Here is a 224332-nt window from a genome sequence, read left to right as displayed (position 1 = left end):
AATTAACCCATTTAGTTTTATTCGTAACAAGAAGACCTAAAATGACCAAACATAAAACAGTTTCCGCACTGTCGAGATTGGCCAATAAACTCAATTGTTTCGTTTTCATCTTCTAATGGAATCAGTGAAGGGATATTTCTAGGATTTCCTATAACACTTTATTAATATGTCTGACCCCTGTTTATTCCAATGTTGATATCTTGGGTCATTGACAATAGCTAAATTTTTCAAAGAGATTTTGAGATGAAGAAGCGTTCCCTATACGAAAGGAGTCGACTTTGCAGGTTCGAGCATAGATCTCCATATTTTAAAGTCAAATCAAACACATTATCGTCATCTATAGCTAGCATAAATTTACGACAACATCAAAGCATTGAAAGAATTATTATCTTCATCTTTCAAGTTTGCTTCAATTGGAAGAACAATGTCATTCGTGATTCTCTCTGTAGGAATTTTATTACGAGTTATTATAAGAGGACAATTAATACTATGAACCTCGTAGGAATTTAATTTTGAAATATCCGTAGCAATCAAAGCAATATTGCCAGGATACATTTGACTTTGACTCAAATGACTACGTTTGTCAATTCTTTGTGCAAATAAACAGAAATTTTCCCAACCCTTTGAGTCATTAACAGTCCCATCAGACACATAATCAAACGTAGGGATGGAATCTCTGTTTAAATTCGAGTTCACAACTCCCCTATCCGACATTGATTTTGGTGTATTGGACGTTTCCATATTGACAGCAGGAGTCATTAGGATTTGTACCTTTTCTCCAAGAAGAAAAACGTGTTCTCGGAAGCAACAGAACCAAATGTTGATCCATTTACAATTCTTAATGTATAAGGTTGTCAAAAGGAGATCCAAACTGGGATTTCTCATTTTTATTTCTTTCACCGGACTTCAAATAACAACAACGACTACAAAGAAGAATAAATTCAAGGCGAAGTTTTAGTCACCGTAAATAAATTAAACCACCGAGGGAGAACTCCCGATTCTAAACAGGTATTAAAATAGACTAGGTAAAAAAGGAAGAAAATCCTTTACATGCTCCCTGATGAATCTAAGACGGGTTCGACGTTATAGATAAGGTTTGTACGCTTTTGAATCAAGAAGATTGAAGAGGGGTCTTTTAAACCAAGGGCTACTAGAAGAAAAGGACTAGAGACAGAAAAAAATCAGTAGATAGCTGCAGTCCCATTTTCATGTTTTATTCTTGTGAAGTTATATTTTACTGATGGAATTGTGTATGTTTTTTTTGGACCTTGTAAACTCGTATACTGTTGTTCTTAGCCTAAAATGCAGGAGAAGATTAGATATACAAAGACTGGAATACTTAGTATATTCCTCTATCTTAATTTAACCTTGAAATGAGGATGGGATTCTTCTTCAGTGTCCTCATACAATGAAGGGATTCAATAACTCTCAAGTCCCAGGCATGAAACACAATTTATAAATGGGTAAAGGGTCCCATTCTAGTTATCTATTTCATTTAACCTGAAATACCAAGACATCAATATTATATTAACTTCAACTTTATTTATCAACTAGCTCCAAATATAATATATAGTGATAAAATATCGACTCTATACAGTACACTATGGGCATAGTTTCTTTAGAAAGCTGATGTAGTTTATTCATGACATGTAAATTTGAAAGAAAATCTTTTTTGAAGTTAAGCCTCAATTAGTATATTTTGAATAACTGCACTAAAAAGTCAATTATGATATGGTAATCTTTTTTAGCTTAGGTGTATGCTATGACACTTGTATCCCGAGGTAATAGTATATCTTTGTTCATACACATATCCATTCATGACGTTCATGGTTGCATTCTGAAAATTTTAATCTATTACATCCTTGCTTTGCGAACTGTCAATTGAAATCAATTTGTTGTTTCGATGTATTTCTTTCTCTATCGCTCTTTATACTCTAAATATATTTGGTATTAACAAATAATAATTGCTTAATCAATTATTTAAAAAAAAATGGAAGCAATTATTAAACTAACAATAGTAATTAGTTGAATAATTACACTCGAAGTTAATTAAAACTATGCATGATATAAATGATATGTATATAAATTGAGATTAAATTTCAGGGGGTTATAAATTAGAAATCATCTCACAGATGTTTTATGTACAATACATATGCATCTCTTCTCTCTTTTGAGCTATATATGTACAGAAGCCTATATAACTTGAAAGCTTTTATGAAAATAATGAATGTAATGAGAAACTACCTGAAATAATACTTTTTAATACTTACATGATAAATGTAGAAGCCGCTCAAAAACCTTTTTCTTTTCATTAATTCAATATCAAAAATAACTTTACAAATATAAGTAAGAACATAAAAGTAATACCATAAAACATTGAATGGTTACTCAATACCAATCTAAGGAGTATAATATGATTGCAAACATGGCACACCCAGTTGCTTTAAGGTCAGTTATAGATTTTTTGCAGGAACAATTTTTTAGTAGTAATTGACATTTATATCACAGATTCACAATTACTTTTTGCCTGATTTGGAAGAACTGCAAATTGTACTTTGAAAACAATGAAATTAATCTTTACTATTAAAAAATAAGACGTTGATGGATTTTATTGAAAAAGGCAACATCAGGTCCTAATCAAATATCTCCCAACCTATGTGTCTGCACCCCAACTGGGGTCGTCTCACAATTTGTATTGGGTTGCCTAAGGCCTTCGAAAAAGTCGTTGTATGATAGTAATGTCCTTGTTGTGTATTCTCTAATTATAATGGTCAACTAAATTTAATTTTATTTTGTAAAATTTAAGATTACCCATGATGAATGGAAAAAAGATCAGGAATTTCTTTTTAAAGTAATTAGTTACTTTCATATTTGAAGCAGAAGTTGAAATACCATAATTTGTTAATTGCAACAAAATTTTGTATATAAAAACATTGTAAATATATATTTTCAGATATTTAGAATTCAAATTTTATATATAGTCTAGTACGAGATATTCCAAAAATGTAGTGAAGAAGGATCTACCAATCCAATCTGTTTTTTTTTGAGGTGACTGCAAATTGGCAAATTAATTTAACACTAGAACGAAGGAGGGTAACTATCCCCCTTAAACGAGTGTGGATATAAAAATGACACCCATTTCTTTATTTTAGATATTTGTATTTGTAAAGATGTAATGTTTTGCGAATAATGATGGACCTAAGACTTCCTTCAAAATGTTTTCTATTTTAAAATGGACAAAATTATCCCTAATTCCTATTTGTACCAGATTGTGCTATCCTTATCAACATGCATCGACTCTCCTACTAAGTTGGTTGATTTATGTTTCTTAGAAGGGGTGATTGAGTTACTTGATTGTATTTTGAAATTTCTTTATATTTTATACATACCGATTAGGTGGCAATATATACATATAGAATCTTGCAATGCCAATAATGGCATTCCAAAAAAAAATTATGGCTCAAAACTTCAGAATAGTAATCAGAAGAACTTGATTGAGATGGTTGGACATGTTATTCGTCTTATTCAAATTTGAAGGCATCACCTTCAGAATGGAAGTACGGAATAGACACAAGAAAATGTCTTATTTCTTCAATTGATATTTTTCCACTGGCGTACATCAAGCAAAATAGCAGGTTGAATCCGAATGGCTAGTTTAGCAAAATCTCTATTTATATTTGTATAAGGAAACTATATAATTCCTTTCTAAAGTTGTTCATTCCTGTCTGACATTGCTTCAGTCTTTGAATACACAATTATAGGACAAAAACATTATTTGAAATGATTGGGTATCAAATATGATACCCACGCCTGTATTGGTAGTGTTCACCATATCAACGAAACAATTAATATTTTTTTTTTTTTTTTTTTTTGTGGTTAATAAAGTGAATTTGGAGAATTCAAGAATTTTAAAACAAATATAATTCAGAATGTTTTCATAAAATTTTAGTAACGGCACCAGAAAGGTTTTTTTTTTTTTTGTAGACGATTATGTTTAAATGGACACTCCCAAATAAGAATTGTTAACAGAAACTGATTGATGGAGAACAAAAATTATGCAGCCCGTAGTTACGTGAACTCTTGATTGATAAAAATAGACATTATAGTCATATAATAGGAAATTAATCTTTAATTAAAATGTGAGAAACTCATGTATGATTTTTTATTTCATAATTATTCGTTTTATTTGTGATAGAACAAAAAAAAATCTTCTATCACTCTGTTGCATAACTTTGACCAGTATAGTTTTTTCACTCTAATACTAAAATGACTCTGATTTCGATGCTCAATTCTTCTTTAAAACCAACGAGAACTTACAATTATAATTGCTCAAGAAGTATTTTCTATCACTCTTGAGCAGCCCGACATTAATATAATATTTTCTCTCTTTATGAATGGAAGAATAGTGAATAAATTGTTAAAATTGTTAACTTCTTAAAGTTTCAAACGTGAGCAAGGACATATTCTTCACAACTCCTAGTAAAAAAAATATTCATCACCACAAGAAGAGAATCCCTTGGAAGCACTAGTGAAGCAAAAAAAAAAGGATACTAAAAGTAATTAGTTTTTTATTATCTTCATATTAGTGGAACTTCTTGTCAATATATCATTCATGCAACAAGAATTGCAAACTATTTTCTACTTGCAAATGATTATTAGAGCAAACTTAATTACCTCCTAGACAAAAGTTGTGTGTATTGATGTTTTTTTATTAGTGTATAGTAATTAAACAATAAACTACTAAACAAACTAATACCGAATGACACTGGAACAATTACTAAAAAGAAAATACATTTATTTGACCGATTTATGAGACTTAGCCTTTTTTCATTTATATATATATATATATGCATCAAGTTCATGTAGAGGGGTTATTCTTAGAAGTTGAGATATCGAACGTGGTTTCAAGCATATAAAATCTTCAATAATACGACTAATAATACGAGGGAATTGATATGATTGATTAAAAAAGAAGAAGATTTCATTTCAAAAGTGGTATATAATCATTATTATTGATTGGAGTCAAAAATTGATTAAGTTAAAATGAATTTGATTTTAGTAGAGACAATGATAAGATGATGAAACTAATACTATTTATTTAAAGTACTCGGCATTGCTCTGAGTATTTTGGCGTTGACACTCAGACAAATTTTGCTCTAATAATACATATATTTTTGAAGATAACTCTCCAAAACATCATTAGTGTCCCTCACTGTTTTTCATGAGCACATTCACACGTAGTTGCTCAGTACTTAGATGTTCTTTCATCGAGAAGAAAATAATAATAATAGCGGCTCGAGAAAAAATATTAATATGACGTTATGACCGATGAATTAGAAAGTAACTTAGTATTTAGAGCACTACCTGGCTGATACGTAGCTACACAGTACACATGCTCAATGCTGCATACAAAACGCAAGCAAGGATTAATTAATATGATTGCATAGTTATTTCTTAAATCAAGGATGACTCAGGATCTGTGACAAAAGATCTGCTTCAGATACTAATCTTTCCCTACACACAAAAAAAGATGAAACTCCCAAGAAAGTAAAGATAAATTAATATTTGCAATCATGGAAACATTCAAAATACTTTCACTAAACGCAAGAGGTGGAAGAGACAGAAGGGCCAAACATGCTTTATTTAAATTATTTAAAAAGCTTAATCATTCTATAATTTGTTTACAAGACGTAATTCCCAAGGTTTCTCCTACCGGTAAAAGTTCTTGTGGGTTCTATCTTCCCATGATTTGGATTTCTTTTACTGGGTCTGACTCTTCTAGAGACATTCTATCACTGTTTTCTAAGTAACTGGAGTACTCTTTTTTGTCCAAAGAGTACTCACCCAAGAGTCAATGGCACATAATTGAAGTTAATAATAATTGCTTGAGGGTTTCCTTCATTAATGCTTACGGACCAAATATAAGATATTCTGCTTTCAACAATATTGTATAAGATATTATGCTTTCTACAATGTTGTACAATCTTAAGTGTGATTCTCTTCCATGTACCCTTATAGGTGACATGAATGTAGATATAAATAAAATATTCGGATATGCTAACTCACATTTCTTACTTAAGCTTGATGCGGTACTCAATCTCATTGATATTATTTACCTGTATGTATATAAATCATATTTTTAATTTGTATTATTTTTTAGAAAGATTCTATACCACGATGGAAAGGAGATAATACATAGTATAAACAACATCTGTGGACATCAAGATGATGATGCACTGTTATTGGCAATTTCTAGTATCAATAACGTACACCCTCAAATAGTTGCTTCTTATGAACAAAAAGACGTCAGTGAGACACATTTTGTGATTACTAATGAAGATATACTTAGTCAGTCACTTCATCTTAAAAGATGTTTATTGTCTGACTGTAGAGCTTGTGTGGCCACAATTTCATATATTCCAGGATATTGTGTCTTTACCCTACAAAAAAAATAATGAATTTGACATTTCCCTTATATTTTTGAAAACAAATAATTTACTCGATGAAAAGTAAATAATTACATCTAAGACATCATATTGACGAATTAAATTGCCCAACATAATTTTCCAAATAAAATTAATTATTGATTTCTTTATGAAGGACTTAATTTATTTTATATAAATGACTCATTATACATACATATACATATATGTTGAGGGCAAAAATAGAGCCAATCCACAATTCAATAGAAATTACCCTTAGAATTTTTTTTCAAATGGTTCAAATTTGTCAAGTAGGTTAGAATCAAAATCTGTTTTTAGTGTTTGGTCATATGAAAGTTCTATAAGTGTATCATATTCCATGTCATACGACCGATGGATAGCTGTAGCAGTAAAATTAAGTATCCAGGTATATTTTTGTGGAGCACTATCTTCTGGGAAACATTTTCATAGGATCTGGAAGAGACATAAAAAAATTATTTACATTCATCATAATTTAAGCTTTGATGCCACTATTTAAAAATAGTCTGTTTTTGGGAATCATCTCGTGACTCCTCTGTTGTGTCCCACAATTCCCAAAGAGGGGCTACAAACAAACTAATAGCCAAATCGTATGCAAAAGCCATCCCATGGAATAAATAATGTTTATTATATTCACATTAGTGTTGGGGTTCGGATTAATCCTAGACCGGTCTGATTTTTAGTGGACCCAACGAATTTGTTCATTTAAAGAAGTTTGGTCTAGGTCAGTTCCAAATACAGAAATCTATCTCGATTGGTCCAAAAATATCGGATCATCACAAAATTAAAAGGATTACATTTAGTTCTACGGTCTGAGATTGCAGTCATTTGTGACTCAATCGTACAAAAATTCCATCTTGGGTCGAGTTTCAAGAGTAATATATTTGTATGAGCTAGAGATGCTATGATTTATAAATGTTGAAGGTATACAATTCCAGTGTTTATATCGTTAATAAATGCTATAATTAAGTCTTAATTATAAATCATCACCAACTATTCGCATACATTTGTTCAATGTAAATATTTATGGAAATGAAAGATACTTTATGTTTTACTGAGGGACATAAATTGTCAAACAAAAGTTCTTTACTGTAATCCTATTGAAAATGGGTACTTAAAAAATCCAATGATTTTTAGGAATTTGACTTGATTTGGGACTTTTGATTAAATAATTATGACATAATGTAATATGTAGATTAAATTTTTTTATCACGGCGGTATGGAAGAGGGCTTTTGCTACGGTAGTGTTTTTTTCTGATACCGTGAAAATCATGCATTGTCGTGATTGCTTTAATCTTTGAGATGTCTATCAAGGAACGAATCGAGAGATGGGCAGGGCAAGTTTAAACCCAAAACAACCTATAGAGGTAATCTATATTATAAAGTTAGTCTATATGTATGTTTTAAATCAAAAAAGTCATTGTTGACATAAGAAATATCAATGTAACTGCATTAATTAAACCTTGCAGGTGTTTCGCATGCAGAATCAAGCTTGTATAAGAATGCATTTTATATAGTGCTTCCTAATGTACATCATAATCATATTGATTTAATAAATAATAATGAAGTCATAATTAATGAAGCCCTGCAGACGCTCTGCATACAGTATCCAGTGTGTTTAGCTAAGACTCAACTAGGTCTAGAGTAATTAGTCATAACGTCATATTTTAAGCTGTCATAATTATTTTTTCATTTTTGAGGAAAAGATGGGAAGTAATATGTTACGTATGGAGTGTTCATAAAAAACAGTGAATAACGCTGAAGTTTTGTTGGATAGTTATTAGGGCGGACCGTTTTGGGAGGGTAACCCCACTTTTATGGAAATTGATAATTGGGTAGTGATAGAAAGTTGAAACATACTGTTGAAAAACGGACTACAAAATTTTAGATCTGAAATTATGTCCCGAACTCGATTGAAATTTTCTATGTTTTAATTTTGCTAAAATACTGATTTTTAAATATCAAGTAATATTTAATTCAAAAAGAGTAGTAATATTTTTATGGGTTATAGTTAATTATATTCATAAGTATATTCTTATGAAATATCCTTTATTTGGGGAACAAATATAATCGATAACAATAAAGGCTTTTCAGCTATAAATAATTCAGTATTTATAAATAATAACCCTATATTTGTTTTGACGAGCAACATTTTAACGTTTTTTAACACCAATTACTACAGCCAATGATGGTTTTAATGAGGTACTTGCCCTAAGCCAAGTGTTTTTATGTAAAATTAAGGAGCCTAGTATTTTATCAGTATTTAAGATCCCATTCAATGTAAAACCAGCCCTGACGACGGCCATTTTCATGAGAATCAATCAAAGTTTAATTATTAGTCATACCTTTTTGCCCAATATAAAGTATAACAATAACTTATTAGAGTAGGAATTATTACCTTAAAAGTTAATAATTCCATCACACAGTCGACGAGCTTTTCGTGTATTTGTGGTAAAATGTCAAAAAAACTTGTTATTGGGTTTAAAATCAAGGACACTGGTTCTTTTTTCGGTAAAACTTATCAGCTAATTTGATATCAATAAATGAATAATCTCGTTATTAAATCAAAATATATCCCTGTTACTGACATAGGGATATTTGCAGAACATTCTTCTCTTCCTTAAATTATAATTTTCCTTACTTCATTATTCTGTATGATATTTTTTGCATGATATACATTGATAAGTCCAGTATTATCCAATATAAATGTAGATAGCAATACAGACAAACCTACAATGTCACATACTTCTGCATATGAAGACAAATATTTTATTTTTCATTGAAATTACTTCTTGGACCTTCTTTTCCTTCTAGTATTATTTTCTTATAAGTCGTTACTGGTAGTAAATAGTATTTGTCGCTAGTATTACTTACCATAGACAATGCATTATATGAATCTAATTTATATATTATATGGATTTTTTGAAATGCTTGGAAAATTAATTCTTCTACATACTCTTTTTTTTTTCTTCTTTTTCTTGTCGGGAAACTGTTGCTTTCCTATCAAGGACACCAGTAAACATTTTTCTCCAATTTTTTTGATCAGACAGGAAGTTTTGTTGCATACCAGGAATTTTCTTCGTTAGTGGACGTTTACATGATGATAATTTTCAACATTTACAAGATGAAATTTCAAATAAAGAATGTGAATCATCCATAAATCAATCAATAATTTCTTAGTATAAGATTTCATCAAATTTCAATATATTTTTTTTATAGAGTACTATATGATTTGCCACATTTTTTCACAAACAGTAGTGACTAAATCTGTTTTGTAGAAATATATGACTTTCATAGTCATTTCACCTTACTCAATAAAAACACTTGATAATATTTGATAGTATTTGAGTTATGCTAAAGTCACAAACACTTTCGAAAAGAAGAAAATTGTATTTTGCACGAGTTGTTGAAACCATTATATACTAATTCAAATCTTAAAATAACTTATCCCTGGATTGTCAATTTTTAAATGTAACTGATTTTTAAATGAATTATCATATAGTTCCACCAATTATTAAGAAGATATAAAGTATGATTTTGTTAGTTAAGAGTATTTTGATCGTTGAATGTTCAAATCATAATCTCTTATTAACTAAGGATAAAAGCTGTTTTATAAGTTTATTACAAGGATTTGTTGGAAATAAGATGGAATTAAAATAATATAAAATTATAAGGTTATTATTAATATATTTTTTTTTTTGTAATTTCTTCTGACATTTTAAATATATATTCACACTTATTTTTCTTAACCTGGATATACTTGGAGATGTTTATAAATAAATACAATATTGTTAAAGCAGAATAATTAAGAACGAAAAAGTAAAGTCAGTATTGTCTCATTTCTACTATACAGTTTTATTTATTGTTGGGGTTCTACCAACATCCTAAACCAATTTTAATTGTCTATAGTACAGTTATACTCAAATGGGGGTATGTGGATAATTTTGAGTAGCTAGGTCAGATTTCAATAAAAAAAAATATATATATATATTTGTTTACTGAAGGGCATTCCAATAAGAGGTATTATTTTGATATTCAAAGAAAAGTTGCATTTTTTGAGATAAATGAACGGATGTTTATTTAAATGTAAAGATAAAGGTATACCATTAATAATGGAAGACAATATGTCAACCAAATGCTCACCAAAGCTACACTAACAGGACCGTATCGTTTTTATAAAATTTTCCATCGCCTAATTGCAAAGTGGATGTTGTATACCCTCAATAGCTTCAAGAATTCCATTTTTGAGGTCTTGAATCGACGATGGGCTGTTGGCATAGACCTTATCTTTCACGTGGGCCCAAAGGAACAGCCGAAATGAGTTAAAGAATAAGATCTTGGTGCCCAATTGCGATCACCTCTTCGAGAGATAACACAGTCCAGAAACATTTCCCATAAAAGAATGATGGTTTCGTGGCTTTTGCGGCACGTAGCGCCATCTCATTGAAAGTAAATGTTATTCAGATCAATACCATCCAATTCTGGGCTAAAAAATCTTTCGATAGCGCAACTCATTCACCGTAACTGTTCCTCCAGCCTCATTTTGAAAAAGTAAGGTATAATGCCACGTTGAGGATAGAGAGGCTTTTTAACAATAACTCTTGGGGTTTCCTAGTCCTAGATGAACAGTTTTCATTGTTGACGTAGCCATCGTGGTGGAAATGAGCCTCATCAGCCAAAATGATTTTCGATGAAATTCTGGATCATTTTCATACATTTCAAGGGCCCAATCAGCAAAGACACTACGTTGTTGATGATCGGCAGGCTTGAGTTCTTGTGTTAACTGACCTTTATAAGCCTTAAGACCCAAGTCTTTATGCAAAATACGGTTTAATGACGTTTGTGGAATGCCCAATTCCAAACAACAACAAGGAATGGACAAACCTGGATTTTCTTCAACACATTGGGCTACATCTGCAATATTCTCAGTTGTTCTTAAGCAACATAAATGGTTTTTGTTCATCACATCACTAACCTGTCCCTACAGTTCGAGTTTTTCAACCAATTTCGGTACTGGGGTCCAACAAGGTTCCGCGGAACGACCCAAAAATGTTTTAGTTTTAAAAACCGTCTCTGCCTCAATTTTGCCCATTATAATCTTCAATACTCATCAATTTTCCTTTTCAAAATAAAGAAGTTATGTGATTTATTTGCTTATTGCTCCGGCGAGAGAAAGACATGATAGTAAATTAAATTTTTGATGCATGAAAATGACTAACGCGGCATTTTCTCTCTCTCAAATAGGATCAATTATGAATCGCAGAACCTCTTTATTTTGACATTATTGAGGTTTGAAAATTGAAACCTACAAAGTTCTTTGTAATAAATTGTAGGAACACCCATGATTAAAGAAACTTTAAGGGGACGAGGCTTCATGCATATCAAGCAATAATTTTTTTTCTAGTCTCTAATTCTGATTCGTCTACAATTTTTATATGCGCTATGAACTTCTCTTGCACAGTTCAGATTTCACGTTTCTTGACGAAGACTATTCTAATGTAATTTAATGGAAGTAATATTTTCCAACGAGTGTATGTATGTTTCTTTAGATTTATCTAGAAACATAGACTTTTAATTAAAATCAGAGTTCAAAGTATCTAAATCATAATTATACTCTAAAAAATTATAAAAGTTATATTAAAACAAAAATACGTAAGCCTAATTATCTATATTTTTTGATCGAGGTTACGTGAATCCTGAACATATTTTATATACATAGATTTTGTTTACTTTTTATTTCATCCATCTTGTCTCCTCTTTCCTTTTAGTCTTTTTAGATGCGATAACCCCATTTTACTTCAAAATCGTATTTTTATTAGGCCGAAATAAAAAAAATAAACATCCGAAATAGGTGTAAAAAAAAAAGTAGGTTTGTAATCTTTATGCAAGGATTATTTTAAGTACTTCAATGGGTTTCATATAACCTTTATATTTTGGTCCCAAAAAGTACAATCAAAAAACATTCTCCTGCATCAGTTAAACATATAATACAATAAGGAATTTTGGGGGGTGGGCAATTTTGGACAAATATACATTTGAATAAATATTATTAAAAATGCCTCTAACTCTAATTTAATCTCCTCCATTCCTTTCGAATATTATAGTATTAATATCCATGTGCTTGAGTTTCTTTATGTACATACATAAATATAAATTCAAGCCTTATACATAAATGTAATAAGATTACATAGGACCAAAAATAAATAGTTTAAATATTGTGTACCCATTCAAACACTTAATCAAATAGTGAATTACCCACGTTTGTGGTTAATGGTTTTTTCGTGTCAAGTGATATTTTGTGCATTAGAATACATTGGTAGACTGAAAGACTTAAAAGAAAATGGGGAAAATATAAATTTATCCATTTTATCTTTAAAAAGAGAAATAATAAGTGAGGTTTTTATGTATGTAATTGAAATTTTGAAATAAAAAATATTGTATCGGCCAACCTTTAATAGGTATAAAGTAGTATGTTTCTTATTTTTTTATTTTTTTATTTCCGGGTCACCGAATCAAAATCATTTCAAATTGATAAAAAATACTATTGGCAAAGTTTCAGTGAAATTGAAAAATATTAAGAGGTAGCTCAACGGCCTTACAGTTTTAAAAATTGGCAAATTTTTAAAAAGAAACTTACTTCTTCCTCAATTATCGTGAAAACAATTCGCAATACGGCTTTGTGTGCTCCATAATTTTTTAAAGATGACTTAATTTACTCTAAGATATATTAGTAATATTCTGAGGAATAAGTTTTATAATATGAATTGCAATAAAACATAATTGAAAAGATAACTCATACATATATATCATGTTGTAGAAATGTTCTTAAATTTTTACCAGATACAACTTCTCCTTTTCAGAAGATTCCGAAAAATATTGCAAATCATAGACAAAACTAATTACGAGAAATAAATCACATATTTGTATAATCAAATCAAGATTATCTTGCTCTAATTTTTTCATTATTAGACTTCATTTGAGTTAAAAAAAAAAAAAGTTTTTATTATTAGCGATATTTCTTTTTTATTAATTAACATCTTTATATGTAATAATATAAAATGTTAGAAACTACGTAACACATATAAATACATAGGTCATTCGTCCTTTTTTTAATAACAACTACTTTTTTTTCTTCCTTTCTGTTTCTTTGATTTGGAAGGGAATATCTTGAGCCATGTTTCTTGCTGAAGAGTCTTTGTTTTAAAGCCAGTAATTTTGATACCATTTATGATTTGATGTCATTTCTAACTTAATCAAAAAATAATCCTATTGTTACGAGTTCTTCAGTTAGGTACCACAAAGAATGCCTTGATTGCTGTTTTTGCAAAGGGTTTTATAGATTTTAATATAACTGATCAAGTTATTGACTGGTATAAGGAAATGCAGCTGTTAACAATCAAAAAAGTAACCAAAAATAAAAAGTGCGCAAAGCGATTTAGTTTTGGTTGATGTCCAGTTACAAATACAGACGCTTTAGGTAATTCTTGAACTACATTTTTGCTGAGCAGATCGATCTTTATAGCATAAAGATGCTTCAACATCCAGCTTACTTTGTGTACGGCACCAAGTCAGATGAACTGTCGAAACCCTTATATTTTCCCTCAATTATGTAGAGAATCATCAAAATGACTAGTTCCTTAGAATTTAAATAAATGATTTTAAAAAACGCACAACTTTTTTTTCTTAAAAATAAATTTAGAATTACTAATATTTATAATACTAATTGCGTCATAAATACTCCCTCAAAAATGTTTTCGCTGGAGGAAATTTAAAAAAAAAGTCCTTCCTCCACTAATAGAGGAGATATCGGCTGAGAAAAAATAGAAAAAAATATGAATGGAAGAAAATTGAACATAAAAAATAGACTCTCTCTTCAACATAATTGATAATTGCTTTTGAAGCAGTCTTTCAAGTTTCAGCCCCAAATTTTTGTTTTTGATCTTTCCGCAGTTCTTAATTAATTAACTTAATCACAAATGATGGGTTTCTTTGGACGATGGTATAAATCTCTGCTTGTGCATTCATGATTCATCATTTTTAATGATAGAACTATTAATTATTTATTTGCATGGCTCTATTACTAAAGTTGAGGGTCTTGTGTCTTTAAGGATGTTAAGTAATCTATGATTCAATCAATGTATTAAAATTGCTAAAGATGAAATGATATGTAAGGGGAACATAATTAACTATTCCTTGTAAATTTATTTAATAAATATATAAAATATTTCTTTAAAATATTGGGGATCATAGAATACTGCTTTAGAGTACTTCTTCATATTAATTTCGGAGCGAACTGCAATTACATAATAAATACTCTCTAACTAATACAATACTCAAAAGTCATAATTAATAGGATCACTAATGAAAGTATTGTAATTTATTATCTACTTAATGTAATTATATAAAATGAAGAAGAAATCCACTCAGCACCATACTTAATTATATTTACTACGCAATGAGGTTGTTGACGTAATTATTATAGTATTACCCTCTAGCATAAAGTCAACCCTATAATGGAGACTTGAAAAATCTAATGAAAATATCTTAATATAATAAAACTTAACAATCTTCAGGTTCGCCGTGACCATCTTTTTTGTAGCTATCGTTATACAAAATTATCTTCTTGTCAAATTTTAGGAAATTAAATGTTTTAATTTTTGAATTTTTTAATAAATTTAAAAAATAAAAAATGTTATTCGTTCAAATTTAGTCTCACTCAAATCTTTTTATATGAAAAAGTTCTTGTTTTTGCCCCGCCCCCCTTAAAGAAAATTTCTAGTGTCAGCTATGTTTGCTGTAGTTCGTCCCTAATAACGTACCATTATGTAATCCCTCCACTTCCAAATACATTCCACCTCCGCTGTCCCTCTTCTTAATTTTGTCTGATAAATTTTTTTTTAAATATAAAATAATACCTTCAAATTGGGCCCATCTATTTGTTCATCCATTTCGCATTCTAAAAATAAGACCGGTCATTTTCAGATTCAACCTAAATGCAGCATATAAAAAACAGACAACCTTGATAATCTCTGGTGTATTTTTGGGTCAATGAAGCCCACATGTTTGAATTGAAAAAGGCTTTCTTGTTGGTGGACTTTACTACCTCACAAAATTGAGGATCAATCTATCTGAAAATTCTTTAGGTAGTCTTTGTTATTTAAATTAAGCATTCAAAAAAAAAAAAAAAAAAAAAGATTAGATTATACACTTCTTTTTCTTTTTGAAAACCCCTAAACAATGTACTTTGTTTACTTATAAGTAAGATAGTTAATTTTATTTCTATAAAAAAATTATTATTATTATTTTTTTTTTTTTTGGTGTATTGCATGTATTTCAGTCTACGAAAATTTCAACTCGGCGTGTTAATTTTATTCTATGATTTTGGATTTCGGTCCACGGTCTAAACCTTGGTTTGAACCAAAATTTCGGTCCAAATCGGTCAAGAAAAAATCACTCAAAAACGAACCTGCAAAAAACTCAGCCTTGAACCGAGTCCCAACATTATTAAAAAAATATTTGAGGGCTTAGACTGTAAAAGAACAACATTTAATTCGGAATTTAAGTTGGCATACAGGCTCTTCTGCTTAAAATGCAACACTTTTGTACATTTGGTTGTTTTTCGTATGTTTAATCCTCATAACAAATACTTAAAGAAACAGAAAACTAAAAATAAACAAATTCAATCGAGAAATAAGAGCGACATATTCAAAAACATGAATGCAATTCTGGATCTATCTGCGTATGAAAATTCATTATCAGAGATCTCTAAATTGTTGGCTGTAACCGTTCTACTGTGTGTCGGTGACCGTGGCAGGCACAATAAAAGCTTCCAGTATGTCCATATCAAGGCAAAATAATTAATTGAAGCAGTTGAAGCCATTATTGAAGTGAGATGAGGCAATGTTGCCGTCAAGGTCTTGCTCGTGAATTTGGCAGCATTCAGATTACCATGTACCACTTTGTTAATGAAGACTCAAGCCTTAATGCCTACAAAATAACTTCTGGTCTGTGTTCGAAGTCATTGTATGAAGTAAAGCGTGATACCCAGTGCAAAATTATCTTCATTAAGTAGTTTGAAAAGCAAGATTCTTGGCCTCCCCATAGTCCCAATTGCCCTGGACTTTGGTATTTGTATGTACCTCCAGAGGAAGCTATTGGGAGTCCGATACACAATAAAGGACCAAATAAAGGCCTCCATCATCATTACTTGAGCCAACCTAGAGCCGAGCTTTATAAAGGATATGGTCATTAGCAGAAGGCACCAATATTGATTGATTATGGAAATAAGGTATCCCTTGATTGTTTATTTGTTAAATGTTTCAAATTTGATAATAATTTTTCATATATTACAATTTTTGTATTTTTCAAGAAGTGTTGCATTTTAGACGGAGGTGCCTGTATTGTGAGATGAATGTGATTTTGACAGTTCTTAAGTTGTTTTACCAAATACTTATATGTATTCATCACTTGGTACGTCGATATAAGTTAAAAAGTATACTATTTTCATTTGGTATACTTCTTCCTTTCCTTGAACTACGTGTTCTATCCATTTCTAATTAAGTCTTTTTTTTTTTCTCCAAAATACAGAGTTGATAAATATAAAGTATATTAATTAATTTTTTGGTTATTATCTTATCCAGAATTAGTTTAACAAATGAAATTGTACTTTTATTGTGTCTAAAATGAATAATTACTTTAAAAAACTCCAATATCCATGTAATTTAATTTGAACATTAGCTTAAAAGTATAAGACGAGATGATAAACATTATTCTTTAAAATAATCTTATCTACCATCTCCTTCCTCTTAAAAAAGCCTGTCAACACCGCACTTTATGTAGGATTATCCAAATAAATTGGGGAAGATCTTTAAAGGCTTACAACGAACAAACAAGATGGTCGTAGAAACATATCTTTTTATTTATTTAAATGCTACATTTAATGAATTTCAAGTACTTATAATAATAACTGCATCTTTTGATAACCTCGGCCACACGACACCGGTAGCTTTGGCCCAGGCTTGCCAAAGCTTCTGGCGATGTGCAGCCGAGTTTATCAAGGGACGTAGATTTCATTATGAATAATTAAACTTCATTAAATGTAGCTTTTAAATAATAAAAAAATTATAGGCCTACCCCATTTAGATGGTTTTTTAAGCCTTTAAAGATTTTTCTAATTTATATAAATAGTCCTTTATATCTTAAAAATGTTTGTATAATCAGTTTATAACAGGGTTACCTTTTTGACAAAAATATACCTTATTTTATAGTTTTTCTTTGATAAATACGGATAATATGTAAATAGTGATTATGGTCATGATACTGTAATAACCATTCACATGGTGTTTTTATTATTATTCCGTTCCGGTAATTTAGATGTTAAAGATTGCTTTTAAATAATGGACACTGTACTAGAGGGAGAGAGAAGCAACAGACAATGTAGACTTATACCGATAACTAAGAATATAAGCCAACTTCTTTAAAAAAAAATTTAGAGGGAAATTAGTTGAAAAAGTTTTAGAAAGAATGCGCGCTGTTTTTAGTAAATAACACATATGGCTTATATATCGGATACGTTAACCAAAAGAAAGATATCGTTCTTTTAGATTTTTTTATGTTTAGAATACAAGAAAATCTTGGTTGCTATGTGTCTTAAATTTATTATTGTTGTAGTGTATTTTATACGTATTATATTGCAAATAAGTATAGATTACTTTTATCCTTCTCTATACATATCTAGAAATATATATTCAATGTACATGTAGTAGCATCTGCAGAAGAAAGATTCATTTTCTTCATCTTAATTCGGGTATCTCACAATTATGCATCTTTCCCGTTCTTTCTTTTTCGGATCCCTTTTTCTTTACCCTTTTTGATGGCTGCCAAAAAGAGAATAGTAGACACCGAGTGTTGCTTTTTAAAGTTACACTCTTAGAAATATGACTCCCTGAAATGTGGTTTAGAAGCTCAAAAAAACTTATTTAAGAGAAAGTTTGTTGAAAATGAATCTGTCACTTTTACAAGTTTCAAAATAGTGAATAAGATGACAGAACACGGAAAACCGTTTATTCATGGCAACCTCATCAAAGAATGTTTGATGGAAGCTCCAAATGAGTTGTGTCCTGAGAAAGCCGATTTGATTAGAAGTATCAACCTTTGTCAAGTTCAGTTGTGCGAAGAACAGAAGAGCTTGCAGATAACATAGTGCTATAAATACGCAAAAAGTCTAGGAACTTTTTAATAGTATTCTCTAGCACTGGATGAGTCTACTGATCGTTTTAGTACTTCACAACTTCTTGTGTTTATTTGTGGTCTCAATTTGGACTTTCAGATAACGTAAGTGTTCGCATCCATTTGCATCATGCAACGAACAACAGCTCAAAAATACATTTTCAGGGTGGTTCAAAAAACTTTGCAAGACTGAGCCTTCAGTGGAATCAGTTTCGAGGTTTTATAGTTGATGGAGGAAGGACTATGGGGGGAGTGAGGAAGGATTTTTGAAGAGATTTTCAGATCTTGACAGAATTGAGAGTATCATTCTTCTGTCCCTGAATCTTTTTGATTGTAACCTTGATGATATTCCAGTACAGTTGGATGTGCAAGCAAATGCCTTTTTGAAAGAGAAGCAATGAGAACAACTTATTTCTGGGAGTAAACATTTTCAAAAATGAATTATGTGAAGTCAGCAAATCAAACACGATTGACGGATAAATATTTGAAAGCAATCCTCTAGATTGGATGCAGCAATTCCAAACCAAACATTGATGATATCTTAAAAGACAAACGTTATTTTTATAAATCTCACTAAGCTTTTCCCCTTCAAAGACTACATTTTTGCAAACGTCGACTCATTGATAACTTTTTAGTAAATAAACAACTTTTTTTTACTCAGCTATGACTAACATGGAACGTTGAACTTAGTTTTTCGTCTTTTTTCATGGAACTTTTCTTTCTGGCATCCAAGTATTGGACAGAATAATTTAGAAGCCCGTGCTTGTCATTCTTTCAGTTATGAGGGTCTCAATAAAAAAAGTTTGATGATCCCTAATCTATATTAACACAACTAATATACATATGAAATAAGTTGGATGATATTGAATTAACATTACATTCCGATAATATAATATGAATACATAAATATACTACAAGAAACAGTATTTATTTTTTAAATAATATACAAACACTTTTATACAGTTTTTACTAATCGCTTTTCATTTTGGTGAGGGATTTAGGGTAGAAAATACATTTGAACAATATTAGTCTCACATTAGTAAAACCCAAATATTTCAGAAGGCAAAGAAAAATTGAAACCATTTTTGGATTTTAAAGTAAGATAAATACTTGGCTTAAATTGAACAGTAAAAATTATTTTTCCCAGTACTACCAATTAATACAAATAGCACTATGCAAAAAATGAAGGTCTTGGAATTTTAATGAACTAGGGTTTTTACTTATTTTGTTTCTTTTTTTTTCTGTCGTTTTATTGTTCTTGGAAAATTCATATGGTCTTTGCATTTTTCAATGTAATTAGATACTTTTACAGTTTTTGTATTGTTATTAATGGAGCACCAGAATAAATTGATACTGGCTTTAAAAAAAAGGTCTTGGAGTGCCTGCAAGCAAAGACCATTATTTATTATTGCTATTTAAGCCGTAGAAGACTGAATATACCATTAAAATTTTTAAGGTAAAATAGAACACTTAATTAAGTTAAAAATATTTTTATAAAAATATTTATTTTGTTGAAACAAAATATAAATTTGGGGTTAAAAAGTTCATTTTCATTTTTTGGACGTAAAATAAATAGGGAAACTCCATTTAAATCCAATGGCAAAAAAAAAAAAGTTCAAACTTGTTTAACTAGTGTAATAAATATTTTCCTGAACTATCAAATAATTAAATTTGTGCATTTAATATTAATAGTTTTATAAGTTTAAAAAAAGTCTAAATCTTAAAATATTATGTTTCCTTGGATTTACTCTTTTTTTAAATAATGAGGGAAATTATTTGTTAATACCTGCCAATATATATAATTTACAATTGGATTAAGTTACCGGGTGCTTAGAAATTCTGTAGACGATTTTTCCAAGAAACTGACTTTTGCAAATTCCCTTATGGTCTTCTCAAGAACTTCCAGTCCCTTCGAGAGCCTCCTGGTTGACATTGATGGGATGCCTTTAATCAGAGCTAATCCACTTTGCCTTTTTTGTGCAAACGTTTAAGCAAACAGCTTTTAATTTTTGTTTAAATCTAGCGAGAGAAAAACTTTTAATGATAAAAATTGAAATAAATCATTTTACATACGTAAAAAGTTTCAATTCAGTATCTTAACTCAAAATTTAGCTATGAGTCTGTTAAGCCACATCTGCGGAATTTTGATGCACCTAGTACAACTCATAAATCAGGGTAGACAAGAATATTGGCCCACGATTAGAAAATAATTACATTTTTATCAACATTCTTGACCAAAATATTGGTCCAAGTTCGTCTTAGACAGAGTTTCAACACTATTTATAATGGTTTTGATTGAAGGAGGACGAAATGTCAGTAATTGAAAATAATATGAATAAATGAAATAGGAATCTTTAATTCATCTTTTTAACCACTCCTCCTCTAAAAAAAGCTGTAATTGAATTTCATTCGCTCCAGCTGTTTGACTATTATGTAATACTTTAATAGTATGGATATTTATACAATAACATTAATCAGTTTGAGTTGAAAGAATCAGCATTCGGAACTCTCATAAGAAGCATAAGGACACAAATCAACTGCTATAATGATGTACATACATATTAAGTCATGATATTTTGGATAGATTTTTGATAATATAGTATGTATAATGTGTCGAGATAGAAAATATAAAAAAATGATCTATTCCAAACATTATATTCATAAACTGACGCAGAGTTTAGATCCAAAAAAAATCAGTTGTAAGGGGAGCTAAATTTTCGATAAGTTATTCTCAGTTCAACTCAGAACTCAGAACGATTTTCAGACCTGATTGAGCCGTACATTTTTTTGGTATGTAGAGGTGTCGGGTTGTGTTAGGTTTGGGTAGCAGGGTAGATTTCCCAACTTTTATATCGACGATAAATTCCTGAAAAAAAATAAAATTAAAAATCCGGGAAATCTTCCATTTACTTATTTCACTTATAAGTTGACTACATATTATTGAAAATTCAATTGAAAGACAGTTTTTAATGATTTTTTTACTATGTTAAAAAAAACCAAACTCTTACGAATAACTTATAATAGATCTGCAAAAGTTTATTTGATCATAAACTTACCTTATAACGTAGGAAAAATGAAATAATTTGTTTCCTTTAGGAATGTATGGGTCAGACTAGATAAAATGGTATCTCTTCTTCTTAAAATATAATACTTAAATTTAAAGGTATTCAACATCTATTATCTCATAATGAAATTCTAAACTTTATAAATTGATGTCCCTGGATTTTGTTGTATGTAGTACAACGTTCTGGAAATGACAAACTTTATTAACAATTATTTTGAGTTGGGTTCGAAAAAAATAATCCTTCGGTTTGGGTCAAGTTTGTTTTAATGTTCTGTAGTGTAGTGAAACCAGACAACCATAGACTCTGTCTAAATTATAATCAGTAATTATTACAAGGTATGATAATCAGCCTAAAAATGGGTTAAGTAACATCCTGTTCCATCCAGATTCCATCTACCCAGCTTTAACTGAATAAATAAAGCTTTTATTTCAAGACTTTAAAAAAAAAAAAACATTTAACACTTTGTTAGGAAACTGGGATTTTCAGCACTCCAAATTTTGTAAAACTGCTTCAAATCTGTTTAAAATAGATTTGAATACAGAAAATTTTAAGTGCACACGTGAAACATCTTTAAGAATAAATGCAAAATATATTTTCTTCGAACTATTAGCAATTTTAATACAAGTTTGGTGAATTGATTAATGTGTTCACTTTTTTGTCGTTCTTTTACTTTTTCTATTTTCCCATTTTTCAAATTTAAGGTATACGCATTGCTACAAATGTGATATCAAATATTATTCCAAGTATTACAATCAATCTCATCGAAGTTAATGAGGATATTTTTAGTAGGAAAAGTTTGTAAAAAATAATTAGTTAACCATAGATGTTTTTATCAAAAATGAAATTTGTGATATTTCAACTATATTATTCAATAAATAATATATCTTGTTGATGCCCAAATCTATTGTTGTTAAGATGAATTTGTGTCATTTTGAGTCTATGTCAACTGTTTATGACGAAATAAAATTTTCTTAACGTTTAGCCCAAATTCATTAACTACGTCAAAAAAATCACTAACGGAGGGTTAAATGTCCAAATAATAATATTGTGTGTGTTTATAGCACTAACAGCCTCGAACAGTCTGGATTCAAAAAGTTTGGGTATGTATTTTTTGAATTTCCTTTCATTTTTCAGATAGTGTTGTACCTGTAAAGGTTAAGTATAGTATCATATTTACCACATCTGATTTAGGAATTGTGCTTGAAGTCCATATACATTAAATATATTTTATTTTCTAGAAACGATCGAAACGCGAACCTACGCCCATTGAATTCAATATAATGTGCTTGTGCTCATGGATGATGGAGAGTAGAGCTAAGAATTTGTTACTGGGTTATAACTATAAGTCTTTGTTGAACTCAGAGTAGAATTGAGGATGGAAAACTGAGTAATTTTGTGCCTATGTCCTTACTTTATATGGACTGGGAGATGTGTTTACTTCCTTCATTTCAAAACTCATTGTATCTAATTTAATGAAACGTCATGACAGCTAAGCTACTCTCTTTTTAAACATTCTTCAAATTGTCAGGGTGACCACATTCATTTTTAGTTTTGTCATGTTCATTTCCAATTTTTTAAAAACTGCAAATAGTTACAATTTTGAGCCTAAGTAATTGTAATGTTAATCAATGCAATTACATCTAAAACATTAAAAGAACATTAATTTTTTTTTATATTTAGAGTTCTTATTTTTGTTGAGGTGATTGAAGAAGCCCATGATTACTATTTTGTTCCTCCAGTTCATTCTTAATATAAGCTACTTGTTATTGACAACAGCTTATAAACAATACAAATCAAACCGATACCAGATGAGATTCTTTATCTCATCTTTTTCTCAACAAAAGTTAGATCCTACATATACCAGCAAAAGCAATTAATTAATTAGCAATTTAAAAAAAAAATATTTTTTTACCTCTATCCACGAAGTTATGTTTTTGCCCGTGCTGTCTGGTTATTTGTCACACAGATTACAAAAAAAGTTACTGATCGATTTTATTCAAACTTGGTACAAAGATTAAATATGGTCACAGTCAAAGGACAATACATATTTAACGGTGAACGTGACATACAATGCATAACTTTAATCATAACTTTGGAACAAATTGAGATATAAAACTCAATTTAATTTTAAGCAGAGGTACTCTACTGAGTACTCACCCATTCTAGTATAACTTGTATTAATTTTCGTCCTTGATGTCGTCAAATCACTGGTAATGAAGTCCAAGCCGAGTTTTTCCCTTGCTTCTACCCTGAATAGGGTAACTTAAAAGATGTTTAAATCTCGGGCGACTTTGATGAAATTCTTTACTAGCATAGTGAAGATATGAAACTGTAAATCTTTTCCTTGGTGCAGTTTTGTTTCTATTACATATATTTAGGACAATGTAAATGTATCAAATATCAAGATAATTGTTGAATCTTTTGGGTCTTGTAAGAACAATTATTATTCATGAATATTCCAAACAGTTTGGAATTATAGTTCTATAGACTCTTCTTCAAGGCTGTTAATGGTACAAAAAAATGTTAAATTTAATTTGCGTGTCAATGGTAGATTTATTACTAACAAAAGTACCTTGAAATAAAAAATCGAAAAATATGGAAACTAAACCTTGATCGAATCTGGACTTAATGGGTGAATTATATCTCAAATATTTTACTTTCAGTGTACAAATCTAGATTCTAGTTCTTAGAAATAGAGTATAATCATCAAGCAATAAAGTTAAATGTGATAAAATATTAGAAATAGTTGATTAATTACAGTGAATCTATTGGTAAATTTTTTATTACTTTCAATTTTTCATGAGTAATTTTTTTTTTTTACAAAATCATCTGAAAATCGTACTTGGCACAACTTTTATGGAATATGTTGTCCCTCAGCTCTCACAATTGTCTCAATACGAGGCCTTAATCCCTTGCAGGCCTTGAAGATGTAGTAAGACTCAAGCTTGGTCGACTTCTTCTTGATATAAACTTCTAGAGACTGGATAATGGACACTCCTGTGTGGAGTAGCACACACCCTCTCCTCCAAGTGTGCTTAAATAGAGTGGTCCAAGAGGTTCACGTCTGGAGAGGAGGGCCGTCACATGTTGAGGTCCCAAAAGTCAGGAAAGTTTTTTATCAGAAAGGCCTGGGGTTTAGCCCTACAATAACACATAACTGCGTTTTGGGGTAAGCCAAAGTTGTTCCTAAACTTTTCTCTGGGCCAAGGTAAGCACTTTCTTATACAGAAGTTTGATGTAGGCATCAGTATTGAGCCGATTCTTCCTCTCCACAAAATGGGAGGGAAGACTTTGTCTCTGCTGCCGACTAGATTTTTTTGTTCTGGAGTCATGTTTCACTAAATCTAAGACATTGTTTGGATGTTCAGCTGTTATGTAGCAGCTGTTCTACTTATTCACAGTGGTATTAGGGTATATAAAAAATTTTACACCAGAAAAGAGAAAAACAGTAGTTTTATTTTTTCTGGCCTTGAGAAAATTTAGGATCTTCTTCGCTCTTTCTAACCATCTCAGCTTGCTCTGTTTAGAGATAATATGTCTTATTCTCCTCCTTTGTGGTTTTCTAACTATTTAATTTTGAATTGAAAATAAATAAGATCTACCCTTTATAAGAATCAACTGAATGTATGTCGAATAAAGATTGCAAATAAAATATTAAACTAAGCTCGAATATTTTGATTTTGATTGATAAAGGTTTACTAAAATCAGGGTGATCAGGTATGCTCCTTTATCTTAATCTCTCCTACTTTTCAATAATATGTACTGTGTTTTTCACAACATGGAAAATGACGTCTATTTGACCTATTTTTTGATGCACTGGACTTACAATGTAGAATTACTTTTTTTTTTTTTGGATGAGACTCTAAAATATTACCTTAAGGGTTCTGATATTATTTCTTATTTGACAATCCGAAGAGTCATCTTTCTATTTTTGAAAGCTGTTATCATTAATCTTTCAAGCTTTAAGAGAGAATATTTAAATAATAATAAGTAATTAATAGCACTACTACTCAGAGAAGAAAGAACGTCATAAAGAAGAGGGGGAGGTGGGGGGGGGGGGCTATAATTGTAAATCCTTAGAAGAATTGAGGATTGACATCAGAGTTGTTGTTCGGTTTCTTTTATTTTTAGATACTTTATACAATTATAAACAATATTTTCAGGAAAAAAAGATTTCAAAAGGACGCCTAATTTTGTGATGTAAAAAGTAAAAATTTTAGACCTTTTTTTCTTATCGGAGATAAAATAGGGATATGCAATGAAGATCGCTATTTGACATCTAATTTCAACCAAAATGTTATTATTTTTTTTTGTAGCAGTCTCATACAAAGATATAAAATGATGTTATACTTTTTGATATAACCCTTGAGCAAAAAGAATAACGTAACGGCCCATATCAAAGTATGCAAGCTTTTGGGATTCTTTCACCCTATCCCTCCCTCATTTTCCCATTTGGTACACATAAAAATACACTAAGGAAAGAAGTAGTAAACATATCAATGGGATAAATCAAAGTATTTCCTATAGTTATGATAGGTTTTATATTCACTGCTATGCCATGTTCATCATTTGACTCACACTATTGATAAGGATATGATTTCTTAGAGAAAAATCATATTTACACTCTAATAACTACCATCCCTAGTTATATTTGATCGAGGGTTTGTGAATATAATTATATTCGTGTTTTTTTGGGTTTTTTCCTCATTATTATTTTAAACGTCTTGTCTCTCCTTTCCTTCAAGTTTTTTCAGGTACACCAAATGTATGTACAGAGATGATCTTAGCGAGTGGGACACAATTTATTATTTTCAATTTTTCATAAGTAAAATTTAAACAATAGGTTTTGTGAGGACATTTATTTTACAAAATCATCTGAAAATATTGCTTGGTTGAACTTTCATTCAATATGCGAGTCCTCAGCTCTAATAATTGCCTCAATACGAGATTGAAATCCCTTTCTATGTAGTCAGACTCGAGCTTGATCCACTCCTTCTTGGTAGAAGCCTCAAGAGACTGGAAACCCCTGTGAGGAGTAACACACACCCTCTACAACAGACGCACCTAGTTAGAGAAGTACAACGGATTTGGGTCTAGAGAGGAGGGTGGCCACGTGTTGAGGTACCAAAACTAAAAAAAAAATAAAAATCTTGAGAATGACTTGGGTCTTAGTAGACTTCTGTAATTCTTGTTTTTAGTTTTTTAAGATAGACAGGTGGGATATCGTTCCAAGCATTCTTCAAAATCTCTTAAAAAATATATAAAACTAAAGAATATTAAACAACGGACAATAGACAAATGATTTGCTACATTTAAAAACGAGGTAAACTGAGACAATCCATGTAGTGAACGTCCAAAAAGACAGTTACCGGTGAAAACATCTAAAGGGCTAATGTTTCAAAATCAGTGGATATTGAGACTCTTTATATATACCAAAAGATACGTCCATGAATATTTTGAAATGCAAGAATATTTGCCAAGTGGATGCTACTCGAGCTCACAATCGATCAAAATGTGTTTATGATTTTAAACCATTTTTGGAGAAATTCAACTGTACTTAATACGAATTTTACCTCAAACAGGGTCAGACGATCAACTGATATAATTACATAGCGCTGTTGGAGCATTTGAAGAATGAAATCATGGGGAAAAAAACAGTTACTTTTGAAGAAAAAAATGTGTTCTTTCATTAAAACACTTCAGCGTATCTATCATAAATCACTGAAAAGGGTGGTAAACTTGTATGGATTCAACTAAAAGTTCGAGTTAATCAGAGAAAGTTAGGTTTACTTTCAAAATAAAGATAAATCATACTATCAAAATGGTATCAGAAAACTTTATTACCCTTTGTAGCACCCTCAATAAATCAATCGAATCTTGACAAATAAATGTGTTTTACTTTGTAAGCCTACTAACTTTGTACTAACCTTATACATACTTCTCCAATCTCTTCTTACATCTAAATACTACTAATACCAGTGTTAGGTTAATTAATTAACCTGCTCCTATCGGTAGGCCATGGATCTGTTTCTATCTAAAAATAATGAACTCTCTCATTTTGGTTATAACTATATAAACTATATTCCATAATTTTTCTATTTTTTCGAAGTAATTATCTTCTTTTATGGGTTAATATCAATGCTCTCGAATAAATAAAATACAATTCAATTTTTGTAATGATTGCAATATTTTATGACTGAAGAGTACAAAGCATAAATTTCAAATTCGTAATCCCGTGAAATTCATTAATCCTATAATACTCTTGCTACTTCTTTGAAGTTTTTGCATTAAACATAAATATAGAGTTATGAAACGAGATAAAAGTTCTCCTTCAGGAATATGTTTATGGAATTGATATGCATTGAAGAAAATAGATTTACAATTTTGTTGTCAAGATAAAAATAATCAATCACAAAATTTATGAAGAGGAGAAAATCCCAATCATTCTTTTAAATTCATAGATACACAGGGATAAGTGAGATATGGGCTTTGTTTTCACATTTTTGGGATGAGTTAAAATATCCCCCTTGGACGCCTTAAAAAGAAAACCTAGAAAATATTATATAAATCATCGGAAGGATTGCTATCCTATTTTTAAAGGTTTACCTTTAACCAGATTTGAAAAGATCTTCAGGAGAGGAGGACTTACTTCTATTGATCAATATCTATCTCGTGAAGATACATAGCTTAATTATAACCGAGGGATTAATCTCAAAGTACCGTTCCATAATCTGTAACCTTCAACACCCTCCTTCGTAGGAGTGGAAGCACTCTCTAATAACAGAATAAGATCTGCAATAAGCAGTGATATCATAAGAAAGACTGGACATGAAAGAAATGGTTTACGTATTAAACCCTAAAAAATGTGGTTTCCCGGACAAATTGGCAAATGGTTGGGAGGAGAGCAGTTTAGCTGTCCTGTCGTTTCATTAAATTTGCCATGAGAAGCTACGATATGAATGAAATTGACACAAATCCCACTCCGTATCCAACTATAGTATGGGCAGTAATTATAGTTATGTCGATCTTCAATTCTCTTGTTTGGGATGAGTAGGATCGGAGATGATCATTCTCAGTACCACCATTTGGGACCAAAATTGGGTCAAGGAGTTGAACTGAAGTAATTAAAATTGAACTATTTTAGGACTGAAACTTCAGAAAATACTCATCTCAAAATTCCCCTCCCCCCAATTATTTATTCATAAAATACTATACCTTATACAATAATAAATACAAATTAACATTTGGTAATTATGAACATGCACAATAAAATAAAATCAACGTATATGTATAATTATTGGGTGGAGCAAAAAACAGTATTCAATTATTAGCAGTAGTATTTACAGCTTTAAATCATTATATATGGATTGCAAGTGTTAATTTAATTAGGCCAATTCCAACATACTTTTATATATATATTAATATATGTACAACACCATATTTATCATATCACAGACCCTTCACCCTTGTATTCCCCCTCTCCCTCCCAGCTATTGTGGGCGAGAAGAAGACAAAACAATGCTCAGCCATATTGGAGGATGTATTATATTTACATATCTAGCCGAGGTGACTACTGACTAGCCTGCACACTAGTTGTTGACAAACTGCCTCATTAGTCCAAAAAGGACTTACATTTGCAACACCACAACAAATTCGCAGAGTTGCTTTTCGTCTTTAACACACTAGGTATTATTTTATACTAATACTTCTCTCATCAAGGATAAAATAATTATGATGACAGCCATGGAAATACAAAAATCCTTAGGTTCTTTGTTTGATTATTTAGCTCTTTACTTTTTCTTATACATAACTACGCAACTTTTTATTGTTCCTCACTTGTACAATTTGGATTGAATCCCTGATTATTCACTCCATATGTGAGAAAATCTGATATTGTCGAGACTGGAATAAAAGGAAGTGTTTTAAAAAATTGATGTAATTTGAATAAATCGACTCATTCATTACTTTTTTGAACGATCTATTAATAGAGAACTAACTCCTTGGTTTAAGTAAGGAATACATTGAATATCAATTTTTTAGAGTAAAATATTTATATAACAAAATTAAATCCAATCTTGTAACTAATATGTTTATGAATTAAAATCTCTTTTTTGGTCAATCTATTTATTTCATGTCATCATAATAATATTTTTATTTATTTATTTCGTTTTTTTGTTACAATGCAATTCAATATGAAAATTTTAGCACTTCATCTCAAGATATTTTTGCTTAAAAAAATAAAAGATTTATTTTTTTGTTGACGTGTGCTATTCATTAAATTACTTTTGACATACTTTTTACCTTTTTTTGTTAAAAGATTGAAAGAAGTCCCCTTTATACAAAATAAATATAAATTGTTTTATATTTTTAAATTGCACTCGTATGTCACTAAGGATTTGCTCAGACCTATAAGAAGGAGAGTCATTCTTGATCCTCATGCATATATTATGGTGATAGTCTTTAATATTGTCGCCACCCTTTCGAAGTCATTTTCTCATCGCGTTGTTAGATAAATGAGCCAATCCAACGTTTTGAGACTTTTGCCAAATCTACAGGCTTTCCAACGTAGATATTAGAGATCTCACTATATCCCAATAATAAAATAAGAGGAATTTAGGCTCCACGGCTTCCTCTCTGGAAAAAAAAAATCAGCTTGTTTTGTTCCACTTGTTTGAGTATATCAAAGATTTAGCCAACCTTTACCGAAACTACTTCTGTGACAACGAAGTAAAGAATTGAATAATGGTCAATTAAAAAAGTTGTTTTAACTCCTAAAAACATTTTTTACAGTAATATTCTTATTCAATTTTCTGTTTTATAAAATAAATATTAAAAAATTATAATTTTTGGCAAAAAAAAAAAAAAAAGGAAGAGAAATATGTTTAAATAGTTTGATTTCATTTTCAATTTTTCGTATGTTCCAAATGATTATCGCATTCATCTATTTTTTTGTAAAATAGGCACCGTATCTAATTATATCAGTGCTACTAAACCTTATATAAATTTGAAAACCTGTGCCGTCGATTGTCATAAGAATCAGGATGCAAATGATAAGTTGTTCACAGTTCGGAGGTTTGCATTTTATGTCTGATTTGCAACTCGTTATATCTTTAATATGTATGTGAATATAAATTTTCTAATCAGTTCCTTAAAAAACGAAATAAGTATATATATAAAAAAACCTCCAGATAAAAAAAAATTGATGGAAGAAAAATAACCAATATGCAGTCAAAATGGAATGTACTTATGTAAAAATATACTTTCGTTTATATGCCCGAATTATTTTATTAAGAGTCCAGCATCAAGTCAGATTCTTACGATTTTTGTTCCTTTTTTTAAACAGCTTGTCTTATTTTTATATATGCATCTATGATAAATACATAATCTATTTATTTTCCCATTCAACTAGTTAGGAAGCTCATAATTAATGTCAAGTACACTAATCCAGAGTTTTAACTATTTATTATTCATTAAAAAAAATATTATTTTAAGCATTGTATTTTTATATCTATAATATAGCCAAGATAGAATGATGATTACGTCACGTTTTGATTGATATCATGACTGTTCCATGTAGTGGCTTTTATGGTTTAATTTGGATGAGTTTTCAAGATTTGCGACTTGACTGTATGCCAAAGAAATTGGAACCGATACATTCTTTGTTATAAAAAAAAATGGATAGAAAATCCTTATCAAATGTTTATCTGCTAACTAGTCAAAATGAATATTACATCTTTGTAATTACTCCCAACATTTTTTTTTAAACAAACTTTGTTTAATATAATATTAGAAAAATAATAAAAATTATAATATGAAAAACATCGAGTGAATTTCTATCCTGTGTCTCATATTCCATTAGGATTCGTCTCCATCCGATGATGCCTTACTATGGATTGCTGTCAAGCAGAGTTTCTTTTAATGAACACCAACTAGAGCGGATTTAATAGGATGTAAATCATTTTGTTCATACCTTTTATGGGCCTTCATGTCAAACTGCATAGTTAACATATCAGTCATAGCAATAAGAACTGTGGAACTGTATCATAAGGACCTTCACAATATCTCAGGTGTCACAAGGTTTCCCCAAATTTCCCCTAGAGATTAAATTTCCAAAGTTTCTCCGTCGAGGAGACTTCTGACTTTGACATTTCCAATTAGTTTATTTTTTTTGTCACAATTGATTTACCTGACCCGAATTTTTAAATGGTATCTTTTATTATTTCGAATTATGCATATGTATTAAATAAAATAGTAACACAAAAAAAATTTCTAAAGTAAATAAAAATATAGATTCAAACGTTTATGGATCCTTTCCTTTCAGTCGTGAACTCTATAGGCGGAGTGGTATCATAAAGAACAGTAGCTGTAGGTGCTTTTAGTAGAGGAGAGTCAATTGTGGTGGAGGAAGAAGTACAAAATCGATTATATAGAGGGAATCGTTGTGGAAGGACATTATGAGTTTTATATATTATATACGAGAGTCTTTCGTACTTATAATTAAACAATTATTTCAACAGCTAAAGTAGTTTTTGTTATTTTATACATAAAATTATTCCGTGTTGGAGAATTTGCTATGAACATTTTTGTTAATATTGAGCGATTTACTTTCTAATGATAAATACAACTTTTTTTAGAAAGATCAGTTAATTTTAAATATGATAGAATTTATTATATTATACAAAGGAATCTTAATGAAACTTTTGAAATTCAGCACCATAACTTTAAAATTGAAACTTCTCAATCCCTTTACAAGTATATAATTTATATTAAAGATGTTTTATTTTCAAATAACTAAAGGTTACAAAAATGGCATTGGAAGACTAAACCTATTCAAATATATGCTTTTCATCAATACATAACAGAAAATCATATTACCAAAAAACGGTTACCCCCCTAGTACATACGTTAAAATAAAAAAATTAGAAACTTAAGAACATTATATGAAAATTAAAAAATAAGCATGAATGTAAAAATAAAAACTAAAATTTGTTCCAAATTGTTCCAATTGTTCCAAATTCATAAATTTATTTTAATTCTAACTTTACTATGGAAGGCTATAATCTCAAGCCAATCTATTATTTTATATATCCGGATACATAGCCTCTTACATCAATAAGTTTTTCAAAAGTAAAGATTCCGAACCTTTTTGATTTCTGAGAAATCAATAACTCATAGTTTGTGAATTTTTGTCGAAAACCGAGATCTCATTGAAACTTATCAAGGTAATGTTAACAGGGGTTGTCTTAAAAGGGTTTCAGATTTATTATTATATTTAACTACGCTACATGCTAGTCACCTTTACAATAGGATATTCTTAGCGAACAAACTTGACAAATTTTATTGACGTCGACAAATCCAAGAAGATGCTTTACAAAGCTATTTGTCAATTTATTAGAAACGGGAAATCCCTATCATCATATTGGTGTGAAGTGTAAAAAAAACACCATCATTTTGCTGGTTTCATTGCTCATGTTGCATTTAAATATTTTAATATATCTAGCAAAAATCTCATAAATGAGGCTAATTATATCGTACGCTCTGGTAAAAAAAGGTGGAATTCTGTAGCTCCATAAAAATTACCTTCTAAATTTTGAAATTTCATTTTGTATCGTTAAATAAAGGATTTACTATTAAAAAATTGTTTCATTTAGATCTTAAAATAATAATACATTTTCATAATAATATAGGTACAAATAAAAGAAAAACTGGATAAAATATAAATAGTTAGTTTTTAATTATGGATGTCGGTATTAATGATTACTACATTATCTGTATTTATGTCATTAATGAGTATTTTTAAATAAATAATAATTAAATATAAAAACTGTTATGGGAAACATTTATTAATAAGTTTTATGATTGTGGATATCCTAAATCTTTATGGGGGCAATATTCCAATATGGTGATAAGCAATCAAGTTTTTTTTTGAAGATGATTAAGACTAAATAAGTTTCAAAATTACAAGTCTACTACAGAAGTTAAGAGGTCACTTATAATTTGTTATCACATAATCACTTAGGACTCAATAATTCTCAAGCTCTATTTATGCAGATAGCAGCAAAATATAATATGTATTGCAGACAAGAGTATCGAGAAAAAAAGTTGTATATTCACTGAGAGCCTGAGATTGACTTCTACTTTTTTCCATGGGATTTCAGCATTATATGCAGCAAGAAAACTGAAGGATTCTTAACAATGAAATAATTTTATCTGAATAAGAGACGGAAAAAAAAATCGGCTTTGGAAGGAACAGGATTCAAGAGTTTCAACGAAGGAGCTGTGGATGAGAAATGAAACAATATACATATATTGAGTATCAGAAGCCGTGTGAATATGATACTCCTAGGAACGGGAATGATGGATGGATGCAGATCGATATATCCGATTGCTTCGGAGGAGAGATCCATCCAAATAACTATGAATGAAATGTCTTTCCACGCAGATCCAACTCCTCACTTCTATCACCGTCTTCCATTGACTGTAAGTTCCCCTTTATTTAGTCTGAGGGCAAACAGGTTACATAAATTCATCTAGCAAGCTAATATGACAATGAGTTTGAAGTAGCTGTTCTATTTAAATAATCTGCTGTCTCCATAAAGGCTGGGAAGTTGAGTAAATTCATATAAATAAGATTATAAAAGAGTTGTAACGTTCATAATGGCGTATGTTCTTCCTCGTTTGAATGATGTTTTTCTTTAAAACTTTTATTCAGGTATTGCTGGCTAATTAAAAAACTTTGTAAAAATTTTGTGCACATTAAAAGCAAAGTTTTTTGTTAAAATAGTTTGCTTTTTACCGAGAAAGAAATTAGAGATGACGCTTCAGTAGATATATGGACTATATTCGTTAATTCATTTTACAAAAAATAATAAATCGTTTAATTTGGCTAAAATTCTTCCTTCCATAGCCGCTCTTCTGCCTCCTTTGACGAGTCCCAAAAAAAAGTTTACGACTTTCATTACAATTCCAAATTCCCTATAATCTTTGTCCGACGCCTTCTAAAATCCATTGTTTACATACAATCAGTAAAAATATGTAATTGTGTGTACAGTTTTTCATATTTAAAGGTGTATAACCTTTCTTCCGTTGATTTTTCGATAAAGTAGTCGCACAATAAAGACTTGCTGTTGATATGAGTTTGCAAATCTATTCTTCGCCCACTTTCTCCCTTAAGCCGACACAATACCCTACAAAAAATATTGCAATTCAAAGATTGAAAGAAAATATAAAAATATTTAGAGTAGCCGCTTAAATCTAAAACATTTTTTAAATGGTCAGGCTGTCAACGTTAATTTTGGTTTTCTTTTTTTAACATAGCCAATTGTCATATTGGCTATAACTGTCAAGTTTAGAGATTAGAAAGGGGAAAAATATATCTTTGAAAGAAGAGTCTATCGCTGGTGAAAATTGTTTTAAAAATCCATAGTAATTTATCTACTATAATATAATGTTGTAGTTGTATGTCCCCTGATAAAAACATATAATGTATTTATTTCAAAAAGAAAGACCAATACAGACTTAAGATATGAAATAAAAGTTTATATATAAAATTGAGTTCTGTACCTAAGCCTATTTTTCATTCTTATCAGACCAAATTCCTGGTCTCTGAAGGACGAGTTTGTTTTTTCGCTAATAAGCTGATTTTTTTCATAATAAAAGATTAATTCACCGTGAGTTTTAAGTTATGGGTTGTTGATTTGAAAATGTACCAAAAAAAAAAAAAAAAAAAAAAAAAAAAAGGGGAGAACGTATATTAAATATGAATTAAAAAGGAGAATTAGGTAAATGTTGGAAGTAGAGGATTAGTGAGTTATTCTTAGTATCTATCTTTATTATGGCTGAAGGAGGAACATATTTCTAATGATAATGGCCAGAGGGATGGAAGAATTTTAAAACTTGTCTATTGACAAGTTTTACATAATTTAGTAATTATTTAAAGCATTAACAAAATAATTTGAAATATAATATATAATATGGGTACGTTTTAGTACATTCATAATATTTTTTCTATACTAATGCTATTTTAAAAGCATTCGATTCTCCTCTTTATCTTTAATTCATTTTCTCCCCCCCCCACACACACAAAAAAGCAAATCCTATAACAAGCAGTTGATGTTAGCATGGGACTTAAAACTGTCTTTCAGACTCTACCAAAATCCCATACCTTCTTTATTATTTTGTTGTTTGGAACAGAAGCATTGATTCAAATATATATATTTTTTAAACACATCTGAATAAGCAAATGTATGTTTATTATGAGTACTTTAGTATTTATCCTTTGTATTAAATATTCAGAAATACATAGATAATCTTGCCAATTTTTTTAAACAATATTCTATTTTTATTCATTCGAGTGTCTAAGGCAGCTATTTATTGTGTTTCTCTTTTTCATTCTAGTTTTCGTCAAAGATTCTCTTTCTTATAAATAAATTCCAAGACTTTCGGGGCATTCCAAAATAAATTTTACTAATAGGCAGGCTTCTGAGCGATCTGGAAACAAATTGGTATCAGAAATTCACTGCGATATAACAATGTAACGATCATGGCCGTTTGCAATCAGTGGTCTGACCAATTTAATTGGAATCATATTCAAATTTCTTTAAGCCTATAACTTAACTTAAAAATGTATATATATATATTCCTTTTTAATTAAAAAAAAAAAGATTTATACACCTTTTTAAAATGTATTTGCATATATACAATATTTCAATATAATAATAAAAAACAAAATATATGTAAAAAAAAAACTAAAATATTATCTGCCAATAAATAATAATTTATTTACATAAATCAATTCTCTTCTAGCTCTTTATTTGAAATTAGCAGAAGCTTCTTCCCAAAGTTGTCGTCTCTATGCCTCTGTCTAGGCCTAGGATCTGTTTGATCGATGTTTTTTTTTTGCTATTTCTGTTGCAATATAAAGATCCGGACCGATTGCGATACTGCAATCAACGATATAATATCCCATATCTCAATTAATCGCCACTCAAAAAAATCTCCAATCAACAAGCCTACAAATAGGATTATATGAATGAAAATGTAACTATTTTGTTAATACTTTTTTTATTCATTTGATGTTGTTTATTTCAAACAATATTCAAAATGAACAGAGGATCCCATCACTCAAGAAGTGTTGGAATACATAATATTTGTATTATATATTAAATACTTAGAGTTGTTGTATAGATGATGAGGACAAATTCAAATTTTGAATATGTGTGTTATTTTTATAATACTTAATTAGAAAGAAAAACAACGGAAAAGACCATATTCAGTCTCATTTAAAGCAATATGTATAATGCCTTCTTTATTGAATTTTAGACAATTGTTCTTCCAAATTCAAGTGCATCTTTGAAATCGAAACTACTAGAATAGAATCGACAAACCAAAAATTACGGTAATAGGACCATAAAACTTTTTACATTTTCAGCTGTTTGGCTTTCCTTTGCGCCTTTGTTCAAGAAAAACTGTAAAATATGAGATATTTTCTCTTTCCTTGCGTCCATTTTGAACCAAACCCCAAAACAGTTCTGATTAAAACAATATAAAAAAAATTGTTTCAGAAGTTTTTCGTACGAAATTTTATCTTTTTAACGCCAACAAGGGTGATACATATTACTGAAGCTCTTTGTTGGAAAAATAACGGATTTGATGTTACTACTCCTATTATATACTTATTGTTTGATCTCAGTTCCATCTTATGAATTAGTCTACTTTTATTGGAAGTAAATTTACCCGTAAGCTATTGACAGAAATTTCCTTAAAATAATACAATTTATCCTCCGAAACTAAAAAACAGATCTATTCATATTCAGGTAAGAACTCTATCTTTTTATATTGTCGAATTGAATTCTTTTTTCATCTTTCAACAAATCAGAAGCAATTGTCTATTTCTTAACCGAGGCAACGAGAAAATACGTTCAGAGGTAAAGGGTCCCTCTCTCAATATTTAATATTACAATTGATAAAATGTTTACTCTTTTTAAAATATATTTGATACTAACTTAAGATAATGGTATATTTACAAGAAGTTAATATATATATAGAGAGAGATTTACGACATAATCAAAAATTTCCCCAGCTGCAAGTTGTATTTGGTGCTTGGTAGCATTGACCTTTTTCTCAATGAGACTGTACGAATAATAGTCAAGGAGATTCAGGTTTGGTGAATACAGAGGCCAAAGTTCTTTTGTTTTTTGCCAAAACATTAACTTACTTAACCAAATTGATATAATGTGAAGAATCCATAAGAATTAGAAATAGAATTATCAGGATCCTTTTAGACAACAACCAAACATTCACATTATAATTATTAGTATTTAAAAGTATTTTCTGAATATTTTTTTTAATTTTCTCAATTAGTTTGCCCATTTTCAATGTGATTTCCCTCTCCCTCCTTTACCCGAGTAACGTTGGGTAATCCTTTGCTAGTTGCTTAATTTGGAACAAATCCACAATTTCTCAGATCTGGGTTGGTTCGGATCTTTTGACGTAAATAACTAAGTAAAATCCATTATCTGAACTTTAAGATAAAGAGCCAAAAAGAAAATTATAATTTATTGTTATAATAGTATTGGACACGACGTTCACTTTATTGTATTAAACAACCTATTCTCTTTAAAGAAACATAAAAAAGGCCCCAAAATCAATAGGTAGTTATCCGAATCCTCCAATAACGAAGCTCTTATTCAATTACAGTCGATAATTGTTCATAGCTTAATGAGAACTAATTAGTGTCTAACCAATCAATGATAAAAACACTGATTAGAGGAAAAGATGAAGAAAAACTTCAACAACTAACGACCAAATGCAGTCTACATTTTTGTGTTAGTGACGTAACGTCGTGAGAAATTACAGGGTGCAAGGCATCTGTTTATGAATGTGTGTGTCCAAGCAGATATAAAGATTCATAGAGATGTTACGTTCGATATAATTTATGTCTTTTTTATCACTAGGATTAAGTATTAAGTAATTCTATAAGCTTTTTAAGATCGAGTATCCGAAATTGGCTCAGGCTTGGATGCAGGCTTTAGACTCTTATCTCTGCAGCATGTTTCAGCAGTGTCTACCCTTCGCCAAAAATAGCGGAGTTGGGTCTTGACGTGTTTAAAATAACACGAATATAGCCGGACTTTTAATTCATTTAATACGACGGGCGTGTAGTGATCGGGATCTTTGATGTTTTTATTGTTGGCTTTTTTAAACATTGTGTATTTTTATTATTGGATACATGTATGCTTTGAATTGTGTGTTGTTAGTTAGAATTATCCTCACTACAGGTAATTAGTGAAGCGCAGCGGTTGCTTTTCCTTGTTTTAATTTTGTCCCCATTCTCCTTTGATTTAGGTGTAGTGGAAAGAAACAACAACAGAGAACGATGGACCGTACAAAAGCATTAAACAAGGACCAACGTGATCAACGACTGAAAAATGTCTTGGTGTACAGAAAATATTTCTCTCCACTGGAGGTACTGTTTAGTTTTTATTTCGAGATATAATTAGGAGTTAGGATGTTATCTAATAACTTAATTAGATTTATTTTTTATATAATATATTTTACTTTTAAAGGATGTTCATTTCAGGCCTGGAAGACAGACTTACCTTAGCAAGAGAAGATCTTTATAATATATAGGTTAGTTAACCTAGTATTAATTATGAATTATACTAACAAGCAATAAATCATAAATGTTTTAAAACTCTTTTTCTCTTTTGTAGGATATTCAAATAAGGAAAAATAAAGGAATAAAATAATTTATTCTTTCCCCTTAGCGGGATGTGTGCACACTTCACCAAAAATCCCTCTTTGTTACTTGTACCAGTCTACGTCATGAAAAAAACCAGGGTGACGTTATATGAAAAGTGACATCTTGTTAAAAAATGTTAAAATGCTGGAACATATATCCTCAGGATAACGGTTGCGTTTCCTTAAATGGTTTAAAGGTGGTTAAGTACGTACATAAAAAGTCAGGAAAGATAACTACTGTATGTCAATAATTTACTTATTTCTTATAAAAATATGGGGTTTAAATGCTTTATAATTTTAAATATTAATTAAATTGTAATAAAGAAAAAAAATAATAATAACAGAGTTAAGATAGAATAAAGATTTTCCCCCTATAAAAATAATCAAATTTGGAATGTGTAATCTTTAGACAGATTTGTATATTTTTTGAATGACTAACTTTTGAAGGTTATAAGGTCTAAGAACATTCTTTGGAGAATAAAATAAGACCTGGAAAAGTCTTGAAAATAAAAAAGGGGACAAGGAAGAAAAGAAAAAACTAATTATGTCAAACTAATTATATACAAGACAGAGGCAATAAAAAGGGAAACTAGATGCAATGTTGTCTAAAAAGGTAACTTTATGTTCATGTTGTAATTACACATCAACTTGTAACAGTCTTTATTTGTTTTACCCGACATAACTTTGTCTCGAGTCTGAATTTTCAAAACGTCAAATGTACCTCGGTTGAAATTATGTTGTGAGGAGAATCATTGGACTACAGATGACTGTCAATATATTTTTCTGAGTCATGAGAGTCAGATTGAACTATTAAATAAACTAATTTAGCATACATATTGAATATAAGTGCACAAAATAGATGATTTGGAGCTCATTATTGTAAAATGACCTCTGAGAATTCAGGTCCTGACAGTAAATAGCCGTCCAACAGTATGAAACCTCCACTTAATTTCTTAAGAACACTTCTGGATCAAAGATAAATGTCCTGCCAATAGCCCTTATCTGTCTCTAATTAAAATTGTTTCTTCTTTATCCGGGAGAACTTAATAAAAATGTGCCTACAAAATAAGAAATTTAGCAATAAAATCAATTGAAAAAAGCTCGGGAAAAAGTTTCACCTGATAGATTAAATAAGCTGTTTAACCCTATATGACCCAATGTGCCAAATTTGGTACATTTGGAAAATTACTTATAAATGAAATTACTACGGATGCATCCGTTAGAAACTTATTATACCCGTTAAGTACACGTTTACAACAACACTGAAACGATGTATTGCACAAAAGCACGCATGGTATTTCAGTTACATCTAAAAATTAATATGTGTGCAGATATTTTGATTGCTCCTCCTCCGCTCTAACAATTTTGTGCTATGAATCCAAAAGTTATGTGATCATATTTTAGTTATTATCGACTAATACATACATATTATAACATTTTACATTTGTATGCCCAATGATACATATTTGGCCATATCATGTACATGTGCTTGTGCCTGATGTACCAAATTTGAGACACATCAATTAAATGCAGGTTTATTTTAAAATATTTTATTTTTATGCTTTTTATGTGTTAGTTATACACAAAAAAAATTAAAATCTAATTTAAACATAATTAGAGTCATAAACGGATAAAGGGCTACAAAAATGAAATAAAATCTATTAAAATTAAAGGATATCATATTATAAAGCAAATAAATATTTTTGCACAAAAAAAAAAAAAAAAATGTTACTTACGTCATTTTATGATGCTTTAAAAAAGGCAACATCAATTTCTGGACATAATGTAGTGTGAAATGTATAAAGAATAGATGGAACATCGCTTGCAGCTTTCCAAAAGTATTTTTTGAAGCGAGAATAAAGAAATATAAGATAAAATTATATGTAAAATAAATAAAATATTTCTTTGGAAGTCTTCAAATATTTTTAAAATATTGCGTTACTTGAAAAAAAAAGTGTCTTAACCTAACGACCAAAAATCATGTTTTTAATTATGATCGAATGAAAAATAAATTGGGTGTCTCAGAAAAGGGTACATTTTTTGTACTAAACAGATATTTTTCCGATTCAGAAAAAAATAAAAAAATATTTAGAATATATTTTAAATCTGGAAACATTTACCTAAAATTAAACTTTATGTTTCTTTTCTTATGCTTAGATATTTCAAGGGTATTAATAACATTTTAGATGTTAGAAACAAACTTAAATTTTAAATGCACTCGGTAGGCCACAAAACTAGAAACTTTGGATTATAAAAGTCATATTTGCGTAGAAAATTTATTGGCTAATATTATCATTAATTTAAATTATAGTTATTTCCGTAATCGTTATATATTAAATGATTCATTTTCTTATACATCGTTCCCATATTTAACTCTTTACCATAAAATGCTCCCTTCTTCAAATAAATCTCTTGTGGAGGAGGGGGGAGTGTTTCTTTTCCTATCTTTCATTAAATTGATAAATATCTCTTTTTTATCTTTAAATAGCTTATTTTATTTAGTGGATCTACATAAATATTTAGATAATTTAGGTCCATCGATCATTTTTCCAATATTTCAAATACATAATATATAAAGAAATAGTGTGAAATATTTTGTAAATTTTTTATAATATAGGCATTTTATTTTTATTTTTTTTCTCTTTAATAATCGTAAAAAAAACAACATGAGTGCATCTTCATTTAATATTCTCACATTTTTCAATGCACACTCTCCTTATTCAAACGTGATAAGTTTTTAGTGATGTTGAGGCTCAATTTAAGACTGTTTTTTTTTTTTTAGCTCCGTCTTAAATGATTTTTTCTGACTCATGTTTCGGTCTGTACCACGATCTCAGATCGTAGACCATACTTTAATCACTTCAATAATGAGAGGATCCTAGCATTTATGACCTCTATAGGGTACTTGTTTATGATGGAAATCCCAAACCCCCCTTTACGCCCCTCTTAATGTTCTTAACACAATGAAGTTGTTGGGGAAGCGATTCATCAATTTGGTGGGCTCCTCCTTCATCTTCTTCTCCACGCTGAACAAGAACTCCAAATCCTTCTTAAAATTGTCCTCTCAATTTCTTACTTCCCTGCAAAGATCTTCTACATAACTCTTCCCCTAGGACACATTGAAAAACAGGCTCAAGGAGCACTTCACAATGCCCATACTCCTTGTCACCTCAACTTCAGCTACTGGGATATCTGAAATGCGCTGCACTTTTGTTTTTTTCTCACTCATGATGACTCAATGTTTCTTATAGTTTGTTATATTCCTTTTCCAGATTTAAAAAAAAAAACGTTGAAAGCCCAGACAACATTAGTTTACTAGGTCATAGGGACCACTCTGAACATTAAAAATGTCTCTTGGTTAGAAGGGATTCTAACCAAAAATTAATTAAATCATTTAATCAGACAGATGTTACTAGATTCTGATTGCAAAGCATACAGAAAAAAATTGTAGAAAGCGTGCTTGATATTTTGTGGAACTTTACAAAAATAGAAAAAGTCTACTTCCAAACTAGTTTTGTGTTTTTTTCTTTTAATAATAAACTAAATTCTATGATTATCTTCATATGTCATGATATATATTATATAATGGCTTCCTTTAAATGTTTTTAGACCTTTATTCAATTTCCTTATGATTATGTTTAAATCATTTTTACTTTTTTATTCAGTTATGTGAACATATTTATTCTACAATAACAATTATCATACATTTCTATCCACAGATTATTCTATTAAACATTGGAAGCACAAAAAATTGAACTTTAACTAGTCTAAACTCATCGTCAAGATATATAAATCCATAGATTTTAATAAAAAGCAGGCATATTTGCCCCCCAATTAAGTCACTTAAATTACCAATCTTAGTTGCCATTGAAAGCAAAATTTTCCTTGTCTAAAGACTTCCTCCTAAAGTGTGCCAAAGCAAAGAGAGGTTGGAGCTTTGCGTTGAGGACAATGGTTGCAGTTTTGAGGAATTAAATGTAACACCCTATACAAATTTTCATATTTAAGTTCAACGTATTTCCTTTTTGAAGTATAGGAGTTATATACTCAAACCTCAGCCGGATTCCCAGCAAACTGAAATTGAAGTAAATAAAAAATATGGGATTTTTTCCCTTTCTTGATTTTTTTCAGCTTGTTTTTTACATATAAAAATATCTTATGGCGGCAAAAAACTTAATGTTTATTGACGCAAAAAGTAGATACGTTTCTAGTAAACAATAGGTGTATATACCTATTCATGCTTTCGACATTATTTAAAGAGTAGTATTATGTCATACTTTCATACTTATTTCTAAAATATTATATCATAATCAGTATTTTCATCGTTTATACTAATAAAAAAATGTATTAATGTACTCAAGTATTGGCTTGAATTTATTAATACTTCAAAGTTGAAGAAAACAAAGAAAAGGAGTTCACTCTTAAAAAGTTATTTAATATTCATATTTGTTGATTCAGACTTTTGAAAAAGTTTTTGGATAATATCTGTATAATGATACACGTTCCTAGGGTTGTAAATCGTAAGCATTTTCGATATGTAAAAAAGAAAGCAAAAATTAATTTGGTATTAGTGATAATTTGAAGAATTTAAGAGAGGAGAGTAGCTTAGCTGTCATGACGTTTCATTTAATTGGATGTGAGCAGTTGATATATACAATCAATAGACTCTAACTTTGATTCTGTGTAGAGTGAGATCCAGTTGTTTCACATTAAGAAAACTTACATTTTTGGAAAGCTATTTTTATCTGCTACAAAAAATTGATAGATTTCTATAAAATACATATATGCTAAAAGAAAGAAATTGTATTATTATTACCTTGGGAGAAGGAGAATCTTCTTTACATATTATTCCCTGAAAACTTGACATTTCTGTAATAGTTATATTTGAAGATTCCTGGATACTCTTTTATATTTCAAAATGATGATATAAGAAAAATCACAAAGCCAATTGTGATGAAAGCAATTTATTTCACGTTAATTTGGGGTAACAAATACGCCATTAAGATATAACAACTTACTTTGAGATTCATAGTTTGCGTCTTTGGATTTTGATATTTACACTACTTTGTTTAAATAAACATTTATTCTACTTAACATCCCCTTTATTGAAAATATTTCAGTTATGTATTTATTTTCTATATTTTTTCAAATTGGTATTATAGGTAATTAACTTGAAAGGAAAGTACACAGTATTGCCAGTTATTATTTGGTACTAAATATTTTTCAACTATTATAATTAATAATTATAGTTCTATACCGAAGTGATTTAAAGCGTAAACAAAAGTACTCCAGATGAGTATATGATACGTAATAGAGTGGAATTTGAAATTTGGGACACCTATGAGGGACTGATACAACCAAAACAAAGAGTTTTGTTTTGCAGGAAGAAAATAGGAGAAATTCAAAAACCTTACCCACAACACGTTCCAGATATAATAGTTTTCTCTTCAACTATTTTGCATTTAAATCAAATTTTAAATATTTCTTTCTTAAATTTTTTGTAAATTAAGTCGTCTGGAAAAAAATTATAAAACATAAAAAACACTATCGTAAACTGTTTTCATGTGAATTGAGAAATAAGTCACTCTTTTGAAAAAAATGATAATTCTCATAACTTTGATGTCGTTGAGCTACCTCTAAACATTGTTGAATGTTGCTCAATCTTTGTCAATTGGGTTTTCTTATCAAAAGGAACAGTGACCAGGATATTTCAACAAAATAAAGAATAAGAAATGTCCATATATATGTGTAACCTCCCTTTACTTCTCAAAATAAGCTTCTATGCAATATCTGGAAGAGAAATTGACAGAAATGATTTTCTTTTTCCCACTATAATTTTTCTTACATTGTGCAATGATAATGTCAATTTTATAAATGTGGTTTTTTTGTATTTAAGAAAAAGGGAATCAGCTGCCCGTTATTTGATTAGGAGAGGAAAAATGAATTATTGCCATTAAGAGAAGAACCTTTTAGATTTAAAGAATCATTAGTCCAAGATAAATATTATAATTCTATTCAAATTTATATAAATTTATTCTATTAAATTTAGAGCAAAGATAAGCAATAATGTTTACTTCAGAAGAGTAGTCAGCACCCCGACAAACTATTAAATAGTTATTATTGCAAAGAAAAACTTAATCAAACAAGGTTTTCTACAAACGTCTAAGCTGTTTATATAACCCCAAGTTGTATACTCAAACAAAAAACTGTTCATGACTAGAATTTTATGGGTTTATTCTACCGAAAATAATTTTTTGATCAAACATTTTTTTTTAAGAATAAAAAAAATAGTTGAATTACTATTTGTATTATTAAAGTTAAGCTTTTATTCAACCTTCAATTTGAATAATCAGTTAATAATTCAGTCACGCTAGTGATATTGCGGCGTTATATTAATATATTCGTATGTCTAATACTTTGAAATATTTTTCTACTTCCGTATTTCTATTCAAGTGCCCATAAAAAGAAATTTAGCTCCTTAAAAAAAATATACATTTTGTTCTAAATACATTGTTTACATTTGTGGTGCGTCTACATAAAAACAATCTTTAAAAATTGAAAAAAGTAAAGAATATCTTTTAATTTTTTTACAGCTCAATATTTCATAGAAATATTTAAAACAGTTTTAGCCTTTGTTTTCAAATTTTTGAGATCAGCTAAAATTTTAAGTATAGCTTAACACCTTTATTTGCTCTGTTTCTAGACACCCTTCTAATATGCTATAATACACCACAGCCCACGGGTTGTGTAGGTGAACTGCTGGGCCAAAGGCAAGGCAAATTTCTTCGCTGGCCCTTCCCTGATTATTAAGGAACCCTCCTAATATTCAAAAATACACCCCGGCTCTAAAGTTGTGCAGGGAAGTATAATGCCAAAATATAGTTTAAATCCTACCGCTGCCGTGTTTCTAGACACCAAGGGACCCTTTTAATGAAATTGATTTATTTTAATGCATTATTTTCTTTTATGAATGATGTTAAAGCAGAAGAAAACCGATCAAAAATGTCAGACATCCTTCACGTGGAACTGGAAAAGAGGCCATTGCCAAGATGACCAATAAAGGAAACTGAAAAACTGTTTGAAAATCCTAATAAGGTCATCAACACTCTTGCCTACTATGGGAGTCGAATTAGAGTTGGTCGGTAAAAAAGAAAGTGATATGCCTACTTTATTGTGGGTTTGGAGAATAAAACAAATCTGACACAATCATCTCAATACTCTACTGAGCTACAATGGTGAGTAAGGGGACAATCAGGAAGACTGTGAATAAAGATATTGGTATAAAGGACTATTTCATAATCTCCCACACCTTATAGAATCATTAACTCTTAGAAGAAATAATATAAAAGGTTAAAATATGTGGAATCTCTCATTATCTTACCTCAACGTAGGTATTTGACAAAGCTCCTTTTGTAGTTCCTTCCCTTTTATTGAGGATACGATCAATGCAGGGAGAGATCATGTAATCAAAATATTGAAAATTTAAAATACTTTGTTTTATTGTAAATAAGTATTTTAAATTTATTAGTTAAAAAATTCCAAAAAATATAAAATAATAATAAATATCAATGTCAAACTTTTTACAAACATTAAGGTGTCACAGGCCTTTCTTTTAATTCTTTATTTTTCTTAGGGTAAGTATTAGATAATATATATAGAATATATTGATCAATTTTGTGTTTGTATTTACACACGTGCTAAATTTAATAAAAAAATGTGCACTTTAACATTATATCAAATTTTATCATGAAAAGTGTTTTTGAAATGATAAACCTCAAGAAGTAATTAAGTAGGTGGTTGTGCGGTACAAAAATACTTTTTTATTGAAAATATTCATTTTATAATAGTGTTGGATGGTTCTAAAAAACCCGGTAGTTTTATCGGTTGGGTCCTGCTAAAAGTTGTCAGGCCTAGAACCGGCATCTTGGTAACTGAAACATCTAAAATATCTATAATTAGTCTTTGTTCTTACACCCTTTTTATTTTATAAATATATAATTACTTGTGATTAATTTCATACTTAAATAATGTTATTTTTTAAGTATTTTCTGAGATTTAAATATTTGAAGTCAAAGAGTAACTGAAGTGTATGTTGGCTCACACTATTTAGGCAACAACAACAGAAGAAGAACAAAAAACGAGAGGAGGGGCAAAGTCAAAAAGCCATCCAAGAAAAATTTGAAATTCTCTCAATCTCAAATACCAATGTTGAGTACCCAATTCATATATTAGGTTGGGCAAAAAGTAATTTTGTCATATTTTCTAACTAAATATATCTTGTTTATTATTGATCGCATCGACACATAGCACAATGTGTAATAAATATGTTAGTGGAAACTATAAATTAGTTTTCAAGAGTATTGGGCTTGGAAGGTTCAGTCATGAATTATCGTACGTCGAGTATGGAGATCTTAAAGGAAGAAATTCTCTTTCAGTTCGTGATGCACAACAGTGGTTATTGCGATTTTCTCCCCGCTCAACTATGGCCTCTACTATGAACAACTTGACCGTTTGAAGGTGGCGATCAAACAGAAGCAGCAATCATTTCTAAATAGGACACAACAAGACATCTCCAGGCTGAATACATCTTTGATGACGCGCCAAAAGCTCGGAGAGTTCAGTTGGGATGTTTATATATATCTATTATACAGTCCGGACCTGGTCTCAAGTGACTACCAACTTTCTTGTCTATGGCCAACGCGCTTGGAGGAACAAATTCGGCCTCAATTGAGGCATGTGAAAATTCGTTGTCCAAGTTTTGCCTATAAGGACAAGGGCTTTTACATAAAGAGCATTATGAAGTCACGTTGTAACAAGTTATCGAACAAAACGGAACATACTTGGTTTAAATCGGATGATTGTAACACTTCTTATAAAGTATTGGTATAAATTGAAAAAGACAAAAATTACTTTTTCCCAAACTATAATTAACTCTTCATTGCTTATTTATTTATATTTTTTGGCTTGAAAATTATAAATCAAGTGAAAAACAGCTAATTGAAGTTATTAATATATAAATATTTCTTGATTTTTTTCTAATTTCCTACTTAGTGTGATTGCCGATGCCACATAATATCTTCTCATTCTTACCCCATGTAAGATGTAAAAGAAAGATACTATTTGTTACATTTTCGGTGCACATTATTGATTTTTTTACATATATATTTCATTAGACCTATTCAAAAATATACTTTTTTGAATTTTGATATGTCTCCAAATTTTTTCCTATGCTTTAAGGTGAAAGTAGCTCAAAAATCCTTTTTTTAGAATAAACAAAACAAACTCTTGGGTCAAATACAAAATGTCATTTTGTATCTTCTTTATGACAATCTCTGTTAAATCAGTGTGAATTCTTCTTAACAATAACATGCCCTTGAAAAATTCCAAGTCATTAACAGGACCATTTATTGCAAATGCTGAAGTAATCCACATTGGTGCATAAAACAAAGATAGGAATTTCATTGCTCCTTAATCATCAAATTTCATTTCTTCAATGAAGATTTTTTTTTTTTAGGAGTATATTTTTCTGACCATCCATGTTGTTTGATCAATTGCTCCTAGTTTCTTCCAGTGAATACATCGAGGAGGAATGAAATTAGTGTGAGTTCTGTAATTTCCTGATAATCAGCTGTTGGAGATGTCCCTCGTTTCAAAAATTTATTAATCTTCAAAACAATTGACTCTTCTTCAGCCATTATCCTTAAATGGTGAGGCTATTTGGATATTCTTTATTGAGTTATCCCATTTGTCTATGAAATGTTTGGATCAGGGATTTTCTGGAGACTGAACTTTACTAAACAATTCTTTCCAATATGCACCAACAACTACATTCATTAAATTCTATCAACTTTATAGAAAATATTAATTTTTGTCTAATTTGTTTTATATAAGCTTAGAAGTTCCTTTATTAACTCCAATATTACTGGAGATGATGTCGAACTCCAGGGCAGTAATCCTATACAACTTCAATAAATGATGACATGTTTGTTTCATTAATTTAATGTCGTGAAATAATCCTATTTCGACGAATAGTTGATTTAGTTACAAATAAATTATCTAAGTCAGCCTTGCCAGATTTTGCACGTGGCACAAATAATGGCTGTTAGTGCGTTGCCATACAGTCCTATAGGATCATTATTATTGCATGTTATTTCTCATTCCATAATTTATTGGGAAAAATCATTCGGAGTGTAAATCAAGAAGTACTTTTACCAAGTCATTTCGAGATGATTTATTCTTAAGCATTAACAAACAATTTGCTAAACAGGTTTATTAATATCTTAATTCGATAACTACTTGAATATATCGAATGTTTTTAGAAGTAGAAGTCTAAGAAAATGTATTAAATAATATAAAAGGTATGTCATTTTGATAAATTGAGAAATTGAGGTAAGTGTATAATATATCATACATATTTATATATTTTCTACAAAAATTGGAAAATATAAGAGAAAATAATATTGATTGATGGGAGTATACTATTTTAGTACTGCCGTTCGCGCACCTAGATTGTTTTTTTAGGTTCATTTTACTTGGCAATCTTAATTCTTAAATAATAAAATATTAAAAAAGTATGTAAACATATTTCAGTTCAATATTTTTTTTCGCCATTAATCGTGGGTTTAATCTATACTTTTTATCCTAAAACTACCCAAAATCATCAAAATTGCATTTTGGATATACTTTAAGGCCAATGAGGCAGGGTAAAGTACATACTTAGATCCCTATAAAATGATTTTCGAGCTTCTCACACATTAAAGCATGTGAAAAAATACGGAAACATATAAAATTCAAAATGTATATTTTTGAATAGGTGTGCAAAAAAAAAATATTTAAGAATTAAGTTTATTAAGAAAAAACATGGCTTGTTAATTGTTCAGTTAATTTTTTTCTTGTTAAGCTTTCAGCCATTATTTTTGTTCCGTTCCAAGTTCCAATCATAAGATACACTGTATGACAGCAAATCGGAACTTCAACTTTGATAGTATGAGGGAGTCCTCATTTCAGAACTATATTTCAAGATTTTTTAACACAATAATTCAGTGAATTTTATTGTTCAAATTAGCTACAACTGACTAAATTCAGTTAATTCATTTTGGGGTGGAGGCAAGAGCGGAGTATAGCTAATTTGATGAACCCCCAGCACAGCAAGAAGACAAGAAAACTGGAACGGGGACTAGTCGAGAAACTCCAGGAACGTCCGTTACCTCACCTTGTTATGAGGTCACGCCGGTCAACCAGTTCCCAGCCTCCAAAATGATGCTGGGAATCGTGGCATAAGAAAGGAAGTGAATGCCTCCGTATTGATTCCCGAAAGACCTGAAAATCTGTGCCCAGGAGTACCACGACGTCCTCAAGGAGCTGATCTTGTCCATAAGGCAAGGACCATGGAGCAATAATTGGAGGATACTTTTTCCTATTTCTGGAAACACGATTTGTAACTTCCCTCCTCGCCCAACATGAATCATCTCGGCTATGGGCATGTGGAAAGAAGGGTCTGTGTCGTCCCCTATCCCAGTGTCGACGCACAAAAGACCTCCGCCGAGACGTAATGGGCGCCTATGTCCGAGGTCTACGTCGTTAACGTGTGCGCAGTATTCAGGCCCAGGATCGAGGACAATTAGTGGCAGTAGAGGGCGGCCATTTCGAGAAATCACATTGTAATTATTTTTTTTTTAAATGACATATAGCGTACTCATTCAATACTATAATGTTCTTGATTAAGTAGATTTTTCATAACCTTTGCTAGCAAGCTACGTCTTGCTGTTGCACAATGTATATCAAAGGGAACCAAAATCAAGAAATACTATGTAAATATCTAATTATCTAAGAAATAGACTTTTCTTATTTCATCTAGGAGTCATCAGGGATTTTTAGTGGCTCATTTGCATACATTCACGCCCAAATGATAAGCATCGGGCCCATGATTCTAAATTATTGAACTGGCTAAGTTTATATGTTCGAGTTAAGATAGAGTACCTTAAACTTTAATGTTCAATAAGAGCCCCCAAAAGTGCCCCTTATCCCACTCCTGTGCCACTGCCAATAATAGGTCTCCGAGTGTTTGTCTGTCCTGTATAAGCCCATTAAATCATACTTGAAAAAGTAACAAAAAATATGTATAATGTAAAAATATTTCTTGATTTTTGTAAGTACTATTGGAACGGAACACTAAAATCTCTTTTTTAGCGTTCAAGGCTCAAAATATATTCCATTCCGTTTATTGAACGCACATTCAATGGAACGCCGTTCAATTTTGCGTTCCGTTCACAAGTCTGTAAAAAACTATTATGTTATTTCGATTAGGAAATAACTACAATTTCGTGAATACTAAATAATCCTAAAAGATTTTGAGTTTAACTTCCAAATACCAGGATGGGAAAAAGTTTGAAAGTTTATTGAGTTTATTTACAAAAATTTTGGTCATTTAAGTCAAAGCTGAGATTGTAAGCTTTCATTAAATTTATAGATCATAAACAAAATAAGTAAGATATGGAAGATCAATAACAATAACAATGGAAGAAAAAAGAATATTCATTGGTATTCAAGTCCGGTGGGAGAAGCAAGATTTTTAATCCATGGAGACTCTAATCCATAACATCATAATGAAGGCTAAATAATTGATCTTGGTGATAGTCAAATGTTGCAACTGGTTTTATCAAAACAAAGTACCACGACATATTAATTGTTTTGACATGTTTCACAGTGAGTCCCTTTCCATCATTCCATTTTGTTTTAAGTCATTCAGGAGTCGCTGACGTCGTTCCTGACGGAATTTTTGCTATAAAAAAGTCCTCTAAATCCTCAAGAGTTACTTTACACTAGTCTTTTTTACAACCTTGGCAACTGTAGATCGCTCCATCTTCATTTTCTTGACGTATTCGGTGAACTTTAGAGCTGATGCCTTATCAAACGCCTTCCTTTTCTTGAGCTATAAATAGCTTGGTCTGCCATACTGAACTTTGTTCCCAATGGCCAAAAGTTTCTGTGTCGACGCATAGTGGCCTTAATTACCTTGAAGGTCCATATTTATGCCAAAAAAGAAGCTATAACTGAAAACTTAGCTCCAGAGGGAAGAAGATATATTGTTTATTAACTGTGCGTATTACATATTTATGTGTATCTACTATAAAATTAAATTTATTACCCATTTCTTTATTATTGAAAACCAATATAGATTGGACAGAATTCAAGCAGGGTTTGAATTTGTAAGATGGATCTATTTATGTTCACTAGTGTGTAGGTTTGGTCTGAAAATCCAAGACTGAATTGAGAGCGTCATGATTTTTAGTGAATCGAACTCAACTCATTAGAAGTTCGGTCTGGACATGGTTCAAAGAAAAGTTCGGTTCTGGATTAGTCTCACTTAAAAAATAATTGCTTTTATACCCTAGTATATCCTATATTCCTACATTTAGTGTTGTGTTGGGACTTATTTAGGACTGAAGACTGCAGTCCCGTCCAGTTCACTCTTGGTCCTGTCCAGTTAGGTCCTTGATAGCGTGACTCGATTTTTTTTTTTTTTATTTAATCCTTTCTAGTAGTAAATGACAGTGCGAAGGACCGATAGTCGTAAGGGCTGGTCCTAAGACTGGAATATACCGAATAAATAAGGTCTGACAAAACACAACCTATATGTCCCCTCTCAAATAATGTATATTGAACAATAATTAAATGGATTGTTCTTAAAAGACTGGTTATGACCAGGAATGCCACTCAGAAATAATATCCCAAGATTTCTCTCTAACAATTCCTAGACTTAATACTGAAATCCAAAGGAAAGAGTAAAGTTTACAAAATATCAAAAAGATTTTATACTTACGTTGAATCAATAATATTTCATAGTCCTCTTCACCTTCAATAATATCTGCTAATGAGTGTATACAATTATTTCATTTATGCATTTTAAACCTATTATTGAAGCATGGATGAACACTCCCTTGTTTAAGTTGCAATAATTAGGTTATAGAAGGCTGCCAGTTTGAACATGTTCCAAATTTCTATCCAATATATACTTTAGCCGTAGTTAAAATCAGACAAATCCAGAAAGATTTCTGAAAGAATGGTAAACGACTTAATGTGTAGTAAGCTATGAACCCTTATGTAAACAATGTTTGACGCTATAACTAATATAATCATATGAAAGTATTAGCCCAATAGCCTGCCACGGAAGATTTTACAGCATAAGGTACTCAAGGTTCGTCCTTCTGAAACTATTTATGTCACCTAGAACCTTAATTTTGTTTGTCAGCCTTACCCCAAGCTGGGTCTGGCCTCCAAACCCTAATGCAAATAGCCTCCGGACGGTTTATTAGACACCATAATGCACATGGACGAAACTTGCACCAATTGTCAGAGAATCCGTTTTTATGTCTGTATTTTAGTCATACTTTGTTTCCTCTTCGGTTATACCGTTGACCCGAAACTGGTGTTCAGCTTGGGCAAACCATAACGTTGGTCATTTGTTTTAAATATAGGAAGTTGAACGGACACTGCAACGACGATATGTGTTGCTTCATTGTCGATTTCCATCCTCCATATTTGAACGTTAGGGGTCACCTATTTAGGGGCGTGATTTTCTATTCGAAAAGTATATTCTAATATAATTTCTAGTCTTCCTGTTTATCTCCATGTATATACTTACAATCAGTTATTCTTTATCTGTAGAGAGGGCGTTTCCGAGTACATTTAGAGATCGCCACAGTATCATAATAAACCAGTTTTTATCTGTCACCTTTTTGTTACAATTTTGGTTGTCGTATCTCTTATTACGGCTCTTGTAATGTTCCTTTACGTAATAGAGATCAGGGGTCAATTTGAGGTTTTTTGGGGTACTTTGTGTGTGTGTGGGGTAAATATAACTTTTCATACGCTATTTTGTGGTTACCCTAGGTTTTTATGATATTTTGCACAACACTTTACATTGATGCAAGTTTTATCCACCTTATGGGATGAAATAAACCGACAATTCAACGTTTTTGTGGGCGAGTTGGGGGAGAATCTGACCTCACTTTTCCAACATAATTTTTTTTTAGTCTTGGTTTTTTTATAGTGTTCTGACATAGTACGATACACTCATGCCTGTTTTGTTGATTTACCATATAGGGTAAAAAAGTACATTTTAAAGTCTTACGGAGTACTTTGTGGGTGTCTGACCTTAAGTGTCGGGCGGAATTTTTGTCTGACCTTAAGTTTCGGGCGGAATTTTTGTGTCAGTCTGGGTGTTCTATGATGTCATAACATAGCACTATACATTTGTCCAAGTTTTGTCAATGTACCTTATGGTGTGAAATAAACCGTACGGAGGCTACTTTGAGGGGTATCTGGAGGACCGACCCAGTTGGGAGGGGGTCAGGTTGAAGAAAAAAAAATCAATGTTTTAGGTGACGGAATTAATTTCAGGGGGGTCAAACCTTCTGTAACTTTTGTGGGTAAAATCTTCCGTGGAAGTCGTCCAAACAATAATTAGTTATTGTTGCATGTATTTAATCCCAAAATTTTGACATTTTGGGACAAATTATACTTAACGTCACGTTAATATCCCAAGATCTTGGGATAATTACTAAGCAGTGGCATCTTTGATTATGACGTACGTGTAGGCTTTCATTTATTTCAAAAAATTCAGGTTAAACTTTTTTTTTTAAAAATACTATAAATAAGACAAAAAGTATCAAGATATTTTTTTATTGTGTAAATTATTTCAGAGGATTATACCTAATTGTTAATGACGTCATGTGTGTTTCAAAATGGCCAACCTGGAGCACCATGAACGTTATATGAAGTAAAATGTGTTTCATAAATCAAATTAGTACAGCTCATAAATCAGGAGTCGGGAGAAATACGTTTAATATATTCAGACACAAAATTGGCCTATGATTTGAAATGAAAGTACAAATCGGAAAAGTAAAAAATCCCTTGAGACCGAAACCGAAAAAGAAGGAGCTTTTATTGGAGTCTTGTGCGGTCGATGATACTGAAAAATCAAGCATAGACGATTAATGTAAAGTTTTCTGTGATACTGCCCCAAATGGCCCCAAAAAAGGTCTTATTTTAAGGTTTTATTAGTTAGTTTGGCTTATTGGTTAGTCATGTTTTGGAGTGCATTGATTTATTTTGTATTATGTTGCTCTTTATTGCTAGGAAAGACACATTAAGCTAAAAAGTTTACTTATATCTGTATGATGCAACTTTTCTAGATAAATAAAGAAAAAAAAGTATATATATTAGACTGATTTTTTTCTCCTCATGTTCTTAAGCTCTATATATACGTATTATAAGTAGAATATTAATTAATCATTTATCCAAAGGTTTAACTGTGAGAAAACCGAATATAGTTTAGCCTTCATGAACTCTATTTACATTTATATACGTTAACGAGGAAGTAATAAAAAGAGGAAAAACAACTACTAAAAAAATCTACGACGTTTCGGAGAATTATATGAGCGCATAGGCAAGATTCCTCCAAACTTTTGGCACATTAGTTTCTTGAATACCATTGAATTCTTTTGTTGTTCTTCAAATACGAAATATATTTACTAATTTGTGAAACAATTGGAACGGATTGACTGTTGTCTCCAAAGAAGCTCAACGGTAAAGTCAATACCTTTCTGATTTTTTTAAACATTATTTTGAAATTGATGCCTTTTTTTCACTCTTATACTATCTTCAAAACATCGGCATTAACCATCCATAATACATCCCCATAAAATTCGAAAAGATTAAAACAAATGACTAACAAAAAAAGGGGCTTTATGTTCTTCCTCAACATAAAAACAATCCAGAGCACAAATCAAAGACAGGATAAAATCCAAATTAATTTTTTTACTTCGTATAAAAATACAACTAGTATTGTATCCATCTTTATTTAGGACTGAAGACTGCAATACCGTCCTAAAACGTATGAAGTTTGGTATTTCATGACGTAATTTCACTTTAGTTCTTATTTTAATTAGTTCTTGTCCCAAAAAAATGATAGGAACGGTCCTAAGGCTGAACTGAATAAATAAAGAACGAAAAAACACTCTGCACATCCCAGTATTTTATACACATATTTTAGTCAAGTATGGACTTTGTATTTTAATATATTAGATGAGATAAAATACAAAAATTTATAAGTAAGCTTACAATCTTAATTTTAATTTATAAGAAGATTTACTTTGTCAAATTTTTATTCAATTAATTGTCAAGATTAATTTTGGCTCCTTTTAGTATCATTTGTAGCACATTCAAAAGGGTTATTAAAAATAGTTTCTTGATAGTATGTGACGATGATTCTGGTCAAATTTTATCCATTTCAAATTGATTTTTTTCGTAAAAATAGCTATAATTTCTTTCTAATATTTTAAAGAATAGTTTATATCCATTCCAAATAAAAGTTAATTATGCAAATTTGACAATTATAAAAAAAAACATTCTGTCATCGTCAAAAAAAAAAAAAAAAACCCTTCTCTATTCTTTATGATGAATCCTTTTCAATACTTGCAAATACATTTAGGTGACGGTAGCTTATAAAATGACATTAATTGTAAAAAAAATTGCACTAGAATTTGTGAATAAACTCTCAGAAAGAATAACAAAAGTTTATAAATGTTCAACTAACACTATCAATAGGATTGATCAACATCTTTTGCATTTACCAACTCTCCAGCTTTATTATGTCAACAAGAAGAAAAACTTGAATAAATATTTAGGACAAAGATAAATTTTCAATATTTTTATTTGTTACTTCAAATATTTCATAAACACATTTTGATCAATAATTGGCTTGAAACTCAAACTTTGAGGATAAGTTTACATACCTTATAATGTTTACTATTGGTCAAAACATTCATTTAGTTTATTAAACATTATGTGATTATGTGGACCCTAATAAGGCTTCTTCAATATTCAATATCATAATATATTTTTGTTTAATTATCTGTGGAACAGCTTTTTACACACCAGCTAAAATTACAAAAACAACCCTTCATATTTTCAATTACATATGTAAATATGGGTTTGAAAGATTTCTATAAAAAATCAGGTTTTTAGTTGCAATTCAATTCAAAGTCATATTTTGAAATGAAATAGCTATATAGATGAAAATTAAAGGTTATAATAATTGATAAAAAGCATTTCAGCATTTAAAATTATTATTTATTAATTTATCTTGAATACAGTTTCCACAAAAGCTATAATTTTTTTCGATTGCTTCATATGTTTTATATTAAACCTTCAAAATATTTGCTCTCTTAAAAAATCAATTTTGATTGATTTTTTGAGTTTAACTTTTAATTTTCTTATATTCATTTAATTAATAAGGTATGTAATGTTGCGTGAAAATATTTTAAGTTTAATATAATGGACAATTATTTGAATAACTAAATTAGTTTTATAGAAGCAAGAAGATTATCACCAATTTTAATACTAAATGCGTCCAATGTAAATGATTAGTATTTATTGATTAGATGTAAGTAATCTAATAAACTTATCTATATTTAATTTCTGAACGTTTCCTGGCTTTAAAACATTCCTTACTTTTACAATTTGTTAAAGTATTGATTATAACAACTTCACACAACCTTAGATTGAATGTTTAATTTAAGATTCGACCAGAAATTTAAAAGTTCAACGGACGAAAATCAATCAAACTCCAACATTTTAATGAAAAATCTGTTAAAGTTGTATCACAAGATTTATTGCTTAGTTTTGCCTACATGGATAATGTAATTGTAAAATTATTTAAAAAATATTACCTTCCAAATATGACTCTTCATTTTTTTTATGATTAGACATATTTTGTAGAAACTGAATTCAAGATAACTTAATCAATATTTTATCTTTTGAATGCTAGAAGATTTTTATCAATTATTATTTTCTTTAATTTTCATATAAATAGTAATTTCACATCAAAATTTGGCTTTGAATCGAAATTATACTAAAAAAACCTTATTTAAAAAAAGCTTTCAAGCCCAAATTTACTGAAATTGAAAATTCTTTTGGTTGTTTGAGTGTTCTATGTCTTAAAAAACAGCCGGCAAGAATTCCAAAACCCTTTTGCTTGGTGTTATGTTAGGGAATTTTGCGACCTTAAAGCATAATTTGCCGATCCTCCAAAACATTTAATTAGAATAATTTTTTTAAAATAATTATTGAAATGTTACAAAATTTAATCAAAACTCCATTTTAGAAACAGTAACTTCAGGTACATATCACAAATGAACATAAACATTTTTTTTTCTGGCGTAGAAAATATTTTTTTATGTTTCATTGGTCAGATAGAGTTACACTGATTTATTATAAGTAAATATTGAAGCATTACAATATTTACTCCATATGACCCATAAAGGTAACTACAAAGATTGATGCTGTGAAAAAAAAAAGTTGATACCGTCGTAGTTGACCAAAAAATCAAATTATAGTAGTAATTAATTGATACGTTAAGAACATAAAAGGTGCATCAAATATTTTCAATCCTCACTGTATTTTACATTTGATTATACTTTTCTGTATGAAACTTTTCAGGTTTTACAGAAGTATAAGATGATTCCAGAGGAGATTTGAAGTGATGGATGTATAAATGTCTATACTTTTTATTATATTGGTCAACTATATTTGGGCTTCGATTTTTTTTTTTTTTTTTGCTCAGATTAAAGACTCTATGTATTTTATCTCTATGATCTGGCTTAAGAATCTTCTTTATTCCATATATGTAAATAATGTATTTTCCTGCTCTAGAAATGAGCAAGACATGAACCTACACACGTTGAGTTCAAGTTAATAATTTCTCCTAAGGGCGTTGTTAATTGAGCTACGTAAATATTTTTATAGGACATTTAATACTTCCTTTAAATCACAAATCTTCCAGCTTTTAATAACATTCTCGAACATTGTAAATCCCATTCTTCTCTCACTTCAGCTGTTAAAATGTAGTCTTGGAACATTCGTTTTTCATTATTGTTATTTTAGGCATTCAAAAGGTCTTTTATTTACTCTCTTAATAAAACTGTGATAAACTGCCCCTTTCTATAAAAACTTGTTATCTTCTTATGTTATGTTGCTTTTCCTGAATAAAAAAATTCTTTTTAGTACAAGCAATATACGTTGAATATTTTCTATGTGTGATATGACTAAAAATAATGTATATGTAGGAAAAATATATTATTTATCATATTTGTCTGACAGTTGGTACATTTTTGGTGTCTCAAATAGTATCTTAATTATCAGGTACACAATAAATATTTATTTTTTGTATACACATGTATACAGTTATAATAATAATACTTGATTTGAAATTCTCTATTAAACTTCCTTAATTTAAAGAATTCTGTTGGGGAACATTATAACAAAATATATATTGATTTATTAAGATGACAGATTTAACAATTATTTAAGGACCAATAATATTATTTTTCCTCATTTTTTGATGTACAAGGGCTCCTTGCCCATCAAAGTTTTTGGGAACAAGAAAAATTCGCTTTGTACGGGGACTTTTTTAGTAATCAAACGCGTAAAATGGGATGAATTATTTTCAAAGTTCACTTTTTATTATTTTCTCTTTGATTTTTTAGTATGGTTGTGTAACAAAAACATTTTATTCTTCATAAAAATTAATGTAATGTATGGCAGAAAAGATCCTTGTACAATAATGATAAAATTGAATATAAATCGTGTATTTACTTGATTTTTAATCCGGTCACTTCAATACTGTACAATTTAAATAATCACAACTTAACTTATATTTATTCAACTGCCTTTTAATTCCAAGTATGTAGAATTGATAAGTAATAAACAACCAATGGATTTAAGTCTAGAAATCAAATCAAATACTTACAACACCCTCCCCCCTTCTATGCAAAATTATAAACTAATTTCATGTTAATATAAAGGCATAGTATGAACAAATTCATTAACAACAACATAAAAAATTATTGTTACCTCAATATATGGTGTTTTATAATTTATTATCATATTCATACATTGAAAGCTTGATTGATAAATTGTGTGCTCACAAAAGACAGAAAGTAACCCTCAGGATTTTTGCAAAGTATCATTGTAAGTCCTTCTTGGAATCAGAGTAGAATTGAGGATCGACATTAGGGTAACTCCTGACAATGTCTTGTTTATAACCTTTCTCCCCCTCCTTTCTCATCACAAATTATTTTTGATAATCTAATAACAGCTCAGCTGTTCTCCTTCAAAACAATGTTAAATTGTCATTGTTACTATGTTGATTCTTGTTTTGTTTTTCTTTTTTAACATGCCATTCCTCAAACTCTCTGCTTGACCGTTTGTTAGGCACATTTTGAGTCACCATATCTTCGATATATCCATAAAAATATATTTTCTTTTAGTTCAATCCATAAAAAATTATGCACTTTCTTTAGGATACACTTTTACCATGAATCGACATATGAACTATTTGGTTGATAGAGGCCTATAAAAAACCGTGGGATTTGTTAACACACCAACATTGATTTTTTTTTGTTTTTTTCGTAAGGACATACAAGGGTTAACATGAATAATAACTAATTTGACTTTGGCTCAGAAATTTTGTCTATATAGATGTAGTGATGCTTAATAAAATGAAAAATGATATCATTGTCGCTTTAGTGTGAAACATAATAAATAAACTGGGGTTTCTCCATGTTATTACAATAGGTAAATTTTTGTTTAATTGATATTAAATTCATTTCAAATTTTGAAATCAAATAAGTAACAATAACGCCCAATATCCCTTTTTCTCAAAGATGAAAAGACAGCTAATTGATCAATTATCAATTTTTCAGAATGAACTTTTTCTAATCTTTTTTTTACTGGTATCGAACAGTGTTTAAAATTCAAGTATTCCTGGAATATTATCAAGATGAATAATATTGATCATACATAATGGATTTCTTTGGGATTACCGGAGGGGATATTATTGATAATAGCGGGAAAATTATCGACACACATTAGTGTGGTATTTTATTGTTTAGATCCTTTAAATTGACATTTGTGCGTAATAATAACTAAGCATGAATATTATCATCTCTTAATCAATTATTCAATGAAATACTGAATGAGATACATTAATTCACACATACATCACTCAAATAATTTATCCATAAAAGTTAATCTCAAATTTTGACTGATTTGTGTGTCATATTTATGAAGTTCCATTGCAATTTCTAAGGATTTTAAGGAGTATTTTGATCCGAAAGAAGGTTGTGGTCCTTTTCATTAATCCAAACTTTTTCCTTCTGTAAATTTTTGTCAATTTTTTGAGTCCGTTTGAAATTCAAGAATTTCGTTGTTTTAAATTATATTTTCAGTCTCAATATTCAACTGTTCATTTTCATCCTCCTTGTCTAAATCATCTTTGGTCTAATTTTCATCATCATTCTAAAAATATCTTCTCTCTTAAAATAACTAAGAAAAAGTTTGCATTTTTTTTTCTTCAAAAAGGACCATGGTAACAACACAAGATTTCACTGATTCATTCATTAGATGCTAATGACCTGCTCAATAGAAACTTTTCCCATTTTAGAGTTTGTAAAATATAAGCAGCTTTTCTGATGACAAATCACAAAGTTTCACTAGATGAAAACCAGTTAATTTGTACCATGATCACACATCCTAGCCATTTTTTCATGAAAATCTTTTTTTAGGATAGTTATTTGGTTGAAATATTTTTTTAACCATTTTGGTTTCGTGTTCATCTATATGAGCATGTTCACAAATTCTAATTGTATTTTAGCCTTTAGCCATTAAACTTTTGATACAATAATTGCATTTGCTCTTCTATGTTAATCATTTTAGTTCAAATGATCCGAAACTTGTCTACAATTAGTATTGAGGTTGAGGTAGCATCTTACAGCTTGCATTTGTATCAGTTTATAATCTAATGTTTGAAATTTATTAGGAATTAGAGATTCAAGGTAACTACAATACTAGAGTCGATAAATTTCCCAAAAAAAATCCAAAAGGTTATCAGGAATCAATAAAATAAAATTATCAAACTTCTCGGGAATTTTTTATTAGAAAATTCCTAGGATTCAACACAAATTAATACAATAAAATACACTCAGAAACATTCCTTAATAGTAACGTAAGGAAAACTGGGAATAGTTTGGCTCAACTACTAGAATGAGAGATATCACATTTTTACACAATGAATATTATTTATTTAATGAGGGGCAAACTAATTAAACAACACTTATAGTCAGGAATTTTTTCGTAATTTGCATTTGCATATGAAATTTTCCGGCTTCAAGAGATGTTTAAAGCTTATGGAAAAGTCGACAGAAATTACTTTTGTTCTAAATACATTTTTTAACATATTTGTGTATCTGACAATAAATTGTAATCAAAACGGAATATGTATTATCATATTTTGAAGAAAACAAGAAAATAGACTTATTGTATTATTTTGTTTAATCTAGATTTTCTATGAATGGTTTATAGGAATGGGTTTACAAGGATTATTTCCTTAAAGGGTCATTTAAAAAGATGAAAATTATATATTACGTCAAAGATAATACATTTTGAACTAAATCCAGTAAAAGAAAAACTCACAATTAATTTTTCTTTTCTTTTAGTATTCTACCTCATATTATATCGATCGATTTAGGTCACGAGTGGTGTTTTTCTAAAAAAAAATAATTAGTATAAACAGGAGGGTTAGGACTGATAATTATCACTTCCATTTTTCTTTTTTATGTTAATATTTAATACATACATTATGATATTCATTTGGTCCTTTTAAATATATTTTTGTATACTGAAATCTATTACAATTTATTTATTTAGTATTTATCCTGTAACTGTTTTGATTAAGTTAGGAGTTTAAATGCAATTATTTATTTTTAGAATCTATTGGTTTGAGGCTAATTATTTGATTTCACATTATTTTATCCCTTGTTTGAATATTATAATATTATTGAAAATTAGTCAAAGTAGTGATTTCCATACTACGTATACAATTCCATAATTTAGGAAGATAAAGCGCATCAGGAAAGTGAGGAGGATGATTACAACATCTCTTAAAATATTTTATTATAAAACTGTAGTTACTCAGTCCTGTGTTGTAGGCGATTGCTGAAATAAATAGAATTGTATAAAGTCAAATTCACACTAGTCTATAGGAATGGTCATTAATATTTTAATGATGGATAAATATTCCTCCTAAAATATATGAATTAAGTTATATAAAAAAAATGTGTGTTACCATTTTTCTTTTACAAAACACCGAATGCTGATTTAAAATGCAACTTTAGTATCCTCTTATAGAATATCCCAGGATATATGGTATTTTATTCATCTACCTGATGGATTATTAACGCAGTTTTGGACCAACAAACATAAGTTGAAGGAGTTCTTCTTTGTTATGAGTAGATTAAACATTTGATCCTTTATGTTCAACGGTTCTGATTTGTCCAAGTATTGCTAAAGAGTCATGATCATGCTGTTGTCATCATTACATTAGTTATGTTACCCTTGAATAAAAAAATATGGGCTTATAAATTAAAATTTCTTAGGAAGATTTTAAACCTTAAACTTGCCCCATTTTCAATGTTAATCAAGTGAGAAAAATTTATCAACAAGTGCCCCACAAGTGTTGGAATGGTGGATAACTAAAAAATACTATTATCAAAATTATTCGCACCCGTGACAATAATGTCAATGAAAATGTGTCAAACGAGTTTATCATTGTCTTAAAGTTCTTTCAAGATATCTTAAATAAATAAATACCTCTTCTGATTACCAAATGTTAAACAAGACAAGATATAACATCATTCTGGAAGAGTATAAATATTCTCGTCATATTCAGTTTTTGGTCATCATGGTCATGATAAAGGAGCTTAGTGAGAACCTGCATTTGCGTCTTGTGAATGCCTTCAGTGACAAAAAAGAGTACAAGGCTATTTAAAAGCAGTATAATGCCCCTGTGGCGACCGTCCAGAGCATAGTTAACAAGCACAAGAGGTTCAACACTATTAAAAACCTCAGCGGGCCTGGCAGGAAGTGTAAGGTGTCCCCCAAAATTACCAGAAAATTATGCAAAGAGCTCAACAAGAACTCCCGAACCACAACTAAGACTAAAAATTAATTCATGTTTCCATTTATTAAAACATAAACAATTAATTACAAAAAAAAAACTGAGCCCTGTAGTTTATGTGCAAATCGAGAAAATGACACTGGGACATGATCGACGAATTTCCATTTGCACACTTCTAAAGGTTGTGTTTCACCAGAACAACTGTCTAGGCTGTCACCAAGTCCAAAAACTTTGGAGAGGAAGAAGGGTTCTGTCAAAAAGGCCAAATGGGACCTGGAGTAGTTAAAGAAAGTAGTCCCGGCTAATTCTCTCAAGTCCATGAGGGCCCATGCAAGAGATTTGGGGGTTTCACAACAGATTGTTCGGAGAGTCCTCAAAAAATTTGGTGGAAAATACCTTTTGAGGCAAACTTTTGATACCAGCAATGAAAGACACCCATCTCTTCCGTTGCAAGACTCTTTTGAGTTCGTATGAACTCTTCTTTTATACTGTTGGCTCCCTACAGTCATGATGCCAACCCCTTCGACAATATCTTTTGAGTGAATGTCAAGCGGAAGGCCTGCAGTGCCAGGTCATCCAAACACCGAGGCCCTCAAAGTCACTATCAACCAGTACTGAGACACAATTACAGAGGGGTACATCTGCAGCCAGTGCCAGGCCTTCCACCGACGTCCAATTTTAATGGACCACTATTTTCTTGTTTTGATGAACGCAACTTAGTAAAAATGTACTTTTTGTATAATCTATATTTGAAAGTCAATTTTACAGGTTCACCCTGTTAACCCTACAATCACGTCATCGAATTAACTTTAAACTCTCATCAGGACCTGTTATTGTTGCCGTGGATAAATTATGTTTTAATATTTGAGTAGGTGAGATAAAAAAAAAAAAATTGAGGGGTATGCATTTCAAATTTTTGAGAGAAAATAAAATAAAACATATGTCTTGATACATTCTATTGCATGCTCATTATGCAAAAGTCTTTCCACATTTTTTCAGTCTTAATAATTTCCATAAAAGTTCGAAACAAAAACACACTTTAAGCAATATTAATTTTGGTAAGACATATGTGTGTTGAAAGTCATATGTACTCCACATATATCACCACTTAGTTTCTTTTTATTTTTAATTAATTCTACAATTTCTCATATATTAAGAATAACTTTCTTATTTTATGATAAAGACTTCACTATATGTAAGAAAACATAAATATATACTCAACCACCTACGGTTAGAAGGAAATTAAAAGAATATATTTATGAACCTGAGGAGATTAATAGAAATTAGATGTCAAGGAAATTAATATTTTTATCTTACATTCAAAAATTGCAAGCTATCTTACTTATGAAAAAAAAATGTTTTTTAGCAAAGCTGGAATATCTATATAGGCATACTTATTCTCCCTTTCTGAAATTTTATATACACGAAAAGTTGAATATGAAAAAATTTCATCTTCACTAGAAAATTTTTATATAAATCAAATTTTTATAGATTATTTGCTTTCAACATATCAAAGGTTAAAAAAAATATTAATGTTCTTTTTTTTGTGTTCAATGTCTTGCAAAAGATAGGGATATGTAAATATTTAGGATTTATCTCTCGTTTTCTTTTGATGTCTTGGGCTCTCGTATTTAGTAATTTCACTATATAAACTTCATTAAATAATAATATAATTTCAATGGAATGGATAATAAAGTATCAAAATGTTTCAAATGATGCTCATTACTTCAACAACAATATTTTACCTTGACAGTTCAATGACATATCTAGAATGATGTAGGTGCATTATATAATGCAAATTGGATACTTCAAAATCCAAAAAAGCTAACCCATTATTCATAAGAATTGAAGAGTTTGAGAAATCCATTATTTTGAATGGATTATTCTATTTTTTAGTTTCCATTAATGTTTAACTTCATGTCAATAAAAAAGTGCAATCATGACGGTTGAACTCGACGATTTCTATTATGTTATTACATTTTTGTCAACTGGCCCCCCCGGAACGTGTGTATCTTTGACATCGAAATTACCAGAACGGAATTGAAGAAACCCTGATTGACTGTTACAACATAAGGACCATAATCACAATTTACATTTTTAGCTGCCTGCCTTGCGTTTTCGTCTTTATGGAAGAAAAACTGTGTAAAAATGGGATATTGTCTACTTATTAGTGTACATCTTTTACACAAGTGCCGATAATAATCAGTTCAACAATCACAAAACTATCAAAAAAGCCACCATCTAGTGTAATACGATCACAATTATACAACACGAGATACTCATTACTAAAGCCATCTATTTGAATAATAAAGGATATTTTTGTACTACACCTATTAAATTATACAGTCTAACTTAGTCAAACGTTCACTTGTTTTAGGCGAATCATCTCACTGAACGGTCATATCCAGTTTACACATTTAGAACTGCAACAAAATAGAAACCTTGCTTTAAAATGACCAGGCAATCGCTTTTTAAGTTTCCCTTGGGTGACAACTTAAATAAAGTTTAACTGCATTTTCTTCTTACAATATAAAAATAAATACTTAAGTTTCAAAAATCCTATTTATTAATTACAAAGGGTATCCCAAAATTTGAAAATGTGATTTCTGACATATTGCTCATAGACAATTATCCTGGTAATGAGAAACACTAACATGAACACACTGTACATATGTTCATGTGTCAAATTATAAGAAAACAAGCACATGGGTGGTCCATTAACTTAAAAACGAACTTGAACAAAAATCCAGAAAATGATTAATCCATATTCCTTCTTTACTTCATGTACACACCGTTTAATAGTTCAGTTTTTTCTGAAGAGGTCTCCTCATTGGAGACGAAATCGATTAAAGGTTACTGATCCTCTAAACATCTTCGTTTTATTGTGTTGGTTAAATTTATTCCGTTTCCTTCTATGTTATCAATGACTTATTAAAATCAATTTAGATTTTTAAAATATAATTTGAGGGATGTGTTAAGATACTAAGGACATAAGAGTTTTAACTAAAATTTAAGTCTATATATGATTTATGAGACACTATTTGGGCCCAATATCGTTCTTTTCAAATAATATATATCTTTTTTTTTTAAATTTTCCTTTAATTGGTGAGATGGAATTGTAGTTAAGTATAAGTATATATTAAATTTTTACATTTACTACATTTGACCTAGGAATTGTCTTTGTATAGTCAATATACATAGGTAAATTAGGGCTGGAAAGACTGGGTGCGAACCTTTGCTAATTGAATTTTTAGTTTTTTTATTGTCGTGATCAATTTTGCTACTTTAAAAATAATTTTCAGCTCACACAATCAATGAATAAGAATAATTTGTTGGTAGAAATTGCTGATAATTCATGGAAGAATGAATATGTAATCCACATTTAATATGGAGAATTTAATGCAAGTTGTTATGTCACAATTTTTTTGTTTTCTGATGATATTAAGACCTTTGTTCCAATAAAATATAGATGACGCGTAAAATCCGATGATAATTTCAAAAAAAGAGCTACAATAAACCAAACTTACGTACAAATTTATTATATTATCCTTTAATCCTATTCTAGATGTCATGTGCCAAGTTAAACTAAATATTGCATTGCGTATTTTTTTCTGCACGGTACAAAAATGAGAGTTACTAAATAAAATAAAAAAATCAAACAAGTGCAATTTGTAGCCTCCAAAGGTTTAATCCGAACAGTTTGTTAATAAAAGTTGACGATATTTAGGGGTTCATTGTTTAAGTTTTCTTGTACGTCATATTGTCTCTTTTTATATTCAAAATTGGAGACAGCGACAGAAAACAATTCAAATTCAGTAATTACAACCTTTTAATACTAATGAAATAACTTCCATACGTGCAACGAAGCGACACTTTACAAAAAATATATATATATATTCTTGAAGTAAGAAAAGATGGAGCTTGACTCAATCGATCCGGATTGATCAAATAAGTTTTCACGTAGGATTAGAAAAACATTAGAGTCTGCATTGTACATTTTTATTTATGTATGTTTATAGTAATTTTCTGTTTCAGGAGTTAATGGATTTTAGTTCCTCTCCTAGATACTTATTACGCTCATCTCGTAATTATACTGTCATGATTCATAGTAGATACAATAAAAAGTTGTAGTGCTTTCAATAATGAGATATGATCTCCGCCAAACTCATCCCTCAGTCCACAGATCGACTCCGAGTAATCTGTGTTTATATAAAATATGTAGAGTTTTGGTGCCCTCTATGGATGCCCGCACTGTTGGACCTAGGAGGCTGAAACTTTGCATTGGTACCTCTTTTCAACATGGTTAGGCTAAAACAGGATGCCCAATTTGGAGGTAGCCAATTAAAGTGGGCTTATTAAATACTATGAAAAATATTTTTTTGTAGCTCCAGCGGACTAAATAGTGTATTAAATTATAAATAAAAAAGTAACCAACTGGCTTTAAAAAAAACGACTTTCGAACAATTTTTTATTTATTTATAGATATTAAGAAAAAAGTTATACGTAAAATAAATAAATAGGTGAAAATTGTACTTTCCTTTATTTTATATGGAAAAAATGGATTTCCATTTGAATATTGGATATTTAAATAAATAAAGTTTGGGGAAACTTATTAAAAGATTCGTTTGTCATATAAATTTGGGAAATAAAAATAGTTGTTTAATTGAAATATGTGTCATTTTCTAAATAATTTTATATAACTTTTTTTTTCTTGGAAGTAAAAAAAAAAGAAGTAAATTTGTGTTCCTCTATAAAATCTCAATAATTGTTACAAACTTTTTTTTTTGCAAAGTTAGTGCAAAATAGTCGTTTTGCAAATTTCGATTTGGCGATTTTTTGACAACAAATAAAAAAATTACTTTTTATTCATTTATACAATTTTTTTCTTGCGTATACAGTCTGCGATAAATTGGACCTACTTTAAACTTCATCGAGATCCATAATGTGGATATTCGGGGTTAAATCATACTAATATAAAAGGTTGCGTGAACAATACTTCCATCACAATTGTTTTGACAACAAACAATAGTCATCATGGAACAAGCAAGGAAAGACGCCAGCCTCGAATAGGCTCGCGCGGGACACAAGCCCTCTGCTATCTACAAGCTTCTTAACTACCCCAAGACCACGGTGTACTGGATCTTCAATGCCTGGGAGGTTGAGGGGAAGGTCTGCCGCAAGGCCCACAACATGAGAAGTGACCGAATCCGCACTCCCCGCTTTCTTGAAGGCCTCTGGAAGTCCATCAAGGCTTCGCCGGAGACTTCCTTGTCCAGGTTGGCTAAGAACCGTGGAGTGAGCAAGCAGCTGGTTTCCAAGGTTGTGAATGAAGACCTTGGGTACAGGTCATACCGAATGGCCAAACAACACATCCTCATGGCATCCATGAAGGCCACCAGCCTCACCAACGGTAAGCGTCTCCTCAATGACCTGAGGAGCCATGGAGGAAGAATATTTTTCTTCTCCGACGAGAAGAACTGGACTGTCGACAGAAGCTACAACGTCCAGAATGACAGGTGGCTTGCCAAGGAGAGAGAAGAGGTCCCTGCAGTCTTCACCACAATGTTCCCGGCCTCCATGATGACCCTGGGTGTCATCTGCAGCACCCGTGAGGTGATGCCTCCTTTCTTCTTCAATCCAAAGGAAAGGGTTAACGCAATAAGGTACTGCGAAGTCATGGAGGAGTTCGTCATCCCCTGGATGAAGGATACGGCCGCTGGGACGGAGTTCATATTCCAACAAGACTCAGCGCTCGCACACATCGCCATGAGGACCAATAACCTCTTCAACTCCCACGACATCACTTTCTGGGATCGCAACACCTGGCCCTCCAACTTACCCGACCTCAATCCGTGTGATTACTACTTGTAGGGGAAGTTGGAGAGGGAGGTGTGCAAGGTCAGCCACAACAGCATCACGGCCCTGAAGTGCTCCATTACGAGGGAGTGGAATGCTGTCGATTCCGCGGAAGTCATCAGGGCATGCAAATCCTTTAGGGGCAGGATGGAGATGGTGGCTGCTGAGGGAGGACATGTTGGATAAATTTATTGCTTAATATCATGTCTAACTTTTTCATATTCACAAATACACTCCAAATTCCATTTTTATCAAGCAGGTTGAATTTTAAAATAGTTCTAATTTATCGTATTCATAATATTACATATATTTTTCATACAGGTGCTACTTCATAATGCCTGCACCGAAGTTCTAAAAATTAAAGAAGAAAAAGAAGATGAGTGCCTAGTGATATTATTTGGCCGTCTGATTTTATAACGATTTTGTAATTTTCGCATTTCATATTTAATTTCTTATTGACATCCATCAGGTAGTAAGAGGTTGCCTGTGTTTTTTTATCACTTCATAGAAGAAAAGTTTCGAGAAATTTATGTTTTAATAATGAATGAATCATCTCGTGGGCCAAATAGCTATTAAAATGCATTGAAAAAAGATTTGGCTACAAAAGCAATTAGAAGAAAGATAATCGTTGATATTACAAGCAATGATGGAGGTCCTAAACGGCCAACTGTTCCAGAAGTTGAGAACTTAATTTTTGAAACGTTGAAGATAGACACATTCCTTCTTCAAGGAATTCATATTTGTCCTGGTTCTCGCCTTTTGTTGGCTATAGTACTGAAAAAAGAATTAGATATTAGTATTGCCTTTTCTCACGTAGAGGATACTTTTCCAATAAGGGAAGTCAATCAGAGGGATGGGGGAATTAAAGGAGTTGTAAGAGGGTTAAGATCCCAACGCAAGGACGAGTCTGGAAATCCTATTGTATTTGAAAATAAAATAACTATTCACTCTCCCCATGAGCCCTGTGAGATAGATGATGTATTTAAAGATTTTGGCGAAATTGTAAAACCTGCAAAAGAGACTGCTTTTATTAATAGAAGATTAAAGGGCCCTAATAACGGGAATTTTGTTATTGGATTGATACCAAAGCGTGACCTTCCAGGATTGATATGTTTGAGAGGTTTAAAGACTCGGAGTGGCTAGGCAGGTCAGTCAATTACATGTGCAAAGTGTTACAAAACAGGTTACTTTGTATCCGTCAGTTTGTTGAATGGGGAGATTACTTTAAGTCATTTAAGGAAGTTTTTCCAAAGATAATGTAATTGATAATAATAAAACAAGTGAAAAAATTGATACTGGCTCCATTATGTTTGGCATGACTAAAGATAACACAGATAATGTGGTAGATTCAGGTGGGAGGAAAAATACAACTTTTGAAGAAAACACTTGTACTGACCAAGAATAGGTTACAATAAGTGAAAATACAACTCCGACAGATATAAATGGTAATAAATAAACATTTTAGTATTGAATATTTGCGAAGGAATGAGTTCCATCTACGATTATATTAGTAGCTCTAAGGACCCAAAAGAAAAGAAAGTTTAAATAAACCCCCAACGCCTCATTAATATTGATAAATAACAATTTTTTCTGCAGTGTTTTTTGTTCCGAATCAGTTGGTAAACGAAATAAGCCGGATACAAAATAAGAGAGAGAACCCGTTTAAGGAATTGATGAGCTCCGATTTTTTTTTTATATTGATTTTGTTTGTCTTTTTTAAATTGTTCTCTCATGAGTAATCCAAAAATGACAGGTAATAGTAGTTTTAATAATAGCAATATTGAAAAGAATATAGGGATCGGAAAGATCCTGTCACTAAATACGAGACGGGGCAAGAATTTTCCGATCGCAGGATGATAGTGGTACTTGAAACTTCATCAAAGCCCCAGAAACTCCCTTTGTGGTTGATCGATGATGAAAAATGGTTTTAAAAAAAATGAAAATTAACATTGGTAATATTTTTAATTCTTCATTTTCTGTCAAAAAAATTATGTTTTTCCTTTAAACGCATAATACATAGTACTGTTAGAAGCCGCATTAGTGAAAAGAGAAAAATGATGGAAGATTTTAACAATATTTTGGAACTTACCTTGAACATGGATTCACTTTTTTAACGAAATTTAAATTCTGAGTTTTATAATTCATTCTGGATTGTGGAAATCGCCGAGTTTTTGAAGTGAGAGCTTAAATAGAAAATGAAAATAATCTCCTTCAAAGGATTAAACGCCTTAACAGCAAAAATAATTAAACAACCTCAGTAATAAAGAGAATCGATTATGGCGGTATAAACTTTAGAAAAGCAAGAGGACATTGCAGAGGCATTTCGTAAAACCTTCCAGAAGTTAATTGGTGAGTTCAGTAGTAATTTTCCTAAAAGGAAAAAAACCTCTATATTTTCTAACGAAATATTATCAGAATATATTAAGAAAACCATTAAAGATAATAAGGCCTCTGGTCCAGATGGGATTGGGGAAAGATATTTACGACATGCAGAGAAGAGATCGTTCCGTATTTATACTTAAAAAAAGGAATATCTGCCAGAAGCTATAATAAAGGACGAATTGTTCTAATCCCCAAAAAGGGGCATGGCTTAAACCTTGACAATTGAAGACCAATTACTATACTAAACGAAACATACAGAAAACTTTCAGGAGTGATATCAAGTCAGATGGAACCTATTTCAAATAAAAAGATTGGTCCAGAGCAAAAAGGGTTTTTAAAAATGTTAGAAAAATATCTGATATTTCCCGGAATATTCAGACAGCAATTGACGCGGTGGCTAGGAACAAGCGTTTTGGAGCTCTTATTACGATATATTTTTCAAAAGCATTCGATTATTCATGACCAAAAATCAGGTAACAATATATTGGTGTTCCCTCTGTTTGTTTTTTTACCGGGAAGTTTAAATTTCCTCTCATTAGACATGCCAAACTACACAATGTGCCCTTCCCTTGGCCTTTGAAAATGATTTTTTTAATTCAGAAGAGATTTCTGCGTCGTCAAGGCGTGATGGATGGATTAGGGAACTAAATCTGTCTCGTAATTGGATGCGTAGGATTATTTCTTCAACTTCCCGAATTGCTGATGGAAGAAAATTCTCAGCTCAATTTCATATAGCCAGAGGAATTTTGTTTTTCAACACTCCATGTAAAGATTGTGGTCAATTATTCAATACTATTAGCCACACTTTTTCGGAGTGACCACAATTACATATTCTGAGATCATTTATTAGTTTAAACCTGAATTGTCTGGAGAACAATAAAGGTAATACAATAACGGCAATAATTCTATTCGGCATGCCATCAAAAAATAAAGAAAGTACTCCTAAACTAGGTCGATAGGGAATGCTTTATTAAATGTAAAGAGTTACTTAGCTAAGAATATAACTGTAGGAGAACCCGTGTTTGTGGAGGATATTCATGCTATTTTAATTTCGGTGGTGGCAAGATATAGAACAATCGAGGGTACTTGGGACAGAGCCTCTGATATCATTATTCGCATCAAGACATTTTTGGACTTTACAGAATATACTCAAACTTTTTAGAAAGAGCAAAAAAAAAAAAAATAATAATACGAGCTTATTGTTGGTTTAAAAGCAAATTTGCTATCAATATTTCATGTTTGTATTTTATAGATTTTAGATACTAATGTTTTAAATTTAGATATATGAATATTGTATGTTTGAAGGCCTTAATCTGGTGAAGAAATTTTCAAGTATCATGTTTAATGATATTTTTGTAAACACATCTTCACCTGAAAATATTAGAGAATTCTGATTTTTTATAAATTATTTTCTGTCTAAATAAAGGTTTAAAAAAAATTATGAAGGAGAAATAATATTTACCATTGTCAATGCTATTTCCCACTCTTTCCATGGCCCGAGAAACACCGGGTAACCCTTTGTTTTTACTTCCTAAGAGACAAACTTACAACTTTCTCCACATAATGAGACTTTTCATTTACTTTCATGATCCTCCAAAGTGCCAGTTGTCTGAATATCTCGAAAAAAGTTGAGATATCTCTCTCCTAATCTAATTATAGATTCTTTGCTTTGTGAAATTATATTCTTATTATTAAAAAGTTGTGAGGATTTAATTTAATCTATCCGCTATCACTATCTCCAATTTCGAAATAGATACAATTACCCCATGATTAGTATAAGAAAACAAACGTACTCTCGACTCAATTGTTATAATCATCATTCGAGCTTACTTTTCTTTTGACTGCCTACACATATGTTTTTATAATCGATATAAGGATTTTTTTAATGCTGAGATATCAGTAATAAATAAAATTGGGAGTAATGCATACATTTTCTTTGAAAATTAAATGTAATATATGTAGATGGTATATGCTACATATTTGTACTAGAACAAAGCGAACAACATGTCAGCAAATTATTTTTCTTTCAGTTTTCTTTTCAAGCCATCTCTAATATGAATATGTTCACATATAATATCTGTATATTAAAATTAGATATATATCGATTAAGTTAAGGATTCTTGTTTTTGGCAGAAAATATTGCTCATTTTCATTCTATGTATACACTATGAATGGCTTAACTCAAAAACATCATTCTGGAAGGCGAACATCTTGGAAGAGACATGATACGGCGTAACCTAACCAACACACACAAAAAAAAATACTGGATTTTACTGTCAGCTATCGATTTTTCTGCTCCCCCCTATTATTAGTGTTTTAAACATTGATTGGGCAATTAAAAGTAGCTTTTATTTAGTTAAAAATACTTATGTGTAGAGACTTCATCATTTTTTTACTTCGCCAGACAAACCTTATGTAAGGAAGATACATTTCTTTATCCTTAGTGATGAAAGTGACATGTATTTTGGATATGTTAAAAAAAGAAAACGAAAATCAACAAGCGTGTCCTGATAATATGAGAAATTGTTTGGAGGAGAGTATCACGTTTCATTATATCAGCTTATAACTATGTAACCGTGTGTTCCAAAAAAAAAATATATATATATTATGAAACTTGGGCTGTTTTATTACGAGGCTTAATTAAATATATCTTTAATCCTAAAGTATATATGAATACATGTAAATTCAGCCTGCCCTCAGCCATAAAATTTAAGGGCTAAAATCGCTCAATTTTGTCATATTTTGAGACATTTTGTCAGTGTAAATTATTAATTATTTAAATCATAACTACAGGCTATTTGAAAATAGGTTTGACTAAAGCTTTTTCAATAAGAAGACACACTCCCTTATGAACTCCATGATGATGCAGTTGTACCAAAAGACATGACGGATATATTTTCTTTTATATTCCACTCGTTTATTGCATTAAATGTAGCATTAGCCTGTAGTTCACCAGTTGCTCTTTCAATTATATGGATAGCTAATTGAATATTACTTTATCTAAAGGAAATTTTCGCATCTTTGTGTATATTTGTGTGTGTTTACTTCTGTACTCCGGCTGTTGATGACTTTGAAAGAACAAAATCCTCAATTCATCCTTCACCAACTTTAACTGTTGCTACAATCAGCGGAATTGTCTTATAAAGAAACTTGGGTCTGGATCGGTCCAACGAAAAAACAATCTAATTTAAAATCAGGCCAATAACTATTCTTTAAATGAATTGTTGATGACATCAATTCTGTTTCAAAATTGTAAACATTGACCAAATAATGTCATAGGAAGTTGAATATGTTGCAGAAATCTTATTTGCTCAGCTCATAAATTAGAATAGAGGAGAAAATTGTTTGATGGATTGAGAACCAAAGAAATGATCTGCCATTTATAACAATTAAATTTCTATCTAGGGTCGGAGATCAGGGTTTTGAAACAAAATATTGGTATTGAAATAATCATTTAAGACGAATCTAAGAAAAAAAATCAGTCTTTGACAGAGTTGCAACACTAATATCTAAGTCTTGGTTGGGGTTTGATTGGAAATAATAAAAAGATTATAACCCCTTAAGTTACGAACAAAAAACGATTTCCAGTGTCAAAATGAATTTAATATTATTAGCGGGGTTTTTATAAAATTATCCATATATATTTTCAGATTATTCTAGTATGTGTTACTGATTTCTATTTAATTCACTAGAACAAAAGTTTATTTGATAATTTGTTATCAAGAGAACCAATAATTATAGTTCTAAGCAGTACATAAAAATAAAATGATGTTCTTCCGCTAGTAATAATGGATCTACCTAATGATATAATATAATGAATAAATTTCTTTTGTTTTACGGGGAATGGAAAGCAATTAATTTAATTCTTTACTACAAAGTTTGTTAGAAAATTAACTATTATGTTGGAAGAAAAGTAAAATAAAGAAAATTTCTATTTTTATGATTTATTTATTTAAAAAAAGAAATACGTAATTGTCTCCAACAGAGAGTCGTAACGAATAGTAGGAACAACTAATAGAATAACAAATGAAGGTTGATTGTTTAAAAAAATATTATGAATATATATATCAGAAACAAATGAAACAGAAGTTAAGCATTTCCCCCTCAAAATTGAGTGTATTCATATTCTTCTTCAACTATTGTTCTATCATTTTTAGGGAATAACTTTTTGGATTAATATATTCTGGATTTTGATGAATATCCTTCTAAATAAGAATTGAGGGATGCATATCTTGTCTGTCTGTGAATGGCTCCTTTTTGAGTGTGCACTTTATACTTGTCTAAATACTTTATCGTAAAAATAAAAATGAAGCAACACGTGTGTGTGACGCTCAGTAGGTTATACTAAAAAAATAATAATGGTAAGTTATAAGTTGGATAATTAAGGCAATCCATATAATATATTTTTTCTACACAATTTATAGTGCAAAAAAATCTGAAAAAAATCACTTACATGAGTAGTTTGTAATAAAACAAACTACTTCTGATTACAGCTATCCGTGACCAAATGAGATTAAAAACAAATGTAAGTAAGAACCAATTCCCTAGCAATAGAAACATAAGATTTTCTTGCAATGGAATATATTTGTGAAGAAGAAGAGGAAATAATAGGAACAGATGTAGCATTAGATACACGTCAAGAGGGAAGACGGTATTTTGCAAAAGATGCAATGAATAATAATCAATGAGCCTATTACAATAAAAAGAGGTTCGCTTTTAAAGGATGTGCATAAATATCAAAATTCAAAGGATGAAAACACCCTAATCATTGACTCAGTAACACCAATCAAAGACCCAAACAATAAGCATCAAAAATATAAAATCAAGTTTCCCCAAAAATATATTACCTATTTATGAAACACTTCTAAAAAAACATTGATATGGTCGACAAAGGTTAACAACGATATCGGTTGGACAGACAAAATAAGTCATAGAATGACCATAAAACCGATATAGACAAAACAATTCCTCATTCCACTTATTTGTCAAGACGAGATGGAGGAATATGTCAAAAATTTACTTTCAATAGGCCTTATTGAAGCAAGCAGATCAAGATATAGCTCCCTGATATTTTGTGTTACGAAAAAGAATAGCTCCTGGTATCCTGTAATTGATCTAAGAAATATCAAAACAAAAACAATCCAGGACTTTTACTCTATTAAGGACCTCAGATCTTGTATTGACATTATCTCCAGAATCAAGGCTAAAATTTTCTCAACAATGGATATGCAAAGTGAGATTCATCAACAAGACCTCGAAGAAAAATCTTGAAAATACACAGCCTTCACCGTACCTACAAAGGGACCATTGCACTTTAAAGTATCATTCTTTGAAAGTCATGGTGCACCTAGTGGGGTTTCAGCTCTTATGGACGTAATTATCTCTGGAATTCGGAAGTCAGTCACATACATTGAGGATATTTCGGCATAACACACAATGAGCATGTGAATGATCTTAAACGTATTTTCGACATCCTAAGAATAGAGAATTTGAAATTAAATCCAAAGAAATGTTATTTTAGAGCAAATAAAGTAGAGTATCTAGGTTTTGACATAACAAAAGATGGCATCAGGAGGAACAAAACTCTTGCTTTTGTAAATCCAGAACCACCCAATAACATCAAAAAGATCGTCCATTCTTTGGTTTAGCAATTTTTTTGACCTCATAACAAAAACCTTGCTACAATCTCCACCCCATTATCAAAACTCACTCGTAAGATCAGCAGTTACACTAAAGGCACTTTACCAGAAACAGTAAGTAAAACATTTGAAAATATCTGCTCTTATTTTAGCTTTATAAGACAAAAAATTTCCATATGAACAATATACTAACGCAGCAACGGGAAAATATTGGATGAAACCTCAGCAGGATTTGTGACAAACTTTGTATAGGAAAATTGTTTGTAATAGTATATGCTTCTAATCCGCCATCAAATCAGAAAGAATCGACCTCAAACATTTTTATAATTGATTATATGGTCAAAACACTTTATAGTGTTCAGAGATCATCAATTTAATCATACTTAAACAGTGCCAATGCATCTTAACATTTAAAGGAACATATAAAATTGTTCATGGTAGAATTTCTGTATAAACTAAAAAACAAATATGTTAGCCTATCTTAGTTGTTTAAAACTTGGCTCCACAGTGACATAAGCACAACAGGCTGCGTTTCAAGTCGTTTATAGTTTGAACCTATTTTTTTTTACCCTAATCCAAAGATCAAAAGAAAGAGAGAGAGAAAAAAGAAAGAAAATTAGAAACAAATACTACTCCACTTATTTTCCACTCTTTTGTATTGACCCAGTGGACCATATGATCAATATTTGTAACACTTTTTGTTTGTCCGCTAGGAGTGTTGAATATTACTCAATCATTAACGACGCAGCTTCCATGAATTCTCCCTTTTTACTGAAATAATAAGGTAAATTCTGCAAAGGTAGTTACAATTTGTGATGTCATAAAAAGTGTCATCTTGTATGGAAAAACTGAAGCTCTCTTTGTTTGAAAGCTTAAGTATAGCCTTTGCCTCATTCAATGTTTATAGCTTTTAAATCCCATCTTATAGTTTTTGCTTTTGTATTTGAATTTTCATAATCTATTATGAAGAAAAAATAGTCGATATCTTCACTTTTTTTTTAAATTGATAAAAATACATAAAAATCCTCTTTTCTACCTTAAACCCCTAAAAAAAATCATTGAAACATTTATGTTCCATTTGAAAGAAACGTGGATGTAAACAGAAATAACTAGTTGAACGAAAGTTTTACAGCTAGAGTAGTAGCGATTCTTCCATATATTATTGCTCACTCAATCATTAAAAAACAAAAAAAAAAATAGCCGAAATCATTGTTTACATTGCAAAGAACGACGGCAGAGCTCAGGTGCATCTTAATTTTCTAATTTGTCTATTGACTTCTAGATGAGCTATGGACAATGAAAAAATATTATTATATTTCTTAACATTAGTCTTTTTAGCCTGTACTAATATTTGCTACGTATATGCGCCGTTTGTATGATCTGTTCACAAATTGGTACAAATATGTTCTATTTCAATAAAAACTTAATTTCTTTAAATTTTCTTAGAAATACATAAATAAGGAGGCATATTAATGCTATAAATATATTTAAAATAATTTCAAAATTTGCCAAAAACTAACATGGTTCATTTCGGGTTAATCTTGTTTCTTAAAAAATGACTACACAACTTTTCTTTGCATTTTTTTATTATTGAACCAAAATAGATCGTGAATATTTTGTGAAAGCGTCTGTAAACATGTAAGCCGTAGACCCTACTAAGTAATAGAAGATATGCTCATATTCTATAGAAAATATATCTAACTCATGATCAAATGATAATAATTGTTTGCTGGTTTTAAAATCATTTTCTTTTTTCTTATTACTAGTAATATCAAAAGAATATTGGTTTATGGTGAACAATGTACTTTAGTGATGAGTTATAAGCTTCATTTTTCGTTTTGTCTGTATTTTTCTTTCTTCTATGCTTAGAACCTTTTAAAATGTGAAAGTCGATCAATATTGTTTTTTTTTTAAAAGTATACTATATATTTTAAATGTTGAAGTATTTCTTTAATTAAATATAAATTAATATTTTCCTTAATCATAAATATAAATGAAGATTTAATTTATTAGTAGACATGTTAATAAAATAAAAAATATTCGAATATTGATTTTTATAAATCTATTATATACAAAACTCACATATATTGAATTTAATGTTTTCAATAATACAATTTCAAAAATTCTTTGAATAAAAAAATGTAAATGTCTTGGTTTTTTCTAACTGTAAAAAAATTATTTGACCCTTTCTTTGTAAAAAAAAAGAGGCATAAAATATTATATTTTCTAAAAGTCACTTCCAAAATAAAAAGGGCTTACTTTTATTAAGCTAATTATGTAAAAAAAATATGGAATTTAAATCATTCAATTTTTGTGGCATAATTTAATATCTCTATTTAGAGTTGCGTAAAATATAACCTTAACGCGACCAAATTTTTTTATATTTGTCAATCTAAATAATGTTTTTTTTTATATTTTCCAAAGCAGTTATCATTATTATTTAATTATTGGAAGAGAAAAAATTGAAATATAATGTTATCACAAGTGTGTATGTGTCATGAAAGACGGAAAGTAACTTTGAAAGTTTGCTTTGGAGTTGCTAGTGTAAAGGTTGGTTCACAGTAAAGCTATAAGTCAAGTAGCAAAACGCGACTGTTAGCCTGAGGAGATACCATGGGGAAGCATTTTAATACTATTCTGCAAGATGATGCTTTTCATATGACGTCACTCTGTCATTTTCTTACTACTGGCATAAGCTGGGATGTAATAAAGAAAGTGATTGGTGAAGCACGTCTGATTCACACTCTAAAATTGCTGTGGTGAACGAATAAACAAATTATTGAGTTTAAAAATCTATATTATAAAAAAGTTATCTAATTAAGCCAAGTCCGTCTTCCAGACTTCGAATGAACATCTTTTAAAAAGTAAAACATATTAGACAACTTCATAGTTTTATCCCCAAATAATAACTACACAGTACCTCTAGCGAAGAAAAACAATTTATGTGCAGTAATATTTTTTTTATTATTGATCACGTGGTTTTAAAGCTTTAGTTAACTCAAGTACTTATGCATATTTAAAAAGTAAATTTTTTGGTTATCTTTTCCCAAAAAATGTTATTCCAATTTTTTTCGTAAAAATTTAAAATTAAATTATTTTTTAAATACTTGGAAAAAAATTCAAAGAAATTACAGTTATTCACACAAAAACTAGTAAAATCTACAGTTATTTATAAAAAAAGTAAATTTTTGGAAAATAATTTTGAAAATGAAATTTTAAATATTAAATATTCTATATTTTTTGGAAAAAAAAAACGGAAATATATTTGTAAGTTTAGTTATAAATTGTTAGAGTAACTCCCAATATCATTAATATATATATACATGTATAAGCATAAATTTTTACCTAATACTACACTTGTAGGTGTACACGTACAATGGATGTGGTAACCCCCGCCTTAAGCCTCCATGAAGTGAAAATTTGCACACCCCAACATTTAAAAAAATGCACCTGTAAAATGTACAAATGGTTTGCCCCTTGAAAATCATATCACTCTTCTACTGTTTATTATTATGCATAAAAATGCATACTTACATTTTTTGATTATGCTAATGCTTCGTATAGATATAAACGCAATAGTTTGACGGAAAAAATAAATTGTCTTTTACTTATTTTGCAAGGTATCACACACGATTGGAAAATCATCAAATATAAATATATCTTTCAAAGCAAATAAAAGTAGTTACTGTGGAATGGGTCAATAACCCAAACAGAAACCCATTTTTTTCAAGACATCAAAGAGATAATAAATAAATACTCCTACATTTTCCCCTTTACTCTTACTGCCTCATTAATTGCAATAATTAACTTAATGTTGAGCTAATCCGGAATTATTTTGTTTGTGTTACTATATGAAATGCATTTCTGCGGTTTGATAATTATTATAATTCATCCTTTTCATTTCTGTATTTAACAATTAACCAACAACAACTTACCAATTAGACCGCAGCCCCTTTTATTTTTCTTCCCACATTAAAAACCCAGACATGCATCACTAAGCCCCTCATTTAATTTTTTTTATATACATATACTAATGTAAATAACTATAATTTATGGGTTTATAATTAGAAAAAGGTACATAAATACTTTTGCATAACAATTGTTGTTTTTGCTTCAAAATTCTTCTAAATACATTAAAGTCTACTTTCTAATAACATTAGAATATTTTTAGGTATATGTGCATAAACAATATAGAATCTGTGACCGTTAATTTTGTCGAAAATATTTTTTTCTTCTTTTACCGACAGTTTATATATTATAGGTTTAAACTTTGCCTTTAGTCTTTTTCTGTCGTAGCTTTAGCTGAAATGAATAGTGATACTAAGGACAAAGGGGGAAGGAGTCACAGATCCGGGACCATGAGTCTATTTCAAATGAACTAAGTGGCAACTTAATCAATCAATCTTGGTTGATGCTTGAATAAATGTAAGAAACTTCACTGATAGAAAAAATGTAATATTTCAACGGTATAGTTCGAATCTACAAGGTAGGGACCCAAAACTAGTAATAGCATGACCTAATTACAAAAACGTGATGTTTATGGAATCAAGCAAGGATAACTAAAAAAAATTGTGATATGTTTAAACACTATACAGGGTGTCCACGATAAATTGGAACTACTTTAAACTTCATCCAGATCCATAATGTGGATATTCGGGGTTAAATCATACTAATATAAAAGGTTGCGTGAACAATACACTATAACTTCCACCACAATTGTTTTGACAACAAGCAATAGTCATCATGGAACAAGCAAGGAAAGACGCCAGCCTCGAATTGGCGGGACACAAGCCCTCTGTTATCTACAAGCTTCTTAACTACCCCAAGACCACGGTGTACCGGGTCTTCAATGCCTGGGAAGTTGAGGGGAAGGTCTGCCGCAAGGCCCACAACATGAAAAGTGACCGAATCTGCACTCCCCCCTTCCTTGAAGGCCTTCTGACGTCCGTCAAGGCTTCGCCGGGGACTTCCTTGTGCAAGTTGGCAAAGAACCGTGGAGTGAGCAAGCAGCTGGTCTCCAAGGCTGTGAATTAGGACCTCAGATACAGGTCATACTGAATGGCCAAACAACACATCCTCACGGCATCCATGAAGGCCACCAGGCTCACCAACGGTAAGCGTCTCCTCAATGACCTGAAGAGCCATGGAGGAAGAATCATCTTCTTCTCCGACGAGAAGAACTAGACTGTCGATAGAAGCTACAACGTCCAGAATGACAGGTGGCTTGACAAGGAGAGAGTGCAGATATACTTGCAGTCTTCATCACAAAGTTCTCGGCCTCCGTGATGCCCCTGGGTGTCATCTGCAGCACCGGTGAGGTGATGCCTCCTTTCTTCTTCAATCCCAAGGAAAGGGTTAACGCGATAAGGTACTACGAAGTCATGGAGGAGTTCGTCATCCCCTGGATGAAGGATACGGCCGCTCGAAGGGAGTTCATATTCCAACAAGACTCAGCGCCCGCACACATTACCATGAGGACCAATAACCTCTTCAACTCCCACGACATCACTTTCTGGGATTGCAACACCTGGCCCTCCCACTCACTCGACCTCAATCTGTGTGATTACTACTGGTAGGGGAAGTTGGAGAGGGAGGTGTGTAAGGTCAACCACAAGAGCATCACAGCCCTGAAGTGATCCATTACGAGGAAGTGGAATGCTCTCAATTCCGCGGAAGTCATCAGGGCATGGAAATCCTCTAGGGTCAGGATGAAGAAGATGGTGGCTGCTGAGGAGGACATGTTGAATACATTTATTGCTTAATATCATGTCTAACTTTTTCAAATTAACAAATACAGTCCAAATTCCATTTTTATCAAGCAGGTTGAATTTTAAGATAGTTCCAATTTATCGTGGACACCCTGTATTTAGGTATACTAAAACTAAATATTTTCTTCTTTACAAGCAATAAAAGCCTTGACAGGTTGTAGAATAGATTAGTAGCCCTTGACGATGAAGGCCTTGTCCATAGCTTAGAGCAAATCTAAGTTTTGATAAGAGGTGCAGCAGATATTATTCTCCAAGACGCCCCAAACTACAACATCCAGGGGGTTTAAGTCAAAGCTGGATGAGGTACACATAGAGGGAGGTCAGAAGTACGCCATATTTTTGCTGCAAAAGTTTTCTTTCTTTTTGGCTGTATGAGGCTATAATCGACTTCTTGATGTTCTAGTCAGTTCGGAGGGAGTTGATAACCGTCTTTATAGCCTTTCGACACATGCACCGGTGCAGAGAAGATCGTACACGCGTTGTCTTTTTGTTTGTTCTACAGTCACTTTAACACTTCGAGGTATAGGAACATATTTATTTATTTTAATAAAGCAAAGTGTGTCATTTTAAAAACATTTCATTGGTCTTTTGTTTAGGGGTTGTTTGGATGCGTAGTGAAACTTCGTAGTTAGAAATAAGGGGAATATATTATAATTAAATGCTACTGCAAGTTTTGGATCCCAACTCTGTAGAGTATAAAAAAGTAGCGAATGTTTAAGCTGCAAAATCTCCAAAACAATAAACTGTTTGTGGTATGTTTTTTGACTTTTTTCGAGTTAATATTACGGATAACTGTCATGTGGTAATCAAATAACCTTTGCAAAATTGACTTGTTCTATGTTGTCATCTTTAAGTCACACATCTCGATCACAGTTTGAAAAAGTATATTTATTTACTCAATAAAGATTAAAATAAATGCGTTTCTTTATTTTGCATTAAAATATTTTACACATGTATTTTTTCTAACCTATAAAAATATTAATAAATTAAATTATGATGATTTGCATATACCATAGTACACATTTTTTTTTTTTTTTTTGCATTTAAAAAAAGATATATATATGCATGTATGTTAAGCATTTCTTACAGGTATTTACTCTTTTATGCCCCTTAGGGTGACTTTAGAAAATAACTTTGATTATATTTTTCATTAGTTAACATTAATAAATTCTCTATTAATAGGTTAATGTAAAATAACAAATAGTACACTTTTTGAATCTTTATTTACTTTATAAAAAAAAATACAGAGTATTTACTATGTGTATTATTAAGTAGGGATGCAAATATTGTCTAAATTGTGGTATGCGTAAAAACCAGGCCTGTAATAATTGTAGCTGATATAATGAAACGTCAATGCTGCAATGTTGCTCTTCTCCAAAACATTCTCCAACTTATTAGGGTTACCATGTTCCTTTTTAGTTATTTTTTTAACTTGCTCAGAGGACACACAATTTTCATCTCTAGTTCTAAAACTTCAGTACCTCTAGCTCACTTATACCTTCGTTAGAATCTTCAAAATAGAGAAAAATATAATGTCTTTCATAATTTTATATTACCAAATATAATGGTTTTCATAATTTTATATTACCAAATATAATTTTTTGCAATTTACGCAAAATGATTATACTCTTTAATCATGTATAATTTGAGCAATTTTTGAGTAGTTATTGAAGTGTTTTTCTTCATTTTTTATGGAAGAAATGGAAAAACCCTTCTGTATTTTATGTTTGTAAACGAGTACATATATTTATACATATATCATATTTTAGTATATGACAATATTTATAGCATTATTAATTTTAGATAAATGCATATAATGGGCAAAAAAAAGAAGTAGGGTGAATATTGGAGATATTTGAATCATAACTAACTTCTGTCAACGTTATTTAAGCCTATTCAATAGATATTCAATTATTTCAGACTTTGATATAAGAGTTCAAAATTACTTTATCTAACATATCCTCTGTATATAACTTGGAACCATCTAGAGAAAAAATACAGATAAGCGATTAGAGAAGAGTAAAAGAGTTGGGACTAAAATATGTAAATTTTCTCTCTCCAAAGTCATATTATAGGCAACTTATGTTAATAATGATTTTAATTCTTTAGTACCGTTAGTTTTGCTCACGCATTCTCCTTGTGCTCTGCGAAATGCCAATTCCTACTGATGTATCAAATCAGTTCTATGAAAATTGCTCAAGATACAAGTTGACCATAATTTATTGTAAAAAAAATCAAATTTGATAAGATTTTTATATCTATAGTTGGTGTGACAACATAACTGTAATTCGTGGCAATAAGACTGTAAAAGAATTAGGGGAATTTTTATTAAAGAGGAAATATTCTAAACGCCTTTCTAAAAATATGCAGCTCCAAAGATTTTTGTTCCATTTTGAATTTTTTATATGATCCTGTTTGAAATATGAAAATTATCAACTTTAAGTGAATGGATCGCTTTTCTTACAATCATGGTATATAATTCCTAAGGAAGGAGTTCACTGTACTACCTTATCAGGTGTGTTAGTTTTCCTTGTATGAATTATCCTCCTTTCGTTCCTCGTAGAATTCGGAATCCGAATTCGAATATCTATTGAAATGAAAGATTAAGATAGAAGTATCCATTATTTCGATCTTTCTTTTACGAGGCATGACCTAATGAAATTGGGATTCAAATCGGGGAAAATATGATGATAATGTTGTCTATTTACTAGAAAACACACCCATAGATATATTTTTTTTAATTTATAAATTGAATATTTTCCTATAATAATAGCTATGATATCCCTCCTCACTATATATTACGAAGAAGTTAAAAAAGGGTCTAATGAAGAGTGTCGTTTTTTATCATTTTTTAGCCTATAAAATAGAAATATATCAAGTTCAGAATAAAATTAATAAAACATTTTTTTAATCATACAAAATGCTTTCGCATAAGTTTTATTAATCTTACTTTTAACTTAGTGATTGTGTAAGGGTAAAAATGATTCTGAACAATAATAGTCATGAATTACTATGATACTAGATATTTCAGAATTCAGATGACAAAAATTAGTTCTGGATTTTGCACGCATGGATAAACTTGATTATTGTCTTGCACTCATTTGTACGAAATCCCCCCACCCCGTAATTGTTCACCACTGTTATTATCAACTTAGAATTTTTTAATAAATGACAGGCAATTTTATTTAAAAAGATACACAAATTAAGGAGGAAAGGCTACCGATAGAGGAAAATCTGCACAGTATGGAGCTTTACAATTGATAATATTCTCCCTCAAGCCACTGAGTTATATTCCTCGACTGAATAGTAGGAGCGACTGCCTCAGAAATGTTTCAAACGGGTGCCCTGAGCTTCTTCCTATCTCACAGAACCCTTCCAATGTTCTCAGGACGAAATATAAATCAAATAAAATTTAAAAAATATCTATTAAGCTTGAAAGAGCTAAAAAAATCTATGGATGGATAGTTTTGAGTGGTAATTTTTTTTATAACTTAAGGCCTTTCATGTATCTCATATCAATAAAAGCCTCTTGTAAAAATCTTATTAAGGTGCCCTTAACTTTTAGCAAGATCCTGTATATACAGACGAACATTTTCTACACTTTTTAGTTTGTTAAAGTGACTATTTGGCATTTTTGTGATAAATAAAGAAATCCAAGAATTTTAACTTATGAAAATTAGGTTGAATGCCATACGGCCTTTCAAATTTAATCTCTCAATTTCTTATAAATTCCTTGTGTTGATCAATTTTGGGTACTTTCAGTGCAATTTGCATCGCCTTCAAAAGGGTTATTTTGAATAATTTTTTGATATGAACTGACCAATATTATATTTCGAGGAATAATAGTCTAATCTAAGCTCGATTTTGAAAAAAAAAATCATTCTAGGTTATTTTTGTTTAAACGGGTCATATATTTAATATCTATCTATTTTCTTGGTTTTTTCTGTGCATGACTCTATAGTTAGTAACTATTCCTTCTTTTTCATTGAGCAATCTTTGTAATTTATATTTTATAATAATGCTGCCGAATAAAATATTGAAGAATATTTGGTTCATTCATGAGTCTGTTTATTAAAGATTTGATGTCAATAGCATAGAATGGTCTATAAGATGCTTAATTGTAACATAATTTATCGTCGTTAATCATTTTTTCATAGTAGATGGTTAAGTCCGATTGAAAGTAATTATTTATAAGTCATAGTCAGTTATAGACATAGCTATTTATTCAGTATTTCATCGGTAATTTGTTTTTTATACAAAATCTGCATTAGGTGGAATAGCTTTTGGCAAATTGAACGAACACATAATTTTTATAACAAATTTATTACGAAAAAAATCTTTTAATTTCGAGGTTACTTAAGGATTAATTAAGTGGACTCAATATTTGGGAATTTTTAAAATTTCTCCATTTAACTTTGATAACTTTACTACTTGAAAATATTTATATTTATACATTCATGTTGCTGAGATAGAGCCTGGAATTATAACATCAATTATTAACGCTTCAAATTAACTTTTATTTAGATAAAAAATAAAATAAAAATTAGGTTCTTATTTTTTTACAAATGAAACTCTTAAAAATGTTATTTTGTTATTATTTTAATTTACTTTTCTCAAGGGGGTTGGATGAAACTACATCAAATATAAGCCCATATTGAAAATGAGCATAAAATTTTGAAAAAATGGTTATTTTTTCTTGTGCAGGATTTTTATACCCAAAATTTTCTCAAACTTGTTCTAATAGTATATATTATTGCCCCAGACAGAGCAGTAGTAATCCTTCGTGAATCTTTACACCTTTTCTAAATAAAAAGACAATGATACACAAAAATAAGAGGCGTTTAAAAAGGTCCAATATTAAAATCAAAAATTATTAAAAGTCATTTTTGATACGTAAAAACTCATTACAGATTTGTAAAGAACTCATCAATTAAGTTAGATAACTTAATATGTACGGTAAAGATTTCTACTGTTGACTTGTTGCGACAAAAATATATGTACAGTGAAGTTTATTGGCGGTTGTCGATTTTTCTACTTTTTTCCTCGTAATTAGTGTATTATGAAGGTTGATTGGTAGAATGAAAAATTGTGCTTGTTAAATTGTAAATAATTTGCAACAATTACACTATATGTAACAAAATTCAGGCCTTGGAAGGCCTGCTGGCAAAAACCCACATTTATTATGTGTATTTAACCTATTGAACACAAAATTGATCCTTAAATTTATTTCAATTGGAGTAGGTTTAGTCCTTGAATCCTTCTTTTTAAAAAAGTCCCATTATGTATAATTTCAATTCCGAGCCATATTTTAAAATTAAATTTAATAACTATATTGATGAAATTTACATGTATGTACTTACAGATAATAAAACACATATGACTACTCAAATTATAATTTTTTTATGAAGCTATGTTGAATACAGTTACTACAAAATATTTTTATCAATTGTTAGTACCCTTCATTTTCATCTATATAGTTATTTAATTTTAAAATATGGTTTTGAATCGAGATTACACTTTATAAACAATATTTTAATAAGAGGTTTTTTATAGAGAAACCCTACAGCAATTACCAATTTTAATGCTATTTCGTGTTTTATGGATTAAATAACTATATTAAGTAATAAATACTGTTGCATGTTGTTTTAAATAACCACTCTATAGTTTTGAAGAAAAGGTGAACTATCAAAGTATTTTTGGCCTTTTTCAGTTTTTTTACCATGGAAATGTTGCTTGATAGATTCAAAAAAGGTAAAAATGTGTTAGATGACTGATTTTTTTGATCCCTTGTGTTATTGAGTGACTATAAAACGACACTACTTAATCGAATGTAGTTAAAACTGTAGACATGCTTAAACCTTGTAATATATATGTATAGGTTTTCATATTTGCCAACCAAGTTGGCTTATAACTCTTTCTTATAATGTTTGTATACAAAAGTTTTAAGTACGCTTTCCTCTAATTAAACTCAATCAAATAAATAAAAAAAACTAACCATTTGTCTGATCAATTTGTCATATATGATAAATGATATCATGTTCCAACAAACGTAAACAAAAAAAGAAGTATAATAAGTTTGTCTCACTTGATAACAAACCATTTTTGGGCTATCTACTTGAAGTTGTTCAAGAGAAGAAAAATAATGAAGAATACAATTAGATTAAAAGCCTAGTAATCATGAGAATAATAAGATAACTCTTTATTCTTCACGTTCATTCAAGTTTTTTTGTCCATTCATTTGGAACAGAGTAAATAAAGGAAGGACGGAAATAATTATATTATTAAGATTACTATATATTCATATGAACTGATTATAGGGCCTTTATTAACTTGTAATTTTCATTTATCAATTTAAAAAAAATAAAAATGCAATTCTCATTTGTATTACATAAAAAAATTATCTGACAATGTACATATTATTATCTTGCTTTCCCCAATTAAGGCAAAAAAGCACCTGTATATTTAGTGAATCATATTCTTGTATAAGTCTTATTCATTTTAAAAGCTAGAGTTGAAAATCAGTCAGAGACTGAATTTTTTTCCACCCTGCCTTAACCCTTTAAATAACTTTGATTTGAAAAGTAAAGAAATTATTACATTGTGTTTTTTTTCTTCATTTTAATATGACATGTACCTTGTGTAATATACACTCTTTGTCTTTATCTAGCATAAAGAGTCGTAGAAATTAAATACATTGACACTGATCATTTAAATATGCAGACTAAGGATTTTAAATTTTAAACAAGTTTAGATCTTAATATCTTCACAACCCTGAGATCTATGTTTATAAGGTGTGATCATTAGATTAAACTGACTAAAATGTATGAGAAAAAATAAAAAAACCTAGATATGTTTTCCAAATACCGACGCCGTGTGGCAATTATTATGTGCCTTCGTTCGGGGCACACGCTCAAAGAGAATATTGAGTTTACAAAGCTGTCCAACTCAACTGTTTAAGATGTTGCAAAGGCTTTTAAGAAGTATGATGGCTCCGGAACACCTGAAAGGAAGACTCATGATCGTTTCGTGTTATAGCTGATATTCAGTTTGATGGTAAAAGTAGGTTTCTTGCTATTGACTATATTCACAAAAAAAACAACTTAGAATCTAGCCTCTAAGATGAAACCGCGCCCAATATGCTACTACTTCTACAGCCTGATTGTCATGCATTAATAAAAGGAAATACAGCCTGTAGATATTATTATAGTTATAAGACAAAAAGGAATGCTTTCAATTCATAAAGTGTTCATTGACTTCATATACAGCTTCCAATCTTTAGCAAAAATCCTTATATAGAGTCGTGATATAAGCCTTGGGCACGTTTGCGCCTTGCTCATTGACTGTGTTCTTCAAAGCATCAATTTTTTTGGTGAAGTCTAAAAGTTTTATTTTCAAATGTAGCTAGAAAATATAATCCAAAGATTTTTAGATCCGGATTGTGAGGTGGTCCCATCAACAGTTTTTTTAATGCTCCAAAAAGGTATGTTGTGCTGCAAGAACTTCTGAGTCACTATCTTGCTTCAAGACCTCCCGCCCGTTTTTTATTTTTCCAAACATTTTCATCTTAAAAACATGAAAGTTATTATTATGGGTCAGCATGGTAGCATTAAAAGCTTCATTTACAAAAACGATATACAATTTAGTCTTCTCGTCTGACCCAAAATGCCCAACCATGTCATACTCGGCTTTCACTTTATTTTTGACACTAATAACGGTCGCCTTGATTGTGCATTCCGGCCGTACGATCTCTGAAGGAAAAGTTTCCCCGTGGATAATTGTTTCAATACAGATTCGTGTTTTTCAGACATATTTGATCCGTCAATTTCTTTATTAAATGAAATGTCTACTTTAATACCTCATTTTCAATTAGTTTTAAAATAAGTTTCAAGAAAAAAATCACGTAAACTTTGCAAAAAATATTTTTACGATTTAATTTTTTTCCGTTTTCAGCCGGTATATATACCTTCCATTTTTAATGAAAGTTGGACACTCTAGACTGTTGGTTTTGAAAACCTCATTTGATGGTAGTTTGTACTGCTACCTTGAGGTATAAAAATAATAACCATTACGTTTTGAGCTTTCTTATAAATAACCCATAATATAAGCTTTTAGAATTTGTTATTCTTTACAAATGAATTGGAAGGAAATTTTTAATGCATTTATGTATTTTCATTTTAGCTTTATACTCAACATATAAAAATTTTAAACTACCATATTTTTATTTTCTGAATAAAGCCTCAAATTATTACGATTAAAATTTTATTTCCAACGAATTAATATAACGGATAGTTACAAGTTATAGATAGTAAGTTAGATTCTATTATTTGGACACAAACTTTTGGTAAAACTCAATCAAAATTAAGTAGTGAGAACTGTTCTCTACCATTTACTGAAAGGGTTGAATGGTGAATTTACCACCCAATTAGACTGTGGATATTTCAGTCAAGAATCCGTATCAGACCATGGGTGGAAATTTAATCGGTTTCAAACGGTTGAATATTATTTAATTGATCCCACATTGAAAAGGGTAAAAAGAAAACTTTTGTATGACGTGATGTTAGCAATTTTGTTCATTTGAAGTTACAATGAACCTTATTTGCACTTTATCAAAATATATTTAGTACATATGTGATCTAAGTTTTATGGTTGTTTGATAAAGATTACATTTTTATGGAACTGATCAAAACCTTTGTAGAAACTGAATTAGTAATAATGATTGTTATTTATGTTTATCTGAGTTTATGATAGAAATTGCAAAACTAATGATAACGATCAAAGGTAGTGTAGAAAAGGTAATATTATCATAAATAAATATATTAACACATTAAAGTACAAGCATTGTGTTAGAGAAGGGGGTTTAAACTTATAACGAGTTTCTTTCTTAAAAATGATCAATCGACTGCAACGTATTTAATTACTAGAAGGTGAGATGATATGTGATTTTTCGAATTACTAAAACTAAAAAAAGTCCACTTTTATCGGAATCTTATTTCAAATTCTTTGTTTACAAAATTAAATAATATCACAGTTATATATTTTACTAGGAGTTATATTCGTGTTGGAACAGTGCCTGTAAATTAAGCTTTTCTAAAACACGCTTCATCAGTTTAATTAAAAACTAGCTCTATGTATCCATGTTACTTATAAACTAAGCAATTATTTTTTTTAGTTTACTGTTTGGTCTCTAAAACATCCCATTCAAAAATTTAGAATAATTCAGGATCGTAGCCAAAACTGTTAAGTAGTACATTTGAGCCCAATATCCTATAATTATTGATCTGTCCATAATATTCTAAATGTTCTTTTTGAAATAGGTCGATTCATTATAAGTGTTTATTGTTGACAACCATAAATAAATGTGATGTGTCCACACGAAAAAAATAATCAAGAATAATCAAATTACCAATTTATCTTAACTTACAACTATAAACGTGCTTAATATATTTCGATCAATTATGAATGTTACATTTCTTAGATGGATTGAAATAATTATAAATATTAGCTTTAGAAAATATAAGCTTTTTTAGCATTAGAAACTATCTTGCTGGAAGTTTGAAACCCATGGAAATATGACATATTATTAGCAACTTCAGGGGCGTATGCAGGTTGATATTTTTGGATTAATTTTTGGATTTTTCTTGAAAAAAAAATGTAAATGTGAAAACTTTTTGTAAAAAATTAAAAATTGAATTTTTTGTGTAAAAAATTTGAAATGAAATTTTAAAGTAAAATGTAAAATTTCGTAATAAATTTCAAAAATTAAATTTTCAAATATTAAATTGTTTGGAAAAAAAATTCAAATCTAAATTTTAAATATTAAATTTCTTGAAAAAAAATTCAAAAATCTGCAGTTTCTACAGAATAAAAATTTGAAAAATTTTATTTCAAATATTAAATTGTTTGAAGTTATTCTCAAAAAAAAATTTTTTGTGAAAAAAATTTAATCGTTTCACATTAAACAAAGAAAATAAAAACGGAACAGTTTTTTTTTGTCTAATTGAATTGGATGACTAAATGTAATCTGCCTATTCAAGCCATTTAATTCTAAGAACTTTATGTACTATAATGTTCAAGCGTCAACAACTCTCCCTTTAAAAATATAGACACTCAGTGTTGTAAAATGTTTATTGTTTGAAGGAGTGAAACAATCTTGATAAATTAAATTTTGGAAGTATGAAAATGACTGACATTGCATTTTTTCTCCTGTAAACCAAACACATTTTATATCCCATATCTTCCTTATTTTGACCGATATATTTATTGAGGTTTAAAATTGTGCCTCAATAAATGTGCAAATTTTTTACGAATAAACAGGGAGTAAGTTCATGATAGATCTAGTAAGTCGCCTTAAGGTGCCATACTATAACCGTTTAGACGGTTATTGGTTTTTTATACAAATTTTTAGCGCTTATATTTACATTTTAGATCCATTAATATTATGTTATGATAGTTTTCAAATCTCAACAAATGAAGAGATTCTGTGATTTAAAAAGGTTTTTTTTTGCGAGAGAGAAAATGACACGTTAATAATTTTTGTACTGTTTCTCTTTGAAGGTTATAATGTGCAAACTTCATTGAAATAAATTGTCTACTCTTGTATTAAGCATAATAGATGTGGTAATTCACCTTTGCACTACAAAACGTCACTTACAGTTGTTAATGAAAGAATGTATGCCTTTAATAGAAAAAAAAATGTGTGTCTTTAAGAGAAAAAAATTTGTATTTTTTTAAAGGAATTTGAGCATTTCTTTTACTTATATATAACAGTCAATATTTCTTTCAATGTTTTTGAAAGGTAAAATGTTATTCTTGTAAATACAAATCTTATGTGGATTACTTAAATGAATTGGTAAACAATCATTGAGTCTGAAAATTTGTGATACGTCCACATCAAAACAATGTTGAACAAAGATAAAAAATATATAATTTATATTGCTACATATACCGAGTGGTACATTGAAATCTGTACATTTACTAATTTATTAAGGCTATTAAGTTTTTGAAATTAATTCATATATCGATATGTTAGAGCATAAACAATTAGTTACAACACACAACAAATTTGAGCTCTGTAGCGTACGTACAAGTTGAGAAAATGACCCTTGAACGTCATTGACAAATTCCTATTGTTGTACTCGGAACAGTTGGGAGTCTCCAGGACCGACATCTTAGCAATCAGCAATTTCGAAACGTTGGAGATGAGGAAGAGCAATGTAAAATAGGCTAAACTAGACCTGGAAAAGTTAATGAAAGTAACCCAAGCACATCCCCTCAAGTCCATGAGGGCCCATGCATGAGATATCTGTGTTACACACCAGTTTGATTAGAGAGCTATCAAAAAAGTGGGTGAAAATGGCCTTGTGATGGTGGATAAACCACTTTTGACACTAGAAATGAAAGAAACCATCTTCTTCGTAGCAAGACTGTTTTCAGTTCTTTTGAACTATTTTTGATACTTTTGGCCCCCAACAGCCCTGATGCCAACCCCCACCACTACAACTTTTGTATACATGTCAAGGAGAAGGCCCGCAGTATCCGTCATCCAAACTATGAGGCCCTCAAAGCCACTGTCAGCCAGTAATGGGACGCCATGACAGAGAATTAAATTCATAGCGGGTGCTAGTCCTTCTGCCGCTTCTGGAAGCCATTGTTGCCACTAAGGGCTGCTAGATTGGGGATATAGAAAGCCCCGATACACATCTATTTATGCTACTCATTTTGTTGAAATTCTATTATTAATTATATCTTGTTGAAGTTTATAATTCAAAATCTCTTGATTTAAAAAAGACCACTGGATATTTGTACCTAATCAATATTCAGCCTAATATTTCATAAACATGTTTCAATCAATTTTAGAATTTGTAGGATGAGGGAAGATACTAAATTTTTTTAAATATAGTTAATTAGATGTATTTGATTTCAGAGGCTTATATTGACCCCAATTGGACCTTTCAAATAAAATATATATGCTTCTCATTCATTTATTGTGACAATCAATTTTGACAAATTTTAGTGCAATTTCCGACGCCACTAAATGACAAATAAAAAAAGTTGGTTTATTGAAATGAAAAATTTTTACCTTTGTGATGACGGATAACAATATTATTAATATTAAAATTGAGGATTTATAATCCATTTTTTTCGGTAACAAAAATACCCATAACTGAAATATTAGGACTTGATTTGTAATAAATATTCTTTTTGTTTGTTGAAAATACAAAATTTACATCAAAATAAAGGTTTAGAACTCCTCATATCTCTCAAATTATTTTACTTGCTCATTTTGAAAAGATTTCTACTTATTTCTACTTTGTTGTGTGACAGTAAAGGGATCCAAATGAAATATAACAAAAAAGATGTAAATTTATTGTATCCTTTATAACAAATATTAACATATTTTGACTCAAAAGAACTGCATTTTATCAACGTGGGTATTTTTCTGTCTACATTTATAAAAAATTATTTTTTTCTTGAAAAATTTATTCAATATTAGGATAAAATAAATAAAGGATTACTTTCTAATATGGTCCTCTAGTAAATATATGACCAATTTTTATAATTTTTTCAAATTATGATATGATTGCGGAAATTTCTACCATTATTTTATTAATCAGTTCATTTTAATAAGACAAAGTCTATCTACTTATCTGTTGATGCATCATTTTTCTGTTTGCCCTTTCAATTGCGTGAAAACTTAATGGGAGAAATTCCCATACATATTAAACAACTAGTATGCGTAATTGAAGTTAAACGCGTCAAATTTAATATAAATATAAAAAAATAAATATATATAATGGTATGCTCAAAAGTTGTTTATATAAACGGCTTATCTGTGTTGGAGATTTTGTTTAATATTTACGAAATTTATATTAAATATGTTTTTAATTCCTTCTCAAAATAGTTTTAACTTTTAAATAAATGTGTAAATTTAAAATTGAGCCTACTTATTTATACATATAATGAAAAGGAGATTTTCTAATTTGACATTAGAATGAATGTAAATTAGAGTTCCTGAAAACTCTCTCATGACAGTACATTAACCTTTAGGAGTAGATGTCTTTATTCATTTTTTATTCATAAAATTTTTGTATAAGTCTACTAATTTATAATATTAATGATGGAAAAAATATTATAAAAAGATATATAAACTAATAATCATATACCAAGTTTTTTGATTTTTCATACTTTGAATAAAATTTAATACGAAGCTCATGTTTATATAATATTACTGATATTGTTTATATGTTGTTGGTAATGTAAGATTGTAAGGGAGGTTCAATACATCAATAACAAAAAAAACCTAATCATTGAACTATTTGATTGGTTGACTAAAAATCTGTACTTGGTGGGGTTGTTTTTTGTATCAAATCTAATTATGAAGCATTCTTGATATTTCTTATTTGAGTAAATTTTTAGTTTTAACAAGTTTGCGTCAATTTTTGTATAACAAAATACTCCATAAAAAATGTTTCTAAATATATTTTATGCGAGATGATTCAGTTTAAATATATAATGGATTTGAATGATTTATAAAAAATCTTCTTTCCTAAAAGTGAATTTGTTGAACGATAAATAAAACCTTACTTTTTCATTACTTTAAGAGCAAAAGGAACACATTTGAAGCATGAATAATTGATCTCTCATTTTCAGAAGAGTATATGTATTTGTCTCTAGAGAATCTACTTTACAATAAGTATAAACTTGATTTCAATTTTCCTGGGATGACTTATTTTTTTACATGACTTCACTGAGTATTTGTAGATTTTAAAAAACTTGAAGAAGGAAAATACTCCTCAGAGTCTACGTTAAAACGTCCAAAAATTCTAAACCAATTTGTGATATTTAGAAATAGTAAATTTAGCTATACTTTTTTTTCAAAATGTCTTCCTTCACAAGCAACATCAGCGTTGACACGCCTGGGAACAGATTGGAAGCCCTTTACGATGACAATCGTATTAATAGCTCACCACTCAGTCATGATGGCATCTCGGAGTTAATTCTAATTGGGATAAGAGGTGCGGCATATATTTTTCTTCAAGACGCAGTGTCCAAATATTGAAGTCAGGGCTGGAGAAGGGACACATTAAGGCAGGCCGGAAGTCAGCCAGGTTGTTTCTGCAAAGGGTTTGCTTCTTCTTCGGCGTATGAGGCTGTAATGGACTTCTTAATGTTGTAAGCAGTTGAGATGGAGATCCCTTCTCAGAACTGATACCAGTAAGAAGGAGGTAGCAGACTTGTTGCGTTTTTTGTTGTTGCTCCAACATTTTTAAAATCGAGACACGGGATCAAAATAAAACTTGTTTATTTTTATTTTAACGGTCTTTTTTTTTTGTAATGAAATCTTGTAATTAAAGGCAACTGCAAGTTTCTGGTCCTCAATCTATATGTTTGAACTTTCTCACTTATTTTTACAAGATGAATAATACTTAGATATAAATATAAAAATACTGAAAATATAAGATAATTGGTTTCATTTGTTTTAAAGATATGAGCGTGTAAAGATTGCAAAATCAAAAAGGATGCGTGCTCAAAAAGTAAGATGACTTTTCAAATTTTGTGGGCAAGGTACATTAAGTATCATCAAATTTTTTATTGTTTTATGTTAGTACAATCGCCATAAACATATTTTTACTGTTTCGGCTATATAATATGCTTAGTTTGTTTGGGAGAGGCATAACAGTTAAAAGTATTTTGTGTGTTTGGCGTTTTTTCACTATTGAAAACATGGATCAAAGAATTTGCATCAGATTTGGTGTAAAAATAAAACTAAGTACTCAAAAACCCTTGAAATATTGACAGTGGTTTACCGTAAACCTGTTCGTAGTAAGAAACATGTTGACAAAGGGTATAAACTCTTTCAAGATGGCAGAGAAGATGCCAATGATCAGCCTCTCTCTGGACGCCCAAGTACGTCAACAACAGATGAAAACGGTGAAGCCGTGAAGAAAATTGTTATTGAAAACTGCTGAATTACTATCAGAGAAGTTGTTGAGAATATTGATGGTTAACTTGTAACATCAATTTTTTTCTAACATTTTGGGTGTGACACGAGTGGCAGTTTGCTTCAAAACTGCTTAAATTGACCAAAGGAATCGTTACATGAGGGGGATTACTTTGAAGGAAACAACATAAATATTAATGAATAACCAATACAAATCAAACACATCGTGTATAGTTTATTTAAGAAATGGTACTAAAATATAACAATATAATCACTTTGTTCAAAATTCATGTAGAGGTTAACTAAAGCATATTAATTTAAAAAAATTACAAAATATTTTGCTAATCCGGCGGTTTCGATCCGGGTCTTCTTCTTGGATAAGTACTCCCGATGCTGTGCTCCTGTTAAAAAGTGATAACTGACAATTTGTAATTTTTTTGCGTCACAAAATCGGAAGAGAATGAGTATATGATAAAGGTAGTAAATGAAAAGACAGTCTATCCATCCCTGCATGTAACTTTCATTAGTTTAATTTATACTCCGACTTGAAATATTTACTAAATAAAATATAGTTTTTAATAGTCTGATACTTAGCATATCAATTACCACACAACATTTTTACAACAAAGAGACGAAACAAAGGTTTTCATCACCAAGATAATTTAGATATGGTTCACCAATTGAAAAACATGAAAGCATGAATTTTCTTAGCTTATATTTGTTTTTAAAGAAAGAGACAGAGAGGGGCACCGCATTGCAGGAAAATAACACAACTCCCTGAATGATAATGTTATCAAATATAAGTATATTACTCATGTTAAAAATTCATATTACACTATATTAAAAATCTAAGTTACAAACTCTCAGACCAACATGCGAATACTATATTTTTTTAGTTTGCCTATTAATAATTATTAAAGGATATCCCCTTACTTAATTCCATAATCCCTTGTTACAAACACTTGACATCTCTAGTGAAAGGATGATCTTAATACCCGCTTGTAAGCATTTCGTTCAGAGTTCTGTTCAATTTTTTTTCTTCGTTCAGCCATTATTTCTGTTCCGTTCTGCGTTCCGTTCATTTTCCAATGATAAGGTAGAACCACATACATTGTACGTCAGCAAATCACGACTGCCTCTTTGATAGAGTCAGGAAGGCCTCATTTGAGAATTAGGTTTCAAAGATTTTTAATACAATAATTTGGTGAATATTAGTAATCAAATGAGCTACGATTGACTTAAATCGGCTAATTAATGGTCGAGATGGAGGCCAAAAGAAAAATTATATACTATTTTATTTGGGCCCAGCACAGTAACAAGACAAGAAAAGCTGGACTGTGGACTAGTTGAGAAACTCCACGCACCACAATTATCTCACCTACGTAGTTGATGAGGTTCTGCTGGTCAACCAGACTAAGTTACCAGCCTCCAAGATGACGTTGGGAATCATGGCATCATATAGGAAGAGGATGCTCCGGTATAGGTTCTCATAAAGTCTAATATTCAGGGCCAATAAGTATCAGGATGTCCTCAAGGAGGTGGCCCTACCGTGGGTGAAGTCCAACTACACCGAGAGAAATTATGTGTTCCAACAGGACTAATCTGCGGCTTTTGCAACACAAAAGCGCAGAATTTATTATTTGGGGTTGCCCATTTGCATACATGATTCAGAATTATTGAACTTGTCAAGTTCATATGTTCGAGTTAAGGTAGAGTATTAGAAACTTTCATAGTCGATAAGAGCCTTCACAAAGTGTCCCCTGAGCTACTCCCACAAAATAGGTCTCCCAAGGGGTCGTCTTTTATTTATCGGCCCTTTAAATCATATTTAAAAAACTAAAAAAAATATAAACTTTGATTACTTAAATTTTTTGTAAGTACTATTAGAAAAGAACACTCCATTCTGAATTTTAGACAGAGAGAAAACAACAATATTGTCACTGAAGACTTTTTGACGTGTGTGGCCTTTGAAAATGAAGAATAAGGAGTTCCAGGTGGTAATGAAAGAGGTTGTGAAGCTCTGGTTGGATGCTGACTACCCTTAAGGTTTGCAACAAGACTCAAGAACTGGTCATAACAAATCAAGCTTATTGCAATAAAAATATGACTGATTTCTGGCCTCTAAACTTGTGCCCCCCCCCCTCATCAACGGTCTGTTCATCACTGGACTATGGAATAGAGCAATTCGTAAAGAGCATGGCCTGCAAAGTCTACACCTGAATGTTGATTCCCGGAAGACTTCCATTGATAAGAAGTGGGCTGACATTTCCAAAGATTGTGTTATCAATGTGTGCAAGGCCTTTAGACCCAGACTGAATTACCATAATGTCTGCAGAAGAAGGAAACTTTGAGAAATAATTGTTGATTTTATAAAGTATAAATCTACAAAAATACTGATCTTTTAAATATGATATTCTTGATAGATTATTAAAAAAAATGTAAGATTTCCTTACACTCACTGTATTTTCTTTTCCTCAGAGAAACAGATTTAATTATAATTATTTATAACATAACTTTGATAATATGAGCATATTCACACAGGACTAATTAATCTTGATCAACACATTTTTCTACATTTTAGACTTATTCATGTTTCGAAAAGACTATATAATTTTATTCTCCCTCAAGAAATGATAAAGTTTTATGAAGGAACCTCCTAAAAAGAAACAAAAAAACAACAAGGAAATAATAAATCATTTCCTCTTTGTAGTTTATTTATTCGAATGTATTGTATTACATTATAATATCAATGAATAGTGCAGAAATGTGATATCCTCATTAAGAAATAAAATAAAAATATGTATCCATTTACATTCTTAGATAAAAGAGTACTGCTATGGGAAAAAGTATTCAGACAGTTTTCAATCGCATTCTTTGATAAGGTTAGTGAGTTTAATTAAAAAGTTTCATTCACATAATTGAAAGCTTATATTATCAACTTTCATTTGATGTATATGTTAGTGTATAAAAAAAAGAAGATGCCATCGGCCTTTCTAGTTCACGCCAACAAGACCAAGATTTTTCTCCTATTAAGTCTCCAATCCCTAACAACATCACAGAGGCCGGGTGCTTTGTCTAAGTCACAGTTATAATGTTGCTGATAGTATGAACTAAGCAAACCACCAGGTCATTTTGAGAGTTTTATGCCTTTTTTTCGAAAAAAAAAAATCATATTTCCATTTTGTATTAAATCATTCAGAAGTTGGTTACTTCGCTCCTTACGGAATTTTTACTGTTATTGTGAAAGAAAGGGCCTTTTAATCTTCTCAAGTGATTTTTCAATAGTCTTTTTATGGCCTTACCAACTGTAAATTGGTCCACCATTATTTGACCGTATTTGCCACCTTCATAGCCGGATTCTTATCAATGGTATTCATTACATACATGAGCTTCAGCTAGGTTGATCGATCACTCTTAAGATTTCCCTAATAGCCAAACAATCTTTTTCTCGACACATAGTGGCTTTGCATACCTTAAGAGTCTTCAAGTATGAAAAAAAAGAACCTACAGAATGATTAAAAGTACTAAAAACTAAGCTCCATGGTGAATAATGTAACAGTTAAGGCATTTTCGTCAAAAAAAAACAACAACCAAAAAACCATAAACAATTAAATGATTTTCTTTGTGTGTTTAGTAATTTTAAAGTCACTGACAACGCCCTCACTAAAGTTTTGGCTTATTTATGAAAAAATTCCCTTGAAGCCATTCTGTCAGAATTTGTCTTATCAAATGCCTTCATTACTTCTTTGAGCTTCAACTTGTTTAGTACACCCCTCTTAGATTTGTTCTTAAGCTTTTATTGTATAGCTAAACTGTTTCTGACTCAGAAAACAGTGATCTTTAGAGTTTTCATGATGTCGGACTTTTTCCCGTACGAGTATATATTACAAATAATGGAAATTTTGGAAATTTGGGTAGTTTACAAGTACGAGGGGGAAAATCATACTTACGTTTATATGGATTTTTAAATCCTTTTTCCTAGGGACTGGTGTTTTTAAACCTAGTAACAATGGTTCTTGCAGACGTTTTCTTAATTTGAACCTTTTTTTAATAGAGAATAAAATATACACTACGTGACCCAGTAAGATTGCCAACAGATTTTATTTTGCAAAGGAAAGACGTTTTGAATTTTAAGTTGAAATATTTTGATTTATTATGTATATAAAATAATTTTAAAGGTTATCTCGGTAGTAACCTATATATAAATATTGACCTTTTAAACTGAACATATATTGTCCATCAAAATTTTAAGATTCCAAACAAAACTGTTTTTAAAGATTTAATGCTTGATTCTAAGTAGTTGCATTTAAGGGACTAATTTTTTTTGCATATTTAATAACATTTTTGAGCATTTTTAATTAACAATAATACTTTATTTTTGCACTAAAAGAAGAGATACAAACAATTGCAAATAAGATCATTTCCTGCAAAATTACAACAACTGTCCTGGATATACATGATATACAGTCTATAGGGACGCACGTTAAAGGATCCGCTCAAAAAATGGAAGACAAATATATATTTTGACAAGTAGAGTTGTATAAATATAACTTTAACGCGTGCCATATTTTCTCCAATCACTAGTACGAAGAGTAGTAATCCTATCTCCTAGCAAAATTGGGATTTCTGTTTGTTTCCTTTCTCACAAAGGTAATGCAATTCATCTAATAAAATGTCATGACGGCTAAACTGCTCTCTTTCAAAACATACTTCAAATCATAAGAGTTACCATCTCATTTTTTTTTTTTTTTTAATTTTTACGTACTCACAGGTCACCCATTAGTTATTACTACAAGGTAGTGTAGTAAACCATGGAGTCGAGAGATGATTTTTACATCAGTAATTTTATCATTTCAATAATAAGTAAAAAAATAATGTTAAGAAAAACATGTGGACATGGTTTATGCAAACCTTTTATCTCTCAATATGGCCTCTTCATTATCAATCACAGTCTTTATAAGGCCATCCATGCAGGAGTTGATGCCAAACTCCACTAAAATATTGTCCCATGGATCCACTATAGAGGACTTCAGCTAGTCCACATTTGGGTATGAGGCCTGTTGGTTTCCCTCGCCAAAGTGCCTGATATATATATATATAGAAAAATCCAGGGGGAAACTCTGGTGAGGAAGGGGCCATATATCTTTGGACCAAAATCAAAGCATGGTATCTAGGCAGAATTTTTGGCACTTGGATGACGTCAGAAAAGGATCCACGGGTAGTTATCCTCAGGGGAGTTATTGTTCAGCAATGGCAAGATGGTGTACCTAAGAACCTTATGGTATGCCTCTTAGCCGATTTTCTGTCCATCTATGAAAAAAACCAGAAGTATCTTATTTGTATCAGAGGCCACAACCCTGAGGACCATTGTTTGGGCCGGATATTTGGTGTGGTAACCCTCTTGGACACGAGCTACATAAAGAAGTTAATTAATGACTTCTTCTATCAAAAATGGTGTGACCGATATAAAAAAGATGAAACATACGCATAATATGCTGAATAAGCCGAAGTCGAAGTATATCAAGCTCGGAAGAGAAAAATTGAGACTCATTGTACAAGCCTACATTGGGCATAACCCTTTTCTAGCCCACCTAAGCAAGTGGCAAGACATAAGCTCAACGTGCAATGTCTGTATGGAAGAACTGCCAAGTACAGACCATCTTACGAGAGACATCAAGCAATGAATGAGGAAAACAAAGACTTTCGTATTTTCAAAATTTATGAAATGTAATAAAAAATAGAAGTAGTATTGAATATATATATATAGGTAATATAGGTCGTAGAATCTGCTGTTGTAGACTAAATAACCCGTTGTGTGGCCTTGTTTGTTGGGTTATATTTGTAAAAAAATTATTTTATGTATTTATGGTAAGAAGTAATAAATTTTTAGCCGTTGTTCCAGTGGTTGTGGAATTGATTAACTGCGAAAATCTTCTAGTCCGAGAAAATTTTAACACTTTGAACCATTTGCCTTGATCCATGTGAAAATTTTCTTGCACTTCTCGAACCTCCTGGCTTTCATGCCCTTTGTCTGCGGGTGGTGTGGGGTATTAAGAAAGAAATTAATCTGAAGTTGTGGTTTTACTGATGGCCTAGGAGCTACAGAGAAGTCGTTACCTAGGCGATTCATCGACTTAGTTATATTATTTTTCAAACTTAACAGGAACTTCGTATCCCTCTTTAAATTATGCCTTCCATTTCCTGACATTTAGAGGAGGTCTTTTCTATTTTTTTCTTCATATTGGCCAACTTAAAAACCAGGCTCCTAGAAAACTTAACAATGTCCGTAATCTTCATCATATCAACTACAGCATCGAGGATATCTGAGATGCGCTGCCTTTTGCTTGTTGCTCGCTCATGATAATTAAATGACAATATGATTAGTATATTTTGTTTCTGTAAAAGGATGGCAAAACAGAATATCAAAAAATAATCACTTCACCTTTTCCAGGTAATGAGAAAATAAACATTGATTAACAATCCACATTTTGCTTCCCTACCTTGTAAATGTGACAAAATCCAGATTGATCAAAAACGGATTAAACAGGGTAATGTTGTTTATATTAACCTTTTAAATACGCTTGTATTCATAAGTTTAATACTATAGCAAAATAAATTCATTTAATTATTGGCATTACTTGCATTTCCAATGCGATAATTTGACAATATTATAACCATTTTTTTTATCCATTTATCCCAAACTTACATTTGCATATTTAAATAAATGAAAACTCGTTAAAAAGACACTATATTAAACTAAAAAGAGGTAAAACAAAACAAAAAAAATTGAAATATTACATAATTATTTTCACTTCCTCAAAGGGATGATGTTGAGTCTTTTTTTTAAATCTCTATTCCTCATCCATATTTCATGAACTCTCTCGGGAAAATATTATCAAGTAATCTACATTACTCAATATCAGGATCGGTTATTTGTTAAAAACTTTTTTACGAATAATAAAAAAATCGACTTTTTATTTCATTCAAATTTTGTTAAGTCAAAATAACCAATGATCCAAATATTATAGGAATTCAATGTGTAAGAGATTTCTATATTGTCAAATAGTTATTATAAATCATTCAGTTTTTAATAAAAATAATTGTTAAATGAAAATAAATATAATGGTGACAAAATTCGTTTTGATATAGATTAATTTAATAATATTTCAGGGTAGTCGAGTAACAAAATGAATATCCTGAGTCAAAGAATTAACAATATTTAAATAATCCCATTTTTTTAACCTTTATTTAGACAGCAAATAATTTAATTTATGGCGAAGAAGCATTTACAAAAACATAATTTAATATTATGTTTTAATATTTCTTCACTAGATTGAAGTTACAAACATAAAATATTCATATATCTAAACTAATAACATAAGCATCTAAAATCAATCAATGCATCCAAATTACTAGATACATTTAGTTCCCTAATCCATCCATCACCCTTTGACAATGCAAAGTCCTCTTCTGAATTAGAAAAATTTATTTACAAATGTAAAGGAACGGGCATATTGTTTAGCTTGACATGTCAAATGAGAAGAAAAGTAGACTTCTCGGGTTAAAAAAAAACAAACAAAAAACAGAGTGACCACCATTACCATGTATTGTTAGGTGATTTTTGTGTGTGCCTCGCATTCTAAAGACACAAGGTTACGTTAATTCTTTCGAAAAGCTTCTATTTATAAGATTCTTATGAATAGTACCCACGGTCGTTCTGCAATCGTAAGTAGAAGTCCCTTCCAGCCTAATGCTTTGTGTTGTAGTTGGCGAAGGGGAAATGGTGTCAATATATCAACTTATACGAACAGTTTCAATATAATATATTCGTAGTATCAACTTGATGTTATTATATATTTCTGCTCCATGTTAGGATTCCTAGTTATATCAACCAAAACTTTTAAATAAATTTTTTTGATTATGTCTACAAAAAGATTTGAGGCTACCACCAATTCGATTTTTTGGTCTCTTAAATTTTGAAAAATAATTCCTATGAAAAAAATTATCAACCAATAATTTTGCACCAATGTGGCATCCTCGGCCAATATTAGTAAAGATATTACCTTATACAAAACCTTTGGAATTATAAAAGGGTTATAAAGGTATTTTCTTTTTTCGAAGTTTAAAATTCCGCCAGCTTTTGATAAAATTATTAACTCTCATTGTTAGTTCCAGCCAATTTAATTCTGAAGTACTAAAGCCAACTCATTTAATGTCTAAAACAGTTATCATATGTATGGTAAAGCAATTTGAAATTTTCAAACCTTTTCCTGATGCCTTAAGTCAATTGGTTTTTAATCCCGTCTTTTTTCGAACGCTGTAAAATAAGATAAGACCATTCATGTTCTTCTTTGTTATTGAACTTCCAAGGTCGATTCCATCATCATGGTCACATCATCGCCATTAAGCTGTATAAGATGGGTAATATTTCCAAAACTGACACCGAATCTTTGATATTTTTTGTCATAGCGGTTCTTAGCTCTTGTATTGCAGGTACAAAGTGTCATCTTTAGTCTTGTGAACAATAATGGAATCATTTTCCATTTTTTCACTTGTTTTATTATCGTTCATTGCATTATCTTTGGAAAAAACTTCCTTAAATGACTTAAAGTAATCTCCCCATTCAACAAACTGACTGATACAAAGTAACCTGTTTCTTAACCCTTTGCACATGTAATTTACTGACCTGCGTAGCTAATCCGATTATTTAAACTTCTAGAACCTATAAATTCTGGAATGTCACGCTTTTGGTATCAATCAAAGAAGAATTTTTCCGTTATTAAAGCCTCTTACTCTTCTATCAATAAAAGTAGTCTCTTTTACAAGTTTTAAAACTATACTTAAATCTCTTTTAATGCATCATCTATCTCACAGGGTTTAACATCCTCATGGGGAGTGTGAATTGTTATTTTCTTTTCAGATATGACAAGATTTTCAGACTTGTCTTTACGTTGGGCTCTTAACCCTCCAACAACTCCTTTAATTCTCCCATCCCTTTCATTTACTCCCCTTATTGGAAAGGTATCCTCTACGTGAGAAAAGGCAATACTAATATCTAATTCTTTTTTCAGTACTATAACAACCATAAGGCGAGATCCGGAACAAATATGAAATCCTTGAAAAAGGAGTGCATCTATATTCAGAGATCAAAAAATTAAGTTATCAACTTCTGGAACAGTTGGCTATTTAGGAATGCAACCTCCATCAATACCTATATGTAATATCAATATCTTCCTTATAATTGCTTTTGAAGCCAAATCTTTTTTCCATGCATTTCAATAGCTAGTTTGACGAGATATTTCCCCATTAGATGATTCGTTCATTGCTAAAATGGCAATTTCTTGGAACTTTTTTTTTGAAGTGATAAACAAATATATGCAGCCTCTTACCACCTGATTGATGTCAATAAACATTTAAAGATGATATGAGAAAATTACAAAATCCCTTTTTCCTACACATATTCAACATTGAACGATATGTATCTCACTAAATATAGACATAATATATCTACAGTCTCACTTATACACAAACTCAACACAAAACTTCATTTTAATTATATTTTTGAAGAATAAAATATCAAAGCCCCAAATGATATAACTAGTCACTAATCTTCTCTTTCTTCTCAAATTGACAACTAAATTTTTACATTATTATTTATAAAGTATATTTCCTTCGTGATTTTTATAAAATTAATGGTAATTTTATTTAAATTGTCAATATAATAATTATTGGGAAAAAAAGTTACCAAAATTATAAGTGATTCACAAAATGGGAAATAATATCACCCAAATGCCCACCACAGCTACGCTTACTGGACCGTGTCCTTTTTATGAAATTTTCATTCATCAAATCGCAAAGTGGATGTTGTATGCCCTCAATAACTTCACGAATCCCATTTTCGAGGTCTTGAATCGACGTTGGACTGTTGGCGTAGACCTTATCTTTATCGTCCCCCCCAAAGGAAGAAGTCGCAAAGATGTTAAACCACGAGATCTCGGAGGCAAATTACAATCACTTTTTCGAGAGTTAACACGGTCCAAAAACGTTTTCGTAAAATAACGATGGTTTCATTGATTTTGTGGCACGTAACACCATCTTGTTGGAAGTCAACTTTGTCAAGATCATTACCATCCAATTCTGGCCATCAAAAAATATTAATCGTCTCTCGATAGCGTAATCCATTCACTGTAACGCTGCCGGACCATAAACGCACCAAAAAGTTACGCATTGAGGATTAAGATGCTTTTAAACAATAAATCTTGGGGTTTTACGTGCCCCAAAAGTGACAGTTTTGCTTGTTGACGTAGCTATTGAGGCGGATACGGGCATCATTAGTCAATATTTTCATATTTAAAATAATAAAAGTTTTTTAAATCCTCATAGATGGGGAATTAGCGAATACATGAATGGTAGAATTTTACATTCTCCCACAGTCTTTGCAAGGAGAGTAAAAACAAATAAGTCTATTGGTGGTTTGGCGCTGAGCCATAATTGCCTATAACATGCAATTCGGTTCATAGAGCTTAAGATCCTTGTCTTCCATGATTTCGGCAAATCCAATTTCTTGAAATAATTATCCAATATCAATATCAATTTTCATGTGACAAGGCATGGTATCACATGCTTGTTTGCGGACCTCATTAAGGGGAATTTGAATTTTCCACATCGAAATATACTATTCTCACTGATATCTTGAATAGTAATTATATTCCGACTTCATTTTAAAAGTTATAGTTGTCTTGGGTCAAATAATATATATTTTCACAATTCCCACGTATAATATCCACGGTAGAGTCGGAGTGGAGTCGAGGATTAGCCTTGCATAAAATGCTTTGGATAACATCCCAAAAGGAAGACTAGGCTGAATCAGATTTGTGATGTCAGATCCTAATATCAACCATCTATAAACTGAACTAAAAGGTATAGCCAAGCGTCACTCAGTATTCGAATTCTTTGTCAGGGCGATAATTTATCGGAAGATTTTGGTATAGAATGTTTGACCCCTTTACAATACTTATGTACTTTTTGGCGTTGTCTCACTTAATTTTGCCGGATAGAAATTGGTTAACAGTCTTGTTTTTTTATAATGCCCTAAAATAGTACTATACATTAATGCAAGTTTTTGTCTATGTACTTTGTGGGTTTAAAAAAACTATGAAATCAATGTTTTTTGGGGCGACTTTGAAAGGGGGTCTGACCCCACTTTGCCGATGGATTTTTTTGTCAATCTTCGTTTTAATGATGTCCTGACATAGTACTATACATTGATGCAAATTTTGTCCATGTACTTTATGGTTAAAAAAACCTGTCCAGAGGCTTTTTTTCAGGGAGGTCTGGAATCCAGACACTGGAGGGAAGTCAGGCTGACAAAAAAAAATAATGTTCTAGGTTGAAATAAGTTATGTCAGGGGGTCAAACTTTCCGTACCTTATAGGGTAAAATCTTCCATGGCAGGCTCTTGGGCTATTATTTATGGATGCACAAATCACTTATTAAATCTTTGAGCTTGTGATTTCTAAATTGAATGTGTGAAAAGTAAGGTAGTTTATGCCTAAATATTTCTGAATGCTCACTATAACGAGCAAGATATCGACAGGAAGGTGGTCAATTTCTCCTCTTTTACCAAGAAAAATGTTGAAAACCAATGTCTGGAGTTATATATATAACTGGCTCATTGTTTGAAGATATTAGAAGTCGCCATGGAAGTTAAATTCAAAAATAATCTAAAAATAATTAGTACATTTATATATAATTCATGATCAATTTGCATTCAAGTGCAAATATATATATAAAGTTGTATTAAATCAATGATTTTATTAAAATTAGTCATACAATTTAAATCAGCAAGCCCTGCTTTATATTTTCCCTTTTATTCGCCATGATGCATAACTGATTTTTGAACAGCTCTATGTTGAAGTTTGATTGGATCAAGTTGATCACTTTTCCTTTTTCTTATTATTATTAATCTAGAATATAATCAGTAGATATTTGAACTTTAAATACTTTACATTGGTAACCCCGATTAAAACGTAAGAGGCGAACTTAGCAATGGCCAATGTAGAACTCCGCCCTCCTAGGTTCTGTTCTTCGAATTTTAAGAACTGGTTCTGGAGAATTGAACTTGATTTTGCATTGAGGGGGATTTATTATACCAAAATTATACTTAACTACTTAGTACTAAGGAAAACATTAAACATTTTCTGTGGGTAATGGATGGAATTTTTTTAATAGTATTCACAGATCATAATCCTTTTGTGTCGGCGATAGATATCCGCAATCCCTCCAGAACTCCAAGACAATTCCGTACATTTTGATATGTAACAGAGTTTAATTGCATGATTGAGCATATTTCAGGATAGTTAAACCACACTACAGATATTCTTTCGAGAAATGTCAACAACATCAAATTAAGTCCCAATTTTCTTCAAGATGTCATTGACGATCAAAGACTCCATGCCCCTAAATTGTTAAAATTTATCTCAAATGCTTTTGAGGAACTTTACTTGCAGTCTTCAGCAACGAAAACTTATTTTGTGTCGTAGTATTTTCCCCAGAACATCCCCGACAAATTATTTATTCCAGCCACAAAGACTTTTCAACACTTGACATAAATTACCTTCTGATACTAAAAAAATTACTGGAGAATACATCACAAGTCAACAAACGAAGCCTTTCGATCTGCCATCAGCGAGACTTGCTTTCATCCACATTGATAAGATTGGCCGTTCACACTCGTCAAAGGACAGCTCTATGCCCTGACTATAATGGATCGGTATACGAGGTGACTGGAAGTGAGCCCAATTCCAAATATCACCTCTAGCCTAATAGCTGGAGCTTTCTTGGACGGTTGGATATCAAGATTTGGAATACCTGACATCATTGTGTTAGACTGGGGGCGCAATTCACAAGTGCTATTTGGATGTGTGTTTGCAGGGCACATAGAATCGCGAATAGGACGACTACATCATATCCTCCTGAATCAAACGACCTTATTGAACATTTACACAGATCCCTAAAAACTGGGCTAGTTGCACGGATACAACAAGAGAGAAAAAATTGGATGAATGCTCTGCCTGTTGTATTGTGAGGACTAAGGAATTCAGTACAAATTGATCAAGGATCTAAATATTCGCCCTTCCAGTTATTTACTGGTCGCTCAGGATCTTTAGCTTCAGGCTTCTTCGATTCGTTTCCTATTCCTAAGTTAGAAACCGATGTGGGGTGCTTCTTCGAGACGATGGAGAAGGTGGATCACGTTCCCCCACTGGAAAACCAAAAGAAACGTTCGACAATCGTCTGAGTAAGGCGGGCTACGTTTTTGTTAAAAATAAGCCAATCCATTTAAAATCTTTGAAAATACGATCGTTATTTTAAATTGGACTTGGGTGCCAAAGACGAGAATATCTCCAAAGATAGACTCCGTCCTGCTTTCGCCAGGATCCTAACAGAATCTCATACTGTGTGCTGTACATGGTCCATTTTATAAATGTATTATTGTCGTCAGTTTCTATTGCTTGATTATTTTTTTTTGTTTATTTACTTTTTGTACTAGACGATAAAAAAAAGAGACATTTTCATTTTATTTTTCTTTCGCCTAGGGGGGAGAACTGTTAAAGTTTGATTTGACCAAGTTGATCACTTATCCTTTTACTTAATTTATTAATCTAGAATATAATCAGTTGATATTTGAACTTTAAATACTTTACATCTATATATTTTATTTGCCTAGTCTCCTTACACTCAAGTATTAGCTTCCTTCCGATTGTCCCTGTTCTTCCCATCTCATGTGGGCCTCTAAAAATAAGGTTTACATTTTCTTATATTTCTATTATATCAAAACCGTCAATGCCAGAAACCCAAAATAGACATATTGTCTTTTAATACCTTCGAAGAAAAAATAAAATTAAGGCAAATATTAACAAAGATAATTAATCATATTCTTTTTAAAAAAACGGAAGTGAATAAATTAAATATTATTTTGTGAACTGAATAAATCTATACTACATATTATATATTGACTTCAAGGATGATCTTTCATTTTTTTTTTTTTTGGGTGAAAAGTGGTATCTATACTAGAATTAGTTACAATAGTCGGTACGAAATGAATAGTTTTCGAAAGCAACATATAGTTTTTATATACACATTAAAAAATATATCTTTTGGAACCGTGAACATTATTATATATAGGTTTTTTGTAAATGAAAGAAAAAATTTCCTCACAAATTATGGTTCAAAATACATTAAATACTTTTACAAAAGAAAATTTCTTTTAGAGATTAAGTGAAAAAGAGATAAAAGTGGAGTGCTACAAAAGTTCAAATATTATATTTTTTATAACAAAATTAATGGCCTGAAAAAACACCTTCCATTAAATATTTTATACGTAAAACCTCTTTTTTTCATATCTTGAAGATTTACTGAAAATGGAAACATGCTAATTAATTGTCATTGTTTGTTTGACAATATGAATATCTCTAAGTCTTATATAAATTACGTTATGGTTTGAAAGAATGTTCAAATGAAATATGAGACTAGCAAAAATATTTATAAAGGCTTTGTAGTTTTTTATAAAAAAAACTTTTTTTAAAGTTTTTTTGGTGTCATTGTAAAAGTAAAAAGTACTTTTGAAAGCATACAAAAATTATTTATAAAATATATAATTTTTTTAAAGAAATTTATTTTATTTTCTGAATAGGTATTATAATAATATTAATATATATATTTCTTGTAAATTTAGTAGTATGTTTGAAGCTGAAATACTGAGGCATTATTCTGCGTAAAAAAAGAAGATAAAGATTTGAGAAAGCAATACAACTAGTTTAATCCGTTTAATTAAATGAAATTAAAGTTTTTTTTAATACGTATATAATTTATTCAAGTTGCAAGTTGAGCGCCAAGACAATTTTGTCTAATTTAAATATTTTGTATTGGGTAATTTTCTATTGAGTACCCATTAAGTTCTTAATGATAAAAAAAGACTTAAAAGGAACATTGTTATAAAAAGATTTTTCTAATAGAAATAAAAAGTATTTAAAAACAATTATATTGTAATTCTATGTGTTATTATTAAATTAGCTGGTATGTTGTAATATTCTTCTGTAAGTTATAGACTAAAATAACAAGATATTTGGGGTGGGCAGACTTATGCGAACATTTTTCTAATAGTTTTTTATATATAGTAATTATATCATGCTAAGCTCTCATTTTTACCTGAAAGTATTGCCCAAATACAACAACTTTTGTTTTGATCCATAATATGTTCAGTTTTACTGTGAAGCAAAAAGAAGAAAAAAGTAAAGTGATTGCCCTATTGTTTGAGGTCAGCAACGATGCTTAGGCAAGCATAAAAGCCGGGAGCGATTCTATGACGTCTATATGTGACTAAAGTTGTGAAAGAGTCATTTTTTCTCTCATATGGTTCACAAAAAGCTAAAAAGCGGTCTGGCCACCTCTTGCTTGGGCTCAAGATGCCCATCAAAGCAAATTCTGGAGTTTCAGTCGTTGCTCATGCTTGGAGGAGGTCTATTAGTAGGAGGACGGTGACCATGGCATCAAAAACAATATAATCTTCAAGTCATAGTCAAAGAGGGGAATGGGGCACCTTTTTACGATAAAGATGAAGAACTTCAAGTTGTAAAGATACATGAAACACTGGGAAGTTTGTAAATCAAAAGGCTATTCAGTGAAGAGTTAAACTTCACCTTGGAAACTCCCAATTATCCCAAAAATGACTGCTGGCTTGCAAAGGACAGAGGTATAGTTTCTCCTGTGATGAACACTAAGTTTCTGTCATAGATAATGTTATTTGGATTGATCCCCAGTGACGGGAATGTCATGTCGGCTCTAATTTTGACAACGGTCTGAAGTTGACCACCTTGGGTGTACATGGACCTTTTTAATAATATAGTGAAGCCATGGTTGGAAGACACATACCCTCCATATACAAGGTGCATGTGGATTCAAGACTCAAGTCTTGTTCCACGTCGTTATAAAAGCTGAGAGTTGGACTTCCAACAGCCTTAACCTTAACCAACGTGATATTTAGTTTTGGGTAGATCTGAGAAGGAAAGTAAAAGAACATCTCCATAACTCCTTGAGATCGCTAAGCTCTCTTTGAAGAGGAGCATGTCCCACTTTAACTAGAAAGATGTAATAAAGGCCTGCTCAGTCATTACGTTCTATTTATATTTGGTGATCAATGCCTAGTGTGATCATATTGAATTATACAACATTTTATTCTTCAATTAAATTTTCATATGAAATACATTTTGTCTTAAAATACCATCTAATATTATTAAATTGACTTGAAAATATTGTCTGTATATTTCTGCACATCCCTGTAGAGATAAATCTTTGTTTAAAATAATAAAGCTTTTATATGTGCCTTTTATTTTTTTTTTACGAAAATAAATTATGTATATGTGTGATTTATATATGTAATTTTCTAAAAAGAAAAAAGGAGATAATAAAATGAATACAAGTCAATTTACACATTATCAGTTATGTTAATACTTGCTTGTTTGTTTTTACATATATCTAAAAGAAACTACTTTGAATAAGTTGAATATAAAAAAGTAATATCGACTTGTTTGTTGGGCTAAACCAAATTCCCCAGGAAATAGTTGACAAAAAAGCTCAAACCAAAAATAAAACGTTATGAAATAGATCATGGATATAATCAATAGAAACATGACCTTGGATGAGTACAAAACTTTTCACAGTTCCAACCTGAAAAGAGTATTGGTTTTTTCCTTTAATTTTTCTGAGGGATCCTCAAATTATAAAATAATCACTAGTGCATGAAAGACAAGAAGTAACACAAAGGCTTTGTTGTAGGGGTATAAGTGTTAGTTCTGTCTTATACTCAGAGTGGAATTGAGGATCGACATCGGGATAATTCTTGCCTATATCAATGATAAATAGGGAGTGGGGGTTAGTGATTATTTGTTTCATATCATAGCTATTCGAAAATAATCTAATTAAACTTTAATTCACTTTTGGTGCTTTCCTTTAAAACATTCTTCAAATTGTCAGGATTAATATGAGCATTGATTTATTTTTTTTAGCTGAACGACAGCTCATATTTTATACAATTTTAATCATGGTGGAACTACTATATAGATGATTTATTGTGAATAAAAATAGTTTTTCAAAACTGTAAGTTTTTCTAAAGTCAAATAACTAGTTATCAATCAACATGGAATCAAAGTTAGAATTTAATAAAAATTTATGTAATAATGAAGTAATTTCTGTAAACCTAATCAGCTAATCTAACTTGTCATATCATAGTCATGATACAGTAATTGTCAGATTTGGACAAAGAACATTGTCACACATTGGTTGAATGTGAAAGTAATCGAGAAATCAAGTTTGCACGAATAAATCCAATTTGGCTTCCTTCAATATTTGTTTTGTCTTCCACTTTCTTTTATCTCCTTAACTCCCATCTAATTGAACCCCATTAAGTAAAGTTGCATTTTTAAACAGCTATAACTATGCACTACAAAAAATCTATAAGCTTATAGAGTTTAATTCTCTTTCTTTTGTCACAGGAGTTCTCTCCTTGGTGTGTTGCTCTTAAGTTAACGATTTGCTGGAACGTACTCTCCAATGAATTCTCGCTTCAGCTGTTCATGTAAGTTGAGTATATATGACTGTAAGCAGCTGACTCTATTTATTAATGAATTCAAAAGAGCATTGATAAATCTTCTCGGGCCATAGGTACCAAAACTTTAGATAGCTTTTATCACTACTTTACTTTTTAAATCAATATTTCCAGTGGAGAAAAAAATCCTCCTTGTCAATAACAATATTCTGCTATGGATGATACAAAAAAAAAAACATCAGAAAAATATTTAAATCTATCTTAGAGTAAAACATATTTTTGTTTTGTTTTGTACACGTTTAGAAATTGCAATTGTGCTTGAGGTAAACAATAACGAAATTTGCTATTTACCCAGCTTCAGTACCAAAATTAGACAACTACATCTCCCTAATAGATACTGATATAAGAACTTAAATATAATTTTTATATTTTGCCTGCACTAATGTTATTGGGAAATAAACAAGGTTATTCTGCTAGGAGCAGTAATTCATTTTCGCTCCAAGATTATAAAACAGGGAACTGATGTTACTAAGAGTCTTAATTTTGTATATACATATGTGTAAATATACATGCTTAAATAATTGATCCATGGATTTTTTTAATGAATGCTAACATTTTTTCACCGATTTTATTTTTGCAATCAAATATCGTATTTCTATTTTTCCATTATAAAAATAGGTCAATTTGGATGGACTCTTTACAAATTTTATAATATAAATTATATAGTCTTAGACTAACATTTTCCGTTTTATTTTTATTATTTGGTTCTACAAAAATAATAAATGTCATTTTATTTACGTACATACCATGCGAGGACATAATATCGATAAAGGTCAATGGAAGAATAAATTAAATAAACAAAAGTGAATGTAGCACACCACATGTGGCCAAATACAAAGAAGATCCATAAAGATAATCTAGAACCGATAGAACAAAATAACAAGACTAAGATATAGTTTATATGACCACATATTTTTTAGGTAAAATGTCCTTGCAACTAAAAATATATCTACAAATATTTCTAAAATCATTGTTATTTCATGTCAGATCACCCATGTTTATTAACAACAGCATCAATGAATGTAATTATGATATCCATTGTTTAAATCAAATGTGTTAAATGTTCAACTTGTCCCGGAATTATGTTTGTTAAGGGGAAATTTCAGTTATAATTATGAACATTACTTTGGACAAGATTCAAAATATTTTTTTTGACTTTAAAACAAAATAAATTCAGTAAAATATACATTTTTTTCCTTTGTTTATTTTTTCACTAATGTTTACCTCCTTGATAATTAAAATAGTGCTTGCATGAAGGTCGGACTCGACATTTTTCATTATTTTAGCCGCATTTTCGACGATTGTGTTTCCAGAAGGTGGTGTATATTTGACATCAATATAACTGGAACAGAATCGATGAAACCAAAATTGTGCGTGAATGGTAATTATAGTATTAAAATTTTCAGGCGCTAGGTTTTCGTTTTATCCTTGTTTGAAAAAGCAAATGTATAATATTGGGCGTATAATCTCTATACTGGTACACATTCCTGATGTACACTCTAGCGTAAGCAATTTGCACTTATGCAACGCGAAATACCCATTACGAAAGCCATCTATTAGAACAATAATTGATTTATTTTGACTATAATTACTTTATTTGTTATTAGTTTGATTAGCCTTTTGGATCAATTAGGCTTAATTAGGTCAATTTGCCAAAATAAGTTTGATCTTTAATTTGGAAAAAATAAGGCTCCGTATGTTAGCCAAAATGTAATATACAAATTTGGGAATTAAATTTTGTTTTGGTAAAAATAAGAATTAAATTACTTTGCCCTAGACATAAATATATACATTGTTTAAAAAGCTATGATGAACATCTAACTATATTCATAATAGTAATTATTATCCTCAATCGTTTAGAAAGATATCTGTTGATATCTAGTTATATATAGTTGATCAAGAATCTGAAAAACCTTATCTCAATCGATGGTTAAAATTTAAAAGATTTTTCTGTTGACTCGGCCTTCAAGATAAGTAATGCTCGTTATACTTAAAGTTTTGATAATCTACAGTTTTTAATAAAACTTTGCATTGTTTTGATTAAAAACTTGTGTTATTTTGACTTTTTCTTTTCCAAAGCGTTATTAAAGAATCCCTTTGCTAAGTGTGACATGGTTTACAAGCTATAAGTCTAAATACTTATTTTATTAGTTGTGATTGCCAATTATGATTGGATAATTTTGTATGAAAAAAAAGAAGATACATACACATATTTTAACTCATAACGTAGTTAATAATGTCTTTTATTAAGAAGATATATAGGTATATATGCAGACATTTACCATCGAATGAATCGTTAATGCTATTTTTTTGCTCTTTAGATAAAAGTTGATATAGTAATCAACATTGATAATCCAACAGAACATGAAAAACGATCCATAAACTAATTAATTAAACAATAATCATTTCCAACTACTGTACTATATTTAAAAATGCTTCATGGATAAATACATACAGGGTTTAAGTAAGGGTATTAGTTTATTCTGAATCAATTTGATTATTCTATTAATCAATAAGTCACAAAATCTGTACCAATATTAAGTACGCATGTCTGTGTGTGTTTGTCCGGGAATCACGCCCAAACCAAAAAATGGATGTTTTTGAAATTCTTAAAGTTGGCCTTTAAGTCTCAAAAATGATTCTGCTAATAAATATTTTGACCTTCAAGGCCAGGGTGGCCTCTAAATATAAATTTTCTCTTTTTTTTTAAACCAATTTTTGTGTAATACAAAAAATGAAGAACGGTAATTTCTATGAATTGTTCACTCTTTATGTGAGTATGTATCTATTCACACATTTTTCAAGGGGGTTAATAGGATTAGAAAAGAAGGAAAAAGAAGAAAGAATAAGAAAAAAGATTACGACAGTTGAAATTGCGTATTTTTTATTCTCTATACTTTATAATCTCCTTAAAAAAATAAGCGTGTAAAGATAAAAACTAACTTGCAGGGACAACAACTCTGAATGTCCCAGGCAACGCCGGGCAAACCTACTTTAGTATATATTGAAGTGTATCTAATGTATATAGTTGCAAAAAATAGTGCAAAACCTTTTTTTAGTTGCAACCATAACATTGTTTTTTGTTTTTTTTAATTTTCTTTCCTACACTGTTATCATTATTCTGTAATTCTTGAAGTAGAAAATGGATCATTCCATGTCAAATCCGACAATTTTTTCAAAATTTACACTAAGGTATTTAGATTTTCTTCATTTTCTTGATGTATTTTACCCCTTACTGTAAAAACTCTCCTGCGTAAATTTGAAGTCTTTGCGGTAATGTGTTCCCGAGTTATTGATGTTTTCGTGAAGGCTCAATTTCCATAAATGGACTGATTCATATAAGGATCCAAAAAATAATTTAGGTAATGTTCGAAGAAGTACTCGTAGAAGAAGACTAAAAATTGCCTTCTTTGATCATTTTTTGATCTAGAATTAAAATAACAACAACCTCAGAACATCCATAAATGAAAGCATTACCTTCAAAAATCACTGTTTCTGTTTCAGTTACCACACCCTTCTCTGCAGTACATATCCCCGAACACAACCACCTTTTTTTTCTATTTTTTTTTTGGACAAATTTATTTTCTATATACTCAATACTAATTATGTATATGAAAATCGTGGTGTTTGGGAAATGTCTATTTAATGCAAAATTAACGATTTTAGATCAGGTTAAAATCTATTCAAAATTTTCACTTCAAGAGATAAAATCAAAGTAATTCCGGGAAGATTTTTGAAGAAAAATTATCCGTTTGAAAGTAAATTTGTTTGAAATGATATTTAGAAATAAATAATATATTAAACTTGTAACACATGATAAAAGTCGTTTGTGAAAACACTGGAATCACTTACATTTAAACTTTGAATAAATTAAACTACATTTTTCAACAATTTTGTAATTAACTTTTCTTGGAGATGGAGTAGCTACGTGCAGATCCTTTTTTTTATCTGGAACGTCAAGGATTTTTAAGATACAGTCAAATGGTATCACATTGGGGGCAATGAAATAAAATGTTTGTGTACGTGAATGATACAGAGTGATGATGATTATTTATGATTTGTTGGGGGTCGGAGGGCATAAACTTTTGTTGGATGTTGAGTAGACTTGATAATTGACATCTGAATTATTCCTTGCTATGTCCATACTTAATGATGAAATCCAGTGTAGAATGGGGACGTTTTGGAGGAGAGAAAGAATAATGCTCATTACGTTTCATTAGATCAGCAACAATCAGCTTTTACAAGAAAAGAAGAAGAAAATGATATAACAAAGTACATTTGCTAAAATTACTCCGATGTCGATACCTAATTCTACTCTGTGTCCAAAAAGGTCTTAAAATTATAACTCAAAAACAAATTCTCAGGGTTAGCTAATTTAACGAAACGTTACTACGATTATCATCCTCCTAAACATTCCCAAAGAAAGTTACAATGTTAATTTTCGGAATTTTTTAACATACTGGGTGATCATATTTCTTACAGTTCTACTAATGAGTACTAAAACATTACCAAATCAATGATAAAGATATATATACTGTTCTAAGACTATTATGATTTTTGACAGACCGAACTAATTTGGTCCTTTAAAAATATTTAGTCGTGATCAGTCGTACCAAAAGATCGCCTTCATTTAAAATTTGCACTCACGTTATGTTATAAATGAATTGTATACTACGTCATTTTTGTTTCGAAATGGTGTACATGTGCACAATTACTCCATATATGGTTAAATTTATTGAATGAACTACATTTGTAAGACACACATATCAGGACTGGCGATAAAATTGGCCCATAGGCTGAGACCAGAAATTTCTTTTCTTATATCGAGGCCAAAAAAATATATTAAATATGTGTTTGAGACAAAATATCGTTACAAATCTATTTAGAAAAAAATTATTAAAGACCAAACTAGAAAAAAATCGATCTTGGACCAAATCTCAACACTATGTAGTAGATACATGCATATTACTCCAAGGATTGCAATTGGCTTATTTTTATACGAAGTTGAAAGTGTTTTTTCCCCTTTTGGCTATTATTTTGGACAATTATTTTATCAATTTCATTAATTAGGCTTTTGTAGATTTTTTTTTTTAAATGTGTAGGTTGAACGTAAAATAGGCCAAGCTTGTTTTTCAAATCAAATATACATGTATATATACCAAAACTCCGTTCATGGCAATATCAAATCGGTAAAAAGTTATAAATAAATTACGAGGATGGTCTGAAAAGTTTCTGATCTCAACGTGAAGTTTGCTACACTGTAAATTAAACCTAGACACATCTATTCAGTATTTGTTGACAGTTACTCATTAAAGTTTCCGCCATTTTGGAAGCGCAGTTGTTATGTAACAGTTGTTTGAGTGAGCCGACGTGAGTGTTTTTGTGAATATAGACAAAATTGAGTAGCTGTGATTAAATATTAATTTTTCAAAGTTTAACCTTTAAGTATATTCAAACAATAGCAGACATATAAAAGCATGCTTTTTTTAAATTTTAGGCGTCTAAGTCAATCCAACTCGGTCAAACTAACCCAAAACCTCCTCGAGAACCACTATTATTGCAGAAAAAACAGTGAGTACTAAATAGACGATTTACGGTATTGGAGCATCCCTGATAGAAGTCTGAAAGATTATCATTGAAACTTTTTTTGAAAAATGAAATAAAAAATCAGAAAAAAGGGCATGTATATTTTGTTATGTCGGAAACTTTTCATACCGCCCTCGTATATGAAAAGCGGGTGTAGCATACACTTACAAATTGATCCAATGTGACCAATGATGAACAACAATTTGGAAGTCAGATTCTGTAGGCTTAGGAGTATACTTGCCACGAATACTATAATCCACAGGATTAAGATTAGGTGATTGTAAAGGCCAAGAGTTTATGACCCATAATTCACCATTGAATGCCAGCCATTTCAGGATAATTTTGGCCGTGTATGTGGGAGCTCTGTCCTGTTAAAAAACACATCCAGACCCTAAGGCAGTCTCCCTGGTATAGACGGGCCATATTTGGCAGCAATAACTGATTTTGGGGGCATTCCGGTTGCAATCTTTCGCCTTTGTTTTTCTTGCTAAATGATACTAAGTTCTGTTGCATCTGTAAAATGCTTTGAGATATTTGAAAACAATTTAAAAAGACGCTGAACAAAAAGAGCTAAATAGTTATTTTTCTTGAAATTTCAGGATTGTGATTGTTCATATGTGGAAAAAAAATCAAAAGGGATTTATTAATAAATTTGTACTCGGTAAGGTAATCAAGGTAAATATTTAATTTACATTTTCTTGTAATGAGAAAATGAATGTATAATCTTTTTTTAAATGCAAACTACTTTCCTCCAATCACTCAAGTGAAAACAAAATAATGAAACAAATTGTAGACTTCTGAACAAATCCATTAGTGAATCCATTGTTTTTATATGTGATCAAAAGCTCCTACAGAAAACAATAATTCCATATAATAGTCAAATATATTTGCTTATTGTTTAACCTAGGATTTTCTTGGAAAACCTTATAAATTTTCTACGATCAAACTTTTTCAAGGAATGACATGAATAAAAGTTTTACTTTATTCATTTTTTTTTGTTGAGTAAGTTTTATTCCATCCTCATTTTATATACCATATACTAAATTGATTATAAACATGCCCAAAGTCTATATAAGTATTCCAAGTATCCCGTAGACAAATCAACATGTTTTTGTTTTTTTCAATAGGAGTGAATGACGCGTTAGAAATATTTGTTTGTACATACAGGGTCGATTATAGCAATCTGAGTATTTGAAAATATATTTGTTGTCTAATCTTGATTAAAAAAAGCACTTTTTATTATAAGGTCTTCATTTATATTGCTCATAATGTGCATACATAATTAAAAAATATAAAAAGTTAAGAATAATTGCGTTATAACAAAAAATAAATCAGCATTATAGCTTAGAATTAGATTACCTAACCAAGACCTAACAACAATACAAGTATTGACTAACTAATTAATAATGACAAAGATGACATAATGTAAAACTCGTGAGAAAATCCTCAATTTTAAACGTTAATCTCTTCATAAAATGGTCATACCGACTTTTTCATTCTCGGATAGTATTGGAGGGAATCAGAAATACGATACCGAATAACCTCAAGGGCGCAGTCCCAGGAGCTACCATCCAAGTTTTGGATTTTGAGATAAAAGTAGAATATCTCGTGGAGGTAGATATAATTATTGACCTTAAATATAAGCTGCAAATATTTTTTCACTTAGTTAGCTTTGATGTGATGAGAGCCTTGGCACTTAAAAAAGCAAAATCCATGGTTTGACTTTCGTGTGACGATTTTCTGGATGAAAAACCGAATAAAATTAACGCTTAAATTTCCCCCTATGTTTTGGGTTGCCATTTCTATGTTATGTTATGTATAAGAACTCTTTAAGTATTCCCACAAAAGATTGCTGAATACTATTAAAGAGCTTCCCGCAGTCCTTACAAGGACTATTGAAAAAGAGGCAATTTTTGGATATATGCAACTGGGAAGTAAAGTTATTTCCTTCAAATATTAAATGTAGGGATTCCCTAATTCTCATCAGCCAAGTCTCTGGTAGTTTTTAACGTATTTATATATTTCTTGCATACTTCAGATGCCTCCTCACTATATGATGGTGAACCCTTTATTTTCATGTACCAGGGGCTGGGATGCTGATTTTTTCTTCCAGATTTCGTCAGGGGAAATATTACACTGCTTTGCTTCAAACTCGAAAATATGACAATTTTCAAGATTTTTGAAAAAGTCTACTTTGGGGAATTCTTCTTAATTATATCCAGCGTTTTTGTGGAATCATAGACAGGTTTAGCATACCGTACAATCCTTTGAACAACAGCCCATGAGGGAGAGTGTGAGCTCAAGTACTCATTGGAGAGGTTTGAACTGAGCATTAACTACGGATATATGCACGATTTAGAGATTATATAACTCCATTCGAGTTCGGGTCTAGTCGACAGGTCAATAAGAACATTGAAACAAATATTAGGCGAAACTCTATTCATGAGTACTAAACTTCCACCTAGATCTTTCCTCTACCTTTTAAGAGCCGGAATATAGGATTTCTGGAAAATACACAAATTTTCAACAGCTTTTCTAAAGTCTACTGTAATAATGGACACATTTTTTTTCAATGATATCAATCCCACAAAGGATACTTTTGGCAATATCAGCCATTTTTCTATATTTAATAGAGTATTTTTGATGTGAACCGATTGTTTTATTTAATACCGGTTCCATTTCATTAGCTACTACACCCCGAAAGAATTCTGTAGGTTTCATTTAGTATAGTTCTTGGTCGCCAAGAACTTTAATCGGTCCCATCTCCCCTTTTTGATATAAGTATAATTTTGCCTTTCATGACTGACTTGGGGAGCTTTCTTTTATTCTCTATAGATCTTCCCAAACATAGTAAGAATTGAACTATCTCTTTACTCAACGATGAAACCCCTTTCGCTCCAAAATCATCGGATCCAAACGCTTTATTGTCTTTGACCTTTATCTTACATCATAATTCTGATGAAAAAAAAGGTGTAAAAGGCTTGTGATACTTTTAGGAGAAATTGACTCTTTCTCCCCTACCGTGGGTTGAAAGTCCAGACGGAAAAAGGATAATATATTGAAGATCTTTGAATAAAATTCTGCCATTTATTATTTTTTTTATTTTGGAGCATTGATAAGGCTTATCTTATTTCATATTTTTTAATCGAGGTAAAGTGTCATTTTCTACAATCACTTTTCTTCTTGATTAATGCTCAATGATATTCGTTATCTTAAAAGAATGTATAGTTTCAGAAATGGATATTTACCAAAATAAGGATCCACTTATTATTATTTCAACTGTCTTCTTCTGAAAAATAGAAGCACTCTTTGTATGCTTCCTAATTAAAATACGTACAGATTCTTGAATGCTATATCTAAGTAAGTAAATAGCCAATGAGCAGAAAAGGAGTCATGAAAACTAAGCTTTAGCCTTGATTGTTTGATACGATTAAAATTATAATCCTACAAAATCCATTTGGTTGAGGAGATGAAATGTTTCAAATTTGAAGTTCAATGATGATATGATCTGAAGACGGTTCAGGATAGTACTGAGCTCTTGCAATCTGTGAAAATAATAACGGAAAGAAGAGTAAAGGAATGTAAATTCTAGAAGATTTATCTTTTCTTCTCCACAATACGCGATCACTAGGGTTCAAAACACTCAAGGTGTCAAATTGCTTATGCTGCAAAATCAATTTTTCAAAAAGAAGACCGTTTATATAGTTTTTTTTTACATAAGGATCAACATTAAGATAAAGCAATTTATAAAAGTGGTCCTGGATTTTTTATATGGTCATTAATTATTCTTTAAAAATACGCAGACGATTTCTTGTTCGGACCATTTGCGTTAATTAGGTAAAACTTAAAATTAGAGGACGTCACAGAAATTTCATGACAATCACTCTAACCAATGAACTCATTGAAAAAAATACGATCATCTACTTTCTTTGCAATGAAGGTTATACCTCTTCTGGAGGTTCCAGAACCTGCAATAAAATGAGAAAATGTATAAGGAAGACAAAAGGGCAAGAAAGTTAACAAATCGAAGAAACCAACAACTTTATATTTTGTAGACAAATTATATCTAGTTAGAACGTTAACAAATGATTTATAAGGCATGTCTAGACCTTCGATCTCTTATTCCTCTAATATTCAATAAAATTATTTTCCTCACACGTAGATTCACCTGGTAAATAGGATTGTTTTCAACTTTGCCTGGGAAGAAATCAATTATTTAGATTGAAATTTAACTCGGCTGTCCATACAGTTAATGTTTTGTATAGCAACCAAGGAATACAGTTAGAGAGGCAATGACAACTAAAACAGGTAACTAAGATCCACTTGTACCCTGAATTTGTAGTATTAATAATCAATGATGATGAATTAAGCCCCCCTTCAGGAGAGTAATCACTGTCCTGTTTATTATTCCTCTTTCCTGCTGATTCGCACGAGTTCAAGATTTTATAATTTGCTTGGCATTAAATACGGTTTAGATAAGGTACCAGGCTTTTTCCTATTTCCTTCCTCTCTCCCAACGATCAACGATGGCACAAACTTTTTCACTTTCAATCATAACATTTTCATTTTTCTTCTATTTTTATTGCTCGTCAGACCTTCTTTAAGACCACATTCTCTATTAGGGGCAGTATCACCAAAAACTTCATGTTAACTGGCTATGCTTGATTTTTTCGGGTCATCGACAGTACTAGAATCCACTAGATACTCCATTGTCTCCAAGTTCTCTGGTAAATTGTTTGGCATATCTACCTTCTGTAGCAATTTCTTCATTATCATCGACAATACTAGACTTTACTAAAGGCTCCCTTATCTACATGTTCTCAGGTATTTTTTTTTTCTGGCATAATGCCATTATTAATACCTTCTTTAGCACATTCTTCAGCCAAGCTACTCTTAATAGTGACAGGTATAGAAACTAATGATTTCTATACTCTCTAAGAAGACTTCTGGTTTAATTTATCCATCATATTAGAAATGTTATTTAATATACCATTATCAGATAAGTCAATTCTAGCCAGAGAAGCTTTTAAAGACTTCTCATACTCCTGAGCATTTATTATTTTGTTCTTCCAGTTAAGCTTATTATACTCAAGGCTAAAACAGTTTTGGCATTACAATTGAGTTCTTGTAAATCTTAATTTAATTAGACAACCATCAATGCGGGACATTCTTTTAAGTCATCTAACCGACCTCTAATAACAATAAGATAATTAGAGTAAGAGCATGCCTGTCCAAAACCAAATCAAAGGTTAGCACCAGGTACTTCTTGTTCTTCATAACCAAATTTAATAGAATGTCATAAACATCGACATGCCGTAAATTGTCTTGTCTAATAGGTGATCCTTCCTTATTTTCAATGAGAAACACAAAAGTTTCCCACATAAATCTTCTATAACTATTCAAGTGTATTAATTTTCTTTCTTCGGATTTTTCATTAACAGAATGTCCAAAAATTGATGCTGGTATTATAAATATCCGTTTTATAGTTAAAAAATTAATTTTGGGTAGGAATAAAATTAAATTTGGCTGATACAATCATTAGGCAATATTGAAATTTTCTTATCCATAACTTTCGATGATTGCATCATACATCAGTATAAAAGGGCTCAGAAAATACCACAGGATGTTAGTTTGAAATTCAATACCCGAAATGGTGAGATAGCCTTATTTGGAGACCAGAGTCAAGGCTGTTGTCATGATAGAGGGTGTATCAAGCCAGAGAGACATTACTCATAAGTGACAAATGCCTCTCAGGACCATTGATAATTATTGTAAGAAAAGGAAGGATGGACAAACCCTTGCGAATCAGAAGGGTCGAGCAAGGGAGAAAAAGATAATCAAAGTTCTCAAACTGGTGATTTCAAAATCTTTGACTTGTAAGAGGTAATTCATAAGGAAACTTGCAGCATGATTGACTTCAAAGGTTTATCCATGATCCAAGTCATCTGTCCACAACTACCTGTGAACCTCTTGGAAATGTATCCTTTTCAGTGATAAAAGTATATATGAGCTATTTAATACCCCAAATCCCCAAAAAGATCGGGTCTGCACAAACGATAAGGGACATGTGGAACCCACTCCAACTGTGAAATTTCCTCTGAAAATTCAGGTTTGCGCCGTGATCAGCCACCAGGCAGTGTCAAATCTTTACCTGATTCTACAAATCCAAACTATGACGGCCGAGTACTACGTAATGGAGATCCTCAGCAAGCCTCTGATGTCAGCTTTATCTTGTACTGAAGAAACTGTACCTCCTTTGAAAAGGAAAGTATTGTTTGACTCATCAAGAGCCATTTTCCACCGCTTCAAAAGGGCACAAATGTGGTTTTTCAGACAACTTGGATTCTTTCTGAGTCAAAGGCATATAGCCTGCTTACAGTTCTTATTTGTCTCCCATTGAGAATCTGTGAGCCTTATAATAATCTGTATGAAGGGATTCCAAAACGCATAAAAAATGTATTAAGCTTAAAGGTCGTCATATTGGGACGGAAATAAAGCTTTTCACCAAAAAAATCACATGTTTTGGTTATTTAAAGGTTTTTTTAAAAACTACCATCAATTTTCGGACAATTTGTATTTGAGTACCTAACGCTCGAAGGCGTGCATCCCTTACAGAGTTACTTTCTCCGTCGGGTGGTTCTTTTGAAGGGAGGAATAGATTATCCATATTTTTCTGCAAATGTAACTAAGGTATCTCCGAGTCAGGAGACGCCAGTGTCCCCAAGAGTAATGACGTCACATAAGGGAAAGGATGATGTAACGAGACAGTTATTAATTAATCAGTCAATTGTAGCCCAAGAGACAACTGATACGGACACATTAACCAAATAATAAGGAAGCTCACTTACTATTAATTATGATGAGTGAACACAACACTTTAACTATGTTAAATATATTACTAAAAACACCGCTATAAAGACACATCTTTGTTAATACATAATCAAAATATATTCAAAATTTGTCTGCCTGCTTGTATGAATGTCTAACTATAGAAATAAAAAAGCGAATTTCCGGGTGCACTGTATATAATGTTCTATTATATACTTTGTCACTGGATGCATTGTATATAGTTCTCCCAGATGTATATCAGAAACATATTTTTTCACCGTAAGAAATAATAATGACGTCGCATTAATGAAACAATTCACGTGTGTCATTCCATAAGAAGAACACTGTTTATGTATGTTTCTGTTAAATGTATCTTTTGTATATCATATCATAATTCACGTATATTTTTAGTATATGGCAAGATTTGAATTCAATAAAAACTCTGGTATGGTCATATGAATTTTGTGTGTACTAGAGAGCAATATTAAGAATAAAGTACACATCAGTTATCCAAACATAATACTATTTTTGAATATATTGAAAACTATGATTTGAAATAAGTTTTGAGTAATTATCACATGAGTTAAAAAGTGCTATGCTTTACAAACAAAACACTTCTTTTTTTTTTAAATTGAATCGTTGTTTTTTTTAAATAATTATAATTTTTTTTTGTTTTATAAAATGGAAGCCCCATAACACTTTTCAAGCCATTGCTTTGCTTACAGGATATTTTTCTCATCAAGACACAATGTAAAATTAAACACAAAATTGATTTTTGATCCATTTTTTGGAAATGTCACAAACTAAAGAAGAGATTGGGATGCAATTTTGACAACTTTCTTTGACGGTTGGTATTAACTAAAAACGAGATGAATTAAAATAAATAGCCCCATATATGTGTGAAGCCCAGGAGTTTTTAGCCCATGGAAAAACGGAAAGTAGCACCGATAATTTCTTTTAAAGTTATTTTCTATGTGATTATAGGAAAATTTGTCTTTTAGCCGACGCCTAACTCCGGGTAATTCCCAATACTACGGCTTTTATCAAATAAAAAAGCTGTATATGTAGTGTTAATGGAGTAACGCACCGGAGGAAGATCGAATAAAGTAGACGATTGGATTGGGGAAACAATCATATACTAACTTATATTTGTCAGGGATTACTATTTAAAGGATGTACATAAAACTGTGATAATAAACTATATATACAGTTACACAATACTGCCAAAAGTGTACATTGATTGACTATGGCTAAAACTAATCCCTATGTCATATTCATTAACGTAAATTAAACAATGGTGATACACAACAGATTATAGGCAAAAAAAAAAATATATATATACAGAGATATGATTGTTTGATTATCTCAAACGGATTAATGTCTTGGTGCAGTATAAAATATGGTTGTACGGCCTTGTTAAATCTCAAATTTTAAAATTTTTACTTTTTTGTAAAAGAAGGAGAAGAACCACCAAGAGTAAAATCCAGTCCCACTTTTATGTTGATAGCACAAAGACCTTTCGACTACAAGTATTGTAAAACATAACGATGACCAATTTTTCATATATTCACAAATTCACTGTCAAACTTCACTATTTCTGGCTGTGAAATAAATACTAAACAACGTCGCGTCTCCAAACTTAAAAGATATACTTTAAAACTTTTGTACTTTCTAATACATTGACATTTTAAACAGCTACCACCATCTCTTAGTTAGATTAGGTATTTTTGGAACCTCCCCTTTAGGCACATATGACGTTAATTATAAAAAAAATATTCTACATAAGGGGTAGAAAAACACATGTCATTTATTAGAAATGGGCATTACTTTTTACATAACATTCCTAAAATGTCATTAGATGATTTTTTTGTACAGTTTTAATAATACTGGATTTTTTTGTGTAATATCAGCAAGAATGTCAAACATAAATGGGTTTAAAATTTATATTATAACCTAATATATAAGTTTTGGGATTAATAGCCGGATTAAATTCTGCATAATAGATCCCAAACATCAATAATGATCCAACATTATAATTAGGAGATGTGTTACTCTTAAGAACAAAATATTAAGCCTTTATCATTCACTTTTAATATATATAAAGATAATGACTAGCTATTAGTAAGTTTTATTTACTGTTGTGTAAGATTTTCAGTCAATAAACAGATTGCAGACCCAGCAAATCATGTTTGGAATCATTCTCCTAAAGAATGAATGAATTGTAAAAAGTTTTTTCTTATCTTTAAAATTTACATAGACCATCCAAAAGGGAAAAGGGGGGAGGTGTGAGATGAAGAAAAATAAACAGGAAAAAATATGTGTAATATATGTACTCTGTATACATTTAAAAAATCAAAAGTAATGGAATATATTTGATTTTTTCATTCGACAAACTTTTAAACATGACATGACAATGGCTCATTTCTTCCCTATTTTTCAATTAGATTGTCAAAAAAACTAGATATAATACTAGCACCTTTCAAATCTTTAAAGTTATTTCTTTCTTCTTTTAACTTCAAATTTTTTAAATATTATATTTGTCCTGTGGCAACATGAAAAAAAACTTGCACTAAAATTACCAAAAAAAGAAATTTGTTATTTCATATATGCATACAGTTCAATATTTCATGGACATATCTGAGTATATTATAGGCTTTGATCCAAATTTGTAGGATGATTTAAGATACTCAAGAATAATTTTGAGTATTATAATTTGAGACACAAGCCAAAAGATTAATAAGAATAGTTTATTCATATAAATGGAAGATAATTTTTTTTTTTTTTTTTTTTTTTTTTTTTTAAATAACATTGTTGCTTTCTTTTGTACTGATAGTTCACATTTTATGTCTGCCTATTGTTGTTTAAAAAATAATAAATAAATATTTTTGCTGTTAAGTTTAGTTTATGATTAAAATATGCTTGTACCCATCTTTAGACATCCATAGTCTTCCATGCAAAATTTCAGCTTACGAGAAGTCCAATATTTTATAAAATTATATGAGTCAATTATAAGCTTTGATTTCAAATTTGTGGGATGAATTATGGTACTTAAAAAAATAGGTTGTATTTGTGTTGAAAGACCACATAAACTTTTCAAACTATTATTTTCCTTTAATATACTTGAATATATTTTTATTTATGTATGTTTTTATCATTTGATTTGTTTTATATGCAAAATAAAAATAATTTGTGTAAAAAAATAAATATTTCTTCTTTAAAAGTAGTGTAAAACAAAGAATTATCTTATATAAATAGTTTATCTATCTACCTATGACATACTTGAATTTTATTTAGTAAATAAAATTACATCATTTTTTAAGTCCATACACAATAGAAGATTTAAATATACACATGTGTTCGTATTCTATTATTCTAAAAGTTACATTGTGTATAAGCAAATCCTACCGCAGCAATTAGAGGTCTATAAATACATTATTATTTGTAATCCATGCTAGATTATTAAATATAAATTGTTTGCTGTGTATCAGTTTCCATACTTTGTATTATTGGTTGTGATACGTCAACAATCAACAACAGTGATGGTAAAAATACAACAGATTGCAGATCGTCTTGTCACACATCGCTCTGTAAAGCGTGTTGTGGACATCGAAACTTGCTCTGTTGACCTTTTTTGTAAGTTCAGGAGGTGCATTAGCAGGGGTTAGAACCTCTCAAGGAAAGAAGGAAGTAGAAGACACAACACGATAAATACTTATTAACAAGCGTGGTCTTTAAAATTTAAGCCGAACCAACCACTAGGACAAGATGAAATAGATTGTGAAGCCCTGGTTGAATGTCATCTACCCCAAAGGGGTATATTTTTAGCCACAATACTCAGAACCAGGACATAAGACCATAACAACTTAAGAGAGGTACAGGAAAACTTAAAATATTTTTGGCCTCTAAACATAGGTCCCCTCCTCATCATTGGATGAATCGCCACAAGATTATGGGACGAGGAGAACAAGGCAAGAAAAATCCTGCATTGCAATAATGTTAATTCACTGAAGGCCTCCATTGAGGAGGACAAAGCTAATATGTCCAATGACTACGTCGTCAATGTATGCAAGGTCTTTAGGCCCAGATAGGAGGCAATTGTATGGATAATGTACATATTTTTAGGTCCCAAAGACAACTGATATTTGGAAGCGGCTTCATGCTTGACACTCTCCCAGATAAATAATTAGCCTAGGTTCATATCCGCACTGTTTGCAGGCCAAACATCCGGGATCAAAAAATTATATGTGGAAAAGACATCCTGAACTTTTTTGGTCCTGTGGGCCCGTTGTTCTGTCCTGTTGGAATGTGTAATATCTTCCTTTGACTACTTCATCCATCCAGGCAATGTAAATTAAAAGTAACAACCCAAAATCAGTACAATGGCAATGCTGGGTCCACACGAGGTCGACTGGGCCTGGCAAAGTGTTCGATGCCGTTTGCCTGAGGTTATCAAGAGAGGCGAATCTCAGTATGAATACTTTAATTTCAGGAAATTAGCTATCAAATATTAAAAAAATATGGTTATCCCCAATCAAGCTCACTCGTTATAAGCCTTTAAAGATTTCCCCAATTTATATTAACCACCCTGTACACTTAATCCCTCTTACCTGGGAAATATCTTGAAGTCAATTTACAGAGTTGTATAACTTCTAACAAAGGACACAATATTTACACTGATGCCGTTGGAATTATATCGTCGAAGAGGAGTTGCTCTCTGGCTCAACCACACTATTAAAAATATCACGTTTAGCATGACACAACTTCTAATCCACTCCACATTTGGAACTCATATCCATGAATTAATTGCTTAATAAGAGCCTTAGTCTCTGTTAAGATATCATACTCAGTCTGGAATGTGTAAGAGTGTCGTTCACTTCTCCTAAATTCATCTCCTCCCTTCGAACAATTTACTTTCACAGATATTATAATTTGGTAATTTATTACCAAACAAAAAAAACAAAAATTAATATTCATTTAATCCTAGATACACATTTAGCTAAACTCAATTTAATTTTTAAATTTTCTACGATGTGGTCGTTCATTTTTGGAAAGAAATTCTTTAAAAAAACAATTGTTGTAAACAAGTGAACCTTTAAAAAAATTTTAGTCCTTCACATTATGTCCATTTTTATATATATATTTCAAAACTTTGTTGAGGTTCTTCGTTTTTTAGATATTTTTGCCGTTAAAAGTTTGGAAAACCATGACCTTTCATTTCAGACAAATTCCTAACCCGTGCACCCGAATAGTCCAGGGGAAATTGACAAGGAACTTGTCAAAAATATTAAATTGCGTTCACTTAGAATAGAGAGAAGTTTTTCTAGGAGGAATTGACAGTACTGAGTTGGTGAGGTTGTTTGCCTAATTGAGGACATTGTTAATATTTTTGATGAATACCACTTTCGCTTACTAGATACAAAACATAGCTGAATTTGTTCATTCAAAAAAGACAACTTATTTTGCTCTTTCTCTTCAAAATCTGGAGTTATGTTTCTCTGCAATTTTAAGAACTTGAAAATGATCTCGAACATCACGATCCCCAAATATTAACAACCCCAAGGTCAAAATTGTAGAATGAGTGTATTATATATATTTAATTAACTTACTAGAATTTTCTGTATTATTTATTTATTTTTCACATAGTTTCATGCTTTAGTATCTACCACAAATAACAATTACAAACAATTACTATTCATTTCGGAGATTTTTCTATCACCATAATTTATTTAGAAACTGTTTTAAAAGAAAGCAAATACTTTCCTCCAAAATTGAATATATGGGTCCATACATTTATGAATTCCAGTTGACGAGAAAGGGGGGAGAGGTTACCAATTGAAAGGTTTTTTAGGAAGGGAGGGGTTGTGTATTAGATATTTTGGATTCAACTACATTGAAAACGGATTTATAAAACCTTTATAGTATGAAGTATATCAATGGTCTTCAAGATAACCAATATATTTTATTTACATATGCACACTACTCACGTCAATATAACACACTTTTCTAAGTGGGAAGCCCTTGGTCCATGAATTCTATCACAACACATGAATCCATGATTCACAAGATATTTTTTACGTTATAACCAATTGTATTCTTACTCATCCGAACAAATTCCATTTCGAAAAAGTATAAAATGAATAAGGAAGCACAGAATAATGAATTGATATAAATCTATTTTCGAGCTCATCCTCATTTAAAGAATAAAAAGGTAGCAAAAAAAAAGCTCAGAAGGAGTGAAACCGAGCGAAAGGGATTTCCCAGGAGTACCAGATTGTTATTAAGCTGGAAGAACAAAATCCATTTCATTAAATTGACGGATCTTTTTGCCGCTGAAACTGCAGATTTTAAGTTGTGCAATTTCAGAATGGCTTTTGAGCATTACAAAAGTATTTTTGAACAGTATAAGCCTGTTACAAAGTCTATCATTAACTTTAGAATGCGTTCTACAACAATTTTTAGTTTCGTCCTGAGAAAAAAACTATCACAGAACCAAGACTGAATCCTTTTATCAACTATTTGAAGAGAAGAAACTTGGATTTCTAACATCTTTTGCTATTATGCAGTCCTCTCAAGATATTGTTCAAATACTGCACTACTCTGTGGCACACTCGAAGTGATGTCAAAGTTGTTGTTTTTTTTCGGATGAACATTGGAAGCTTTGTTTCTACTGCACCGAGGATGAGTGTAAGGATCGATTTATATACGATTGAAAATCTTTAAACCCGAATTATTAATCGGTTGCTGATCTTATAAAGGATAATTTAGAGTATTTTAATTTAAAAAAAGCGATGTTATTATTTATCGGAATGCAAGAAAATATAATCAATCTGGTCATAAAAAAACCCCTTAAATGCACTAAGAAGATCCTCCGGCTTTAACATTTCAAATATTTTATCATAGTTAAACTTTACATAAGATTTTTAAACGATGAAAAACTTAATTATCTCCAAATGTATTTTTTTTTTAGTTTTTGTTATTATTTATATAATTTGTTTATTTTATGTTGCATAAACCATTTTAATTCATTAAGGGAAATATATAATCAAAAATCAAATTTCCTTGAGTGAAAAAGAATATTCATATACATTAAAACAAATGAGTACTCATTTATTTCCTATTTAACCGGATGGTACATTGAAATATAAATACTTAATAATACAATAATTAATGAAACCTAAGTGATCGAAATATATTCATATTTCGATAGAACATAAACAATTAGTTACAAAAAAAAATAACACTTGAACGTGATTGACGAATTTCTGTTCGTGCACTCCAAGCAATAGCACGTCTCCAGGACCACTATCGACGGTGTTAGCAAGTTTAAATGTTGGAGAGAAAGAAGGGCTTAGTCAAAAAAAACCAAACAGGATCCCGATAAATTAAAGAAAACAGCCCAGGTCATTTCCCTCATGTTTATGAGGGCCCATGCAAGAAATATCGGGATTTTCCCAAACTTTCCAGAGAACTATAAAAAGAGTGGATAGAAAGAGCCTTATGAGGGTGGAGAGGCCACTTTTGACACTATCAACGAAATAAACACATCTTTTCCGTTGCAAGACTCTCTTAAGTTCTTATGAACTTTTTTGTTTACACTTTTGGCCCTCTACAGCCCTAATGCCAACACAGTCAACTACACCTTTTGGCTGCGTGTCGTGGGAAGGCCTGCAATGTTTGTCATTTAAACACCGAGCCCCTTAAAGCCACTGTCAGACCTAACTGGGACGCCATGGCAGAGGACTACATCCGCAGAGAGTGCCAATCTTCTGTGTGACCTGGAACCCATCATAGACACTAGGGGTGGATATATTAATGATTATAGGAGCTCTGACACACGCCTATTCATAGTATAAATGATATTAAAATTCTATTATTTGTTAGGAAATTATATATTGTTGAAGTTTAAAATTCAAAGTGTTAAAATTTTAATTAGCCAATCGGTACATAAATATATTGACCTATTGGACTGATCTGTTTTCAGTATCGTATCTTTCTCCCTTGCACATCTTAATTATATTGAAAACAATTCAAAAACTGAATTTGTCTTAGTTTGAGTCCTATCTAGCCATTGTTTGCCTTTTTTACAGTGCCAAATATGATGATATAAGTAAAGAATTGTAGTTTACTATTTCCCAAGTATTCAGTTTATCAGTTAAAAATATTGTATACCTTTTTCTCATTAATTTAATGGGCATAAGATGTTCTTCTTGATTGGCAGTTTCCCTCTTTTATCCTATATCGAGAGTGAGCTACATTAGACATCAGTCTTCAGTCTTAAATAAGGGCTTACACAATACTAGAGACACATGAAGTTTAAAATAGGGAACTATGTGACTAGAATGTATTATTATACAATCTATGTAAAAGAATGGACCGATTAGAAAAAATACTAAAAGGGCTCAGCTTGATTTTTTTAAATAAACAAAGATGTACATTATTTTTATATCTGGTGTTGTTTCAAACTTTTATAAGTTGACTCCTATATAATTCAAAGCGGCTGATTTCTTATAATGAACTCAAAAGAAGTAATATTTTATGACTATGATTTCGAGAGCCTTTGTTTAGAATTCGTATAATTTCATAATCAGTCATCAATACTTCTATATTAATAAAGCAAAGTCTGTCTTTATTAAGACATAATAATGTAACTGTGTTGATGAAATATTGCAGGTCTGTGCAATTTTGTTTCTTTCAGTTGGTGAGCGCTCCTTTGGACAAAAATATAGTCATGAGTCATCCAGTCATATTATTTGACTTCTTCAAACTCTTGTTATTATTCTTGAGGAGGGAACACGTCATATGAATCTATAAAAGTATTATTGTTTTGAGTAGTTTGTTGTGAGCTTGCTAATGAAAAATGTAGAGTAACTCTGAAGTTTTCATTGGGAGTTATCTTATAAAATATTAAAGAAAAAATTTGTCAATCAGCCGGCGCCTAATAACACGGGACAATGCCGGATACTAATGCTAATATTTCATAAAAAAAGGGAAACTTCAAATAATAAAGCACATTTTGACAAAAAATAAAATTTTTCAAAACTAAAATGGCTTGAAATACATCAAACATGGTTTCAGAGACCTTCAACTTGGCTAAAGTATGTTTTTTTTTGGTTGTCCCAAGTAGAAAAACTCTTTCTGCAAAGGAATACAAAATATAAATCTGAAAACGAGACATTCTAATACAAATATATCCTCCAATACATATATGAGAGCACATTGAAGCCATTACGCTATATTTTCATGTGGAATATGCAAAAAAAAAAAAAAAAAATGTATATGTTAAAATTCCTTTATCCCTTATGTAACTTGAATATAACCAATAATCAAAGTTTTATTACTTTACATATGTGAGATGAACATTAAAAAGGATGTTTATGTAAAGGAAATAGAAGAAGAAAACGGATTTATAGTTTTTCTAGCTATTTTCTTTGATAAAAAATGACGAGGCTATTCTTAAAACACACAATTTCAACACTTTTTTCAATAAATTTCAAAAACAAATTATGACTGTCAGAACCTTTAGTTTCATTGGAATATGTTTTAATATTAATTCATTCATTATAAAAACTGGAAAAGTCTTTCAATGATGGCATACAAATAAATTTGATAAAAAGGAGATGGAAGAAATTATTTTTTCTGACAATAAGTTAAAAATAGATATATCTAACAAACCGCTTTTAGCTTCAACAATTCAATAGATTCAGCTATGATCTAATTAAAGAGACTCTTGTTGTTTTTCCACTCTTTTAAAAATGGGTTGCCCAAGAAATTCAGTTGTATCAAATACGATAGTTTAGTTATTATTTTGTGAAATCATTTGATAATATAATTTCCTTAATTTCCTTCTGTCACAGAGAGATAATTGATATATTTCTCAAATAAAAATTCTTAGGCAAGAAACGAAAAATAGTTAACTGAATTTATCTCAATTGAATAGGAGCCTTTTTACATTCATTTCTTGCTTTTACCTCACTAGTTATATGCAACACAAGTTTAATGATGAAACAACATTAATTTAAATTGAAATATCCTCTTCTATGCCATGAACCATTACGCATCAAGGACATTTTTTGTGCAAGACTATTTATTTTATTGAAATTTTTTGAAAAACTATTTGTGATCTGTAAATATATAAAATAGAGTTTTTGTGTGGCCTTTATAAGCACCCTCACTCTTGAACCTAGGAGGCTAACATTTTTGCATTGATGCCTCTTTTAGATCTATTCGAGCTAAAATGGGGGTACCAATTTTGTGGGGGTTTCATATAGGAGGGATTTATTCTATACACAAAACATGAAAACTATTTTTTGGACCTCAACGAGACTACATGGGGGATTAAGTTATACATAAAAAAATGACTGCCGTTTAAAAAACTAACTATTTGAAAAAGGAAATTTTTCTAAATTTATTAAAAATCAAAATAGTTATGGGCAAAATAAGAATTTGGTGAAAATTGCACTTTTTTTTTCTAATTTGCAAAATAATGAACTTCCATTGGAACATTTGATTCTTGGATAATTCAAAGTTTGTATATACCGTAAATTTGACACATAAAAATTGATGTTAATTTTTTTCTCTTTTTTTCATCAAACGTCCATTTTCAATTTTTTTAAAAGAAATGCCACAAAACAATACATTTATTACACAAGATTTTAGACTCTGGAATAAAAATATATCTTTAGATTATATTTTTTTCCCCTAAATTTTTACTAAAAGAAGTAATTTTTTTTTAGAATAAGTGAGGATTCTTATAATTTTTTTTGAGAAAATATAATTTTGACAGAAAAATTTAGTTTTTAAAGAATAGTAATAGATTTTTGAAATTTTTCTCCAAAAATTTAAAAGTTGACTTTTTTTTCAAAAAAGATATATATTCGAAATTTAGTTTTTGAAAATTTTTAAGAATAGTTATATATTTCAAAATAAGTATCATGAATTTTTTTTAATACAAAAATCAAGCCCCTTCCGCAGGATTACAATTGGGGGGGGGCCAATTGTAATCCTACGGACCCCTCTGAGTTTGCGATTAGAGTCCTTGTGCTTCAGGGTCCGACAGCCAAAAGGTTGAGATCTAATGGAATTTTGTCAGTGATAAGTTGGCTCCCATTTCTAGAAACAAATTTCAAAAGCACCAACAGCAAATTCTGCTGATACCTGGAAGCCTTTATTGCTGCTTATGTTTGTCATATTTCAGAATAATAATCCTTAGTATGATTACTAGCACGAACACGCTAACTTAAAGATAGCCCATGAAAAATAGATTATTTATTCTAAAATTCTAAACTAAAACGATAAACTGTAATTATATTATTATAATATATAAATTTATATTTGTAAAACCTCCTTGTATACAGCCTTTTTTGTTGTTTCTGTCCATTTGATGTAAATATAATCAAACCTGAACCCCCTTTTGACACTCTTGAAAATGCTACAAATAATTGACCATGGGAAAATACTTACTAAATCACATTATAATTTGAATAATGAAGGTAATAGTCAATTTAAGTGATATTGACAACATCAAGTGTAACCTTTACAAAAGACAACTTTTTTTTAATATGACCTTTACTCATTCTAGAGAGATTAAATACATAATGTATATAAACAAACATTTTTGTTTTATTTGTTTAATTATGTCTCTAGAAACAATACCGTGCATCATTACTGAGGCGGATGTTTGATGGTGGACACTTAATGGAAGTTGCTTCTACGAACCATACGACTCAATCTTTTTCCTATCGTACACGGGATTCACTGTAAATCACTTCCTGTCCGAGAAGAACAAAATTTGATTTTCGGGATATCTCAGGTCATTGTAAAGCTTTTTGCACGAATAAAATCGTAATTGTTGTTGTTGTTGAGTAAGCAAGGGTAGTTAAATATGTCGAAGAGACTTGCCACATATTTATTACGGCATTGGACAACGTGGAACGGCTCACCGACCTCCTCTTCACTAAGTCCGTCATCTTCGGATTTTTCAAAAAAGCTATGTTTTCCCGTTTCAGCATTTTTTGATTGGCATTCCACTCTTATGACAATCACTGATGTCTTCCCCATTTTCCCCTTCAGTATAATCCTCCAGACAGTGGTTCTACAGACATTCAGGGTCTTTACAATATTCGAACTGCTTAATTCGGCGCAGACTAAACGAGCAACTTCTTGCCTTTTTTGCTCCATCTTCGTTAATATTTATCTTAGAGAATTCACGTTCAGCTGTTATTTTTTGTTAACGTAACTTTTGCATAAAATTAACCAAACCTTTCAAAATACAATTAAAGTCATTTTTCAAAACTTTTTCACGGCCCTGTACGAGTACGTTGCTTAGATATTTTACTAAACAAACATTAAAGTTTAATTAAACTGTTCTTATTGTATAAAAAATATTTTTGCGATTTTATTCAGTTGAAAAACTTTATAATATAATTTCCTACAGGCTTTCGAAGGCCTTAGTTTTTGTTGATTAATGTCTTGGTGTAGCCTTTTTATGGAAAAATATTTTTGTATGATATCCTCTAAAGATATTGCTCCAGAAATGGTAAATTGCATTTTTTCTTGTAAAAGTCAGATATAATATTATTAAGATGACGTCACCTTGACATCACTTCATTATTCACGTCATATTTTTTATGTCTCTGTATCATCTATAATTGTGAAAATAACTACATTTATATATTTTCCCAAATACTCACTTTTGTACTTTGAAAAGGGCCTTTCGAAATAGTTATGTTATACAAAGAGGACAAAAAAGTAGACAATTTACGCAGGACAAAAATTAATTGAGATACAACTTTTTAAAAATAATAATCCTTTTACGGGGAAATACATTTATAAAAACTTTTGAAAGATTGTTTACTCATAACTTAGTTATTTGTTATTAATTCCTTTATTTGGACGTTTGTTAACTTTTTTCAATATAAACTACTATACTTTTGACATATAGTAGTGATATTGACTACTTTAAAGGTCCTGCATAACCTCTAAACATTGATCCATATAACTCAAACTTTATATTTATTTATTTTTTATCAAAATAAACTTTTTTAAACAATATCCTATCAAGAGCTTGAGAAAAAAGATGATGAACTAATTTAATAATCACATATTATCCTTTTGAGACTTTTTTGCCTTCCAAAAGACTTATGTATCACAAACTATACAAAAAAGAAGTAAAAACTGAATTAAATTGACTCATGTATCTCAATTTCTTGCAAATTAATGGTTTATTATTCAATTCCTACGTCTTTCCTTACTTTGAACTTGAGCTCTCAAAATATATAAACCTTAGTATTAAGTTTGATCAAAACGACCTATAACTTTTGACGTAATCCTGGTAACTAGCATACAGAGCAAATATATAATCTCTGTTCAACTTTGTTGGCTTTGTGTGTTAATTAAATCAATTGGATATAAATGTAGTAATATAGACATTTATCATCAAATAAGGGTCGTTAAAATATCACATAGGTCAAGGTCATCAAAGTGTTTACGTTTTGTTTATCTAAGTAAACAATATGCGTACTTTTTAAATTTTTCTGTGTATCAGTAAAATTGTTTGGTTGTAATACGCTAAAGGGCAAATAGATAGGTGAAAGGCTACAATTCACGTCAATACATTTATCGTTCTTTGGAAACGTAGATACATAATTTTTATAAAAATTTGTAGCATTTTCTTGGTAGAAATTTGATTTATACAAATTAGTTATTTTGCACAAAAAACTATAAAGTTTACATTAGTGATAAAATCAAAACAAAAACATATTTTTTTCTAAAAAAGAAAAGTCAAATTTCAAAATTTTACAGCCCTTGAACCACCTCCAAGTATTTTTCAAAATAGCTAATGATATCTGTAGACTAAAACTAACATTTTAAAGACCCTAACAATCTCATATTTCAAGAATCAGCTCCACCCTAACATGCAATTTTTGTAATGAAAGAAATTAAATTTAAGGTCATGGCTTTCAATAAAACTAGTATGTACCAACTATAAAATAAATTATTTTTAATATACATTTAATTTTCAGATATTCAACTCTGCTTGTTGAAATTATACCAGTGGTTCAAAAGATGTGACTATTTAAAATTTAGTGCAACCCACATTGCTATTCCAAAGAAGAAAAAATAATTCAAGATCTTGGGAACTGATTATTTGATTGTCAAATAAAATATATTTTCAGGTAACAGTTAAAATATGTACATTTTTTTACTAAGTTTAAGAGTAAAACTGTCTTTATTTGAACTATATAAAGCTTTATGATAATTTTTATATTTGCATCAAACACTTTTTTTTTTAACTTTTCATTGAATAAATAATGTTAAATATATATATATATACAAAGTTTTATTAATCTTCATGCTTGTTAATGTCAGCATAAAAACAATGCGGTACAAAAATAAAGAAAATTAGAAACTTTCGATCCAATTTTTTTAACTTTATATATACATATATCCAGGTCAATAATTAATAACCTATTTGAGCCAATTATAAGCATTGTATTCAAATTACTAGGATGAGTGAAGATACTCAAATATTGTAACTGTATTTTGAAACCTTTATTTAATATAAAAGACTTAAATTGGGCCCCATATAACTTTTAAAATAAACTATCCCAATTTATCCTTTGTTTATAGGGACGATAAATTTTGGCTACTTTCATTGTAACTGAGGACACACCCAAAGGACTAATAATATTAATTTGTGAGAAGAAATGGACGATAATTCGTGAAATAATACATAAATAATCTACACTCAATCATGAAAAAAATATTGAAGCTTGCTTATGTGTTAAAAAGTCACATATATATTAATGTTTCTGCATAGGTCATTTTTCAAATGCCTCTTAAGAAACACGACATTAAAAAACCAATAACATTTCAAACAAAATACGTTTTGGAACATCCTAATATTTGAAGGAATAAATGTATGTATATTTTATTTTAGATCTATTTGATCATGATAGCATCACAGTACTTGCATCATAGTGAGATTAAGGTTTTTTGATTAAAGCCTTTTCCAACATTCACACAAATTTAAAAAGAATTATATTTTTATCATAGATTTTTCTACGACTTTAATATGTGTTTTAAATTAGTTGAACACAAATTTGTTTTATAAAGCTGTAAAAAAGTCCTTCTTAATAAATTATGAATATCTGGATCAGTCTTAACACAACTGATTAATAATATTGGGCTTTCTTTTTTGCACTTTTTGGTATGACGAAAAGTTGAGAAATATTGAGAAAGTCCATAATATTTTCTATTCTTAGCACATATTAGAGTTTTGATGTACATACTATAAAAGAGTTAATCGGGTTTGCTTGAACAAAGGAAGTAGCGGGAAATATGTTATTTCTTATTAATGTGTAAGGCCTTTCATTGGGGCCGAACATTATAATATAATATAAAATGTATTATTATGTGTTTAAAAAAAGAATAAATTTTTGATATTTACTTCAAATAATATACCAACATATATGTATGAAAAAATTATCTGGATTAGAAGTTCATCTTTTATTGTTGGCAAAAATTGTCAATTCGAAATTCGCAAGGGAAATTGCAAAAACGTTTTGCACTTAATATGGAAAAAAGTAGTTAATATCGTTTATTGGAATTGTAAAGAGAAACACAAGCCTCTCACTTTTTTTCGTACTTGCAAAACTAAAAAAGTTATGAAGAATAATGTCGTCTAAAAAATAACCCTCGATAACTGGCACATTTTTGAAAATATTGTGAAAGTTATTTACTAAAATTTGCCAAAATTTTAGTAAATAACTTTAACGATGGCATGTTTTTTGGAATTTCTTTGTAAAAATTGAATCCATTTTTTGGCACTTGAAAAACAGAAGTATAACTTTCATTAATTTGTTTTCTTGCCACTAACTTTTTTAATTTTGAATCAATTTAGAAAACGTATTTATTTTTTTATTTGGTTTTTAAAACAGCTGTCATTTTTTGATTCAATTCCCTATTTAGTATGTTTGAGCTCTAAAAAATATTTTTTTGTTTTGGCAAATGAATAAAACCCCTGCCTGAATATTGGCACTCCCCTCTTAGCTTGACCAGATTCAAAATAAGGGCCCATGAAAAGCTTAAGCCGCCTAAGTCCATCAGTTTGGGCACTCATAAAGGACATACTTACAAACGGTATTAAATATATATACATACAGATAATGACTGCTTGGAGAAAAAAAATACATTCTTCAAAATAAGTTGTGTTCCTTTGAAAATCAATTTAATTCATAGTCTCCTTTCAACTTTACAGACTTCCCATAGGTATACTCCTGTCTGTGTAACCCCTCTTGTCTCTAACTTTACTCTGAGAATTGTGAAGAGTTACCAAGAGACTGATGTGTTGAAAAATAAAATGAAAAATCAGAAAAAAAAAAATCCCAATCATTTGTATATGTGTGCTCCAATCTTTACATTGTATGTATACTGTAAACAGCCATAAATTTTAACTAACAAAAAAAACAGCATCTTCACGTTCAGAACACCCTCGTCGTAAGAAAATGAGACTTTTTAAGTTTAGTTTATTTTCTATAAACACTTAAATCTCATAGTGGGGACCATTGGGCTCCATTATGGGTCTGGGGGCCTTGGAAATCTTATTCATGTATTAACCATCTCCCACCCCAATGCAGCCTTAAGGGTATTTGCCTATTGGAACAGTTACAACATTTAAATTCAATTTGTGGGAAAAGCTTGTGATGTATATGATCTCTTAATAAATTCAAACAAAATTTTTTCAATTCTTTATTTGAGTTGTGAAACTTAATTTGATCCTGATATGGCCTTACAAATAAAATCTATTATATTATTGTAATGGTCAATCGTGGCTACTTTTAATTTAATTTACAAAGCCTCCAAAAGGTTAATAAGAATAATTTTGTAATATAAATTAATGATAATTTGTGTAAGAATACAATGTCATCCATACTCTATTTTGAAAAGAATCGTATGAATGACTTTTGACTTTTTTAGTTGACAGGCTATTTTATTGTTTTTTTTGTTCTTGGCTTCTTAGACAGTACTTCTTTTTCTTTCTTTCCATTCAGCAATGTTTGAAATTTTTGGGTAATGCTATTAAATAAACCTTACTCAAAAATCTTTTCAGCTCTAGTTCTCATTCTTGAAGTACTTGAAGCAATATCAACCTTTAATTGATAAACTCTGTTTTCAAATGTCCCCAGTGTGTACATGTCCAAGAACTCCAGCTCTATCAGTGTCTTGGGAGCCATCACCAGCACAGGGAAGGTCAATTCTACTGTGTATGTGGAGTGCTTGAGGTTCACTGTGCTTCCGTGTGTGCAGGCAAACGTCCCTGAGCCATAATTGTGCAACAAGGCTCTGCCTCCTTCCAAACGTCTAAGATCAGCCAAGAGTCCTTCAGGACCAACTTATAGGATTTCTGGCCCCCAAGACCTGGCCCTCCAACTCTCCCGGTTGCAATACGTTGGATTAATTCTTCTAGGGAGGAAAAGTTGGAGAGGAAGGTCTATTCAAACCTCCATAACAGAGGGGACAGCCTGAAGGCAACCATGAAGCAGGAGTTGGCGAAGATCTCAGCTGTAAATGGGGAGAATGTTTGCAAGAGCTTCTGAGCCAGGATCCAGAATGTGATTGCTGATGAGGGCAGTCAAATATTAAATAAATTTTATTTATTTTATTAATTAAATAATACATAAATGTTAAACAAATAATTGTTGTTTTATTGCTTCCATCTCCATCTTGTCTACAATTTTAGAAAGACAATTTTGAATTTTGTCTGGATTTATCTCGACAACCTTGTATTGTTACTGTTTAAAGCTAATGGCATAATGGTTATTCCTTTTGCTCTTCCTTTTGGACAATATGGCTTGGGGTTTGGTGTAATGTTCATATACTTATTATTCGTCTCCAGTTATTTACCTTTTTAGCAAATCAGGATTATCATTGACGTCTCTCAAAAACTCATTAGCCATGCTTATGCGACGATTCTTTTTGTCAAAATTAAATAAATTTTGGAATAAACTTACCTGACACTTGTCTCATGCTCAAACATTCGAGAGAAAAAAATCATGATACGAGCCAATTAATATTTCAAATCTTTGATAGTCATTCTACTATTTTCAAAAACAAAATTATTTACTGATTCAACGTTTTCAACTTACTTGGGCATCCCAACAAGGCTGTCATTGAAATCTTCCCGGCCATCTTGGAAGAGTTTGTAGTACTATATATATATATATATATTTTACTCAGAAACTGTCTCAATTTATGCTACTGTCAACCTTTTAAGTGTTTTGGAGCCCTTATTTTTATTTATTTATACAATACTTCATGCACCTTTTATTCATGTTCTTCAAATTGTAAAAAAAATCGTCAAACACACAAAATTCTAGCCATTATACCTATCATAAACAAAGTAAACATATTACATGACTTTAAAAAATAAATATATTTTCTTTTTTGAATGTACCAATATAAAAAAAATATAAGAATCTATTATACGTTACCTGCAAAACTTAAAAAGTCACCTTACTGTTTGAACACATCACGTGTATTGACAACAATATGGCGTTTCAAATAATGTCCGTCAATGTATCCTTTTATTTTTTGCGACAACCCCAAAGGGTATTACAAGAATAATTAGCTGATGTAAATTGACGATAATTTGTCGAAGAATGTATTTGTAACTCAATTTTGAAAACAACAAAAAACATTTTAAGTTGCTTTTGTGTTGAAGGGCTGCATATGGGATATTTGAAGTCCATCTTAGCCGTTTCTGAGTCAACCAACTCAGAAATGACTGAGACAAGAAAAAATAGAGTTGCAAATATTTCCCCTACTTTTAAGAATACAAATTACGTTTTCAACTCATTTCCTTATAATTAAGGTAGGTTAAATAAATTATACCTATAACATTTCCCTCAGTAAAATACGTAAATAAGTTATTGAAAGTCATAATAGCTGTAAACTTCCAATATAATTGTATAATTTAATATATATTTCGCAATGAATACATTTTTTTATCTTTATCAATATAACCAATATTTTTTTTTACTTATCTCATTATCTCTTTCGAAGTTATATTTCAGATAATTTTTTCACATATTTATAAGAATTGAAAACATGTTTTGACACTTTAATATAATTTACTAAACACATAAATATGTGTGGTCTTGACATGTAGATAGTATATTATTATATTTGTAATATTATATCTAGAGACTGTAATAAACATCTTTGATATTTCAATACCTAGAATGTTCAAAACTGTGTAATTGGATTATTCATTTGGATGTGAAAGCAACTTATTTATTAGGCTTTTATATTTTTCGGGAAATTTAGGTAAATATTTTGATTTTTTTTAAAGATTATTGGCCTTAAAGATCTGATTCCGCTTTAGAGGCTCTAGTTCTCTCATTAGTGAATGGATCGACCTTTAATTGAAATCATTGAAAGGAACTGAGTCGACCACTTTCAAAAATGGTTTATTTGTAAAAATGGACGAAAGAATAAGCATAATTCAAAGTATGCTACAATTGGAGCCAATGCATTCACAATCCTCTCCCTGATTTAAGCGCACACATTCTTGATTTTAAATGTTCCAAGGTAGTGCCCAGGTCCTGCAGACATTTTGCTTGAAAGCCTGAATATAAGTGTACCTCCTTGCTTGACGGCCCACCCATCTTGTAGTCAGTCGTGTCACCATTGGCATTGATATCCCTGCTGAACATTAAAATTACTCATTCCATGGTACTCGATAGAAATATCAAGATCCCATTAGTACAATATAAATAAAATGAAATTTAAGTATTTATGAAGAATGAATGAGTTTTTGACTAGGCCTACTCATATTATATACTAAATTGTAATTTCCTTAATTCTATGACTATCATTAATCGTACACAGGTTGGTTTTTATATCTTTTTGGTAATTCAATTATCCAATCCAAGTCGTATCAGAAAAGCTTAAATAATAAGGGTGAAACAAGCTAAACATTAAATAGAGATGGAGTTTTGTATATTGTGAAGCCCAACCCGACCCACGGTATTGAACATTCAACATGAGGAATTTTATATTACTAAATGAAAGTTTAAGAATAAAATAATTAAATGCAGGATTTGGGTATAAAATCTAAATATAGATAGGAAAATTGGTTTATTTTTGGTATTTAGTATACTTCTTGTACAAGTTCTACCATTTTGCTATCAGAGGCGTACACAGGATTATATTTGGAGAGGGGCTTAGTTTTTGGATTTTTTTTGAAAAAGATACAATTATTAAAAGCTGAACACTAAAAATTAAATTTTTTGGAATAAAAAATTCAAAAATTCACACCTATTGAGAAAAAAATTAAGTTTTTGAAGAAAGATTTCAAAAATCAACCATTTTTCAAATTAAAATTAACTTTTTAGCACAACAATTCAAAACTTACGAACAGTTTTCAAAAAAATTTAATATCTAACGTAAATTTTTTTCAATTAATATATAATATAAATTTTTTGAAAGAATTTTATTCAAATATTAAGTTTCTTGGAGAAATATATCAAAAATACTTTGTTGATTACAAAAACAGATATTTCTTTGGAATCCAAATTTGAAAAATTAATTAAATTTTCTATTAAAAATATAAAATTCAAGAATTTGAAGGGGCTTTTATTTTTTTCATAACTTAAAAAGTAATAAATAATAATATGTACTAATTGGAATCGCAAATTAAAGATTATTTTTCCAATGCTTATCCTGATTTCAACTCCAAAAAAAACATCCCATTTTCCAATTCCATATTCCGATTCTAATTAATTATATTAGTAAATAGTTAAAATAATAGTTATGGAATTAAATACGGCGTCATTAGATGAAGAAATACAATCTAATTATTCATATTTTGATTATATTTTCAACGTATAAACAACATAAACATGTCGTTTATTGGTTGAAATTTTGTTTAAGTTGAAATTTGTACGTTCTATAATTTTTTACTGTATTATTACTAGAGATAAGAGAAATATATCATATATACAACGATTTATTATATACAAAAGATTTTTCAAAAAGATAGAACTACAAAAAATATATAACGTATGCCAAAAACGAAATTGAATATAAATACATTTTTTGCACAGATATGGGGACTATAGTGCGCTTTGTCTGCTAATGACTTTTGAATTTTCAAATGGAACAATAAACCAAACACAAGTATTCAAGTATAAAGTAAATACTTTCACTGTTTCTCTTGTTAGTATTTTCGGCAACACTCATAGGGGGGATCTTTTTCTCTGTGTATGGGAGCAGAAGAACACGAGATATTTTTTATATGAATGTAGCGAGACAAGCAAAATATGCGACCATTTGATCCTGGCGATATATGGAAAAAAGAACATATTTTGTATAGTAAAGAGTTTCTGTTATTTTTATCAAATATTTTTATCTTTTCAAAATTGGAGAGTATTTTATATATGTTTATATTTATCAACACCCCCTTGTCATATAGTTTGATTCTAACAAATAAGAAAATGATTAATTGGTTGTTAGATTCGGTTAATGAAATAGATTTGGTTCTACTAGCGAACGAAAATAAAAACACAAGTATTTTGCAGGTTACCAACATGTAATTTTTTTAACACTTTCTTATCGGGGGGATTTCTACCTTTTTCGCATCTTTAATTATTGTACTAATAATATTGATAGACTAAACTATCTATTAATTCTTATTTCTGGGACTTGATAATGTGTCATAGAATCATTGTCGATTAATAATTTTCCATACAGATGGTAAAAATTGCTTTAAAGTAACAATAACCACCCAATGGAATTTCAATTTTTTTCATCACCAATATTAGCCCAGTTCACTTAAATTCTTCTTAAAAGAACTATCACTAACGGATGGTTAATAGATCGTCTTGGCGTTCACAAATAGAATGTTCTACTATTAATTCACTTCATTTTTAGTTTGTACCAACTTTCAAATTTAACAATCTATTCTTTACTTTGCATGCGAGTTATTGTGTCATCGGCAGTATTGAGCGGGTTCCGATAACCAAATCTGCTAATTAAAAAAAACCAAGTTAATGCCGACTCCAATGAATTGGTATACCCCTAATTGTATTGATATAGGGGTTACTTATAAGTCAACTCCATCTGTAAGATTAAAAGAACAAAAAATTCTACCAGTTGCCAACACTTTCCCTTGGAACATGTTATCAGTTTTACTTATTATTTAAAAGTAAGCAATTCTATGTTACAGAAAAATATCTGCATCTTCTTTGAAATTAGTTCAAGTCTTCTATAAATTTTTTTTGCGGTGTATTTTCGCTATACAGAGTCCACGGAAAGTCCTGTTAAAATAACTTCATATACAAAAAGGTATAAGGTTGCAAGTTATTAAGCTTAAATTCTAATTTAGCAATATTGATGAAGACTATATGTACACCCTATGCTTGATAAATGGTACAAATGATAGACGTCTACACCAAGAGTTTCTCCATGAAAGTGAGCCAAAGGACAATGTGGATATTCGCCCGCCATATGAACGTTACACCAGCACTAAACATTCCATTTGTGTACTTTAAGGAGTTACATGGAGTAATTACAAACACTCGGGAAGATGGAAGATCCTAATTTATTCATGTGGCAGGAAAGAAAATTATACGTAATAGACCCTTCCTAAAAACAAATCGACAATATTAACCGTTCATAATTATCCGTTAGTATTGTATATTCATGTTTTGTGAAGTGTATTAATACAATGTGTGAATAATGTTAATATATGGTTAATAAAATGGTATTTGTCGTCTTGGGGGTAGAGGTGAGGTCATCTCATAGAAAGATTAAAACCTGTATGTATATAATATAAGAATTTAATTTTGTTAGATAGTGTATTTGTATCGGTATCAATAGAATCGTCTATCAGTAGAAACGTTATAAGTTGACAACTCAATACCGAGAAAGGTCAAGGCAGAAAGACTTGAGAGAAGCAATGCCATTCTACAGAAGCTGAGGATTGGCACAAATCCCAATATTCTGTTCAATGGTGGGAAGATTTTCATTGTAGAACAGGCTTTCAACCCCCAAAATGATCAAATTCTGGCCAAAAGACGTGAGCTGGGTAAACATGGATTCAACAGAGTAAAGAAGCCACAGTCTGTGATGGTTTCGGTGGCTGTAGCTGAGACAGGGAAGTATGTCTTTGTGTTTGTGCCGGCCGGGGTGCAGATTAGCGCCAAGCAGTACATCAGCACCATCCTGGGGGAAGGTCATGTTCCTATGTCCAACATTACTTCAAGAATGAGGCATAGACCCTCCTACAGGATGTTTCCCTCTCCCACACATCCAGAAAGACACACCAGTGGTGTGAGACCAATTTGAGTGGCTTCTGGGACAAGACAAACTGACTCCCCTCCAGCCATACCTAAACGTCATGGATTACTGCATCAGGTCCATTCATGAGAGCAGAGCCTGTGTGACCCCAAGTAAGAATTCAACGACCTGAAGGCCAAACTGGTGAGTGCCTGGGACTGCATCTCCGTAAACATGGTGCGTGAAACATGCAAGTCCCTTCCAGAGAGACTTCGGGATCTGGTCAAGGCTAAATGTGACCATTTCGAATGAAAGTTATGTCCCATGTTTTTGAAATCTGTGTCGACCTTTGACTATAATTTTATGCAAATTATGACAATATTTCTATCATTAGTGCTTTAATAAAGATTTAACAGAACATTCCACAGACCCTGTATTTCTATAAATAGTATTCAAATTTGTCTGTTTTTAATTACTATTACGAGTAATAAAATTAACAACGTTCATAGCCAAATGATCTATTTGATAGATATTAAATTTCTGTTTTGTCCTTTTTAATTACAAATTATATTTCCTATTGACTTCTTGTGTTGTAAAAAATAGAAAAATTAACAGTAATCAGAAACAGAGGCACATTAAGGAAAACAAAACTTTTAAACTTTTTTTTATTATTCTATCCTCTCAAAAAATGACCATCATATTATTTATAATGTAGAAGAAGAGTGTATTTTATGGCATTTAATTATTTTGCAATACATTGAATTGCATAATGCATATGCTATAGTTATAATAATAATAATAACCAACGACTCAAAGCTTCAAAAAATAATTTATGTCCATATTTTATGCTCTACCAGGTAGAAACATACCAATTTAAAGTGGTATTCTATTGTTATAAACTTTTATGCTCTATTTCTTTATTATGGGTTATAAAAACATTTCATCTTTTTGGGGGAGAAGGAAGAATGAATGTCTATAAAAAATTTATGTGACTTAATCATTTGTAATTAGTTTTTTACAACTTTTGTTTGTAAATATGGATTATCAAAGTCAAGTACAGTAGTTTTCGATTCAAATAGTTTCCATAATTTGGCATATAATGACGCAATGTTCACAATGTTGTACTACAAGCTTTACAAAACTTTGTCAAATACTTGAAATAAAGTTGCATAACATCATCATTACACCACTTATAATAATTGTAATCACATTTGAGTGTGGATTACATTTGTATTCTTGAACAAATTAGCCTCTATTTCTCTTTAAAAAAACATAAGCATTTATAATCATGCTGTTTATGAAGGGTAAACAAATTTTGTGATTTTAAAATTACTTACGAGTAAAAATATATTCTTTTAGTTGTTTATAGGTAAAATTTATTTCTTACTCAAAATTCATGGTTCAACTAAACCATTGGTTGTATATAATTCCACAATTCTCCTTCAAAATTGTATACTACATCGCTTAAAGCATTGGGATATTCACAAATATAAAAGATCCAATCAACTCAGTGGTTCTTAACTGAGAGAGAGTGGGGAAATATGGGATGCCTCTGAGAATGGGGGGGATTGAGGTATTATAAAAAACGCAACTAAATAAAAATCAGAAAGTTTTTTTTTTTTTTTAATTTATAAAAATTCTTTTTTTTTTTATGGTTCAGCTATCTGTGACGGGAAAATGATATTTTTTCAAACGCAATTTTCTCTCCAACCTCTTATCAGATTTAAAAAAATAAAAACAGATTCAGATAGCCTGATCGATTCTGAAATATTTTCTTTCAATAAAATCCCATTCAGCCTCAATTGCAGTTTGCATACGAGGCCGAACGTATGAACAGGTCTTTGCCACTTTTTTCCTTGGCAAATCCTGGAATTACTTCTTTATCTGAATTATAAGTTCGTCTTTGGTGTTGTAGGATATTTGTTGCTATTTCTTTTATTGCACCATACACAAAAAAAATCAATCAGTCTTAGATATGACGAGTTTGGAGGCCAAAAGGCTGGCAAGGTGAAGTAGTTAAATTGTATTTGAGCCATTTGAGCTTGGAGCACATTTCCTTGGCTTTTTGTAAATATCTTCATCCTTTTTTCATCCTTATATGAGTAGTAACGAAGATTTTTCTGAATGTCGAGCTGGGTCAGTGCCTCGGGGCGGCCAATTTTTTTAAGCAAATCCACTTGGACTTCCCTAAATCTTCATTGTATATATTTTTTTAGATTTTGACTACAAACCTCGGTGTTCAAATACAAACACTTAACCTCTACCGCATTTTGTTGTTTCAAAATCACCTTTAGAGGCCTCAAATTTCCTCCTAACCTGGTTATGTTGTCGCTCCCAGTGTGGATTTTAATGAGGGTTCCGTGCCTTTTCCAAGTATTTGGGACAACGAATTAGTTAATTGATTCCTTTTTTTTTAAATTGGTGCATGTTTGAACAAGATATAATTGAAGGAAAAAATCAGCTACTGAAGTGCCCGCGTTTTCCCAAGAGAGTGAACCAAATTGGCGTCGAAGATAGCTTGCATACTCTATATTTACAAACAAACAACATGTGGGAAAATGAACTCTATTGGGGGGGGCATGCAGGCTTGCTTGGAAGTCTATCAAAATTTGGCATCTTTGAACTTCAAAAAGCCATAACTCTGTTTAGAATGGACCGAATTCACATTTTTTTAGCTTTGAAATACTCCCTAGTGCAAAAGATTTAACTCAAACTTTATGTGCAAAAAATGAAATTAATTTTTTTTTGGTTGGGCCTTTAACCACCTGATACCCAGTAAGTATGTCAAAAATTAGAATGGGATGTTAATGGCATCACCTTCATTCAGGGCTATTATTATAAGAGTTCATTATTGTCATAAGTTAGAAATTTTTGTATGTAATTCATATGTTCTAATACCTTTAACTTTTCTTAAGCTATTTTGACCTCTAAACACTTAGTTGAACGTTTTACTAATGATAATCTTAGGTGAGGTCCACAAATTGGGAATTTGTTTGTGATATAATTTCATCATTCGAGTCAAATTTCTTTCCGCCGAGCCCTGTATTTATGTTAAAAAATAAGAAATAGTCACATGCTGCTAAATCTGGAGAGTAATAACGGATAAGGCAACACGTATTCATGAAATTTCCTTATGGAGTCCAAACATGTGTGCAGTGCACCTTATATTGTCTTGGTCGAAAATAACTTATTGTTTGGACAAATGCAGTCGGATTTTTTTCTATCGTTATTGAATCGGTCTTATAAGTTGGTGTAATATTTTTTATTGAAAATAAAAACTATGACGAGCATATAGGTATAGAGTAGCCATTCATTCGATATAATCACCATTGGCATCAATAACGGCCTCAATACGGCCTCTGAACCGGTCACAGGCTCTTCTGACCATCTCATTGTCCATGTTACCGCATACCTCCTTGATGGAGTCCATCAGGCTGGCCTTGGTGCTATGAGGATGTCTGTTGGTATGTCTCTCGACATAGCCCCAGACAAAATAGTCCAAAGGATTAAGGTCGGGAGAGTTAGGAGGCCACAAAGCCTTGGTTACGACGTCATAACAGTTCTCGGTTAACCACTGCATGAAGATTTTGGACACATGGCAGGGTGTTGAGTCCTGTTGCCACGCCCAGGGCCTGTCTCCGGCAGCCCAGCTCCCTCACCATGGCCTTCATGGACCTGGTAGGGGCATCCTCAACCATCTTCTTCACCTTACCGACAAAGTCGGTGTCCCTGACCTTGCTGTCGGCGCCCTCCTCCTTGGGTGCCCTCTTTATGGTGGCATCAACATCCCAGGTGTCCTTTAGCTTCTTATGTATACGCTGAACAGTCCGTAAATTCACTCCTAAGGTTGAAGCAATCGTTGAATTGGAGATTTCACCTCCATTATTAACCAATGCCATGACTACGGCGGACCTCGAAAGCTCCTGTTCTACTTATAGCTCTTTATCTCCTCATATGATGACGGCATGATGCTAACTGAACTACGTATCGCCAGCTGACAAGAATAGCTTTCCTATTTGGTAACCGGTTTTTTATTTGATAATGTCGTCTTCAAGTTATCAAGGTTTAAAGTAGGCAACAATTTGATCCCCGCTCCCTGTATTATTTTATCTCTTAAAGGTAATCAATGTGCATTTGACTCCATGCATCACAAAAAAAAACAGTTACCATGGCTTCATTGGCTTACAAACCCAACATGGCCTTCCTTTGTACTGATTTTCTCGGAGAAACTCACTGTTTTGACTCGTGCATGGTCCTTAGTGTGTTGCAGTGAATCCATGTTTCGTACACGGTTACAAAACAGCACAAAAAATTGTCCTTATTGTGGTTTTATAGCACTAGACACTCCTTGAAAGTTGTCACACGATTGCGTTTGTGATCGATTGTGACCAAACACGGTGTCCATCCTTTGGATATCTTTTTCATACCTAATTGATTTTAAAAAATAGAAAGGATTGAGCCATGAGTTATGCTTAAGACTTTTTATTATCTTCTGCACTTTAAATCTCCAACCAGCCAACACTATATCGTGATTTTGTTTTGTTTTGTGTGTAGAAATATCAAAACAAGTTCTTTAACGTTGAACATCTCTCGTAATTGTATGGCCACGACGAAATTCAGTAAACCACATTTTGTACATAGTGTCTATCAAGCTTATCCTTGATTTCAGTTATGGTTTCCCCCTATCAGTTTTGCTATTCCTGTTATGAGGCTAGAAATTCAAAAAGTCACGAATTGATCAACCTTCCCTCGCATCATATAATAAGTTATACAATAAAGTAAAAATATATAACATATTTGTGTTATATTGGAATATTATAAAATAAAAATATTTTTTGTAAGATATTGCTCTTATACCTATATGAATTGTTAGTTTGATAAACCATTGACATACTTCAAAAAAGTTCAAAGACCTGTCCTGAATTTTGACCAACAACACATTGTTTATATACCTTAAGATAGAACTACAACTTCTGTGCTATCTATCGGGCATGGATGCATTTTGTAATTTGATCAGGCCATATTAACGAACACATGTAAGTTTAGTTAAATAAAGATGAATATGTTAAACGATTTTTTTTATAATTGATTTGACATTTGTATAAAAATAGTAAATGAATAATGTAATCTCTTTGTGAGTTAAATTTGTTGAGCTTTCCATATTTAATGATTATTAATAAAAGAAAATTTATTACTAAAAGGAATTGCAAATATAAAATAAAAGAAGGGTGGAATATTCATTTATAGTGGTGACAACTTGTTACATAACTTTATCTAAATTTCAACTAATGAAAAATTTGTTTGTAATTTAAAAGATAAGTAGAAAATAGAAAAATGAGAAAAGATAAGACAGTCAATATATTTACAAATTAATTGTCCAATATGGTACTGATTATTTTCCTCCTTTTAGAATATTCTTTAAGCCAGTCATTTAATCCATTCACTTAGCTCAGCTGATGTAAAAAAAAAAAAAAAAAAAAAAAAAAGTGTTCTGTCTTTTTTTGGCGTTTAGCCGTTTTTAGTGTTCCGCTTAGCGTTGAATTAATAAAGTAGAAAAAATAAATTGGGGTTAGAAACAAAATGTAGCTAGTCTTGTACCAGTCCTTATTTTTTTGGTCTAGTCCAGACAAGTCTTACGGACGGTCCTATCAGTCCTTGGGGCTTATCCTGAAGTCTGTAGGTCCTTGAGACTGTTAATACTTTCACTCATTTAAAAAAATAAAAAATAAAGTTATATGACGTCATCAAGGACAAAAAACTTTATCACTTTTAGGACCCACATGCAGGACTTAAATAGACTGAATCGAGAATGAACTGGACAGGACTGTAGTCCTCAGTCCATAATAAAGATTGACACAACTCTTGTAGTTGTAAGGTTGATTAATGATAAAGGTTCTAAAAACCAATAATTTCATTTGTCACGAGCCAACCTCCAGCAAATAATTGTTTAAAACAACTTCAAAGTATTAGCTCTAGAGTAGTTTTCAACTAATTTGTTAAAATAATAATATAAAAGCATTATATATAATCCTGCGTTCAAAGATGTGAATTCAAAAAATATTTTAAAAACTCAAAATCTAATTTAAAAGTGTTAATGATTCGATTCAATGCAGTTAAAATGATTTTATTACGAATTAACATTTCAAATTATTAGATTCCTACTCCATACTTGTTAAATTAAATAATATTAGATAATCAGGTATCTGTGAATTAATTTGCTTATTCATATATATTAGTGATGTAGGGGTTAGTATTTTTGAACTAAATTTTGATTTTAAACTATTAATCGTTGTCATATATACTTAATTACATTTTTATATTTTTTGGGGTTTAGAAATATATGATTTTTAACATACGTCAATAAAAATCTGGTGTTTTCGCTGATTGCAAACAAAACATGTTGAAAAGGTTTGTAATGAAACCAAAAGTATAATTTATAAGTATTGGATTCATGGCAATTGTTAATTTTAGAGAACATTTTAAAAGAAAATCTGAAAGTATCTTATGATCTTTTTTTCTTATGAGTGGAAACACTGATGGTGGAATTGATTCTAATTTTGTAGGTAAATGCCTGTTAAGATTTAAATATCTTTATTTTAACTAGGTAAAAAGGAGCATTCCTTTATACGAAAATAAAAATGAAAAAAGAATACAAGGTACAATGATGAATAATTAATATCATCTAAACAAGTCAAACTCCTACAAAACACCCCCTAGACGACAGAGTGAGTAAAGAGATCGTCTAGTTAATAGTACACAATAACAGGTATCATAAAAACATTGATAAATAAACAAATAGATCATTCTCCAGTTGTAAATCTTGTGCATCTTATAGTCGGAGACACGGGAAGGATACTTGGAACTCCAAATGCAGGTCGAAGTCTTTCCATCGAGACATTGTCAGTTCTTGATCCATAGTCAAATTTATAGTAACGATCGTGCCTCCCAATCACCTTAAATGGGCCCAAAATAGTTGGAGAAAGAGACTCTTTTATAGATTTATTTTTAACAAAAACGAATTTGTTTTTTTTTATTTGTTTGTTAATGGCTCCTTTATTAAAGTGTCTCGGAGGAACGTGTGTAATTTTTTCCATTGTTTTAAAGAAACTTTCCACGTCGAGGTTGCCAGAAGGAAAGGTAGAATCATTGAAGAAATTAACGGCCATTGATCCCGAGGGACCTGTGAGTAATTGAAAAGGAGAATATTTAGATCCCGGGTTTATTGGTACTGAGTTCTTCAATCCCCATAAAACTACAGGTAGTGCATTGATCCAGTCTTCTTTTTCTTCCAGCATTCGTACTACAACCCCGATCTTAAAAGATATGTAGAAATGTCCTATTTTCTGTTGGATGATACGAGGTTGTGTGATTGCTTACATTGCCAAGTGTAGGCAAAAAAATCAATGCATAATGAACTTGTGAACTGTCTTCCTCAGTCAGAAACAATGGTTTCTGGAATTCCAAACTTATAATTCTAACTACTCAAAAAATTACGGACTATTGTCTTGGGGGTTATATCTGGAATAGGTATCACTTTTGGCCACCATGTGAAATCTGAATTAGTGGGAATAGACCGATTATTTCTCCCAAAAATCTTTCAAATGTAAGATCGAAGGACGACGTTAGTTTTTATTTCCTGAAAAGGTTTGTTTTCTGACACGCTAAATACTCTCTAGTGAAGTTTCTGACGTCGTCTTGCAAATTAGACCAAGCATAAATAAGTGAACCTCTCCTTAACGTTTAATTGAATCCCGGATGATTGTCCTTGTGTACAGAATGCACGATTATTTGACACAATTCTGGAGATGACACAGCCATACTGCAATGTATTTAAAGAAGGTTTAATTTTAAACTTAACTCAATTAGGATTCTGTTTCTTTTGATCTTCAATTATATTTTCAATGAAGGTTGGACCTATTGTGATGTTATTTATACTTCTATAAAGAATGTCTGCAGTATGATTTAATTTTCCAGAACCGTTTTTGATATCACAACTGAATTCTGCTATGAATGCAAAAGTACGGAACTGTCTTGTTGTCCAAGTAGGATTGCCAATGTCAATCGCAGTGACTAAAGGTTTGTGGTCCGTGAAAACTATAAAAACTTGTCCATCCAAAGCTCATAGAAATGTTTGATGCTTTCCTTAACACTTAATAATTCCCTATCAAACGTAGAATATTTCTTTGTGTCATTCGAAGAGCCTGAGACCAAAACGCTAGAGGTTGCCAGTATCTATTTACCTTTTTCTCGAAAAAGGCTCCCATCCCTGGATCAGATGCATCATTCGTCAGGGCTAAAGGCAATAAACTATCTCTGTATGCAAGTTGATTACTTTGAGACAAACCATTTTTAATACTTTTAAAAACGTGTTCATGTTCTTTATTCCAATTAAACGTTACATTCTTCTTTAACAGGGGGTACGAATGAACTGTCCATTGAGACAATCTTTCGATGAACTGAGAGTAATATTGTGTCATGCCGAAAAATCTATGCATTTAATCTTTTGATTTTAGAATGGGTACTCTTTGGATTGCCTTCACCTTACATTCTAGAGGCCTAACACCTTTCGATGAAATAGCATGTCCAAGGAAGTCTACCAATTTCACGAAAAACTCAAATATTTTAGGGAAAATGATCATACCAGCTGTTTTAAGTCTTGATATAACCAGGTTCAACGTTTTCCAATGCTCATCCATCGAATCCAAAGCGACAAGGATATCATCGAGGTACACAAACACATTTGGAATTTCTCGTAGAATTGAATCGACGAGTCTCTGAAATATCTGAGTAGCATTTTTAAGACCAAAAGGCATCCTCAAATATTCATATAATCCAAATGGTGTAATGATTGCAGTTTTATTTATATAATTCCAAACTTGTTTTTCAAACCAAGTACATCCCAACCCAATCTGATTTTATTTGCAGCTGAATTATTTTACACGAGCTGTATATTCAAAAAGACGTGTACTTTACAATTTCAAACTATCGTCAAAAGTAATGTGTATAATTTTTTTTTTTTTGTTATGGTTGTATATTATGAATAAATTAGTTTTGAAATTTGGTCTGAAAATCCTCAAATGATCACTTACCATTACGATTATTAGTGGATCGAACTAATTGAAGGAAGTTCTGTCTCGATCGATCTCAAAGAAAAATTTGGTCTAGATCGGTTTAAAAAAATATGTCTGGATTCGACTCATTTTAAAATTCGGTCTAGACCGATTCTATAAATTAATTGTTGTTTATGTGCTTTAAAATTTGATCGTTTTGAAAATGTAAAAAGAAGTTAAATGTATTGTAGACGAAAAAATTGGTCCACGGTTTGAAAACGATAAAATTTGTGTCTATGGTCTTTCATTGAGGTTTGGACCGAAATGTTACTCCAAATAGCTGTAATAAAATAGAACTGAAAAGAACAAATCGGTCTCGGCCTGAGTCTCAGCATTAGTATTTATGCTATTATAGGCTAATGAAAATGCATTAATTTATATATAACACAAAGGAAGGACAATTCAATTTATTTATTTACATTTGATAATTTATTTAAGGGCTGGAATCAATATATTTTACGTTATACGATGATGTTATTGATGATGTATGAGCCCATTTTTGTCATAATGGAAGCATTGATAGGCTTTCCCTTTTTTTGCAGTAGGGGAATATGATTATACCTGTTTAATGATTGATTCCTCTATAAATGTATATGTACCTATTACGGTATTATTTCAAAATAACAGAAAAACACTCTAAATATGACTCAATAATCTTTAAATATTTACTGGGTGTGTAATATAAAACTAAACTTTTTGATTCTTGAATATAAGCAAGTTTAATTTCGTAAGGAAGTGGAGCTACATTAACTAAATTTTGTACAGACTTTGGCACATTTATTGCCATTTCTATTCTTAAATGTAGCCTCCGTCCACTTTGATAATCGTCTCGATACTTATATGTAATATTGTAATTGGGTGGTCTTAGATTTGCACTGCACATCAATGAAAGCATTGAGAGCTTCAAGATTTGGTGTCTTTTGTCTGGCAGGCCCTGGCTTCAATATGCGGCCAGAAAAAAAAGTCGAGTAGGTTGGCATGTGTCGATTTTAGAAGCCACATTTTTAAAAGTCAAAATGGAATTTTGGTCTCCGAAAAAGACTTGTTAACCTTTGCTGTGTGTGACGGTACACCATCTTTTTGAAGCTCATCTCGATGTCAATACCGTCTTCTATAGTATTTTTGACTTTGTAAATAGTCTGCCTGTTTGCTTAGATCAAGTTACGGATACTTGCTGGTGTATGATCTATTCAAAGTAGTGCAGCAATTTCTATTCTTTTGTATCTTTGTGAATCCATTTTTCGATTGATTGTGTTAATATTTTTTGTATTATGGTGTTAATATACATTGTTTTAGTCACTTATGATGTGTTTATATAATTTATATCTTGTATTAGTGTGCAAATTTCAGCAACGCACCCTGATGTACATTAAATACATTTCATTTATATATATTGGGTCAAATACAACATTGCCTTTGATTCTGCGCTCAAATTATTGATGCATCTTTTTTGATTCGTCTATCGTTAAAACTTTTTTATCTAAGGGATTTTCAAATTCGCAGTAATGAAAAAACGTCATGTCATTAATGACATTAAAAAAACCGACTTGATATTGATGATGCCTTAAAGATCCTTAACCTCATAATGTAGTTGACAGTTTAAGAACATAAACAACATTATAAATTAAGTTCAAAATCTGCATGGGACAACATTGAATTGACATGTTGAATTCCATGTCAATCGTCCACGTGGGTCGACAAAGAAACCATTTGCTAATTGTTCCAACTGCCAGGATATGAGAAAGTGGTGGAACGACACAGCTCAATGAACAACATGTTCGGAAGAAAACATTCCCTGAAACTCAATAAGAAAAGATTTGCGTTTCGGTAGCTCCTAAAAAAGGAAACATAATTCCTATTCATGGACTTCAAAGACGTTTCAGATGGAGTAGTTGTAAGGCTATAATGTTTACTTATACTTAATCAGTACAACACCATCTGACCAATTAAAGGAACATTAAAAAGAATGAAAAAAAAAGATACTTATATTTTAAGTTTATGCATGTTGGGATAGAAGCTTCGGATTTGTATATATATTGTTTTTCAGTTGTCATTTTATAAAAAAAATTTGCCCCACAATTACAAACGGAGTTATTCGTGTCTAGGGTCACCTACTAACCAAAGTTTCAGCCGTTTTGGACGCGCAATTGTAATGTAACAGTTGTTTGAGTGAGTTGATGTATGTGTTATTGTGAAAACGGACAAATTGAGTATTCAGCTGTTATTAAGTATTTGTCTTTAAAAGTGTAACCTTTAAATTGATTCAAACAACAAAAGACATATAAAGGATTGCTATGTTAAAATTTGAAGCGTCTAAGTCGATCAAACTCGGAGTAATTGAGCCATAGACAAAAAGGGTATCGTGAACAATTATTTACTATATAAAAAATAACAAGTACTATTAAAAAATGGGTTACAGAGATTGGAGCATCGCAAGAAGAATTAAGTAAAGATACACGGAGACTATGTCGAAAAATTAAATAAAAATAAAGTAAAAAAAAGTATTGTATCCTTTTTAGCTCGGAAATTTTTCAGACAAACCTCGTAAATATTATGACATTGTACACAAATAAATTTATCCAAGACGCAAAAAAACATATTTTCTACTATTGTTATTGCAATTTTATTTTTATAAGGTAAAAAAAATCAATCCCACTCTCGGAGAGAAATAATTTGTTAAAGAAAAATATTTTTTAAAGGTCTACTTAACTTTATAAACATTTGTTAGTCTACAATATAAGAAAAAAGTTTTACTTGATGCAAGAACCATTCCTAGACAGATACATGTGTATGCAAGTTCTTCTTTTAGCACATGCCAACTTACAGGAGGCATATATACGCCTCCTTTTTTATGTTTCTGTGATATCCCCTAGTAAATGTTTAAGCAAATAAAAATAAAAATTTAGACGCCTTATTTGCGCAAGAAATGAACTTTGATTTAATAGATTTCTCCATCATTCCAATCCAGGGGGCAAAAAAACAAGTGTAAATCACTGTACTATTGTTAGAAACGAAACGACTTGTGAATCCTTCAATTTATGTACGTAACATGTATAATCGATATCCAATTAGAAACCAATTCTTATAGAATAAATAGGTTTGAAATATATTTATTCTCATTATACAGCCATGTATACAGGGTGTTTCATATTTAGAGTCCCATTAACTTTAAGTTGTTTAAATAATTCCAGATTTCAAAAAGTATTTGATATCTTTAGCATTTTGAGTAAAACTTAGGATTTTCTCCTTTCAGGTATAGAACCCTCTAACTCCCGTAAAATCCCCCATATAGTGTCAGTAATTTCAGCAAGGATATGCTTTAATAAAGAGGCTATGGTCTTATTGTATTTTGTTAATATCTAATTAGTTATCGTTGAAAGAGTTTATTAAATTTTATTAAATAAGTGAAAAAAAATTTGACGAAAATGAACTTTTTCTTTTGAAGTTTCATAAATATATCATCTTTAATTATAATTTAAACTCTTTGTAGTCTGTTTAATCTACAGAATTCTCATTTACAAAAGCAATAGTTATTTCAATTGTTTTTGCTTTAAAAACGAAGAAATATCCATACATTTCAATTGGTATTTAGCTTGAGGTGAAAGTCCAGCAAGTTTTGTTCATCAGCAAAAAGTTCACCAACGTCAATTCAACGTGAAGAATATTCTCGGCAAAGAAAGTTACCCTAGAGGAAAGAAAAGATTTGAACAATGATTTATAAAACGAACTGATTAAGTTTTAAACTTTCCTAACGATGAATTAAGTACTCTATACAGGGTGTGAAAAAATAACTTCCTTTTTCAAAGGGTAGTTAAATTTTAAAGTAATACTTTAATGTTTGGTTGTACATAGATTCGAAAATTATCCCATGTCCCGGATCGTTGAATAAGTAGAAAATCAGTGTTTCAATACACAGTGATTTTTTTCTTTCAATAAATTTCAAAAGAAGGTTTTGAGGGATAATTTAATAATACAAAAAGATCCAAAATTTAAATTTGCAATTAAAATTATCCTAAAACATCAGATTTGATAGCACCATTTTTATCTATCTAGCAGTATTATTCACAAAGTTATTTGTGTTAAAATAATTGCAAAATTCAAATTATGAAACTGAATTGAAAAAAAATTAAGATAAAGCAAATTATATATTTTCATAAATTGCATAAATACAGACTTAAGATTAGCTCTTGAGTTTTGCAATTTGCAATTAGTTTAATTTTGATATATATTATGTCAAAATATTTTTGGCAGTATTTATTTTTGACGGCAACGGCACTTCCCCAATACTCATCCAATGCATGATAGCGACTGACTGTATTTATGAGGAACCATTAAAATCTAGCTTTTACTGCGGCCATTCTGCTAACATTTCTACACCTTGATTGCCTCATATTATATAAAAATATTTTTTGTTCTTTTACCCTGTAGTTTTCATTTGTGAAAATAGCGTCCAAACTTTCTTGTAATTAGACTATGACTTATACAATTAAGTACTTTCATGAGTAAATCCTTATACTTACAGAAAAGATTAAAAAATATGAATATATTCCAAGTTTTGGTGGATAGCTATTATTTCTACAAAAAAAAATGATTTTCTTCCTAAATTATATTACAACAAAGAGTTTCTACTGCGGAGGCGACATATTTATCACGTAACAAAGAAATATACATTTTGTTTACATTATATGTACATTAAATACAAAGAAAAAATTGGACAATACATGTACCTCCTTTATACATATATGGGTACAGAAGGATCCTTCTTAACCTTTTTCAATTACACGTATACGTGTAAAACATATGCATACATAATGTACACAAATACATTTAAGAGTGGGTGATAGTTTTTTTGTACAAATTATATAGAAAGTGTGTTCACTTTACATGGATATGTAGTAGGGTCTCTCTCTATCTGAAAAGTCTAGTATTTTTCAGGGTTTTACACCTACAGGAAATCCCAGAAGGATCCGGAAGATAAGTCGTATGTAAAAATTTAAAAAAAATGAATAAAGTGATAAAAGTTATATGTTGTGATAAAAATCGTCTGTATTTTGATACGTAAAAAAAATCTATATGGTAACTCTGACAGTTTGAAGAATGTTTTAGTGGAAAGCAGGCGAGCAGTCATGTTATTTCATTAGATCTACTACAATGAGATGAGTTGTGATGAAGGAGGAGGGGAAAAATGAAATAAACTCTAAGTCAAACAAGGGCTAACAATTATAATATTGAAACAAATCATCAATCTCTGTCTTTTATGAGCACACAAGAATGTTTAATAAGGTTTTAAAAACAAAATTGAATCAAATAGAAAAGGAAGTTCACGATTTACATTATTAGTTATATATATGTACACTATAAGGGGAGATGGGATTTTTGTAGGAGCACGAGGATAAGGCAAGAAATAAACTGATGGTATTACTGAATTAATACCCTTGTTAATATCAGCTGCCTGTTAATTGATTTTGTAAGGGGGAAAGTGAAGTTCAGTAGGGTGGGTATAAAAAGGAATATCTTCTACATATAAAACAACAATATTCCATGTAAAAAAGTATAATTTTATTAAAATGAATATGTATATATAAAATTATGCACTTTTTAAACAATTTACACCAAGATGGGCAAAAATGCCTACTTCAAAGGGAGACATTAACAACTCTACGCCATATTAAATAATGAACTACAAAAAAAACACGCATTAACCGTTTTTCCTCTTCTAATCGCTATTTGTTTTTTCTATACACAGATCCCTTCTTTTACTATAACTCATTGTGTAAGCTGTGCATAATTCTCGTCAGGTTTTAATATCAGCTGACAATTATATGATGAATTACTGGTGTAAAAAGAAGAATCATCTTAATTTGAAATGTCTTAAGGGGATTTTTTTTTAAATGTATTAGTTAACGACGATTTTTAGACAAATTTCCCAAAGTGGAGAGTTTAATAAGAAAACACTCCAAATTTCTTGGAATGGGTATCTTGTTGCATCTGTATGAACAAATTATGTACTGTATTTGTCTGAAATTACATCTACCATTAGAGCCTTTAGAAATTTTAATCTTCAAAGATGTTGTTATAAAAACTGGCTTTTTTAATGACGCTTTTAAATTTGTTTGTCATTCTGGTATACTATTTGATGGTCTTATTTGGGTTTCATAGATTCTGATTGTACTGTAAGCACTATAAAACGATAAAATTATATCCCGGTCTTCAGGGTATATATTCAGGTCATTCAATTGGGGTTTCTGCTTTCTGAGGCTAAGATGGCTATCCAACGACGTGTCTGCAGGCTTATAGTAATTTAAAAAAATAGTTACTCCTCATAAAGATAAGTAGAAAAATCTTTTCTTTATGATAGAATGAATGGGATTAGAAGAGATCGGATTTTTGTAAGAGCGTGAGGAGAAGGTGGGAGAAGTACTTGTGGTACGAGTTCATCAGTTAGGTACCACAAATCTGCCGAAAATGCTTGATTGCTGATCAACTTATTGACTGGTATGAGATAATTCAAAGGTGCTTCTGAAGGAAGTTAAGCTATAAACCATCCAGACAGGTAACCAAAAATAAAAAAGTGTACAAAGGGATTTAGTTTTTGCTGATGTCCAGTTACAAATACAGTCCCTTTAGGTAATTCTTTAACTACATTTTTGTTGAGTAGATTGATCTTTATAGCCTAAAGAAGATTTGATATCCACCTTGCTTTGTGTTAGGGACAAGGCCAGATGAACTGTCGAACCCTTCATCCTTTATTTCACTTATGTAGAAAATTTCAGCATTACCTGTTCATTACAATCTTAGTAGATATCGTTTTGCAAGGCTGAAGTATATCTTCTTCTTCTTCTTCTAGTCTATCGTCCAGAGATGGATAATTGAGGTCCTTGATATGACAAAAAAATAATGTCTTAGGCTAAAGAGTAGTTAAACCCAACACTCAAATATTGACCAATGCTTGCCAATAATAAAAAAAGTTTGCCTGTGAATGCAAATTTGTCAATCAATAATACCTACTTGAAACAAAAAAAAATGAAAACTTACGCTATACACAGTAAAATTTGGCATATGCACTAATAACTGTGCCTGTATATGTGTTCAACTGACGTCATCTGATGGGGTCATCTGATTATGACAATGATTTATAGTTTGAGGGGGGGGGGGGCTACAACATTCTAAATGTGGTTATAAGGAAAAAAATGGAAGAAAGGATTTCTTTTTTTTATTCCAGGAAATTAAAAGTGACAAAAAAAAATTATCAAACTTCATAATCTTTTTTTTGTTCATAACAATATTTTGTTGAAAGACATGTTTTTAAAATAACGCAGAATTTTTTATTTTGTTTGTTTCATACGTGTTTAGAAATTGCACTTGTGCAAGAGGTAAACGTTAACCAAATTTTCTAAAAATTTGAATTTGAGTTCTATTTACCTAGTGGCTATTATGTTTTGGGATATCAGGGATTGGTTTGATTTTCACAATAAATTTTTTTCTCACAACTAACATTGAGAGATATATCTTATCTTTTATTTTCTTCACCCCCTTCACTCAAATGACACTAGTTCGAATTATGTTTCTCTTGAATTTGCACTTCCTCTTCTCTGACAAGTATTGCACCTTTTAGCACATGCTGAACATTTTTCACCTTTTTGATGGAAATTGTAACCACAATATGAGCACTTCTTCCCTTGAACTACCCCTCTTTTTGAGTTGTTCTTCTCGATACTTGATATTGGATACGATGATTTTCTCGACAGAGGTTCTTCTTGAACTTGGCCTTTCTCTTCACTACGACAAATTAATAAAATTTCTGACAAAGACATTATGGGTGATTTTGATGTAAGTAATTTTCTATTTTCTTCGCACTTGACTCCAAATATAATTAGTGTAGACATCCAATCTTCAAATATCATTTCTCTCAGTCCTGCATATTTGGCTTGACAACAAAGTGACGTATAAAATGAATCAAAATTTTCATTCTCCCCTTGTTTTCTTTCCGCTAATTTGACTCTTTCTTTAGCGATATTTGTCTGATTTCGTAGGTAAACACCTATTTCTTCCATAATATCTTTCATCATCTTACCGTCGTCTTCTGTTTCAATAGACATTGCATGCTCTATTTTATTAAGCATATCTGATCTGGACTGCAAAATAATTTAAACACTCCTTTCTTTTTAATATCCTCTTGGTCACTCATTCCCATTACCATCACATAAGTATTCCATAATGCCTTCCAATTAATAAAATCTTGATATTCTATAACATCATCTAATTGAGGTGGTGGATTTATGGGAATTTTGACTTCTGCATTACTAGTTGAAGATTGTTGTATCTGTTGATTTACCAATATCATTGTTGTTGAATCTTGCTTTTGAAGTTCGAAATCTGTATACAGTGATCCATCCTAACATATTTCTACTAAGCCCTTTTCCATTTTTATTATGATGCAATAGTGAATACCTACAAACATTCGTCGTTAAATTGAGGTATTTTGAGACAGTGAAACAAACAGACAAATAGCTAAGATTTACTTAATCAACATAGATATATACATCATAAAGTATAGGGGGGGGGGGGCAGACAACAGTTAATGTTAATATTTGTGATATCATCGCCCTCAAGAAATTTACAAACACTTATTTAGGGTTTAATAGCCATTAAAAATATATAAAGTTGTCAAGCATCAATTAAAAATACATTGTTGTGTTTCGTTTTTTAAATATGTAACTACTGTAATCAGTACATCATGTAACAGTCAAATAGAAGAGTTACTTTCTTGAAGTGATAACGTAAATTTTCTATAAAATGAAGATTAATCCAACTCCTGAGTATGTGGAGTTATTCTCCAATGCATGAAGATGAAGAATTCACTGGGTTTGTTCTTTCATTAAATAAAAATAGTACATCGATTAGTTGATACAAAAAATTGCCCTTAGTTTATGGTTCATTTGATGCAAGCTATACTCAGGTGCGATCTTAAAGTCTGGAAAATACAGTATTTACAGTCAAACTCGGATGTAAGAATAATACGCATATAGTCAAGTTTCTCTCGGATGCTAATTTTTTCATAAATAAAATACTTTTCTTAGAAAGAAAAATTAAGTAAAAAGTCTGTATCAAGGAAACTTTATTTTCCTTTTTTGATATTAACTTTATCGGAATTCATGAAAATCAAAAGTAACTATGATAGTTATTTTTTCCTTTTTATAGACACAGATCGTAAGCTGGGCCAAAGATTTTTTAAAGCTACATTTCATTCTAAATTTATATTACATTACTTTCCATACATATCATGAGTGCTCTTTGAAAAACAATTTCAGTGAAAGATAAGCTAAAACTCCTCAATTGTCTATCCAATTCCGGACTTCATCAAATATTAGAGATCTCAAAAATGGGTGTTTTAAAATTAATATTTGCATAAGTATTCAAAAACTGTGGTTTTTTTAATATAAGAGTAGTTCGGTTATTAGAAAAATCCAGATTAAATTAACTTTTCATCTGAAGATATCAGCTTCCTTGGGTGCATTTGTACCCAAACGCCTTACTCTTTCTTTACGTCTTGAGATTGGAGACTGCGTCAGTAGAATGTTGAGATTCAATTATAGTAAACCTTTCAATAACAAGAAAATAATTTAACCAAGTGACGAAGCAACGCGAATAATATATTAATTAAGGAGTAAGATATTTTTTTATATATATTCGTACAATTCGCACTTTGGAGGACAATTTAAGTAAATAAAAGGTATCATTATGTAGAAGAGATTGTGAGTTTGTCTCTAATTGAGTATGCAGAAGGGGGGGGGATGTCTTTGAGTCGATCTGTGAAGTACGACTTGTTCTTGTTTCTACCCTAAATGAATCTTTAGATATCATGATTATTTTTTGCCTTCAGGTATATTTTAAAGCAGGGGTCCTCAACATTGTTTAGTGATCTACCTCGTATAAAATATTTATTTAACCCAAGTACTCCATCACCAAAACAAAGAATTTTAAGCTCCATTGGATTATACTTTTGAGGGGTAATTTTTTAGAAAAGAAATCGAAAAATTAAATTTTTCTGAAAAAAAATTCAAAATCTACAGCCTTTCACAAAAAGTGAAATTTGTGGTAAAAAAAATTCAAAAATTAACTTTTTCAAAAAAAAAAAAGTCAAAAATTCAATTTTCTACTATAACACCAAAATTTCTTCATTTGGGGGAGGGGGGCTAAAATTTAAAAACCCATAGCTTTTCACAGGAAATTTAATCAAATTTCAGATATAAAATGTTTTGAAAAAAAGAAAATATAATATAAATTTTCTTGTAAAAAACAAAAATTCCTTAATTTGGGCGGTTACAGACCAGGTCCAACCCATCACCTGCGGACGCCCCTAAGTTAGTTACTACTTTTAAAATATCAAATACACCCTGGAGTGCCTCCAAGTACCCTGCAAGGGGAATGCGTATCCCCATTTGAGAACCACTGGTTTAGAAGATCCATGTGAATAAGATGTAAAAATAATTTATAAATAAATATCCCTCTAGTTCAACGGGAACAGAGAACACAAATCGAAGAAGCTATTTCCTTATTATTAAAATGTTTCAATAATGACATTTTAACTTTCCAACTAAGCTGTTTCCAATTCCAATATAGAAAGAGAATGAATGAAGTGGGGGAAAACATTAACAATGTACCCATTTCCTTTACCCGGATTTGACTGTATGTATATTTAATCCACAAAAAATTAGCTTGTTCATCAATTACTATTTAATTAATTTTGGTTCGGGTAGGATTGGATTACGGAATTTAAAAATCTTGCCTGGGGGTTCTAAAACAACAAGCATCCCCGCACAATTAGTGATGAATGAAGAACACGAGAATGGAGAATATATCGGCAATACTAAAGGACTCAAAATTTAAAAGATATTATTTACTTATGAATAATTCGACAGTGCTATAGACTTAGAGAAGACAGAAAAAACTAAAGTAGCAAGTCCAATGTATGCTCAATATGTTATAATTATGATAAACAATAAATAATAACCTTCAAGGAACATAGATCTATAGTCATATCCTTGTATTTGGGGATCACAATGACGTCATCTATAATGCTAGTAAATTTCAGTGGGAACTGAAAATTATTGCTAATGAGAAGGTAACCATTATTTATAAATAATAATACCGAAACAATGAAGGAAGAAATGAATAAAAGATGATAAAACACTAATGTAAGAAAAACTTAAAAGAAAAAAATATATAACAGTTATAATATAAAATGGGTAATCCCCCGCTTTGGATCATATTTCCTTATTTGATATATGAAGCACATTTATTAAACCTACATAAAAACACCAATATAAGCTCAGTAGCTAAATAAATTCCAAAGTTATGTTCGATTACGCATATTGAATTAGGGTTTTGTGCAACCCTTGCCTCTCAAAAATTGACGGGATTTTACTTTGATCATTTATAATCTTTGTACAATGTTTTTTTTCTTCAAAATCGATCTGTTACCCTTGCCGTTATCCTGGTGACTAACAAACAAAACTTTGAGTTATCTATTTGTTCCAAAGTTATGGTCGATTACACAATTTTTACTTCTTGAGTTACCTTGACCTTAAACTTTGATCTTGACGTCTCACAATTTCAAAGGCTCGTACTGTGGCTAAATATAATGTACTTATTAAATTTTATCTAAATCGATCTTTAACATTTGCCGTAATCCTGGCGGCTAACAAACAAACGAATAGAGTCAAAAACTCAATCTCTATTCAACTTTGTTGCAGAGTTGCCTAGTATGAGTAATTGGTAGCGTGCAAAACCTCATTCTAAAATGAAATTGAGTTACTACAAACTAAAATGATCAATGTTTCAAAAAACATTTATTAAAACAAATTTTTAAATTAACCCTTGTATTTTTGCAACAACGTACTGAATATACATAAATATGAATTTGTTATCCATCGCTAAACATCAAGTGGCTGAAATAAGGTGAACTCATTTAAGTAAAAACTAAAAAAAAAACACTCTTATTACATTGATACTTTAATTAACGAACATAGTTCATAAATAAATGTTGATTGTAAATCGACAAGTCTAAACTGTGGTGGCCTTTAAACATTTCGAGGGCTAACTATAGCTTATTACGAACGTTCACCGTTGTGTAGTTCCTTAATATGAGACTTCTCCTCCTTGTTATAGGTCCTTAAAAAAATGTATTTAACTTTAAAGCGCCCTCTTTAATGCATCATTTTTACAAATATTATGGTAGAGTATTTTAGTTTATCATCTATTCAGTTAATTATATAAAACTTCAAGTATCTGTTATGTACGAAGATAATTGGCCATTATTCTTAATATAAGCGTAATTACTGCATTTATTATTTTTATAAGCTTTGATGATGATTAAATGATGATCACATCACTGGCAGTAAAATATATTTACGTAATTAAGCAAAGATTCTTCTGCTGATATATGAAGGACCTCAAGGACAGGGCAAGAGCGAGGCAATTGGTACCTTTTATTGAAGATTCTTTTTTTTTAATCAGCTACCTAAAAAGTTATGACTTTGGAGGAAGAAACATGAATTGAGAGAAATGTGGAGAATCATAATCTCCACTCCTATGTTAAAAAAAGAAACCTAGAATTAAAGTGATAATACTTGCCCCTAGGGAGGATCGGGATATTTCTACTTAAATACAAATTACTTGGACAGTACTTATGATAAGTATTACTTAATAAATTAGTCTTTTTGCAAATAAATGTAAATTCGTTTGATAAAAATTTGGTATGTCTAATCCGAATAACCACCGATTAATTGAACAAAACGAGAAGAGTTGTAAATTTTCATGACTCCCCTACATTATTACCAAGAATTGATATTAAATTTATTTTGTTTATTAACTAAGACAGTATTTAACATGTCTTCCATTTTAAAAACTGTTTGAATATAGTAACAAAAAAAAGATTAGAAAGAGTCATATTTTAAAACATTGTATGAATTAATTATTATCCTATAATCTTTGAAAGAGATAAATGTTGTTACATATTGAAAATTTACTAGCGGTAGTATAAATGCTCAGAGTTACTGCTTAAAACTAAAAGTTTTTTAACGCTCTTGTTACCAATATTTTTTTCCACAATAAATCATTACGGACACTTCGTTTTGAATATGACGCCCTAAGCTCGAGTCACGTAGTTCTAAGATATTAAGCGCAAACTCAAAAAATGAGGCGTCAACAAAGAATATATATATTGTTAAAAGCGCCTATATCCGAGCAAAAACCTTTGTTAGTAATTTAAAGTGCTCATAAATTATGTGTCTACTATATTTTTAAGCTAAAAAATATTTCATATACTCACAAAAAGGATAAAAGATTTGTATAACTTTTTAGCCCTCTTTTTTTGCATTATTATAGAGATTCATTTTTTAAAACCATTAATCCTCTTTGGAATGTTTTTTTTATCCCATATATAACATACAGGCACAGGGAAGTTTATAATCTGTTGTATTTAAAAACTCGCCTCTACTGCCAAAAATACAACTTCTATAAATATTTTTTTTTCTGCTTTTTAAGCATAATAATGTTTCTGAATATTTACAAAGCTTAATTTGAATTAACGCCCTTTCCTTTTTGTGTTACCAAGTGAAATCCCTTTCAAACTAAATTACAACTTTTACAGACTAATTCTTAACGGATATTTTCCCATCATGTTTTTAGCAGCTGCCACCAGAGCGTCCTTGGTGGGCATGGATGCAGAAATGGCCTTCTTATCAACTTACAACTACATGTCGATTTCAACGGGTAACAATTCAGGTTGTCCAAGAATCTCTCTAAATGTTTATGACATCATTCCTAAACTATTTTTCTTCTATGAGTTTGGGGCTCATCCGGTTGAAAGCAGATTCGGACTCCATGGAAGGTGACAATAATCACTTTTGTGTCAAAGAACTCTAATTAGGTGTAATTCTTGATTCTAAAGACATCAAGAATCTTTAAAAAAATGTGATTTTTTTCCATTTGAAGAAACCACTCCCAAGGTCATTTCAGAGTTGAGTTTCTGGGTTAGATATACGTGCCTTACCTATAATGAAAGGCTTTAGACATTCTTGGATAAATATCCTATAATTATTGAGAGTTAAACTTTTTCGAAGATTCAACAAGTTTTTCGTCAGAAAAAATCAGGATCACCTCCGAATTATTGACGTACTAACTTAGTAAAGGCATTTCGTTTCGGCTCCTTTGACTTTTTAGATTCATTAAGGAGTTTATTTTTATTTTTGCTTATTGGGCTTTTAGGTTGAATTCATTTTTTTAATAATCTCATTATGGAACTCCTGCTAGTAGAATATCCTACAGGGAGCTTTCTGATGGATTGTTCTGAACTTTGTCTTATTTTTCGTCATACTGCCAGAGAAAGTTGCATTCTTTTTTACCTATCCGAGACCCCTAGAAGTTCCACCTGTTTTCAGAAAAAAATTTCACCTCGAAAATGGTGCTCTTAGCAATACCCCAGGTTAGACATGATGTCACTCAGGGTCTTTCCGCTTCGAAGAAGGTTGATGATGACAAAAAGTTTGCTTTTTTAGTTTAAAATGTAGCAAATATATTTATATATTTTACAAGACTAAATTAAATTAAGATTACTGTGGAACATATATTTACTGAATTAATTAACTTCAAAAATTGACCATTTTAATTTTATGTATAATAATAAAAACTTGGACTACTAACTATGTACCACTCTGTATATTTTACATAAGCACAGAATTGAAGCTACATTAATATACAATAGTATATATGTAAAAAATATGATAATGGAAGAGGGATTTAGTTTTTGCTATTGGAAACAGAGCAAGTCTTTTTTTTTTTTTCAAAGCTGTTATCGTTAATTTACTATGGAGGTATATGTGTAGGTCTTTGTTGGAATCGAAGTAGAATTAAGGATTGATATTCTAGTAATTCTGACTTATATTATTAATACGGAATGGGATTAGTAATATTTTCTTTCTTCTCTTAACTGCTCTCCAATCCATTGAAACGTCATGACAGCTTAGTTGATATCCTCCAAAACATTCTACAAATTGTCTAGGTGAACAAATTAATTTTCGGTTTCATTTCTTTGAGCAAACAATTTTTTTCTATTTCATCTCAAACTACACAAATATGATTTTTTCCAACATGGAAAAACTTAAAACAGGTGTCAACAAGAGCTTACACTTAAACTATGATTTGAATATATGGAGATTCGGGACTTGAACCTTAAATACAAATTACCAAAAAAGATTTAATCACTAGTGGTGTTTAAATTATGAGCCGTTTTATAAATGAATATATATTTGCTGTGTACAAATTTGGTATGTTTAATCCGAATAATCTCTATATTATTGAACAAAATTTGAAGAATTTCAACTGCTCATTTTTTTTTTTTTTTAATAATACGTGATGTCAGATTTATTTCATTTTATTGATTGTGATAGTATTTTAACGAATTTCAAGGGAATATATGGGCATAATACTTTTTTAAAGGTATTGATACTGTATCAATTGATTAGCACTTATAATAATTACTTTTATATCATTTAAATGAATTTGCTATATCAATATAAAACTTCACGGTCACCGTACACTCAAATCATTGTTAAAGTTTAAAATCAAGTCGGTACAGGTTATCAATGTAAAGGGGAGGAAAAATCATTTATATGTAATTGAGATAAAATAGGTAAAAAAATCAGGATTATGCATTTTTTTAAATTACTTTTATTTTTGTAGGACACCTAATTTACATATTCAATACATTTTTTATTCGAGAAAATAATTTATCTTTCTTCATAACCATCTTAAATGATTACTTTGCCTTATTTATCGAGGGAGAAAACGATTTTTTTTTTTTTTTTGGTGGAATAGTTCCTCTCCACTTGATGGATGTGACTTTCTTTTTCTTTTTCTAAAACATGTATGGATATGCTGATATATGAGATATGCGTACATATAATGTATAGAATATGAAACTTCCAGCGTGCTTAAGAATCCCCAAAAATTGTGGAAATCCTTATAATTTGAAGAGTGTTTTGAGGGGAGGAGCTTAGCTACTAGCATCACTTTGACTTAAATTGGCTGCAAGCAGTTATGACAAAAAAGCAAAAAAACATAAACGCCAATCCCTATCTAGGAATGATAAAGTTAAGAATGACGACGGTGTCGATCTTTAATTATACTCCGAGTCCAAAAAAATATACAAATATCATTTCACATCAAATACCCAGTGTTACTCCCTGCCTTTCATGACCATATGCATTAGTGATTACTGTTAATAATTTAAGAATTAAAGTTTCATGTGAACAAAAAATCAGTTATTATTTTCTATAACTCGAAATACAGTCAAACTCGTATTAAGCAATCTAAAAAAGCGACTGTTAAGTGCATGTGACGACCTTTTTAAGCTCTTGCCGTGTTTGTAGGCACCAAGAACCCCTTCTGATATGCTAGAATACATCCTACCCACGGTTTGTGCAGGTAAACTGCTGGGCCCAAGGTATCAAGGAAAACTCCTAATATCCCAAAAGTACACTTCGACCCTCACGTTGTTACTGCTGAAGTTTAAACTTCAACACCACTATATTTCTAAGCACCAAAAACCCCTTGTAATATGCTAGAATACACCCCCGACCACAGATTGTGGGCTGTTGGCCCCTGAGATAGGTTCATTTCTTCTACTGCCGGTTCCTTGTGTTTTCAAAGGACCCTGAAATTTTTTTAAATATACCCCAGCCCACAGGTTGTGCAGGTGAAATAAAAAAAGTTATTTCAAGGCTATTAGCAATGAATAAAAAAAAAATATTAACAAAACTGTTTCTTGGGCGATAAGAAGCTACATAACAAAATTCAGGAAAATATATCCATTTATTTGGCCGTAACATATACACACAAACATAGACATTCATATACAATAAATAGATGAGTTGTAATATGGAACATACTAAATTCTTATTCTTTTAAAATTACTTGCGTGTCCAAATTCTTATTTTGATAGCCCTTATTTAGGATCAAGGAATACAGTCCAGTTTACTTAGGTACTATGCTGTCCCACTTTTTCATCCTTTAAAAAGGTAAAATTGATCCTTCGTCACGTCATTAAGAGTATATTTCCTTATTAAATGATTCAGTTATAAAATGGAATCAATTATAGAACCAAATAAAAACATTACAATAAAAAAAGAATATTTTTGCAAGATATGTACGGTTCTTTTATTCTCTCGGTCGTTCCTTGAATGATTTGGATCTGCTTCACCTCATCTGACAAACAATGTTTTTGGGATCAAGACAACGTGATCTACCTACTGTGGGATCGTCGGCAAGGCTAGCCCTACTGGATGTGCGTAGGCCTTTTTCATCGACAGGGAAATCTTACTGCGGATGATGAAGCAATACATTTTGTGCCTTGTGCATTACGCAATGGACCTGACGTCCTTGTTAAGGGCTGAGGTGATCTATAGGATCAAGGAACTTAAAGTACAGTACATGTTGTCTCATATTTGGCACCGAATTCTACGTTTCAAGGTGTGTAGGATCATTATATTGTACCGGCTTACCCGATACTAGCTAGTAGTTCTCTAACAATGGTGGAATTACATGTACGCAATTGTACTTATTAGTTATTACGCTCTAAACCATGATTTTTGTAGGTAGTTAAAATTTATGATACGATGTAAAAAAATTAAAGACTGCTAATAGTTTTTTTAAATAATGTCGGATGTACTTGATGTATAGAATTTAAGGTAATACTGAAAAACATTATATGCATTTTTTTTTTTTTTTTTTTTTGAAATTGCAACATTTAAATTTTGTACATATAACTTTAATTATATTTTTTGTAACATATAAATATTTCATACAAAATGGCTTGACCAAGTCTTCACATTTGCCGTCAGAAGCAATTAAAGTCTTAGACGGCGGCATGGACAAATTCATGAACAATATGTACCCATGCCTTAACCACCGATGCTTTTAGGCTCTAAAAACTCTGATAAGGCTTTGATCATGCCTTTGTCTCATGAAGGGACCACAAAGAATAACCCATAGGATACAATTCGGGTAGCTATGAGGCAATTATTTCTTGGAATTTGTGTTTATTTCCTTCCTCTCACGGCTCCTTGTAGCTGATATATTAAAAGGGCATGATAGCTGAGTGACCAATTTAATTTTCTGTATCTTTTATTTTTATATACCGGCGCCATAGGATTTTCCGTCTTGAACTAACTGAACGATCCCTGTACGATTAATCGACATTAATAATTTTTTTTATTTTTTTTGAAACGTAACATCAATAATACTAATTACTACTTTACTAAATGGTAGAAGTAATCTAAACAAAGTAGCTCTAAGTATGTATATCAAAGCCCAAACGATTTTTAAAACGTATTTTAAATGATGGATACTAAAATGCGTTAAGTCGTTGAAAGGCTCAATAACATTTTGATATATTATTCCGAGTATTTTTATATAATGTTACTAGTTTATTTTTTTAAAGAATCAAAAGATCTTTTATAATAGATAAGTATTTTGAAAATACCATAGATAGCAATCAATCATCTTCAAATAGAATTTTCTCATCTTGTATCTTTAAATAGATAAAATAAATATATGTACATATACTTGAGATACTTTCCAACTCTCAAATAAAGAAAAGGATATTTTTTCTTTTTTTTTAAATGAAATCCTGGAATGAATATATATTTTTGGCTTCTTCAATGATAAGGAAATATAAAAGCTCATTCATAGTTAAAGTTGATATATGAAAAAACCTTACCATTCAATTCATGAGGCCAGTTTTACAATGAGCGGCATAGGGCAAAAATAAAAACTTATAAATTTATAGTTTGTTTTTTTTAATTTTGAAGTTTCTTTTTATAGAAAACTTATTTTGAATATTTTTTTATGCTAAAAATAAAAATAAAGATCTTTTTTAAAAATTGCCTCATCTTTTTCCAGAATGCTCGACTTAAATTATGTTATTGTCTAATCCCTTTGAATGACTTTTATTTAAAATTTGAACTTTTATTTAAGATAATAAGATTTTTTGTTTCCTCATATAAGACGAAGAATAACCCTGTGGATTTGTTACGAAGTTATAATTGAAACTCCTTCTTGTACTCCGAGTAGAAGAATGGAGAATCGACAGCAGAATAATTCTTGCCAATGCCCTTCTTTATTTCCTTCTAATCTCCCCCTCCTATTTCGTCATAGCTAATTGTAGCTGATCTAATGAAAAGTCACGATAGCTTAGATGTTTTTCTCCTAAATAAGGATTTTTTTTTATACTTCTTAGCCAAGTTTCCAGTAGCTCTAAAGCTTTGGCAAATCTTTTGCATGCTTTAGATCTCTCTCCCCTGTATGGAAATGAAACTTTTCTTTTTCAGTGCCAAGGGCTGGAAAAGTGATGTTTTCGTCAAGATTTTATCTGACTAAAAAAAAAATCTTTGATTTTTTAGATAGTTTTGAATCCGCAGTATTTTTAGGTATGTATCGGTACGAAGCTGTACTTTTGATACGTAACTGCTACGCTCTGATAATTTGTCCTATACCTAAATCAAATACCTACACACGAATCTTACTTATTAAACACGCTCTCAATGATTTTTGTTTTTTAATTAAGGAGAAAGTAAAGCAACAGAGCCATAAAAATCAGGTATAAATATGTATACTTAGTACACTTAAACATTTACTTTTTTAAGTAGTTACATCTTTAATTTTATTTCATCTTTGTAATTTAAATGTCCGTACAAACACTCAATAAATCACTTGAAGCTGTCAAGAAGTAACATTAACAAAACACTTGAAACATTTTAAATTATATTACTATTTTGTTAATGAGATCGTTATGGAATACAAGAAAAGGAAGATACAAAACTGATGCTGAACCAAACTTCCTATTACTCAATTGCATTACCTCTGTCCCTCAAATATAATACCTTAATATAAAATAATATTTATTAGCAATATATGTACAAACATGTGTCTATAACACCCAAATAAACCAGCGTTGTCTGCAAGACTATATTTTGGGGGTGGGGGGACTTTTTATTTTTTTTTGAAAAATAATCCAAAAATTTCAAAAATTAAATTCTTAAAATTAAAGTTTCTGGAAAAAAAAATTCTAAAATCCTTATTGGTTCACGAAAAAGTTAAATTTTTTAAAAAATATTTCAAACATTAATTTTGAAATTTTTAATTTCAAACATTAAAGTTTTGACAAAAAAAAATTAATAGCTATTTACAAGAATTTAAAAAAAAAAATTCAAATCCGTAGGTACTCTCAAAAATTATATAGCTGTTAAAGAAATTAATTTATACAACAAAATTTCAAATAGCTGTAGCTACAGCCACTCCAGCCCACCCTTTGTGTATGGATAAATTTAATAGGCCAAGGGTATATTATAAAGGTCTATATTGATCAAATTTATATTATATGGGGCAGACAGTCAAAATTTCAATTACAACAACATTAATCCAAGGGCAAGAAATTTGTTCTTCATCATAAATGAAAATAATATGATAATGGACGAGCCTTTTTGTAGTTGCTTCAAGAATAAGTGTCTTCTATGTTTAAAAGGAAGTTCATCTTTTCACCCCTTGACAAGTTAATCCATAGACATGTTCATCCCAGGGAAAAACATATATTTATATGAATATAGAAAAAATTATATTTTTGTTGATATGAATATCTGAAAACGAGTCATACGGTGTGTGTGTATTATTTTTTCCCCTCAATCTCTTATTATTATAATTTCATTCGAGAAGACAGAACACATATGAATTGATATAAGCATTGACTAGTTACGTATACATGTACTCATAAAAACGGTGAGTAACACTGACGATTTCTCGGGGATTTATCTTCTGTAGTATTAAAGGAAAGATTTATTTTAGTCGTTCCCTAATTACACTAAGAATTGCCGGGTAGAACCCCAAATTACCCAATGAAGCCCAAATATATATTATATTTTTTTTCAATTTTTATCTGAAATTCGATTATGTCGAACCCAACCACCATTATTTCTATCATTTGGATTGTTGCGTCAGCGCAACAAACGGGACCAGAATCATATTAGTATTAGGTTATTTTATAAAAAGTTAAAGGATAAAAACATTAATTAGAATGATAAAAAAAAGGCTTTAAGAATGTTACAAAATATTATATAAATATATATTTTTCAAAATGAACACATCTTTTTTTAATTCAAATAAAAATACACTTTTGTTGGTATAGTTGTACCAAGAAAAACATTGAAATAGAGAAAATACAAATGGGCTTAAGGCATCAAGTGGCTTTAGTAGAACAAATCAATAATAGGTATAAAGAAGGTTATTTTACAAGGACTGTTATTTTTAATAGATTTTCTTGAAATAAAAGTTCCTTCGACCAAAATGTTATTCATCCAATATTATGAAATCACTTTTAAAGCTTCATAATCATCCAAGGTTTGGTTTGTGCCTCCGATATTTAACAAAAGTAGTAAATTTGTTGTTTTCAACGTATTATGTTGGAAAATTCGATAGTAAATTCGTTTCTTATGGTATACACAATGAATTTCATCCATAGCGATCCGATCTTGTCCAGATCGAACAAATCATCACATTCCTTGGATATCCATAGTAAACTCTATGAATAAAAGCTCCAACGGCAAAGGCATCCATAGAGGAACAGACTCAAAATGGCTGTTTGGAAAATCTGCTAACTCACTACATCTTTTACAGTCTTTTATTTAATTTTTAAAGAAGAACAAATTTAATTATAATAATATTATGATTCAAAAAATAGGCATTAACAATGTTATGAATATTCTAACTAAAAAAAAGGAAATTTATAAATTTGTTCAATTATTTTGTTTCATATTCTTGAAGAATATTTTTTGATGAAAATACATTGTATTTTCTACAATTAAATATAGTTGGGTTGTTACACAAGTTGGAGTGACGTCGAGAAGAAGGATTCGTCATTATTAAACGAGGATTACAGACACTTTTTGGTTTTCCCTATACTTTGAATGTACTTCGTTAGCAAGGTGACGTATAAGTCGCCATTAAGACCTCTTTCTTTTATAAATATACATGAATTATTAATACAAAAAGAAATCAAAAAGATAATTATTGGAAAATAACATCCACTCCTTCCATTTTCAAGTTGTATTGATGGATTAGGAATGGGAATTTTAATTCTTTTATTTTTGGAAATTACATATTGCTCAGTCTTCTTCATGGGTAATAAGGATTTGCATCTTTAAAATTTTTTTCGTTCCCCCTAGGTGAATTTTTGAATATCTTGGCACTGATAAATGGGGTAAAAAATGGGGAATATAAATTAAGACAAAGTACTTTCATATTACGGAGTAATAATTAAGTACACTCATAAATTTTACAATTACAAAGGGTTTAATTACATCATTCTTTAGGTTGTGTTACTGCAACGAACGGGTTAAATGGCATAACATAATTAAAAGGGAAAGTAAAATGATTACTTGTACAAGTTCAAAATCTATTTTAAAAATATAAAATAAAATTACTTAACATGAGAGAAAAAAACAATCGTCAGGTTGCAACTACAAAAATGATATTTTTTTCATCTTTAAACATGTTCCTTATGCACTAACTATTTTGCCGATCGATAAGTTTTTGTTCCTTCATGACTAATGACTTCAAATTGTTAATTTTTTATTAAAATAGTTGTTAATATCTCGTTTTATTATGTTTATTTAAATAAATCACTCGAAAATTTGTATAATTTATATTACGTTTAATGTTTAAAAAGAGCATAATTTATTCTTTAAATATTAAATATTTGAGTGCATTTTTTATAAATCCCTATTTTATACACATAATAGATTTCAATACTTAATTATAATTAAATGATATCAATAATCAAGTTGATTAGAGTCCAATTCGCATGTTTGATGGCTTTGGTCCACAATTTCCTTCTTTTTAAGTCTTTGCGAAAGCTTAATCTTTTCATAGACTTATTATGTGTAGATCATTACTTTTTACAATGTAATGTACTAAACATCAACAATATAAAATACAAATTGCAATTATTGGCTAATTATTCCAAATAATTAAAGTAAGTGTTATATCTCTACTAAATATAGCACCTCCATGACCTTTCAAATAGGAAAACACAACAGCGGACAATTTTAAGGCAATCAGTCAGGAGAATAAAATTATATTATTTCCTTTTTCAGAGTGTTCAATCTTTCCCTTGAGTCCTTTAGGATAAAAGAGTTAAAAATTGGAGATTATAGTAAGAAATCTCTCTTAGATGTACCTTAAACTATGGAATTATAAATTTTGTTTTAAATATTGAGTACTTCCTTATCACGATTTTTTTTAGAATCAGAAGAAATCCGTGTTATTGAAATCTGCGTTGTCATGTATCATAGGCTTGAGGCGATGGGGGCAGAAGAAGGAGGACAATTTGATAAATAATTGTTAATATTATAAGGTATAAATATATTAAAAAATACTCATTTCCATTGTATATGTTGTTATTAATAAAGTTGATTGAAATTTTACTTTTCAATAGCGGTACAATTTGCATATGCACATTGTATATTATATATATAAAATAAAGCTGTCTAATATTAAATCATATAAGTAGTGTCAAATATGATGTATTGTAATAAATATTTTATAATCCATTAGAAAGCAATTGATGTATTTGTTTATTTAAAAGGGTATTACACAAAATATATATACTTTTGCATTTATAAAAAGTATAAAAAATTTATAGCTCCTAAAATAGAATACATATACAATTTCTTGTGTAAATGATGATATAAGCTACAATAAAGATGTTAACAATGTTAGAATAATGATCTCCAACCGCTGTTATCACACACACACTAATTACATATCAACTTTTTAAAAGTAATACTGAGACAAAAAAGTCAAGAAATATTTTTTTATTAGTGTGGGGAGTTTAATTGAAATATTCTACTCATATATTAATAGGTTATATCTTCAGAAAAAAATAATCATAGTACAAAAAGGAGCTCATTTTTGTATTTTAGTCTACGCTGTCTTGAAGTGATGAGCTCTTTCTTATTATGAATTTGATCAAAATCGTCCAGAAGCTGCTTACGTTTTGGATTGTAGTTTATAAGTAACTGATCTGATGAATGTATATATATATAAAATAATTTCATAGGTACTAAGCTATGCAATAAGTTATGTTAAATAATATTTGTTTATTCTGTTATAAAAAAGTGTGGCTGATCCTGACGCTATTTACTTACCTAAGCATAAACATTGTATCCTTTTGAAAGATTGTTTATATTTTTTAAATTTGGCATTTTGCAAAATAATATTTTAGCTTATAAAGAATTTGTCCCTCAATGGATTTTTTCAATCGATTACTTTTTTCAATAGTAGACAATGGCAGAGCACACCAAACGACGTCTACCCTTTCTGTCTGCCAAAAACAAACTAATGGTAAAAAAAGGGGTATATTGTAAATATAAATTGTGGACATGTCTACTAACATAATAAAAAATTAAATTTGTGAATCACATGACAATGGAATGCTCATTGTCCTTCTTGAGAACACGTACTAGTGTTTAAATTATACTGAGATGTTCTTTCTTCAAGAATTAAAAAATAATGATAACTATTTTGCAAAATATAAAAAATATTCTTCCAATTGCTAACTTAAAAAATCTTGCATGTGTTTAGGTCATATTTTATACAATTCTAGTGATGGGGATTTTGTAGAGTGTGAGGAGAATGCCGGAGTGAAATTAGACATGATACTTTCGAATTAATAAAAAATGATTATTATGAATCCTCCAACTTAATAAAAACTGCTGCCATATGAAATCTCAATCAAATTAATTTTATTATTATTCAATATAATCGACTTTGTCGTCATCAACGGTCTCAACTAGACTTGGGTAACGAGAGCAGGTCTTGATGACAGTCTCCTTTTGTAGATTCCGGAATTCCTCCTGGATCCTGGACATCATCTTGGACATTGTGTTGCAGGAGGATATGCTGGTATGTCCCTCAACTGCACCCACATAAAGAAATCCATCGGGTTGAGGTTGTTAAGCGTGGAGAGCAAATACTAGGTCCAACAAAGAAAAAAAATAGGAAAACCATATTTTCTTTGCAATACTATATGTAATAGAGTCTTGTTGTCATTTTAGACTATTCAAGTCCCTTCCCGACTTTCTAAACAAAGGACATGTCCAGGCTTAAGAATTTTGCAATTTCAACATTTTCTCTTCCTTTTCCATGATTGTGAAATAAATGCTTAGTTGATGTATGCCTTTTTTTAACTGACGCTAAACAATTCTGGGAAGCCACTAAAACAACAAACAATGTACTACCTACGCATGCCCTCAAAATTTGTTATTAAACAACAACTGTACACTGTACCGTCAGGGTCTGTAAAACATCTCTACCGCCAAGGCAACCCCAATTTTTAAAGAGGAAGACTGTGTATTTATAGCTTTGTAGGTACATATTTTTACCTTTAGCTTTTTTAATTTGTTCATATTTAGGTATTTTAAATACATGTTGGTTTACATATTTGAACACCATGTAAAGAGATTTACAATCAATGACGACCTTTATGTCCAAAAAGTGATGGTGGGTTTTAAATAAATCATGAAGTAACAAAAACAAGAGATTTTTTTTTTTTGGTGAAAAAATTTATTTACACCCCTTTAACCTTAGTACATTTTTTATATGTTTTGGCATCCCTTCATACAGATTATTCAAAGTATCTGGAGAAACTTTTTCCCAAGCTTTTGTCAATTTTTTTCTTTAATTCATCCTCTGAAGTTGCTGACGCATTTTGATTGAGTTCCCTCTGGACCACGGCTCACAAATCTTCAATGGGAGACAAATCAGTACTATTGGCAGGAATTCAAGTTGTCTGAACACCACTTTTGTGCCTTTTTGAAGTGGTGAGCAGGGGCACCATCCTGCTGGATAATGGCTCATGATGTGACAGACAACATTTTCACCTTCAAAGGAGGTCCAGTTTCTTTGGTACTAGACAAAGCTGACATCATAGACTTGCTGAGGATATTCTTTACATAGTACATGGCCATCACAGTTTAGTTTCGTGGAATCAGGTGAAGATCTGACACTGCCTGGTGGCTGATAACAGCCCAAGCCTGAATTTTCAGAGTAAATTTCACAGTTGGAGTGGGTTCTACATCTCCCTTATCTCTTTAATAATCGTATCAGTCAAATTTCATTATATTCCGAACAAAATATTTTTTTAACTATAAAACGTCTTTTTTTAATACCACGATCAATATTTGGACCTCCTGTATATATGAACTAATTCACAATGAATGGCGGTTGAAAACTCAGAGGTGGATTGAGATACAGATCTGAATTTGGTTAAATAGGTTATTTACCAAATTTTGTTGCCATTGGGAGAGAAAAAAAAGTGTAAATTTTCCATATTTTATTTTTTCAAGGGTCCCTCAAAACTAACAAGTTTTTTAAAGTGCAAAACAAATCCAAAAATATATCCTTTTTTTACTTCGATGCTCATTCGGAGTTGCCATAAACACCCCCTCCCATGGAAGAGAAAAGTATTAAGTAAGTGAACATATTTCCCATCTATTACGTCTGTTTGAAAATAAATTAACGTTATGTGTGCAACAGTTTAAATCAGAGGGTCTCAAACTATAGTACGTGAGTTTCCTTTATTTGGTGTCAAGTTAGAAATTTTGAACGACAATATAAACTTTACAAAATGGTGACTAAGAAATTAAATACCATTTCTTGTATAAAAAACAAGTTTTACATACAATTCTGCGAAAACTGTCAAATTTAAAAGAATGGTGTTACTTGAATATTTTAATATTTTCTCATGTGATAAACAATGTAATAACTTAAAGAGCCATTGAATTAAATAAAGTTTAATCGAGATTTGTACAGACCATAAATTATTTCCATTCTAGAGAGATAAGAAATTTATTTTTGACCGTTCTGAGTGACTGAGAATTAAGGCTGATATTCTTTTCTTAAATTTAGGAAATACAAAATTTATTTTCATCCATGATAGTGATAATTGTTTAACAATAACACAAATAACTAGAATGAAAACTCTGTATTGCGCAAAACCAGCCTCTTAAATCAAATTTAGTTATGTATCTAAATTTGTTCAACAGTTATGGTCTATGAAGTATTTTTTCAATTTTTGTGTTATCTTCGCCTTAGCCTCTCAAAATTTAATGGCCTCTGTCTGTGACTATATATAATTTTCAATGGAAGTTTGATAGAAATCGATCTGTAACTTTTGACGTAATCATGCAGACTATTAAACCAACAAACAGGGTGAAAAACATAACATGTTTTAGTGGAGGTAATAAGCTGTAAAAATATGATTAAAAAAATTACGTCTTAGGCTGAGTTCCAGCTCATCAAAGATCTTGACATATTAACGTGTACATCCTGTTATTATATAATAGTAATTTGGTGATCTTATTAGTAGTTTTTATTGTTATTTAGGTGTTAATCAACCTTAATTGATACATATATACTAATAAGGAAATCTCAGTCACAATCATTGATATTTATTATTGATATTAATTGGTTACTTATGTCATACATGTATACCAAAAACTTACAAATAAATATATTATATAGACTTATGAAAACTTTTTATTTTAAGATTGAATCAAATAATTGATGGGGAAAAGTAATTTCAATATATCGGTTTTTTTTCGATCACTAACAACACTTAATCAAATATATGAATAAAAGTCATATAACAGTATTTCTTTTAAACGTTCGCAATATTATTTGCCCTCATCTTTTCCCCTAGAAACCGGTTTTAATACATGCATACACTAAAGAAGACTTAGGTACGAATGTCACTTGATCACGTCAACATTTACCAGTCTTCTTTTAATCAAGAACAAAACGTTGTGCACTCTTCTGTATTTTGTGCAATTTAAATGGTAAAATAGACAATGCATTTTTAGCTAAAGTGGTGGAATGCACAACTTGATTCATCTAAAATTCAAAGAATGTGTTAAGCAAGAAGGCAAAAACCCACTGACGATGATTTTTAGGAAGCTATGTTACCTAAGAGCGGCCTAAATCGTCTGAATTCCGGCTTTGATCAGAAAAAAAAAACATTGAGAAGAATCTCAGCGAATCGATGAATGCAATCTCTTACAGTATCAACGTAGCGTCTCGTTCAACTCTCCATGGTATCATCAATGAATATTAACGATACCACAGCTATGCACATTTTCAAACAGGGAAGAAAAAGATCACTCGAATCAAGACTTTCATCAAGCTAAACAGAAGCCTCCCGTGAAAGATCATATATGCTTCTTCAATGAAGGAAAAATATTTCTGTCAAATCCAGAATTATCTAAAGTGTTCCCCTAGATCCGCAGTAACGTGAAAGATCGACCTTGGATCTGGTAGCAAGACTTAGTCACACTAGCAGAATAACACTCGATTTTCTTGATTTTGATAATGAGATGTACGTTCAACTGAGTTCTTGACTTCCTTACTCTGTGGAATTGAACCCTTTAGATTATTTTTTCTGGTTCAATATTGAACGGATTTCCCATGAAGGTCACTACAGCACCACAAGATATCTGAAAGCTGGGATAAGGAGGGTAGTCTGGACTTTACCCAGTAGGACAGGCAAGAAGGCAGTGGGATTGTATACGGGGACGTTATGAATAGCAAATCTGATCTAACAGGGATTTTATTGAAAATTCTAATTTTTTTTTTTTTTGCTTACGAACGTTTAGATTATATGTATTACAAAAATTTAAACTTTTGAATATATGTGCATGAACAAATGTAATATGCAAATCTAATAAACTCGAGTAAGGTTATCTTAACTGCAATATTATTATAAAGTCTTGACTCCAATTACTTAAGGGAATTCTATTTATCGTCTTTTTGTTTTTTTAATTTTGCAACCCCGTATATACCGGATTTATTTCACTTTTACAGTATTTGTTTAATTTGCTCAGGCTAAACTCCATGCAAAATATGTGGCTAATAATCTTTATTAACAACAGAAATTTTAAAGATTCAAAAATTCAAGTCTGGGATTAGACTTCATAGGCACTCCTACTTCAAATTCCTATAAAATCCTAAATTTTCAAAGATAAGTCATTCATATTTGACACACTTGAACATTATTCATTAAAATTAGGTAAATAAGAAACAAATCATATTATTAAATATAGTTAGGACTTTTGATCATTATTATCTGCTTATGTATGTTCGAAAATAACATTAAACTCAAAAGGTTATAATCAAATAGATTTTATACTAAAGTAATCTTCAACCAATTTAAATCAAACATATATGAACTAAAACAAAAATATTGTACATGATAACTAACAGAATCATCAAGAATGTATATTCCAAAAGTGTGATCGCTACTTTAACATTTCATCGGAGCTTTATTGGTGCGGTATCCCACTCTTAAAACACGTATATTGAAGCAATATTTAAACTTCAGAGTATATTGAAAATGTAATACATCAAATATAAACTCACATTTCATTAATTTTAATTTTGCGATAACATTTATATATATTATATAGAATTTCGATATATGAAACAATAATATTAATTTAACATATTTATAACTACCTTGCCGAGTGATGAATACAAATCTGAACACTTTGAATTGTAAGCTTCAACAAAATATGATTTATTAATCAACAAAGCTCGCGGCAATAATGGCTTCCAGATGATAGCGGAAGGCTTTTCATCTCTGCGGATGTAGTCAACCATCACGGCGTTCTAGTGCTGTCTAATATTGGCTTTGAAGGCCTCAGTGTTTGGATGACAAAATATGATTTAATTTTAAAAAAAGTACTTTTTTTAAGTTTACGAAGTTTTGCAGCCATATATTTTTTCATTAAGTATAAAATAGTTTATTCTAACATAACAGACGGTTGAATCCTAGTTGTACCCATCGATTTTTATATATACTTATCACAGTTCATTTTTTGATATTTAGAAACAAGTAAATACTTTTATTGTTACCGTATTGATCATAACAGACACAAATATCATTCCTTTATAGGGGGGGGGCATAGTTTTGAAGCTTTATTGTCACCATTTTTTATGCTAGCAACCTGCAAAGGGAAGTGCTATACCTAGAGATATGATTTGTTTAAGAGTGCGAGGAGAAGGCAGGAGCGAAACATATGGTGTTACGGAATTAAGACCATTGTTAATATCAGCTGCGTGTTATATGATTTTGGGGGCGAAAATTAATCGTTGTCCTAAGGAGGATCAAAATTTTACATTGCATTGTTGCAGGGAAAATATCGTAATTATATTTAAATTTATATACATTTATTTTATTATACATTTTTAAAACAATTTTACCAAAGATAAGCGATAATTCTTCATTCCGAGAGAGATGTTGACACACTCACGGCATATTATATAATGAAAAAAAAGAGGACACACGTTAAACGACTTTCCTTTTCTAATCGGTAAACTTAGTTTTTTTTAAATCTGAACACTTACTACGTTAATAATTAATGAAGGTTGAGAGATGAAATTAATTGATATTTCAATATATGAAAGCATAAACAAAACCGAGCCCTTTAGCTTAGGCACAAGTTGAGAAAATGACACTTGAACGTGATCAAAGAATCCCCGTTCGTGCACTCCAAGCAGTCTTCATGACTACTGTCCATTTCGTCTTCAAGTCCAAAATGTTGAAAAGGAAGAAGAGCTCTGTCAAAAAGGCCAAACCGGACCCGGAGAGTTAAAGAATTCAGCCCATACAAATTTCTTTAAACCATATGAGTCATGAGGGCCTATCCAAAAGATCTAGAGGTTTAAGACCAGACTGTCCAAAGAGCTATCCAAAAAGTGGGTGAAAGCTCCTTGTGAGAGTGGAGAGCCCACTTTTGACACCAGCAAAGAAAGAAACCCATCTCCTCGTTGCAAACTTCTTTGAATGCGTATTTTGAGTTCTTTGATACCTTTGGACCCCCCTACAGGCCTGATGACAATCCCTCGATTACACCTTTTGTGTAAATATCGAGGGAAACGACTCCAAAGTCCTTTATCCCAACTCCAAGGCCCTCAAAGTCACTTTCAGCCAGTATTGGCACGCCATGACAGAGGACTACATCTGCAATGGGTGCTAGGGCTTCTGCCGCTGACTGGAAGCAATCATTGCAGCAAAGAGTAGTTCCATTGATAAATACGAGCGCTCAGACACACATCTATTTAAAAAATTAATTTTGTTGAAATTATATTCTTAATGAATAATTTATATCTTGTTGAAGTTTAAAATTTAATGATTTTAATAGCCCAGTCGGTACTACTCCACGTGGTTATAGTTTGTATTTATTATTATTTGATGAAAATAAATATAAATTTAGAATGATTTTTTATATCTCAAATATTCTTGGTGGCAAATTTGCTAGTTTTCATTGGTTTAAAACAGGTGGGTTGCATTTTGATTCCAGCAATCCCTAAAGAGGTTTTTTTGGTAAAAGTAGTGTTTTAATATATAATCTTCATTTATTCTGTCCAGTCCAATTCATTCTTAGAACTGGTCCTATCAGTCTTTGGAACGGGCTTTTAAGACTGTCCATCCTTTGAATTGTGAGTAAAAGAGATGATTAATCACAAATTTGGTCACGTGATCAAGTACCGAACGTTTTAAGTTCTAGGACTGATATGCATGACTGAACTGCACCGAACTGAGAGTGTACTATACGAGACTGCAGTCTTCAGTCTTAAATTTGCACTGTTACAATGTTTTTGTACAAATACTTAACGTGCGGTCAAGACTTTTCCTCGCTAGAAGGATTTTCTCCTACTTAATCCAACATGCTCTTCAGCTCTCTTTCTTTCGTTGCAAGTAAACTACATTAATAATAAATAACAGTAAAACACATGGGACTTAACATAGCTCGTTAGATAGCAAACTTTGTTATTTAATGACCTTGTTAAAAAGGAAATGAAGAGCACCTATCTAACCTAAACAGAGCTCTCAAAATTATGAATTGTGTAATATTCACATTAAATATCAAACATCCTATTTTTATTATCATTTCCAAATATCTCAAATGTTGAATGAAATTGATAGAATAAAAATCCTGTCGAACTATTACATAATGCTATTATTGAGTCTAAATTGTAGAAAATCTTTTAACTTATAAAAAATATAAACTTGCTTCGCAATTTAACATAATTCATTAATTTATAGGTAATTTTTACTAATTTATCGTTGATAAATGGGGTTCATTATTTATAATATGTATATATATATATATATATTATAAATATATATATGTATATATATACATATTTAAAAAAAAAAAGATTTATCGATAATATTAATTTTTCGTAGAAAAAAATAATTTATATGATATTAAATACAGAGTAGTTGAGTTCTTAAAAAATATAGGAATAATATCCAATTTTATATGGCTTTTTAGGAGGGTTCAAATAATTTATTTGACTTGTGAACATAAAAGCAGGCTGGAATTGTTTCCGTGAAAATCAATCAGTTACCTAAAGCAAACGAATAAGTTATGTTCTTTAAATAATAAAAATATATTTTTTGATTTGTTGAACAGAAGTTGGGGTTTTTTACTACTTTGTTAGCTGTAATCAAAATTCAATATACAATGTCATACATAGAAATAGATTAGCTTTGATTAAAAAAAGGGACTTTTATGGTATTATATTTTAAATAAGGAGCATCATGAAAAAGCTAAAAGCCCTTCATATAATAGACACATAATATGCGGGTACGTAATGACCTATAAAAATATTGTATGTTGCTTTCAGTGCAAGGAAAAATGTCCCGGAGAAAATTACCTTAGAGGAAAATTGCCCGTCTTTTTTTCAAACTTCATGATGAATAATAACACATTTTAAATTCCCCTAATACTATTTATGACAAATATCTAAACGTATTTGGTTGTTCCATCCCCAAGAGAGTACCTTCAAGTATGATTAATATTATTGCAATATAGGAGGAGGAAGAGGGTGGAATAAATAGCTTAGAACTATTGAATTGTCTCCACCCTCGGATTGACAAGTTTCCTGGGGAAGTGTGGGTTGTTAAAAACCACTGGCAACTCATCCAAGGACCCCTTTTAAAACCACACACTAGTTCCAATCCCTCGGATTGTGTAGGGTACTTGAGGGTACCACTAGATCCTTTAAAACCACTCTGAAGCATCACGGACATCCAAGGAACCCCTATAGTATCAAGAAATAATTCCAAGCCCTTGTGTTGAGTGGGTTACTTGAGAGTACCCCTTCATCTTTTAAAAATACCGCCGAAGCATCACATATATCCAAGGAATCCCACTAATACCAAAAAGTAATAGTTTAATTACAAACACGAGGGTAGTGTGGTTTTTAGCAATCCCACACTAACCCCAACCCCCGCCCGCCAATCCGAGGGTAGAAGATATCCACCATATTTTAAAATATCAAGGAAATTGTATTGCAATAACATTATTCACACTTGAAGGTGCTCCCTTGGTGGGATTTAACAAACAAATATGTTTAAATATTTGTCATAAGTAATATTAGGCTAATTTATAATGCGTTATTATTCATCATGAAGTTGGAACAAAATACAGGCAATTTTCCTCCATGGCAATCTTCCACGGGCAATTTTCCCCAGAGAAGTTATCCTTCCTAGTACTGATCCTTTGTTATAATGTTAAATAGCTACAAAAAGAAAAATCATAATGGAATCGATGTAGCTCAATGGATAACACACTGGAGAGAAATTATAACTGTTGAGCTCAATCTGCGTAGGTACGCACCCGTATCATTCCTAAAGAAAAATATTTACATCATGTATATGGATTTTATACAAGATTCCTAGGTTAGATGGAGTAAATAAAATATTATAATGTTTAGTTATGCTTAATCAGTGCAACTCCATCTGACCAATTAAATGAATTTAAAAAATACTAATTTAACTCCCTTCTTTTTTTATCGGAGTCAGCTATTATGTTGACACATCACATATTTAAAACTAAGTTATAGGTCTGAATGTATCAGGTGATATTATATATTTATTTTTATAATGAAATATTTTAAGGATGTGATTCTAAAGAAAACATTCAAAAAAACAAAAATCCTTTCTGCTCGAACATATGGTCAAGATCACTTTAACCAAAACTTAGACTTGGAGAAATCGAAATTATGTCAAGAATATGTGGATTTCTTTGTTTAGAAAGGGAAATGTTAATTACTTTTTTCTTTCAAAAATTGTTTTCGATATCAAAAACAAGCTCAAGAATCACGTCACAAATACCCCTATGTATGTATTGTATGGTGTTAGGCTTTGGTATAAAAATTCGCTATGATTTTTAGTTGACCGAACTAATTTGGTCCTTGAAGGAAATTTGGATTGAACAGTCTTAAAGAAAAATTCAGTTTGGATATGTTTCATTTATTATTCGAGCTAGACCAATTCTATATTTTAATTGTTGATAATGTCAAGTGTAGTTCAAAATTATACAACTATTTAATCAAGACAGGAGAAAAATTGGTCTAAACATTAGGACCGAAGAAAGTGAGTCTAAAGATTAATACCAAACAAATCGGTCTATATATTAAGAATGAAAAAATTACTTCAAGATTAAAAAAAAAAAAAAAAAATCATTCTTCAGATTAAGAACACGGTCTGCCGAAATATCAGCTTAGTTTGAGTTAGAAAATATAAACGATCATTAAGCTTGAAAAAAATTATCGCTATTATTATGGCCTTTTTTCTGAATAAATGTAATATATTTTTATCAAGGAAATTAGATAAAACTACTTTGTTTTGTGTAAAAAAAAAAGTAAAGGAATATTTCCTAATAGATATCTCATAAAACATTTTTTCATCAATTAAACTATTGTATTCGAAATCTTTGATAGCACCAGATGCTCATTTTCCACCCAAGCTCTCGTAGACTAATGATAAGTTCATCCCCCATCTCTTGGTAGTTGTCGTTTTTAGTGTTCCCAAGAAACCCCTGAACCACAATAGTAAATACAGTCCACGCTCGAGATTTGACAGCAGTCATCCTCTGAATGAAATATGTGTCCCTCAGTAATATTCTGATCTGGGGTCCGTCGAATATCCCTGCATTTTTCTTCTCATTTATAAGACTTGGAAAGGTTGAACATATGTATTGAAAAGAATCACCATTGTGATCAAGAGCTTTGACTGCTTAATAATACCGAATTTGATTTACCTTGATGGTCATTCCATTCTAACACAGTGATCCTTTTCAACTCTACTGTCCTAGTAGCAAAGGAAACAGTGGAATTTTGTGTAACCTCCTTATCGACCAAAAAGGAAGTTCACCATTTGCAAATCCACACAGATTAACCACTGGTTTTGATGTGCCCATATTCCTCCTTCATAGTGACTGAGTGTCCAATAGGGACACATCCATATATGTTACCATTGTGAAGTAAAACACACTTTAAACTTCTTTTTGAGCAATCAATGAAGAGTCTCGCCTCACTTGAATTATATGAAGGTAATCCCATAGCCATAAGAAGCCCTTCAATGTCACTGCAGTATACAAAGTGATTGTCGGACTCAAATAACTTCCTCAGTTCTGAATCTCTATTACAATAAAATGTGACACTTGTACCCTGAGTAAGTATGTTTCGTTCTTGCAGTCTGGAAGCCAACAACTCACCAGATTGTTTAAGTGAATTCAAATCTCGAATCAGATCATTCAATTCAGGTTCACTGTACAGAGAAGGTTGACCAAACAATGAACACAATATGTGTAATTTGTATCACATCTTCTTCGTCATCATCGTCATCGACGAAAGTATGTTCTTCCTCATCATGATCTGCTAACTTGGTAAAAGCAGGTATATATATTTCGTCCCATGGAGGAATTATCCGTATTGCAGAGGAGATGCTACGGGGTGTCGTGTATTGCTTGTTCTTTTTATTGAATCCTTGAACATTTACAAGGAAGAAGTAGCAATCATCTAGGTGGTTTCTTGGTTCTCTCCAAATCATCGGGACACCTAATTTGAGTTAAGTACTTTTTCCTTGAGACTATGATCTCAGAGTTTCGAGACAAGTCGTGAATTCTATGTGAGGTACCCATTTTTGGTCCTGGTCTCCAAGTGGTACTTTAAAATAATCAAGGTACTCACTCTTAATGAAGGGAGTTATGTTACGTCCTTGAGGTGATAAAGGTAAGCATACAAAGATATAGCAGAAGATATCTGGGTAGCTACAGCACTTCCTTTTCAGTGGGGATGTAGACATAGCTAGCTTATACACATATACATATGTGTTCAGATTTTTTAAACAGATATGAAGGTGATTAAAAAAATGTTCAATAATGCCCAAAGTTTACTAAATCCAAATGAAAGTAACACAAGAAAGCGCATCCAACGAGAGCTACACTAGTATTGATTAGATTAAATAAAGGATATATTGATTGGTATTTGAAAAACTGACACACATCGAGTTATATTTTAACACACAGAAGTTACTTGTGTCAAAGAAAGAGAGAAATATACATAACAGGAACACGTAGTATCATTAAAGTGCTTTAATGTAAGCATTCACGAATAATAAATATATGATAGCAAACACTGAATTATACATTAGCACACGGTAAGTACTCAAGTCGAAGAGAGAGAGAAAGACATATATACATAACAGGAAGACGTGGTATCACTTTTGAATAACATTTTAATGTAAACATCCACGAATATTAAATATCAGATAGCACAAAAACTTGATGTGATGGGGCAAATTTAACCCTATATTTAGAATAAACAGCCCAAATTCTTTAAAAATTCGTTGTCAAAGTACATGCAAAAAAAATGAAATGTTGTTAACCAGTGTTATCTTTGCTTAATTTAAAAATTTTACTATGTCATTAGAAAATATTTAATAAAAGTAAAAACGAAATTTAACTTATGTGCAAACAATACAGGGTTTTTTATTTATTCATACATAATTATCTCATTAATTTTGAGTTTTTTTTCTTGTATGTATCATAGCAATTGTCAAATTTATCAATATACTTGACTACATAAGAAGTTAATATTAGTTGTATCTGAATGAATGATTTAATTTTTATACTGTCAAATTTGGATAAATATTTTTCTTTTCTATACTACTATAATATCGGACTACCTCTTCGGAATCCTACAATTGAATTTTTCAACTTTTTTATACTTTAATGGCCTTCCAGTAGCATGGAAACAGAATAATTACTCAAGTTTTGGGGTCCCATCTACCCCTTTTTGAAAGTTTTGGAGTTATTTATATTTAACACAAAGATATTTTTTCAAAAATTTAAGTTATTTTTCAATATCAATTTGATTTATCAACAATTTTTAGTTTTTGTTTTGCGGACTACAATTATTCAAGGCAATAATATAAGGCAGAAGAAATGTGAGGAAATTTTCATTCCTAAATGATTTCACACCAGATGACAGATATTGATTTGCTTCTTTTTGTACCAACCAGTGCAAGTGTATGATTAAATGTTACAAATCTTCGAGTGAAGCAGGATCTTAGCCGGGAAGACGAGGTAATATGATTACTTTCTGCAAGTATACGCTTCTTAAAATAATTCCTGCAGAAACAAATTCACCATTTTTTATATATATATTCTGGAATGTATTAAAGGCACGTTTCATTTCTTTATTTTTGGGAAGCTGAACAATTAATGGCGTAGCGTTCTTTTTTGCTGTTAAAACCACATTAGATGACTCATTTAAACTAAGACTCCCAAGAAAGAACTTTTTGTAAAGTTTTTTTCATTTATCCTCGCTTATTACGTAGATGAGATGATAATTATAGAAAGCCTAAAATAATTGTACAAATTATGTATTTTTATTAATAAAGGAAAATCTTACTTTTGATCCCTTCTAGAAGAATTTCTGGGTTTACTACCTTTACTATGAATAAAAAAATACGGTCGTTATAAATAAATTTATTTCTAGAATAAAGTTATAATCAAATTTATTCTTGATAGGTCTGACAATGTTATGGTTTTTAAAGGAACGACCCAATTTGATCATTTGAAGAAATTCAATCTAGATGGGTATCAAAGTAGGTCAAAGGGTATTAAATAGTAAAAATGAGCTAGTTAAATTTTAGCCCTATTTTTGGATCCAAAAGCATTTTTTCAGCACTGTGAAGGAAAAAGATATCTCCGTCTTATTTTCACATTAAATTAGGATTAATTTAGTTTAAACTCCTTTTCTCTTAAGAAAATAAAAGGCCTAAATTTTAATGATGTTACATGTACTCATATTATATAAGTTACAAAACTTAATCTTCATACTGCGGTGTTATGCACTATGATTGCAACAAACTTCGACCTTATCCAGATCTTTAAAAATATATATATTACGACGATTTTTTTGGTTTTATTTAATTGCATATTAATTTTCAATATGATTTCTGGGCCTTAAACACTACCTCCATTTTCTCACAGAGAAACCATTTTGTAAATAATATTGTGAAATTTGATTTTGCAGTCAAATGATGGTTTAATCTAGGTAAATATTTTAAAAATACCCCGTTTTGAATAAAAAAAGGTTTGTATTATCTGGTCTAGATTTCCATTTTTCTCTGTATTGCACTTTTTCAAGGAATAAACGCCTTATGAAAAAATTTTAGAATTTTAAAATTATATTAAATCTTGTGATATCATTTAAAACGATTGGTATTAATAATATTATATCCTTTGTCAATTCTTATATGTAAATATTTGTATTTATATGAATTTATGAAGTAAAAGCAATTACAAACATATTAGTTTTAAACCCAAAAAATTATAGTTCATACAATTTGCCTTGATTGACGGGGGATCACAGAGCACCAATGATAGCAGTTTAGCCTATCAAATCTGGAGTCATTCGTGTATACGAATTTTGAAAGCTTAAATTAGCAAAACACTATTTGATGAGTAAGATATATTCTAGAACTCTCTTTGTGTATGTGTTGTTGCTGATAGTTCCATCCCCTTTTGTTATTGAGACTCTAAGAATAGTAGATCTACTGGAGAACTTCAATAGTGGAAAACATATCTCCAAACGTTTTTCCAATACAGATAAAACTTTTGTCTTGCTGCTGTTGACCGCTAGACCTGAGGGCTCTGAAAATAATCCCAGTGTCCCAAACACCGCTCTCATTTACGAAGTGATCTCCTTCAAATAATGCGTGTAGTTTACCCCATTTTCTAATTTTTTAAACTTTTTTGTAGTAATCAAAGTTTTTATAACAGTGAAAAGAATAATTTTGGAATTACAACTATTTTTATTCTTTTTGAAAGTTATATAAGAATTGAATTTATTTTTATTGAAGATATTCCCAACTATTTTATATATATATTAAGTTTTTAAGGTTAAATAATTTTAGAATATTTCTAACCAAGTTGCATTAAATTTAATGTTGATATAAATATAAATATTGGAACATTTGTGTTTCGTGATTTATTTGAAATTATAATTTGAACATTAAAAAAACATTATGCTTTCCAAAATATTTGTCAATTTGTCAAAATGTATTTACCCTGATGGACAAATATACATTTTGTATTCCTCTACAATTCACAAAAATATTATTTCAATTTTCCGATACATCATTGACTTATTTAAATTAATTTACACGCCTCATAAGTGTTATAAAAAATAAAAATTGTCAATTGAGTGATAAACTATTGATTAAATATATAGAATATTTGTCAAAGACCAATTTGGGACATCTGATCAAAAAAGTTTTATTAACATATGCGATGGAAAATATCAAAACAATTCAAAATGAAATGGTTCAATTTTCCTATACTATATGCAGTCAAATTTGGAAAAAGGAAACTGTTACTTTTCATTTGAAAAGAGGACTATCCAGATTTTTCATCTACCCAAAGAATGTATTTAAAAGAATCAATTTTAGATACTTATGCGAAGAAAAATTTTTTTTTGTAACCAGTGTCTGATAAAGTCCTGTTTTTGACTGATCATTGACAATTTTTAGCTTATCTTTCTGCGAAAGTCTTTTTCATGGGGCACTCGCGATATTTATCAGCACTGATTGATAAGCAATGGGAAATGAATTTAAATCAAACTGTATAAAAATGTTAGTACCAGCTTACGATTTATAACTATAAATAAGGAAAAATTATCCATAGAAACACTTATTTCTAATTTTTACCATCAGCCACATGAACTTCTATGAAGTATTTAATGTATTTAGTAAAAATTTGGTATCTAAGAGAACGTTTACTTTAATGGTATCTGTGTTATATCTGGATTTCTTATATCCGGATATAACTATATATCATTAAAGTTTCACTTATAATTTCTTATTTAGTCCTTCGTTATACTATAATTGCCTGAAATCTTGATCAGGATCTAGTTACATAGGGCCAATTATATAATCGTGACGTTATAGTAAGACATCCTTAAATATTTGTTAAATAACTATTACACTTAGTTTTAAAAAATGGGGACCAATTGCCAATATTACTCTGGTGCCACTAATACACAATAATATGGGCCGTGTATTGCTCTTAAATGGTCATACTTGTAATTATAAAATAACTTAAGTCGCTATGGAGATAAATTAACATATTATTGAATGTAATTAAAGTAACATAATAGTTAATAACGAACTACATTGAAAGCACATGTTACTATGTTTATATGATTATTAAAAAATATTATAAAATATTCAATGAATACTTACACAACCAGGAAGGGAAGGCTGCCGTGGGTAATTTATGCACATGCATTTTTTTAGCATTATTTATAATATACAATTTGAATCTTATTAATGTGACGGGTTTTTTTTTCATTAAAATATGACAAATGGTACAAAAATTCCCTTATAAACTTATGATATGTCATTGCATTATTTTGCTAGATCTTCCACCCCATTTGTAGCAGGTTCGCTTAAGCCTTTGCTTACAAGGTTGTTTTTTTTTTTTTGTATTATATTATTAAACTTACATATTGATACCAATTTGATCACTTCACCTCAATATATTTTTGAGTTATTGTCGATCCTATATTTTTAACGTTTTGTGCTACCTTGACCTTTCATAATTTAATGACGTCTTACGTTAACTATACATATAAAACGATAAATTGGAACTATCTTAAAATTCAACCTGCTTGATAAAAATGGAATTTGTAGTGCATTTGTTAATATGAAAAAGTTAGACATGATATTAAACAATAAATTTATTCAACATGTCCTCCCTCAGCAGCCACCATCTTCTCCATCCTGCCCCTAAAGGATTTGCATGCCCTGATGACTTCCGCGGAATCGACAGCATTCCACTCCCTCGTAATGGAGCCCTTCAGGGCCGCAATGCTCTTGTGGCTGACCTTGCACACCCCCCTCGCAAACTTCCCCTACCATTAGTAATCACACGGATTGAGGTCGGGTGAGTTGGAGGGTCAGGTGTTGCGATCCCAGAAAGTGATGTTGTGGGAGTTGAAGAGGTTAGTAGTCCTCATGGCGATGTGTGCGAGCGCTGAGTCTTGTTGGAATATGAACTCCCTCCCAGCGGCCGTATCCTTCATCCAGGGGATGACGAACTCCTCCATGACTTCGCAGTACCTTATCGCGTTAACCCTTTCCTTGGGAATGAAGAAGAAAGGTGGCATCACCTCACAGGTGCCGCAGATAACATCCAGGGTCATCACGGAGGCCGGGAACTTTGTGGTAAAGACTGCAGGGACCTCTTCTCTCTCCTTGGCAAGCCACCTGTCATTCTGGACGTTGTAGCTTCTATGGACAGTCCAGTTCTTCTCGTCGGAGAAGAAGATGATTCTTCCTTCATGGCTCTTCAGGTCATTGAGGAGACGCCAGCGTTGGTGATCCTGGTGGCCTTCATGGATGCCGTGAGGACGTGTTGTTTGGCCATTTGGTATGACCTGTACCCGAGGTCCTCATTCACAGCCTTGGAGACCAGCTGTTTGCTCACTCCACGGTTCTTGGCCAATCTGGACAAGGAAGTCCCCCCGCAAAGCCTTGATGGAATTCCAGAGGCCTTCAAGGAAGCGGGGAGTGCGGATTCGGTCACTTCTTATGTTGTGAGCCTTGCAGCAGACCTTCCCCTCAACCTTCCAGGCATTGAAGATCCGGTACACCGTGGTCTTGGGGTAGTTAAGAAGCTTGTAGATAGCAGAGGGCTTGTGTCCCACGCGAGCCAATTCGAGGATGGTGTCTCTCCTTGCTTGTTCCATGAGAACTATTGTTTGTTGTCAAAACAATTGTGGTGGAAGTTATAGTGTATTGTTCACGCAACCTTTTATATTAGTATGATTTAACCCCGAATATCCACATTATGGATCTGGATGAAGTTTAAAGTAGTTCCAATTTATCGTGGACACCCTGTAATCGTCGACCAAAATTGAACTGTAATTTTTTCCGTAACCTACAAAGAAACAAACAAATAACACAGAATAAAAAAAAATAACCTCTTTTCAACTTTGTTGGTGCAGGTAAAAATGGAGGGTATGGGAATATAAGAGAAACGTTTCAAAATAAGGTTTTATATAGGGAGGACTCCTTTTTTTTTAAGCAGTATCGTAAATTGTCGATTATTAATGTTAAAAAATGAGCAAATGTGACTTCATATTATACTCCTTTTGTACGAATATACCTTATTCAAAAGAAGTTATTACTCTAATGTTAAAAATAATTTGATTCTGAAGCAGTTGGATCTGAATAATGTACATGGTTGCTCCCACAAAAGACTATGTTTGAATAATTCACTTACTATAATATTATTAAGCACATTCATATTATATGAGAAATACATTGATATTATATTTCTCTTCCGTTTTATTTGTGAAGGATCCTTATCAAAGTCCGAAATAGTAGGAAAGTATAATTTAACAATTTTTATTTAATATTTGATTTTATCAAACCATGGCAATGATGAATAAAATATGAAAGAAAAAGTTGAACTTTAAGAATAACTTAAAAAGTAACGAAATTCAATTCAGAGATTTCTACATTAGGGTGACTCTGATTCTGACCTTAAAAAATTACTGTTTTTATTTTCAACTATAGCACCGTCGGGATCGGTTATAATACTATAAATATATTATTTTGACAAAAATTGAAAGATTTTATGATTGGCTCTTCAACTTTAGACAAATAAAAAAAATTCTTTTTCTAAATTGGGCTATTAATATAATAGATAGAACAAAATGTGATTACATGAAATACAATAATGAATAAATTTAAAACATATATACAAACATCACTCATATTTTTGATGCCCTTGTTCTCATCATCAGATATCGACTTACTAAACATTTAAGGATTGAATAGAACTTACATGACCATTGTGGGAAAAACTTAAGAATGTTTAGAGCATAGTTCCATTCTCTATTATTGTAAAGGGGAATATATGGTGTATATTTTATAAAAACCAACAGGTATTCTTGCTTTATTTGTAATTATATACATTTTTTGTTTGTAATTCCTTGAAAATAAATAAATATTAAAGAATATTCGTGGTAAGTAATGAGTTTTTTTAGGTAGAATGTTAAATGTTTAGGAAAAAGAATTATTATGATTAAAATTTTGAATAAAATAAAGGTGAAGAAGACCCATTTTTACTGCAATTTGTATTTTTATATATAAAAATTTTTAAGTACAATATATCAGGTCCCTATTTTACCGGAAAATATATTTGTATATATATATATACAGTTTGCACTAGTAGAATTGTTACATTTGACCAAAGAAACCTTGAAAGTACAATAATTTGAGAAAAATAATAAACCTTTTTTAAATTTATTAATGAAACTATTAACTATATTTGCTGTGACAAGGATAATCCTCCAGCAGCAACCATAGCGTACACACGAGACCTAAAGACCTTGCAGACATTGACGATATAGTTCTCTGGCGTGTTGGTCCACTCACTCTCCACAGTAACTTTGAGGTAGTCCACATTTCTGTGAGGAGTAACATAGTTCTTCTTGACCTCTACGATGCCTATATCCAATGGTGAACAATCTAGTGAAAATAGGGACAACATTGATGCTAGTCAGAAATCCTGAAGATTCTTCAATAGCCCCTTTTGGGCCACCTTGGTTATGTGGGTCTTGGGAGTACCATCCTGGGGCCACAAATAGGAGATCCCAGCATAACTGGCTTCAATCCAGGGCTTCTCTATGTTCCTCATGACGTCCAGGTACTCTTTAGTCCTAATCCTAAAACCTATGGGAATCAATAGTGAGGGGTCCTCTTTGCATCCGATGCAAAAAACCTCAAGCATAATGACCTCTTCTAGAAACTTGATCCTGTGGATTGGAGGCACATCCTCCACTTGTAAAGCCAGGTACTGATCATTTCGGCCAAATTTACTGTCTATATCTTCTTGTTGGAGATAATGGAGACCGTTGATCCATCCATGGTGGTTGAGTCTTGTTCTCTCTCTCCAACATGGACTTCCAGAATGCCTCAGTGTGGAGTTGTCGTTTGTCTTCTGACGAAAAAATTTCAACCAAAAGCTCTTGACATCCAACCTGATGGTAAAGTTTGATACCCCTTAGTTCCTTATCAGCTTACTCGTGGACTAGGTTGGACTCCCTTCACTTCACTTTGTCATATTGTTCATGAACTCCTCCGACCTCTTCTGATTATGGCCACAACTTCCAGACATCCTTTCAACAGTTGTTCTCTTATCTAAATTGTCCAAAACTCTGTCCAATGTCATCGTTCTTCGCTCCACACTCCTCTTTTTTGGATGTGGGTTAAGATCCCCTATCCTTCCCCTTTTGGCCTCAAACATCCTTGACCTCAGTCCGATTTTAATACAATATGTTACGAGATGTTTACACAGTCTTTGCATGACATTCCGACCAAAGTTTTCGCTTAAAGCATCTGTTTTGTTCAATTTAGATATACTTCTCTTGCCCTCACTGTTATATTAAAAATAGGACTCATTTTGGGAAAAGAAAAAATTTCGACTTTATTCCATGACTCAGTCTACACGAAGTTATTTCCTTATAAGGTTGTGGAAATATTTAATATACCCATATTTAATAACCTTATGTTATTATAAAATGTCGGAGATCTCCTTTTTTTTTTCTTCTAATTTTTTAATATGGGGGAAACGTTAAAAAGCAAGTGTTACCATTAAATAATAATGAAAAGTCGAAAATATTTTGCACAGTGGAGTTTTATTACATGAAGGAAGCAAAATGAGGATGAGATAAATAAACTGTAAAACATTGATTTTTAAGGGCCACCCTAATATGTACATATGTATGAAAAATGTAAATGGAATTAACTTTTTATAAAAGATATAAAAAAACATAATGATATTGAATTATTATCATGCATTTTGTGAATCTAAATTTACAAAGAATCATACATAGGATGTACATTGTACTTGAGGCAAAATGTCAAATAATATATATATATTTTTTTACTTTCCTTAACATTCCTAAAAACAATTTATCATATAAATCGGAAGAATTGAAATTTTAAGACATATTTCACATAAGCTCATATGTTATAAATATTTATGGTTTTTTAAAGAATGGAAAAAATGAGAGCTTACACAAATAGAAGGAGAAAATGTATAAAATTATATTTCATTGACATATTTCCATCAATTATAGGCTTTTGACTCAAATTTGTGGGATGAATTGGAGTACACAAGAATATTAACTATAGTTTCAAAACGTTGTATGATTTATGAGACTTCATTTGCCCCCCCTCCCCCCCAGTATGGCCTTTCAAATAAAGAATGTCAATTTCTAATTATCTGATGATCAATTTCTGAATCTATTTTTGGAAGTATTAAATTTGTCAATTTTGAGATATTTGATTGACTCCTATGTTTACTATGGCGTAAAATGACAGGGATGGAAGAACTCCCCCCCCCCAAAAAAAAAAGGATTTTTTCTTCATCACCATCTAATTAAATATTTAATTTTTGAATTTTTTTTTTAAAGAACTTTTTATAAACACTTGTTGATTTTGGAAATTTTTTTGCAAAAAATATAATTGCGTGAAAATAGGTTGGATTTTGAAATTTTTACCAAATATATAATTTTTTTTAAGTAGGTGTGTTAAAAAAAAAAAAAAAAGTTATGTTATTAGCTGTATATTTTGGAATTTTTTCAAGAACTTTAATTTTTTGTTAACAGCTGCGGATTTTTTTCCAAAATTGTCAAATTTTGGTTAATAATTGTAGATTTTTGAAAATTTCCAAAAAGATTAATATTTTTTTTTTTTTTTTTCCAAATACTGTAAAGAAATTTTAATTTTTTCAAAAGATTTTTTTTTTTTTTTTTTCACAAAAACATCAAAAAGAAAGGTCCCCGATCCTGCAGAGGTCCCAGAATGACCCCAAAATATGTTTTCTACAATTATTGAATAACTTCCATATGTAATCCATCAGCATAAACGTAAGTTAGAATAATTTTTCTTAAAATTAAATCTGAATTTTGTTTGTATTCTTGAATAAATTATTGGTCATTTTTATCAAAATATCATAAGATACTAATTAAATCTTTAAAGGCGCTGCAAAATCAGCATCGGAATTTAACACCATCAGAAAACGACTAATTCAAATTTAATTGAAAGTCATATTTTTAAACATTAGAAACCAAATTATACAATTAACATCTGACAAATTATTTTTAATTTTTTAATAAATAAAAATTAAACTTTTTATTTAATCTAGAGTATACTTTCTTTAAATTTGCCCAATTTATTCCTGCTTATCTCTTGATTTAATAAAGTAAATAACTTAAAATATTTACAATTGTTTAACTATATATTGTATATATTCTGTTAAAAAAATTGGATAATTATGATATTATAAAATATTTGTGACATCAATCAATTCAGCAAATCTGAATAGAGAATTATACATTCAGAAATGTGAAATTTTTTGCTATCCTGATTGCTTTGAAAGGTTTTCCAATCTTACAAATTAGTTGTATTAGGAAATTATCGTTTGCATGGTAGCATTGAAGAACAAAATGTGCTTGGCGATATTTTCCAATCCTTGTAAAGCGTCAAAATGTATCCTTTGACTTGAATAGATTGGTATGGTATGATGGAACTATGTTAGAATACTAATATTGATTTTAAAATGAAAATGTTTTATAGAGCAGGAGAAAAGACTAAGTAGTTCTTAAATATGATATAATTGCAAATATTTTACTATTGATCACACGTAAACTATAAAATTTAAGTTAAGCCCAAATATTTCAAAAACTATTAAATATATCTGAACTCTATTTTAACTAGTGAAAGATTTCACTGAAGTCAACCAATTTGATAAAGGCTTCAAATATTTAACTTCAGCACTAGTACTTCAATTTTATCAATGTTTAAAACAGTTCTTGGCGTAACATTTCCACTCTGCTCAACTATACATATTTAGAACACAAAATCAGATTATATTTATAAAGAATCAAAGTGTTAGTAAGGAACTTTGCATGAATTTTTCTAAATATAATAAAGAAAAATTATCCTTATTTTGAAGAAATGAATGTTAAATATTTTTTATTGCTTTATATTGCATTTTAAGCCAAAAAGGGTGTTTTTGTACATGAAAAAGATGAATAATTCAATTTCGTGTGCGCGTTATACACGATACATAACGTAACTGTAATAATATTGATATCCATTTTTAAGAGAAAAATCATTCTATTGACAGACAATGTATGAAACAGTTCTTTTAGATGTTACTCTATCAAAAATTAATAGCTAAAACATCAAAGTTAACTTGTTTTATATTTCTTATAAAAAACTATTTCTTTGACAATTTTTATAATTTTTTATTACCATGAACTTTGAACATGTCACGTATGACGTACTCCTTCATCCATCATAATTATTTAATTTAAAAAAATATATAAAGTCATTTTTTTAGAGCTTAATTTCTCCTTGAACTTTTTCTCGGTGCTTGCAAAATTATATGACGAATCAGGAGAAAATCCTGATTTTCTAAATTACTATAAATTTTTCACATCACCGAATGTTAAGTCTAGACTGTGCAGAGTAAAACACTGATTTGAAAAGTTTTGAGACCTAAAATTAAATAATAAACATCGTTTTTGACAGCTGTGCACAAAGGATGTAATGGGCTTCGATTTTTTAGTCGATTAATGATTCTACCATATACAAATGCATTTATCTTGTATCGAATTTTTAAAAAGTAACGTATAATTTCAAAATATTTTATAGTAATTATATATTTCTCTCAAACTTTACTCCAAAAATTAAAAGACAAAAAAGACCAAACTAACGTGTTGTTGACCAATTTCCTCATTTTCCATACTGTTAGACTTTTGTATATTTGTCAAATGGGATATGATTTTTGCTTAAAAAAATAAAATTAGAGGTCTATAAATCAAATTTCAAGCTTTTTTCCCAAAATTAAAACAATAAATATATGAATTAAATACAAAATATATTTTTGACTAAATTAATTTAGTTTAGGTTTTCACAATGCCTGCTAATGGTGTAGGCATATTAGTTTATCCATATCAGTTTGAAACTCACTAAGAAGAAGATATAACCCCCCTTCGGTAATTCTAAGTTTGTTCCTTTGCATGGAAACAAGGATAGTATAATACTGAAGGCCCGTTCTACCAGATATGATGTTGGAAAAGCAATCAAATATATATTGCCCTTGTTTCATAGTACTGGATGGAGGTCAGAAATTTTTTTGAAGAGAAAAATCTTGATATGATATCTTCAACTTTATACTTAGCTCATTGTCGTATTTTATTGAAACTAATTCTTCTTCTATCTCTCTTATTTCCTCACTGTGGATTGTAAGACCTAACAAAGCTTTTAACAAGAAATAGTCTTACTATAGAGACTGTTTGTACTTTTAATGGTGGATTGCTTCTTATATTATTCTTATTTGCTCCTGTTTTGATTTTAGTTATATGCTTGTATGTGTGTTGTAAATTCTGTATGTTGAAGGACTTTATTTATTTGTATTTAATTATTAATATACAATGTTAAGGTAGTGGTTTTTTTGTTTTGGAAAGGGATAATTATAAACAGAATGTTTATTTAATCCTCCTTCCTTCATTTATTTCTTATGTAAATTGTTAATTTAAAATGAGAACCTCAATAAAAAAAATCCGTTATTCATGTTATAGGAACTTATTTTATGCTCTGAGAAACCAAGGTGTCATTAATTTTCATAGATTTTTTTAAAAAAATATATATATTCTATATTTTTATAAATCAATTTTTTTTAAGTATATTCATGAATGTGTCACTCACATTTCGATAGCACTTCTAATCAAATACAGCAACACCCACTTAAGTCCGGGGTTCATTGTTTTGTAGGGCTTTTCATTTTATTTTTGAGGTCCTTTTACTAAAAATATATGTTCTATATTTTTATAAAAATTTTAACTTGTGCTTCCTGTACTGTGATGATACAAACTGTCCGGTGCATCTACGGAACCAATATCCCAGACTGTTCAAAGCTTTTCTGAAACATATCCTTCAATTAATTTATTGTATATATTGTTCGATGTGGTTAATAGACGATGTTTGGTGGTCACCCCTCCGACCCTCAAGAGCTAATAATAAACATCAAGCTCCCCCTATGAACAATGGTGGCAATCATGCATGAAGATAGCAATTTCTAATAGAGGGCGTTAATATCTAATCAGTTGGATTAAGATTTGGACTGCTGGGGGCCATATTACCTTCCCAATTAAGTCATAGTAGTGATCACTCAGCCATTTCAGTATTCTCTCAGAGATATGACAGATTACAACAAAGTCTTGTTACCAGTTTTGGGCAATGCCGCATAATTTGGATATCAAAAGATTGAGACCTTATAGAGATTGAATGGCGTTGTTGTGAAGGATTAAATTTAATCGTTCAAGGAGATTTCAAATCGGGAGGTCTCCAATGTGTTTGACGTCCAAATTATGTGGCATTGGATCTGGTAACAAGACTCGGTAATCTGTCATGATGCCCAAAACTTTACTAAATTTGTTGATCACTACTATGACTTCTCCTGGGAAAAATAAAGGCCATCAGACAGCCAAATCTTAAAAAACTGATTACTTTGTCTGGAACTACGTTGACTCTAAACTAAATATAACGTCTCATGCCATCAAAGACTCTATAAGTGTATCTATCAATGAAACAATTACCAACATGCCTAAGAACTATTTCTTCAACGTCTGCTCCTTTTTCCGGGCCAGATTCAGGCTGTTATTCATGTAGGGGGCAAATACAACCAATGAGATCTTTCTCAACATTTCTGCATACAATTGAAGCTAATTTTTAAATAAATCTGCAAAAAAAAAGTGGCTTCAGTGCCAATTTTTTTTTTTTTTTTTTTTTTCATAACCAGAATTTCTTTCAAAGGTTATGAAATACTGGAAACATATTACAGAATTATCATTCTGTCATTGTCAATAGTGTAATAAAAAAAAACATAAAACACAAACAAATACTCTTGAAAATCTTCAAGACCCAACCTTATTTGTATTTAAAATGCTACTATAGTTTCTTAAAATATTTATCACACCACCGTCAAGCTTGGAGCTGGATACAGAATTAAATTTTCAGGATCACTGCGTGATGATATATTTTGTCATCCGAAGCTAGTGCGAAAAAATCATTTCTGCTCATGGAGTCTCCAAAGTGTTGATTTACCAGCTCTCCAAGAGTAGAGTAAACAGGTTTCAAAACTGAGGACTCCCATAGGAGGTGTGAAGCTGTCTCTCTCTATGAATTGCAGAAATAGCAATTAGGGTTATCCAGTGTTCCTGTCACTACTCTATGCGTGAACCATTTCTCAGGAGGAGTAAGGAGAGGATTTGTTTAGCTCATAAAAGCCTGAGGAGCGGAGATATCAACGCTTTAACGATTTAATGCTTACTTTACCACACCCAATGACGACTGCAACCATACCAAACTTCGAATCTATGTAACACTCATTGTTTTACCTGACTCCTGAATGAGACATAATTTAAACAACGTAGTCGTAAATGGTTTTTCCTCTGTAACCACGTAAGCCTTTTAAAAGTCGATGTAGCAAGAAGATTGTGATGCAATCCCTCCAGGTCTCTAAGAACTTCAACACCATTTCTTAGAAACGAAGGATTCACTTCTGTAAATACATCAGTTAGAGGTGCATTTCGGGCACAAGATAGTTCAAGCAATTGGAACGTTTCTTTTGTATTAGCAATAAGTATATTTATATAATTAACTGCACTTAGTTTTTGAAAAATCGACTTCATACCTTGATGACAGCTCTCTTCATTTAGGGTGTTATCTATGACACAATGGTTCCATAAATCATTTCTTTTAAAGCACTTAACTAACCACACGGCTAACATAGCCCTCCATATGTCTCGGAAACTAATAATTTCTAGACCTCCCCATCTCTTTGGAGACATTATTCTTTTCATTGAAATGTTACGTTTTGTGCTGAGATCAAGGAATTCGAGAAGAATTTTTCTCCACCTCCTCGCACAAATTTTCATCGAGTTCAGTCAGTAAAATTTATATTCTACAAAATCCAAGCTTCTTTATTAATCTGGTATGCTGATATATTTCGGATAGAATGGATCTCTTGTTGCAAGTCATGATATCCTTTCGAATGAATGCAATAAGTACCCTGATCCTGTTTTGAACTATTGGGCGATATATATTTACAATGTATGGAAAATTACTGATTATTATCGACTTCTCTTCATAAACTAGTAGGCTTGACGTTGTGCTAAAGGATGATAAAACTCTAATGAGTTCTATGAATGATACTATTGTCAACACAGTGTTTCCATTGATTATAACAGATGTATCGCCTGCGTAGGGATATATAGAAAGACCATCCCTAGATTGGCTTTACCTCAATAACTTCTTATTATTTATTTGATTGAGAAGAAGATCAACTGCAATTATGAATAACAAAGCATCTATCGGATTTCCTTGTTTACAGCCTCTCGACACCTGGAAGGTTCCTAAGTTTTTACGCATACTGTATTTCCTTTTTGATCTCACCATCATTGACGCCATTGCTTATATCATAAAATTTCGAAAGCCGTTATTTTTTAGTGTTCTAATCAGGTGTTGGTGCGTTATTGAATCAAATACTTTTTGAAAATCAAGTTAATCTTTGTGCAGTCGCTACTTCTTTTGAAGGCTTTTTGTAAATTAGCGTTGACGTCTTCCATCCTACATCCTTTTATAAAACCTCTCTGAGACTTGCTAATAATATTAAGAAGGGTCAATTTCATGCATTCGATGACCACATGAGAGAATATTTTATAAATTGTGCTCTGTATCGTGATTGGTCTCAATTTTTTGACATATTGGTGGTCTTTGTCCTGTTTTGGAATTGTTATGAGCAGGCCGTCATTCACAAATGGAGGAAAGAATCCTTTTAAAAGTATAGGTTCACATACTTTTTTTGAAATCGGTGCTAACTCGTCCGCAAACATTTGATAAATTTCAAAAGCTATCCCTGATATACCAGTTGAATTGTTCCTTTTGCCACAGTTTTTGATTGCATAAATAAGCTCTTTTTCCTTAAAATGTTTTTCAGCAATCAATATTGAATCAGGAATATAAGACTGAGGATCAATAGTGACAAAATCTTATTCTTACTACTTTGGTCAATTTCCTTGAATTTTAGCTCTGATATGTTGCCCCTATAATTTTTATAAATAATTTTGGAGATAATATTTCTGTAGTTTAATTTGTGTGTGGCAAATAAACTCTTAATTGCATTTTTCATTTGGGTGGCATTGGCACAAGTAAGGACTTTGCAATTCCTTTCCGAGTTTTCCCCATTTTTTCTAACTTCTTTGAAATCTCAATTCCCTTTATAATCCGAATCTTAATGATGACAATTACATCATGTAGTTTTTCTTTGCATTGACTGTCTTTCAGAATGGTACTATTCAGAATCCATCTTTTATTGTGTCTCCTCTCATTCGTAGTTGCAAATTCTATAAGAATTGATTTATGATCAGAGATTAAGTTTGGAAGAATTGCCATTCACCATTGCTCCTAAGGAAGCATATGCCTTGATGTTGAGAATGTATGATCCTTGTTATTTATATAATCTGCAAAGTCAATAATCTTATTTTTCAACATCATAGTCTTGAGTGTTGCGGACGCCTTATGGTTACCTTTTCCTTATGCATTAAAGTCTGTATTATTAAGACATAAGTTAAAATCACCAAAGCAAAAGATTGAGTCACAGCTCACCACAAGGGGGGAGTAGTTTTGAGTAAAGCTCTGGTTTGTCCTTGATTCGGGCCATAAATACTAAAACATCAAATATACAATAATTGAATTTTATTTTGACCTTACATAGATTTCCACTTATACGGCTAAAGGTGTCACAGACTTTGATGCCTATTATTGTTAAATTGACTACACCCCTTCTTGCCCCGCTTGAGTTAGATTCGTTAAGATTGGCATGTTGATTCTTGTGTCACAAAGAATTACAACATCAGGCCAACTCAGATAGGATAGATATTTAAAACCGTCATTCTTTCTTTGATCCGAGATTAAAGAATTCAAATTAAGAGAAAAGATTGTTAGAGTCACTAAAATGTACTTAATTTCTTTTACTTTTCCTTGGGCTTGTATATGAGTCAGTTGAATTCAATCGACTCAAACTCACTGATCTACTCTGTTTCTGATATAAAGAATCATCACCTCCTTTTGACAAAGTAAATGAACTTTTATTTACATCTTTTGTAGAAGCACATCACGATTTCTTCTATAATAAATGTTTCCCTAAAGAGTTTAACAATGGTATTTCGATATATTTTTCTTTTGTAATACATTTCTTTAGAAGAAAATTCTGTACTTGTATTGATGTTCGTATCCTTATTTGTACCATTATGATCAGATGTGGGTTTAAGGAGGCAGTTCTGATTTTCATTAGGTAAAAGTGCCTCAGTGACAATTTAAAGATTTTTGAAAAATATGCCGATTTGACATTTATACCCTCTACTTGAAAAAGTGAAATAAATAAATATTTATTTAGCTATTTTTTATATATATTATAGTACATATTATTAGAGAAAAGTGCCTATAATGCAAATGATTTAATGTAATCTGAAAGATATTTAGAGTAATTTTTGCTAATTCATCATTTTTTATCATATTTACTTAAGGACATTGCGTTCTTTTTCAAATTAGCACGTGTTAATTATATATATATAGACAAATTTACTTATTTATTCAGATGAAGAATTCTTCATTCATTTCGATATTAATTGATGATAAAGCATAAAACAATATTAAATGGATCTTGTTTTTATTAATTCTTAATTAAAAAGAATCTAACGTTGTTTTTTTGTTTTTTTCAGAGCGATGTTAAACACATGGGTATTCATTTTGCTCGTAGTTTCCATCACATTTGCAGCTCTTGGAAACATTGCCATCATTCTTATGATCCTATATCGGAAAACGTTGCGAAATCCTGGGAATTATCTCCTACTCTCCTTAGCACTCTCAGATTGCCTTGTAGCACTCTTTGCCATGCCTCCAGCTCTTTTGGCCTACGTATGGGAAGACAAATGGTTTGGCGGGAATTTCTTTTGTTCAGTTTGGATCTTTTTCGACGTTCTGAGCTGTTCGTCTTCAATACTAAATCTAACGATGATTTGTGTAGATCGATATCAGTGCATCGTTTACCCACTTCACTACTTACCTAATCGAACGACTAAATTTGTATTAAAATACATTTATGTGGCATGGCTCATCAGTTTTGGACTTGCTGTTTTTCCATCCATATTTGGACGAAACTATGATGCTGATAAACTGAGTTGTCGAATCGGGATGGGTGAGAAGTATCAAATATTTGCAGTGGTTCTTTCATTTTACCTACCACTCTTTTGCATGATGATCATGTACTTCCACATTTACCGGATTGCTAAACAAATCCTTAAAGAAGACAATGCAATCCCGTCTTGCATCTCTACACCCTCAGTCTCATTCCTCAATAGTGGGATAAACAAAAGTCAGGGTGAGAATCAAAACACCTCACCCAAAATCATCAAAACAAACACAGTCAGAATAAAACCTAGGATTCGATGGCAGGATTGGAAGGCCACAATCACATTAGGAATGATTATGTTAGCCTTTATCATTTGTTGGCTACCGTTTTTCACGCTCACTCTCTGGGAGTCCATATCAGAGTCCATGGCTCCAAAACCCGTTGGGAAAGTGTTTCTTTGGCTAGGATACTATAATAGCCTTCTTAATCCAATCATTTACTGTCTTCTTAATCGCGAGTTCCGAATGAATACATGTGTCAGCTGTAAGAAGTAGATGATCTAACCTACTTATTGGTGTAGGGTTAGGTTTTTGGAAATCCTAAACCATTCTGAGACCCTTACAGTTTTAAATTATTCGGTCCAACTTCGGTCTGGATCGGGCTCGTTGTAAAATCTAAAAATCTGTCCTTGACCCATACCTACTTCATTTATTATTTTTTTTTTATAGAAAAGAAGGGTGAAACAATCCTACGTGTTAACCTTTTTTTTATTACAAAAAGAAACGGTATAAAATCGGTCATGAACGAATCACTTTAGATCAAACAGAGAAAAGAAATTAAGGCCAGACAGAGTATCAATACTTTTACTTATCTATATAGAATCACTACTCGCAAGTGTTTGATCGTCTGGATTTCTGGTTAGAGAAAGTGTATGAAATTATATTAAAGAATATATTTATAAATATTTTTATATGTTTTTCGTTTATATATTACCTATTTTAAAATAGCCATTGCTCTGAAGACAATTTTGCGGCATTATATTTTTCCGAACAACACTGGATAGATTTAATTATGATTCGTGGAACAATCATCTATGACTCCCATTCAAATTGTTCGAATTTTAAAACAGCAAATGTTTATTTATGTGCAAAAATTGTAACTAATAGGTGTTCATTCTAGATCTCTTTTATGATGAACGTATTTTTTCCTTTTTTGTTATTTCAGCTTATTACTTCTTTGTCCATTATTAAACATTTCATTTTTTTCAATCCAGCACTTTTGTTAGTTTATTTATGTACCTAATGTAATGATTAATCCGTTCAATAAGTATAATTGGAAATTATCTTATTAACATATTATTTAACATCAATAGAATAAATGGTTAATAAGGAACTTGTTTGACGGATAATGAAAGTCCTGTTTTTGTAAATGATAGGTTATGACAGAGTTAATTTTGTAATACAAGAATAGATGAAATGTATTCGTCAACCAGGATTTTTTTATGACAAAAACAAACAAATGGTTTTTTTTTTCGTTATGTTTTTTGGTTTTTTTTTCTGTTTCATCTGACTTTCACAAAAAAAAAAAAAACTTTTTTTGACTAAATGAGACAAAACAAAACAGGGACACAATGTTCCATTTTATCTGCGTCTCATTCTGTGCAGGCAAGACTGAATTAAGGGTGCAATAACAGAAATATTTTTTTCCAAAAGACAATTAAACAAATTTTATAAATAAGAAAAGTTTTATTTTTGTTTCATATTGATAGTACACATTTAAAGTTTTATTTTAATCCATTTTGAAAAATAGACGACGTCCCTCTTTGAACGTAAACTAAATAAACCGAACTTTGGGATTTCAATACAATTTGTTTTTACATTTTTTTTTCCTTTAAATAACTTTTCATAGAAAAGTTACATTGGGGAACTTTTTTATAAAAAACGCAAAATTTAATTAACAACATATATTTTTTTATGATTGTGGGTGATACCTAGGTTAAGTAGTTAGTTATGGTCGATTACGCAAAGATCTTAAAAATGTTGTTTTTTCTGAAATTAGAATTAGAATTACCCGCTTTGGAAAAATCGCACCAATGTAAAATTCTTACATAGCATAATATTTGATACCACCAACTTACACTCTTTTGCAACATTATCTGTGGAGTTACTCCCGTTGAAAGAAATTTGCAAATTTCAAATTTTGAAAATGAATTGACAAAATGTTTTTTTTATTTTGTATATTAGGAATTGAAGCAATTAACAGGTTCTCATGAATAGCAGCAATAAAAACTCAAAGCTAAATTATAATTAATTTAATTTTATAATAATATTTGTCAAACTATTATGTGGCAATATTTATTTTCGATAGCAAACGCACGTAAATCACTATTTTAAAGCATTATAGCACCTAACTGTATGTCGAAGAAAACTTTATAATATTGCCTTTACAATGAAACTACACCCTACTTGCTACTACATCTACAATCTGATTGCTAGGCCTTAACGTTAGGATGTCACTCCCAATATATGTATAAAAACCTATCAAATCTGTTTGAACTATTAAATGATGGGAAATTTTCATCTAGAACAATTTTCCTAAAATTAGGGGTAGGAATGAACATTTTGCATAATGCAATGAGAATGTATGAGCAAGACTTACGGTACTAAATAATTAAAATCCAATCCCTATACATAAGATATCTTAGATAAAGTAATTTAACACCTTAAATTGAAAACTGTACTACACCAAAGTCTGGAATAATCGAATTCCTAGAGAATGGTCATAAATAATATTGATAGAATTAATTTATGATATAAGTATCTCCAATATTCAACCTCCTTATCTTTTTGCCCATCTTGCCAAACATTTTATGTATTTATATAAAATAGATAATACGATAAATGTTGTCATATACTATAAGTTATACTGCTTCAACCTGTATAATATACTTTTAATCTTTTACTCAGAGTTTGATAACAAGTGAAATTACTTACAAAAAATATATGTTTTACATCATTGCAATGTTAAATTAATTTATGGAAAACGGATTTATCTTCTAAACAAAATACTATATAGACATGACGTAATAAAATAAATTAAAAAAATATGACGAAACAAAGACGAGTTTAAAAAATGATGACGAAACTGACACTCCTAACATCTCCTTGTTTTTTAAATATTAGTTTCTTATTAGAATTAGTCAAAAATCGACTTTATTATATTCAATTTCAAAATATGTTAACGGAACCTTAGACTGGTTATTTATCAAATATTGGATAAGAAAATTAACAATAAAATTGGAGAAATAAATCAAAATCGAACTGTTTTTTTGACAGATAATCTTTTGAAGTTTTAATATAAGGTTATTTTTTAGTTTAAGCTATACTTTAGAGCAATTAAAAGCAATAATATTTTTAATTAGTATGCTCATCTCTTCAGTGTACTCCCATAGAACATTTGTATTTTCCTGTTATGTATTATTTGTGGGTCATATATTTATAAAGTAAATCATTGTTACCATGTGAGAGATGCAATAAAAACACCTGTGGTCGTGTATAATTAAATAAAATAGTGTTTTAATTACTGTTTCATGTGGAAAAAAGAAACGGTTTCCATTTATGCTCCTTCATTTTACTGGATTTGTCTATGATTAGACACATTTTGTAGAAAATGTATTCAAAATAACACAATAAATAGTTGGAATACTTTTTATCAATTGGTATTACCTTAAATTTTCAATTACATAAATAGTTATTTCATTTCAAAATATCTCTTTGAATCGAAGCAATACTCAAAGACATGATTTTTATAAAAAGGTCTTGAAGACAAAATCTACTGTAATAGAAAAAATTCGTGGTCATTTTTGTGTTTGATGGATTAAATAACAATATTGAATGTGGTTTTTAGCAAAAATGAGATTCGAGTTTAAAAGAATTGGTTAGTTTTTTTTTTTTTTTTTTCCTTGTAATGAAAAAATGTTAAGGGCGTCATTATTTCGTTTTTGAAGAGTATAGTCTATCTTAGACCGTCAAATGAACCATCTCGTATTTGGGATATGTGATGTGACAAGAGGTAAGGTGTGTATACTGTGAATAAAATGAAAGTACTCGAAATATAATTTGTGGAGGTAGATTAAATTATTATTTAACATGCTCTATTAATCATAATCAAAAGTACATTTACGTACATATATTTGTATTTAGTTTTTTTGATGAAGGGGCTTCGGCAAATTGTCTGTAATCAAGAGCTATTATGACTGTTAGATCGATAATAGGACTACATTCCTAATCAGTCTCCCCCCCCCCCTTTCAGTCTTTTTCTAATCGGTCCAACCTTCTTCACGGTTACATAGTTCTAAGATTAGTCGATCCTTCAGGTCTAGCTATCTTATTTTTCTTCACTCATGTTCTAGCTACACACCTCCAACTTAAAACTTATAGTATCTTTATGGTTATGTTGATCCTTATTTAGGACTTCAGTCTCGTCCATTTCAGTCTGAGTTGCTCAACTTTGTTTATTCTTTTTTTGAATCAGTTGCAACACTGACAGACTAGGCTTAAATAAATATGTAAAGAGTTAACACAAAACCAGATATATCATCGCTTTCAAATAAAAACTCAACGGGTGAAATGACGTAGTTACCATGAAATACCGATAAGGACCGATCCTATGACTGACAACTTTAATCAAGACCGGTCTAAAAAATCAAGAAAGACTGCAGTGTTATCAGTTTGATTCTGATTAACTTTATTGCATGTCTCTAAACCGATCCTTAGCTATATTTTATGGTAATTATAAGAGCTGCAATGACCTAGTCATTAAATATGTTATTTCTGTTTTTAAAGTGTTCTCATAATCTCTTTCAAAAAGGCATGAAACCTGAGTTGAAAGTAGAAGATGTTGGCTAGAATGTATAATTAAACTAGAAAATAAAAAGATTGCTAGAATTTTAGGGCTGAAAACGATACTAATTGGTTCTTAGAAGTGATGAATTGAGAAAAAACAGGACAAATTACAACAAAGACTCAAAAGTGAAGGCGAAAATGATTAGGAATGCAGTCCTAGAACCGATTCAACACTTAATAGTTACAAGCTATCATATATTTATTTCCTATGATCCTTTACAACTATTTTATCCAGCTATATATTGTCTTACATACCCTCATACCTATAGATATATCCACATATTTATCTTAAATTATCATTATGAAAAAATTAAATATAATAAATAATATATAATTATCATCAAAATAATTTCACATTGTCTCACTATATGTATACATATATATAATAAGTAGACGCATGAATAACCCTCTGTCGTTAATTGAGATACTAAAATAACAAAAATGCTCTCTTTCCTCTGTAAAAACCTTTTTGGCATGTTTTTTACTCTGTTTCCAAGGGTTCGTACAACCAAATAAGGATATAATTCATTCGAATATTTAAACACATTAGGAGTTGGTTCGACCGATGATATATGTGCATAAATATAAAATATAGTAAGCCAAAAAGTAACCCAATATCGAAAAAATAAGTTTTATTTGCATTAGATATGTTTTATATTTATAAGTCAATTATTATTCTTTATATCAAAATATACATATTTACGTTTTCGTCATGTCAACTATGCAAGCAAAAAAAAAAAAGATGTCCTTTCATTTTTTTAGTCTTGATTTTATTTTTATTTACCACTGTGTTGGAATATGAACTGAGTGAACTATTAGCAGATAGCACCTTCAGCTCACAAAAGTAGACCTAACTTCAGACTGGTTGCTGGTCAATATCCTCTTAGTCAAAACGGGCAACTATTACCTTTCACCACCATCTATTTATGTGAGTGATGGATTTCCATTGTGACTGTCACAAAATTAAAGGTAAAGAACAAACTGAAAACAAATTTGAATACCCCTCTACTTATCAGCCTCTCACCCATCCTCCTAGAACTTGATTTCACTATTTCCCAGAGGCAAGTTCAAGTGTCTCACTGAGAGTAAGCGGAATATGAATTATGATCATTACAGCTGACAGTGGCACAGTTATACAATAAAGCTTTTCCGACTAATTTATTAATTTTTACCACACTTTTTAATAGTTACTTCATAGAGTCAGTTAACAAGAGTAGGTATATATCATTTTCCTTGATTGTTACTGTCAGAGTATCGCTGTTATGCTCTCTGACATCAAAATATGTTTGTATTATCTTGCAGTCGGTACGGTACTTCAAATTGAGCATTCTAGCATGCCCGATTACATGATGGTCTAGCCTTGTATTTCTATTAACCTTGAGTTCTATAATGTAAATTAATTATAATACTTATACTCTACAGGTTATATCCATTTCAACTCCAAAATCTCAAGAAATAATCAACGACACATTCAGTAAAAGTCATTAAAGAAAATATTCAAATCTGTTAATAAATCCTCTTTATAATTCGTACATAAATGTAAAAGCCGTCCCATAGCTAGACCCATATGCAAAGACGAAGAGGGACCATTGCCGTAACTAGGATTTTTCTTATTCAGTTGACTAGGTTGAGTGGACATTTTTTTTTTTTTTTGTGAAAGCCAGAAATTTAAAATTATTATTAAAATAAAATTTATTCAGTTTTAGTAGAATACAATTTGAAATATTCAGATATTTGTATTTCATTGGTACACAAGCATAGTTTAAAGAGAACACAGATGCATTATGATTCCCCAAAAGTGCGGGACTGTGTAGAAGGATCATTCCATGTTAAATTGACCAGGGTATGTGACCCGACCCGCTCAGATTTGGATTATTTTTGGCACACAAGCTCAAATTCATGAGTAGATTAAGTGTGCCAAGTTTCGGCAAATAATTCAGAGTTGCTTCTAAGATATAGATACTCGTCTCAGGCCAAAATTTTCACAGTCGCTTTAATGTCTTATTACAGAACGCTATTTTTTCTTCTATATTTTTTTATCCAAAAGAGATTACCTCTTGAAATTGGATACTTTACCATTTTGAAGTGTGAGGATTCCAAAAATGAAGTCAAAGGTACAATGTTTAAATTTCTTATGGCCTCACTTTTGATTTTTTTTAAACCTGAAATACACAAGCAAGTACTTGATCAACAATAAAAAAAAATTGTTCAACTCTTTTCAAAATGTTCTACATATGTAGGATTATCGCCGTGCCAAAAATGGCGCAGGCATTTTTATTATTGCTCCGAGGGTGGGATCTCAAAGTTAGGTTACTTTTCTCCAGTAATATGGTACATTTTACTTACGTTTTTATATCTTAAACTTATTTTATGATTTAAATGACTCACAAAAGAAAACTGAACTAAAGTAATTCATAATATTCATTAGAAGTTGACATTTAAAAAAAAAAAAAAAATAAGAGTAGTTTATAATATATCACTTATTTATAAAATTGGGTATAACATTAAAATAGATTGTTGTCCTTGCACTTTTGTTGCTGCTGATATCCCAATGGGATTGATAGCCCCTGTAAATATTTTTGAACCTTTGCCACCATTTTTTCGACTTTGGTGTTAGATGTTCCTGGTCAATCTCGGCCTCAATCACGATAAATTACGGAAATATTAGGTTTTTTTTTTTTTTAATTTAAATCTTTAGAGATACATGGAAATGATGGATCAAAAGACTTATTCATCAGTTTTGGACAAATGCGCAGGGCTGCCAGTGCTTCGATTTTCCACCCGGATCTTTGGTTTTACTGTATCATCTTAGGTTATTGGGTTTTTTGTATTTAATAAGTAAGCAAAAAACAATTACAATATTATTTTATTTACCCATTTGATCCAAGTGTATTTAGTGGATGGAATCTTGTGCTTTATATTACAACACGTTTTAAACCTCTTCAGTGTTCTGAACGTTAATTGATTGAATTAAAGTTAAGCCTTATTAAGGTTTTAACAATATCAACAATTATTAAAAAATAATTCCATAGTTGAGAAGAATTGGCTAACTAGCAACTGATTCGAACCTTTTCTCTCTTCTCTTTTTGGTGGAAAGGTTTTAATATATA

At 30.7% G+C, this 224332-nt stretch overlaps 1 protein-coding gene across 1 annotated transcript; it reads left to right on the top strand.

Annotated features, from left to right (window-relative positions):
• Positions 1-55972: 55972 nt before the first annotated feature.
• Positions 55973-217908, top strand: LOC121124373 (5-hydroxytryptamine receptor 7-like). Its single transcript, XM_040719526.2, has 3 exons — positions 55973-56086; positions 143201-143353; positions 215909-217908. Exon 3 carries the CDS (start codon positions 215913-215915, stop codon positions 216870-216872), a length of 960 nt encoding a protein of 319 aa, XP_040575460.1. The 5' UTR covers positions 55973-56086; positions 143201-143353; positions 215909-215912; the 3' UTR covers positions 216873-217908.
• The last annotated feature ends 6424 nt before the right edge of the window (positions 217909-224332 follow it).

The sequence above is a fragment of the Lepeophtheirus salmonis genome, chromosome 9 (assembly GCF_016086655.4).
Source record: "Lepeophtheirus salmonis chromosome 9, UVic_Lsal_1.4, whole genome shotgun sequence".
NCBI classification, from domain to species: domain Eukaryota; kingdom Metazoa; phylum Arthropoda; class Copepoda; order Siphonostomatoida; family Caligidae; genus Lepeophtheirus; species Lepeophtheirus salmonis.
The sequence above is the reverse complement of the archived record's forward strand: the minus strand, read 5'-3'. Positions and strand labels throughout refer to the sequence as shown.

What these genes read in the sequence shown, in the direction of transcription:
- LOC121124373 (XM_040719526.2), top strand. Translation starts at nt 215,913, where the DNA reads ATGTTAAACACATGGGTATTCATTTTGCTCGTAGTTTCCATCACATTT.